This window comes from Elephas maximus, chromosome 1 (assembly GCF_024166365.1).
Source record: "Elephas maximus indicus isolate mEleMax1 chromosome 1, mEleMax1 primary haplotype, whole genome shotgun sequence".
Lineage (NCBI taxonomy): Eukaryota > Metazoa > Chordata > Mammalia > Proboscidea > Elephantidae > Elephas > Elephas maximus.
This window is the reverse complement of record NC_064819.1, coordinates 24,845,232-25,089,024: the sequence shown is the minus strand read 5'-3', so window position 1 is coordinate 25,089,024 and position 243,793 is coordinate 24,845,232. Positions and strand designations below refer to the sequence as shown.

The 243,793-nt window shown below is 40.2% G+C and overlaps 1 protein-coding gene across 1 annotated transcript; it reads right to left on the bottom strand.

The window, feature by feature from the left end:
• Positions 1-1,309: 1,309 nt before the first annotated feature.
• P3H2 (prolyl 3-hydroxylase 2) lies at positions 1,310-183,433 on the bottom strand. The gene is made up of 15 exons (XM_049880393.1): positions 182,679-183,433; positions 50,751-50,903; positions 49,567-49,756; positions 45,784-45,915; positions 43,192-43,334; positions 42,753-42,842; positions 40,700-40,740; positions 39,796-39,890; positions 32,925-33,052; positions 31,662-31,757; positions 30,613-30,763; positions 29,452-29,569; positions 26,716-26,791; positions 21,263-21,403; positions 1,310-14,818 (listed from the first exon to the last, which is right to left on the bottom strand). The coding sequence occupies exons 1-15, from the start codon at positions 183,141-183,143 to the stop codon at positions 14,726-14,728; spliced, it is 2,112 nt and encodes a 703-aa protein (XP_049736350.1). The 5' UTR covers positions 183,144-183,433; the 3' UTR covers positions 1,310-14,725.
• Positions 183,434-243,793: the final 60,360 nt, after the last annotated feature.

Sequence of the window (243,793 nt, the reverse complement as noted above, 5' to 3'; positions counted from 1 at the left end):
GGAGCAGTGGTGGGATGTAAGAGTTTTCTAGGCAGAGAGTTCAGAATTTAAATATCTAAGAGACAAAGGAGTACAATGCTACGGGGTAGGGAGTGAAGGGGAGGACTTTGGCAAGATGTCAGGTTGACAAGGTAGACAAAGATTCAAGTGTACAGAGCCCTCTAAGCCATAAATATACTGGAATTTATATTTATGCCAATGGAAGGATTTTAAGCAAGAAGTGGTTAAACTTGGAAATTTTATCTCTTGCTTCAGTTTCGTTACTTGTAAAAAGAGTATTTATAAGTTTCAGACAAAGAGAAAAGTGAAAAGCAAGCAAAAAATTAACAGACTGAGTAGTAAATATGTTTGGATCAAAATATTCCAACTGAGAGTTCAGTTGCTACTTGAAAGTTCTCAGGTCCAATAAGGTCACTTTCCCTATGAAAGCAGTTTATTTTTTCCCTCATTTTCTTATTTGCATCAGTGGTATCACTGTTTTCCTAAGGTCAAAATCTTAGGCTCATTATTGTTTATATATATTTTTTTCCTTTATTTTCCTTTCCGTGGTGATTCTGTTAGTCACCAAGTGCTCATTTATTTTTCCTTTAGAATCCATGAAATTTGAAATGCAAGTCCTTGACTGTCAAGTTCATCGCTCCCAGCCTAGTCCAAGCTTTCTTCACTTCCTGCCTTGGACAGAGGATTACTGAGGGTGAATGAAGGCTGGGCAGGCAGTGGGATTGGACCATCCTGGGTACAGGCAATGAGGGGGGGTATTGTCCACAGAGTGGGCAGTACTGGCTCAGTGGTAGAATTTTAACCTTCCGTGTGGGAGACCCAGGTTCGATTCTCAGCCAATGGACCTCAGACACAGCCACCACACACCCGTCAGTGGGAGCTTGCATGTTGCTATGATGCTGAACAAGTTTCAGCAGCGCTTCCGGACTAAGATGGACTAGAAGGAAAGTCCTTGTGATCTCCTTCTGAAAATCATCCAGTGAGAAACCTAGGGATCACAACGGTCCAATCCATAACTGACTGTGGGAATGGCACAAGATTGTGCGGCATTTTGCTTCCTCGTGCATGGGGTCGCCATGAGTTAAAGGCCAACTTGATGGCAACTAACAACAACATTGTCTGAAGAGAATGTGAAACCAACATAAAATCAAGTAAAAGTCAGTCTGCTTTTTATTATTACTGTACGCAAGAAATTATAGATGATAACAATGATGAAATATCCTCTCCATCAGAGCAGACTGCTCCCGTACCCCCATCCCCGCTCCCATCACCAGCCTTTATTACTGTAACATTTTCTTCACTGGCCTGTCTGACACCTGCTGTTTTTCTTCTGGCCTCTCATGTACTAACTTTACTAATGTATCAATGACAGCATGTAATCACCCTTATCTGCTTTCCCCAAACCTCAGAATACTCCCTGCTTTCCAGGCTTAAGCCCCCAATACCTCAGCCTAGCTTACGGTCGAGCCCTCAGTAGACCGAAGCCATTCAACCAGCTGAAACTCACTCTATTACTGTGCGTTATAAACCCTCTTGTCCATGACAGTCTGTGTCATGATTCTCAGAAAGGACAACTAGTTTTGATCTCAGCACTACCACACTACTCGTGTGACCTTAAGCAAGCGACTTTCCCTCTAAGGGCCTCAATCTTCTCATTAGTTAAATTGGAATAATAAAGTCTGAGAACTGAAGTCACAGGACTGCAATAAGGGCCAAATGAGGTCATGGTTGTGAAGACAACCACCCACGTGGGCGATGATGGTTATTAGAAGCAGTAGAGGTGATATTTGTCAGAGTAGTGGCTGTCACAGTCATAGTGTGAATTTTCTTGGCCATGGATTACTCTCCTTTTGCTTGGGTTGTCCATTTTACCTTTTCCCTCTTTCCTCTTTGCCGCTCTGTATTCTACTCATCATTTAAGGCACGGCTATAAACCAACTCCTTCAGGAATTCCTCTTGGGCTACTTAAGCCTACCCTGAACTCTGAGGAAACCCTGGTGGTGTAGTGGTTAAGTGCTACGGCTGCTAGCCAAAAGGTCAGCAGTTCGAATCTACCAGGTGGTCCTTGGAAACTCTAGGGGGCAGTTCTACTCTGTCCTGTAGGGTCACTATGAGTTGGAATCGACTAGAAGGAATGTTTTTTTGTTTTTTTCTGAACTCTGAATCTCCAAACCACATGTCATCTCCATTTAGGCAAGTACTCCATATATTGTCTTATATTGTGCATAGTGTACCCACCTGGGCTGTAAGCGCCACATTCTAGGTTTCTTTAGTATCTCTCTCAACGTTGATCACATTCAAAAAAAAAAAAAAAAACAGCAGTTAAGTCTATTTTAACTCATTATGACCCTAAAGGACAGAGTAGAACTTCCCCATAGTGTTTTCGTGGCTGTAAATCTTCACAGAAGTAGACTTCCATATCTTTCTCCTGAGGAGCAGCTGGTGGGTTTGAACTGCCAACCTTTCAGTTAGCAGCAGAGCTCTGTACCACCAGGGCTCCACTGAATACATAAAACCAAAAAAAAAAAAAGCCAAACCCATTCCCATCGAGTCGATTCCAACTCAGTGACCCTAAAGGACAGAGAAGAATTGCCCCAATACAGTTTCCAAGGAGCACCTGGTGGATTCAAACTGCTGACCTTTTGGTTAGTCACTGAACTTTAACTGCTGAACACATAAAACCAAAAAACCAAGCAAACCCAGTGCCGTTGAGTCGATTCCGACTCATAGTGACCCTGTAGGACAGAGTAGAACTGCCCCATAGAGTTTCCAAGGAGCGCCTGGCAGATTCGAACTGCCAATCCTTTGGTTAGCAGCTGTAGCACTTAACCACTATGCCACCAGGGTTTCCGCTGAACACATAATAGATGTTAAATAAAAACTTGCAAAAACAAATGAATGAACAGAGGCATCTCTTTTTTTTAAACCCCTCAAAGCAAAATATGCTAATAGTGCCCTCTGCTGCTAAGCAAAGAATTTGTTTCCCACAGAGTGGAAAAATCAAGGGAGAGAATGCTTACTAAAAGGAAGAGATAAAAATGCTTGAGCTTTCAAAGTGCTTGGGGCAGAGAAGCAGGTAATGCAGCTGAAACATCACCATGGAGATGACGATAGGAAGTCAAAAGGTCCAGACAAGGTGAAAGCCAATTGGAAAGCCAGGTGCCTCCTTTCTAGACTACTGATTGGTAACTAGTTTGGAGTTAGAATACCCTCTCCATGTTTTATAACAAGTTGCACTTCTCTGGTGTCCTTGTTCTGGCAACAAACGTGTCATCTATGGCCAGGCTCTTTTTAAATGTAATTGTATAAAAATCCTCTATTTAAGTAACTTATTTAAAAAACATCAAGAGAACTGGAAAGGCATTTTCGTCTTCCTATTTTCCTTCTTTTTAGGTGTTCCGGTATAGTAAAAGCAATAATTGCCTTCTATGTGCTTGGCACATACACTCTCTCAATTAAATTTCATGATAACTCATGAGATATATTACTACCCTTTATACCTGTTGCCGTCAAGTCGATTCAGACTCACAGTGACCCTAGAGGACAGAGTAGAAAGTCCCCATAGGGTTTCTAAGGAGCGCCTGGTAGATTCAAACTGCTGACCTTTTGGTTAGCAGCTGTAGCTCTTAACCACTAAGCCACCAGGGTTTCCAAGATATGTATTACTAGCTCTTTGTTTATAGATGAAGACTTTGAAAATATGATGATAAAAAATGTGTCCGTTAACAGAGGGCTGGTAAAAGGCAGCAAAGTGTCCCAAGTCTAGGGGGCCTAAAGCCTGGGCTCTTTCCTATTGTTCTACAATGACTACCATGATGAGTTTCTGGGCTAGGAGTCAGGTGACCTGTGCTTGAGTCCATATGCTACCACTAACTTAGCGATGCTGTTGTTGTTGTTGTTAGGTGTTGTCGAATCAGTTCTGACTCACAGCGACCCTATGTATAACAGAGCAAAACACTGCCCCTTCCTGTGCTATCCTCACAATGATATGCTTGAGCCCATTATCTCAGCGACCGTGATAAAACTGGGTATATCACTTCACTCTCTGGGCCTCAGTTTCCCCAACTCTAAAAGAAGGGATGCAGAGCCAGGTGCTCTGTAAGGCACCTTCCAAATTGGAGTCTGTTATTTTCAGGGGCCTTAATTTGTTGAGCCACACCAATTGTGACTATACGGGCTCCTGAGTGGTACAAACATTTAAGCACTCAACTACTAACCAAAAAGTTGGCAGTTCGAACCCACCCAATGGCACCTTGGAAGACAGTCCTGGCGATCTGCTTCTGAAAGGTCACAGCCGTGAAAACACTATGGAGCAATTCTACTCTGCACACGTGGGGTTGCCATGAGTCAGAATTGACCGCACAGTAACTGGTTTGGTTTAGTGTTTATCCTGATGATGATTCTTCCTTTGGATCCATAATTCGGGCTTAATTTTCCTAGTTGAACTGGTTCTGGATAGTTAAATGTTCACCTCAAGTAAACAATGACCAAAAGAATTCTGTGCTGAGCGCGGATGGCCATTCAAGTGACTTCTATTTAATTGGCAAGTTCCTTTGTATGTAAATGATGTTTTTTTGGGTTTTTTTTACAGAGTTCAAAGCATGATGATATATTCTATGATGATTCTGAAGGCAGGAGGGGTTTAAGTTTTCAGGATGCCAATTTGTCACATTTGATGTACTTTACAACTAGGTCGTTACTTGGTAAGTGCCTTGGTGTGCAGTGTGTCCCAGCTTGATAGGCACCCCTCGATAGAACAGAGTCCCCAGGAACAGCATCTCGGCATAGTGGCGAGCCTTTGAAGTGGTTCACTGATGCTTCAAAGCGAAGTTCATGGTACAGGGAGCAACATCTGATGTGCTTTTATTACCCTTAGAGACAAAAAAACATTACTCAGAAGCCAAACTTTTGGAAGAGAAATCTGTACCTGTACTCAGCCCTGCGGCTTGGAAGTTCAGAGAAGACTCAAAGAGCTCCCCATGAGGAAACCACGGCGTGTCTCAACAGAGCTTTAATCATACCAGGCAGGCTTAGAGTAGTGGTAGCAACCATCTTACTGAAAACAGTTGCCTCCTCTGGATTTCCACTGGGGTAAGGACAAGTAGATGAGATGTGGGGTCAGATAAGCTCAGACTAATTCCTCCTGTGTCCTAGCTACCCAAAGGACAACACATGGGCAGAACTGCAAAATGGCCTTAGAGAGTGCAATCACTTATTTTACTTGTGGGAACTGACATCTACGGTGACTTTGATTTAAGTCAAATTATTCATGATCCAGTCTCCAGAGATGTTGTGAGAGGCTCAGTAACCACAGCGGTAAACAGTGAAGGCAGAGTGGAACAATCTCCCCAGAGTCTTCACTCTGTCCCATTAAGGGAGGCCAACAATGCCTTCTATGCCTGTTCTTCACTTGGTATTCGGGAGCTACAGGTAGAATAAAGGGCAAATGTAGGCTAGTCAGGATCCACTTGTGCATAAAGAATGTTTTAGCACCTTTGTCTTGGATACTAAGGGGGAAAAAAATCCCTAAGTTCTCTTTATTTAATTACCAATATTAATTTCAAAGCAGTATAATTCTAGTTCCTATTACCTTGCTAGAAAAACACATCCTGAAGCTGTAAGCTTTGAATATAATAAAAATACTGGTGTCTGTTCAGTAAGAGTTGCTAAACACTGCAATATCATGAGGCACCAGAACGTCACTCTGGTGACCAGAAGCCTTGAAGTCTGCTTCTTAGCCCTGAGGACTCTAGACGTTATTCTAAATCGTGGCATGTCATTGCTTAATACCTTCAAAGGCTAAGAAACCAAAACCAAATACAGAGAAAAAACAAAATAAAAGTGACTTGATGCTTATTGTGTCACTGCTATTGGGCCTTTTGGTTTTAAAGGAGACAATGCAGCCCCATTAATTCCAGTTGGAGATGGCTTGTTTTCAAAGATTTCCAATGTTTCTGACATCCTGCTCTCTGACATGGGAAGGATAGAAGAGAGTTCTTAAAACATTTGCACAGCTTTCTGGTTTTACTAAATGCTTGACTGATTTTACTAAATGCATTAGGCTTTCTGGATAGCACACCTGTGGTGTGGACTATGCTCATCATTCCCATTTTTCAGATAAAAGTGTAAGGGTTTGAGTTTGTAGACTGGCTATAGGGCATGTGGGGTAAACAGTTGCTTGGACTCTTAGGCAGAGGGAAATTCTGCTGGGTAGAGCTCCGTAGGAGGCCTTATACCCACCCACTGCCATTAAATCGATTCCAACTCATAGTGACGTCATAGGGCTTCCAAGGCTATAAATCTCTACAGAAGCAGACTGCCACATCTTTCTTCCATGGAACTGCTAGTGGTTTTGAACCACCAACCTTCTGATTAGCAGTCGATTGCTTTAACCACTGGGCCATCAGGGCTCCTTGGGTTGCGAAAACTGTCTACTAGCTGAAAGTTTGATGGTTTAAGCCCACCCAGAGACGCCTTGGAAGATAGGCTTGGCAATCTGTTTCTGAAAAGTCACAGCCTTGAAAACCTTATGGAGCAGTTCTACTCTGCACACATGGAGTCACCACGAGTTGGAATCCACTTGACAGCAATTATCAACAACAGGAGCTCCTTGACTTGTGTCTTAACTTTGAGATGCACTTCCACTTTCCCTGACACTGGTAGCTCTTTTGCTTTACAGTAAGAAACATGGCCCTTGAGGGCTTCACCCCACCCACTTAAATAATACCTCCCTCACAAGGGAATAAAAATAAAACTTTCTTTCTCTGTAATTGGCATTTATTTGAATTTTCGCAGCATTCATTAAAATGTTTTCCCAGGGCAATAGGTAGTAAAAAGCCCATTTTGCCCCCACCCCAAAATACCAACTTTAAAATGAACTGTCCCAAGTTCTCTAAAGGCTAAATATTTTAAAACTCAAGATATCATCTAGTTTAGAGCCAACATTTTTTCAGTTGAGAATATCGTGTGAGATGCAAGGCCATGCGGTTCATTTCTACTTATTGGTGGCACAATAGTGCTCAAGACTCAACTTCGCTGTCTCCTTCTCAATAAACCTTTCCCTACCCCAACCGCTATGAGTCGGAATCGAATCGACAGCACTGGTTTTTTTGGGGGGGTTTACCCAACCACTCCCTCTCTGAACTCACATGGCCTTTTGGGCCCACCTCTATCATAATCCTTATACCGTAGCACTTACCTCCTTCTGTATATATCATTTGTTTACATCTGTTTTTTTCCACTTTGAGTTCCTCAAACAGAAGGATGAAATTTATTGAATTCAAACACCTCGCTAAGCCCACTACTGAGTACTCACTCCAAAGCTATCTGAGGAATGACTTCATGAGTGACCAGACCTTTACTAAGCCACGTTCCTTGTGGCCTTTCATTTTTCCCATTTACAATGAAATTGCACTGTGTCTCTCTCAAGAAAACTGTGCACTTGCGTATGATTGCCAAGTGCTTCGAGGCCATAAAAAAGCTTTATAAATGCCAACCATGATTACACCCCTTGAAACAACGGGATTTATTATTTATAAGTGGAAAAAGATGAGGCATAGCAGGTAGTGCCCAGTCCCCATTTTCACCACCTCTCTCACCAGATAATAACTTGGAGGTAAAACTATAAACTTGGGAGGAGGGATGAAGGTCTACTTAGAGTCTAGATAGGATTTCCAAGGCCAATGCCATGGCATTGTCTTCCTGAGGGAAGGCACCCAAAACTCACAGGGAGGGCCAGGGAAAGAGCTCCCAGGTAGATAGGTCACACCTAGTTGAAATAGAGACTGATGAAGAAGGCTTGGTCTCCTCCATTCAAAGTTCATAGGCCTTTTGCGAGCAGTAGATGAGACAGGAGAGGTACAGCTAAGGTAGGAAGGCTGTCAGACTCTACCCTCAATCTCCTCTGTGGTTGGTCTGCTAAAGGAAAGAAGGGCAGGGCATGTTTTGTTCATCTTTTGTTTCCACTTCCCCCCAGGTATATCATACAGAGTGGCCAGAAAAGGTGTTTTGTGCATTAGATAAATGCATTATTCAAGCTTTCCTTCCCAGCAATGTGTCAGAAAAAAAGAGAGGGCCGGGACATCTTGTTTGATTATTTTTATTGTGAGCCCTTAACAAGATTTTTGAAGGCAGAGGTGACTCACTAAACCAACTTTTCACACGGCTGATGCCATCCATTGTAGAGCAAGCACAGATCAATGCGCATATTGTTCCAGACTCCACATCGTCTGACCTCAGAGGTCAGCAGCAGGAGCAAAGAAGTTTGTGATTTACCTGGAGGAGGGGGTGAGGAGGGCGCTCTATCCTAGCATGAGCTCAAAGAGTGGTGGATGTCACTTGTTTCGATGTGTCTAAAGAAAGCCAAGCCCCAAACAAAATGAGCCCTTATGTCTCATGTTGGAAACATGGAATTATCTGGTGGTAGAGGATTTGTGGGTGGGCTGTGGGACTGTGTAAAGAGGTCACTTCACACCACAGGCTTGCTTCTTGGCAGGAGGTGGAGAAGGATCATAACCATGGGCCCAATCTAACTTGTGGTTTGCAGTTCTTGCCAGATGGCTCCTGTTTCCCTGAAGAGTTCAACGTTTTCCCACCTCTCAGCCATACCACTGTCAGTCACCTCAGAATGTTTCATGCTTTGGCATAAAGAGCTGGTGAGGTGGCCTCCATTACCTCCTCTCTTGACGTCAGTGAGGAGGGAATTGTTCCCTGTGGCTCTCTTATGTGAAATAATCTGGCATTTGTACTTCAATTAAAATTCGTTGGTATATATTATTAAATCATTCCACGGCTTCTCCTCAGCTGAGTAAGTGCCAAGAAATGTTACATACACATTAATGACGAAGGCTGTATTAAAACTAAGAGTTTATTGTCAAACATTGACAGTCAGGCCTCTGGTCTACTTTAAGAAAAGCACCCCACGCAACCAGGGAGATCACAGTGGCCTGTGTCACCCTTTTCTAAAGAAAAGATTTAAAGTCAAGATTATTTTTGCCTTTGCGAGTAAGAAAAATGACGCTGGATTAGAATCCTCCTCTCTTCTGTGACTACCATAAAAATAGTGCCTAGAACACAGCATGTGCTCAAAAAAGGGCTAAGTCAAATTAAATTATTCAATGCATATTCTCTATATCTCAGAGGAGAAAAGTATGTCTTCACATATTACTTAGCAGCAAAATAAAAGAGGAGAAAATAATTTCTTTGATTTCATAAAAATCAAGCATTTTTCTTTACCTTCATTATTATTTTGTATTTAATATGCTTGCAGGCATGGTGATGAGAACAATAGCTCTGGCATTTGTTTGCTTTCCGTCCTCCTCTGGTTCAGAGGAAACCCTGGTGGTGCAGTGGTTAAGAGCTAGGCCTCCTAACCAAAAGGTCAGCAGTTGGAATCCACCAGCTGCTCCTTGGAAACCCTGTGGGGCAGTTCTACTCTGTCCTGTAGTGTCGCTATGAGTCGGAGTCAACTCGACGACAACGGGTTTGATTTTGGGTGGTTCAGAAAACTGTGCTTCTAGTTCAGTCACGGGCACTCCAAGCTCGGTGAATACAAGCAGTTATGTCACCTCACTGCTCTCCATCTCCTCATCAAAATGGTCATCATAACCCTTGCCCAAATGTCTCCTGGGGCTCCTAGTGTGTGAACACGCTCTTCAAACTGTAACAGGAGAGAAACTTCTGTTGCTTTTACTACCCACTCACCTTCTCCTGTTGGCAGTGAGGAGATGAGTCCTCTCGGCTCTGAAGGGAATGAGTCTCTGAGAAGTCCTAAACTCATTGTATCTGAGAAGACTACTTCCCTGGCTTTACTTCTCTCATATCCAGTCCTAGACATCACGGACATTCAGGAAGTGGTAAGGTCATGAGGAAAAGGAACCAATGATGTAGATTGCTTGGGAATTACGGAGTCTTAGAGCTATGGGTGGCGTAGTGGTAAAGTGCTACGGCTGCTAACCAAAAGGTCAGCACTTCGAATCCACCAGGCGCTCCTTGGAAACTCTATGGGGCAGTTCTACTCTGCCCTACAGGGTCGCTATGAGTCGGAATCGACTTGATGGCAACAGGTTTTGGTTTGGTTTAGAGCTATGGGATCCTTCAGTGCCATGTCCCTATATCACACCCCCTCTCCTCAGTTCCTTTTTACAGATGAGGAAACCAAAGAATAGATTTGGCAGCTCAGTGCAGAGTTGTAACAAGAAGGGAAAGATACATAATCTGGAGCCAAGGAGAGAGGGCACTAACAGTATGCTCTGGCCTTGGTTTCCTCATATGAATGTGAATATGGGGCCTAAAGAGCTGATGTGTACAGATGTGGATGGACACAGAGAACTGGGATATGCTCTCCACATATGAAAGATTATGAATACATTTTATATCCTTAAAAGACCTGAACAGTCTCAGTTCTCTCTTTTAAGTAAGATGAGTACCAAAAAACAAGCCTGGCTTTACATGTCATCAAAAGAAAAGAAAAGAAAAGAATATCCATAAGGGAATCCTTTTGAAGACAGGGATATAGTACACAGGCATATTTGGAAATAACTACATACGTATCAGAGTTTTCTGTCTCGTCCATGGTCCTGACATATGTTCTACCCTAAAATGAACGCCAAGATTTCAAAGTACTGAGCAGTTAGGTAATGTTATGTCAATGATCTGGCTTCTTACTAATTGTTTGATCTTGGGCAAATCACGCAGCCACACTGAGCCTCTATTTTCTCATTTGTACAATGGGAATAATACCTATCTCAAAAGGGGGTTATAAACATTCAATGTAACAGTATAAGCAAAAAGAAAAGCTTTGTGAACTGTAGGCTCTTTGCACAAAATGGTGGTTCTACAAGTGATACAGACGAAGAGTAGTAGACTAGAAGTCATAAAAATTGGCTTCAGCCTGGGCTGCATCTTTGTGTAAGTTGGAAAAAGGTGCCCTTGACAAACAGACCACATCTACCACATCCTCCACCAGACTGAGTCCAGTACAACTAGATGGTGCCCGGCTACCACCACTGACTACTCTGACAGGGATCACGATAGAGGATCCCGTACAGAGCTGGAGAAAAATATAGAACAAAATTCTAACTCAAAAAGAAAGACCACACTTGCTGGCCTGAGAGAGATTGGAGAAACCCTGAGAGGATGGCCCACAGACACCCTTTCAGCTCAGTAATGAAGTCACTCCTGTGGCTCACCCTTCAGTCAAAGATTGGACAGGCCCATAAAACAAAACGAGACTGAAGGGGCATACCAGGCCAGGGGCAAGGACTAGAAGGCAGGAGGGGACAGGAAAGCTGGTAATAGGGAACCCAAGGTTGAGAAGGGAGAGTGCTGCCATGTCATGGGGTTGTTAACAAATGTCATAAAACAACACGTGTACTAACTGTTTAATGTGAAAGTACAGTGTTCTGTAAACCTTCATCTAAAGTACAATAAAAAAAAATTAAAAAGAAAAGAGAAAGGTGCCCTTTCTGGACAGACATAGCCCTGCAGGTGCATAGACTACTGAGTAAGTAGAATTTTTGGCCAAAGAAAAAAAAGCACTCTTTCCTCTGCGTGGGCATAGCTTTGTGCAGGACCCCAGCCCCCACGTACCCCATATCTGGACATTCTTGCACTGCCAAATATAGCAGCCCTGACATTAGCCCTAGCTGTGCCTGCTTGAATTTCGTAACCCTGGAATAATCTTTCCTACCTCTTGCCTCAGTTTCCTCTTGTATGGAAAGATGAGATTGAATTACGACTTCTATGACCCCTTTAGGAAACCCTGGTGGCGCGGTGGTTAAGTGCTAGGGCTACTAACCAAAAGGTGGGCGGTTCTAATCCACCAGGCGCTTCTTGGAAACTACGGGGCAGTTCTACTCTGTCCTATAGGGTCACTATGAGTTGGAATCGACTCAACGGCAGTGGGTTTGGTTTGTTTTTTTTGGTATGACCCCCTTCAGCTCTAAAAACTACAAACCTTCTAATGGGTTTTCCTCCCCTCTACATAAGGAACTGCAGAGCACACACACTGCCGTTTCTGAGCTTGATTTTGGCAAGTCATGCGATAGCACTCCTAAAACACGTGAATGACATGATGGATGGTTTGATGTGGAGCAGATTAAAATAACAAGTGCTTTAGCGTATACATGATGTTCCAGGTGGAAAACAACATGGTCGACCTGCAAAACAGGAATAACGACTCTGTGCTGTCAGTTAAATGGCACAAGCTCTGTGTCTAACACAACCACATCTCCCGGGGATTTCACCCACCTTCTGTGGGGCTGAACACCAGAATCTGTGCCCAAGTCTCTGCCTCTCCCAAGGCGACATTGCACCCAGGAAGTAGGAATGCAAAGAGCAAGAACTGCTTTCTTTGTTGATCCCTTGTTGCCAAAAAACAGAAATTAGATCCTTCCCCAGATCTTCCTATCAGCAAATGTGGGTGCCAGCAAACCCTTCCCAGTGGAAGAACAAATAAATAGACATCTACTTTTTCAACACTCAGGAACTTTTTGGCTAAAAATTGGGTTTCCAGGTTTTAAAATTGCACACAAACATAAGGGAGGTAGTCACCGTTTGCAAAATGTTAGCAGAAACCAGTTTGGTTCTGTTTATCAGTGTTTCTAAAATCAGTTTTGTCTTTGGTTTGTTTTGTTTTGTATTCAGAACAAAAGGGAGGGATTTGGAAACAATTGCAACCAATTATGTCATTTTCAGAAAGGAGAATTGAAGCCCAGAGAGGGAAAGAGACTACCTCTGGGTCACACAGCAGGTTATATCTGGTAGGGCTGGGATTAACATCTAACATTCTTTCCACTCTTTGTGATGAAAATGCAACCACAAGGTTGGGTGGAAAACAGATGACATGAAAATCACTATAATCAACTTTTCAATCTCAGAGAATGAAATTTTTTACATTAACGAAGATCATGAAGAGAAGAAAGTAAATCTGAATTTTAGAAAATGTTTGGAATGCTAGTTTTCTTAAGGGTCACCTCTGTTACTGATCACCACAAAGGCAAGTGCTTTCCTGTTAGTTGGTGTTGGCTGGCCCTAGCCCCTCTGAACAATATTGTTGCAGTGTCCTCTTGGAATTGGGGCCAAGGACCAGACGTTCTCTGGAATAACACCCCTGTTTGCCAACCATCTCTCTTTTTTCAAAAGCAGCGCTCCCACCTTCCTTCAGGCCCTGGAGTGCCTGCCAGCAAAACTAGCGATGGCCCCACCTTGCCCCTGAGTTGTCCCAAAATCTCCTGTGGGACTAGAAAACCATTATCTGAAAATATTCCAAAATATTTGGGAGAATACATACAAATGCCAGATATTAAAATAAGGCTCCCTTTATTTAATGAATAGGACCCAAGCACAAGTCCAAGTGCTGGGTAGCAGCAAAGAGGAGGGGTGCCAAACTACATGCAGATGAAGACTGGAATCAAACAGAAATCAACTTTTCTAACTTAAGTACAAAAAAAAATGTCCCTTTTCGCCAGGAGATTCCCCTCTCAGGCAACCTGGCAATGGTGTCCTGATCCAGGTGGGGTTTAAGATTTTCCTCCAAAGTCACTAGAGTGAAGAGCCAGTCTTCCCAGCCCCTATATGGGCGTTTTAAAGACACAGCTCATAGGGCAGTCCTTTCCAGAGCACTGTGGAGGGTAAATAGAAGCTTCCAGTGTAAGTTTGTTCTCTGGCGAAAACGCCAGAGCCAAAAACTCCACCAAGGCCCTGAAAAGACTGTCTCCTCCAGTACTCATCAGAGTGGTTCCTTCTCAGGGCCTAGATGACCCTTTGGCCAGTGACAGCTGAGGCAGTGCAGGCTCCATTCAGGGCTTCAACCAGTTCTTTTCAGTTCAGTCATGGTCAACAAGAAGAAACTGGAACGGAGTCGAATTTGTAAAATGTGGGTGAACTGGAATGGGAAAAATTACACATTGACGCCCTGCCAGAAATTTAACCTTCCTTTTAAAAAATAAGGGCAGTGTGCATGTTGTATGGCAACCACATCTCTTGACCAGCAGAGTCGGAAACAGTGTGCCCTGCTCAGAGATGGCGGTTGACCGCACCACTCTGAATGTGTGTTGTGCTCCATATTCCTGGCAATAATCCAATCTCCTGCATCAGGCTCCTGAAAGGGCTCATTACACCTCTCCTGAGTCTCCCGTTCCAGGGCTTCTACCTGTAATTTTTCCTGTTCCGGTTATCGTTCCACATCACCCAAGTTCTAGAAGTTTGCGTCTACTGTGATTTCACTTCATCGGCCATGACTGAACGGGTTTGAACCAGTTTGAAACCCCAACTCTGCCAGGGCTCCTCAGACTCCAGGCTGAGCTGGCTCCAGAGAGTAAGACTTCATGGCCGTCAGCACGGTGAGACGATGTAGCTTAAAGGCAGAAAGGTCTGAGACCAAATCACACGGTACTTTTCGAACTAGAGCACACATGAAAGCTGTAGCTTCTCCAAGAACAAACTTATGTTTTCTGTTTCAGCTTTTAAATCCACGACAAATGAATTGTGTGTGTGCATGGGGGGGAGCGGAGGAGGGTGGTTGACTGGGCTTTGAGAGATGAATTGATGAAAATCCAGGAAAGATAAACTGAGCGAGGCAAAGCAAGCACCCTTGGGAACAGAAGGGAGATCTGGTGACTCATATTAACCTGTTAATTTATACCACGGCTCTGTACAAAAATAAAAATGTTCTCATAAGATTAACAATTTAAATAAATAGTTGATAGAACATTCTTTCTCATTTTTATAGCTCATCTTTGGGGTTGATATTCAGCTCATGTTTTCTTCGCTGCTCTTGATCCAGGATTGCGATCACTTCATCGGCCTGTATTCGCTCCTGCAAAAAAGACAATTTGCACATTTCTGTTGCAAGCATAATAATAAGCCCAGTGGCAGCTGCTTCCCAAACACTTCCAGGCATCCATCTGGGTTGGTGCTGAATCCAGCCGAGGATGAGACCTCATCTTTGTCTCACACTACTGCCTCTCCTGACTTCCCTACGTCCTAAGTAGTTACTCTCCAAGATTTCTCTCCTGAGGAGGAGTCTCGTATGCTCAACTGGTATTCCATAGCCATTGCCAACTCAGTACGGTGTGTAAAACTCAACTCACCATTTTCTCCCCACAGATCTGCTCTGTTCTTCACATATTCCCTCTCTCAGAAAAGACCACCACTGCCCGGCCATTGTCCCTGTTTAAGAGCCTGACCGTGGTTTCTTGCATCTAAAAAGTCACTCTACTCTACCTCTAGTGGTTAAGTGCTACAGCTGCTAACCAAAAGGTTGGCAGGTCGAATCCACCAGGTGCTCTGTGGAAACTCTGTGGGGTAGTTCTACTCTGTTCTATAGGGTTGCTATGGGTTGGAATCGACGCAATGGCAATGGGTTTTTTATTCTACCTATTTGTACCCTTTTCTCTTCAGTGCACATAACTGTTGCCTTAGTTTAGGCCAGGGTTTCTCAACTTTGGCCCTATTAATATCATAGGCTGAATAATTCCTTGTGGTGGGGAGCCATTCAGTGCATTGTAGAATGATTAGCAACATCCTTGGACTCTACCCATTAGATGCCAGTAGCACCTGCCCTAAAGGTGCGACAATCAAAAATGTCACCAATGTCCCTTGGGTGGCAAATCTGCCCCAGATTGAGAACCACTGGGTTAAGGCCCTCATCACCTCTTAACCCAACTGCTTCAGCAGCTTCCAGAATGATTCTCTTACTTCACCCCCCAGCCCCACATTTTTCTAATGGATCCTCCTCACTCAAATCAGACCATATCAGTTCCCTGCTCACTGCTCACCCTTTAAACCAGATCAAAGTATTCCAACTGAGAGTTCATTTGCTACTTGAAAGTTCTCATGTCCAATAAGGTCACTTTCCCTATGAAATCAGTTTATTTTTTCCCTCATTTTCTTATTTGCATCAATGGTATCATTGTTTTCCTGAGCTCAAAATCTTAGGCTCATTATTGCTTCTATTTTTTTTTTTACTCTATTTTCCTTTCCGTGGTGATTCTGTTAGTCACCAAGTGCTCATTTATTTTTCCTTCAGAATCCATGAACTTCAAAAAACAAGTCTTTGAATGTCAAGTCCATTGCCACAAGCCTAGTCCAACTCCAACTCGTGGATCCCATGTGTCAAAGCAAAACTGTGCTCTGTAGGGTTTTCAATGGCTGATTTTTTGGAAGTAGATCACCAGGCCTTTCTTCTAAGTCACGTCTGGACAGACTCTAACAGCCAACCTTTCTGTTAGCAGCCCAGCACGTTAATAATTTGTACCACCCAGGGACTTGGACTTGGTTTCCAGTATACCTCATGCTTTTTCCTACTCTCCCGACTCACCTTAGTCTGTCAGGTCTGGATGGTCATCTCAAAGCTTCCATATCTTTTCGCCTTCTCCCTTACTGCCTTAGTCTAAGCCCACATGTCAGCTAAAGTCATTGTTCACATCCTGTAACTCCCTGGGGCTGGGAATGGGTGTAGGGCAGGAGGACCACAATAGCTTCTCACCAGAGCTAGGACAAAATTCACAATTCTTAACAGGCCTGTGGAATCTGGGCCCTGCATCCTCTGCGTCCTTCCATGCCCCTCTCCCTCTGGGATACCATGTCCCAGCCAGTCTGGCCTTCCTTCTGTTTCTTGACCACTCTGAGCTCCCTTTTGTCTTCTGGGCCCTTGCAATGTGTTCTCTGCCTGGAATACTCTTCCCCAAAAGTCCATCACAGTTGGCTTCTTCTTGTCCCTCGTGCCACTTCTTCTAAGAGGCCTCACAGTTTGCCACCTCCCCTACCCCTTACTCTAAATTAGTTACCTTGCTCCATTTTTCTCACAATACTTAGCACTATCTGAAAATCTCTTATCTATTTGTTTATGTTATCTGTTTTCTGTCTCTTTCCACCAGAATATACACCGTGATAGCAGGGCACCTTGCCTTCTTGGTCACTACTGTATTTCAGAAAAGCGACTGACATTTGACAGAGGCTCCATTAGATCTGAGAAATAAACACGTAAATGAAAGGCCCTCTCGGTCTACAATGCCTCTGCCCAAATAACTCTTCTCATCTTCTAAGGCTTATTTCAAATGCTGTCTCCTCAGTGAAGCCTTTCCTGATTGCTTCTTTATAACCCCTGAACACAAGTCTTATGTCTCTAAGGTTCTTGTGGGTTTCGCCTTGGATTTTCATTATTCGGGCCTCTGTATTATCTCTCCAATTCGACTTTAAGCTCCTTGAAAATTGGGCTTATGTCCTTGACTAGCTTGTATCTGCTCCAGATAGCTCCTAACACAATGCCTAGCACAAGGTTGTTTTTACTAGGTGCCCACTGACCCAGATTCACGGCAACTTCAAGCACAATGGAGTAAAATGTTGCTCGGTCCTGCTCCAACCTCATGATCGGTTGTGATCCACAGGATTTTCACTGGCTGATTTTCAGAAGTAGGTTGCCAGGCCTTTCTTCCTAGTCTGTCTTAGCCTGGAAGCTTGCTGCAAACCTCTTCAGCATCACAGCAACAGGCCTGTCTTCCCTGACAGAAGGGTGGTGGCTGTGTGTGAAGTGAATTGGCTGGGAACTGGGCCCAGGTCTCACAAGAATTCTACCTAGGACAGTAAGTTAATACAAATACCAATTTTATGCCTTAAAAACAAAGCCACTTTCCTTCAAGGACTTGCAACTGAAAATGATGTTGATATAAAGGCAACTAAAAGGACCAAACATATTAAAATAACAGAAAACTAAGCTGCCTTCATAAAGTCGAAACAAAATGCCTGAGTACTACTGTATGGATATGGGCGAAAACAATATTGATGCTTGACAAATAGACACACCTACAGCACTTTCAGATCTGATGGCCACAGGAACCTGTTGCAATCATGTCTCTAGTGAAGGGAAAGAAATCAGAGTGCTGGGACCAATTCATACGTATACACAAGGAAGTACAACTTGTAATATCTTTGTAGCCTTAAGAATTTATGATGCTAAGTACTCCTTGGGAATGAGCGCCTTTAATCTACAACCAGCATGGAAATCTACCCACTGAAATGCCTTCTTCATAGGCAGGCTTTCCTTGCTCAGGATTCCATCTGGGAGAAGCTACCTAAGTGACTCCCAAACGTTCCTACATATTACAATCACCTGGGGAGCTTTTAAAACTCTTGATCACCAGGATTCGACCCAAACCAATTACACTAGAATTTATGAGAGTGAAAGCTAGATAGCAGTACTTTTTTTTTTTTAAGAGTCCCAGGTGATGACAATGCATAGGGAAGGATAGGAGCCTGCCCACGGGCTAAATTATCAGTTAGTTGCTGAAGAGGCTTTGGTCATTTTACACTGCAGCCACTAGATGTCGCTATTGCCTGAAGACTGGAGATGCATCCTGGTACTTTTCCATCAGAGGGAGGAACTTTGGCTTTGGTGTTTCCTGATTAGGTTAAGAGCAGAGAGAATTTACTTTGTGCCAGCTTATTTTGATACAACAGTACCTTGGAAGACAGGGTTGGGATACTGAATAATGAAATATATTAAATGTCTGCTGAACTGAATGTTAAAGAGGGATACTAGGTGCTTTTCAATAATTTGTTATCTTCCCTGTCTACTAATCTACCTAGGTTCCTCAGTACAAAAGGAGTGCTTTGGGGAAATGCTGGCATTTTGGAGGTTTAGAACGGGGCTTGGAACAGGTTCATTTGGTTCGAACTCCTGCTGAGGCCCCTGTAGGGTCATTATGAGTCAGAATCAACTTGACGACTTGACAGCAATTTTTTTTTTTTTTTTTTTTTGGTTAACAAGTTCCCAGGTGATGCTAACGAATTAGGGGCCAATTGTGAGAAGCACTAACAGCAGTAGTTCTCAAAATTTATTATATATAAGAATTACCTGGGGATCTTGTTAAAATGCAGGTTCTGATTCAGTATATCTGGGATGGAAATGCAATTCTCAGCAGGGGTTCAAACTGGAACGGACCAGTTTGAAACCCTGGCTTAGAAGCACAAGGAAAGATAGAAATTATAGGTGATGGAAATTGTTCAGTGCCACCTGAAGCTTTCAGAGCTTACTGTCTGTGTTCCCTCTGCCAGGACAATGATCTTCTCTGTCCTAGTTTTTTTTTAGTCTGCCTATCATCTTCTCCTCTTTTGGATCTGAGTTTATATAAGCCTCCCTTGATATCCCCCTAGGAGCCCTGGTGGCATAGTGGTTAAGAGCTCAGCTGCTAACCAAAAGGTCAGCAGTTCGAGCCAACCCGCTGCTCCTTGTAAACCCTATGGGGCAGTTCTACTTTGTCTTATAGGTTCACTGTGAGTCGGAATCAACTCGATGGCCATGTTTTTCTTTTTTTTTTTCTTTTTTTATACCCTCTACAAAATACTTATTGCTATTTTCTCACTGCCTGTTCATTTGTAGATCTCTCCAGGCTCCTTGTGGTCAGGGACCATGTTTTTTTAGCTTTGTATCCCTACGGCTTACCTAGCAGAGTTTCCCAGACATATAGCAGGTCTCTTATTAAACATTAGTTATACAGGTAAAAGAATACTTAGGAAATGTGATGTACAAACTTTGTGAGTTAGGTTTGATGGAGAAAACTATATAGAAAAGAGAAATTATTTTGAAACAGTATATGATGAAGTTGGATTCAAATGTATTTAAGGGACTGAAGAGGAAAATGGGATAGAATGCCATTTTCAAGAATGGAATTTCATGGCTTCACCAACACTTGGGGCTGGAATAGACCTTTGAAGCCACCTAGTTCAACCTCTGCTACGATGCTCATTTCCATTTCAGCATTCCATGCCAGGCAGTTGCTGAGGCTTTGATTGGACATATTCAGAGACAAGGCACTTGCTACTTCCCAAGCAGATTATTCCATCAAGCAGTGGTGACTATTTGACAAATTACACAGCTAGGAGCACACCCATTCCTCATTTATCAACATGATTAGGTTCAAAGACCAGGTCGTTACGTGAAAATCAGTGTTATGTGAAAATGGAGGATGATCACTTCAGATCACAAAATGGAGGATGACTACATCATTGCATGACAGCCAAATCACATCATTACATAACTGCCAAATCACATCATCACATAACTGAGAATCATGGCCCAGCCAAGTTGACACATAACTTTAGCCATCACAGCCAACATTACCCTTGCCTCACACCTCAGCATTTGTTCCTGTCAGAAAGACATATGTTGTTAATGCCCAAAATAGTTGGATAGTAGATCTTTTACTATTTGAAATGCAAAATGTCATATAATGAGATAGTCAGTAAGGAGTAGGTGTATTTGGAAGTTATTCCTGATGTTGAGCCCAAATTTTCCTCCCAGGGTCTTCTACCCATTGGTCCTAATTCATCCCTCTGCAGCTTCACAGACAGAAACTATCACCTCTGCCCAAGTGCAGCTTTTCAGATAAGGATAAGATCATGATCTCTTATCTAGGCTAAGTGTCCTCAGCTACTTCAAATATTCTTCATATAATAACCTTTAAGGAGTCTGTGCGTGGTGCAAATGGTTAAGAGTTTGACTGCTAGCCAAAAGGTTGGTGGTTCAAACCCACCCAGAGGCACCTTGGATGACAGACTACGTGCTCCTGAAAGATCACAGCCTTGAAAACCCTGTGGAGCAGTTCTACTCTGCACACATGGTGTCACCATGAGTTGCAATCGACTTGAGGGCAATCAATAACAACAACAATAATCTTTCACGTGTCTTCACCCTCTTCTACATTGTTATTGTTGCTGTTGTGTGCCCTCAAGTCATTCTGACTCAGAGCAACCCTATACATGTTTCACAAATTACTTCATGCTCTTTTTAATGGTTTCTTGAAAGAAGATATTAGTCTTCCTCGTGACCAGTAAAAATTTATTCCTTTCTCCTGATGCTACAGTTTGTTAATAAAACTCAAAATTGATTAGTGATTACCAAATATACTGACATATCCACTTCCACAAACATGTCTACTTATTAGAGCCCATCTAATTAAGGATGGCCTTCATAGCCCCTCTTCTTTTCTCCAAGCTCACACTTTGAAAGTTAGATGTGAAAATGCCAGGTCATGGATCCGATCAAAAAATTTGCACTTCCTTAGAAAACAGGGTCAGTATCAGAAACCAAAGAGAAGACAAGAGGTTCTATAAGAGTTTTGTTTTTTTTTTTTTTTTTTTCACGTTCTTCAAAGTCCCTGAAGTGTTATGGAACAACTTAATGGGCTTTTCAGATAAATCAGTCCATGAAGCAGGTTTAGATAAAACCTAGTTGGCTTTCTGGATGGATCAGGAAACTCACCAATTCTCTGTAAAGTGGGTTCAAGGTAAACCACAGTGCCACAGCACACCTCTGGCCCTTGGTGACCGCCTTCACCCCATGTGGGTTCTCTCCTCCTGATGAAAAGCTGATCATACGCCCACACTTTGGTTTTATAGAGGCCTGGGACACGAAGCAAAAATTAGACTTTGGATTCTAACATCATGAACATTTTCACAACCCCCTTCTCTAGCCTTCCATGAGATTGTTCAGGTCAAGCTTTAACTTTGAGTGAGAAAAACGATGGAATCCTGGGCCTGGAGAATACATAGATTGTCTCAATCTCCCCATCTATAAAACAAAAATATGGTCAAAATAACATCTACCTGACAAAATAAAATAATTCGGATAAAATTCTTTGCACTGTCCATGGCACATAGTAAGTGCTTAATAAGTGCTATTTTGACAACCTGGAAGCTCCGTGAGGGCAGTCTTTTTTAAATTCACTTCTCTAGCTTAAGCACTAGCACAGCCTTTGGCACACAGTAGATGCATATGTAATATCTGTTGAACGACAAAACCAAATGAAGGGGACATCTAGAGTTCTGGAGATGCTTTAATTCCTTAATTGTACATTTGTGGTTCGTGCACATTATACAATGCAAAGATTTTTAAAAATCAAGCCTAATTGCATATGATACTTTAATTTCCTTCATAATATTCCTGCCGAGTGGTCCCTCTGCCACTGCTTTAATGCCTCCAGTGATGAGAACACATTACCCTTTGGGCTGACCTATTCCATGGCCACCAGGGGCTCGGAGATGACGACATCATACTTCCAAGCTTGTGATTGGTGAGGTGGAGTTGTCTGCTGATGTTTAGGTAAACGAGTGTAGTGAAGGGACAGGAGATAACTGCTGGGCTCACTGAGCCAGGGCATTAAATCAAAAGAGTAGGGTAAGTTGAATAGAGTTTAAGCAACTAGATATCAGGGGCCTTGCTTCTATATTTAGAGAAAACATCTAGTGTCTTATGTGAGTAGAGTTTGTTTTTCTTCCTTGGAAAGTAGAGGAACCTTAGTCAGTCCATATAGACCTTGGAAAAGTGAAGTGAAAGCAAAAAAGTGGTTCTACCCATTATACTGGAAACCGTGGTGACATAGTGGTTAAGAGCTACGGCTGCTAACCAAAAGGTCGACAGTTCAGATCCACCAGGTGCTCCCTGGAAACCCTATGGGGCAGTTCTACTCTGTCCTATAGGGTCGCTATGAGGTGGAATCGACTTGATGGCAATGGGCTTTTTGGTTTTTACCCATTATACTATTTGACAAGATGGGTCTGTTTAACCAGCTATTTTCTGAATTGACTTGAGCAGATACATGCCTATTAGAAGAACCTTTGATGTCCTTCTGAATAAAACGGGATGCCTATGCTTTTCAGTGGAAATTTTGGAAAATTTCCTGACATCCTTGAACACCACATAACGTAGGTATTCCCAGAATATGTGACCTACACATGGAAGGTTAAGGGTAGTGCGAGAAGTAAAAAAATGGAGACCCAGGGATGTGTGTGTATATGTGTATGTGTGGTGGCGGGGGCCTAGGGGAGAGTTACATATGTGGGTGCTAAGGGTAAGGGTGGTCATTTTCTGATTATTCTCCTGTTCATAACTTAGAGTGCTTTACCTTTGCTAGATAGAACTGCTTTTCTTTAGCAGCTTTACCAAAGCGACTTTTCTAAAGAAAATCTTGTGCTTCACTAGTTACACGTGCCTTCAGTATCACTCTGATTTCTTTTGGTCTGGCAAGAGAACTCTCTGATGCATTTCCACATGTTTTTGTTAGTTGCCGTCAAGTCAAGTCCAACTCTTGGTGACCCCACCCGTGTAGAGTAGAACTGTGCACCACAAGGTTTTCAAGGCTGTGAACTTTCTAAAGCAGATCACCGGGGCTCGTCTTCCCAGTTTCCTCTGGGTGGGTTCAAACCGCCAACCTTTCAGCTAGTAGTTGGGCACTTAACCATTTACACCACCTAGAGGCTCCTTGAAGGGTTATGAAATAGGACAGTATGTGGCCTGAGGATCTGGTGTTTCCAGTTTTCTGGGCTGCTCATTCCCTGATGGTGACCGGGATTCACTTAAGCAGATATGGTTGTCACTGCTTTGATGTAACTACGTCTTTGTAACTACATCTTTCAACATAGTAAGGGTCAAAGAACAGGTTTGGAGACAACTGGATGTTTTCTGTCTGATGGAATTAGAAGAATTGAAAGTATTTAAACAGGAAGAACTTTGGAAATGTTTAAGAGAAGTTATCCACTGCCTGAAGCAGATTGGGTTAGGAACTGGTTATAGGCCTGCGGGTTCTCGAAGGTCTTTCTCTAGGACTAATCTTATCCAGTGAGGAGCAGCACCTGTCAGAGATCAGGTACATGAAGGAATAAACAGCCTTTAGTCAGCCAGTCTCTACATATGATATTGTTTCTATGGGAAAATATACTCTGAAGTTTAGATAAATGATTATAAGCATACTTTAAGAACACAGCCCATTCATACAGAATTTAGTTTTTCATAAAGCAAATGGAACTCATTAAATTTTATTTTCTTCCAACGTGCACAGAAAACCAAAATCTCTAAGTCCCCATATTTCACAAATAAAAGCTGCTGTTGAAGATAATCCAAGTATGTCTTCCAAGTATGATTAAAAACAAAAAAAAAATCCATCTAACTGATGAGTAAGACTCAGAGAAGCCTTTTTTTCCTGTGTTTGCCTTGAATATATGTAAATTTCCAGCCAGCATTCAATTAGTTATACAATTTCCAGATTCTTCCAAAGCAAAAAGCTTAGAAGACTTTACTTCCTTGTGTGGTACCAAGTTAGGCCACTCCCCCGCTCCATTCGTCCCTCCAGAATTAAAGAGGGGAATGATTAAAAAAAAAATTATCAATTACTCTTTGTTATTCAGACAGGTGTGTATATTTTAATTATCTATTTGGAAACCGTGGTGGTGTAGTGGTTAAGTGCTACAGCTGCTAACCAAAAGGTCAGCAGTTCAAATCCGCCCGGCGCTCCTTGGAAACTCTACGGGACAGTTCTACTCTGTCCTATAGGGTCGCTATAGGGTCACAATCGACTCAATGGCAGTGGGTTTGGTTTTTGGGTTTTATAGGACGTCGTAAAAAGTATCCATGATGTGCATTAAACTGAAGTAAAACTGATTTTGGAAAATAAATCTACCCTCAGCTTGAGGCTCTTGGAATATATATACATATGGAGGGAGCCCTGTAGTAGTTACGATGGCAGTTTGAACCCACCAGCTGCTCCTTAGAAGCCCTATGGGACAGTTCTACTCTGTCCTATAGGGTCGCTACAAGTCAGAATCGACTCTATGGCAACGGGTTTATATATATATATATATATATATACACACACACACATACACACACAAGTCTGTTTTCTTTTTATTTTGGGGGGATGGGTAACGTTTAGTGCTTGTGACTTTTTTAAAAGAATTAAACATTTTTAAGATTATATATGTCTTAAAAGATTTCAGATCTTTAAAAAGCAGAATTCCAGTTAACTTATATTCAACAATTTATGAAGTACTGAGTCATACATAGTATTTAAAAGGAGTCCTGGTGACACAGTGGTTAGGCGCTCAGCTGCTAACCGAAAGATTGGTGGTTTGAACGCACCAGCTCCTCTACGGGAGAAAGACGGAAGTCTGCTTCGGTAAAGATTACAACCTGAGAAGCCCTATGGGGCAGTTCTACTCTGTCCTCTAGGGTCGCCTTGAGTCTGAATCCACTCGACGGCACCAGGTTTGGTTTTACTACCTTGAAATATTGAGCGTTTCCAAACTTGGCCACTAGAGGGAGCAGAAGCAAAGAAATCTTTTCAACCACCTGTCTGAATTTCTTTGAGATTTAAGCATATTCGCACTTCAGTGCTAGCAGAGCTCAGAAATCAAATGCTTTCTGCACAGACTCTTCAAAAAGTGAGAATCTTGTGTAGGGATTTTAAACTCCCACCCAGATCATCAATCTCTGTTTAATTTCCCACATCATGAAGTATCACAATATTCTCATGTTAATATTTAAGCTATTTATAAAAAAGTCAGATGTATCATGGCCTTTTTAGAAGGTTATTGCATTAAACTGTATGAATTTTTTTTTCTTAATTATCACAATGTTTCTCACCAAGTTTAGGGAGACTCCTCATAGGATTCACCTTGATATCCAGAAATATATAGTTTTTGTATCATTTTCTGAGACCCTGGTACCATGTCAGAGATGACATACGGCTGTTTCACTATTGAGAAAAGAGTGCAAAATGTGTGGAAAGTCAAAAAACTCAGAACAAGTGATGAAAATACCTTATGATCAGGGGAAGATTAACCAGTAAGCAAGGCATGTACAGACTCTCTTGCGCTTACTTACTCATCTGTAACGTACAATTTCAAAACAGGTGAAATTGCGGACTACAGATTAGATTATCTTCACAGTTGAAAAACCTGTTTTTCTACAATGGTCTATATTCTTTAGCTTAAAGGCCAAAGCAGCTGGCTATCTAGTCTATAAGCACTAGGGAAACTGGTTTTCCAAGGGTGTTGGCTGGCTTAGGAAGATGGGGCATGAATTTAACTTTTGATTTTTACCTGTGAAGGTGCGTTTAGAATCTCATGCACACCTAGCCTGATATATATATACACACACACACACATACACATATATGCATATATACATATATAAAACCCAACCCATTGCTGTCGAGTCAATTCCGACTCATAGCGAGCCTACAGGACAGAGCAGAACTGCCCCATATGGTTTCCAAGGAGTGCCTGGTGGATTCGAACTGCTGACCTTTTGGTTAGCAGCCGCAGCTCTTAACCACTACGCTACCAGCATTTCATATAAATATATATATACATGTATATATACACACCAAAACCAGGTGCCATTGAGTCAATTCCGACTCACAGCGACCATACAGAACAGAGTAAAACTGCCCCAGAGAGTCACTATGAGTTGGAATCAACTCGACGGCAACAGGTTATATACAAAGATATTTATAATGTTTGAAACTAAAGGTTAGGAGGCCAGAACACCAGATTACTTAAAAGCCATCTATAAAATCATTTGACTTGCCCTAGGCTTGAATGTGTTAGGAACTGATGATTTTGTTTCTATCAATTTAACCGGTAAAGAATCAGAAGACCTAGGCTCTCTGTCCAAATCTAACACTCACTAGCATATGATCATAAGCAAACCCTTAATCTCTCTATTCTGTAATCTACCCATCTGTAAAAGGGACTAGAAGATTTACGGACGCTTCCGTTTCTAATATTTTAGGATCTATACACTCGCTGGGACTCTCTTGACCTTTTGAATTCCTGACCTCAGAAGTATTTGAAAGCTGGCAGTCCGTGAGTTCTTGGGAAATGGCAAAATCAAAGTTAAAACATGACCAATACACGTAAAGAAACAGGTATACCTACCGTCACAGTCTTAGCATCCATCTCGGTGAATATGAATTCTCCTCCTTCAAAGTCGTCATTCATATAGAGGAGAGCACTATGAGAAGAAAGGGAACATTCTAGTCAGGTCACGTGCCACAAGCGTAGCCATGACCACTACGTTCTTAGGGCAATTCCCACTGCATTTTCTCCAGCTAGTCGCTGATCAGAACCAACGGATCTGCTGAGTCTTTCCAACCTCCCACCGGGCAGAATCTGGATGGGAGAGTCCAAGACAGCAACGCCTTAGCAACATCTGTGTCTATTTACATCGACAAGCCGTTCCTATGCGCCTAGTACATGCCAGATACTGTGATAAGGACTGATAGTGATGTAGTGTGGGAAAGGTGAATACAGAGGTAAGTGAAATGCCATACTGATTATCTGGAGGTGGTATAAAGTGGTGGCAACTAATAATAATAATAACTACCTTACATTAAACACTTTCTCGGTAGCAGGCACTTTGCACAATAAAGAACGTAGATGTTCGGTAACTTGCCTAAATTTGAGCTAGGGTTCAAGCCTAGACGGACTCCAGAGCTCCCTCCTACCCTCCAAAAAACAAACAAAAAATAAGCCTCGAGTCGATTTTTGACTCACAGCAACCCTACCGGACAGAGTAGAACTGCCCCAAAGGGTTTCCAAGGCTGTAATCTTTACTGAAGCAAACTGCCGCATCTTTGTCCTGTGGAGTGGTTGGTGGGTTCGAACTGTCAACCTTTCTGTTTGCAGCTGAGCACTTAACCACTGCATCACCAGGCTCCTTCTCTAAAGCCCACCAGAGTTCAAATTTCAGTTTATGACTTACTGGCTATGCAAACCTGGCCAATTTATTTAATTTCCCTAAGCCTCAGTTTCTTCACCTGTAAAATGAAGACAAAAATCCCTTCTTTATAAGGGTGTCTGAGGATTAAATGACACACTGCCCAAAAGACACACAGTTTTGTGCACAGTTGAACAACTGATAGCCATTGTTGTCATCATATGCTTATAACAACAGTAGCATCGTAAAATACTGAAGACTGGCAATGAACTGGCCAGACTAAACAGTACATTTCCTTACAACTAGATATTGAAGCACTTGACCCTCCTAGCCCTTTGGGTAAGTACAGATGTAGTTTGGGTCATGCTCCTGGGGTATGCCTTTATTCTTGGTATGTTAAAATTTAAACCGAAACTCAGTTAAATTTTAATTGAAACTCAGAAGAAAAGATGTTTTCTATTGCTGAAGTGGATATTTTGGTGTGTAAAGAGAAGAGTCCAGAGTTGTGGTCACTGAGTATGTAATAATTTATTAATTGTTGTTACACCGCGCTCTCTACAAAGACACTTATTGAGCACCCCCTATCTGCAAATAATCATATTTCAAAGCTCATCTTACATTTTACCTCCACTATGGGAAACTTAGAAACCTTGGTGGGGTAGTGGTTAAGTGCTACTGCTGCTAATCAAAGGGTCGGTAGTTCGAATCCGCCAGGTGCTCCTTGGAAACTCTATGGGGCAGTTCTACTGTCCTATAGGGTCACTGTGAGTCGGAATCGACTTGACAGCACTGAGTTTGTTTTTTTCTTTTTTAATGGAAAACTTGGAAACCCTGGGGACTACTGGTTAAGAGCTTGGCTGCTAACCAAAAGGTCAGCAGTTCCAATCCACCAGGTGCTCCTTGGAAACTCTATGGGGCAGTTCTACTCTGTCCTATAGGGTCGCTATGAGTGGGAATGGACTCGACTGCAACGGGTTTTCTTTTTTTTTTTTTAATTATATAAGGGAAACAGAGAGTTGTAAGTAGTATGGGCATATGGGCAGGTCCAGCTAGATTAAATTTGATTACGTTTTCCATACAAAACAACAAAAAAAAAACCTAAACCCGTTGCTGTCGAGTCGATTCCGACTCATAGCGACCCTGAAGCACAGAGTAGAACTGCCCTGCTAGGGTTTCCAAGGAGCGCCTGGTGGATTTGAACTACTGACATTTTGTTTATCAGCCTAGCTCTTGACCACTATGCCACCAGGGTTTCCGCCCTTAAATAATAGTATCTCTAAACAATGCCTCCCCCCCGCCCCCCCCCGCAACTAACTGGGTCGCTATGAGTCAGAATCGACTACAATGGGTTCGTTTTTGTATTTTTTAAAACTGGAGTGCTCCTTGTGAGCTGGACCAGCCTTGCAGATAGGGGGCGCTCAATAAATGTCTTTGTAGAGAACACAGTATAACAACAATAAATAAGCTATTATACACATAGTGACTACAACCCCGAGGCTTCCCTTGACACACCAAAATATCTATTTCAACAATAGGAAACATCTTTTCTTCTGAGCTTCCAGTTCCTTATTTATGAAGCGCAGACACACTTCTTCATGTGTGTGGACCAGACATACGCGCTCTTATGTTCTCAGACTGAGGGACATGGACACATGGGATATACTTCCGCGAATGTCAAGAAGTGTTAAAAAACAGAACATAAACTTTACTTTTTATATTAAAACGAAAATGTGCACTGTGGAACAGGATGCAAAACATGAGTGAATTTTTTAAGATAAAAACACGAGATGATAAAGTCATTTCTTATTTGTGCTAGCTGCTTCTGGAAATAACCTGAGAATCTGGGATTCACAGAGATGAATATGATAGCAAGCAACACAGCAGCTTTTTAGGTTCCATGGGTTTTTGATAACTGTGGGAGCAAAGCTTGGTTTTGAAGCGGGTGCTGACAATACCTATAGTCCCGGAACGTGTAAGCCGGAGGCTCCTTCCAGCATTCATTGGCTTCTGGATCCAGGAGGCAGTTGTCAGCATGAATGGGGTGACTGAGGTCATTTCTTCTGTCTTGCTGACCTGCCAGGAAAGGAAACAGGGAAGGATGAGCAGGGGAGTGTATACTCCAACAGAAAAGCTGACAATCTGACCATCTTCTCCCGTTCCTGGTGTCTCTGGCAAATTTGAGGAAGCAGAAGGCATGGTAGAATTAATGAATGAACACTGGGCAGGCAGTTAAGACCCTGGTCCAGCTTTGGCACTGAACTTGACATGAAACCTTAGGCAGGTCATACTTGGCGGCCCAGCTCTAAAAGTGCCCGGATGTACATATGCACATATAAACTCTACGCATTTCATGGGTTTTACTTCATATGCTGCAGCAGAAAGATGAGAATGCAATGAAAATTGTAAAAAAAAAAAAAAATTTGGTTCAGCTGAAACTTCATGAGTGTAAAAGTCTACTCGTGTGACGTTCTCCCCTTCCTACTCCGCAGGAGGTAGAAGAAACGACACATAGAAGAAACCATGACAAGTAGGGAGTGAGGAGGTCTCTCTTTTTAAGAACATTTCTCTCAACAATCCCTTCGTTTTGTATGATTCCACTCAATGCTTTGCGGACATAATGAACCAAAAACCAAACCCGATGCTGTCGAGTTCATTCTGACTCACAGCGACCCTACAGGACAGAGCAGAACTACCTCATAGGGTTTCCAAGCAGCAACTGGTAGATTTGAACTGCCGACCTTTTGGTTAGCAGCTGAGCTCTTAAGTACCACGCCACCAGGGCTCCTGTGAATATAACTGTGACTGTAATTTCCAGGTTGCTGGTTCTCCAAAAAGGGAAACCTAGTGAAGTTTTAAAAAAAAAAATGTTGACAGGAAAGTAGAAACGGGGTTACAAAAGAAAATAGGCGTAATTGAGGGGTTTCTGGAACTTCAAGTGACCAAAGAGGAGAAACTGAGGGAAGGAAAGAGTGAGCATTACCAAGCTTCTTTTGTGTTAGGACATTCGCAGTCTTCTACTCTCTTAGTCTAAAACTCAACGGAGCTTTGCTTTGCATTGGTTTCTTTCCACTTGCATTGTGGGCAGAGTGGAACAAGTTTGGACCCCAGAATCTCACCAGACAGAGCTGTTCGGCAGACCATGTGTGTGTAGGAAAAATACAGGGTTGAGTTCAGCATGAAATAGGATTCTACAATCTTTCGAGCCTTCTCGCTGATGTCATAAAACAGACGGGCACTCTTCAGTGGGACCCGGCCTTCATAACCAAACTGAAGAAAAAGAAGAACATTAGAAACCATGGAGCTGATCGAAGGGCTTGAGAAAACAGACACTAGGTTTCATTAAGCCAATATATTATGGCTGTCTCTGTGTTGACTAGTGGGAATACTGCTACACACTTGTGGATTTTACGTAGGACAATAAGTAAGCTCTTCTCAACTAGAGTTAATCACTTCCGCCTCTCTTCTCTCATAGAATTTCTTCATTCCTCTCTGACAACAACTCTTGCCAAAAAAAAAAACCAAACCCAGTGCCATCAAGTCGATTCCGACTCATAGCTATAGGACAGAGTAGAACTGCCCCATAGAGTTTCCAAGGAGAGCCTGGTGGATTCAAACTGCTGACCCTTTGGTTAGCAGCCATAGCGCTTAACCACGACACCACCAGGGTTTCCAACAACTCTTGCAGCAGAGGATAATTGCTCATTTGGGTATGATTTTACTATTTAACCATCAGCTCTCTGAGGACAGGGGTTGCATATTACTTGTCAGGTACAAAGCTAAACCAAAAAAACCAAACCCAGTGCCATTGAGTCAATTCTGACTCATAACGAACCTACAGGACAGAGCAGAACTGCCCCACAGGGTTTCCAAGGAGCACCTGGTGGATTCGAACAACCAGCCTTTTAGTTAGCAGCCATAGCACTTAAACACTACACCATCAGGGTTTCCAGGTACAAAGTCAGGAAATATAAAGTTTGGTAAATGGATGCGGGCATAAGGAATGAATGAATGACTAAGAACAACAAAGATGCCATTTCATACTTGTTCCCTTCCATTGTCCTGGTAGGTGGAGATTCTAAACTCTCCTCTTCCCAGTGTCTGTCATTCACAGAAGGTCTTGGATTGACACTTAGGAAGCCAAACCCAAAAGAAGTTAAGACTTTACCTTGAGGGCTTTCAGGACAGTTGCCCCTTCAAACTTTTCATTAGGAGTATGGGGTGAAGTTTTTCCTCTGTACCCATCACCAACAAGCATGATTCCCTGGAAGCAAAATGCAAGAAGATGCTTTATCAATGACAGCTATGGATTCATCAGGTCTCCCTTTTTGCCTTGGCTACGAGAAAGCTGGGAACTGAAGTCAGTACTCAGAATCATGCCAGGCTGACTACGGGTTCTTCGTATAATTAAGTTTCCCCATCAAAGGCAATATCTTTATTTAAACTTTATGTTTTCAGTATAAACTATAGCCTCTTTTTTTGTAGAAACGGGTAGCATGTAAATGATTAGTATTAATTATTTATTAATTAATTATTGATTCAAAATACTTATGTTTTTATTGCCCTTTCTATTTTTCAGGGCATCTATATTTTCATTGGATTTTCCCAGTGACATTAGAGCACAGGGCACACACTGTGTGGCTATTGTTTCAGGAATTAACTCTTTAACAAACGATGGTACATATATGTTCCGGCTACATTTTCCGTCCCTGAAGGTTTACTGTCAGGCATTTGAGCCACTTTACACGTCATGTTGGATACTGGTGCAACTGTCTAAAAACAAGTTGGTCTGCACCACATTTGAGTGTTGAGAGCCATTTGTATGAGGGGATGCTTCCCAGAGGAATGACTGTGTGAAAGTTTTGTGTCTTTTGGCTTCTGTACAGTGAGATAAGGCTTCCAAGTATGTTTACCATTTCCTTTGTGTCACCGGGAAGGTATGGTTACCAGCTTTCAGAAATATTCAAGTAAATGTGTTATTTTTGGGGTGAAAACAGTTTGTGATGCACTTCCTGGGCCATGGGACCAAAATGTACCTCGTGTGTGATGTGCTTCATGGAACATGGAACTGATATGGCCCACCTGCAACTGGCACCCATTTTTTCAAATAATAAAAAACCAGCAACAATGATTCAGCATCCATTCCATTAGCGAAAAAACACGGCATCACCAAAAAATTCCCCCAAAAAATTCACCCATGAAAGGGTTAAGCCACTGGCTACTCCAGATCCCACCTGAACAAAATGAAAATCACCCCAACCCAAAGGCTATGAATGTGACTCTGTAAACAATGTCCCTGCCCTAAAGACAGTAAAATTTCAGGTCTTGTTCCCTGGCTCCAAATGAGACCGGAACCAAGATGGCACCAAAGCACTGCCAGGCTCAGGCCAGGCCAGCAGAGTTGGGCTCCCCTCCCTCTTTCAGTCCTCACACTGGCCACACTGTGGAGCTCCCGGCACTGTTCTTCCGATAGAACGTTATCCAGAAGAACCCGCTGAGTCCCGTTCAGCTGCTCCGAGTTATAGACGAACGTGATGTTCTCGTAGAGCAGAGGGCCACCTGAAAGGACAGAGCACGTTCCCTTTCCTGTTACTTTGTCACCAAGGGGGAAGCCCAGAACACCCATCAGCTTTCAGTGTGCAACTCTGGGAGGGTCATGAATACTTGGGAATGCAAAGGAAAATTATAAATTGGGGAGTTTGATAAACACAAACATAGATTCAGGAAAAAGGCACATGTCTGACTGCCAGGTTTCCCCATATGTCATGAGAATATATTACATTTGAATAGTATTTTGGGATTAGTGAAGTATTTTTTCACTTGATTCCAGAGTAGATTGGGCATCTCATAGGATCGTCCTCTGAGAAGACAGCCCAGAATTCCTTGGGCAGCTGGGCTCACCCTTCTCCACTGCCCTTGGTTCATACTTCTGTTACATCATATGCAATTACTGGATGTTTGTGTCTCTCAGGTATGACATTGTATCAGTTTTACTGTTACCTAGAACAATGCGTCCACCAGGTAGCTGAAGTAGTAAACGTGCTTTCAGGCCTGTCACACCTAAGTCATCTGACTTTCCTAGTCTTCTTCCCACCCCCAAATGACTTCATATATTTTTGCTTTTGGAGTATTTGTTTTTCTGTGCTCTCTGGGCAAATTCTTTACATTGCTGTTTTACGTCAGAAGGTTTCTTTATAGGAACCTTCTCTCTCCCCAGGTAGAGCCCACGACTTTACGAAATTAGACCCACGGAGGCTCTTCAGAAGTTGATGTTATCGGACATGTTTTAGGTGGTGAAATTACAAAATCCAGACTTAATAAGATCTTTTCCTTGCAGAGAGTAGAACTCAAAGACAAATCCTCTGGTCTTATGGTGAGGAAATCAGAAGTTTTAACAGAGTACAACCATCTTGAACCATACATACTCAACAGAACAGAAAGCAGTGTTTCTCAACTCTCTATCATATTCCCAGGGGATCTGAAGAGGGCAGTAGTGGTTCAGTGGTAGAATTCTCACCATCCATGCTGGAGACCCAGGTTCAATTCCAGCTAATGCACTTCAAGCCCAGCTACCACCCTGTCTGTCAGTGGAGGCTTGCGTGTTACTATGATGCTGAACAGGTTTCAGTGGAGCTTCTACACTAAAATGGGCTATGAAGAAAGGCTGAATGATCTAATTCTGAAAATCAGTCAGTGAAAATCCTATGGATCACACCTGTCTAATGCCATTGTGCATGGAGCGTCCGTGGGTTAGGGGCTAACTCCACGGTAACTAACAACAATAACAAGGGATGAGACACATGCTTGTCAGTAACAGCCGTTCCCCATGGAGTGAGTGGGGATAGCACGGCTCCTCCCTTCTCCTCCCCGTGTAATAATGACAATCAACACACTGGAGAAATCGATGTCTACTTTATAAAATGGATTAGTTACACTAGGGAACAGCACTACTAAGTCTTTCTCAGTGTAGTTAAAAGAATACTAACAGACCATGAGTAACAGAGTATGAAAAGGATAAAACATTATCTAGACCAGTGTTTCTCAAACTCAAGTAATATACGGTTATCTGTTAAAGCAAAACGTTCCCCAAGGGACTCCAGAGCTGACAAATTACTTTTACTGTAATGTTACTTCATTATATGCAATCACAAAACTATGTATACATTATTTATTTTTATACTTCTATGGAGCAATAATACCAAAACCAATTTACAAGATTAAATTAGCGCCAAGCCATAAAACCAACTAAATTAAAATGAACAATATTAGTGAAATGATTATCTTATTCAGTTGAAACTAAAAACAACTTTCAACATGAATCTTGTACTAACTCCTCTGGCCCAGCTTCTTTTGAGCCAGCGTTCTTTGGAGTCCCATGTTGTGAGATGACCCTATTCTATCACAACTTTTTCTGCTGAAACTAATACAAAATCTTTATTCATAGAAGCATACTGTGATGCTATTTGCCCTTCCTCTACTGCTAGTATGTTGTTTATGCTATAAGTTCGTTCCATTTTACTTCTTGCTAGTCTGCATTGACCCATGGAATCATTTGTACCTGCTGGTTCTAATGTGACCGTAGATGCATCCACACCCACTAAGGTCATAAAACTCATGGTAGTACTTGGCTACGAGATGGTCCTTCAGACAACCTACTAGTTGCCCTGTTTTTAATTTTTTTTTTAATTTTCACCAAAACTTATAAATAGAGAACTACTGTATTGCAAGAATATACCCACAAGCCCCCAATTTCAGGATCATATTCTCTCCTTTTGTATGAATAATAACAATAATATGTTTCTCTAATGCAGTGTTTCTTAAACTTTGTTCTGAAGAAAGTATTTTGCTAAAAAAAAAGTTATTTGATCATACATGATTGGAAAGTACTGAGTTACATAAAAGTTAAGAAGACTTCTTGGAACTTTTAATGTATGAAATGGAATTGTAGATTTCCTAAAAATTGATCTAACACACAGAAGTTCTCACACTTTAATTGCGTATAGTATCCTTACTCCTTCTCTCCTTTCTTCACTCCTTCCCTTCCCTTCTCTTAACATAGAACACGGTTTGGGGAAGGTTTCTCTACATCTATATAATTGATGGCGTCATAGCCAAATTAAGGCTCTCGAATATTTGAAAATATGATCTGCATGTTCTTCTCCCATTTAGAAATATAAAAAGAGCTATCCCTTGATCGAGAAAGGTATGGCTCTTTTAGGTTCACTGAAAAAGTACATCCTATTGGTTTTTAATATAAAACTCAAAAAGAAATGGAAAATACCTGAGGGCTTTATTGAAATGGCTTGGTTGGTACTTTGCCATGTTTTCCTAGTTTTCTATATTGAGGATATATTGCATTAAGTATATAATTGGCTTATTTTCAAAATGCAATGTGAAAGTTACCAAAACTAAAGCATTTAGAATGGTGGCTACCACTCTTATGCTCTGTGTATTTACTCTTATTATTGTAATTATTGAGAAGCCCTGGTGGCACAGTGTCTAAAGTTCTCGGCTGCTAACTGAAAGGCCGGCAGTTCGAGCCCACCAGCTGCTCCACAGGAGAAAGATGTGGCAGTCTGCCTCTGTAAAGATTTACAGCCTTTGAAACTATGGGACAGTTCTACTCTGTCCTACAGGGTCACTGTAAGTTAGAATCAACTTAACAGCAATGAGTTTTGGGTTTTTTTTCTGTTGTTGTTGTTTATTATAATTATTATTAACTTTATTAACTGCTTGGTACACTGTGTTCTGTTCTGACTGACACACCTGAATAAACATATGTTATAATGGAATATATTTAGAAGAAATCTATCAGAATATTGCAAATTCCCCCAACCATGCTGTAAGTAACACGCAAATACCAGGTGAAGAAACAGAGTGTACTTTTAAATGCCTAAACCCCAACAGGCTCGAGGAGAACCTGTATTACTCGTCTGCCTTTCCTGTAGCTGGACAATTCTCACTGAGCACAGAGATCTATACGGATATTTCGATAGTCATATTAGAACAAAAACTAACCAACTACCCACCCACTAACCAAAAGGAAAAATAAACTCTGCCATTCGAAAGCCAAGGCTACCAGTCTACAGATGACCAGTAGCACACCAGACAGAGGAGAACACTTGAATGAAAATAAAAATGTAGTCCAATAAGTTGTGGTTCCTGGGGTCTGGTTTGATGGTTCCAGCCAACCCTTTTAAAAAACCACAATCCAAGGAAATTTAGCTAAACAACTCAATTCTTCTCTCATTCATAAAGTATGTGCTTGGCTTTGATTCTCTGGTTGCAAGAAAGAGGGATCATCTAGGAAAATACTCCTTTGTGAGGAAGGTGGTCCAGTGCTCACTGCCTGCGTCTCACTGCAAGAATAATCATCTTACCATAAATATCACAGTGTCACTCAAGGCATCAAAGGGGGCGTGCAGATTAGGAAGCCCTCATATGAGGACATTCCTTTACAGTATGTGGAGTCCTGGTGGTGCAGTGATTAAGAGCTTGGCTGTTAACCAAAAGGTCGGCAGCTAGAATCTACCAGCCGCTCCTTGGAAACCCTATAGGGCACTTCTACTCTGTCTTATAGCGTCACTATGAGTCAGAATGGACTCAACTGGCAATGGGTTTGTTTTGTTTTTATTCAAGTTTATAAAAAGACTTCTCACATTCATCATCTCACAAACATTACTTGTACAGCTGAGAAGCCTAAAACCCAGAGAGACTGAGTATCTTGCCGTGCATCGCAGAGGAGCACAGATCAGACAACATTGGAAACTTGGCTCCTAATTCCAAGTCCAGCATTATTTCTACTGTACCTTTACTTCCAAGACTGCTATCCAGCAGGACCTTTGGAAAACATGGTTGAAGGGAGAATGGATGAGCGACAGATGTGTTTAGTAAGTTGACACGTATGTTCCACAGGCTGGAGTCACTCTAGTCAGTCTCATCTTAATGCTTCAGCTCCGTGCAATGTACAGCTACTACTAAATACTGCTAGGAAACCTAGCAGGAGACAATAGCTCTTTGTGGAAGATGAGAAACGCTGAAATACACTCTACCCTCTGAAGCATAGCTTCTTTCTGGCCTCCCTGACATTTGCTTTCAGCCTAACTAATACATAAAAGTGGTTTTTATTTTCGTTATGATCTTTGTATCTATCACTGTTCTTAATTCAGATCCCATCTGGATGTCTGGTGATTAGACAGAGGCTTTGTAGTGGTTCCCAAAAACCCCAGAACCAAACCCATTACTGTCAAGTCGATTCCGACTCACAGAGACCCTACAGGTCAGAGTAGAACTGCCCCGTAGAGTTTCCAAGGAGTAGCTGGTAGACTCGAACTGCCGGCCTTTCGGTTAGCAGCTGTAGCTCTTAACCACTATTCCACCAGGGTTTCTTAAGATCTATTAGCCATCTCCACTAAAAAAAAAAAAAAAATCCCAGAAATGGTAGAATTTGGTGACCCAGCCAGTCACGAGCTTTCTCCATCAAACGTCGTCTTCCAGTCTTCTCCTTAGCCTTCCTAGTCAGTTGCTGGCCATTACCTTCCCTGGTAGCCAGAGGGAAAAATGCTTTGAGAGTTGGCAAGTGCACTGGAGTTTCCCAAACCTTCACAGCAAAGTGCTGACTTATCCGCATGCGCTTCCTGGGTGATTTCTTGGCCTGAAAAGCAACATGAGCTCTGGCTGACCAGGAATCTCTCTGGTAGTTGTAAAACACCCTGGGCTTTTGTGGCTACAAACTGAGGTCCAACTCAGATCAGATGAGCATATTATCCTGTTTACAGCTTCAGACTGACTTGGAAGCTGGAAAGGGATGGGAAATGTGAGAGCTGTAGAGTGAGACATTTTCAAATCAGCTGGAGGAATGCGGTGACCAGCTCTTTTGTTGCGGAAGGGAATACTGTAGGTTTTGTAAAAAGCTCTTCTTATCTTACAATTAATTATTTAATCAAGGGGGGAATGCATTTGGTATAACTGGACATTTCTATGTTTCATGTGCCAGGTGAAGCATAGAAAATTGGGTGCAGATTTTGAAACTTAGGTTCAAGTGCTTGCCCAACCTGTTATACCCTGTGAGGTTTTGGGCAAGTCAATCTCCACAAGCCTCAGTCTTCTTGCCTGTGAAATGGGAAGGCTTGTCTCACATGAAGTGCTGCTAGTATTAAAATAAATTACATGTAAATTTGTTTGAGAAATTTAAAAAACACACAGAAATAATAATTGTTAAGAATTAATACTGCTGTTAGTGCTATTGCTAACAGTTAATTACTATAATAATCGTAGCACTTAACCACTACATCACCAGGGTTTCCATAATAATGCTTAGGCCTATTTAAAAGCTATTTTTGGTAACACTCCACCTGTGTGGAGCCCTGGTGGCACAGTGGTTAAGCATTAGGCTGCTAACCAAAAGGTTGGCAGTTTGAATCTACCAGTTGTTCCTTGGAAATCCTATGGGGCAGTTCTACTCTGTTCTATAGGCTCATTATGAGTTGGAATCGACTCAATGGCAATGGGTTTTCACCTGTGTATCCACTAATTTTGCCCTTACACAAGTAGCCACATATTGTTTTGCTCTTTTGATCTTTGAGCCATGCTTCATTTGTTTTTCCCACTTTAAGGTTCCCTCCTACCCATCTCAATCCAATCTAAATTCCACTTGTCTCTTAAAGCCCTGTTAAGTTCCTATGTGTTTGAAGCATCTTAGGCTAACCAATCTGATGCCCCACATGACCTTTCTCTTCTCCAAGTTCCTCTGAGAGATAGTTTATTCCTCACTGCCTTCGCTGACTCACTCTGTGACAGAAGTAAGCATGTGAACCTTGGGTTTTCAGCTGAGGATGGTGATACTGTCCCTGCCTGGTGACAGGCTCCCTCCCTGCAGAAACAGCTGAGAGTAGATACAGAAGTACTTTTGTGGAAACCAAAGGTAACGATAGGGAAATCTGAGACATTCTTGTTTTCCAGCCTTCCTTTCAGACTTTCAGGAATTGTAATAGCTTAGTTCTATTCTTTGGAAGCCCTGGTGGTGTAGTGGTTAATTGTTGCGTCTGCTAACCAAAAGGTCAGCAGTTCAAATCCACCAGGCGCACACTGAGAACTCTGTGGAACAGTTCTACTCTCTCCTATAGGGTCGCTATGAGTCAGAATCGACTCGATGGCAATGGTTATTTTTTTGTTTTTTGTTTTTTATTCCTATTCTTTAATTTCCAGAGAAAGTGGGCTCTGTCTTGACCTGGATAAAAACTGGTCAAGCCCCATTCCCTCCTTCCTACCCCATCTAGAGTGAACAATACGTAAGTACTTACCCTCTCTTAGGTCTCGTTCTATCTTGGATGATGACTTTTTTCCCATTGACAATCCATGAACTTCTGCCTCCTCCACGTTCACTCCAGAAGGAACCCTGCCCATTTAAAAAGTTGACATAGCAACTTCCAATTGAATAAAGATGTTCAAAGGCAAAGGATACTTTACCTAGGTAGGCTATGATTCCAATATGGGTGTATTTTTGTTGTACGGAAACAGAAGCTCACCTGTCTTTCAAGGTCAGATTAAATGTCACTGCCTTCACGAAGTTCTTCTCTATTTTCCTTAATGAGTGTGCTTTATTTCACTTCTCTAAATCTTCCTTACAGCTTTTACTACAGTTAATTGCATGGATAATTTAACACTCTCAAGATGAGACTCTGAGTCTCAACAGAGCAGGGAAAGAAATATCTTGTGCATCTTTGTAATGCTTTGAGCATCTAGTATTGTGCCTTAAACATTGTACCTCACCGTGTATTTTATCTTGCAGTAAAATGTCCTGCGTTTCTTGCTTTTAAATAAATACAGTAAAAAATTTCACCATTAAAAAGAAATTTCAAAGATTTTCTATTAATAAATGAAAAACCACATGCGACTTTCTCTTATTTGGAATCAGAGAATGTTAACTCTCAGGAATCACTTAATTCAACCCTCTCACTGGAAGAAAAACTTGAGACCTCGAGCAGCAGATGAATTACTTAAGGTCAACCCCGAGTGGTAGATGAATTACGTAAGGTCACACAGAAATAACAGGAAGAGCTGGAACCAGGATGCAGAGCTCCTGGTTCCCAGCTCAGAACTCTTGTAATTATATATCCTTGCCTATAGCAAGTGATAATAAGTTATGACTGTTAAGTATTTCTCCTCATTAAAAATAAACGACTGTGTCCTGAATGGGTGACTCACCGGTTCTCATCTTGTCGTCCTCCATATCTGATCCAAAAATTCTGTTTTAAATGAAAAACGCCTCTGTAATTTTGTCACTAAAACATCATTTACAGAAATAAAATCAAATAGACACTTAAATACACAAAAGGCCCAAATATTAGGAAGCTGGCATATTTTCCAAAGCTACAATATAGATTTAAAATTTTTTTTTAATGAAAAAGAAGGCCAAGGCTGATGCAATTTTGGCAAAGACATAAAAGGAGGCACCAGTGGATTAAATGAATAAATAAATAAAATATAAAACCACGGAATTAGCTGAGCAGCCATCCTTTTGCCCAAAAATGTGACTTAGAACTTCTATAAGTAGACACTTGAAAGGTCACTCAGTCTAACTCCTTTATGTTTTTTGGATAGCACAACAACAAAATAACAACGACAAAAACCCGGCTTGGCTAGTCATCTGTACCGGATCATAAAGTAAGTGATATTTTTCAGGTGTTTCTTGGGATAACACAATTTTTTAAAAAATAAAATTAGAGGATGGATATAAATATTAAAAATGTTACATTAGAAATTTTAGGTAAGAGAGAAAAGTGATGCAAGTAAGACAGAAAGGAAAGAAATATGTTGCAAATTATATTATAAATTATATTATCATTAAATAAAGAACTTACATAGTACCCAACAGATAAATGAACAAAGGGTACAACCAAACCAAACCCAGTGCCGTTGAGTTGATTCCGACCTGTAGCAATCCAATTGGACAGAGTAGAGCTACCCTATAGAGTTTCCAAGGAGTGCCTGGCGGATTCGAACTGCCAGCCCTTTGGTTCGCAGCCGTAGCACTTAACCAGTACGTCACCAGGGTTTCCGAACAAAGGGTACAGCCAGATAATTCAAATAAGAGGAAAATTAACAATAATAATATGGAAAAAAGGTTTATTCTTGGTGACCTTTGAAGGAATCCAAATTAGAACAACAATGACATACCATTTTGTACATTATATATAAGTAATACAAGTCATCTTAGAATGTTATTCTTCACTGCTGAGAAACGTGTAGTAAAGCGATATTTTTAAGCCTTTTTTTTTTTTTAGGAGTAGGGAAGTATCAGAAAACTCTCTTAGGGAACCAATTTAGTTTCAAGAGCTTTAAAACTTTTCACACCCTTTGATGACAACAGTAATCCCACTTCTGTGAATTTATTCTACAGGTACCACTCAACAGAGGGAAAAAATACTGAATGCATTAGGTATGGTAGAAAAAAAATCAGAAATAATTCCAGAATATCCAAAAGCAGAATGGTAATTTAATTACTGTACATCAACTCTATATATGTAGCTAAAAATAATTTTGAAAGATATGAAATATAGAAATTGCTTATGTTATCTTCCTAAATAATAGTGAGAGCATAAACACATAAACTTATTAAAAAGGATTAGAAGTCGCCATGGAAAAGTGGAAAAGAGTCAGCACGATGGGTCGTAGAATTGTGACTGATTTTGTTCTTTTTGAAGTGCCTATAATGTTTTTAGGAAAGGAGCCCTGGTGGAGCAGTAGTTAAGTGCTTGGCTTCTAACCAAACGTTTGGCAGTTCGAGCCCACCAGCTGCTCCTTGGGAGAAATCTGCTTCCAGAGCCTAGGAAACCCTACAGAGCAGTTCTACTCTGTCCTATAATACCGCTATGAGTCAAAATCTACTTGATGGCAACGGGTTTGGTTTGGGTTTTTTGAGAATGTTTAGGTAATAAAACATTAAGAAAAAATATAAAATGTTGCATCTAGAATTCGGGAAAATAAAACAATCTGGGGCCAATGAATCATGTACAAAATAAAGATCTCCTTGTCCAAATACATTTGCTTTTGGCTTTGGATCTCAGTTATGTGGAAATCTCTTAAAGCCTTTTAATGTTTTGTCACATATCAAACAAACCTGTTTCCTCCAGTCTTTGCTAACTCAAGGCTGGAGTGTAGAATCTTCAGAAATGGGGGGTGAAGAATGAAAATATAAACAAAAAGTCTACTTGGGAGTTCTTTTAACAAACATTTTCTCTTTCCACTTTGTTCTTACCGGTTCAGTGTATGAAAATCCCAGACCCTCTGCCGCTGATTTTATCAGTTCAGATTCCATTTTATGACGCTTCACAAACATGGTCAAATCCTGGAGGGGGAAAAAAAAAGAAAGAAAGGAAGAGATTTATATTTATATTTAAATAATAGTCAAGGGGTATGATAAATGCTTAAGTGGAGATATTTTTCATTAGGTGGTTGACAACTGGGCTAAAAGAAATACTCAGAATTATAAAAAATACCCCAGCTCAACAGATTTTCACAAACCATCCCTTTAGAGGAACAAAGTGCTTCTGGCAACAATAATTAAAGCTCAAAGGAATTGAATACTAGAACCTTTATTAAGTTGCTAGGTATCTTTAAGAGCAGTAATGTGTTTTTACTCTCTCTTCTGCAGATACAACGGAACTAAGAGTTTCTTCTCAGATCACTGGCCTCACCTCTCTGGCCTCAATGGATTCTGGGTCAATGCTGTCATCCAACAGACTCTCATAGTACTCCACGTTGTCTAGGACATCCTCGTCATCCGGATGGAGCAGAAGATAAGCCTTGGCACACTCCAAAGCTTTTATATATTCACCAACTGAAAGGTCAAGGAGTTGCAGCATTAGAGTCAGCCTAGGTTTGCTCAAAGGATTTTCTAGAAGATACTTCAACATGTCTATGAGAGGTCAGCTTTAACATCAATAAGGGGGAAGATTAGGAGAGGCTGGGCTGAGTAAGCAGAAACAGTCACGGATAAAAGGAAGGACATGATTTCAGATATTCAAAAGGTACTGCCTATCATAAACTTTGGTATTAGATGTTTTGCATAAATCATCAAAAGTTTCCCCCTCAAGATGTTTGTTGGCAACTTATATTCTCTGATACAGATAAACAGCAGGATTTTAGGAGTTAATTCGGATTTTCTTAGAGTTTGGGTTAAGTAAACATCTTACGGTGACCTCCTACCATAGTTCTTCCAAGGACTCCGATGCCCCGGAGGACTCTTCCCACGCCATTTCCTCACTCTACCGCTACAGCTATTCCACCAGCAACACATTACTAACAGGAACTCTGAAGAATGTTTAGACTGTGAACTCTTTGCTATAGAAACATTTAGATATAAAAGGGGAATTGTGAAATACCGTATGCCTTGTTTTCAAACAGATGACAACACTGGCTTTCTTTTACACTGATGTGTTCCTTCAGACGTATATAATCTGAGAGGACTCTGATTTTTTTTTTTTTTAATAAGAATGCTTACAACGAAGCAATCCTCTCAACTTCTTTGCATTCACTGCCCATGACTTGAACACATGATTTATTATCTGCCATCCGTGCCAGGATGATGAGTAATGTTTGGCTTTAGGAAAGAGTGAGATTTGCCAAAGTAGCTTAAAAATGTTGGCTCAAGGCTGTTTCTTATGATTTTAAAAGGGAAATACTTTCCTTACTACTGACCTCCACACAAGGCAGCCTGATATTGGAGCTCCTGAGAAATAATAAGAAGAGCACTGAAGCAGGAATTATCATTAAGCTATGTGACCTTAAGTAGGTCACTTACCTATAAAAAAATGACAGCATTAGCCTACGTGACGTGCAAGGTCAAATTCAGGCAATTAAATTCTATGGATTGTTCTTACACTTAAGAAAAGATATCCCATCTCTTTCTCAATAAGACGAACAAATTTTACCTATGTTTAGATATCGTATTTCACCTAATGGAGTCAGAAGGATCTAGAAGACTGATACTGTATTCTGTTGATGAGCTGAAGGAAACATGTTTCATAAGGAGGAAAATCTGGAACGTTCATCAAAATTACAAATAAGTAAAAAATCTTTGACCCAACAGTCATACTTCTAGTAATTTATCTATCCTATTTTTTTTATAGGTATTTGCGGAAACCCTGCTGGTGTAGTGTTTAAAAGCTACAGCTGCTAACCAAAAGGCTGGCAGTTCAAATCCACCAGGGACTCCTTGGAAACTCTATGGGGCAGTTCTACTCTGTCCTATAGGGTTGCTATGAGTCGGAATCGACTCAGCAGCAGCTGGTTTGGTTTTTTTTTTTAATAAGTATTTGTGTGTAGATGTGAAATAATATACCTCAAATGTTATCCATTAGAACACTGATTATAATAGCAAAAGACTACAAACAACACAAATGTCCATCAATAAGGAGAAACATTAAATAAATTATAGTACAATAATAAAAAAAAATAGGCAAATGTAAATAAAAATTACTGATGAAGCTTTCTATGTCTTGATACAATTAGGCTGAACCATATAAATTTGTCAAAACCTGACCATTTTTGACCTAAAAAAATAATAATTTCATAGGCCCAACCTTCTCAAAAGATATCTGATATATATTTATAAGTGAAGAAAGCCATGTATAGAATAGTATAGATAATATACTACCGTTAGTGTAAAAGCAGGAAATAAATGTGTGTGTATTTGGTACTTAACATATAAAATTTGGGAAGGATAAATAAGAAACTGTGAATCGTAAGGCATGGAACTAGGTTGACGGGACAGGGGAAGGAGAAAATCTTTCATAATTTTTGGTCTTTGAACCATGTGAATACATTATTGTTGTTGTTTGTTCTTGAGTTAATTCGACTCATGGTGACCCCGTGCGTGCAGAGTCAGCTGAATAGGACTTTCAAAGCTGTGACCTTTCCAAAGCAGATCACCAGGCTGTCTTCCCAGGGGCCTCTGGGTAGGTTCAAATCACCAACATTTTTGCTAATAGTCGAGCACTTACCATTTATATTAAAAACAAAATTATGTTTAAAAATCATATAAAGTATGAGTCTAGTGTAGCTTTCAGGAAATATCACAACTTTAAAATCTCACTCTGCCTGCACGTAGTGGCACCTCCTGCTTCTCTTATCCGAGATGCAGTGACATGAAATAAGAGAGAAGAGGCATACAATCCTATTGCTTTGGGGATAAACTGAGTCACATGAAAGACTGAACCACAAAAACACCCTGTCCGTAATGATGAACAACAACCTTGCAAAGGTCTTCATGGTTATCCACACTTTACCTCGATAGTAGGCAAACTGCAGGTAGTCGTAATGCAGGGGAAGAAAGTTCTCAATGGGGGAGAGCCGGCCAGGGCGGGTGGCAAGTTCCCTCACACATTCATGCTGACAAACTAGCACCTGTATGTAGTGATCTGGAAGATAGGACCAAGAAGTGTGTCACTTCAGACGGCTGAATCCTTAAGCTTCAAAGTCACAAAGCACAGTTACCACACACTTGGAGACTGATGACATTATTATTCTCACTTGATAACTCAAAAAGCTTCTTATAAATAAAGTAAGTGGCTTGTGAAGTTCTCCTAGTCAGACAGCAATAGAGCAAAGTTGTTGAGTTTCATCGATTCTAACTCATAGCGATCCTATAGGACAGAGTAGAACTGCCCCAGAGGGCTTCAAGGGTGTAATCTTTATAGAAACAGACCGCCATACCTATCTCCTATGGATCAGCTAGGGGGTTCGAACAGCCAAACTTTTGGTTAGCGCTTAACCACTGAGGCACTAGGGCTCCTTTTCTACCCAGTTATGAATTAGCCCAGCATCTAGAAATTTTATACTCTAATACTGTAGGGACTGACAAAGTAGGGAGAAAGATAAAAGCTAGAGAATTCGATCAAGCCCTTCATTTTTCTCTTTATTCTTCTTTCTATTGCTCCCATCCTCCTCAGCTTGAAAAGAGTGAAGAGTCTAAAGTGTATCCCCCTTACTCCGAGCACTATCTCATCAAAGCGTGAGCTGAGAAAACACAAGTGACAATGTTCCAGAGAAGAAAACATCTCCTACACTTCCCCCTCAACTTTGCTTTTTACAGTGAAGATGGAAGTACCATTTTCCAGAAAGAGAATGGTTCATTCATGCTTGTGCCAAACAAGTTCCCTTGAGGATGTGATAGAATCATCTGACCTCATGGCTTTACAACTTTATTTACCACAACTGCCTTCTTTCAAAAGGTTCTCTGTTTAGGGGGAGTTCGTTTTGGATCTCAATAACATTGCACAGGGTAACAAAACACTACAGGAAGGAAATGCGTGTTTTCTGGTGCATGGGAGAATGTGCCAGCTTTCACATAACCTGGCTAAGACAATCCCATATAGGACAGATGATAGAATCCCTAAAGACCAACGGTTCTTAACCCCAGTTGGAGGAGGTGAAGGAAAGAATGAGTTCTGTTTATTTGATCGTTTTTGTTGCTATGGGGAGCTCTCAAGTCAATTTTGACTCGTAGCAACCCCATGGGACACAGGAGAATTGCCCCATAGGGTTTTCTAGGCTGAAATCTTTACAGGAGCAGATTGTCAGGTCTTTAAGTTGCTAGGTGGGTTCGAACCACCAACCTTTCAGTTAGCAGCTGAGCACTTAAGCACGGCACCACCAGGGCTCCATGTTTATTTGATTAGCAAGTTAGAAATAAATAGCTAATTGTTTTATTTCTTAAGAAAAAAAAACAACCTCCAACTGTTTTCTCCTACTTAACTAGCTATTTGAACTCTTTACCTTATATATACACCTCTCTTAATTCCAAATGATAGGCAAAAGGAAAATGTGGGAAATACTTACCAAGAACCCAACACCTGAATGAAAATATTTTTTCCAAGGCAGGATATAAACAGTAGTAAAGTAGTGTAACACAATGATATCATTTAGGGCTTCACCAAGCACAGCTAGTAATAAATAACTGCATCCAGAAGCCATTGGTAATTTTCTCCACTTTTAAATGTCTCATCGAATGCTAAAATTCAAATATTTTGGGTTCCTATATACATTCTGAAAACTCTGGTGGCATAGTGGTTAAGTGCTACAGCTGCTAACCAAAAGGTCGGCAGTTCAAATCCACCAGGTGCTTCTTGGAAACTCTATGGGGCAATTATGGGGCAATTCCACTCTTTCCTATAGGGTGCTATGAGTCGGAATCAACTCGACGGCAATGGGTTTATACTTAGGTACAGAGTTAAGCACTGAACAAGACAGGAGTTAGGCAAGTGACATAGGAAAGCAATTATTTTGAAGGCCTGGAAGTAAAAACGAGCATGACATACATAACAGATTGAAAGCTGTCCAGTTGAAATGGATTAAAGAAAAAATAAAATAAGAGAGAAGGGATGTTAACATACAGAAGGGCCAGATCAGTCCTTGATAAAGGTTTTGGGTTATATTACAAGAGCAATGAAAGTCATTGGAGGGTTTAAGCAAATGTTTAAGGAAAATGTTGGTGCTGGAATTAGACTTTCATCTTTCCAGAAGATGCTCTGCCTGCGTTCAGAGTAAAAACTGACCAGGACAAGAAAACCAGCAAGGAGGTTATGATAAGGGTTTGGCTAGATAATACTGTTGATTTGAACCAAGGCGGTAACGAAAGGAGTGGAGACAAGCAGGAATTTTTTTTTTTTTTTTTACTAGGAGGTAGTATATGTCAGTTTAGTGGTAAATCAGATGAGAACAGAAATTGAGGGAGACAATAGACTGAAAGATAACGAACGTCCTGGTATTTTTGGCTTAAGCTACTAGGTGGATGGCACTTTTTTATGAGTTAGGAAACGTTGGAAGTTGGGGAGAAGATAGGAAGGTCATTAATCTGCATTTCTTTGAGTACCTGTGAAGTAGATCATTATTGTTCATATGTTTATAGCTTGGGACACAATATGTGCTCAACAAGTATTTGTTAAACATTTATCACTGAATAAATTATTCTTTGCCAATTTCTCAGTTGTATAGATCTTAAAACTATGGAATACAGAGTGAGAAACTTGTGGGTCTCATTACCAGTTTCATCTTGGGCACATTACTTAATCATTCTAAGGTACAATTTCCTTATTTAAAAAGGAGATGGGAAGGTGGGTAGTAGTAATATCTACCCACCTTTATGTATTAAGGATGCATACTCTTTGTAAAATGCTTCAGTTTTTTTTCCATTTGTCATTTGTAAATCAATTTGGTTCATTATATTTTTGCATTTATAAATCTGATGTAAAATCTATATTTTTCTTGGCTTTTGTTATGCTAAGAGGATCTTCTCCTTTCCCAATATTATACAAATATTCTGCATTTTCTTCTAGCAGTTTTATGTTTTTACACTTACACTGTTAATATAAAAAAACCAAACCCACTGCTGTCTTTTAATATACATAGGATTTACTTTTGTGTATGATGTGTGGCAGAGAACTCATTTTTTCTTCCCATAAATGGTTAGCTAGTCAATACCCCAATTACTGTATGATGAACATTACTCATATATTAAATTCCTATATGTAATAAAATATAGTATTAAACATATATAATTATTATTACATAAATAATAAAATATGAATATAGAAAAGTGTTTACTGCTATATTGATTATAATAATGAAAAGCTGCAACCTCCATAATATTCATGAATAAAAGATTGGTCAAATAACTTATGACAAACCCATATAATTGAATATTACCCAATCAGGAAATACAATACGGTAGATCTTCATGTACTTACATGAGAAGCCCACAATATATTGTTAAGCAGAAATCAAGAAAAAAAAATTATGCTAAAAAGTAGTATTTACAGTACAGTCCTATTTTATACAAAATTAAGTAATAATTATAACTAAATACATAAACATCTACACACACATGAAAAAGTTTGGGAGGATATTCACAAAAAATTTAATATAAGTTTATCTATGGGAGATAAGATGGGATAGATATATGGGACTTTCACATTTGACAAGACACACTTCTATATTGTTAGAATATTTTTACAGATTGCACGTAGTGCTTTCATAATCCGGATAAAAAGGAAAGGAAAAATCAGCTTTACCAGCAATGGCTTCATAGAGTCCAGCTTTATACCCTAAATACTCATACTCTTCAAATCTCTGAGGCCCCTCACACAGGGCTCGGCACTCCATATCTTCATTGAAATATTCACTTAAAGCTTGTTCAAAGTACTTGATAGCCAGCTCAAAGTCATCAGCCTCATAATGTTTAACTCCTGCATTATAACTCTCCTGCAAAGAAACAGAAAAAACAAAAACTTTTTTTTTTTTTTTAATTTTTTTCAAGAGCACTCGAGAGGTGCTTGAATAGCAGGATGAAGATAGGCTCAGGGTCACTCACTTGAGCCCCAGAAGGAAAAAGAATTGTTGCGCAGGGAGATGAAGTATAACTTCCTTGACTTCAACTAACTGTAAACAATGAGAGGCGATTTACTGAGCAAGTAGATCCCTGGTGGCACAATGGTTAAGAGCTACAACTGCTAACCAAAAGGTTGGCAGTTCGAATCCACCAGCCGCTCCTTAGAAACTCTATGGGGCAGTTCTACTCTGTCAGAACTGACTTCAAGGCAATGGGTTTTAGACCTTTGTGTTAGGGGCATCAGTTTCATTGTCTTCGGAGCATAAGCAAGGACTGTAATTCCAACCCCTCTGCATCTAGGTAGGGCCATGTAACAAGTGTCAGACAATGGATGTGGGTGGAAGTGACATCCACCTCCAGAGCTTGGGCAACTTAATTGGAAAGGAAAAAAAAAAAAAAGCCTCCATGTAAAACCTTCCTCTTTCATCCTCTTTTACAGTGGTCTTGAAGGTCACACATTAAGAATGGAGACATCCCAAGATGAAAACCAAGTCCTTTCAACATATTGTGATTCCAGGTAGGAGTTCATGTACAGAAAATTACATGGCTTTAAAAAGCAGAGTATGAAAAGTTCAGGTACAATGGAAAAACCACTGGACCAGGAGCTGGGGTACCATAGTGTGGCCTCCACCACTCACAGAGGCCTCAGCTCCGAATGTAAAACACAAATGTCAAAGGGTAAGCCCAGGCTCAGAGCGGCTGACTTACAATAATATTTCATCTGAGAACTCTGAAAGTATAAAAATGTTACTTTGTGGGAAACTGGGAATCAATTGGAGATAGGCAGTCACACAAATCTGCTTTGAACCAAATGAAGCTTAGATGCACTTAGCTCCACCTGGGCAGGTGCGGGTGCCCAGAGCTCACCAGGTGCGCCTTGGCTTCTCGATCTACCACCTGGAACGTTTCCACGCCGGCCATAGTTCTGTAATTCTCAATGTTCTGCTGCATTTCCATGTGCTCAGGGTTGGCCATGAAGAAGGTGTGGGCTGCTTCCACTGCCTTTTCCAGCTGGTTAAGCTGGGGAGGAAAGAAGAGCCCAATGAAGGCAAGTATTTCCAAACCAAACCCAGAGAAGTAGCGACCAACTCAAGGTCCCCCAGCATGAGAATGGCAAGGCCAGGATTCCTGTTCACATTCACTCTACTAAACCTCTAGACTAAAGTGCTGGGAGATGAATTAACAACATTCCTAAAATGGTAAGTGGAAATTCTGGTTTTGGTGAAAACACATAAAGGGAATTTGCTCCAAGGTCATTCTCATCCTTCTGTTTCCTAAGCCATCTGTGTTTTCTGGGAAATTGAATCTAGATGCTTCCGTTTGTTTTATTATTGCTCAAAATAATGAACTGTCAGAGCTATGCCAACTCCAAGTTAAGTTTTCAAAACACTTCCGTCTTTTTTTTTTTTAATTCATTTTGCCTTTAATTCTGCAAATTGGAGTGTAAATAAACCTATGATTTCCCAAAGGACTGGACATATTTTTCCCTCCACTAATTTGTTCTTGGGCTTTAAAAAGTGAAGGATACACATTTGAAAGCATTAAATTGTTTCAGTACACACAAGATGCTAAATGCAGCGCAAGAAATGATCTACCACACTCCTCTGATGGACGGATTTGATTCCAAACTTCCAAATTTTGATTCTCATTCATAAAAAAGGAAGGATTTTTTAAAATGACTACACAGGCCTATAAGCCTCCACCTAAGCCACTTAATACATTGCTCCCCATCTAACAAGCAATGAGGTATTTATTTTAAACAAAATTGGAATTAAATGCCCTCAATTTAAGATATCCTGCCACATGTTTAGCCTTGGAGAATGTCTACAGACAGATCACTTACTCCATGTCAGAAAAATGAATATTCTTTTTTCACAGTGAAATCCAAAGTATGTTACATCTATTTTAAAGTGTGAAGAAATGAAAAGGTATTCTTATTGAACAAACCAAAAAAAAACCAAACAAGTAAATATAAAATCACAGAACAGTAGATGAGGCTTAGCTGGGGCTCAAGTAGAATTAACCAACAGAAAGAAGTAGGTACACAGGCCACCCCCACCCCAATCACTACACTTGGGTGATACGTAAATAATCTTAGCCCTCACCACAGAAAAACATAAACTACCTTATGTTAAAATCCGCCACCTTTAGGTTTTAATAAACCTTCCCCTTTTTTCCCTCTAATTTGCATACTCTCAGCTACCAGCCTTCCTGCCATTAAATCCTGCCTGTAATCAGATCTCCCAGTCGCTTTAACCTCTGTCCTCCAGTCTGGACACTCAGAATTATTTTGGCTGTCAAGCTCACTAATTTTAGTCCTGGTTTCTTTCTCAATTTCGGATCTGGTTTCTTCCTCAATTTCAATTTTCTCAATTTTTCACACACCACTACAAATAAATATGAATTGTATGGACAGGAACCTAGGTGGCGCAAACTGCTTGTGCTCGACTGTTAGCCTGAAGGTTGGTGGTCTGAACCCACCCAGTGGTGTCATGGAAGACAGGCCTGGTAATCTGCTTCCACTAAGATTGCAACCAAAAACATCCCCTGAAATCATCTTAAAACCAAACAATAGTTTAGTTTAACTAGTCAAGAATGTCTGCCTTGAGCATTGTGCTCTTTTAAGATCTATCTATACAGGATCAAATTGACAACAGCGACTTGAAAGATAAAATAGGACACCTAGGGGGCAGTGAATTTATGTTAGTGGGGGAGGAACAACTTGGAAAAGGAGGGTGAGTTGGTTGCACTGCTCAAAGAATGTAATCAATGTAACTGAATTGTACGTGTAGAAATTGTTGCATTGGTGTATGTTCTGCTGTGTATATTCTCAACAGCAACAAAAATAAATTACAAAAAAAAAAAAAAGATTACAATGAAGAAAACCCTATAAAGTAGTTCTACTCTGTGACAAATAGTTTCACCATGAGTCAGAATCAACAACAACTACATAGTGACAAATGTACAGGTAGACAGGAAAAAAAGGGGCTGTAAATTGGGTGTGGGTAAACACTAGTCAAGTCACTATGGAAAAAGCCATTTAATATCATAACATTAATATTACATGCAAGCAAAATTCTGCTGAAGATAGTTCCAAAATGGTTACAGCAGTGTATCGACAGAGAACTGCCAGAAATTCAAGCCAGATTCAGAAGAGAATGTGGAACAAGGGATGTCATTGCTTATGTCAGATGGATCTTGGCTGAAAGAACAGAACACCAGAAAGATGTTTACCTGTGCTTTATTAACCATGCAAAGGCATTTGACAGTGTGCATAATAACAAATTATGGATAACACTGCAAGGAATGGGAACTCCAGAACACTAAATTGTGCTCATTCGGAACCTGTACACAGACCTAGAGGCAGCTGTTCGAGGAGAACAAGGGGATACTGTGTTTTATAATCAGGAAAGGTGTGGATCATGGTTGTATCCTTTCACCACACTTATTCAATCTGTATACTGAGCAAATAGTCTGAGAAGCTGGACTATGTGAAGAAGAACGGGGCATCAGGATTGGAAGAAGAGTCACTAACAACCTGCTGTATGCAGATGACACAACCTTGCTTGCTGAAAGTGAAGAGGACTTGAAGCACTTACTGATGAAGATCAGAGACCACAGCCTTCAGTATGGATTATACCTTAGTATAAAGAAAACAAAAATCCTCACAACTGTACCAATAAGCAACATCATGACAAATGGAGAAAAGATTGAAGTTGTCAAGGATTTCATTTTACTTGGATCCACAATCAATGCCCATGGAAGCAGCAGTCAAGAAATCAAAAGATGTCCGGCACTGGGTAAATCTGCAAAAGAACTCTTTCAAGTGTTAAAAAGCAAAGATGTCACTTCAAGGGCTAAGATGTTCCTGACCTAAGCATGGTATTTTTAATCCCCTCATATGCATGCTAAAACTGGACAAGGAATAAGGAAGACCAAAGAAGAATTAATGCCTTTGAATTAAGGTGCTGTTGAAGAATATTGAATATACCATGAACTGCCAGAAGAATGACCAAATCTGTCTTCAAAGACATATAGCCAAAATGCTCCTTAGAAGCATGGATGAGGTGACTTCATCTGACATACTTTGGACATGTTATCAAGAGTGACAAGTCCCTGGAAAAGGACATTATTCTTGGTAAAGTAGCTACAACAGTGGGCTGAAATATAGCAACAAACATGAGGACGGTGCAGGGCGGGGCAGTGTTTTGTTCCTTTAACAAAGGGTTGATATGAGTTGGACACGACCTGATCACACCTAACAGCAACATATCTGTTTTTTCCAGTAGAATTCTCTGAGGACAGGGACCATATGGCTTATTTATTTTCAAACTTCTTTACATATAGATGGTGACTATGATATGTCTAAGAAAAGAAAAGGGAAAAAAACTTCCAACAAGTAAATTTTTTACACACAATTCAAAGATATATTACATCTGACTATGCCTCATAAGCTATAATGTGCTAGCAGAATTTAGTTCAACAAAAACATCTCTGAAATCTTGTCATACACATTGAGAGCTTCTGATACTGGTTATTACAAATGGGAATGCGATTTAGTGGCTCCTGAAAACTCTCAGCCACTGTTGTTATCTGGTTCTTTCTCTCAAGTTTGACCACATTGATTTTCTTTTTTTGCTTATTTGTTGCTTGCCCACTTTACAGCTCAGTATTGAACATGATACCATCTTCCCCATTATAAATATAAAACAGATTTCATGACTTCTGGTTGAACCATAAATTTGTTGATGAACTGGCCATGGCTTTAAATTATTGTCAGCCAGTTCATGAAACTGGAATTGGCGCTATACGCTATAAAAATAGGCCATTGTTTTAACGGGAAGCCTGGTAGTTTTGCGCTCCACTTTTGAAATTATATATTTACACACACACAAGGTAGAAGGAAAAGTCCAAGTGAACATGTTTGTACGACATGTAATGCCACATGATCAGATGGCGATTCCAAAGGCCTTGTAAGTACAGGAAGAGTGTTAGCAGCTAGTCCACTGCAACACAAAAAGCAAAGTGGATTTAAAGGCTCTAAACTGGACTTTCTTTGAGACTTAAACACACACACACATATACACACACATGCACAAAGAGGAACAAGACAAAAAGCACTAATATGAGGATAACTCTATGCATTAGAAAAATAAATTCCAAAATAAAGAATAGCTGAGGTCAAGGGAGTGATCTGACAACAAGATGGCATTGAACTTTTAAGGGAGGCCCTGCCTTGATGAAATGTGAAAAAGCTAGTAGGAAGTGCCTTCGAGAAGTTGAGTCATTCCCACTCAGGCTGTGAAGAGCTCAGGCAAACACTCCCTCCTGCCAGCCCAGAAGCACCCTCTTAGGCAGCAGTCACACTGCCTGGAAAAAGAAATGAACACTGGCTAAATCAACACCAACATTCAGAAGTTACTCTGTCATTGACCTGGTGAGTGAATGAGCCTCTTCTGACATAAAAATAATTTTCTATAGCTAGTAAGTAATGAAGAAGGCATTTGTAAAGACACACTGACTACTCAGAAACCTTCAGTAGCTCTCCACTGTCTACAAAAGAGATTCCAGACACCCTGCACCAGGACATTCAAGAACCTCCAGGATTTGGCTCCAGCATAACCTCTTCATATCTGCCCTTATGCAAACTTTGCCCCAGTCAAACTGAACTTCTGCCAGTTTTATAACACACCCATCTTCCTATTAAAGAAATCACACACAGGCCCAGTATTCAAGTCATGTCCGAGTTTTTATTTCACTCATTCACGTATTCAGCAGATATTTATTTTACACCAGCTCTGTGCCAGGCACTGTGGTAATCCATGAGAATACCTACAGCGTCAAGATAGACAAAGCCCTGCTTTCTAGGTACTTACATTCTCATTGCAGGGGACAGGTACATATCAAGTAAATAAATAATTTAAGAGAGTAATTTCAGAATGTGCTACATGCTATGAAGAAATAAATGACCAAACAACATTGTGGACACTGGCAGCATTAAGGTGGGAGGATGACGTTAGAAGAACTGGTCAAGGAAGGCCTCTCTGGGATGTGATTTTTGAGCAGAACCCTAAATGTTGAGAAGCCAGTCATGAGCAGAACAGAAATGAAGAGCCTTTCAAGCAAAAAGAAAATAAAGGGAAAAAATCACGCAGTAGAAAGAATAAGCCTTGGCATGTTTTAGAAGCTCGGCAGAGACTAAGGTGGTCAACATTTAGCGAAAGATCTGGGAAAAAGTTGGAGAAGAACAGATTGCTTGTAGACTCTGGTGAAGAGTTTGAATGTCATCCTAAGTCCAAAAGGAAACCACTGAAGAAGTTTAAGGAGGGGGGGAAACAAGGTCTGATACCCATTTTTAGAGATAACTCTGACTGCTATGTGGAAAATAGAGCTTTGATAGGAAGCAGGAGAGGACTGCAGCAATCCAGATCAGAAAAAGTGCTTTGACTTTGCAAAATTTAAGTGTAGGACTGCACATCACTCCCTTTTTTTTTTTTTTTTTTTTTTGTTAAGTCTCCTGATCCATAAAGTGTCTGGAAATAACTGATAGGGGTGTGTGTGTGTTATAAGAACTCCCACTATATATCACAGGTAAACAATTAACAATTCTCTCCCTGGGTTGAGGAGCCCTGATATTGCAGTGGTTAAAGTGCTCCACTACTAACCAAAAAGTCGGCAGTTTGAACTCATCAGCTGCTCTGAGGGAGAAAGATATAGCAGTCTGCTGCCATAAAGATTTACAGCCTTGGAAACCCTATGGTGCACTTCTACTCTGTCCTACAAGGTCGCTATGGGTTGGACGCTATGGGTTGGAACTGACTCCACGGCAGTGGACTTGATTTTTTGGTTTTCCCTGGGATATACTGTGAATATAGGAAATGCTGGAAAATTGTGATAGAAAGTCAAGGGAAGAACCAAGTTTTCTTCCAGGTTTCTTCCTGGAGCACATCTGTGATACTTAAAGCCAGGAGATTGTTGAGCCTAACCAAGGAAAGATGGGGTGCTCCCAGGGCACACCTTCTATCTTCTCATCTCTCTGCTTTTACTCTTGCACTCAGGATGCAATTCTTTCCTGTCTCTGCTAACTGGAGTCTCTGAGACCAGCTGTAAGGCTCCTTTCTCCAGGATCTCCACCTGCCCCAACAAGTGACTCACATTTCTCTCCTTTCCACTCCTATAGTATTTGGTAGGTCCATGAAGTAGTCATCACACCATCACACTGTCTGCATATAGCTTAAAACCTGAAACCAACTGCCGGCGAGTCAATTCCAACTCATCTCAACCCCACAGGGTTTCCAAGGCTGTAAATCTCTATGGAAGCAGACTGTCACGTTTCTCCCACAGAGTGGCTGATGGATTCGAACCACCAACCTTCAGCAGCTGAGCAATTGATCACTGCACCACCAGGGCTCCTTACGTATAGCCTACCACCAAAAAAAACAAATTCCACAGGAAAGGGCCTGCGCCTTCTTTCTCTCTTTCTCCCTGTATATATATATATATGCACATGTGTATAGATGTATACTTACACACACATGTGTATGTGTATATGTATACACCACAGGAGTGTATACATAAAGTATATAATATACTATAAATATATATGCATTACATAAGTATAATAGAAACTTTGTGTTCACTGAGTTAAACTGAGCTCAGAAGCCTTTACTTTTCTCCACAATTTTACTCCTTAGATCAGTGGCAAATATTCCAATTCCTTTTTTAGGATTAGAAAATCCTAAACCGAAAGAGGATCTGGAGGCCATCTAATCCAACTCCTGTGTTTAAAGGAATTAGGACACTGGCAGTTTAAGTAACTTGACATTTCAAGCTCATTCAGCAGAAGAGTGACAGCGCTGAGAATGTGCCATCATCACCAGTTGACTGGCTTTACAAACAATAGCTCTTGGAGCACTCAATAGCAAAAGCAAACACAATGGACTAATGTTTCCCTCTTCTATTCTCTTCATCCTCTTTGTTTTTCCCATTCTTCCTAGAGCAATTTGTCTCGATTCAGTAGGCAGGCACACAGCACAAAGGAAAATACATATATATATATACACAAACACACACATACATATACGTATATACATATATACATACATACGTGTGTGTATATATATATTATTTCCAAATGGAGTGTAGGAAAAACATATAAGTTCCCTCCCTTCTGAGTCAGGAATGGTATAAAGCTCAAATATTCTGAATATGAAATTGAGAATAGCTTAGGAGATGTGCTCACAAGTGGTTAATTTACATTAACGTAGAATGGTTTTTACATTAAAAACATGTAGAGACCACTGTGTACTTCTAAAATAGAATATCTGGCGTTTTTTTTCCCCCCCTGGAGGCTTGTTATACACTCAGGGTAAAGTACCCATCCTGCAACAATTTCCATTCTTCTACTAAAACATCACCATTTTCAATAAAGTTGGGAATTCCTTCTCTCCTTTCACCACCCTAACTCCGGGATTTTATCCAACATTATGCATGACATTTTGATGAAGTGTTGTATTTTTTTGCTTGGCTCTTTCGATAAATTTCACAATATAGCAACTTTAGGGATCTTTAACCCTTTGTGTATTGGGTTTCTCCCCATCTGACAAGCATGTAAGTAGACACTGACGACACCCTGCTTTGAAACCACAGCAGCATTTTTAAGTTCTAGCTAGCACTATAAACAGAAAAGCTGGAGAGAAAGAAAGTTAGCAGATCATATCACGTTAAACACCGAAAAATCGCAGCTGAAAACGTTAAGTCTTTTTTTTATGGAGCTATAAGCTTTCTTTCTTTTCTTTTTTTAATAATTATGGCTGCATATATTTTTATAGATGGCTTAGCACTTGCTAACATCTCCAAAATGATCTCAATATTTTGCCAGCCTAACATTAATTTCCCTTCACAAAACCAACTAATAATTTTTTTTTTTTTAAATAATACAGCAAACAACATATTGAAAAATACTCCTAAAAGCTCATCAAATTTGGGGACAAAATTTGGGAGCAGTTTGTTTGATCTACTGGTTTAAATGAAATTCTGTGACTCCCTCTTTCAAATGAAAAGAATGGTCCCTTTAAGGAGAAGTCAATCTTATCTAGAAAACTCCTAAACATTGCCATACAGAGCAGTCACATTTTTAGTCAAAATAAAACAGCCACATGAAAAACAACTCTGCATTCTTTTTTTTTTTTTTTTTATGATTGATGGTGGTGATAACCATTCTTTATGTTGTTAATACCACTGGTAAAATGATTCCTGTGTAATTATTTTCATAATTCAGTTATAGAAAAAAATGGTGGTTTCTCTTGACACATTTACAAAATTGATTTTACTGAACATGGAAAACTACATGATATATAGTGTTGTTCTTTTTCTCTTGACTAACAGAAAGTTCAGAATTTTATTCTCATTTACAAGAATATATTATTTTGGGTTCCTAGTTTATCAAGTGGAAGCTGGCATATTTCCTTTTTTTGTTTCCATTTCAAAAATCTAATTATACAAAAAGTCACGTTACCAAGGTAACTCAAAGTCCTTTTGGGCATGGGAAATTTATAATTTATTAGAAAGATCTTTCTCCATCGTAAAAGGACATTGCTAGGAATTGTATATATTTTTTCCCTACATCAATTTAGAAAATTTAGAAATCTGTATGCTTCAGTAACACATTAATTCATAAGTTAGGTGTCCACGCTAATGTATGAGATTAATTTATCTTTGCATTGAAGCGATACTGGTCTAAAAGGTAGTCATGGTTATAAGCAAATATTTAGAGCTTTAAAAATGCTATTTGGTAAGGATTAGATGCAAAATGACATTTCTAGAGAGTAACATTTCCTCCGTGGAGTAACTTGGAAAGGAAGACAATTTGTCTTTAAAATACTTTTTTTTTTTTTTTTTTTTGCCAAACGGCTTGTACTCTTTCCTTCAATTATTTACGGCCTTGAGCCTGGTTAATAGACTTCTGCTCTTTCTAAACCCTCTGGTGAAGTTTTAATCTGCTGTTTACATCTAATGCTAAACAGTGATGATGGACAGTCACTCTCAAATGAGGTGACCCCTATGAGCTCAGCGGAACAAGAGATTCCATTAGCTAAGCTTGTTAGAAGCCTTCCCATCTAAATAAAAAACCATCTTTTTGGGTAAGGAAAACACTAAAGTGAAGAAGCAGAAGTTTTAAACCTGCTCTATTAGATTAGAGACTATTTAAAACAGAAAGTCCTTGATTTTTTGGAAAAGAAGAAGAAGAAAAAAAGACCCAAAGTATTAGCCAAAAATAAGTGCATGCTTAAATGGACAAAATCCCTCAAGCTGTCTGTGTATTGTCTAACTTCCTAAGGAGAGAACAGCCAAGACTTGGAAGCCTTCTACGTATGGTAAGGGAATGTGAGCAAGTCCTAGTTCTCCTATCTATCTGCCCCGGATCAAATGAGATTAATGGGCATGGTTTATTGGTATGTGGCTGTTGTTTTGGGTTCTAAACATGAGAAGAGGGCAGGCATCTTAACCTCCACGGTGTTTGCACAGCAATCTCCCTAGATGTGTCAGAGGATGACTAATGGTTACCGAAAAGAAGGTTCTGGCCAAGGCCTCTCTGACGTCTGCTTCCTGCTACTGTTTTTGGAAACATAACTTTAATCCTCTCTATTTATTTGATTTTTTTTCTTTTTTTTTTATTTATTTGACAGTGGATGTCACTCATATCAAGACTCCCATTAAACCAAAGTCCCATGACTACTGTAGCAGTCATCCCTTTAACACACAAAGAACCACACTCATGTTGGATTTTGAAAAACACACAGATAAAAATCTAATGTCTCTCTACTAGCGCTCAGAACTGAACTCCACTCACACATGACTCCAATATGGGTGGCGGTGATCTTGTTCATGAGGTTGCCCTTGGCCATTGCTGTATCATTTACAAACCGCATTACAATGATACTAACAAAAATAAAAACAATAAAAGTGGTTACTTACCAAGTAAGTGTCTACTAAGCGTGGGCCCTGTGCCGGCCATTTGTACTACTTCAATTTAACATTATCATTTCTTATTTGAGGTGACGAAGGATCAGAGGGGCGCACTTCAGTAACTTCTCCCAAGGTCCCACGGCTACCAAGTGGTAAGACCTGGATTCAAACTCACATCTGACTCCGAATCTATACTTTTCCGTTTTAATGTGAGATCGAACCAGTGCCCAAACAGATATAAGGCTAAAATCAGTGTCCTGCACGTTTTTTTTTTTTGCTTCGGTAGTCTTTTAGTGACAACTAGATACCTTTTTCTAATGTGAAAAAGTGTCATATGCACACTTCAATTCTGACTCATACCGACCCTATAGGATAGATTAGAACTCCATACGGTTTCCAAGCACCAGCTGGTGGATTCAAACTGTCAACCTTTTGATTAGCAGCCAAGTGCTTAACCACTGCACCACCAGGGCTCCATGCATAGTATAGGCAGGCACTTTTGTCTACATTTGAAATGTGAGCTAATTGAAGCCTAAGTTTATGATTAAGTTCCCTGCCCTTCGTCCCCGGCTGATAGGAGGCAGAGCTGGACTAGAAGCCACGTCACAAACACAAACATAGACTCCTGAAGCTTGATGGATCTAAACTATGTAATCTAAACTTTTTTTTTTTTCTGTTGATGAGGAATCCAAAGCTCAAAGACAGTAAGAAAATTGCCCAAGATCACCTTGTAAGTAACTAAAACTGGATTTCTAACTCCTCTGATTCAGATTCTCTGTCTAGGGGTACAAAACTGAAAGTCTGTCTCCATTTTGGACAGCCATTCATTATTACTTGTCGGAAATAAACGTTCTCTGTAATTGGTTCAAATCTTGGGTGGGTTGTCAGGATAATAGGAAAGCAACACTCTTCTCAAAGCTAGGAAATGAACCCCTACTTCAATCTGGGGCCCAGGGCAGAAGTAGTTAATCATTATTGACGAAGCCTCATTACGACATAAGCAAGTATTTATAGCACCAAGTAGAAATTTGGACTGGTACAAACTGAGTTGCCCTTAGTGAACTTCATGGTGAAATAAATAAAGAAATAAGTTGAGTTGTGCTAACCATTCATTCCCAGGTTGCTTCGGCCTGGTTTTCATTAAGAAAAATGGAGATGGATGTTGTCTTTCCCTAGTGACCCATTAAGAAAGTTCTAGCTGGCCATCACTGCACTAGAGCCAACAGCCAGATCTCTAATTGCTCACTACCAGTTATGGCTTTGCAACCACTAGCAGCCAGGTCATATTTTCTCCCAAACTGTAAAATGTTGCAATTATTTGAATTTATTTGTCAAATATGATAGCAAAATGACAATTAGCTGCGAATTTTGGCTTTCTGCTCCTAAGATACCCTTTAAGCATCAGCAGAGAAACAGCTTAATTTAGACAGTTGATTTTTCTGCTTTCGACAATGTAAGAATTTTCAAAAGTGTGTCTGCAACATTGCTTTGTGAAATAAGAAAGGTACAAGCATAAAATGCAGGTCATAGGCTACAAGGAGTGGGAGGCCCAAAGACTGAGCATCAACGTGTGGGTCTATTTCCTGTTTCTCCCCATAAGTACCTAAACTTCCTGCGTAGATTACAGATGGAAGGCATGTGGGTCTGGGAAAGAAACAAACAAAACACCCAAACCAGTTGCCCCATATGGTTTTCAAGGAGCGGCTGATGGATTTGAACTGCCAACTTTTGGTTAGCAGCCAAGCACTTAACCACTGTACCACCAGGGCTCCAGGTCTGGGAAAAGACGTAATCTATTGGGATCTGCCCTCATGAAAATTCAGTTCTAAGGTAACAGTAGAAATAAAAAAAGGAAAAAAAAAAATTTTTTTTTTTTTTTTTTATAAAAAGAAAAGAAATAGTCTAGCAAAAATGATGTTTTGGGGGGAGGGGCTTTAGAGCTTAATGGGCAGATAGATAAATTCTCTCATTGTGATTTATAACGTATTTGGCCGCCCAACCCTGTTGGGTTTATGAGACAATTTTGACATTCCACCCACTCCACTGTGAGAAATGCAAGCAAAGCAAACAAGCAAATCAAAAGCTTTTTCACTTGTGCGTTTCTGATGTAAATATGCCACATTCTTCTGTGAAATGCAAACTCTCTCCTGCACTCACAGGGGTGGGAGATTTACTTTAAAAAGCATTTCAAAACAGATACTTCAGCTCACATAAAGGAATGCATTGTGGCTGCAAGCCAAAGGAAGTTTCACTCCAAAGACCCCTCCAGGAGGGGACTTCAAAAAGAAGCTAAGATCCCCTCAGGTATTTCACCCATCAAGCTAATAGGTGTTCCTACCCTGACAGACCACATGGTCTTCTTACAAAGGTGGCCTTGAATATGAAGTTCTTCCAACGTTTCATAAATATCTTTAGCATCACACCTGCACTTTTAAGTATTTGATCATAGTAATAACCTTCAGAAAAAACCTTCAGACTGTATAATAAATGAAATATCCTTACTGTATATACAGATTAAATATAAACCCAAACATTTTTGAGACCAGCAGACTGCCCACCATCTTGAATAGACAAAGGCGTGTGCCTGACATCTGTGATACAGGAACTAACTTTAAGCTATCTCCTTATTTAGGTATGCTTCCTGTTTCTGGCCAAGATAAGAGAAACTGGAGGCTAAGGTCTGCAGACCACAGAACCAGTTAAGACCAAATCTGGCCTGCCTGACATGTGCAGAACCATCAACACCTCCTGCCACAACCCCGTCCTCTTGGTGACCCCAGGAGCTTTTCTCTCACAGGATGGAACCAAACTTTAGCACCCAAAGATTGTGGGAAGACTTTCTGAAGTGAGGGTCGAGTCTAAGATTTGGTTTGCGAGACCCCCCACTCCTTTCTAGACTGAGCAAGCGCAGAAAGGCAGAACTGACCCTGGAACGCCTTTTTGGCCAGACCAATCAGCAAGCTGACCCCTCCTTGAGATGTTCCTGAAGACCCCAGAGCTGATTTACTTCACCCATGTAAACCCCTTGGGCTACTGTTCTGGGAGCCATCTTGGCAGTGCAAGTTCCAGTGTGCTACTTTGCCTGGCCAACCAAATAAATTTTCTTCTTTCGCTTTCACACGTTTCATGTCTCTACGGCTGAACCGAGTGGATCTGAAACAGTTGAGTTAAATTTTCTCTGTACCTCAGCCAACAGTCTGTACTGGAAAGGAGGTCCCAGTCCATCTGAATTTCTGAGAACATAAATGCTTGGAGAAAATACTCTTACCAACTGAGCGTATCAGGTAGCATCAGCTCTTCTGTTACTCTGTGGCCCTTGCATTGGTCTTAACACTGACTTCCACTTACTATAGAGAACTAGGGATAGAAAAGCCCTTTAAATCGAATAGTCCCACTGCTCCATTTTACAGATGGAGCAAGAATTTACCCAGAGAAATTAGTGGCAGAACTATGGATACAATCTACATCTTTCATTAAAACATTCACAAGTACACACTTGGAGTTGTAGTCTCTGCTGACTCAAAGCAGAGGTATGTTTGTGTATGCCTAGACCGTGTAACAAGTGTTTGCTGATCACCTCTGCCAGAGAAAGAACTGATAGATGCCAGACATCTGAGGATATGAAATGACAGGGAAATGATCCACAACCTTTTATTAACTATAGCCCAGTTAGGGCATGCAGATATCCACAGAATTGTTAAAACTAAAGTCATACAGGATTAGAGGTCAGGATGAGTCAGTGGCAGGCAACAAAAGACTGTAGAAATTGAGAGAAATGTGGAATCACATTTCTGGAATGTTCAGGGAAAGCCTCATTGAGAAAGTGGAACAGGGCTGGGTCTTGAAGAACACAAAACAAGTGGGTATCTCAGATGCGGAATAGTAATTTGGCTGTCCTGGCTCATGTGTGGTAACCCTGGTGGCATAGCGGTTAAGAACTACAGCTGCTAACGAATTTACCAGGCGCTCCTTGGAAACCGTATGGGGCAGTTCTACCCTGTCCTGCAGGGTCGCTATGAGTTGGAATCGACTCAACAGCAATGGGTTCGGCTCATGTGTGAGATCTGGACTGCAAAGTAATGGGAAACAAGGACGGCTAGGGTGGGATTGTGGGATCCTTGAACACGATCGAAGTATTTTCATTTTTATTCTTGGAAAAAGGGGAGCAGAGATATCTATATACGTGTTTATATGCATGTAGTCATGAAAATCTACCCTGCCTCATTGCAGAAAAGACTTCTACAAGTTAAAAACTAAAATATGTGAGCCTTCCTGAGGCCTCTTGAAGGAGCCCTGGAGGTACAGTGGTTAAGCACTCAGCTGCTAACCAAAAGGTTGGCTTCAAACCTACCAGCTGCTCTGTGGGAGAAAGATGTGGCAGTCTGCTTCCATAAAGATTTATAGCCTTGGAAAACCTATGGGGCAGTTCTATTCTGTGGTATAAGGAGGCTATAAGTTGGAATTGACTCAACAGCAGTGAGTTTTTTTGTTTGTTTTTTCATGGGGACCTCTTGAGGTAGCTGTAGAAGACTTTTTTAAGTGGGAATAAGAGTATGAGAGTAAAAGGATACGATCAACTTGATGGTATTCTCTCTATTGTGGAAAGGTTAGCCTGGTTATTGAAGGATGGGTTGGGAGTAAAGAGAGACTGCAGGAGAGAGGTAAAGTTTTTGGAGAAACCACTGTAATGTCCTTTCTCACATACAGAAGACACAAGATGGTCAACCCATTGCTGTCGAGTCCATTCCAACTCATATTGACCCTATAGGACAGAGTAGAACTGCCCCATAAGGATTTCCAAGGAACAGCTGGTGGATTTGAACTGCTGACTTTTTGGTTAGCAGCCACGCTCTGAACCACTGCACCACCAGGGCTCCCAAGATGGTTAAAGGAAATGGAAAAGTCAAGGGCATTTTTTAAATTTCAAAGCCAGTCAAATAAGAAGATGATGATAACAGCAATGGAAATCAGGTTTTTTTGTTTTGTTTTTGATGGATGCTAATTTTGGGTTGTGGGTTGGGGGAAATAATAATTTCATTTTGAGCTAAGTTCTATTTACTATTATGGGAAGGCATCCAAAGGATGACATCTTCTTAGCAACAGAGGACTTTGACGGTACCAAAATACCAAACCTGTTGCTATCGGGTCGATTTTTACTTATAGTGACCCTATAGGACAGAGTAGGCCTGCCCCATAGAGTTTCCAAGGAGCACCTGGTGTATCTGAACTGCCGACCTTTTGGTTAGGAGCTCTCAACCACTATGCCACGGTACAGTTGATCAATTGAATCCTTTCTGGGCAAGGTCTTCACTTGAGGTCTACAGCCCAGAGAAAGTGAGAGAGAAGAGTTTTTAGAATGAGGGAACAATCAGTTATTACAAATAACTTAAAGCAACAAGAAAAATGGACTTTTAGTTTGTATCCAACCCTTATCTTGCTAAGAAGTATATTCCCCTGAGGTTTACAGAACTTAAAAAAAGGTTTTTATAGTTAATTACGTTTAAGATAAACTGTATTCAAAGCTAAACATATTTCATTACGGTAGGACTTTGAGTCTTTAATATGCTACTATAATAGTTGATTTCCATGAATAGGACATTGTGCTCCACAATTTGTTAAACTCTTTTGACCAAAGAACCTTCCTGTCAGCTTCAGAGCAGCTCAGAAACTGATCAGCCTTCTGAGGCTCTACTTTCTTGGTATATACAGGAACATGAACTTTGGGTAAACTTTTGTAACTTTGATCAAAGAATGGTGTCTTAGTTACCTAGTGCTGCTGTAACAGAAATATCACAAGTGAATGGCTTTAAAAAAGAGGGATCTGTTTCCTCAGAGTGAAGTAGGTTAAAAGTCCAAATTTAGGGCATCAGCTCCAGAAGGCTTTCTTTGTCAGCCTTCTCATCAATCTTCTCCCAGACTAGGAGCTTCTCGGGCGCAGGGACCCTGGGTCCAAAGGATGTGCTCTGCTCCCAGCACTGCTTTCTTGGTGGTATGAGGTCCCCAACTCTCTGCTTGCTTCCCTTTCCTTTTATCTCTTGAGAGATTAAAGGTGGTGCAGGCCACAACCCAGGGAAATTCCCTTGACATTGGATCAGAGATGTGACCTAGTAAGGGTGTTACAATCCCACCCTAATCCTCTGTAACATAAAATTAACAATCACAAAATGGAGGACAACCACACAATACTGGGAAAAAAAAAAAAAGGAATCATGGCCTAACCAAGTTAATACACACATTTTTGGGGAAGGACGTCATTCAATCCATGACAAATGACTTTAATTGTAAAATCATCAAAAAAGTGGTTCCAGAATGGAAAGACTGAAATGACCCTTAGCTAGCATCAGGAATAGCACCCCTCCCCCATTGTACTAATATGGATAAGATAACTATTAAGTAAGAAATTGTTCTAGAGGATACATGGATTCTGGTGGCAGAGCTGGAATCCACGATCTAGTCTTTCAATACTACCTACTTAGCAGGAAAATGGAGTCTACCATTTTTGGAAAAGTGCAAATACAAAGGTTATAACCAAAATGTATCTCTCCAAAAGTCAGTGGCAGAAATACCTTTCTCCATGCAACCCAGAATAAGCCTTCAAGTTGCAAAGTGACTGTTAATAAGTCTAGAAGAGAACTACAGAACTGTGTTCGAATGAAGAGATGAGTTTGAATTGAACCACAGCCTAGAAAAATCATATCAAATAGACTGTGAAATTATATTCAGTGGTTAAAAAAACCCAGGGTTTCTGATTTCGATTTCACACATACTGTGGGGTTTACATTGGCTTTCTTCCCTTTGAAATGTTACACTGTGTCACAGTTCAGCAGCTGCATGTTTGGTCTGTACTAAGAGAAGACTGTCATTATGAACTTCCCACATATGGAGTCCAATGTTCCTACTTTGTCTAAATAGGGTAGCACAAGCTGTATATTTCTAAGGGCTCTGAGGCTCAGGTTACTTCAATTCTTCTTTCAATTCAACCTAACCAACATTTAATGAGGGTCATGTGCTGGGCATGGGGAGAGGGGGAATTGCATGGGGAGGAAATAGAAATAATTCCTGTTTTTTAGCAGCTAATCTGGGGATGCGATGGGAAACTAGACAAATAGCTACAATTTAAGTTTGACTAAGTTTTTTTTTTTTTAAGAGATCACCTCAAACCCACTGCCGTCGAGTCGATTCCGACTCATAGCGACCCTATATGACATAGTAGAACTGCCCCATAGAGATTTCAAGGAGTGCCTGGCAGATTTGAACTGCCAACCTCTTGGTTAGCAGCCATAGCACTTAACCACTATGCCACCAGGGTTTCCTAAGAGATCATAAGAAAAAAAAAAAAATACTGTAAGGATTCTGAGTAAAAGAAAACACTTCTGAATAGATTAATTTAAATCTACAAAGACTTTTTGGAGATTTTTTTTATGAATATGGTACTTGTGATGGACCTTGAAGGATGGATGGAATTCCAACAGGCAGAAGTGATGGGAGGGGCATTTCGCCAAGAGTAAGTAAGACACAGAGGGAAAGTGCCATCCATGTATGAGGGTTAGTTTGTTAGGACTACAAGTTTCAGGAGGAGTAAGGTTTGAAACAGTAAAGAATACTATAAAAGTCGATGGGGGTCAATATGGTAAAAAAAAAAAAAATTTTTTTTTTTTTTATGGTAGGTGGCTTGAAAACTAAGCACATATTGTGTCATATGTTGGGGAGCATGTGAAAATTTCAGAGCAAGACTTGATTCTTTGGAACCTGCCTTCCAGAAACATCTCCATCTGACTGGAGGGGAGTAAGTATAGGTTACCAGGTTGTACCAGTAACATAGAATGGTGTGGAGTGAGACAGCCAGGTAAAACCAACCCCATAGAGGTTCACATGACAGTACACCCTGACTCTCTCCCACCAGATCTCTACCTGGCCTTGAACCTTAAGAGTTAATGGAACCAGGCCACACACTCATGCTCCAAAAGTATAGTTGGTAGAACACGCCAATAAGGTGCTGGATTGCCTCATTTCCCATTTTTGGAAAAGTCACTTTCTGTTATACTAAAGCTATTTTATATTTTAAAGACTCTATAACGCGCTCAATTTTAAATGGGAGAGAAATCCTAGCCAAGTAATTAAAATGAACATAGCCTTCCATCTGGGAGTTGCCACCTCTACTTCTCCCACCCAGGAGAACATGTGGTCCTATTACAAAATCATACGAGCAGCTTTGGTTCTTTTCATTGAAAAACACTCCCATGTGGCACTAGAGGAATTCTTAATTGCCTGTACTTGGAGATGCTAAGGCAGAGACACTCTTTACGTTTTCTTTAATTTTGCCCCATGCTAACAGAGGAAGTCACTATGAAAAAGGCTACAGGAATTGGCAATTATGAACCTTGTGCTGTCCTATTCTTGGAATTAAGGCTGCTGAGACTATATAAGAATAAAAAAGAGATAAATGAGGACCTAAAGTTCACCTTTCCTATTCCCAACTTAATGTCAGAGGAGCTAACAGCAAACATCTCGATGCAATGTGCATACTGTTAAAAAGAGGAAGGTGAGTATGTACGTGTAGACCTAAACAGCAGTCTCCTGCCATTTATTTCAAAAGAACTTTTACCCAAATTATTTCACGTTATCATCATATGGTAGGCTGTGTAGATATTATTATCCCAATTTCACAAATGAGAAAAACAAAGATCAAGTGATAATAGCTGCTACTATTTATTGAGCAATTGAATATGCCAGAAACCTGCAATTAATGTCTTACACATACATTAGCTCACATTAAAACAGATAATAACAGTGAGGTAGGGGCACAATGGTTAAGCACTTGGCTGTTAACGAAAAGGTCAGTGGTTCAAACCCACCAGCTGCTCCTCGAGAGAAAAGACCTGGTCGTTGGCTCACTTAGACTTTACAGCCTAGGAAACCCTATGGGGCAATTCAACTCTATCCTGTAGGGTCGCCATGAGTCGGAATTGACTCGGCACACAACAACAACAAGGATCATTACTCTCAATTTACAGTTGAGAAAACTAAGAAACAATAAATCAGTAAATCTGACTTAAAACCCCATTCTGTCTTATACCAGAACTCAGACTCAATCTTTCTGCTACCTCCCAAGTGACCCAGGTGGTCAGCAACAGTGCTAGCCACTAAATTCGGGTATTTTAGGTTTTAATTCAGTGTTCTTCCCAAGCAAGGGTCATGATGTGACATTAGTAGACTCCTTATGACATTAAAACATGATGGGAAACAAAGTTAAGGAAGAACAGAGTTCCAAATGAAAACTAAAATACCTGCTTTCTTTCAGAATTTCTCTGCATAAGACTAAAAAATTCAAGGAAAATGAATTATTTTCTTGTAGCTACTCTAGAGTGATGCATCTGCTTTTATTTTATTTAAGGTACTTAAAAAGCCTCCCATTTTGGTTTGTTCTGAAAAAAGAGTTTGATGAAAACCCCCTTCTTCCCTCTAAGCACCTCGTTTTATTTTATAGTAAGTAAAAGGTCTTCCTCACTCAGACAAACTCCCAAACAGAAGATACTTCCCTGGTATTATTTTGATTAGCTAGTAAAGTTCGTGAAAAAAGCTAAACACTCAGAATGCCAGAAAACCAGACAGAGAAGGCTGCCCGGGAAATACCATCTTAATTTTGTGAAGAGGGATCTCTAAGACTCCATATAAACTCTAATCAAATTAAAAGAGAAGTTTCTAACAATAAACCCAAACCCCTTGCCATCGAGCTGATCCCAACTCACAGTGGCCCTGTAAAACAGAGTAGAACTGCCCCATAGGGATTCCAAGGAGTGGCTGGTGGATTCGAACTGCTGACTTTTTGGTTAACAGCTGAGCTCTTAACCACTGAGTGCCAATAGGGATGACCTAAATTAAGGCATAATTATATCGTAACCTATTATAAGTCCACTGAAAATAATGACACATGCAAAGAAGCTCATGATGTAGTCTTGAATAAAAAATTTTTAAAAAGCAGTCTGAACCACACTATGCTTCCACTTATGTAAAATAAATAGGTAAGAAAAATGTACACCAATTTTTAGTATTATTTGTGTCCAAGTGATACCAACCAACCAACCAACCAACCAACCCATTGCCATTGAGTCGATTCTGACTCATAGCGACTCTATAGGACAGAGCAGAACTCACCCATAGGGTTTCCAAGGAGAGGCTGGTGGATTCTAACTGCTGAAATAGCCATAGCTATGTCATAACAGCCATAACTCTTAACTACGGTGCTACCAGGGCTCCTTTTGAGTGGTAAAAAACCCATTGCCCTAGAGTAGATTCTGATTCATAGCAGAGTAGAACTGCCCCATAGTGCTTCCAGACAGCACCTGGTGGATTCGAACCACTGAGCTTTTGGTTAGTAGTCAAACTCTTAACCACTATGCCACCACGGTTTCCATCTGGGTGGCAGCAGGGACTTAACAGAAAACTTGATAAGAGACTTAATAATTAACTTTTTCTCTAATTTTCAAAAAAACCAGCATAGGGCATATATGTGTTATGAAGCAAGAGAAATGGAAGAAGAATGAGAAAGTAATCATGATTTCCCAAATAAAGAAATATCTCAGGCAAGGAAGGGCATCATCTGGTAAGAATGTCCTGATAATACAATGAGTAAATTAATTTATATAATCTATTTATTTAAGACAAGAAAATGATGAACAGCTGTGTGTGTGTGTGTGTGAGATATTTAAATGTATAAAGAAAAGTAGCTGCGGGGAACTTTTTTATGAACTCCTGCACCCCTTAATCTATTTACCACACTGCATCCACAGTGATCTTTCTAAAATGCAAATCTAATTCGATCTCTTCATAGCTTTAAATTGTCAATGGCTCCCCACTGATCAGAAGATAAAGTTCGAATTCCTAACATGATTTACAAGACCCTGCCTGACTGGTCCTAGCTTATCTGCCCAGAGTCACTCTTCATTCTCCCTGCTGCTTTCTAGACAGAATTGACTCCACAGCAATGGGTTTGGTTTGGTTTGTTTTTGGTTTGGTTTGGTTTGGTTTGGTGTTGCTTTCTAGATGAAGGTCCTGTTGACATTCACTCTCTCCCCTTCTTGGAAAATTCTTCCAAATCTTTGCCTGATTATTTCTCACTCATCCAGACATCATTTCCTCTGATACGCCTTCACTGAACAATCAAATCCCATGGGCTCTGAGAGAACCCTGAACTTTCCCCTCACACTGCCTCCCTCATGGTATTACAATCACCCATTGACTGGTCTGAGTCCTTCATTGGTTCTTTGGGGGAAGAGTTTTAAAGATCTTGTTTACCAAGATGAAGAAGATTAACCTTAAGAGATTTCGCCAGTTAAAGAATAATTAAATCATTTGTAGGAAAACAAAACAAAACAATGCCCCCTTCTTTCTTTTAATGTTAGTACTTCCTTAGCTTCCATAAAGCCGAGGCTCTGTCACTTTGATTGACTGTTGTATTCTCATGACTACCTCTCCACAACACATCATGGGCTCTCGAGGAGAACTTGAGGAAAAGCTGTTCATAAAGTTGTCCATTCATCAAACATTTACCGAAAGCCCTCAGTGGACCACTGTGGACTAGTCACTAACCATACACAATAGACACCCATCACACAGTTCCTACCTCAAGAGATTTTATATTGTCAGGCTACAGCAAGTAAATAACAACTATCGGGTAGTAAGATAAGAGCAAAAAGGGTGATTCGGGAGCAGACAGCAGGAACAACTACCTCAAAACGGAGTCGAATTTATTATATCACCAAAGTTTTTAAATTGATGGTAGCTATTTAAAAATTACAGTACCCTCCTGACAGTTGTATTTTTTTAAAGGGGAATTTGGTTAAACTTGAACTAGTAAGTCACTGTTAAGAACCAGAAAGAAAGAAACCAGTGATAATGTTGATGTTCTGTTAGAAAACTGATTGACTGAAAGGTATTTTCTTGAGTAGACACAGACTTCGGCCATCCATTCACAGACGATGGCTTCATCTGTGATAAAATAAGAGAATCTGTCTTCTTGCCACGTGGGATAGGGCAAGGGTGAAACATGTAAGAAGAGAAAAATAGGCAAATAAAACCTTTAAATTCCAAAGAGAAAACAGATTTTCCCTGTAAATATTTCCCCTTAGGACTTCTGACATCCTTTAGGGAAATGATGAGTTTAACAACTCGGGATTTGCCTGCTGCTGGATTTTCAAATATCTTTTCCAGAACCAGAGGGTAAGTGGAATGGTCCTGGCTGCCAAATGCTGATGGTTTGAAAATCCTCCACAAGGGGAAAAAAACAACTAAGACTCAATTAAATCATCACCTCACCATTTCTGCATATGAAATCCCACTAAGACCAAGAATTTGGTTGGGTAATATATCAATAAACCTCTTCTTTGTTCTTATTTAGTTTTAAATAGGAAGCAAACAATGTGTTATCTTTCCTTGGTCAGCCCTCCTCTCCCCAAGGAAAATAATCTGGGAATTTGGAATGGCAGAGGACTGGGCAGTGTTTCATTCTGTTGTGTATGGAGTCCCCTTGAGTCAGGGGTCAATTCGATGGCAGCTAATAATGACAAGGAGTAAAAAACTTAAGGTGGCAAATTATAGACAATGAATAGTTGATTTATGAAAAAGCATTTATCACTTATAGGTAAGGAATTATGGAGAGGTTTATGAAGAATATATCTGCTGTGCTCGTCTTTGAGGGAAACAATGTGATTTGAATATGAGAATTGGGTGCTCCACAAAAGTTTGTTAAACTAAATGACTGACTAAATGAATACCTATTTGCCATCTTCAGGAAGTTGAGAAATGTATGTTTAGTTTTTTTCTTGTCAATGAAATGACTTTCTCCTACTTTTATCCAAATAATTTTGATTCCTAATGAAAGAGTAGTAGAAAGGTTATGACTGTATGAGAGAGCACGTCATCAGGGAAAGAAAAGAAAGATTCCATAAAGGAGGGGTCACATGGCTCAACCCTGACAAAGGGGCAAGGTTTGACAGTTGGAGGTTGATAGAAAAGGGTATTCTAGGTGAAGTAATTCCAAGTGACAAAAGAGTGGAGCCCTGAAAGTGCAGGCTACGCCTTGAGGAAGAAGTTTCAGTTGGAATGATAGGAGTCGGAAATTAGGATGGAGGGAGGAGATTTATATTGTGAACGGACTTCAAGGAAGGTAGAGACCAACACTGAACCTACAATATCTTCTGTGCTTGAGTCAAAATGAAAGGCTCTCTGTCTTTGCCACTCCTAGCTTCATGGCTTCCCCAGTGCCTTGGCCTTGGCCTGGGAGCCTGCTTTATCTATCATTCTGCTCTGCCTGGAAGCATGGCTGGGAAGAGGCTGTCCTGATGGAAGAACTGTATCCTTGAGTGTTCCTGAGCCTGAATTGTAACCTGTTACTTCCCTAATAAACCCCATAATCGTGAGTATGGTCTGTGAGTTCTGTGTGGAAGCATGGCTGGGAAGAGGCTGTCCTGATGTAAGAACTGTATCCTTGAGTGTTCCTGAGCCTGAATTTTAACCTGTTACTTCCCTAATAAACCCCATAATTGTGAGTATGGTCTGTGAGTTCTGTGTGGCCATTACAACGAATTATCGAACCCAGCAGAGAAGTAGGGAATGCCGTGGGAAGGATGGTTGGTGTCAGAAATGGTAAAGATGGCGGAGAAAGGAGGCATGCCTGACCCCCACCTCATAGGAATCAGGCTTGGGCTGCTGATCTTGATTCTCCCTCCCCCTTGTGAAGTTAGAGGAGGTCAGACCTCACCTCCACACCGTCCTTACACTCACCCTAGGCTCGTTCTATAGAGGGCTGAGATTGGGACCTTCACTAGTTGAATCTCTTGGGAACTCCCTATATGAGCTGGAGTTCAACCAATACCTTTGGAGAACTGCTTTGGAAAAGATCAGAATAGCTCCTCTCTTGACAGAACTGAAACACTGCCCTAAAGAGAGGACTGGAGATAAATGGTCCATTGGAAGGAAAGCAGCAGTTGGGGGAAGGTTTGATGAGAAATTTCTGTGTACCTATGTGTGTGGCACAGCGGAGGAAGGGAGGAATGGGTGGGTGTTTGCATTCTGCTTTTTGACTGAATATCTTCTTCCTTTACCGTTCAGGCATGATAGTAAGTCTCTATTAAATGCTGATGACTCCAAGCCCTTTCTAAATGCCCTTGCTTTTTAATCTGCTGTTTTTCCTCTTAATTCTCTGCCTCAAACATCAACCACTAAATCTGTGACTTTTTAACCCTGGAGGGAGAAGAAATGCACAATATATATCATTGGTGGGACTTCCTATCCTGCTGGTTTTGGTAAGTGATAAATTCTAATCTGTCTTAATTTAATTGCCCCATGTGTATAATGAGAATAATAATACTAATGCCTGATTCTTACTTTATTTATTTTTAGTGTGGAATGTGATTTGTGTCAAGAATGCCAAATTTTTAAATTACAAATCCAACATAAATTTCATATGTTCCCACTGCTTTTTCCATTGAATCTCACAGATGGAAGAGACTTAAGGGTAACCTGGTCAAACCCTGCCCTCCCATTTGGTGCTTAAATCCTCCGCAAATTTCTGTCCATGGTCAAGTGACATCTTCTTAAATATCTTCAACAGTAGGAAATTCATGACCTTGCAGAGCAGCCCGTTCCACCTTTGGACAGCCATTCTGAAGTCCTCTCTTATGCTGACCAGAATTTCTCTTAAAGTGTCTACCTACTGGTTTTTGTTCTACTGATTGTAGCTATTCCAAATAGGTGTAAAGCAGCCTTTCAAATGTGGGCACACTGAATCAATGTGTTCTTTCAGAAGACAATGTTCTTCCTTTAAGAATATTTTTATCCTAGGTTACCTATACCTGAGATCCGAAGCCTGGAAGGTGGCAGCATTATCTCAATCATGGAACCTGCCACAACTTCTCTCTCTGTGTTCCCTTGCATTTGTTCCTTAGTCCCTTTCCCAGCTGTCCTGTCAGTCAGAAGTGGTCTCCCCAAATCCTAAAGAATCTTGTTCAAGGAAGGAGTATATCATATGCCACTGTCATTTCTTTTTCCTTCATAAATCAGGCAGCCATGACCGGAGCAGTGAAATTCTATTAAGTAGTATAAATTTAAGCCACCTCAGCTGCTCTCTCAGAGGGGAAAAAAAGTCTATTTTACTGTTGGTTCTCCAGTTACAAAAGTTTGGGAATCATCCCAAGAAATATTTCAAAAGGAGATATTCTTTCCAGAGGCGAAATGGCACACACATGGGACACAAAAGATCTGTTGACTCTATGGAGCCAGCAACAGCATGGTAAATGTATCTGGCTCCTGACAATAACCAAAACAACTCCCAAAGACAGCTTAGATAATGGGAAATGGATTTAAAAAGAAATTCTCCTCTGGATTTCTCCTCAGCACATTCACTGCCAGCGGTACACAGTCATGCCTTTGCCATTGAGCCACACCCCCTAAGCCACAACGCATTATGCATGTGGTACGAGATGTTGAGAGCTGCTGGTGCTATAGCCTTTGTTAGTCTTGGAACAGGGAGGCAGGCTTTGTTTGTGGATTCATAGGCAAATAGAATATTGTATCTCTCTGCGGTCTATTTCTGGAAAGGTTTCTCTCCTTGACTTGAAGGATCTTGTCTTTGTGATCACAACCAAATTACTAGGGAAATTGGAATGGTGAAAATTGACCCCAAGAGGACAAAACAGTACTTTAGTGCCAGAGAAAACTTGCTACATGTCATAGGACCCTACGCCCCCATACATCCTCATACCTACTATGCCCAAGTATATCAGATCTAACCAAGCCAGGGGAAGTGCTGAACTGATTTTTCCCATGGATTGTCCAGTGGGTGATGTCACAGTGACTGATTTTGCAGTCCTTTCTGGATTCGTCCTCTATTATACAAACATTTACATGCAGCCACTCAAGAATTACTGAAGGCTTTATAAGGAAGTGTTGTTCTACTCGGCAAAGATAATTTCTAATGAAAAGACAGCCACTTCATGTTCCCTCAGTCATTATGACCTATTTCACTGATTCATTTATTCACATTCTCTCACTCGTTAAATCTCTCCTGCAACCAAATACACATTTCCACAAAGTAATAGTAAAAATAATAAAACTTTTTAAAATAATGGTTATTGCGTGCTGTGCCACTGTGTGGGTAAGCACTTAAGGACTTTAAGTGCATCATCATTTTTAGTCTTTAGCACACCATAACGTGGTTGTTAATAGTCCCACTTTACAGATGAGAAAAACCAAGGCTTAGGTAAGTATTTCAGGTCTGTCTAGCTCTATTACTTCACAGGCTTCTAGCTTATTTTGATATAGGCATAACAAGGGAATGAACTGGAAGTGTGCATGCACACTTGGGATTACTGCACTCCCCTCTTTATTCATTTTAGGGCAGAGCAAATATTTCTATTTTTCTGTCTAATACAGACGTCTGCAAACTCCTTACATGGTAACGGCCAGAAGTATTATGTAAATATCTGTGATAATCATAGCGCCACTGTGACATATGCAGAAAGAAACTCTTGGATTCTGTAACACTCATCCCTCTCCAAAATATACAAGGAAGACTTGGAACATGGCTTGACCAAGGCCTCCCTTGAGAAAGCCAAGAAAAATGACCATTTATTTCAATAACCAGGAAGAGTCAATGCAGTCACTGCTCTGACATGGCATTTAAGGCAGGGCTACTTTGACAAACAGGAGAGGAAAGCCCAGGGGAGACTACTCCTCCCAGTGTCTGTGAACACAGACTCTTCTCAGGCCATGGAGGCTAATGATGCTGAAATTATTTTTAACCACATTTCCCACCGAAATGAATGCTTAATTTTATGCCAGAATACAAGGTATTTCTTTCCATTCCAGAAGCGAAGTATGAGAGCTTCATATTCAGAATGCCTGAGAGAGGTTAAGCTTAGCTTCCAGAACTGAGAAATGGTCAAAATACTCAACTGTTGAGTGACATATTTATTCTTACATGAGAAGGTCCTTTTATCCTCATCCGTATGTGTGAGGCACCTATGACCATTTTCCAATACCTTTCATGTGTCACTGTGTAACAGTAAGAAGCAGATAACCTGGGGTCATGTACCAGCTCTCCCATTTGTGGGACATCAGCAAAGTCACTTGACTTCCCTCCTAGTTTACATAACCTCATTGATAAAATAGCAATTACAATCCCTGCCAGTCTATCTCATGGAATTGCTGAGAGAATTAAATGGGAAAATCCAGATGATATTACTTAGGAAAAAATAAAATATACACACAAACCCACAATGGCTGTGTCTGTAATTATTTCTATTTAAGCATGTCTTCTCTTCATCTTGATGACAAGGATTTATTGTATGTCTTGTTATCACCATTGCTGAAGAAGAACAGGCATTCAGTGAATGTCAATAATGATGAGGACGAAATTGGGCATGCCTTGCCCAGTGGACACAATTCCACCAAAAGTCATGATCATTGGAAGCAAGAGAGGAAACAAACTTGAAGACTTCAATTAGAACAGTTCAAAATTGATCTACTTCTGCAGTAAGGAATGAAGCTATCAAATTAATTCAAAATGTCTTCCATTAGCTGTGGTGGTATCCAAATCCAGGTTTCTGACGAGAACAAAGGTAGAGATTCCAGAAACCTGCATCAGGTATCACAACAGCACTGGATGTGAAATCGGGGATATGTTTTAGCACATAAACACGTCACCTTTTTTTTTTGGTAATGTAAAAAGTCAAAGAGATTCAGGAAAAACTAAAATCAACTTAAATATTCCATTTGAGTGGGAGAACTTCCCTAATGACCAAGTTTGCCTCTTCTTTTCTACTTTCAAAAAAAAAAAAAAAGAACAGTTTACTAGATCCCCAAATATAGTATCAGTGGCAACTTCAAAGAAGCCACCATGAGTCCTTCAAAGACTTTCCCTTAATAAGCATCAGTTTTTAGGACTGAACAAGCCTGACCTCCAGGTCTCATCTTAAAGTCAAAGCTTTTCCATTTCATGAAAGCCTCCTTTTGTCTGTCCAGTCCCAGATACACAGTAAAGTTAAAAAGAGACAGAGTTAAGTGTGGGTCTCTGGTCTGAAACCCATCCAGGGGGCGGGTGATTTTCTCTATGCGTGGTTTGGCTCGCAGCTGCCACAGACACATGTTGATTGCTTTAAACCTGCTGAAGTGCTTGAAGCCTAACTGGCCTTTCAGAACAACTTCCTAAGAAGTCCTTTTCCAAGGAGAAGTGGACTCTTGTCAAAAATGGAAAACAAAAGAAAACAATGTCTACAATGTCTACATAGGCCCAGTAAAACTGTGGAAGGTTGGAGGGTTTGGAAGCAAAACTCGCTGGTTATACAGCTGCAAGGAGCTTTTAGACACATTTTAGGCTAAACGCTTACATTTTATAAATGGACAAACTGAGGCTCAGAAAGGAGAATTTCTTTTCCCCAACTCATTGGGAAACCCCAGCCCCAAGAACCTTAAGTGACCGTCTTTACTTATACCAGGCTACAGTCTTCCAGATGTTTAATAATAATGCCAAACTTACAGACATCTGGAAACCTATGCTTACACAACATAAAATGTTTCCAAATAATCAGAAATTTGGATTGAAATATTAATGTAACAACAAAAAATTTGGATGGTTGCAAAAATTTCACATCATTTATGTAGATGTTTTAATCTGGTAAAGAAATAAACATAATCAGAAAGTTCAAAAGTGGTTCCATTTCTTGAGCATCTATGTAACTTATTAAAATAACGATAATCTGACCCTGTCTCAGTTTACTTTTTGGCATTTTCTTAAGCCTGGAAGAGTGAAATTCAATGGGCCTATTTTGCTTGGTTTTTAAAATCTTCCTTGTTTGATTTTGTGGTTTTATAATAACTAGATTTTCAACACTGTTATAGTGTACAAATCCAAACCAAACACATTTTTCTTTGATAATTCTCTTTTTTAAAAAAAAGTAATTTTCCCTTCTTTGCAAATATTTTATGGTTAGATTACGTAAATTTTTTCCCATCCAGTTTGTTTTAAATAAAATCCAAACTTCAAGCTCAAGTTGCCCAAATTTGTAATATTCATGCCAACAGATATCTATCTGGCCAGTAGTCCATCTGCCCATTCATCTATCCATCTCCCATTCATCCATCCATCCAATGGTCCATCTATCTAATCATCTATTTCTTTCAGTAAATTTTTAATGAGTGCCTTTTATGTGCCAAGCATAGTGCTACCTACTGCTGATCTAGTGTATAGCAGATAGACAACATCCCTGACCTCATTAATCTCATGGTCTAGTGGTATTAAATTTGGAAATGTTGGACTCTGTTAAACCAATAACTATGTACAACAGTACACTGATGCTTGTATTCCTGCAGTATAGCTGCCATTTCAGGACGGTTTTTAAAAGCTGTCAATGATACTCCATTGTTGCTGTTGTTGTGTGTTGTTGAGTCTATTCCAATTCATAGCAACCTTGTAGGACAGGTTGCCCCAAAGCGTTTCCTAGGCTGTAATCTTTTAATCTTTACAGGAGCAGATAGCCAGGTCTTTTCTCGCTGAGCAGCTGGAAGCTTTGAACCACTGATCTTTCAGTTATTAGCCAAGTACTTAACCACTGCACCAGCAGGGCTCCTTGATATTCTATTATCTACCCATTTATTCAACAAATATTTACTGAATACACATTACGTGCCAAGTACTGTTTTAGGGATGCATTAATAAAAAGACAAAAATCCCTGCTTTCTTAGGAATTCTTAATGAGATTAGCATCTAAAGGGTTTTGAGGATACTCTGGTTATAAATAACTGTCCAAGCAACTTTTCTCAATATCTGAAAAACACATTTTACCATAGGATCATTTTTCTCATTATATACATCTAACAACAAGCCCCAAATGATACTTCATATATAAAATGTTATATTAGACCCTAAAAATATGCAGCTGTAACATGTGTGACTTCAGCTCTCTGGGAATGGCCCCAAAGCCATTGGAAGGCAGTAGGTTTGTAACTTAGCGAAGGCACAAATGAGCCCTGCAGGGCTGGAGTGTGTGTGAGGGAGTGGATCCAGGAAGGGGGCCAGCAGCCTCAGTTCTAAGTGGCTTTGTTTTGCTCAACTAGTGGTAACTAATGAAGTAACGTCCAGGATTTAATAAGACTTTGGATTCTTTACGAAACAAAATATAGTAAAGTGAAAGTTTTCTTGAGGTCTTTGATACAAAATAAAATTGCATACATATATTTAAAACGTAACACTCAAAGAAATGTGATTTGAAAAGCAGTTATGTGCCCATACACAAGCTTCCCTATTTGCAAAGTTGGAGATTCAAAGGATCTCGGGATAGGTCAAAAACTCAAATACCGTCAGAAGCCAGGTGGGTAAAGGCAATAGTCATGAGGACTCATCGTAAAACCATAAAGCAGAGGCTTTCCAACTTTGATATTCATCAGCATTGCCTGGAGGTCTTGTTAAAACAGAGACTGCCAGTCTCCATCCTAGAGTGTCTGATTTAGTATGTTTGGGACGGGGCCAGAACAACTGAATTTCTAACAAGTTTCAAGGTGAAGCTGTTGCTGCTGGTCTATAAACCACAGAGAAGTCTGTTACAGAAAATGGTAGGGACTGTGACAAATTAAAGAGTGCAAGTCAATTGCTGCCTCGGGAATGGAGGTCAAGTACTGGCAGGTGTTCTACTTTTTATAGAGATGATGGAATAAACCTAGATACCTCTATAAAATTGGACGGCAAGTAATTAAAACCCTCGACAAGGATTGTACAAGTCCACACTTCATGGCCAGAGATATTGAGTCCGTCAATTGGATTTTCCCTGAAAGCTATTTGTACCCTTTGTTCTACTGTATATAGTTATTTTAAGTTCAATGTGTCAAGTTTTTACATAGAATTGCAAAGGCAACATGATGTCATGAAGCTCTGTCTCCCAAACCACTTGGTTGTATGTATTTACCACAAGCTTGTGTTGAGGTCCAGACAAATGCTCTGCTGCGATGGCCCTCAGTTTCATCTTCTGTGAAATAAAGCCTATAAACACACTTGCTTCAAAGGGCAGGCTTGTTGTTGTTGTGTATGATTGAGTGGGTTTTGACTCATAGCAACCCTACAGGACAAAGCAGAACTGCCCCATAGAATTTCTAACCTGCTCCCAAGGAGCTTGCTGGTCAATTCAAAGAGCCAACTTTTCTGTTAGCAGCCTTTGCACGACCAGGGTTTGGATGAAGTGAGATAAAGGTGAGATACTGGTGCACCTAGAGTTGTACAATGCAGAAGTGCTGATTTGGGGTAAAATAAATAAAATAGTGTATATTCTTTTTTTTTTCCTAAATTTTAAACTATCTATCACAGTACTAGAAACCCTGGTGGCATAGTGGTTATGAGCCACAGATACTAACCAAAAAGTCGGCAGTTCAAATCCTCCAGGCGCTCCTTGGAAACCCTATGGAGCAGTTCTACTCTGTCCTATAGGGTCGCTATGAGTCAGAGCTGACTCGACGGCAATGGCTTTGGTTTCTTTTTTTGATCATAGTACTTGGTGCATAGTAGATGTCCAATACATAAATGTATTTAAAATATCAGGAACCTTGTTTTTTAAAACTGATGGATTTCACAGTCTGAATTTGGTTTTCCCTTTCATACGCATTGATAGAGCTCTGCTAAATATATCTGATGCCTTCTGTCTAATTCGGGAGCCTTTACAGATTATTGAAGAAGCCCTGGTGGTGCAGTGGTTAAAACATTCAGCTGCTAATCGAAAGGTCTGCTGTTCGAACCCACCAGCTGCTCCAAGGGAGAAAGATGTGGCAGTCTGCTTCTGTAAAGACGGCCGCCTTGGAAACCCTATGGGGCAGCTCCACTCTGTCCTATAGAGTTGCTACAAGTTGAAATTGATTCGACAGCCAATGGGTTTGTTTGGTTTTACTGATTATTGTACCCATATTGTTGTGAAAATATAAGGCTAGCAGTAGAGAATCTCCTTTATTTCTCCCATACAAAAAAGAAATACTGGGAAGATAAAGAATTACAAACAAATGACATGACAGAAAATACATGGGTTATATTTTTCTCAAAAACAGTGTTAATATCGGATTCATTTCAACATATCTGTGCAGGGTCATTCACAGAAAACCTCTCTCCACCTCAGTGTTTACTACCCTAAATGTCACAAGGACTTTTGTCCTTGATACCCTGAAGAAAATACAGTCAATGAACAGATGGACTTATCGAAAGACAGGAAACTTAAAAAAAAAAATCTTAGAAGAATTACAAAACAAACATCATGTTAAGCCTTTGATATATAGTACCTCACTTAGCACTTAAAATAGACCTACCAATATATAAATCACACAAAACGTAGGCTTCCCGCTTAATGAATCATTTCTTCATCTGACTTTTGCACCTACAGTCACTAGTATAACATTTTTTTCCTTTTGCCTCTAACTTAATGCCTCTAATAATTTTCCCCCAGACGGAGCTGCTTGTCATCCTCTGCAGACCAATAGTCCATAAAGCTGTCACCTCTTATTTTTCTCTCTGTAGCTAAAAAAAACAAAATAGCTTTTCCTCAAAAATCCCAATCTTTTAGTTATTTATAGGCAGCGTGATGAGGTTGTTAAGACTGTAGACTTAAACTGAACTGGCTGGGCTTAAATTCTAACTTTTTTGCTCACTAGCTCTGTTTCCTTGGGCACACTACTTAACCTTTCTATAGCTCAGCTTCTTCATGTCTGAAATAGAGATAATAATTGTACCTACCTGTTATGGATTAAATTGTGTTCCTCCAAAATACGTGTTGTAAATCCTAACCTCTATGCCTGTGGTTATAAAACCATTTGGGAATGGGTGGTCTTTGTAATGTTAATGAGCAGGTTTAGTACAGGGTATGTCTTGAGTCACTCTATTACAAGATATAAAATGATTAAGATTAAGAAATGGGGGAAGAGAGATGCCAAGCTACATGAAGATCATCCAGAAGCTGAAGTTCAAAGAGACAAGGACATTCTTCCAGAGCCAACAGAGAAAAAAAGTCTTCCCCTAGGGCCAGCACCCTGTATTCAGACCTCCAGCCTCCTAAACTGTGAGAATATAAATTTCTGTTCGTTAAAACCATCCACTTGTGGTATTTTTGTTATAGCAGCACCACATAACTAAGACACCGCCTTTGACTGTTGTTATGAGGATTCACCAAATGCATTAACCAAACCCACTGCAATCGAGTCAATTCCAACTCATAGTGACCTGATAGGACAGGGTAGAACTGCCCCATAGGGTTTCCAAGGAGCGTCTGGTGCATTCGAACTGCTAATCTTTTTTGGTTAGCAGCCTGAGCTCTGAATCATTGTGCCACCTAATCCTCTGCTATGAGGACTGTTATTAGGTGCTGTAGAATGAAACATTGCCTGGTCCTGCGCCAGCCTTATAATAGTTGTTATGCTTGAGCTCATTTTTGCAGCCACTGTGTCAATCCACCTCCTTGAGGGTCTTCCTCTTTTCCGCTGACCCTGTACTCTGCCAAGCATGATGTCCTTCTCCAGGGACTGATCCCTCCTGACAACATGTCCAAAGTATGTAAGACACAGCCTCACCATCCCTGTGTCTAAGGAGTGTTCCGGTTGCACTTCTTCCAAGACAGATCTGTTCATTCTTTTGGCAGTCCATGGTATATTCAGTATTCTTCACCAACACCACAATTCAAAGGCATCAATTCTTCTTCGGTCTTCCTTATTCGTTGCCCAGCTTTCACATGCATGTGACGTGATTGAAAATACCACAACTTGGGTCAGGTGCACCTTAGTCTTCAAGGTAACATCTTTGCTTCTTAACACTTTAAAGAGGTGCTTTGCAGCAGATTTACCCAATGCAATGCGTCATTTGATTTCTTGACTGCTGCTTCCATGGTTGTTGATTGTGGATCCAAGTAAAATGACATTCGTGACAATTTCAACCTTTACTCCGTTTATCATGATGTTGCTTATCCGTCCAGTTGTAAGGATTTTTGTTTTCTTTATGTTGAGATGCAATCCATACTGAAGGCTGTGGTCTCTGATCTTCATTAGTAAGTGCTTCAAGTCCTCTTCACTTTCAGCAAGCAAGGTTGTGTCATCTGCATAATGCAGGCTGTTAATGAGTCTTCCTCCAATCTTGATGCCCCGTTCTTCTTCACATAGTCCAGCTTCTCGGGTTATTTGCTCAGCATACAGATTGAATAGGTATGGTGAAAGGACACAACCCTGATGCACACCTTTCCTGACTTTAAACCAATCATTATCCCCTCATTCTGTCCAAACAACTGGCTCTTGATCTATGTATATGTTCCTCAGGAGCACAGTTAAGTGTTCTGGAATTCCCATTCTTCGCAACGTTATCCATACTTTGTTATGATCCACACAGTCAAATGCCTTTGTGTAGTCAATAAAACACAGGTAAACATCCTTCTGGTATTCTCTTCTTTCAGCCAGGATCCATCTGGCACCAGCAATTATACCCCAGGTTCCACATCCTCTTCTGAAACTGGTCTGAATTTCTGGCAGTTCCCTGTCGATATACTGCTGCAGCCATTTTTGAATGATCGTCAGCAAAATTTTGCTTCCGTGTGATATTAATGACATTGTTCTATAATTTCCACATTTGGTTGGATCACCTTTCTTGGGAATAGGCATAAATATGGATCTCTTCCAGTCAGTTGGCCAGTCTCACCATCTTTACCTCCAAGGATCATTCTGGCTGTGCTTACTCCAAGACAGGTTTGTTTGTTCTTCTAGCAGTCCATGGTATATTCTTCACCAATACCATAATTCAAAGGCATCAATTCTTCAGTTTTCCTTATTCATTGTCCAGCTTTCGCACACATATGAGGCAGCTGAAAATGCCATGGCTTAGGTCAGGTGCATCCTAGTGCTCAAAGTAACATCTTTGCTTTTTAACACTTGAAAGAGGTCTACTATTGAGACTTCAGTCTCTCAGTCAGTGAAATGCCTGGTGCTTACCAGGAGCTCCATGAATATTTGATGGGTATATGAATCTACAAAATGAGAGGGTTAGACTAGGAGAGAAACTTTAACTTTTACTTCAAATGTCAATACTTTCTCATGCCAAGTGCTGTTTTAAGTGAACTACATTCATCATCTACTTCACATAATAATGTAATTCTTATTTACATATCAGGGAACTGAGGCATTAAGAAATAAAATTAACTTGCCCAAGGTAACACAGCTAGTGCTATATTCTCTATAGCTAATAAAACCCATTGCCATTGAGTCGATTCCAACTCATAGTGACCGTATAGGAGAGAGCAGAACTGCCCCATAGGGTTTCCAAGGAGCAGCTGGTGGATATGAACTACCAACGTTTTGGTTAGCAGCCTGAGCTCTTAACCGCTGTGCCACGAGGGCTCCGTATTGCTAACAGAGAATGGAATTTAAACTCAGACAGTCTGGCTCTGAGGCCTGTGATTTTAATCTATGGCGCCTAGCTAAACCCTTGCCACTTAGCTCTAGAGAGATAAGCAGCCAAACAGATAATACCTCACTATAAAGCAGAGATAATATAGAACTGTCTTGTGGGATTATACTGCTATGTTCTATCCAGAGGGCAACAAGAAAAGGGTATCGCAGTCACTAATTCTGCCTCTATGTAAAATAGAGTAATCCCTCATTAACCATGGTGAGGAAGGGTGGTTGGGTACCCAAAAGCCTTGGGATAAAAGAATTAATTCACTCTGAGGAATTAATGAGCTTATAAGGAAGCAAAAGATTTGGAGAAGGCGATCATTAATTAACCTATAAAAGCATTTGTAAATATGTCTCTTATTTTTACAAAACTAAAATAAAACAGCCCTCTAAATAAAAACAATATTGTTAATACTTAGTGAATCTTAAATGAGTAATAGGCTCATGTATTATTCGTTTCTCTTCATCATTCTTTCATCAGGATTTCACTCCACATCTGTTTCTACCTGATATTGGTACGTGTGTTTTGCATGCCAGAGGTCCTCTGCACTGGGTCTGACCATCCACTCTTCTCTCTGACATCACCAGAATACAGTTCTAAGACCAGGCTTCCACTGCCTTCTCTGCTCATATCATTCCCTAGGTCTCTCTGCAGTCTACTCCTTGGCCTTTCATTAGAGGTGGCTTTTCTCATCTCAAATATAGGTCACCATATTCCCTCTTTTTCCACTCATTTCCAGAAGATTGGCTGATAATTCTGACAAATTCCATGATCTTAGAACTAAAATTTCATAGTACCATGCCCAACAGACACAAATCATAAATGCCAACCTATTCTTAAAGGGATATTACCATATTTAGCAAGAGGAATAGGAAAGTCATTTTCAACTGGGTAATAATAATTCCTTGACTTTCTTCTCAGCCAGGATACCAAAAGGAAACACAGGCAATTGGTAGTTCTCTGGAACCCTGCTCTGGCAAACAGTGCAAAGCCAGGTTTAGGGGCTTAATCCAAGGTCAGAACTGGAAGGAAGAGGTAAGTGGGCTTGAAGGGCTGTCCAGTCAAGCTCTGGAGACCAGAAATCCTCCACCTCTTCTTAGTTGATACATTTGGAGGTGGATATGCCTTGCCAGATGTTTCCATGCTGAGACATTCTCACAAGCGTACACCCAGATCTGTAGCTGAAGCTCAGATGAATAGTCTATTTGAGCCCAGGTGCCAAGCTTAATCTTCTTAGCGCCTTCCATAGGGCTAGACAATCAGTGAATGTCACCAGAATTAACTGAAGTTCTGTGGTCTTTAGAGGGGGGACCAAATGTTCTATTACAATTTTATTATAATCTTTTTTTTTCTCTTAGTTTTCTAAAAAAGTCTTTCCTTAGAAGCCCAAACATATCTCTGCTGATGTAAGAGATGTGTCCGGACCTGGGCTGAGTAAGCACTTCAAGGAGAAAAGAGTGAGAGAAGCAAGGGAGAAATTTTCAGGAAGTCAAGGTAGAGCTGGAAAGCCTGAAATTACCAGTGACTCACAAAGTCACTTATAGGCCCCTGCCAACTCCTAGAGGAAAAGCCTGATTTCTTACGTATACATGTGATTATCTCTTTAGGGCTGAAGTGAAGGTGGCTAATATTTAAAACCAAGTGCTGTTGAGTTGACTCTGACTCATGGCGACCCTATACGTGTCAGAGAAGAACTGCGCTCCCTAGGGTTTTTGATGGCTAATTATTTGACCTTTCTTCTGAGATCCCTCTGGGTGAACTTGAACCATCAGCCTTTTGGTTAGCAGCCAGGCACATTAACCATTTGCACCCCCAAAGGACTCAGTTAATGTTTACCGAGTGTCTATTGTGATCTTGGCATCTTACTAACACCTCATGTATACTACCAGAACTTTCTATGTCTAAACCTAGTTGCCGGGTGTTGATTCTAACACATGGCAACCGCATGACACACTGAAGCTGGTTATCCCAGCAGCTGAAATCATTGATTCAATTCACCACAAAGTCCTTAAACTAGAGGCAGACCCCTGATTTAATCTGTCTCTTGCTGATAACTACAAAGATGAAAGTCTTAGAGATCAGATAAATCCAGAGCTTTTAAAATTTGCATGCTGTTACCCATAACCCAAAACCAAACCAAACCCAGTGCCGTTGAGTCGATTCCGACTCATAGCGACCCTATAGCGACCCCATTAAAAAAAATATATATATAGCTACTCTTAAATATCCCCAACTAGACATTTCATTTGGTGAGAATATGCAAAGTGGTTGTCAGTCCCTTACAACTGATCATCCTGTGAAAATGTGGATAGGCAAAAGGAAATTGTCGGCTTTCTTTTTTTTTTTAATTTAAGAATCTGATTTACACTTTGCATTTTATTTAATTTGTGTGTCTTAGTGAAGAAAACAGTAGAAATATAAAGAATAAAAATATATAATTAAATTCAACAATCAAAATCACATGTAATGACAAAATATTAGAAGAACTCTCATCCTCAATGTTATTTAATTCTGTTCTGAAAACTCTGGTCAATAAGGCAAGACATGGCAACAAAATCATAGAAAGAGGCAAAATTTATCATTATTTGAGAAAACGAAGAAAATTGGATGCAATATTAGAATTCAGTTAAGTAGCTCTCTAAAAATAATTACATAATATGTTCAGCTTTCTTATATTTAATTAATGATTTAAAAAATATAATAAGAAAAATCTACAGATTTGATACACAAAACTTTAAAACAATGTCTTTGTAAGAAATGTGTCATAGCTACATGAAGAAAACTACACAATTTCACTAATTTCAAACCCATTGCCATTGAGTGGATTCCAACTCATAGCAACCCTATAGGTCAGAGTAGAACTGCCCCACAGCGTTTCAAAGGTGTGCCTGGTGGATTTGAACTGCCAACCTTTTGGTTAGCAGCCATAGCACTTAACTGCTACGCCACCAGACCTAAAAGGAGGTCTAAATAATTGGAAAAACAATGAGATTCTCCTAGAAAGTGATAAAAATGATTCTCATGTTCATGTGGAAAAACGAAAAGGCATAAGAAATAATAACATTTTGAAAATGAAAAATAATAAGGGTGAACTTGTTATAATAAAGCCACTGTATTTAAAATAGTCTATTTAGAAAATTGGACAGAAAGGCAATGGAAGAAACTAGATAGCCCATAAACAGATCTTACTGCACAGAAGAACTTAATATATGAATAATAAGACAATACCAACCAATGAGAATAGTACGTGACATCACTAAATTATGTTAGAAAAGTTAATTACTTGGAAAACATCAATGCTGATCTTAGCCCGATATTGTACTCAAAAATAAACACCCATGGATTAAAAAGTTACATATACTAAATTCATTTTTTCAAATTATATAAATAAAAATCACTAGAGTAAAATACATGCATTTCTGATCCCTGAATAAGGATGAATTTTTTATATTTAGAAGCAACAGAGGATAAAACTACAAATGTAAGATAAAACTACAAATAAAAATGAAACACCTTAAAATAAACAAACTACAATAAAGTATATGTGAATATTTCTGATGTCTTGATAACAGAGAATTTCTTATGGTCAAAAATGATGGAAGACATCACAAGGAAAAGGTCAATCAATGTGACCACACAGAAACTAATAAAAAAAAAACTATGTACAGCAAATGACAAAATATGTTTTCTACAGATGTAACTTACCTTGCTGTTAGTCGCCATTGAGTGGATTCTATTAATATTCTTATATATAAAGAGCTTTTCTAACTTTTAAGAAAAATCACTAAAGCTATAATAAATACAATCAGATAATTCACAGAGGAACAAATAAAGATTGCTAACAAACACCTGGAGCCCTGGGGGTGCAGTGGTGAAGAGCTTGGCTGTTAACCAAAAGGTTGGCAGTTCAAATCTACCAGTTGCTCCTTGGAAACCCCAAGGGGCAGTTCTATTCTGTCCTATAGGGTTGCTATGAGTCGGAATCGACTCGACGGCAATGGGTTTGGTTTGGTTTTCGCTTTAACGAACACTTAAAAATCTCAGCTAATATGGCTGTTGAACATTTTAAAAGTTCAACTACAAATAACTGACCAGTACTCATCAAAAGTGCCAAGGTTGAGAAAGACAAAGAACTGTCACAGACTGGAGTAGATCGAAGGGGCAAAATACCTAAATGCGATGAGGGATCCTGGACTGGATCCTGGAACAGAAGACGGACATTGGTGAAAAAACTAGTGAAACTTGGATAAGGGCCATAGGTTAGTTAACAGTATTATTACCCATATTAGTTATGTGTATTTGGTCATTGAACCATGGTTTTGTAAACTGATAATATTAAGGAAAACTGGAAGAAGGGTATACATAAATCCTCTGTACTATTTTTGCAAGATTTCTGTGAGTCTAATATTTTCTCAAAATAAAAGTTAAAAAATTAAATTACTGTGTGAATGAAAGGAAAAAGAAAGCAGAGTGGAATTTTTGTATACTTACCAATGAAGATAAATTGCAAAGATTTTCTTGAGGGGGGACATCTAGCTCAATTACACTGAGTCAAATAATTACAAACTTAAATTACACAAGAATGCTGCCAAAGCAAGAATGGAAGTAAAGCTATCATAAAAACTATGAACAAGGTTTCTCTGTTGGTATGGGCTTTTTTTCCCTCACTTTTTTTGTTGTTGCTATTTTTAAGAAAGAGCAAAGATTATTTCCATAATCAGGAAAAAAACAAAAAATGAAAAATGATTTTTTTGAAGCAAGAAGAGAAAGACAAATTTAAAAATGCTGGGAAAGACAATTTACAATTATTCAAGGTATAAGAACCAACATTAATTTTTAAAGCCAAAGAGGTATTGATACAAATGTATTCTCTCAAAAAACATAAGAGATTTTTATCAACAGCGCCATCATCTTTGTAGGTCAAGAAGAGGACATCGTGCAGGAATGCACTTAATTGGGCAGATCAAATGTTAAAATGAAACGCTGCCAGATATTAAAAATGAAGAATATCTTACAAAATAGAGAAATGCTTTTAAAAAACAAAAACTCTACTTTCCAGATAAAACTGAGAATTCAGTGGCTATGTACAAAATCTGAGAGGGAATTAACACAATTCGACTGGAACTCAAATATCTTGGGCTGACAAACTGTTGTATGTCTTTGCCAAGACCCCTTTTTGCTTTACTCTTTTATACTTGCTTGTGCTTTTTCTTTTGCTCTGTACGTACTAGATTGTTCAAAAACAGGCATTGAGTGCCTATTAAGTTTCAGTCCCATCGCTACCACCTGGGGTACAAGAATGGTTAAGGTAAGTTCCCTGCCCTTGAGGAACTAAAAAAGTATTTCATTGACATTTGCTCATGTTCCAAGAAAGTATGCCCAAAGTGACGGAGGATATGTGCCTTTCCACATTCTATTCTGAAATGGGATTTTATAAATTGTTATTTCTACAATTCCAGAAATGTCCATGGTAGCACTCTCTGATTCACATAACTCACTTTTAAGGATAAAATATTTCAAGTCACCATATTCCTTCAGATGTGGTGTCAAAACACTAATTCATCTGCTCAAGTACCTGATATACTATATGGATTGCCTTAAGAATCCGAAGAGATTTTAAATTCCTTGCCCTAAATCAACATGAGAATATTGCAATTCCACAGTTTCTGTGATTTGTTGTTTTTGTTGTTGTTAGGTGCTGTCGAGTCTGCCCTGACTCATAGCAACCCTATGTACAACAGAGCGAAACACTGCCCAGTCCTGTGCCATCCTCACAATCGTTGTTATGCTTCAGCCCACTGTAGCAGCCACTGTATCAATCCATCTTGTTGAGCGTCTTCCTCTTTTTCGATGGCCCTCTATTTTACCAAGCATGATGCCCTTCTCCAGGGACTGGTACCTCCTGATAATATGTCCAAGGTATATGAGACATAGTCTTGCCATCCTTGCTTCTAATGAGCACTCTGGTTGTACTTCTTCCAAGACAGATTTGTTTGTTCTTTTGGCAGTCCATGGTATAGTCAATATTCTCCAACACCACAATTCAAAGGCGTCAGTTCTCCTTTGGTCTTCCTTATTCATCATCCAGCTTTCCCATGCATAAGAGGCAACTGAAAACACCATAACTTGGGTCAGGCACAAGGTGACATCTTTGCATTTCGACACTTTGAAGAGGTCTTTTGCAGCAGATTTGTCCAGTGCAATGTGTCTTTGACTTCTTGACTGCTGCTTACATGGGTGTTGACTGTGGATCCAAGTAAAATTAAATCTTTGACAACTTCAATCTTTCCTCCATCTCAAGAAATTCAGAGTAAAAAATTCAATGTTAAAGTTTTGGTAACACCATTAGGGAAGGGGGGTGGAGGAAGGAAGGAAAGAAGGAAGGAATTTTTTTTTTTTTTAACAAGGACTTGACATAAAAAGACATTTGTTTCTTGGCTCCTATATTATTTATTGCATGAATTCAGGGAAGAAGAAAAAAAAAAAAAAACTTCCCTGGTTCATTATATATAAAAAGGGGTATGAGGATAATTATTATTTTACCCACCTCATTGTATTTGGTAATTGAGTGGCTTCAACTATATAAAAATCTATTAAAATTATCAGATTTTATATGAACATAATGCTTACTAAAGAGATACAGTCTTAAATTCTTAAATAACCTTTCTCTGTTCTGAACTCCTTATTGAATTTCTCAGTAGATCCTCTTTGTCATTCCCTTTTGATTCACCACCTATGATCTATACAGCAACTCTCTCTCAACCATCAATAATCCTACGCTATTGTCTTTTATTTCTGCTATTTAGTTGATGCCACTATTGTTTTTCATGCCCTATGACTTAATTTGGAGCCCCAGTGGCGCAGTGGTTAAGAGCTATGGTTACTAACCAAAAGGTTTGCAGTTTGAATCCACCAGCCACTCCTTGGAAACCCTATAGGGCAGCTCTACTCTGTCCTATAGGGTCACTATGAGTCAATTTCGACTCAACGGCAATGGGTATGACTTAATTTACACTAAAAGACAGCAGGATGAGAATATTGCACTACTGATAACTCAAAGTTGTTCCCATTAAAAACAAAAGACAAAAGGCGGAGAATCATCTGTTGAGCTTGGGGGGAGATTTGGTAGATTGGAAGCAAACCAAGATGTCACACTGAAATGTCTTATTGGACTTTTCCCCTTAACATGTGCTGCTAACTAGCAGTGGGATTTAAGGGGGGGGGGGGTAGTAATAGCAAGGAACGAGAGGTACAGACAGGTGATGTACCCAATTGTTAGTTTAGTTTAAATCCTACAGTTACCTAGAGTGAAGAATCTCTAGAAACTATTTGGCAGTTGGATGAGTATTTCCTACCAATTATTTTATTCTGTTGTAATCACTTTCTCTATTCTCTCTACTTCCCCATCATTTGGCTTCCAGATTTCCCACATTAGGAGTGAAAATCTCTTCTGAAAGTCCTAGTTGCACAGCCACATCCTTCCCATGTATGTGGTTTCCTACAATTAAGTGGCAGTTTCAGTCTTTTTTTACTACATGACCCTCCCTTTTCTCCCAAACTCTTACTGACTCGTTATTAAGCTTGTGATACCTCATTGAGAAATTTGCTTTGAACTAATAGGACATCCTATATATTTCTTGTGCCCACAAATACATACATACAGACAGCACACATGTTTAAGTAAATAAAATACTAGGGAAATCCCATGATAAGGAACTCCCAAGGCAGTGATCAAAATATTTTGCTCTTTGGAATTCTGTTAAAATGGTTATTCCTTAAAAATTAATAACATTGAAAATGGTATATTACTTTAGAGTTGACAAGCTGCGTTAAGAAAAACCAAACCCATTGCTGTCAAGTCGATGCCGACTCATAGTGACCCTATAGGACAGAGTAGAACTGCCCCATAGAGTTTCCAAGGAGCACCTGGCGGATTCGAACTGCTGACCTCTTGGTTAGCAGCTATAGCACTTAACCACTACGCCACCAGGGTTTCCACAAGCTGCATACTATAGATATAATTATCTCATGATTATCATCATCTTGTGAGGTCATTCTTTTTGATCTCCATTTTAAAAACAGTAACACTGAGTCTCAGAGACATTATGACTTGCTTATGATTGCCTGGTGGTAAGGAAGTGAATTTAGCTCCTTCTCTCTGCTATGATGTAAACCAGGCAGCAGCCATGGCATATTCGATACTTATACTGAGTCATTTAAGAAGAAAGGTACCTAATGGTATTCTTTATACATGGCCGTGCCTCTGGGTTCCTTGTTTGGGTGCCCATGTGGGCACCACAATTTCTGTGTAATAATATCCCTCATCAGTGTAATCTCATCAATTCTATTTATTATTGATATCATGCTGTGATCAAACAAATCACTATGTATCTTCAAAACTTTTCTCAATTAGCAACTCCTCCATAAAGCTTTCTGGGTCCCTACCAACTACTAAGTGAGGCACATATTGCTATGTATTCACTAATACCCGTGTCCCTTTCCTCCTAGAACACAGCTAGACTAAACTTCCCAGTATTATCTGGGTCTCTGTGCCTTTTTTCTGACAAATGGAATGAGGACAGAAGCGATGTTTGCCCCTGACAGGCACAGTCCATAAAATCCTCCTACAGTGGTACTCAATAATGAAAGCCAATGGTTAAGAACAAGAATGTTTGAAATATTCCCCAGTGCTATTTTTTTTTTCTTCTTTCTCTCTTTCCTTTCAATGACTAGAAGCAAAGACCTAAGACCTTTGCCAATTATTGATCATCAAAATTGAAGGAAACTAATCAGTGAACTTTGGGTTGTTTTTACAGACCTATGCACCCTATTTGCATAATAGTGTCCTGCTTTCTTCATAGAGTTATTCATCAGCACGCTTTTTAAGATTATTTTAAATTGCTGTCGTTGCTGTTAGTTTATATATGTTGTTTTGGTTTATATATGCGGTGAATGAAAGTACCATGGCTTGGGTCAGGTGTAACTTAGTCCCCAAAATGGTATCTTTGCTTTTTAACATTTTAAAGAGGTCTTCTACAGCAGATTTGACTAATGCAATATGTTGTTTAGTTTCTTGATTGCTGCTTCCATGGGCGTTGATTATGGATTGAAGTAAATTGAAATCTTTGACAAGTTCAGTATTTTTCCCTTTATCATGATGTATATAGGCCAACTTGTGAGGATTTTTTTCTTTATTTTAAGTTATTGACACATTAATAATTTGAAATGTTAATGTTGATGCATGGGAGAAAAGACTTGGCAATCTGCTCCCTTAAAGCTTACAATCTGTGAAAACCTATGGGGAGTTCTACTCTGTCCTATATGGCCACTATGAGTCAGAGTCAACTTGACGGCACACCACAACAATGTTGCTTTTATGGTAAGACATTTCAATAAATAAACATGTAAGCAATCTGCATAGTACTGGGTCTAAATTATTTTTGCATCTTCTTTAGTGTCATGTATTACAGACACTAAATGTTTGTTGAACTAATTCATTTTTTTAATAAAACAATGGATCATTCCTATAGCAGTGTAATTCTTATAGCTCAAATAGTGTTACCTCTAAGTCATTATGCATCCCTGCTTGTGCAGTGGTTAAGAGCTACAGCTGCTAATGAAAAGGTCAGCAGTTTGAATCCACCAGCTGCTCCTTGGAAACCCTATGGGGCAGTTCTACTCTGTCCTATAGGGTCGCTATGAGTTGGAATAGACTCAACGGCAATGGGTTTGGTTTGGTTTTATAAGTCCATTACAGACATGTATTTTCATAACAAAGCCATTTTCTAGGCTGTGCTACATTTGTACTTCTCTGATCTCAGGGGCCTCCAAGATCTAATAACAAGCCTGAGAACAGCTAATTCACCCTGGTAATGGAAACTATTAGAAGTCCATACTGAGATATCTAAATCCAAGAGTAAAACAGAGTAAACCTTGGTTGATTCTCCACTTAAAACTGATCCATAAGATATTCATTTAAACTGTGGCTAAAGACTCAGAAAGTCAAGACTTGGTACAAACATGGAGCTCTGGTTGATCCCAAGCTTCCTGGAGGCAGTAATGAAGCAACATGATGATACACACTGAACCTATTTGCATTAGAGCTTCTGAGGCCTCTGCAGCCTCCTGGGCGCCCCCTCCACCTCCAAACACAAGGCACAGATTCGCATTATCTCAGTCGCCTCAGGTGCCTCCCTAGATAGAAACCTAGAGGTGAACAAGAAGACAAACCAACACCAGAATCTGAAAACCAGAAACAGAAGTGAAAAAAAAAAACTCATATAAAATAAAAGTTGATTTTCTTTTTTCAGCTCACATTTCTTTTAAAACTCCTGGAGTTTATATGGTAGAAACTGACATTCTAACTTAAGAAAAGTTCTTCCTCCAGGATGTGTTAATCACTGAAACTAGACATGGAAAAGACTGCATAGGCCGTTTATTTCTTCCTCAAGACAAGCCAGAAACATACCTTACAGTTCCCTTCCCGAAGTGCATACAGTATTCCCCTGAATGGAGCCATATGCCACAAGAATGCACATTCTATGGACAACACAGAGGTTAAACATTTTAAAGAATACGTTAGACTTAGTATGCTTCCTTAGGCCCTGCTTTTTAAAATCTATTTATTTTTAAACAATTGAGTATTATGAGGAAGGAAAATTTTATAAGGCACGTGATGGCTGAGTCTTCCACCAACAGCGAAACCCTTCAGAATCCTTCAAACATCACTGCCAGTCTCAGTTAAATGACAACTCATGGTTAAGTGAAAGCACTTACTCAATTTTAATAAGAGTGATTCTGTAGTTGGTACAGTGCTTCATGGTTTACAAAATTTAATGTATTTAAATTTGTTATCATAACTTTATGTACAATCCTCAGTTACAGATGCAAAAACAGGCTCCTAGAAATTCTAATTATTAGCCAGTGTCTTACAGATTGTTAGTGGCAAAATCACAGGGTCATTCATTTACCCATTTTGAAAAAGTGTGTTAAGTACATAGACTGTACTAAGAACCAAACTGGTAATCAAAGGAACAAAGATGAAGAAGACACTGTCTTTGCCTTCCAAGAGTTCAGTCTCTACCAGGGAGCATGAAAGAAATATACATAAAACTCCAAAGTAAGATTCTGACTCACAGCAACCCTATACAACAGAGTAGAACTGCTCCGTAGGGTTTCCAAGGCTGTAATCTTTATGGAAGCTGACTGCCAATCTTCCTCCTGAAGAGTAGCTGGTGAGTTCGAACTGCCAACCTTTTGGTTAGCAGCTGAGCGCTTAACCGCTGTGTCATCAAGGCGCCTCTAAAGCAAAAAAAAAAAAAAAAAAGCAAGATAGGCAATGGTAAATCCAAATCCCCCTAAAGCTTTCCAAAATGGCATGGGGACTCAGTGGAAGGAGGAATCAATACAAGAGATTATTTAAATTTACTTTTTACTGATTGTTAACTTGTTAAGGGTAGAAAATGAGGCATATTGATTCTTGTTTACCACACAGCCCAAGAACACTCTGTAGGTACTGTAGGTACTCAGTACATGTGGTTGAAAGGAATAAATAAATATATGCATTTAGCTGTCTGTTCCCCACATTTCCTTTATATGAGATTGCTAGAATTATTAATTTACACTCTAGGAATAAGGAACAGATCAAAAACAGAAATGACAATTGTGATTTCAGTAGCATTAGAAATACCTTAAATAAATGTTCGGTCTCTTTATCCTTTTCCATGTAATAATTCAGCATGCCTGCCATAATGCCCAGAGTAACCGTATCACTGCGATTGGTCTTACACTTTATCTAATGGCAGGAGACCACAGGATGACTGCACATTTGACAGAATAGATTCCAGGGATGATTCGAAGGATCTGGGATGGAGATGTTTGCAAAGCGCTGCCAGAACATTTAAATAGGTTTTACTGGGTTTACAAACTATGTTGTGGCATATTTAGTCCACAAACCTGGTGTGGACAGAGGGGTTACTTCAGGCTGGTAAAAGAGAATGCCAACTAATGGTTACTGAATCTGCCACCTGGAGAATAACTTTGGAAAAATTAGTCTGTCCATCAGAGTCAAGAAACAGTGTGGGTCATCTCTTTATAAAGCAAGAAATCTGATTTGACTGGTCATTTAAGGACACCAGATATATAGATTAAAAAATAATGTATTCGCCATCATCTGTGAAGGCAACACTTTCATCTTCATGATCATAAACATGGAAATTAGCATTTTTTTCCAGGAGTAGTGATGGTTTTTCTTTGAGTCATGTGCAACCTTTGGTTTCCTGGCTTTACACAAAGTTGCCCTGACTTAGGACAAACTGAATTATTGCCTGTAGAAAGCTACTGGACTTGCAGATAGAATGGATACGTATCTGTTATAACCCACCCAGTGCCGTCGAGTCGATTCCGACTCATAGCGACCCTATAGGACAGAGTAGAACTGCCCCGTAGAGTTTCCAAGGAGAGCCTGGCGTATGTCTTAATTTCCTAGTGGTGCCGTAAGAAAAAAGACCACACATCGGTGGCTTTAAAGAACAGAAATTTATTGTCTCACGGTTTTGGAGCCCAGAAGTCCAAATCAAGGCAAAAGCTCTAGGGGAAGATTCTACCTCGTTAGAATCCTCGGCATTCCTTGGATTGTAGATGGTTCCTTACGTGGTCTCTTCCTGAGAGTGTCGTATCTATTCTGCTTTTAATAAGACACCATTCAGAAGAGATTAGGTTTAGACCCATCCTATGCTGGTGTAACTTCATTAACATAACAAGAAAAACCCTTTTTCCAAACAGGGTCATATTTATAAGTAGAGGGGTTAGGACTTCAACAGAACTTTTTTTTTTTTTTGAGGGGGCCATGATTCAATCCATAACATACTACATACAAAAGCTAAGTTGATCTACATGAGATCCATTCAACAAATTTTTACTGATCACCTACTACAAGGCTGGTATATAACAGTCATAAACCGAAGTTCCGTATGGTGGGGATGTGACCTTTAGGTAAGCACTAAGGTCTGCTTTCTGCACAAGTTCCTCGTCTATTATTCTCACACCCTGTTGCCTTTAAGCTTATTGAAAGTGGAGTTTGGTCAAGAGGGTGGGAGTGAAGAGAAGAAAGCATTACTACCTACTTAGGAAAATTTTAAAGATCATAGTCCAATAAGGGTTCTTGGGAAGTCAGTCCACTGTTGGCTTCCGCTTAGTGCAGTTACAGAAGGCAAATTAGCACTTTCGTCAGAGCCTGCTTAAAACTTCCCACGCCTGACTTGTAAAGGCTTAACAGGAGTAGGAGCAATTCTGCACGCTGGAAGGCCCCCAGGGTCCTCATCAAGAACTCAACATCTGGCGTGGCCACTGGGTGCACGCCAGTCAAAATTTTAAAAACTTAAATTGAAGAATTTCTCCCAATTACTTTTATAAGGTTTTATATATCCCCAAGGATAGGGAAGCACTTTGCCTTTACTGGCCACGAGGACAATTTTTAATTTCTAAATGGAAAGCAAGACTGTAAACAGAACTTAAGAATCCATGGTTATGGAAAGTTTAAGTTCTTGAAATGTCTCCATATATTCTTAATATGTAAAGAATTACTTCATTTTCCTTACTGAGTTTGTTTTTTTACAGTTTAGAATCACACACATACTCACACACAGCATTGCCCAAAGGGAAATACCTTAATGATTAAAGCTTATAACTGGCTCTAGCAATGCCATCTGGTAATTAGTTACTCTCTAAACCAGCTCCTATTGTCTGAGTGCAAAGGTGAAGGAATGAAGGGAGAAGGAAGAAAGTTATTTATTTCATTGAAAACTTTTATGGGGAAGGATCTCCAGATGTGTAACTAACCTAATAGGCATGAATACTAATCAGTGAGACTCTGAATTGTGTTGGGAGCTTGGGCATTAGCATATCTGATACTTTTTGCTTAATGGATTCAATCCACAAAGTTTGTGACCATGTCCATGAAACTGCAGTGGAGACAGTCAGAAGAGTACAGTATTTGGAGTCATGGTTCTAAGTCCTGGCATTACTTGACTACTCTGTGTGCCCTTGGTTAGAATATCATTTGGAACTTCTATTGTAAACTTGTATTGTCTTGTAAAATAAAATAAATAAATAAATATATAAACTATACCAGCCGCCTTGGAAACTCTGGTGGTGTAGTGGTTAAGTGCTACAGCTGCTAACCAAGAGATTGGCAGTTCAAATCCGCCAGGCGCTCCTTGGAAACTCTATGGGGGCAGGTCTACTCTGTCCTATAGGGTCACTATGAGTCAGAATCGACTCGACGGCAGTGGGTTTGGTTTTGGTTTATACCAGCCGCCTAGCTCACAGGGGTATTATGAGATATATCAAAGATATCAGAATGTATTACAGACTATAAAGCTATGCACCAATATAAGTGATTACTACATTTGTGAGTAAAGATTTTAGAAATTAATGTAGCATCTTCCTTCAGAACAACCTTACGGGTAAAAACACTATATTTTCTACTTTGCATTATTTTCATTCCCCACATTAAACCTTTTGGCCTGAATTCAAAAGAGTGGTTCCTATTTTACACTGGCATAGTTACCCTTCCCTTTTAAGGGTGTGATTCCAGCATGCTGACTGTTCTTAGGAACAAATGGCAGGAGAAAGCAGTCAGCCTCATAGTCTAGTGAACACTGGTGGGTTGTTATGTTTAGGGTTCATTCAAATAAAACTTGGATAGGAAATCAGAGTAGAAAAGAAGGTGTCTTAGTTATCTAGTCCTGCTATAACAGAAATACCACCAGCAGGTGGCTTTAACAAACTGAAGTTTATGTTCTCACAGTCTAGTAGGCCAGAAGTCTGAATTCAGGGCACCGGCTCAAGGAGAAGGCTTTCTCTGTCAACTCTGAAGGAAGGTCCTTGTTATCAATTTTCCCCTGGTCTAGGAGCTTCTCAGTGCAGGAATCCCAGGTCCAAAGGATGTACTCTGCTCCTGGCACTACTTTCTTGGTGGTATGGGGTCCCCCTGTCCTTCTGCTCACTTCTCTCTTTTATATCTCAAAAGAAATTAACTCAAAACACAACCTAATCTTTTAGGTTGAATCCTGCCTCACTAATATAACTGCCTCTAATCTTGCCTCTTGCACATCATAGAGGTAGGATTTACAACACATAGGAAAAACACATCAGATGACAAAATGGTAGACCATCACACAATACTGGCAATCATGATCTACCCAAGTTGACATACATTTGCCGGGGGCGGGGGGGGGCACAATTCAACCCATAACAGAAGCCTAGCCATTTCTAACGTTGAAAATGAAGGCAGATGGATCTTTCCTTTTAAAATATAATTGTTAGACATGGTCATTAATTATTTTTCCTAAAATAATCTCCAGTAATAGAGTAGAACCTGACACATGGCCTGTTGAGCAAAGGGTTGCTCAGACATATATGGAATAAAACAGAATTCCAAAATCGCTTTTATGGGTATGTGTGTGTGTGTACGTTTTAAGATAGAGCTTTGTATTCTAGTTAATTATAGTAAGATCTCATATGAGGCTCATTATATACGCTCACGGAAAAGCAGGCACTCTACATCTTCTAAGAACCATGTGTAACAGATTAAAATTAATGAGCCAGAGTCACTGACATCCAGAAGACCATGTGGAACCCACTGATGAATGGAGATGATGAGGCCACAGACTGATGAATGGAAAGAGCGCCAATTGACTGTGGGCTACTCAAGGCTCTCAGCATCTCCTTGAATTAGTATTTTATGCTGGCCAGAGGAAGAATGGCAGAATGCAGGTCGCTTGTGAGCCTGGCACAATTTCATTGCACAGGAATTTCTTATTAGAAAGATATTAAAAGCTTCTATCAAGCACGCATACTGTTCTTGGTATCAACCAAGTGTTAATAGGTCTTGATTAGGAATGGTAATGAAAGTAGTGGTAATGAACCCAGAGCCAACGGACTCCACAAATTCCCAGCTTCATCTTCCAGTTAGGTGGGGGAGCCTGCAGTCACAGAGTGACAGAATCTGAGCTGAAAGGCAACACAGAGGTCCGCCAGTCTGACCTCCTCAGGAGCAGCACAGAGACCCCCCGGTGGGAAGGGTTGTTTGAAGTTCCTGAGGGTCAACAGCAGAAGCTGAGCTAAAACCCAGGTTTTCTGACCCCTAGTAAATGTTCTTTCAACTGTTTTCAGTCTCCTTTGGTTTAACCAAAAGGTCGGTGGTTTGAACCCACCAGCCACTCAGCTGGAGACAGATGTGGGAGTCTGCTTTTGTAAAGATTATAGCCTTGGAAGCCCTGTGGGGCAGTTCTACTCTATGAGTCAAAATTGACAAGAAGGCAAAGTCTCTGTCTTTTTGTTGTTGTTGTTGTTGTTGGTATTAGGTCTCCAGCAACCACGGGAAGAAGAAGAAGAAGGCAATCTAATTCATTAGACTGCTAATTCAATAAGTTCATTTTGATGTACCAAGGAAAAAACAAATGGAAATAAACAAAAGCAGCTTTGAAGTCAATAAAGCCTACCTTCAAATGCTAGTTTTATCAACTGCTTGGCAAGATACTCAGCCTCTGTGATTCTTACTGGCTTATCTAAATCTTAAGTAGGATATAACATACCCATACATTCTGTCTCTAATTTCTAGGAAAGTAATTTGCATTTAGCAACTACTCAGTCAATGACAGTGCCTAAGGGAGGTGTGAAGTCACACAACAAATTCAGGGTTTTATAAATACTCCATGAACCCTGGTGGTACAGTGGTTGAGAGCTACAGCTGATAACCAAAAGGTCGGCCGGTGGAATCTACCAGCAGCTCCTTGGAAACCCTATGGGGCAGTTCTACTCTGTTCTATAGGGTTGCTCGTCAGCAACCGTTTTTTTTGTTTTATAAGTACTCCAATCAATTTCTTCGGGTATAGATTTTGCATCTATACTGGCAGGTGGTTCAGGTTCTGTGTGAATACCTTCAGGCCTGGGAAGTTTACCTATTAGGTTAGATGTGACTGCCAAAAAAAAAAAAAAAACATTGCCATCAAGTCAATTCTGACTCACAGCAAGCCTACAGGACAGAGCAGAACTGCCCCCATAGGGTTTCCAAGGAGCTGGTAGATTCCAATGGCCGACCTTTTGGTTAGCAGCTGAGCTTTTAACCACTGCACCATCAGGGCTCCAGGTTTGACTGCACTGAGCTGTAATTCTGTAAAATCCTCCCACGTGCACTAGTTCTGACTTTCAGGGCCATTTCTAAGAAGACTCATCTCATTTCTACCTCACAGCCTTTCCTGAACTTGAACGCAGCTCTCGGCTCCCCACATCATCTGTTCTCCAGGTTAAACTTCTCCCATTTCTTAGACCTGAATGGATTCCGTCTTTTTCACATCAGCAATTATTATGATTTGTGTTTTTTGTAAGGCATGGGGCTAGGACACGCCACTGGTGAGACAAAGGCAATTCAGAATTACATTTAACTGCTGAGTCAGGACACTGGAGGAAAGTCATTTGAAGACATTTTTCCATCCTGTTCAAAAGGTGATCCAGAAATCTGTGTAAATCACTGGCTGCAATTTGGGCCTCCATCTGTAACATGTCTTTCATTTACTCTTCGAGGTTTACAATTACTGAACCAATTTCATCTAAGAAGATAATGCTTTCGTAATCCATGAATGTTAGCAAAGCTACCAACTGTGGATCAAGGTCAATCACTTAAACATTACAAAAGCCTATGCAAACAAATACAAGTTACAGGCCTTTAGAGCTAGTGAAAAATTTCCAGGAAGAAAGTAAGAGCTAGTCAACTGAATTACTTCATAAATCAAACAATACTAACGATGTAGGTGGCCCTAACACATCTAGATAGAGGCAGAAAGTGACATTCTTGCAAAAATGACTTCATAAAAGCAAAGAGCGTTCGGGGAATCTTTCTCCCTCTGAAACTAGAACAAACACATCTGCAGAAGAGAAGTCACAAGTCACAAGCATTGCTTCTTGGTAATCATGGAAAACATCACTGTCTCTTTTGACTTTAGTCCTGCCTGGCATCTATCGCCCGCCTTGATGCCCACCTTTTTCTGTATGTTGGAATAGGAGTTGTGCAGTTCTACAGAGCCTGATTTTCTCTGAGAACTTCCTAGAGAGAACACAATCACTCATTCATCACCCAAAACTGCCCTAATGATATACTGGTAATCTGCACAGGTTCATGTCCCTCCCACCAGCGAACAAGTTAGGCAAGAGGAAAATTAGACTATCACGTTTCTCATAAAATGTCTGCTAGCTACGCCAATACTTTGAAATTCGTGATCAGCCATCTTTTCTAACAAATCTGCCCTGAAGTCAGATCTCTGATACTAAAATAGAGGTTTTGGAAAATTATCTGTATGAAACTTAAGAAGAAACAGAGTAAAAAAAAGGAAAAAACAGAAATATCTTGCTTACTGGACTTTCCCAGGTAATAATAAACATTGTAAAAATAAGTATAAAATCAAAGAAAAAATAGTTTATGTTTTTTCTTATTCTTAGTTAACATATTGCACATTTGTTAAAAGGTCGGCAGCGTCAAAAAAGTGTTTTTATAAAATAAAAACACAAAAAAAGCACAAACAAAGGAAGGACTAGGTGACCAACTCCATTCCCAAGCAATTTTTAAAAAATCAATGGCCAACTCTTCTTCAGTACTAGCTAGAAGTTATGCCCCAGATATTCTCTGCCTTCTCATTACACTTCATAGTCATAACATATGACATGTGAGTTTCAGCTGAACCAGATGCCAAATGGGAGAAATTTTACAGTACAATCAGCGAGGTGGGATGATACAGTAACTTTCAGCCAAGGCACATTCTCTCAGCTCTCAATTCCATTACAGCGGCCACATGTCTTCCTAGAACATATCACACAACAGAATGTAGTTCTGGCATTTACTTCCTTTGTGGTCCCAACCAGAACTCTAAAACATTGACATATTATGTTCTACTCAGGAATGGAGCATGACGATCCTCACCAGGGACACTTGATTAATTCTGAAAAGGACACGATTATCAATAGAGTACACAATTTCCAAAAATAATACTGTAGGGTAGTTTACAATAAAAAAAGGAAGGACAAAAAAATCATACAGAAAAGGGGTGATTGATTGTACCCAGAAAATGGGGTGGAACGTAAGCGCTTATTTTTGCTATGGACTACCAAAAACTAAACCCAAATCCATTGCCATCAAGTCGATTCTGACTCATAGCGACCCTATAGGGCAGAGTAGAGCTGCCCCATAGGGTTTCCAAGGAGCAGCTGGTGGATTTGAACTACCAACCTCTTGGTTAACTGCCGAGCTCTTAACCACTGTGCCACTAGAGCTCCCTATTAACTGTCTGATAAGGCTATGGTCACTGTGATTGGAAGAGAAAGAAAGAGGGTTTCAGTTCTCAAAGGTATAGATAAAGGGAAGCTAATACTAAGAAAACTGTCAAATCACTAAGCTGATGTTAGATGTAACTTTTCACTACAAAAAATTAAAATCTGGGATGGAGTAATGTGGGGAGGGGGCACTCCTTTAGAAAAGGGGGCTAGGAAGGTCTCTCTGTTGCTTTTGTTAGCTCCCATGCAGTCAGTCCCCGGCTCATGACAACTCCATCCACAACGAAATAAAACAGTGCCCGGTTCCTGCACCATTCCCATGGAGGACTACAGATCCACCGTTGTGATCTATAGAGTTCTCACTGACTAATTTTCAGAAGTAGAAGGCTAGGCGTTTCTTCCTAGTCCATCTCAGTCTGGAAGCTCCACTAAAATCTGTTCAGCATCATACAACATGCAAGTCTCCACTGACAGACGGGTGGTGGCTGCCCTTGAGGAAGGTAACTTTTGGGCTGAGACCTCAATAGCGAGAGAGGACTAGGTGAAAGAAGGCTGAGAGGAACGTATTTAAGGAAAACAACAAAACAAAAAACATTAAGTGCAAAGGATCTGGGGAGGAACGCTTTGGTATCTTGGAAGAAAACAAAAAATATCAGTTTTTCTGGTATTTAATACGAGATTAAATTGGAAACAGGACACAGACCATCTAAGACATTGCAGGCCAAGGTAAGGAGCATGGATTTATATTTAAATGATGAGGAAATTGATGCCATTGGGCTTTACACTTAGATATATGTTTCCTGGTAGCTAAGATTTCTAAATTTCCACCTTCTTTAGCGAGGAAAAATAGGACATTATTTTTTTTTAAAAAGCATCTGATGGTGGGAATGTAAAATGGTACAACCACTTTGGAACTTGATTTGGCACTTCCTTAAAAAGCTAGAAATAGAACTACCATACGATCCAGCAATCCCACTCCTTGGAATATATCCTAGAGAAATAAGAGCCTTTACACGAACAGATATATGCACACCCATGTTCACTGCAGCACTGTTTACAACAGCAAAAAGATGGAAGCAACCAACAGGGGACATCTAGGTCAATTGGCATAATAAAATCTATTAAGAAAACATTCTGCATCCCACTTTGGAGAGTGTCATCTGGGGTTTTAAATGTTAGCAAGCGGCCATCTAAGATGCATCAATTGGTCTCAACCCACCTGGAGCAAAGGAGAATGAAGAACATCAAAGACACAAGGTAATTATGAGCCCAAGAGACAGAAACGGCCACATAAACCAGAGACTACATCAGCCTGAGACCAGAAGAACTAGATGGTGCCCAGATACAACCAGATGGCTGCCCTGACAGAGAACACAACAAGAACCCCTGAGGGAGCAGGAGAGCAGTGGGATGCAGACCTTAAATTCTCGTAAAAAGACCAGACTTAATGGTCTGAGACTAGAAGGACCCTGGAGGTCATGGTCCCCATACCTTATGTTAGCCTAAGACAGGAACCATTCCCAAACACGGGTTGGACTGGACTATAGGATAGAAAACGATACTGGTGAGGAGTGAGCTTCTTGGATCAATTAGACACATGAGACTCTGTGGGCAGCTCCAGCAGGGAGGGGAGATGAGAAGGCAGACGGGGTCAGAAGCTGACTGAACGAACACGAAAATAGAGGGTGAGGAGGAGTATTCCATTTCATTAGGGGGAGAGCAACTAGGAGTTATAGCAAAGTGTATATAAATTTTTGTATGAGAGACTGACTTGATTAGAAAACTTTCACTTAAAGCACAACAAAAATTAAAGAAAAAAAAACAACTCAAATTTTCTTCTCATTAACATGCTTTCCTGTTTACTGAACTTTATTTCCTTTCCCAGAACAAAATTCCTTTGTATATTTTGGTTCTCATTTTGCTACGCAGAGAGAAATGGAGAAATAGAGAATGAGGTGTGATGGTCAGTTTCTTGTGTCAACTTGACCAGGCTCTAGTCCTCAGTTATTCAAGCAAACACTAATCTAGGTGGTGCTGTGAACGTATTTAGTAGATGTGTTTAAAGTACATTATCATTTAGCCCTGGTGGTGCAGTGGTTAAGAGCTTAGCTGCTAACCAAAAGGTCAGCAGTTTGAATCTACCAGCCGCTTCTTGGAAACCCTATGGGGCAGTTCTACTCTGTCTTATACGGTCACTATGAGTCGGAACCAACTCAACAGCAACAAGTTGTTTTTTGTTTTTTTTTAATGATGTTGTAGGAGATGACTTAAGAATATTGAAAACCTTTATGATATATTGGTAGGTGACAATGTAGGTTACAAACAATGTAAGCAACATGATTCCATTTTTTAAACAAATATTCATAAGCACTGAAAAAAAATAGACTGGACGGATATACCTCACAATGTTATCAACGATTATTCTTGGGCATTGAGGTTATCTAATAATGATTGTGATTTTCTTCATGTTACTTATCCCTGTCCTTTTTTTATTTTCTTTTGCAAGGAATGTTCTATTTCTTTTAAGTCACTATTTCTCAAGAAATTTCTTTTGAATAATGGGTTCTCTTGATTAAAAAAAAGATAATTTGAATACAACTGTACTAGATTTTGCTTCATTTTTTAGAGCTTCTTTTTACCTGGTAAATTATTGATGAATTATGACATTAATAAGTATATTTTTAAAAGAAAACCAGAGAAAGAATCTAAGCTTGACATCCTGTCTTTGGCCGATTCCAAAGCTATTATTTGTTAGCTCTTTGGGTAAGTATATTGAAGTGTATAGTATCTGCATAAAATATTCACAAAAATATTCACTCTTATTGGAGTAGGTTATTAGATTTGGAGACTTTTAATGTTTGGTTGAAATACAGGGACAACAACTGGAAGCCATATTTCTTCTGGGTTGGCATCTTATCATACACAAGTTAAAAAGAAAAAAAGTTCTGTAAGAAACAGGAAAGGGATTTCCCTTGCTGCCTCCTACCCACATATCCTCCCAAGCCCCAGAACCTTCCAAAGGAGCAAGAAAAAAACAGCTGTGCAGGTGTGTGCCTATGTGTGTAAACAGCATTTCAAGAGTGGTATGGCTGCCTGTCACAGCTGCATTGGAATTTGCTTCAGATTCTGGCTTCGAAATACAGAAGACGTGAGTAAGGGTATGTCCGTGACTCAGTCCTTCACCCTTGCCAAAGTAGTAGTTTTCTAGAAAGAAAGCTACAGGCCAAAAAAATAGAAAGTCAGAAAAGAGAAGAGGCAAAGAAACTCCTATGCATGTTCATAAGTCCTGCCCATAACTGAATCTTGAAGGTGTAATGAGAAAAGCAGGATCACAGCATGTTTAAGAAAGAGAAATGCGTACCCATGAGGCACTACCTAACGTTTCAATGGACACATGGTTATTTTCAGTCACATTAATTACGTTCTGTGCACAGTACTTACACATAAATAAAACCAGATGTTTAAGATGTGGTTCAACCATTCCCGTCTTCCCTCTCACCCCTCCCGCCCTCCAGAACCACTTTTAAGAAATTGGCATTTTGCCTGAACAGCGGGGGGCAGGGTGGGGGAAGGAACAGAGAAGAAAAAAAAATAGTCTGGGGCTATCACCTTACTTGTCCCGTTGATGAACGGTTGATGATGTGTGGTGAATACATTTGGCTCTCAAGAATTGTGCTTTTCTTGAGGCAGTTGGGACTGTCAAAGGATTATTTACTCTGCCTGCTATCAATTTATCAACCTCTGTGAAAAATGCATTTCAAAACTGTCACCTATATGTAAACGTGTCTTAAAACCCACCCTCCACTGCACACACACACACACACACACATATTTATAAGAATGTAATAATACACAGATAGAGAATGATTTCATGGCATCAAGGTAATCGGGTCCATTTCCAGTAATTGGATTTCCCAGTGTGGGTACTGAAGCATACTTGTTCTGTAACATGTGGGAAAATCTGGTGTTTTAAATGAACTTGGAAAATCCTGAGTTGCACAAAGTTAAACAGGTTTCTTTCTTTTGAGACTTTCAGAGTCTCTAATATGTTGGCGCACATTGTGAATATTCAAGAGGGAAAGAGAGTACATGATATCTCGCAAAGCTAGTTGACTCAGAGTCTTGTGGAATAAGTTGTGAGGGTAGGGATCTACAGGTCAAGCAGAAGAATGCCAATCTAAATCACCCCTGGGTGTTTGTCCACCCTCTAGTTAAATCTTCCCTGAGAGGAAAATCAGTACTTTCCAGAAAAGCCCATTCTGTCCCTCAAAAGCTCTGAAAGTCAAAACGTAACTTTTCTTACACTGAGCCATAACCTAATAACTTCCACCCACTGCTCCTGGTTTTGAAATTTGGGAGAACAACAAGGGTAATGCAATCCTTTTTTCCTGTGATAGCTCAGCAGATATTTGAAAGCAAGGATTATGCTCCCACACAGTCTTCTATTTTGCTGGAAAAACATCTCGAGTTCTTAAGTGAATGTGTCAAATCATAGACTCTAACCCCCTGCCTTTGTCCTTGTCTTCTTTAAGAAATGGGGCCCAGAATTGAACACAGAAATCCAGGGATGCTTCTATGGATGCAGTTCTAGATATCTCTGTTGTCATTGTTGCTGTTGTTAAGTGTCATCGAGTCAATTCCAACTCATAACAACCACATGTACAACAGAAGGAAACACTGCCTGGTCATGTGCCATCCTCACAATCATTGTGGTGCTTGAGTTCACTGTTGCAACCACTGTGTCAGTCCATCTTGTCGAGGGTCTTCCTCTTTTTCACTGACCTTCTATTTTACCAAGCATGATGTCCTTCTCCAGGGACTGGTCTCTCCTGATAACATGTCAAAGGTATGTGAGAGGAAGCCATGCCATCCTTGCTTCTAAGGAGCATTCTGGCTCTACTTCTTCCAAGACAGGCGCATAGTCAATATTTTTCACCAACACCATAATTCAAAGGCAGCAATTCTTTGGTCTGCCTTATTCATTGTCCAGCTTTCGAATGCATACGGAGCAGGCACACCTTAGTCCTCAAAGTGACATCTTTGCTTTTCAACACTTTAAAGAAGTCTTTTGCAGCAGATTTGCCCAATGAGTTACAGTTGACTTGATGGCAACAGTTTTTTACATCTTCTTAGATTGGGGGGGGGCAGCAGGGAGGAGTTGGGGTAAGCACATCATTGATTTCTATTAATTTACTAAAACTTTTGAGTCCTTCTCATATGTATGGTGGCTAGGTCAAGTCTCTGTGATTGTATGACTAATGAACATTTGTGTGTATATGAATTTCTTGAGAAGTGTTGAAGGAATGCAATCCACTAGATTAAATTTACCTCCCATCATAGAGACTTTGCCACACAATATTTTTGTTTCATTTTTTCCTCCATTTTATGCCCTCTGCAAATTTTATCATTTTAAGAGAATGAGGAGAAGTATCCTGAAGCAAGCTACCAGAGAAGCCCTTCCAGGTTAAGACTAATTTATTCGACACTATTCAGGTAAACCCTTCCATGCGGTAACAAATCCACTTAACACCAATCAGAGCATGTTTCCCCAGCTGGTGGTGAATATTAGAATGCAATAAAAGACACTACCAAATGTCTTTTGAAATTAACATATTAATATATCTATAGTCATTTCCTGATCTGCAAACCCAAATATCCCAGTATCATAGCTGTAGATGATGCTGGTCTTATTAATTCACCATATACAACATCACGTAATTTGGTATTTCATGCAAGCTTTAGAAATTTTTTTTTTAGAAATAGAATAATGCTAATGGCAATGGATGTAGGTGTATAATAGAATCTGAAGGGTCAATAACCAGAAAGTCACTTTGGACTGACACAAGCGTGAGAAAACAATTGAAAGAAAAAGTTACCACAGTCAAGATGATGGACAACCAGAACGCAGTAAAGCTTTTGTTTTAGTCTTTTCTATAGAACATGGGCGGGGGGGGGGGGAGGGCACATAATTTTATGGCATTAAATAAGCAATGTCATTTATAATGCAATTTAACATGAAACAGGTTAAATATCTTGCTTACCATTCTATACCACTGAACTCCTTAGTTAAAAAATAAACACGCAAATCCTGGATAGGTAGGAGCTACAATAATAGGATATTATTTAAAAAATAGTTGACTTTTAAAAGTTATAGTTTAGTCTATTTTCTTCTTAGAAGTTAAAAGTTATAAATTATTCTGTGTTTAGTCTTTTTTTAATATTAAAAGAAGCAAAAAAAAAATCTGCCACTTGGCAATTAAGCGTCTTCCTGTCGCTGAGCTGCAAAATACTCAACATTTTAGTTGGAACACAGAAAATAACAGAATCTTTGCAGTGCTTGTTTGTCAATTTAAAAACAAATGTTACTTTCAAATCACTTTCCCTCCCCAAGATTAAATCTGCCAGGTTTCAGCCCACAGTGAGTTCTTGCAGCTGTGTTTAGGATCACCCGAGAAAGGGCGTTCAAAACACAAATGCTGAGGAAGACATTTCAAACAAGAGAGGCATGTTCACTGTGGAGGAGGATGGAAAGTTCTGAGCACAAGGACCTTCCCTTTCAGCCTGGGAATGTCATTTTGAAAGGCATTGTCACCCATTTCTTCTGTTCACACTTACAGGGGAGTTAATTCTTGTAAGAAAAAAAAAAAAAAATCTACAAAATTTCTTTCCTGGTAGCAAACACTTCAAAAATAAAGAAAAAAGCATAGAGGCAAAATAAACAAATTAACAAGTTTTAAAAAAATAAGTGAACTAGCATCAAAGAACACTATCAAGAAAGTGAAAAGACGACCCATAGAATGGAAGAAAATATTTGCACATCCTGTATCTGATAAGGTTGTATATCTGATTTGGTTGTATCTGATAAGGAGCCCTCGTGGCGAAGTAGTTACGAGCTCGACTGCTAACCAAAAGGTCAGCAGTTTGAATTCACCAGCCAGTCCGTGGAAACCCTACGGGCAGTTCTACTCTGCCCTATAGGGTCGCTATTAGTTGGAATCAACTCAACAGCAACAGGTTTGTTTTTTTGTCAGGTATCTGATAAAGAGTCTAGTATAAAGACTCTAAAAAGAACTCTTACAATTCAATTGCTCTGAGATAATTTTTAAACCTTAAACCAAAAATATCCCCTGAAATCTTCTGTAAATCAAACAATAGTTAGCTTAATTAGTAACGAATGTCTGCCTTGAGCGTTGTGCTCTTTCAAATATCTACCTATATGGGATCAAACTGACAACAGTAACTATAAAGGTTAGATAGGAACTTAACGGGCAGTGAGTTTATGTAAACAATGGAGGAATATTCTGGAAAAGAAGGATGAGAAGAATACATAAACTGCAGAATGTAGTCGATGTCACTGGATTGTACATGTAGAAAGTACTGAAATGGTATGTTTTGCTGTGTACATTTCCAACAACGACAACATATTATTTTAAAAAATGGGCAAAGAATTTTAACTGAGATTTTTTTCAATTAAGATGCCAGTGAGCACATGAAAAACTACTCCGCAGCATTAGTCATTAAGGAAATGCAAAGCAAAACCAAAAGGAGGTACCACTTCACACCCACTACGATGGCTATAATCTAACAAAAAGAGAAATAACAAATGTTAAGAGGATGTGAAGAAATTGGAACCTTCAACCACTGCTGGTGGGAACGCAAAATGATGCAGCTGCTATGGAAACCATCTGGTGTTTCCTGAAAAAGTTAAACAAAGTATTACTATAAACCAAAACCAAACCAAACCCAGCGCCGCCGAGTCGATTCCAACTCATAGCGACCCTATAGGACAGAGTAGGACCGCCCCATAGAGTTTCCAAGGAGCGCCTGGCGGATTTGAACTGCTGACCCTTTGGTTAGCAGCCACAGCACTTAACTGCTACGCCACCAGGGTGTCCTAGTATTACTATAAAAACAAAAAATATGACCCAGCAATTCCACTCCTACAGATAAACCGAAAAGAACTGAAAACAGGTGTTCAAGCAAAAACTTTCGCAAAATGTTCATATCAGCACTATTCACAATAGTCAAAAGTAAAAACAACCCACATGTCCATCATCAGGTGAATGGATAAACAAAATGTGGCATATCCAGAAAATGGCATATTCTGCCATAAAAAGGAATGAAGCGCTGATACGTGCTACAACATAGATGAACCTAGAAATTACACTAAGTGAGAGAAGACAGACACAAAAGGCCATGCACTGTATGGGTATTTATCAGAAATAGCCAGAATAAGCAAATCCATACAGACAGAATGCAGATTAGTGGTTACTAGAAGCTGGAAGGGAGAGGAGAGAGCAGGAAGTGACTACTTAAAGAGTACAGGGTTTCCTTTTGGGGAGCAAAAGTGTTTTGTATCTAAATAAGGGTGATGGTTGTACAACACTATGAATGTACTAAATGCCACTGAATCGTATACTTTAAAATGGTGGACTTTATTTTATGTGGATTTTACCACAATTTAAAACAAAGATATTGTATGACCCTTTCTGGAAACATTAATAATAAGTGAAATATCACCACAGGGTAATAAATAAAGCTAACATTTTTGAGATCTTGCTATGTGCTTAGCACTGTGGTTCTTCATGAGATAAGTAATAATACTGTATCCTTGTTCCCTGGTAGCATAGTGATTAAGTGGTATGGCTGCTAACCAAAAGGTCGGCAGTTCGAATCCACCAGGCGCTGCTTGGAAACTCTATGGGGCAGTTTTACTCTGTCCCATAGGGTCTCTATGAGCCGGAATCGACTCAATGGCACTGGGTATTTTACACATGTGGAAACTGAGGATAGAAAGGTCATTACCTTGTCTAAGGACATATGGCTGTATGTATGTGTATACATACCTTATAAAACATACCTTATAAAAACAAAACCAAAAAAACCAAATGCATTCCCTTGAGCCAATTCCAACTCATAATAACCCTATAGGACAGAACAGAACTGTCTCATATGGTTTTCAGGAGCCCTTGTGGCACAGTGGTTAAGAGCTCGAGTGCTAACCAAAAGATCGGCAGTTTGACTCTACCAGCCACTCCTTGGAAACACTACTTGGCAGTTCGACTCCACCCTGATGGGTTGTTATGAGTCGACTCAATGTCAATGGGTTTAGTTGTTCTTGTTGTTTATACAGGGTTTCCGAGGCTGTAATCTTTATGGGGGAAACCCTGGTGGCGTAGTGGTTAAGTGGTAAGGCTGCTAACCAAAGGGTCAGCAGTTCAAATCCGCCAGGAGCTCCTTGGAAACTCTATGGGGCAGTTCTACACTCTCCTATAGAGTCGCTATGAGTCGGAATCAACTCGATGGCACTGGGCTTTGGGGGGGTTTACTCTTTATGGGAGCAACTGCCACATCCTTCTCCCGCAGATTGGATGGTGGATTTGAACCGTCAACCTTTCAGTTAGCAGCCAAGCACCTTAACCACTGTGCCACCAGATCTCCTTACATAGCTTATACATAGATATTATTCATGGCCAATAACTTCACATATTAAAAAATAGTATTCAATGAGTTTTAACATATCCATACACCCATGGAACCATACATACATACCACAATCAACTAATATATCCATTGTCCTCAAAAGTTTCCTCACACACTTTTTTTAATGCATCTCTCTCTGCTCATTCTGAGGCAACCACTTATCTGCTTTCTATCACTATAGTTTTCATTTTCTAGACTTTTACATAAAAGGAATCATACAGCATGCACTCTTTGATTTGGTTCATTCCCTCAGCAAAATCACTTTGAGAGTCAACCATGCTGTTGGACCTATCAAGAGTTTATTCCTTTTTATTGCTGAGTAATATTCCATTGCATGGCATTACTAAGTTTTGCTTAGTAATGTACTTGTTGATGGACACTTGTTTCCAGTTTTAACTACTACAGATAAAGCCTCTATGAGCATTCATCTACAAGTCTTTGCAGGCAGATGCTTTTGTTTCTCAAATGATGCTGAGCAACATTTCATTTACTTATTTATCAACCATATATCTTCTTTGATAAAGTATCTTTGCCTGTTTTTCTTTTTATATCAGGCTGTTTATCTTCTTACTGAATGGTAAGAGTTCTTTATATATTTGAGATACATGTCCTTCATCAGAAATAAGTTTTGCAAATGTATTACCCAGTCTATGGTGTGATGTATTACATAGGAGTGTGAAGAAGTATTTGAGGGTAATCGATAAATAATTTTGATTGTGTCTTCTGAAGAGCACTATTTTTCATTTTAATTTTGATGGGTTCCGACTTATTGATCCTTTCTTGCATTTCATGTCTGTCTTAGTTATCCAGTGCTGCTATAACAGAAATGCCACAAGTGGGTGGCTTTGACAAACTGGAATTTATTTTCTCACAGTTTAGGAGGCTAGTAGTCTGCTAAGGGTGCTGACTCTAGGGGAAGGCTTTCTCTGTTAGCTCTGGAGGAAGGCCCTTGTCTCTTTTGAGCTTCTGCTCCTGGGCGATCTTCACGTGGCTTGGCATCTCTCTTCTTCCACCTGTTTCTTTTGCTTGCTTATTTCATCTCTTTTACATCTCAAAGGAGATTGATTTAAGATCCGCCCTACCTATATTCTGCCTCATTAACATAACAAAGGCCACCCATTCCCAAACAGGTTTATAACCACAGGATTTACAACACATATTTTTAGAGGACATAATTCAATCTATAAAACCTTCACTCAGTTATCAAGCTATGACTGGATCCCTGTAGAGAGTCCAACTCATTCCCACACTTACCCAAGACAACCCATTCATCTAAGGAAAGTCCTGGCTGCTATAAAACTCTTTCTCACACTGTACTAAATTTTAGGATCTTGAAACTTTCACCTATTAATCCAAGCTCTGTACCTCCATATGGATTCTAACTCCGTGGCCACCTGGCATATGTAGATACTCTCAGGTACTTCCCATCCACTCAATGTTCTCTTCCTTATGCTTAATATTTTCCTCTCTTCACATGAGAAAGTTGCATGTCCCTTCTCCATCTTTCTTTTCCTCTCGAATAACTCTCCTTCAATGTCCCTCAAATTGTGAGGCAAAACTGAACACAATTCTCTAAGAATAGCTCCAGAAGAAGCAGAATGGAAAAGTCCATTTTCAATCGTTTTTAGGCCTCCCCAAATCTTTTCCCCTCCCTCTGAGTGAGATGCACACCTTTCTTCTGGAGGGAGGAGCCTCAGTCAAGCAAGGGCCTCACCTATCATTCCTAAGAGAAACAGGGAAGTGATGTAGGGCATCATACTCTGAGAACACTGCCCTCTAGGCTCATCAAAAAAGCTTTAATCTTGCATTTTCGAGGCAGCAATAATAACAAGGTGCACGTAACACATGGTCTCCTGTTCAGCAGTCGCCTTCTTACTTACCCAGGCTTTAATTTGGATGAAAACCTCTAAACTTTTGCAAGTTGACGTTTCGTCTGCCAAAGAGCCCAGTTACGTTCAATTTGTAAAACTAAGTTTAAAAGTTGAAGTCTACATTAATGCATCCTTAACGTTCCTCCTTTATTATCACACCAACCACAAATGTTCACCATTTATGTAACAGGGACCTTTAGATCCTAAGCAAAACTCTGAGATAGGAACTCTTGCCAGATATGAAATGCTATTTTTTTCCATTTCTCTAGTTTCACTGAATGCCAAGGGACCAGTACTTAGATATGTGAGGCATCTAGTAATTACATTTCAAGAGGCAGGCAATGGCCATAGTTATATTTCACAGAACGATCATATTCTCCTTGAGGAATTCAAGGATTATTATGTGGGCACTGAAGCAAGCATGAATAAAATAGTCTCCGGGTTTCAAAAAAAAGGAATGCAGAATACAAACCTTCTCTTAGGAAGAGGAATGATCTCATCCCATACTCAAGGCTATCCCCCTGACTCTCCCAAATGATACGTTTAGTGGATAATAAAAATAATCTTCATAAACCAATTCCATGGACTATAGTTCTAAGAAGGGCATCTATCCTTTTCCTTCCTGGCATGTAGCATACTTCATAACCAGGTATTTAGTAGTGTGTTTACTTAAGTGGTAGAGCCCTGGTGGTGCAGTGGTTAAGAGCTCGGCTGCTAACCAAACCAAAAGGTCGGCAGTTCAAATCCACCAGCCGCTCCTTGGAAACCCAATGGGGCAGTTCTACTCTGTTCTATGGGGTCACTGTGAGTCAGAAACAACTGCTGGCAAAGGGTTTATTTAATTTTTTTTTTTTCTTAAGTGGTGGTCTCCACAGTTAGTCGGTAAGAATATCAGGAAGGAAGCCCCACTTCCATTTGGTTCACAACTGTGCTCCCAAATACTCAGCCCAGGAATGCCAAAGACTAGATACTTAGTATCAATGGGAAAACATGCAGTTTTAAACTAGATCCTTTTCAAATGAATTTTAGAAAACCTTAAAATATTATGAAGCTGATTCAGAATATCTGATATTGGGATACTCTCTGAAAATCTGTATCTATAGAGAACATAATTTCAAGAAGAGATGCAGGATAAGCTGGGTTAATAAACTCCTTCTTAAGAAAAGATTCTTAAGTGGTTAACCATGATTAACTTCTAGGTAATGATAAACAACATTATAGATTTCTTTTTCTACAGGCCACTGGGTCCTTGAACGTGAGCACACGGTCGATTTCCATAAGTTCAGGAGGCTGGATTAGGAAAGCACACGCAGCTGCTGGGCTGTCCCTGCTTCTGCTGCCTGGGGAACGTCCTCAAATCCATGTTCTGTCAGACTCCGCTCTGTCTACAAAGGAGACACGTCCCAGGCGGGTATACTTCCCAGGCCTCAACTGTTCAAATAGGCCCTCCCCCGTCACCACAGACTAGAAACATGTTTTCGGAAAATATGACCTCATCCCAGGGTAACTTGGGTTCGTTTATAGCAGAAGAGGGTTGATGAAGCTGCTGCCAGCCCTTCAGGCGAGGGAGGAAAGGGAAAGTGGGGACCAGAGCAGAAAGAGATGGAACTGAAAAGGGGATGTCAGCACTACCTATAAATCTCTTTTTTTTTTTTGGAAGGCCTACTTTTAAATAACTTCTTATTGTGCTTTCTTTCATATAGTAATGGGTAGTTCAGAGTCTTGCTACTCAAAGTGTAACCCACCAACCATCAACAAAGGCAAAGGCATCACCTGGGAGTTGTTTAGAAATCCAGAATCTCAGGTTCCACCCCAGGCCCACTGAACTGAACCTATGTTTTAAAAGCACTCCAGGTGATTTGTATCCACCGTAAAGTTTGAGAAGCACTGGTTTAGAGGGTTAGGAGTAGGAGTCGTAAGAGGCTAAATTCCTGGGGAAATGTATGAGCTTCACTGATTCCAGAGCCTCCTACTATGCCCTTGGATGAACGTCTTCACTCCTTCTCACAGCAGTCTCTGCGGTCCTGTGGTCTACCCTCAAGCAAAGCTGTCCCTCTCTCTGGTCTCCTGGAAACAGAATCCTGCATCATGCCTCTCTCTGAATGAAGCAAGCACCTGGTCCTTTGGGGCTTTCCTATGGGTGTCTATTTGGGGTAATGATGCGGATTCTGAAAGAAAGAAGCTGCCACATTTTACCTCACTTGATCTTCCTGTAGAGGGAGAGACATTCAAACAAAGTAGAGACAGGGTGGGGGAGGGGGTCTTCATTTCAAGCAGAATTTTAAATCCATCTGATTTCAGTAAACACCCAAACTTTGGCTACACCCAAACTAAGAAAAATTTTCCGCAGAAAATAATGACAGTGAAGAAAAAGATGAAGGGATAGAAAAAGTATCCAATGACACGAACTGACTTTAGTAGTATAGGGAAGATGGGGGAGGGCCACCACTGAAGATTTCTCACTTCTCTTCCCTTCTCTTTCTCAGTCACTCCCAGCACTAATTCATAGTTGACCTGCAACTTGAAATAGCCAGAAACAAGAAAAGAATTTGGGATCTGGCTGTGAAAGACCGGGGTATTGGAGACGGAGAAGCAGCTGGTGCAGATTAAAAACAGGATGACAGGCCCATCTCCACTCCCCCTCAAACAAAGACAGAGTACAAGGAAGAACATGGGAAGTCCCAAGATCACCTCAGCCATTCCTGATTTAATACAATTAGGAAAGTGTGTGTTCTCGTACATATATTCCCAAGGGGCAGGCACAATGCCTTATGCGTCTTTGTTGTTATGTGCCGTTGAGTAAATTTCAACTCATAACAACCCCCTGTGACACAGCAGAACTGCCCCATAGGGTTTCCTAGGCTGTAATCTCTACAGGAGCAGGTTGCCAGGTCTTTTCTCCCTTAGGGCCATTGGGTGGGTTTGAACCACCAACCTTACAGTTAGCCGCCAAGCAATTAACCATTGTGCCACCAGGGCTTCTTGCCTTATACATAGAATATTTTAATCTCTGTCTGTTAATTGTCTTATTGAAGACCTATTAATAACATAATTATCTTTCTTCATGTCTGTCTTCAAGGAATTTTCCAATAAGATAGTGATAAGTTATCATGTCCCGTGTGTAAGTAAGTAGTAGCATTTATCAAGCTTCTTAGGGGTCCCTGGGTAGTGAACATGGACTCTTAACCAAAAATTTGGCTGGTAGTTCAAACCCATCAAGAGATGCCTCAGAAAGAAGGCCTGTGATCAGCTCCCAAAATATCAGCGCTTTGAAAACCCTATGGAGCGCAGCTGTACTCTGCAACACGTGGGGTCACCCTGAGTCAGAATGGACTTGATGGCAACTGGAAACCAAGTTTTCTATCAATCAACTTCTTAACTTTGCAATAGAGAAAATGGGTACTGATGGCCCCCTCAGAAAGTTAAAATTATTCCCTGAGCCAAGGTACAAACTCATGAGATCCACAGAGATTGCAAGAGTCAAAGTCTTGGTGTTTCAAACATGGGTCAAAGTTCTAGGATGGAATGGGGAGTAAATGGTTCCCGGAATGCTAGGAATAACTTGGTAACGGAGTGGGAATGAAAGAAGAAAGGGGGGATGACCGGGAAGGCAAGGGGTGAAATGTTCATATTAACTTACCAAAACAAAAGAGACTTGATTGCCTTGATAGGTTCAACAACTTGCTGGAAGCTGGGGGTAGAAGGGCCCCCCTGTTTTGCTGAAGTAGACAGCCAGTTATAGAAAGGATAAAAAACAGTCAGCAGAATTCAACCCCAACTTGAGCTCCTGCTATTATTTTAACCCTGTGCAAAGGGTCACAGTGTTCTGTCCCTGATAATAAAAGCATGTTGGGAAAAGACCAGAGAAGGCACACACACAAAGGAAACTCACTAAACAAAGGCCAGATTTAGTTCAGCAAGAAACCAAATGGCTTTTGCTGGAAAGTCTTTGTAGTGAAACACTGTGGCTTCCTTCTCCCGGTGCTGTGCTGTCCTTCCAGTTTAATGGATTAGGGAAGGAAGGCATTCTTATTAACTGCCAACAACACACACCCAGCTATGGAAGCCCTGCTTTGATAATCACCTTTCTGGATCTCCCCCTGATGCCCAGGACCTCCCTTGGACAAAGGCTGGGCCACACAGAGGGCGCTGCATCATGGCAGGTGTAGAGGCTGGAGTGGCTTCCTACCCTGTGCTTCTGTAGCCCTGTGGACATGCCTCTATCATCAACCAACTGTGCTGTGATAGCAGAATCATCCCTCTTCGTGTCTGTCTTCCTCGCTGATTGGGCGTTCCTTGAATAACATATTTGTGTACAGGTGGTCCCGACTTACAATGGGATTCTGTTCCAATGACCCAGTCATAAGTTGGTTCTGACATAAGTCAAATACCTTTTTTTTCTCTTTAAATAGTTTTCATTATTATTGCCTTTTATTATCAGTATCTGTGTAAATCGTGCTCGGTAGTCCCCCCTTATCTGAGAGTTTGCTTTCTGCAGTTTCAGTTACCCACAGTCTGATAATGTTAAATTAGTAGCATGGTGAAATCTCGAGCCACTCCATCCCTTCACATAACTTTTATTACAGTATATTGTTATAATTGTTCTATTCTATTATTAGTTATTTTTGTTAATCTCTTATTGTGCCTAACTGATAAACTAAACTTTATCAGAGGTATGTATACACAGGATAAAACATAGTAAATATAGGGTTTGGTACTCTCCTCCACTTCAGACATCCACGGGGGTCTTGGAACATATCCCCCGACAATAAGGGCGGACTACTGTAGAGGGTCAGCGAAAAAGAGGAAGACCCTCAACAAGACAGACTGACACAGCGGCCACAACAGTGGGCTCAAACACAGCAACAATCGTGAGGATGGCACAGGACTACGCAGTATTTCGTTCTGTTATACATAGGGTCACTTGATGGCACTTAACAACCAACAACATCTTTATAAATCCAATCTTTATTTGTCTTTGGGGGTTGGGAACATTACATATAAACATCAGCAAGTTATGAGCTACAACATTGTATGTAGTATATATTACTAATGATATGATGTTAAAAAAGTTGTAAGCACGATTTGTTGTAACTTGAATACATCATGAATTGGGGACTACCTGTACTCTGCACTTTGATACAGCTGGTGCACACAGAAGGTGCTCAAATGTGCTACAGAAAGATAGTCTCTATGAGTAAGGAACCCCCAACCCAGCTGCACTGGAGAGTGGAACTTTTAGCACAGCTGTACCAGGCAGCATCAAAAGCGTAATAATTGTCATCCAACCGTGGAGAATGGAAAATTGGAAAGACTTCAGTCACTGAGGTGCTTTCCTTCCTCTGCATCTCAAACCACAATGTCATGTTGAAAGAAGCAAGACCATGTGAACAAGAAAGTTACGAATCGCCAGGGTTGGAAGAAGTGGCAGCTTCTTTTCATTTCACTTACTTCACTGCTCTCCTTTGCCTCCTCCAGCTCCATTTATTTCCACCCCTTCAACATTTGCCACCAATTTCCACTACCACTGACTTCTACATTCTGGTAGCAAAGAAAAATGGAATGCCAATGAAAGAACCAGAACAATATTCTTGAAATTTCTTTAATATCTTGCAAGGACCCCAACCATGCTCTCTTCCCATTCGACTTCTTGGTTTTCACATTGTGGAAAAGTGGGTTCCTAATCTGAGCCTTTGCAAGGTCAAAGGAAATACCATGGTCTAAACTACCCAGCGGAACTATCGTATGTATGGTCCCATTTTAAGAGAAAAGACAAGGAATTTTTAGCATGTATGAGAAGGCTGATGAGGAAGAAATTAGAGAAATATTGGACTCCTATTGCAGCTTTAACCAAAGTCAAGATTTTTTTTTTTTTTTTAAATAAAACTGGCTTTACCTAAACCACTTAACCTAAGGATTAGGTTTCCAACATTTTGATGGAAACATTTTGCTTGAGGCTAATCCCATGCCTGAGAAATACCTTGGTTTTACAACAAATCGCTAAAAATGTTTGCCCTAAAGCCTTCGAAAGTACTCAAGTTATTGAAATCCAATGCTTTGAAGGCTCCAAAAATATCTGGAGGTTAAGAAAAAGAAGTGGTCATTAGAAAAATACAATATCCACTTCACCAATGGATGCTAATTAAATAAATCCTAACAGTCCCTCCACAGCATAGCATCTATGGTAAAATTAGGCTTGAGATTTGTAAGGCTTCTCTTATCTAATTTGCAACTCATTCAGGAGCCTGAGCTACAAGGTATCTGAAAGTTATAGTGCACACAAAATCTGTTCCAGCTCACGTACTAATTTTGTGGCAATTAGAGAAACGGTGAATGCCAAATCAGACAAGAGAAAAGTTCCTGGATATTGTAAACAGCCAGTGACTCATGGAAGTATTTCCTTCTCAATGGTTCTAATTCCAACTGCATTTTATTTTAATAGTTGTCAGTCCTTTGGTCAAGTCATCATTCCTTTGTTTTTAAGTAATGGGATGATGTACTGTACCTTAGTCTCAATGCCTTAATTTAGGTGATGACCTCTGTATCCTTAGACAAAAACCTCTCCCCAAGGACAAAGCATTCATATAAAACTATAATTTAGTGTTATTTGGTTCCCCTGTCTCATAAATAATGTGAGTCTCCTTATAAAACCTTTAGGGGAAAAAAATAACCTCTTATAAACCAAAATCTACCTACGAACAGGCCAGGAGCATAGGAAGGAGAAACCAGTCGCTGCAAGCACAATAGTATGGTTTGACTTTGATCGCTCTTCTGAAACACTAAGGGCCTTCTTCATCCTTGAATGAGGGGCTCTCAGGATAACCAGTGCCACTGTTTCTAACCCTAAGGCATTCAAAAGGGAAAGTACAGTGGAATTAAAAAACAAAACTATAATATCTTCCTTCCAGGCTCTTTCTTTCTACCCCTATACTGGCTGAGAATCCCTCTCGCAGTTTCTTTTCCCTATTTGCATAATATGCTATCTTTGGCAATTTAGTATGTAATAATCTCAGCTGACAGAAGGTCAACATGTCATCAGAACATACATTCCATTCAAAGGTTGTTGCAAGAGCTTAAGCATAGATTTTATTTAGTGCAATGTGGTTCTATATTTTTAATGCAAGAAGTTGCCATCAAGCGGTCTCTGACTCATGGCGACCCCATGTGTATCAGAGTAGAACTGTGCTCCACAGGACTTTCTTTTTTTTTTTTTAATTTTATTGTGCTTTAGGTGAAAGTTTACAGCTCGAGGTAATTTCTTTTTCAAAAATTTACACACATACTGTTTTGTGACATTGGTTGTAATCCCCAGAATGTGACAGCATGCTCCCCCTTTCCACCTCCAATTCCCTGTGTCCATTCGTCCAGCTCTTGTCCCTTCCTGCCTTCTCATCTTGCTTTTGTACGTGAGTTGCCCAGTCTCATATATTGATTGAACTGAGAAGCATGTTCCTCATGTGTGTTATTTTTTGTTTTATAGGCCTGTCTAATTTTTATCTGAAAAGTGGGCTTTAGGAGTGGTTTCAGTTCTAAGTTAGCAAAGTGTCCAGGGGCCACAGTCTCAGGGGTTCATACAGTTTCTGTCAGACCTGTAAGTCTGGTCTTTTTGTGTGTGTGTGTGTGAATTTGATTCTATTCTACATTTTTCTCTTGTTGCTCCATAGGGTTTTCAATGGCCGATTTTTCAGAAGTAGATCACCAGACCTTTCTTCCAAGGTGGATTCCAACCTCCACCTTTAGGTTAGCAGCTGAGGATGTTAACCATTTACACTACTCAGTGACTCTTTTTAATGCAAACCCTGGTGAAAAGGTGGAAGTGTGAATATCAGGGACAATAGCAAAGAAAGATTGGGAATTATAAAGACCAGCAGCAGGATGATGGGAACGCAGATTCAGAGGCACCCAGTTTGTGTTTTCCAGTATCTCCTCCCACTCTGCTGTAAAATCTAAACAATTCTAAGCCTTGCAGAGTCTAATTCCACATATGCCCTCAAAACCATTCCTCCCTCAATTACCTGCTTGAGGCCACCAGTATCTTAGTCTTGTCTCCTTCCAACTCATTAGGTAAACCGGTGCCAGTTACCACGTACCCTCTTCCTAAGAAAGAATGCCTCAACGCCTCCAGTAGAAAGGGTATGTTGGAATGGAAAGAGTGGTTATGTGAGTGATCCAGCCAAGTCTAGATTCAGATCCTAGTATACTACTAATTGACTTTGGGTAAGTTGCCTGGTCTGTATAGGTCTCAGTTTTTTCCTTGGTATAATAATAGGGATATAGAAATATATTAGTAGCATAATAGCCTATATTTAGTAATGTAATAACTTAGTAATTATTATACTTACTACAATATAGATATGCTATATATATAAAATTATAATTAAAAAAAAAAAACATTGCCTTCAAGTTGATTCTGACTCACAGCAACTCTGTAAGACAACGTAAAGTTGCCCCATAGGGTTTCTAAGGCTGTAAATCCTTACGGAAACAAACTGCCACATCTTTCTCCCATGAATATTATAATAATATGTTATAGATACTACGCAATAGTAATTTGGTAATATATAGTAATAAAATAGGAATAATACAACTGTTTGTGATTGTGAAAATTATATGAGACAAAGCATGTAAAATACCTGGCATATATTAGGTACTGACAGAAGGATTTTCCTTTCTCCTCAGGGTCCTCTATGATACGCCAATTTAGCTCTTCTACCTCAGACTACTCTCAATGCCTCAACATGTAGCAGTCAACAGAATTACATTCTTCCTCCTTATGTTCTCCCCCAGCTGCCTGGAACATCCTTATCTGTATATTAGTACAGCCGTCCCTACCTTGATTGTTCAAATGTCACCCACCCTTCAAAACCCAACTGAAATATGATCTGTTGTTCTTGAATCTTTCCCTGTTCTTTTCAACCTAATCTTCCCCCTCTGAATCCCATGACTCCTTATGTTTACTTCTCTTTGTACACTTACTAAGTCTGTGCCTTATATCACAATCCTTGAGGGCAAATATCATTTTATTTAACTCTTTAGTCTCAAAGTGTTTTTTGTGCAGAAAAGCCCCATTTAACAAATTCAAATTGAATGTAAAAAAATAATTTCTCGCTCTCAAGAAATAGTTGTAATAATGGAAACCTGTGGCCCATGCATATTACTCAGTGCTCTTTTACTGGATATTTAATATCCCTAAGCATGTGCCATGAGAAAGTAACAAAACTGGGAACAAGAGTATGGAGGCGGGTGGTGGGTAGAAGTCAAGTACAAATCGTATTGGACAAGTATGTTAATGTTTAGTTCTGAGCTTCCATTACCAAAATCCTTTACTAGTTTAGAGACATGACATTGAGCATTTCTTCTGTAAAGCCAGTGTATTGGGCCCAAACCATAATCCATAATAAATGGCTTCTGAGATGCTGTAGCTTAAGTTAAGGGTTCTACTTTACAAATCATTTCACAACCAATGAAGCCCTGGGTGGAATATGTCAGGGGTGGAATGCAGCTACTGTTAAAGGGCAGGCTGCCTCCAGTTAGTCAGTGACTGATAGTCTGCAGATAACATGAGCTGTGGATTATTAAAATGTAAGCAGTAACTCTGACACAGACAGAATGAATCTTTCCCACGCCTGAGCACATAATCCTACTTCCCGGAATGTGAAAGGCAAAAGCGAATGTTCTTGGGGCTAAGGCACTTTGCTAAACTCTTGCTCTGTTCAATTAATTTGGCTATTATGCTATTATACTAGGGACAGATTGAAGTACTCACGACTGTCTTTAAATAGCACAACCACAGCAGACACTGCTTGGTACAAAAGTTATGCTTAAAAGTCACAACGACAGTTGCTTCCAGGCTTCTGTTTTGCATTTTTAAGTCTGAAAGTCTCTCTCTGCAGGTTTAATGTGCTATGAGATAACAAGTATAGGCTTTTTCAGAAATTCAAATGATGATGCGCCAATAAAGTTCCCATACAAATGCTTCCTGACATGCAAATGTGTTCAAGACCTGCTCCCCAACTCATGGTTCTGGTGGGTGTTATTCATCACATCACGTGGTATTATATTATATACATTTATATTGCACGTAATATAATTAATATTTTCTTGGAGTGGATGAAGCCTGTATGGTAGCCAGCAGAGACCCTCTGAGCTGCCTCTGGAACTCAAAGCAACCACCTCAGGACCTGCAGGAAAAGAATTGAGAGGAGAAAGCAGAGGCCTTAAAGGGAACAGCTAATTTCTTAACTCATTTTTTTTTTCAAGGAAAGAAATTGGGCAATCTCCATTCTCTTTCAATGATGAATTAGCTTTGAGACTATATTTCACTACATATCTATTCAAATCGGCTTTGTTTGTTTGTTTGTTTGTTTGTTTTCCAGTTGTCATGGAGTCGATTCCAACTCAGCCATTCTTCTCAGATGCCTCTGGGTAGACTCAAATCTCCAAACTTTCAGTTCGCAGGGGAGCCGGTTAACATTTGCATCACCCTGGGACTCCATCTATTTAAACAGTTAAACTGAAATCAATCCCAAATAGAATCAAAACTATAATTTTAGAATTAACATTCTCAATAACAAAATTCTAGGATACAATTAGGTAATTTTGTTTCTCAATCTATCCCAAGAGTCAGTCAGCAGACAGGGCAGTGCTGAAGGGACAAGGCTGTCAGCTGCTAAGTAAATCTCATCTGGGTATGAATACTGAGAGGGTGAAAATGATATAAACACAATTAATATCCCATGTACATTACTGGTTTCTCTCCTGTGCATTTATATACATTTTTAATATATTTAATCTATTTTTATTGAGGCTGAAGGTATGCTAAGCACTCTGATAGGCACTGAGGGTAGGTGGTGAGCAAAAGCTGCCCAGTCCCAGGTTCACTGAGGTTACAGTCTAATGTGTGTATTCATAACCACAAAGACGTCCACATTTAAAAATATATAAAATCTGAGTAATTCTATATAGTTTTGTGAGTCCTTTTTTCCAAATTGGAGCCCTGGTAGCACAGTGGTTAAAAGCCTGGCTGCTAACCAAAAGGTCAGCCGCTCGCTCCTCGGAAACCCTATGGGGTAGCTCTACTCTGTCCTGTAGGGTCACTATGAGTCAGAATCAACTCGACGGAAACAGGTTTGGTTTGGTCACCCTAAATTAACATGGTATCATGAGTAAAAAAAAAAAAAAAGTGTTTTTTTTTTTTATGAGTATGTTCCCCGTAGGATGACACATCAGAGGACATAAGTTAGGTGCCCTTTTTTTGTGCCTGTCAGACTTCAAGGACAAACAGAACTGCTGTTCAGCTAATTTCATCTTCAAGGTAAAGCCCGTTTTTACATAAAGGGCCTGGTTTCTCAGTTTCTCGGTTCTGCTAGGCTGGCTCCCGCTTATCGGAGGACTGCCTTCAGAATGCATGGTGCTCAGGAGAGCATGGTCTCCATGCAGGGATCAAGTCTCCTGGGGATCAGTGACAAACGGGAATGTCGGTGTGGCAGAGGCTGTCTGGTTACTCTCTAAGACTACTTCCCATGCACCCTGGGCACACAGTTACAGCATATTTTGCAGCTCCTCTGAGTTAATTGTGACTACAAGACGGAGTTATAAGCAATAGAATGAGTGTGGATAATACAGACCATTTCCAGGCATAAAAACTTCCATGAGACTCTTCACTCTCCCTCTTTCCCCTTGTCTATCAAGTGGATTTCAATACCCAGAGTGGTCTTAGAAGCCATTTGTTGAAGACGGTAAAGGAGCAGTATTCCCCACTCTCACCCAACCCACCACACTTGGACTTCATATATGAGAAATAAATGTCTATTGTTTTAAGTCATCAAGACTTAGGGGTTTCTTTTTTACAATGCCAGAATTATATAAGCACTAGTGGCACAGATATTGTTCTTCTGTACCTGCTCCTATGGAATTGGGTTCTAACTGAAAGCTTTCTCTCTAGCCAAAACTTTGTTTAACATGGGCTTCAAAAAGAAACACTTATCATTACGGAACTGCAAATTAAAACCAGGAGATGCCAATATACACCTATTGTTGTTTTTGTTGTTGTATGCCATCAAGTTCATGCAAAAAGCCAGGTCTTTTCTCCCACAGAGCCGATGCTTGGGATAGAACCACCAACTTTCAGTTGGCAGCCTAGCGCTTAACCACTGCACCACCAGGGCTACTTACACACCTATTAGAATGGCTAAAATCCATAACACTGACAAAACCTAATGCTGGCAAGAATGCGGAGCAAGAGAAACTTTCATTCACTGCTAATGGAAATGAAAAATGGTGGTCACTTGGAAGATAGTCTGGCAGTTCCTTACAAAGCTAAACATAGACTTACCACGCAATCCAGCCACCCTGCTCAACCAAAATGAGTTATAAATGCACATCCACATAAAAACCTGAACATAAACATTTATAGCAACTTTATCCATAATTGCTGAAAATTGGAACCACCCAACCCAACCAAAAAAAAAATCAAACCAGTTGCGATCAAGTCAATTCCAAATCATAGTGACCCTATAGGACAGAGTAGAACTACCCCATAGGGCTTCCAAGGAGTGGCTGGTGGATTCGAATGGCTGACCTTTTGGTTAGCAGCCAAGCTCTTCACCACTGCACCACCAGGGATGTTCTACAATGGGTGAATGGATAAACAACTGTGGTACCTCCATAAACTGGATCATTACTCAGTGACTAACAACAGTAACGAAAGAGCCACCAAGGTATGAAAAGTCATAGAAGAACCTTAAATACATATTCCTACGTGAAAGAAAAAAATCAAACCAAACCCGTTGCTGTCAAGTCAATTCTGACTCATAGTGACCCTATAGGACAGGGCAGAACTGCCCCACAGAGTTTCCAAGGAACACCTGGAAACTTTTGGTTAGCAGCCGTAGCACTTAGCCACTATACCACCAGGGTTTCCATGAGTCAAAATTGACTCGACGGCAACGGGTTGGGTTTTATGTGAAACAAACCAGTCTGAAAAAAGTTACATTCTGTAGGATTCGAACAATATGGCATTCTGCAAAAGGCAAAGCGCAAACAATAAAACGATCAGTGGTTGCCAGGGGATCAGGGAGGGGAAGACGGAGAGGGATGAATAGACTGAGCACAGGGCATTTTTAGGGCAATGAAACTATTCTGTATGATACTGTAATGGTACACAAATGTCATTATACATTTATCAAAACCCACAGGACTGTCAAAAGAACAAACAAGTCTGTCTTGGATGAAGTACAACCAGAATGTTTCTTAGAAGCAAGGATGGTGAGAGTGCATCTTACATATTTTGGACATGTTGTCAGGAGAGATCTGTCCCTGGAGAAGGACATCATTCTTGGTAAAGTAGAGGGTCAGCGGAAAAGAGGAAGACCCTCAATGAGATGGTCTGACACAGTGGCTGTAACAATGGGCTCAAGCATAACGATTGTGAGCATGGTGCAGGACTGGGCAATGTTTTGTTCTGTGGTATACAGGGTTGCTATGAGTTGGAACCGACTTAACAGCACCTAACAACAACACAGGACTGTACAACATAAAAAGTGAACCTTAATGTAAACTTTGTAAAGTATGGACTTTAGTTCATAATGTATCCATATTGGGACAAATATACCACAGAACTGCAAGACATTAATAATAGGAAAAGTAGTATGGGGGGAGGGAGGAGTTGGAAAAGGGTTATATGGGAACTCTCTGTAATTTCAGCATTTTTATCTGAGCCTAAAACTACTCTACAAAACCAAGTTATTTAATAAAAGAAATATTAAGATTGTTTTATTTTGCTGTTTCCTAAATTTTGTATAAAATGCCCCAACAATATTTGGTCCTTCATATCTGCCTTGATCACCATCATATAAAAGACTTTCTCAGTTACTGCCATAAACCTCCCATTTGGTCTCCCACCAGTCTGTCGTCCTTTAGTCTATCATTTATGCAATTTTAGGAAACAAATTTGATAGCGAAATGTCTCCACTTTGCCTTTGAGACTTACCACCTACAGTTCAAACATCTTAATGTAACATTCAAGCTCATGCGCTATCTGGCTCCAACCCACATCTCTAGCTTTGTCTAGCCACAGGTCCCCGAAAAGCCAGAGAGTCCCTCATCTACACATTTTCTCATGCTGTTCACCTGCCTACAATGTCTCCCTACATCCATTTCCCTCCTACCTTTCAAAATGTAGCTCAAATATCATTTCCTGGGTAAAGCCCTTTCTGACAGTCACTGACTAAAAAATAATTATCTCCACTATATTCACAAGAAGTTTATCTTTACAACTAATTATAATTTGTATGTTTTAGTGAATGACGCCACCATCAGACTCCTGGCCCTTTTCAGACATGATTTGAGTTTGACCCATTTTTTGCAACATTCAGATGTCTAACACTTGGCACTCAAGAAACATTTATTGAATAAAAAGAGAAGAAAAAAAGGGAAAGTGATAAAAAGGAGAGGGAAGAATACAAATTATACCTACTCCTTACTTACCGACTATCTCTGTATCCAACATTTCGCATTTAGACAATAGTAAAAAATCCACTGTCCCACTATTTTGCACATTAATGATGTATATCTGGCAGTAACGAATGACAAGGTACAAGGGGAGGGTAACACTGGCTGTGATGGTTAAGGTTATGTATCAACTTGGCTGGGCCAGGAGTCTCAGTGGTTTGGCAGTTATGATGTAATTTGGCAGTTATGTAATGATGTAATTTGACAGTTATGCAATGAAGTAGTCAACCTCCATTTGTGATCCGATGTGTTATCCTCCATTTTTGCATAATGCCAATTTTTGTATAATGACCTGGCCTTTGGAATTGTGAGGAGTGGGTGTACTGTAAAGTGGGTGGTGCAAATGGTTAAGTGGTCAACTACTAGACAAAAGGTTGGCAGTTCAAATCCACTCAGATGTGACTCAGAAGACAGGCCTGGTGATCTGCTTCTGAAAGGTGACAGCCTTGAAAACCCTACGGAGTAGTTCTACTCTGCACACTTGGGGTCGTCATGAGTTGGAATTGACTCAAGGGCAACCATCAACAACAATGAAGTCCTCTTCTACAACCTACAGAATCAAGCTCCAGTTTCTTCCATAAAAGCAAAGAGAGAAGTCTTTGTATGATTTCCATATCCCTTTTACTAATTATTTCTCCCACACGCACAAAAGGGAACAAATCAGCAACACAAAAACTCCTTATGACAAATCCTCAGTGTTATTTCCACCATACTATTTTTTCTCCATTTCTCTAGGGTTTATCCCTTGGATAATAGTGATTATGTGTTGCTCTCTAGTATTTAACATGAATTTACATACGGAGCTGATATATTTACCTAACAAGCATATACTTATGGTTTTCATGCCCCATGGGCATCTATTACAATTTTTTTTAATTATTTACAAAAGCTATTTCTAAGACAAATTTTATAAAACACTTTCTCAGATCTTTAAAGAGAATACTTGTTACAGGAAAAAAAAAAAAACTGAAAGGATATTCAGAAAAACATTAACCTGGCTGAGTTTCAACAAGCAATTAAAACTAAATGCAACAGCTAAAGGACAAGAGCTAGCAGGAAGGCTGGCAGGGTTAACCTTGTTCTTGTCCGATCCTATGAAACATTATTAGACTCCAGATACCTCAACCCCCCGCGAGCACTCTACAATTCCCTAGGCAGTCTGGCCACGTAGAGTTACCTCAGTCTGCTGGACATATCTATATATATTGGTGGGAAGTTGTCCAACCATCTCTTCTTCTACAAAAGTTGCTGGATCTTTAAAATGACAAATTTGGTAAACTGGGTTCCCTCTAAGCCCTATGTGATGTCAAACCTGAAGACTTTGCTATTTTACCACATCCAAGGTGCCTCTAACCAGGTGCCATCGAGTCAATTCCAACTCTAGTGACCCTATAGGACAGAGTACAACTGCCTCGTAGGGTTTCCAAGGAGCGGCTGATGGATTCAAACTGCCAATCTTTTGGGTAGCAGCTGTAGCTCTTAACCACTGTACCACCAGGGCTCCCAAGGCACCTCTGGGTGGATTCAGAGCTCCCATCTTTCAGTCGGCAGCCGAGCATGTTAACCATTTCCACCATCCAGATAACTCCTCATTCCTCTTATATAAGGGGCTGCATCTATCCCAAGGGGCCTTGGTGGCACAATGGTTAAGCGTTCAGCTGCTAGCTGAAAGGTCAGCAGTTCAAACCTACCCAGCAGCTCCGTGGGAGAAAAGACCTGGCAATGTGCTTCATCAAGATTACAGCCTAGGAAACCCCATGGGGCTGTCCTACTCTGTCACATAGGGTGGCTACAAGTCAGAATTGACTCAAAGGCACACAACAACAAGTCTATCCCAACACTTTTTAGTGATAATATGTACTGGGTCTGTTACCCTGAGCCATGACCTAGTCATCTTAGAAATCACAGCACATTAGGAGAGAGAGAAGGGGTTTGAGAAAGTATCTGGTTCAACTTTCTTGTCTTGCATTTGGGACCAGAGAGTTCTCCAGGTAGCTCAAGTAAATTCCTAAAGTCACACAAAACTGAGTATGTGTTCTGAAAGAGTACCAGAGACTTCTCCTCTTAGCCATGTTCTCGCCCCCTCTTCGCCAAGCCACTGTAATATAATAGTGTCGTAATCCAGAGCACCTCATCCAAGGAAGTGATCATGGTTCCAGCAGTAACAGCTTATAAGGCAATAATTCTTGACTCTCTGTATAATCACTTCCCCTTCCTCCATCAAACACTCTCGTTATTATAAAGCCTCCTCCAAAAGTTATCTTTAGCAAAAACACATTGCCTTCCTGAAGTGAGAATTTCCATTACTTCAAACTTGTCTCAACTCCCAGGCCTTTGCTAAAGCTTCACTTTCCATGCTTCCGTTGCCCTGACTTCCTTAGCGCCTTTGAATCGAGTCCAGAATGTTTGTCTTCAAGCTGATCGGAGCAAAGGGTCATAATCGTGTTATTTCATGGAGACTACACAAGGTCTTTTAAAACAATTTAAAAGCAGAATAAATTAAATCAAAGAAAGGAATTTATTAGAGGCATTTTACAAAGCAAGACAACGTTGGCTCTAATTCTGGATTCTAGAACATTTCTCCCCTAACTTCTGAGAGATCCAGCAAATATGAAGCACCTCGTTTCCTCAGTAAACACCAACATGTTCCAGGATGACATATGTCCACTGAAATTGAAGAGCTAAGCAAACCCCCACACCATGGGCTTTACCTGGCATGGTTTGTTTCGGGCATTCAGGCAGTGCCCAAATGTTTACTAGGGAAATGATGAAATAAACATCCTTCAAAGAGCTTACATTCATTTTTAAATCTCCTATTTCAAACCACAGAAAACAGGTTTTTCCGTGCCAGTCCCTAGAAGGAATCTGTCACCTGGAATAAACAGTGAATTAAACTTAAAATATTCAAAAAGTGCTTTCCTTGGACTAGCATGACAAATCAGTGAAATCTGCTCGAAGTTCTTGGAATGTGTAAATCTAGCTAACTTGTGTAACTCCTGACAAACTCTGACTTACATGAATCAATCAGCAAATATTGGTTGATAGCCACTAGGAATTCTTATAAGTTAAAAATAGGACAATTTCATCCATTCCAAATTATTCCAGTGAGAACTTTGAAAGCATTATTGGGCTATTTCACTACTTTCCACTCCAGGAAGGATCGTTTCTAGGCAAAAGCATGTTGAATTAAAAAAGTGGCAAATATGACATAGTCTTCTGAGTGTAAGAAAAAAAAGATCATTATTTTTCTAGTACCTAGGTGTCATGGATTGAATTGTGCCCCCCCAAAAAATGTGTCAACTTGGTTAGCCCGCAATTCCCAGTATTCTGTGGTTGTCCTCCATTTTGTGATTGTAGTTTTTTTTTTTTTTTTGGTTTATTTTTATGTTAAAGGGGATTAGGGTGGGATTGTAACACCACCCTTACCCAGGTCATACCCCTGATCCAATGTAAAGGCAGTTTCCCTGGGGTGTGGCCTGCACCACCTTTTATCTCTCAAGAGACAAAAGGAAAGGGAAGCAAGCAGAGAATGGGAACCTCATACCACCAAGAAAGCAGCACTGGGAGCAGAGTGCATCTTTTGGACCTGTGGTTCCTGCGCTGAGATGCTCCCAGACCAGGGGAAGACTGATGACAAGGACCTTCCTCCAAAGCCAACAGAGAGAGAAAATCTCCCCTGGAGCTGGCGCCCTGAGTCCAGACTTCTGACCTACTGGACTGTGAAAGAATAAATTCTCTTTGTTACAGCCATCCACTTGTGGTATTTCTATTACAGCAGTACTAGATGACTAATACACTAGGATTTACTTCAGATTAGCTCGGGGTAAATCTGCTGATCTCAGGTCTGAATCTGGGTGAGAAACAATTCAAAGGACAATGATGAACTAGGAAAAATAGATGCAGGATTAATATTTTTATCCATAAAAGGAAATGACATAACAATAAGAAAAATAAGAAATTACCTCACAAAAGTGGACAAAAGACATGAAGGATAAACATATCGATAAATTTTTAGATTGAGAATAAAAACGCAGATTAAGACGAGTAAATTTTCATCTGTCCAACTGTCGGTCACCTTTAATATATAATCCACAGGTTCTAACAAACAAAGACGCTGGTTCGCCACTCTTTAAAGTATTAAATGGTAATTCTCATCCATTGCTGGTTAGGTTTTCTGAAGGTTAGTCTGAAAATATATATCAAATGTCTTAAAGTATGGATACGGTTTGATCCAGCAATTCCACGTATAGAAATGTACTCTAACATACCGATGAGGGATGCGTACTTGAATGCAATAATGAACATCGGGCAATACTGATGAGAGAGCAAAACTGTAAATAGTTCAAATTACTAGAGTGGGCATCTGTTATACAGATGATAATATATTCATTTTCATATAAAAGTATATACTACAGCCATTTATAAATTGTAATGAATTCATTTAATAAACTTTTAATTAATGAAATTACAGAACAACACACACAATATGATCTTACTTTTGCATAAATATATACATATATGTGGCGTGTGTGCGTGTTTGAAATGGTATACATCAAAATATTATGACTGGTTAGGTCTGGATCGTATGCTTTGCGTGATTACGAATGTCTTCTTCGTACTCTGCTTTTATTTGGCAAATTATTATGCATTATTCTATAAATAATGAATATTATTCTTAACCCACTATTCTAACAGTCTCATACCAGAGTCACAATCTTCCTGTACTATTTTGAAACTGTGTTTATTTTACTCTACAAAGTAGAAAAAACAAAATCACATGACGTAGAAACAGAGCATATAAATAGTAACTTGTGGTAAACCCTGTAAAAACATTCGTTATCAGAAATTTGGCACTGATGAGCAGACCCACCTAATCTGGAGTTTTGAATGGATTACAAAAAGTCTTTGTTAAATGGATGCATACTTTGTGATTTATAATCTATGCACTTTTCTGTGTATGTTACACTTGGTATAAAAGACTAAAAATAACTCCAGCCTGGGATCTCTGGCTCAGTTATTACAGAGTCATAGCAGGGAACCTAGAGGAAATGTACTCCAACCTCCCACAGCACTTCTTCAGTGCTACAGATAAGAAATCCTCACCATGGCTTGATGTCATTCCATTGTTGGATAGCTCTGACTGTTAAACACTTAGCCCTCATCTAAAAAAAAAAAAAAAAAAATTGTTGTAGAGTCTATTCTGACTCATGACAACCCCAAGTGTTACAGAGTAGAACTGCTCCATAGGGTTTTCTTGGCTGTAATCTTTATGGAAGCAGGCTGCCAAGACTTTCTTCCATGGTACCCTGGGTTCAAACCACCAATCCTTAGATGAGTAGTCAAGTGCAAAGATAAACCACAAGCAATCTGCCTTTTTTCAACTTCCAAGCAAGACTGAGCTAATCAGCTGGAGGCATACTTAAGTGTCAATGCTAAGAGGATTATCAACCACCAAGGCCTAGAATGCACCCTGTCATTTGGCCTGGAAACTGTGGTTGCCACAGCAGTTCTGGTGGGCAAAACTAAAGGACGAGGACCACAGTGTACCTAGAAACTGCAGTACGGTCAGCTAAAGCAGGACAAGTGCAAACAGCAGGGCCAGAAAGTCTGAGGCTCAGCTGATAGCGAACTGAATTTCATCTTAAGAGCCAGAGGTACAGCGGTGTATCAATGCCCAATAATAAGTATGTGCTGAAAGGAAGAGATGCTTGCAAAAATGCAAGTAGATAGTTCAAGTGCTACCAAAGTTTTTTGCTGTGTTTGAACTAAGGCTATACCATAAATGAGCTACAAATAAGACTTTTTGGTGAATCGTGTCTGCACCTGTATTGACTTTTCCTGAATTTTTTAAGTGATAAGACTCTGGAAGAATGCTTTTGAGGACAGCTAAGTTTTTTGAGAAAGGACCATCTATAAAAGCAGAGCATGCAGTGAATGGCTTGTCATTAGATTAAGAAATATCCCTACAGAGGGAAAAGACAAGACATTTAACCTAGAGGTCAGGACGCTTGGATTTCACCCTTGATTTTTCATGAAAAAGCTATGTGACCCTATGTGACTCTAACTAAATCATTCATCTGAGTTCTGTTTCAGTCTATTCACTGGCAAAGTATAATGGGACCACTTGATCTTAAGATCCCACTTATTCTGATAATTTCCAAATCTACATCTAAAACACTGATTCTAAATGTAAAATCTCACGCTGAAAATATCATGTAAAGAGAAAGAGATCTCCCTCTAATTCTTCAAAACACAACATAATGTACCTGAATAAATACCATAGAACCAACCCCATCGCATTATAGTCACATTGGGGAAGATAAAAAGGGACAGAGGATAAGCACAAGTGAACACAAGTCTATGATAGCCTCAGTCAACCTCTCTTTAAATCCCAACGGTTTGTTTCATGGCTTTTTCTTTCACTTCCTCTTAGTTCCTGTTAAAAGATGTTAAGGGCAAAATTAAGAAAGGAAAGATATGAAAGTACAAGAAAATACACACAGAGTCAAATCCTTGTACAACTAGGACACCTCGTTTATCATCTCTTCTTTTTAAAACCTCTCCTCTTGGATGGGGATTTGCCATCTAACTACACATACTCTCCACTCAAACCTGAATGAGGATCACCAACACACTGCATTTCCTTCAGCTATCACTCATCCACTCCACTATCACTTATTAGTAGCTAAGATGTGCAAGCCTTTGTGCCAACTCCAACTGTTGGCAACTATAACTCATGGTAATCTATGTGTATTTTTTAACTGAAACGTTGGAGATTTGAGCCCACACAAAGGCACCTCAGAAGAAAACCTGGCCATCCACTTCCGGAAACTCTGCCATTGAAAACCCTACGGAGCGCAGCTCTACTCTGATACACGGGGGTTTGCCATGAGTTGGAACTGACTCCATGGCAACCGGTAATATGTATAAGACACTGTGGGTGTACACTGATCAATACGAAGCAAAACCGATGGGGACTTTGTAGTGAAGAGAAGACCAGAGCACAAAACAAGAAACCATGATGCAAAACAGAAAAGAATATATGCACTAAGCGGGATACAGATAAAATATGGAAAGAGAAAGTATTCTTCCAAACTGCAGGGGTCAAGAAAAGCTTCCTGGAAGATAAGGCATCAGAGAAGGCTTTGGAAAAAAAAAAAAAAATAGCATTTGGACACGTGGAGATGAAGGGGAAAGGTACCAAAGGAAGAAAAAGGTAGGAGAGACATCTGGTTGGAACTTAGGGTAATTGGAAAGGACTAGTGGAAAATTAGGCTGAAAATCAAGCTAGGTCAGATCTTGGAAGCCTTGAATCCCAGCTAACACATATTCTTTATCCTATATAGGGGCCATTACAGATTTTACATTGGAGGAACAATATTATTAAATCTGTACTTCAGGATGATTCATAGTTAAACTTCCCAAACTAAAGCATTTCTTCTGCAGATTTATCGACTGCTATTCAGGGAAATCCCTCCAGGGAAATTTGAACAGCTTTGCCTTGTACAGCTCATAGTAGCACAAACTGTAGCTCTGGGGGTATAAAATGTGGATTCAGTCAGATTCTATTTCATCTATTTAGTTCATATTTCTTGGAAAATGTTGGGTTTGTTTCTTTCTGAGCTCAATCCTCACTGTCAGTATGGGTTGGTCCCATGTGAGGGAAAAAAAAAAAATTAAAACTGAAGCAATTAAGGATGAGTGTCCTTAATTTTGAGATATGTATGTGCTTTGGCAAGAGCACACTCTGGATTTTGAGAGCCAAGTGCTCCCTGCTTCCTGGACTCTTGACAAGAAAGAACATTCCCTGAAGTTCTTTCCTGGCCCTGGGAAATGGAATACTGGTAATGCTTAAATACAGTGAAGTGCTACTCTAGTCATGCAAAGATGAGGCAGTTCCCCAACCATCATTTTACCTCCAAAAAAAGTGGGAGTGCTAGGGACATAAGCATCTACATGCTTCAAGATCAATATAAGCTGATCTGGGTTGGGGTCAACTGTTTGTGGTCCTGGAACCAAATGAGAGTGAATGCTTCATGAGCTGTAATCCATAATTCTCACCTCATTCATCTGAGGAAAAGGAAACCCACAGAGAGAAGATGCCATGTCCAAGGCCACAGGGCTGCTTGGTGGAAGCACAAAGATTAATACTGAGTTTTTCAGGGTCCAAATCAGGACAGGTCATGTTGCCTTCTCTTACAAAGAGTGCAAAGAGTCTAGACTTCAACTCAGAAATGATGACTCACATAATCAATAATTTCAGCTACCTCAAAGGAACTCTGAAGGCAAACAAGTGAAAACTCTCCTGGGCTTACTCTTTTGGGAGAAGTGGTTTCTCATTATGAATGGTGTTTTAAAACATAGTAAATCCACCTCAAGATGGCACTAAACATTTCCAAGCATCCCGTAGCCAGTGCTGAATCTTTAATTAGGAGCTCGTAACTAAAAATTAAATTAAGTTAAAAAGAGAAAAACAAAAAATAGGTAAAAAAAAATGTTCCTGAACGTTTTTAGCTCTGGCTGATTCTGACTCACTCCCACCGGTATGTGTGATTCAACAGTTTGTGTCAAACACAAATTCCAGCCCAGTGCCCTCCATTGTACACATTCTCATTCCTCAGCCTGACAGCTGACCTGGTCTCTTAGCAACAGTTAACATTTTCTCTGCCTAGTCATCTGTAGCAATTGGCTCCATCTCATGGGTGTCCTCTCATTTCTGTCCAGTCAAACCAAAAACCTTCCATATTGCCAAGGTATCTGACGTCTAGCTTCAGAGCTGGTAAATCAGTTGAGAGTAAATTTTTTCCCTCCCTTCCTCCGTCCCCCCTTTTCTCCATTCCCTCCCCTCCCCTCCCCTCCACCCCCCTGACTTCCTCTTCTCTCTCTCTCCCCACCTCCACACACACACACATACACACACACACAAACCAACAGACAGAATGTCTGTGAAATGTGCCCCAGGCCACGGCAATACCATCTAGTACAAAAAGTATGGAATACCCCTTACCTAGTGGTGAATTCAGTAACGTTTCTTCACCTCATTTTGGTTACCTCATCATGTAAAATGGGGATGATAAATATCTACCTCACAGTGTTGGTGTGCGACTCAAAAGAACGTTAGTTATTATAATTAACACAGATCCAGGCAACATCTGAGATGGAGAAGTAAGAGGGAATGAAATACAAATAGCCATCTTCCCATCTGCTGAATTCACAGACACCTTCTAGAACCTCTTAATTAAATAAAGAGAAACATGCTGATTTTTTTTTTTTTTTCCCTACACAGACAACAATTTACTTCAAAAGAAGGTCACGGTTAGATTACTGTGCTTATGTGAACAGCTGTGGCTGATATTCACACCCAGTTAAATGCCAGTGCTTACAGGGATTCTGAGAAAACAACTGTCAGTTCTGTGCCTCAGCAGAATTATTCCTGTGTTTTTCATACAGTTTTAAAAATTATCAAATAATATGATGACTATAAATCAATTTGTACGCTATACAGCCTTTATATATTTTCTCATACTTTTAGCATTGTTCTAAGTTCATGTATATAAAGTACATGACACATGGAAGACCAGAAATAGAGAATATAGAAAGTATTACACACATATATGAAAGTTTTCAAAAAATTCTTGTCTGATTTACTTTTCATACTCCAGTATGTAATTAAGATGCAAAAATATATAGTTTCATCTTACCATTGACCCAATGTAAGTGGCTATAATAGAAGGGCTTTCTACATCGTGTTATAGATTATACCTTTGCAAAACTGAAACTGAATATAACTAGAAAGCAAAAGAGTGATTTGGAAAAAGAAGAAAGGACTTCCAAATTTCTTCAGGAAAATGGGTCTGTTTCCTAAAAGTGAAGTACCATCCAGTTTGACCATTTTCTCCTCTTCAGGCCAGAGAGAAGAAGTGACTCCCTAAACTGTCCTTCCAGTCTGGAGGACGGGCACTTGGGGACACCTGCCAGCATTGTTTCTATGCCTGTCCCAAGCACAGTAGCTTTCTGCATTGCATTGTCTTCCTCAAACTCTTAAAGACTCATTTACTTTACATCAACTCCACTTTAGAACACAAACTGAGTTACAACATGAAATGCAGAAAAGTTGAAGTGACTTAACAAATCAATGATAGGATCGGGGCTGTAGGAAGAACAAGGAGACAATACCCAGCCACTCGTTATGAAATCGTGGCTACAAAACAAACAAACAAAAAAATCTGAATTGCTTAGATTTTTCTGAGACATCAGACGTAGAACATTGCTAAACAAAGTAATGGTTGAAACACTGACGTTCGTGTCAGATGAACCTGGGTGCAAGTCCCAAATCTGCTTCTCCTAACTACATGACTATGCTGAACGAAGCCTTGGTTTCCTGTCGATAAAAAAAGGAATAATAATACCTCAGGGTTCATCAGAGGAATAAATAAGTCCACGAAGGGAATGTGCTTAGCATAATGCTTTGCATACAGTAAATGTTCCAAAACAGGTAATTACTATTACTAATATTAACGGTAAGGGAAATGGAGATAGAGACTATACACACATTTCTTAATGGAAATTAAAATTTTACTGCAATCATATTTTGGTTAAGGAACATAATACTCCAAGTTTAGGCGACTATATATATTATATATATATGTATATATAGTCACCTAAACTCATATATACATTCACCTAAACTCTTTCTGAATATATATATTCAGGATCCTGCAATGCAGGTTATCATGAAACTTATCTACATTCACCCAAAATCATAAGTAACTCAAAATCAAGTATACTGTTCGTCAAAAACCAAATCCAAACACATTGCCATCAAGTCGATTCTGACTCATAGCAATACCACAGGACAGACTAGAACCGCTCCACAGGGTTTTCAAGGAATGGCTGGTGGATTCTAATTGCTGACTTTTGGTTGGCAGCCAAGCTCTTAACTACTGTGCCACCAGGGCTCCAGCAACTAATAAAGATGTCCAGGTCTTTCTCTTATAATTTTCTGTTATAATAAAATTAATTTTCTTCATATGGAAGGGAAGGAGGCCCCAGATAAGTAAAGCATTACTGAAAAAGAAGAACAAAGTGGGAGGCCTCATTCTACCTGATTTTAAAACCTGTTACACTGCCACCATAGTCAAAACTGCCTGGTACTGGTACAACAACAGATACATAGGCCAATGGAACAGAATTAAGAATCCAGACATAAATCTACCCACATATGAGCAGTTGATATTTGACAAGGGCCCCAAAGCAGTTAAATGGGGAAAAGACAGTCTTTTTAACAAATGGTGTGGACATAATTGGATATCCAACTGCAAAAAAACTAAACAAGACCCATACCTCACACCATACACAAAAACGAACTCAAAATGGATCAAAGACCTAAATGTAAAATCTGAAATGATAAAGATCATGGAAGAAAAAATAGGGACAACATTAGGAGACCTAATACATGGCATAAACAGTATACAAAACATTACTAACAACGCAGAAGAAAGAGTAGGTAACTGGGAGCTCCTAAAAATCAAACACCTATGCTCATCCAAAGACTTCATCAAAAGAGTAAAAAGACTACCTACAGACTGGGAAAAAGTTTTTAGCTATGACATTTCCGATCTGTGTCTAATCTCTAAAATCTGCTTGATACTGCGAAAACTCAACTACAAAAAGACAACCCAATTAAAAAATGGGCAAAGGATACGAACAGGCACTTCACTAAAGAAGACATTCAGGTAGCTAATACATACATGAGGAAATGCTCACGATCAATAGCCATCAGAGAAATGCAAATAAAAACTACAATGAGAATCCATCTCACTCCAACAAGGATAATAAGTGTTGGAGAGGTTATAAAGAGACTGGAACACTTATACACTGCTAGTGGGAATGTAAAATGGTACAACCACTTTGGAAATCAATATGGCGCTTCCTTGAAAAGCTAGAAATAGAACTACCATAAAAACCAAGAACCAAACCCAGCAACGTCAAGTCAATTCCGACTCATAGTATGATCCAGCAATCCCACTCCTTGGAATATATCCTAGAGAAACAAAAGCCTTTACATGAACAGATATATGCACAGCCATGTTTATTGCAGCACTGTTTACAATAGCAAAAAGATGGAAGCAACCAAGGTGCCCATCAGTGGATAATTGGATAAATAAATTATGGTATATTCACACAATGGAATACTACGCATCGATAAAGACCAGTGATGAATCTGTGAGACATTTCATAACATGGAGGAATCCGGAAGGCATTATGCTGAGTGAAATCTGTCAGTTGCAAAAGGACAAATACTGTATAAGACCACTATTATAAGAACTTGAGAAATAGTTTAAACTGAGAAGAAAACATTCTTTTGTGGTTACGAGAGGGGGGAGGGAGGGAGGGTGGCAGAGGGGTATTCACTAATTAGATAGTAGATAAGAACTACTTTAGGTGAAGGGAAAGACCACACACAATACAGGCGAGGCCAGCACAACTGGACTAAACCAAAAGCAAAGAAGTTTCCTGAGTAAACTGAATGCTTTGAAGGCCAGCATAGCAGGGGCAGGGGTCTGGGGACCATAGTTTCAGGGGACATCTAAGTCCATTGGCATAATAAAATCTATTAAGAAAACATTCTGCATCCCACTTTGGAGAGTGGCATCTGGGGTCTTAAACACTAGCGAGCGGCCATCTAAGATGAATCAATTGGTCTAAACCCACCTGGACCGAAGGAGAATGAAGAACACCACAGACACATGGTAATTATGAGCTCAAGAGACAGAAAGGGCCACATAAATCAGAGACTACATGAGCCTGAGACCAGAAGAACTAGATGGTGCCCGGGTACAACCAATGACTGCCCTGACAGGGAACACAACAGAGAACCCCTGAGGGAGCAGGAGAGTAGTGGGATGCAGACCCCAAATTCTTATAAAAAGGCCAGACTTAATAGTCTGACTGAGACGAGAAGGACCCCAGTGGTCATGGCCCCCAGACCTTCTGTTGGCCCAGGACAGGAACCATTCCCATAGCCAATTCTTCAGACAGGGGTTGGACTGGACAATGGTTTGGAGAGGGATGCTGGTGAGAAGTGAACTTCTTGGATCAGGTGGACACTTGAGACTATGTTGGCATCTCCTGCCTGGAGGGGAGATGAGAGGGTAGAGGGGGTTAGGAGCTGGCGAAATGGACACGAAAAGAGAGTGGAGGGAAGGAGTGGGTTGTCTCATTAGGGAGAGAGCAATTGGGAGTATGTAGCAAGGTGTATGTAAGTTTTTGTGTGAGAGACTGACTTGATTTGTAAACTTTCACTTAAAGCACAACAAAAACTTTTAAAAATTGTTCAACTTTACTCATAAAAAAATTAATTTTCTAAAGCTTTGAAAACCCAATTATGAAAATAATTTGTAGTCTTTCTTTTTCAGCATAATTTATCCAAGAACACATCTGGCCTGAGGAACGTAAAACACCTTAATGTATTTTAAGGGAAAGACAAAGAGAAGGGTGGGATGCCCTTTCCAAGTCCTAACAACAGAAAACACTAAAGCCAGGAGAAGTGTTAGGAAAGAGGTGTGCCCCATCCCCATCAAAGAGGACAATCTAGTCCCTTTCTATTTTGGGTAAGGAAAAGAGATCTTTCTGACCAAAATCTATAGCCTACACCAATCTCCTCAAGACTGGGAAAAAAAAAAAAAAATCTGCGCGTATAAAAAGGACCAAACTATTTTCAAATGGTTTTTAAATGGTAATCATTTAGCTAGGGAAAAATAAGTGGGTAGAAATTACATCTGTCATCAAAAGAATCTTCTTTCTAAAAATGTGTAATTGTGGTATGGCCTGCCCCATCACAGGCATAAAGGCAGCTCTAAATAAAAGTTCTTGCTAAAGTTAACTGAATGTGAGAATTCCCTAGACGCCTCATAGAGCTCTACCCCACTGTAACATCATGGATGGCCTTTCAGAGACATCTGGGTTAACATCAAACCTCTTCTGCTTTCCAGTGGCATCCAAGAGAAACCCTCAGCTCCAGACAAGGGAATCCTGCCTTGTGGTTCCCAACCGAGCCTACGGCCCATTGTGACTTCTTCAAACAAAGTAACTATTGTTGAAAAATAAACAAACAATAACCACAGACTTTGTTGGATTTTAAAATGGGAATTTGGATGTTTCCATTATAATAACAATAAGTTAAGAGCCTATTCAACAGGCTGAATGTAGTGAAATAAAAGAATGTCAAATTGAAAAGCTATTTGTCAAACCAATTTGAGAAGGTGATTTGAAGAACAGCGTGTTACATCAGGGAAACGCTGGTGGTGTAGTGGTTAAGTGCTACAGCTGCTAACCAAAGGGCCGGCAGATCGAATCTGCCAGGCACTCCTTGGAAACTCTATGGGGCAGTTCTACTCTGTCCTATGGGGTCAACTATGAGTTGGAATTGACTCAACGGCAGTGGGTTTGGTTTTGGTTGGTATTACATCAGTGACTTAGCCAAGGTCAAATGGCTACTAAAGGGCAGAGTCAGGATTTGAATCAGAACTTGTGAGGTTAGGAGTCGAATGAGCTTATTGTATAAATACTGTGTATGCTGTGTCTACAGCTAGAATTCCCTCAATGATTATTCCTGCGCCAAACTCCCCTCAATGTTTGCTGCTCACAAGCTTCAGAATAAGAAAACCACCAAAACCAAACCCACTGCTATCGAGAAGATTCCAACTCATAGCGACCCTATAGGACAGGGGTAGAACTGCCCCACAAGGTTTCCAAGGAGTGCCTGGTGGATTTGAACTGCTGACCTTTTGGTTAGCAGCCGTAGCACTTAACCACAACGCCACCAGGCTTTCCTCAGGATAAGAAGGTGACAAATAAGAGGTCTCTGGGGTTTTTTTGTTGTTGTTAACAAAGGGAATACAGATGGCAATTCATCTGATAACTTTTTAATCCTTTGCCATCATTTAAAGTATCAACTAAAAGCATTCTTTTGAGGCTAAATAAAAAAAAAAAAATTATTCTGAAAGTTGTTTTAATTTTCTCCATCTCTTGGCCAGTAGACATGTTTTTAGCCTTAGCTCACAATTTTCACAGGATTTAAAGGCATATTTGCATGCAAAGGCTGGACAACGAATAACGAAGACAAAAGACGAATTGATGCCTCTGAATTATGGTTTGAGTAAGAATGCTGAATGTATCATGGACTGCCAGAAGAGCAAACAAGTCTGTTTTGGAAGATAACATAGCCAGCGTGCTCCTTGGAAGAGAGGCTGGAGAGACTTCATCCCACGTACTTTGGACATGTTATCAGGAGGGACCAGTCCCTGGAGAAGGACATCACGCTTGGTAAAGCAGAGGGTCAGCAAAAAAAAAATGGAAGACCCTTGACAAGATGGATTGACAGTGGTTGCAACAACGGCCTCAAACATAGCAATGAATGTGAAGATGGCGCAGGACTGGGCAGTGTTTCTTTCTGTTTTACAAAGGGTCACTATGAGTTGGAATCAACTCAACGGCATCTAACAACAACAACAACAGCAAAGGCATATTAGAAAGGGAAGGAGGCCCAACCATGGAGATCCTGCAAGACCCAAAATGTGAGCCTGCAAAAATAATGGATAAATAACCCAGTGCCGTCCGGTGCTAAAACCAAAACTGTTATTCTGACAAATGTTTTTGTACTTTTGAAATGTTATCAATATGCAATGTTGAATACAATATTAATATATAAAAATACACCAACTCTATGAAATGCATTTATGCCTTTTTTTTTTAATTTTCCTAAAATGAGACAATGTGAAACAACGTAAAATATACAGACTTTGGGGTCAGAGAGATCTTGGCTTGAATCTTAGGTTCTAAGTCCAGCTTTTTTAACAGCAGTCTCCTCAACGTGTAGCGCAAGCTTAATAATATCTTTCTCATTAACCCATTGCTGTCGAGTCAATTCTAACTCATGGCAACCCTATCGGACAGAGTAGAACTGCCCCATAGTTTCCAAGGACCATCTGGTGGATTTGAACAGCCAATTTTTTGGTTAGCAGCCATAGCACTTAACCACTACGCCACCAGGGTTTCCTCTTTCTCACCAGGCGATTGGAAATATAAGACCGTGTATGCAAAGCTTATAAAACTCTGCCTAACATTAATTTCTTCCCCCTAACTTTATTGAGGATAACAACATCAAAACTATGAAGCACTTGGAAGAAAAAAATTAGCATTATGGTCATTCCAAATGTGCAATTAGGGAGTGTATGTAGCCTCTGCTTCCTGTGCTTCGTTTGGGGAATAGACATGGTTGGATTACGCCTGTGTTGCTCCTGGGGAAATGACTTCATTTCACAGGCACAGGATCTGAGGCACAGAGAAGAATCATAATTTGCCAAGGATCACACTAAATTAGGGAGAGAGGAGACAGCTAAGCTCAGTGCTCTTTCTCATATACAAAATTGTCTCTAATGATACAATGACACAGTCATTTGTGATGTCTGTCTTTTGGTTTCTTTGGGGAGGGGAAGGGCAATGGTTAGTGTAAGCATGATGTTAACAAAGAAGGCCAAAATGATGACATATCTGTGTTTATCAATACAAAGGTATTTAAAGACAACTACTACAAGTCTCTGAATGTGTGTGGTTAAATACACAGGCTTCTGAATGGAGAACAGAAGGGTTACCGCAGCAAGACAACGATTGATTGGCCAACTGCTTGACAAGTGCAATTATCTAATCACCTGCAGCTCCACACAATCTGTTAGATTAAATATGCTCCTTGTAAACAAATGGCTCTTAGAATTGTGGTCCCTGTTATTACCCGGTGTCATTTAGTCAAGTCTGACTCATAGCGACCCTATATATATAGGACAGAGTAGAGCTGCCCCATAGGGTTTCCAAGGAGCGCTTGGTGGATTCAAACTGCCAGCTTTCTGGTTAGCAGCTGAGCTCTGAACCACTGGGCCAACAGGGCTCCAGGGCCCTTATTAGAGCTAACTATATTTTTCCCTCTTGTTGCTTATTTGTCATTTTTCAATAGCAATTAATTTTTAACTTTATAGACCAGAAAAACCAGCAGGAGAAAATACTAATGTTTATGTCCAATATTGGCTTCTGAGTTATCATTATATTTAATATATTCATGGAGATGCTCCCTTAATTCATCAACATAGATCATAAAATATGGTGAGCTTTTATTTGTAGTTAATGTTCTCCTTACCTGACTTTTCTTTTTTTTAATCTATACTTTTATATATTCCCAATAATTTTATAAAATTAATATGTAATGGTCTGATTCTTAAATTTCCAGGGTAGCGCTATTCACTAGGGCGGCAAAGAGAAATGAAAATGTTCTACTGGACACAGCAAAGTTTACTGAAAAAATTTAAATATCTAGACTTGCTGGACTTTCCTCAGATAATCTTTAAGCCTTAAACCTTAAACAAAAAATATCCCCTGAGGTCTTCTTAAAACCAAACAGTAGTTTAGCTTAACTCGTAAAGAGTGTCTGCCCTCAGCAGTGGGCTCTTTTAAGAAGTATCAAAGTGACAACAGTAACAGGAACCTTAGGGGGCAGTGAGTTTTGTTACTGGGGGAGGAACAATTCAGAAAAGGAGGGTGAGAAATGCTGTACAACTTGAAGAATGTCATCAGTGGCAATGAATTGTACATGTAGAAATTATTGGTGTATCTTCTGCTGCGTGTATTCTCAACAACAAAAATAACATAAATTACTTAAAAAAAAAAAAAACTCATTATTCACTACCAGAACTGGCCTCACTAAATTCTCCCCAAACCCATTACCCTTAAACTGTTTATTTTAACTGATGGCATCACTAACTATCCCATCACCCAAGCCACCAACATTGGTGCCATTCCAAGATAAATCTGATCCTGCAATTCATAATTCATCTTGGACCCACTACCTCCTCTTGTTCCCCAAAGCCAGTCTCCTATGTTACCACCTCATTTTCAGGCACATGGACTCTCCTAAGCGGTGTCACTGAATAGGCTCTCTGTTCATCAGCAAAGAGGATGGACAGCATAGAGTGGAACCCCTGCAGAAAGAGACAGATATCTATGAAAGAACCTACCAAAACCAAAACCAAACGTACTGCCATTGATTGGGTCGACTCAGAGCAACTCCATAGGGTTTCCGAGGCTGTAAATCTCTATGGAAGGAGACTGCCACATCTTTCTGATGGTTTCAAACTGCCAACCTTTCAGCTGGCAGTCGAATTGCTTTTAACTGCTGTGCCACAAGGGCTCCTTATAAAAGAACCTAAACACCCCAGAATGAGATCTGCTTCCCTGGTATCACCTGGGGGAGGCTGCTGCCCTTGGAGGCCCAGATCTTCTCTCTGCCTCACAACCTGCTGTGATCCTCCTGGTTTCCTCAACCTGCATATGGCTTGAAGAGGATCCAGAACTCCAACTTCCATGTGTGAAAACTTAGAGTGGATAAGATCATGGCTGTAGTTTCACAGATAACTGATCTGAAAGATACCTTGTTATAGCTCACACATTAACAAATATTAAAAACCGAAGGCACTGGCTGGAGTTTTTAACAGATTCTTAAAAACGATTGCCTTCTAACCTTTTTACACATGAAGTAGACTGTGAGAGTTGTTCTTATAAAAACTTAAGCGCTGGATTTTCAATTTAGCTTTACTCAAGGGTAATTTAACAGAGACCAGACACAAAATTCCATATGGTACATGTGGGAATGATCTTTACTTCAAGAGATCTAAAGTCTCACTCGATGATAATCATAAACATTGAAGCCATTATTAAAAAGTCTCCCCGCCCCTTAGGACCTTAAAATGAATACATCCCCTGCTAAAAAATTTTTAATCAGCAAACCTCCACATCCTGAGGCCAGGTTATATAGAACTACTTAACCTCAGAATGTAAATATGCCTAACATTGCATCTGGATGGGCTTGCGGTGGGGTAAATCCCTTGACTATACTGAGTGAAATAACTCAACTGGACCATGTCAGAAACTTCAGAGATGTCTTGGGAAGAAGGGACAGGAGGCAGATTATTCATTAAGCTCAAAACTTCCATATTTCTTTGTTGGTCTGAAAAGTGGTAAGTGCAAATAAGTCTGGTGGCATATTGGTTAAGAGCTTGGCTGCTAACCAAAAGGTCAGCAGTTCGAATACACCAGCCACTCCTTGGAAATCTTATAGGGTAGTTCTATTCTATCTTATAGGGTTGCTATGAGTCGGAATCAACTCAATGGCTACCGGTATGGTTTGGTTTGGTTTATGATCCTTTCTTCATCACCGATGTGTAAAGAAAATATGTGGGTCCCTCTAGAGACTGGATTGAGTGTCAACAAAAAGAGTCACAATTGGGTCTGGAAGAATGGAAAATTGACTCTAATATCGTACCCTGCTCTTGGCTAATATTTGATAATTGCAGTACTGGGGTGAAAATTCAAGACACATATGAGACCAGATTGGAAGGAGAATAAATGGGAATTGGTCCTGTTTCTAAGGATAACAGCTATGGATTTGTGAGAACTTCAGTTGAGTTTGAAGTGAGGGGTCCCTGCATCAGAAATTTTTTCATGTTTCAAAAAATAATAAACTTTGTTAGTAAGATTCATTTTTATACAATACGGCTGCTATGAAAACTATCCCTGTAACACCTGCAGACGCTCATGAATGAAGCTCCCTCCAACTCTCCCACATCCTGAGTACTTAGAGTGGGTTAGAGCAAGAGGAAACAAGAAATAGTTTTATAAGAAGTCTTCCCTGAGGCTCCGGCAGCATCTCCCAGGAAGATGCCCTTTGTCTTCGAGTCAATTCCGACTCAGAGTACCCAATAGGGAAGAGTAGAACTGCCCCATAGGGTTACCATGGAGCCGCTGGTGAATTCAAACTACTGACCTTCTGGTTAGCAGCCATAGCTCTTAATCACTGCGCCACCAGGGCTCCCACTGCACTCTAAGCTCAAACTATATGCTCTAGCTCTTTATTTTATCTCCCTGCCACCACCATTCATGCAAAATGACTTAGGAAGCTCCCAACTGAGTGAATCAGATGTTAATGTTAATTAAAATTCCTAAGAAATTATTTGAAATAAGAGGGACACTGAATGGGCAATTGTTATAGTACTGCTTAACCTCTTCTTCCTTGAGACCTTCTGCTCCTGCCCTCCAAGTCAGAGGCAGGACCAGGTGGATGGTCTGTCCAGGCTCTAGATGGTGGTCACAAATGGTGATCTTATATCCTGCCCTTCACCTCCCTCTTCCTGTAACTTGTCAGTGTAGGAATGGAGTGCTCATAGGAACAGGCCATGGAGGCATTTGGGGCATGTGAAGGGAAGCATGTCAGAAACTAGGAGATGAGTGTTGGTTGTCACGCTGGGGCTCCCCAGCCCCACAGAGACATCATCATATGGGCTGGACAAGATGGGTGTCCTATTTGTGTGGTCTGTTAAAAAAAGACTTGGATACCACAAAGCTGCCATCCTAGTGCAATCTGGGTTTTCGATCCCATATTTAGCTAGTATTGGCTGATACCACATGACATTTCAATCATGGAGTGAAGGAATGATGAATCCAGGTCTTTGTGAAAGCTTTATGAGGCTTTCTGGGCCTGGGCAAGTCTGAGTCCCAGTGGTTGGTGAGGTAAAGGACTCGTGGTCTGCAGTATGTGTCATCAAGTGGAAAGAATGTGAAGTCAATGAATCTTCTCTGTAGGTAGGGTGAACTAGGACCTTGTGGCTAAGTCTTTAAAACTGCTCTCTCCTCTGGGCTTCAATAGCATCTTTTCAGCTCTCATTATACATCAGGTCAAACATGTTTTTTTACATAAACAAACATGTCCCCGAAGAGACTGGAAGAATTTTTAGAAAATGGCATTTGTTTCCTTTTCTTTTTCTCTTTTTCCTTTTGGTGTCCAGCAGATCACAGGCACTCAGTAAAAATGTTAAGGAAAATGCTGACTGAAAATATTTCTTAATATGTACGGAAAGGTAAATAGACAAACATTTTATAGACATAATTTTGCCACTTACAGTGGGCATACTTTGGACTTTCAAACAGTCTTAACCACCTGATTTCGTCAGAAAACGCCCTGTATGACAGCCTCATAAAATTCCTCACCAGGCACTCAAACACCTCCAAGCCTTTTTACACATTATTCCTCTTAGCTGGAGCTCCTGCCCTATTTTCTCTGTCTCATTTGCAAGGCATGACTTCAACGCTAACTTCCCAGAGAAGTTTCCTTAACTCACCAATGTAGATGCTCCCTGTCAGTATTCCCATAGTACTTCTTACGTTATATTTCTAATACTGAAGTGTGTGTTTGCCTGCCCTCTCAAAAAATTACGAACTCCTAAGACTGGATTCTGTCTTGTCTAGGCGTTATTGCTGTATGCTGTTGAATCGATTCCAACTCACAGCAACACTACAGGACAGAGTAGAATGGCCCCATAGGCTTTCAAGGCTATAATCTTTACAGAAGCAGACTGCCACATCTTTCTCCCAGGGAGTGGCTGGTGGATTCAAATGGCCGACCTTTTGGTTAGCAGCCAAGTGCTTTAACCGCTGTACCACCAGGGCTCTTGTCTTGTCTAGTACATAATGCTTACTGCATAAATGAGTTAAATATCTCAGCTAGTTTTCTATTATGTAAATGAAGAGAAGTATCATGCTTAAATAAAAGAACAGTGATTCAAAAACTATAGGTGTTAAATTCTAGTAATAGACCAGACTTAATGGTCTGACTGAGACTGGAGGGACACAGAGGTCATGGCCTCCAGACTCTGTGAGCCCAAAACTAAAACCATTCTTGAAGCCAACTCTTCAGACAAAGATTAGGCTGAACTATAAAACGTAAAATGATTCTGGTGAGGAGTGTGCTTCTTAGCTCAAGTAAACACATGCAACTATGTGGGCAGCTTCTGTCTGGAGGCGAGATGAGAAGGCAAAGGGAGACAGAAGCTGGTTGAATGGACACGGGAAATTTCGGGTGGAGAGAAGGAGTGTGCTGTCACATTGTAGGGAGAGCAACTAGGGTCATATAACAATGTGCACATAAGTTTTTGTATGAGAAACTGACTTGAATTGTAAAGTTTCACTTAAAGCACAATAAAAAAAAAAAATTACAGGTGTTAGCTTTGGTATCAATTCTGATTTGAGGAGACAAATTTGCCTTCCAGATTGTGTTTGCCAAGGGATAACATTAAGCTCACTACTGCTGAATGCCTTTTGGCCTGATGTAGAAGGTAGTTAATACTAAAGAATTCAGATTGATGGAAGTGGTTCCAACAGTCACTCTTGCCATATGGAAACACAAAGTGAACACATCTGTTATCTTAAGAGTAACTTATCTTAATGCCTATATGCTCATTCAACTCTCAACTTTATGCTTCTCCCTAATTCGTAACTAATGAAATAATATAATACGCTGTACCAGGCTATATTTCAGTCTAACTAAGAACAGAACCAAAACCAAACCCACTGCCGTGAAGTCGATTCCAACTCAGAGACCCTGTAGGACAGAGTAGAACTGCCCCAGAGGGTTTTAAGGCTGTCATCTTTACAGAAGCAGACTGCCACATCTCTCTCCCACAGAGCAGCTGGTGGGTTTGAACCCCGACTGTTCGGTTAGCACCCGAGCATTTAACTACTGCACCACTAGGGCTCCAAGGAGAAAAAGGGAGTGTTATTACAATATAGGTGTACCACTGGCAGCAATTTAGGTTAGAAAAAGGTACACCTCAATGTCTATGGCATCATATCTATTTTATGTCATCAAGTTTTTTGTTTGTTTTTTTAAAGTTCAATCTATACAAGTTTCAAAGGAAAGATGACAGAAACCAGACCACTAACAAATCAGCCACTTGGAGAATTCTCAAAAGAATGAGGACAGATGAAATTTTTAAATAATACATAGACTAGGAAATTTTTAAATAACACATAGAATAGCAGAGGAAAACGGCATTGTGATGGTACAAGAGCAAAAGACATTGGAAACTCAACATCTGTTTCTTATGTCTTGACATCCTCCTTGCAGCGGGGAGGGTAGGAGACAATAAGCCTGAGATTTTAAAGAAAACACTCCAGAAAAAGAAGTGAGAACCTTATCTGAGTTTTATGTGTAGGAACAACCTGGACCCCAGGTTCCATTTATCTGTCATTAAGCATGTGTGACCATGTTTTAGATTAAGAATGTCTTCCCTATGGTAATTCTGAGTCCAAGAGACAGAAAGGGCCCCATAAATCTGAGACTACTTCAGTCTGAGATCAGAAGAACTAGATGGTGCCTGGCTACAACCAATGACTGCCCTGACAGGGAACACAACAGAGAATCCCTGATAGAGCAGGAAAGCAGTGGGATGCAGACCTCAAATTCTTGTAAAAAGACCAGACTTAACAGTCTGACTGAGACTAGAAGGACCCTGGTGGTCACGGTCCCCAGACCTTCTGTTAGTCAAAGACTAGAACCATTCCCAAAGCCAACTCTTGAGACAGGGATTGGACTGGACTATAAGATAGAAAATGATACTGGTAAGGAGTGAGCTTCTTGGCTCAAGTAGACAAATGAGACTATGTGGGCAGCTCCTGTCTGGAGGGGAGATGAGAAGGCAGAGGGGGACAGAAGCTGGCTCAATGGACACAGGGAATACAGGGTGGAAAGAAGGAGTGTGCTGTCTCATTAGGGGGAGAGCAACTAGGAGCACATAGCAAGGTATATATAAATTTTTGTATGAGAGACTGACTTGATATGTAAACTTACACTTAAAGCACACACACACAAGAAGAATGTCTTCCAGGAGGTCTTAGCCACACTATATTTCTACCAAAGACAAAAGGTTTGACCTGGAATAGTACACAAGTGCCATGTAGACACGCAGGTCGAGCTGATACTGAAATAACCCCATGCTATCTGTCACTTCATCACCAACTCTGCCAGTATTTGACTTGTTAAGAAGCAATACCCTCTGAGGAGATAGTCTAGTCCTTAAGGCAAGATGCAAAATCCTGAAAATATTCTCCTGAAGAACTGCACTCGTGTACATGACTGTTTTTTGAAATAAGAAGAAGGACAAGGGACATATGGCATTTTTCCAATGGCAGAATGCTGGCCTAGTGACCTAATATTTGAAAGTGTAAACGTGACATATTGAGGGGATTATTCTTTTGGGAAATCAGGACCTGATCGTTGTTTAGTCTTTCTGGTATGTGCCCTTTGACTTTGAAAGTTCATTCATTTCAGACAATAATTTGTTTTCTGTTTTATTTAAGGCAATTAAGCACAAATAATTAGGGTTTTTAAAAGGGTCAAGAGGAAAAGAGGTGGCAAGGGAGAACAGCATCCTTTCTCTCGATTGCCTCTCCTGTTTTTCTTGGTTTCATTTGTGGAATCACAATCCATTGGTCTTCTAGGCTCCAAATTTTGGAGCCACTGTGATTCCCTTCCTTTACCTTCATATCCACACACAACATACAAAATTTGATTAACTACAACTGCTTAGTGTCTCATCTAGGTGCCCTCTCTTTTCCTTTCCCAACACAATGCCCAAAACTCTACACCTTATGCGAGTTTACCTTGAATGTAATGTGGGAGATAGTGGCATGCAGAGAATGCAAGATTGCAGATTTGGAATCTATAACAATCCTGAATATCAACTCAGAGAATAAACTGAGCAACAATGGCAGAAAATCGCTAACATGAACACCCTAGCTGTGATAATGTGTAGTAAGCATGGATATGTGACACCTGTCTGCAGTGTTCAATGGATAAAAAGACAGGTGTGAGCACTTAAAAGTTCAACAGGACAAACTTAAGGAAAAGATGCTGGACAGGTATGGACAAGTAAGATTAGAGCAAGAAGTCAATCTTTACTGCAGTGGAAATGGTCATATGTCTCTCTATGCAAGCGAATAGCTAACTTCTTTAGTTAAACATGACGCCCTGGTGGCACAGTGGTTAAGAGCTGGGCTGCTAACCAAAAGGTCGGCAGTTCAAATCCACCAGCCACTCCTTGGAAACGCTATAGGGCAGATCTATTCTTTCCTACCGGGTGACTATGTGTCACAATCAACTCAATGGCAATGGGTTTTTTTTTGGGGGGAGGGTTAGTTGAACCTGGAGTTGGTCTGGGAAGAAAAGTAAGGTGAGATAGAAGAGAAGGGAGTAGAGGGGATGTTTTGAGATCCTGGACTGGTTTGAACAAGAGTAGAGCAAGAAATGATTCTTAGAAGCAAGGGGATTTCAGGTTCTTAGGAAAAGAGCAATTCCAAAAAATGATGAAATCCATGCTTTTAGGGCAACAGAGTGAGAATAAAGGCTAAGAAATCTAAGAAACTGAGAAAATTAAAAAGAGCTGTTGAAGCAGTTCCTCGTGATTATTGAACTCATGGAGGTTGACAGCTGGAAAGCAGATAAAAAGCAAGACTGTGACAAACCATGAACCAGAAGCTGAAGTCATCAATTAAGGTTAACAGATGACACAAATGAGAATGTGTCAGGGTGTGCGAAATAAAATAAGTGACCCAATCTGGACTGTTTGTTTCCTCTGTTTTGTTTTAAAATCCTTGTCACTAGGACTAGCAATAGATACCCTGGAACAATTGAAAAGCTGTTTGTTTTCTTCTCTGTTTTTTGAAGTTTTGTAAAACTTGCCCACCATTTAATCTTTAACGGAAATTAAAAATTAAATGCTACAAGTGCATACGGTTCACCAAAAGATACCACTGAAGTCCCTTTTACGTGATGAAAAATTCACATCCTTTCTCCATTATGTCCGCTTTCAAGAAGAAAAGCTGTGTGTAGCATAAACCAAAAACATTTAGATAAGTTCTAAGAGTTTTACAAACATTGATAAGGAGTAATGACCAACGATGTGATCTACTGTACAAGCAGAGCTGAGAAAGAGCTGTTCTGAAAAATGAATCTGTGTTTTAATGCCTGCAACAGTGGTGCTCCATACATTGCAAAGACACTAATCTGCAATCCAGTACTGATACTATTTCTTCCACCCAGAAAAGCAGAAATCTTGGATCACATCCTCATGTCTACATCTGCATCCGTTGTGAGTAACAAGCAGGAAAGCCGTTCTACGTAGCTTGTATCAGCACTGCCGCTATCCTTGAGATTCCTGCAGTAGCTTTACTTTGGGAAGTTATTTTCCATTGCTCTAGCGTATCTGGTGCCCTTCAGTTCTATGACCCAGGTTGCTGGTGGCAATGGGACTCATTCTAGACAGATTTGTCCTGACTTATGAAACAGTGAAGTAAATTCAGCAGCCAACTGAAACAGTCCACTGACTCACATTTTCCTTGCAACTTCCCTGATGCCAGGCCCAGTTCCATAAGCACTGGAACAATGGCGGCCTTGGAAATGCTGACTCAAGGTCATAGTCCTGATATAACTGTTTGATTGTGCCTGTGGAAACGTACCGAACAACAGTGGGATGCCAGATCCCTTTGACATTCCAATAAATCCAAAATAGGAACTGATAAAGCTGGGATAACATGAAGTCACATTTTATAGTACTTTGCCATTTGCAACATGCTTACACGGCTAACGTAAAGAAATACCCTCTCAATAAACTTGAAAAGGCAGAAAGGCAAGCATAAGTGTGCCACTTTTTTTCCAACAGAGGAGAAAAATGAGACAATGAGGTAAAACGAATTGTCAAAAGCCATGTGCCTAGAAAGGGCATGACAAGGGCACTTACCCAGGTTTCCTGATAATCTATAATTTCTTCGGTAATATCAGGACAATTCTGCCATAGCCAAGTCAAACATTATCTATATTAGAAGTTTAAAAACTTACTGAAAAAATAGTGCTTCATAGTTCAATCATGTATATGAGATGAAATGGGCGCACCAGCCTAAAAGCCAAGAAGAAAAGACAGGAAAGGACAGGAAAACCAGATGAATAGAAACAGGGAACCTGGGGTGGAGAAGGGGAGAGTATAAACATTTCGCAGGATTGGCAACCAATGTCACAAAACAATTTGTGTATTAATTGTTTAATAAGAAACTAATCTGCTCTGTAAACTTTCACCTAAAGCACACACACACATACACAAAAACCCTATGGATCACAATTAAAACAAACAACTTATTGAAAAATAGAGTCAGCATGGCCCAAAGTGAGATTCACTAGTTTTAACAGGAAAGGCAACATGTTCTTCCTACTTGTGACTTGCCAGGCATATCTGTGCACAATAGATGCGTTAGTTCATTCAGCTAATGACACTTCTAAGAGTTGTCCATTTTACAGACAGAGAAGTGTAAACTCATTACGTATCACACTCATTTTACAAATGATGAAATTGAGTCTTAGAGACATTAATTAACCTGCCCAAAGTTACAGAGCCAGTACACAAGAGCTTGAAGTTCAGCCGTGTCTCAAAGACAAACTCTTCCCAAGCCTGTAAAATGCGAAGAGATTGCTCCTCAGAAGGTTGAGTAACGAGCCCAAATCTACACACACAAAAAAAATGTTCAACATTTTGCTTATAATTCCCCAATGTCAAAGAACAACAAATCCCATTCAAAGTTTAAAAAAGCAGAGATTTCAACTGAAATTTCTGTTGGGCCACATAGTGAGCAACAAGAAAAGGAGGTGGAAGCCCATGAAGATACGTCAACTTAGGGCAAAACTAAAGAGACAAAAACAAGTCTTAATACTAATTCAGTACAATTAAAGGGAAAGACATACAGATAGTGCATAAAAGGCAAAACAAACACATGTAATCGTAAGGTATCTCTTTCAATGTACTTCTTGGATTCTGAAAATCATGATTTACCTGATCAGAGAAGAAAGAAATCCAGCACTTTACCCCCGTGTTTATACAGACCACAAACCAAAAACTGAACAAATAGATTTAGGCCCATACAACCACCATTTTGTTTAAGTGAAATTAACAAATTGGAAATATTAGCCCAAGGGCTCAAGAAAGAAAAAAATGAGGGGTAGGAGGTGGGAAGAAGGGCTCCACCTCAGGAGAGAAAGGCTTTTGGGTGAGCCCACATTCAGCTGTGCCACTGGGCTAGCTTCTGGCTGGAAACAGTATTTTCACACTGACTTACTCCCCAGGATTGTCGCAGATCAGTGAGCAGAGATGCCCAACACAGCCAAAAGCTTCCCATATACTGAAGCATGAGGGAAACTGACTGAGTTGTAATCTCTTTAGCTTGAAACTACCACATATCAGAAAAGGTGAAAACACTTAAAATCAGCATCAGAAGGGCCTTGAAATGGAAGTTTACTGGAGTTTGTAGCTTTGTGGGTACAAAGAATTTCACATTGGAACGAATAGCTGTGACGTGTTGGTAAGAACAACGGCCTTGGAGCAACCAACCTGTGTCTGAGTCACAGCTTTGCCATCCTCTCAGTGTCTGCCTGGACAAGCCACTGACCCTCAGCTTTCTCAAAGGGCTCTCAAGATTTACTGAGCACATGCGTTAGTGTACTTCACAAACGTCAAAACATGACGTAAAGGTGAGAAGTGGGTCTCTTCATTCCCACTGTAATTCTTACAGGTAGGAGGCAAAGAGAACCAATTCAGGAAGCTGTGGGCCACAGTATGATCTGCTTGCCCTGACTCTGTCACTGATAATCCTGCATGACTTAAAGGAAGGAACTGCTCTAATTTTTCCAACAGTGATTCTTTCCATACTTTGGAAAATCAAAAACAATGTTGCTGGCTTTTCTCATGTACATGCAATATAGATGCTGTCTTAGGCTGGGTTCTCTACAGAAGCAAAGCAAGTGAAGCATAGAGAGAGGAGAGAGAGATTTATCTCAAGGAAATGGCTCATGCCGTTGTAGAGGCTGGCATGTCTCACGTCTGTGGGTCAGGTGTCAGATTGGAGGCTTCTGACTCACTAACTGCAAGTGCTGGCAAACCCAAATCAGCAGGTCAGACAGCAGGCTGCTTGCTCACAGACTGTGGAGGATGACCATTCCAAGATCAGCAGGTGAAACAGCAGGCTGCTGACTCACAGGCTGTAGAGCCAATGAACCCCAAGACTGACAGGCAATACGGCAGCCACTGGCACAAGTCCCAGGAATCGGAGGTCAGATGATGAAGAGCTGGATGCAGGGTCCACAGCAAGCAAGCGAGCTTTGCTAGACCATCCATATATATATATATATATATATATTGGACGCAGGCCACACCCCCGAGGAAACTCCCCTTACAACTGATTGGCTGATCACATCAGATCACATTATGGAGGATGACTACGTCATTATATAACTGTCAAATTACATCATTACATAACTGCCAAACCACTGAGAACTGTGCCCCAGCCAAGCCAACACATAACTTTAACCACCATAGACATCAATAACAGACTCACTCATACACAAACAGGCTACTGACAAAAACAAACAATAAACCCACCTCTTAAGAGGGCACAGAACTGATATCATTTCAGCCCTATAATCCGGCCTGTTATGACTTGAAAAGTAGGAAGACCCTTATGTACTATACTATGGGCCAACTTACATCTCTCTAACACAGTCATGTTCCCTTCATTTCCTCCTTCCTGCCTTGTGTGCCATATCTAGAATAAAGTGTTTCTTCAGGACCCAATTTTTACTGCTGCTAGATTGCCCACGAATTGCCAGATAATTGTTGGGAAGCTGATATTATCACAGGAATTCAAAACAAGAAGCTACAAATATTCTAACCATTGACCTTACCAAACTATCCCTGCTCCAAGTGTTGTTTTAAGCAATGGCTTCCACTTCCCCCCACCCTCCGCCCTCCAGGGATACAGGCATGCATGGGTCTGGAATGTATTAAGGAAGTCAGAGCCCTTAAAAATTTCAAGGACAAAAAGAAACCTCTACATACACTCTCTTATGTCTAAACTACCCATATTTGATTTATGTAGCTTAAAAGCATTTGAAAAAATACTCTTAGGTCATATTATTGAGCTTTATGGTCAGTACAGGTCTTGTTATTGTTAAAGTAAAAATAAGCAATTCAATGTGGTGAAAAATAAAAAAAATCTATGGGAGTGGGTTTTATGAATATAGTAAAAGTAACTCTATAAAGAAAACAATTTTATAAACTATACATTTTTATATAAATAAGAAACCACCTCACACTTACGTTACATTTGTATACTACTTAAAATTTTTCAAAATACATTCTTCAATCCTTATAGTAAGCTTGTTTCATAGATAAAATAAAGATCAGTAGTATACCCATTTGACAGAAAGACAAGCTGAGTTTCGAAGAAGTTAAATGCTTTTTCAGGGACCTGTAGAATCAGTCTCACGGTTTCACAATCACACTGTGTACAATTTAGGTTCTAAGTGACAACACGGTGGTGTTAGACTCATGCCACAAAATGAAAAATTAAGAGATGAGGTTTAAAAATGAAAACTGTCACAATTCTCCTTAATTTATGTAAGTGACATGAGATAATTGATAATAGATAGCCCAACCGAAAAATTATAACATCAGTCACCATGGCATTTAGTGAGTTCTTACTATGAACCCAGTCCTGTTCTAAGTACCTCTCATGTATTCACTCATGAAATTCTTACAACATCCCTATGGCTTAAGCTGGCTTAACCGGCTTCACAGATAAGGAAATAAGAGGAACAGAGATTTTAAGTAAATTACCAAAGATCACATAACACCAACTCATTTTTTTCTCTAGATCACTGTTTCTCAAAATACATCGATCATCCATGGCTGATTACGTGAGCCTTCAATAGGTTCCAATGTAAAAACGATTTTGTTCAGGTGTATTTCACGAATTTGAAGTGCAAGATGAATTGCAATTTTCATGAATCCCATTAATAATCATGCTAGTCATTGGTCACACAAGTTCTTCACCAGTCTGCACTGTGTGGTTCCTTTCAGCTACCATCCAGTTGTCAAGAAGTACTCAGTCTTGCTCACTCTGTATATCATTTACACAATGTTGTCTGCCCTTGTTCAATCTGTCACTTTATTATTATTACTATTTCCATATTGAAACCCTGGTGGCGTAGTGGTTAATTGCTATGGCTGCTAATCAAAAGGTTGGCAGTTCGAATCCACCAGATGCTCCTTGGAAACTCCATGGGGCAGTTTTACTCTGTTCTATAGGGTCGCTATGAGTCAGAATTGACTTGACAGCAGTGGGTTTTGGTTTTTTGTTTGTTTGTTTCAATATAGCTCCATTTTACAAAGATGGTTCCTTAGTGATTCAACGAAGCCCAAGACTGGAGATAAAAATAGTAACAAATACTAGAACTAAAGATAATGTATGTAGTATATAGTACACAGCAGACATGTAAAGCTCAATCTCCTTGTGCTGGAAAAAGTGAAACTGAAAGTATGATGATTTTGTACCATAAACAACAATAAAAATAAAAAAAGAATGGTGTAACTCAAAAGTATGAAGTCTGACAAAAGACAGCTGAACTGTGGATTTCAGTGAGCCATGTACTTATTCACCCCTGGTGCCCATGAAGATATATTGAAATGATGCTCAGTGGTCTCTCTGGCAAACCAATCATGTATCCCCCTCTCTAAGAAACTTAACGTAACACTTTCTAGTCATAAAACTGAGGGAAAAGACCAAAACTACAAAAGCATTTTTCACAAAGTTATGTTCTCTGCAGCAAGAAATAGTTACATTAACTCCACGAAATACTATTGCTTCTACGCTTATACAAAGAGCCTCCACATTAATAACAGGCATTATGATTGGAAATGAAGAATAAGCTTCTGGTAAAATTCCATTTTCAAATGACTCTTCAAGAGATCACATAACAGAAATGCATACGAGGAGGAAAGTCAATTACTATCACACGTTCAGACAGAACAGATGGTTTTCTGGATGGACAAACCACCAGAGGAGAATCCCATCTGGACAACTGGCACAGACACCAGGGAGAAGTGCTGGATGAGTTCATGTTAATTTATCACTGAACACCCATGCATCACAGCAAAGAATTTTACTGCTCTTTTTTAATTAGTGATATTGTGTGTATCAGAACTTATCTGTGGGAACAAAATGCGTTGGAATGAAAATGGATGACAAAGCACCAATTCTTCTTTGTAGTAAAAAAAAAGGGTGTTTCAAGAGGTCTCACCTGAATGCCAATCCATACACTGCTTTATTCATTGGTGTTAATAATTTGCAAACTGTTCTTGAACGAGCACTGCAGGAAATACTGAAAATTTTGAATAAAATTGAATATTAACCACTGGCTTACATCATTTCAGAGAGGACTATGCATAATTGTGCAGCAAGTACAACACTTTTTCTAACACTGAGGTTAGACAGAACAGAGGCAGACACTAGTTTCTGAATCGAGTGATGAGAATAAAACATTCCTTCAGGCACTACCACGCCACAAAGGACCAGTTCCATGATTGCGACGGGCTTGACCAAGTGGCTTGCCTCTCTAATGCATTCAGTATTTTGTATTGCCTTAGGCTATCATTTTGAAGCTCTGGTGGTGCAGTGGTTAAGTGTTTGGCTGCTCACCAAAAGGTTGGCAGTTCTAATCCACCAGCACTCCTTGGAAACCCTATGGGGCAGTTCTACTTTGTCCTATAGGGCCACTATGAGTCGGAATTGACTTGACAGCAAAGCAAAGGGTTTGGTTTTGGGGTTTTTTTTAAGCCTATCATTTTAGTGTTTAAATATCATCTTTTTTAATGTTTCAGGATATGAAAATATTTTTTCTTTAATTTGGCCTTTATTAAGGCCAAACTGAGGAGCAAAAACACTCAGCTGCTGAGGTCTCCCACTTTAGTAACACTTAATGACTTTGTTCATCAGAGGAAATATGCTGCCAAATATTAAAACATATTAAGGCTGGTAGAGGCTTTCAAGACTACATATTCCAACCACCTCATGGCATAAATGAATAACACTATAGCCAAGCAATGGGGGAGTTAATTGTCATAAAGCCATAGAGAGAGTTAGTGGCAGAATTATCAGAGCCAAAGTTTCTTAACTCCTTATCCTAATAGTGTTTTCAATGTAACACTCCCAACTTTATGTTAATAATTTTAAATTGACCTAAGAATTCAACCTAATGAAAGAGCTGTCGTAAAAAATTATGATCAAGTGCAGGGGAATACATTTTTAAATACCTAACTCTACAGAGAATTACAAGGACAAGTTCCTGCCTGAGGAGAATGGACAATTCAAATTCAACAAGCTTGCGTGGAATTCCTACCAAGTGCAAAGAGTCAAACAGTAATGTCGGCCATGTGTGAATGTTTAGGGTATTCACTCATGCATAATTATCTGCGAAGAACTGTGGAGCTCAGTAGGTATGGATTATGGGAATGCCATATTTATGCTGGAACAATGAGAAAGGAAAAAAGTATCATTACTTACGAGCGATGTTTCCCTTACTCTAAATCCTAAGCAAATTCGTTTTCCATATATTACATAGTAGACAGACCTTTCCAAGCTACCCTGTTGTGAAAATGGACCGAGGTGATCAAATATTTATTTATAAAGAGTTAAATCATAGTATTCCAGAGGAGCCCCCTCTATGGACCTATAAGTAAAAGGGCAAACTAATGGCAACTCAGCAAAGTGCTCTGACTTTTCCACACCTCTAAAGCAGGAACAGGAAAGAACACTTTTAGCAATTTGATTCAGTAGTGGTGACAGAAAGTTGACTAAAGATTTTTGTTAGGGATCTGAAAGGCTTTTCCGTAGCTTTTTGGTGTAAGGCATTGGTAACAAAGCTCTGCTGGAGTTTTGAAATCAAGTCCATTCCCAATTGTATTCCCTTTCTTCATCATCATCATCATTTAAAGAGTATGCATGAAGACTTCTGATTCTGGACAAGATGGACTAAACTTTTTTCTCCCTAGAGTTCCCCTTAAATACGACTAAAAACCCTGGACGTAATACAACAGGCACCACAGGAAGACTCTAAATGGTGGAAAGAAGAGGTAGACTGGCTGGGAATCTTAGCACTTGGAAGAACCACATGTTGGTGAGTTCCCTGGGTTCTGTTTTTGCCTCTCCCATATATTCAAGGAGGAGCCCTGGTGGCACAGTGGTTAAAGCACTGGGCTACTAACCGAGAGGTCGGTGGTTCTAATCCACACCAGCCATTCCATGGAAGAAATGTGGCAGTCTGCTTCTGTGAAGATTACAACCTTGGAAACCCTATGGGGCAGTTCTACTCTGTCCTATAGGGTTCTTATGAGTTGGAATTGATTTGACGGCAAAGGTTTGGGTTTTGGGGCTATATATTGAAGACTGACCTCTGGAGATGCAAACAACCCAAAAATATCAATGGGAGCAGGCAAAAAAAAAAAAAAAAGCCTGCTCTTTCTATTCAAAAGATTGGGAAAAGTTAGGCGTAGCAGAACAGAAACATGGGTGGGGGAGAGCATGTCCCTCCCCCGGTATCACAGGGCAAGCAGACAGCCTGGACTTCCACTGTCCTTCTCCTCCGCCCCCGCCCCCTGCCCCCTGCCCAGTGGTGGAAGGTGGAACTTCTCTTCCTCCCAAGGAGAGAGTGAGGGGAGGATTTCAGAGAGGAGGGATCTGGATAAAGAGTCATAAACCTGCATATGAAGTACTGGGCAGACCCCCTAGCAACCCACATTTAAAACTGACCAGAATTAACACCATGAAAAGGCATGAGAATTGAACTACAGCGTGGAACACTGCTCAGGCATCCGATTGGCCTCTGAGTAACACACAAATGAGGCCGATCAGAACATCACTGCAAGGGCTCTATAAACTAAATTGGTCTTTTTCAGTATATCGCGATTTACTTGCTAGGGGAGGTGTACCACATTCAACTCCTAAGCATAGATGTTTTGATCCATTGTAATAAATTTAACTTAAAACTGCCAATGGTACTACGTAACCACAACTAAATCCATTTCAGATGTTATCTCAGAGAGGTCTGAGCCAGAAATCGGAGGGCTATGCCGCTCACACATGTGGACATTGTTACTGCTCAATATTCCGGGAGTGTGTGCTCCTGCGCATGTATTTTCAGGTCTCTGTATTGTTTTTCCTCTTTTCTTCTTTGCATCATGTAAGTTATTTACAGGGAGTCTGCTGGCGCCCCTGGTCTAAGATCACATTAACCAGAGCTACGAAGCAGGGTAGACAGAGACCCGGAGGGCTTTTCCAGTGGAGAAGTCTAATGATCCCAACTGTGGGTACAAGACAATTTTTCATTTCATAAAATCATGGAGTCTTAGCGTCTCTGGACTGGACAGTATATTAAACCTCATCTATTTCAACATTAATTTGATCCTTGAACCTTAAAGACAACCTGCATGTCAAGAGTCTGTCTAATTCATGTTTGAACACCTCCAGACAACAGGGCACTCAATGCCTTCTGAGGCTATTATATCTTAGAACAGCCGTTTCTGTGAGAAAACCCTCTCTTATTTGAGCCAGGGTCTTACTCCTGGTAACTTCTATTACTTAGACCTAGTGCTTCACTTTCTACATTCCCTAAGACGAAAAACAATTGTCCCAGATGGTGGCCTTTATAAAACCTTAGAGATGTCTTTTTGTCTCTAGTCTTTTCTTCTTTAGTCTTCTCAATTCCATTGCCACTCTTCCTCATGTAACATGGTTCTGAGTTTTCCTTACCCTTGTGCAAAATGCCCTAGCTTACCCGTGACCCTCTTAAAGCTGTCGTTAGGTGCCATTAAGTTGGTTCCAACTCATAGTGACTTTACATATAACGGAGTAAAATGTTGCTTGATCCTCACAAGAGTAAGTATGTTTGAGCCCATTGTTGTAGCCACTGTGTCAGTCCATCTTATTGAGGGTCTTCTTCTTTGTCATTAACTTTACCAAGCATGACGTCCTTTTCCAGGGATTGGTCCCTCCTGATAACACACCCAAAGTAAGCAAGATGAAGTCTAGCTATCCTCACTTCTAAGGCACACTCTGGCTGTACTTTCTTCAAGACAGATTTGTTCATTCATCTGGAAGTCCATGGTATATTCAATATTCTTTATCAACATCATAATTCAAATGCATCAATTCTTCTTAAGGTAGCACCAAATTAAATATTAATGTAACCTCCTTTCAAGTTTTCTTTAAAGTGATTAATCGTTCAAAGATGAGGACAAGCATCAACCATGCTGGAAGTACTTCCTTTTCTGTCATTTTTAAACTTCTTTTATCTCCATCGTATCTTACATTCTATTATATTATCTCGTCACTTTTCTCCTTCCATAGGTGGATTGTTGGCTTGCTGCAGGACTTCATTAAATGTTTCAGGATCCCAACTTGGCAGAGGTAGAAGAGCCCTTTTAAACTGTCTAGTCCAATGCTGAAACGTGTTTGAACAGAGTCCATTTTTTGAAAAAGGTAAAGAAGAGGCCACAATCTCAAGGAGATTGTAAAATCAGGGTGGGAGAACGTAAGGGGGAAGGGAGAAAAAAGGCTTTTCTCACCATAGTAAACAAACAGTCCCAAGCTTCCATGAAGAGGGTAATTTTTGTTTTAGAGTGTTGGTACAAGGAAGCTGTTAAATACCTGCTCCCACGTGCACAATGAAGAGCTGGAAGCCAGTGCCTCAAACTAAGTCAAGTTCTTTGGTTTGTCCTCAAGTTTTCTATGTACCTACTTTACATGTAGCTGTCTTCTCAGTTTACAATGATATATATTTGTCTAAGTATTATTTGCCTTTCATCTTCCCTAACAAGTTTTCACTCAGCCTAGAAGCTGTGAAATAAGGAACAATTAATTCTGTGTAAATGTGGACCTAAGTAAGTCCAGGATATATATTTTTTATTTTTAAATGTGGTGAATATATATGTAACGAAACATGTTGTTCAACCATCACCATCATCCTTTTCCAGGTTTTTCCATCACCCTTATCAGAAACTCAGAGTCTCCTCAGTAACAACTTACTCCTTCCTACCACCCCTCCCTGGTAACTACTCACAATTTTTTTTTTTAATTGTTGTTATTAATTGCTATCGTGTTGATTTCAACATATGGCGACCTATATATGTGGAACAGGACTGCTACGTAGGGTTTTCAAGGTCGTGACCTTTTAGAAGCAGATCACCAGGCCTATTTTCCAAGGTGCCTTTGGGTGGGCTTGAACCACCAACCTTGAGGCTACTAGTCCAGTGCTTAACCATGTATGGTACCCAGAGACTTCTTTTTTTAAATTACCTTCTCACAAGAACTCTAAAAAGTAGGTATAATTATCTCCAGTATCCAGACTAAAAAAGAAAAAATAACATATAGGTGAGCTTTCTCAGAGTCAAACAACTTGTGAAAGGCAAGTCTTTTTTGAATTGAGGTCTATTTGATGTGAAAGTCCAAACTGTGGGAATGGAGAAGAACTCAGGGTTTGTCATTAGAGAGACCTCCAGTCACATTCTGGCTCTGTTGCTTACTAGCCGTGTGATTTCAGACATATTTAACCTTCATCTGCGTTCCTACTGAAAAATGAAGATTATACTAGGATCTGCATCTTAGGGTTGTTGTGAGAATTCAATGGGAAAATTTTCACAAAGCTTTTGGCACACTACCTGAAACACAGTAACTGTCAATAACACGTAGCATGTTGGCTAGTCACTGAAAGGTTGGAGGTTCAAGTCCACTCCCTCAGTGGTGCATCAGAAGAGAGGCCTGGCGATTTACTTCTGAAAATTCAGCCAATGAAAACCCCATGGGGCGCAGTTCTACCCCAATACACAGGGATTCGCCAGGAGTCGGAACTGACTCGATGGCAACTGTTTGGTTATTATTACTTCTAAGTATTGGTATAAAATATACTGCCTCAAAGCCAGGTCCAAGTAAATTTTGGTTCCAGTGACTTGTTTATTAAAGGCAATGTCATTTTCCCATTTCAGGTATCTTTGTAATCTGTTTTACAAACACAATGTACCAAGGAGATGTGATGTAGACTTTCACAGTTTAACTAATATCTGCCCTGAGTCAGCCGGACTCATAGTGACCCCATGGAAATGGAATGAAACATGTCTGGTTCAGCGCCATCCCCACGATTGGTAGCGGATTGGACCGTTGTAATTAATAAGGTTTTCGTTGACTAATTTTCGGAAGTAGATAGCCGGCCTTTCTTCCATGCCCATCTTGGTCTAGAGGCTCTGCTAAAACTGTTCAGCATCGTATCAACACGCACGCCTCCATTGAAAGACAGGTGATGGCTGCTCACGAAGCACACTGGCTGGAAGGAAGGCAAGAATTCTACCACTGGACCAATGACTTTCTTGACAATTTTACCTTTTTTTTGGTTAAAAATAATTCTACAAGCTATTGTGAAATAACAGGAAAATTCTTTGACATGTTTCAGCCGTGTGAAGTGATGGAAGCTTTTGCTCTTTGTCCTCTTCTGAGCATTGTTTTGTACAGCAGTCTTCTACTAGGGATTTTAATTTGACCCCTTTCTGACTCCTCGTCTTTTGTGTATGCTTATCCCATATAAAAGGCTGCTAACCAAAAGGTCAGCAGTTCGAATCCACCAACTGCTCCTTGGAAACCCTATGGATCAGTTATATTCTGTCCTATAAGGTCTCTATGAGTCGGTATCCCTCATAATTGACTTTCAGAGACATGCTCTCATTTTATCCTTACATCAGCCCTGCGAGTTAGGTAATTTTATTATTATCTTTTCACAGATACAGAAATTGAGACATAAAAAGGGTGAATAATAACTGGTTGAACTGTAAGAGAGAAGGTTGAGCTATACCTAGAATTTTAAAGAAACCTGAAATGGGAAAATTGCGTTTCACTTAATAAGTCACGGAAACCACAATTCACTTGGACTTAGCTTCGAAGCAACACATTTTAACATTATAATTATTAGTAAAATTTCCTAAAAGGTATTGCTTCATCTATTACCACAGTAGATTTTTCCAAGCCTCAGAACAGTACATTCTCCAATAAAATATCATCCATCAGATTATTCTTAGAACACCCTGGAAAAAAAAAAAAAACCATCGCAGTAGAGTCAATTCTGACTCAGGGCGACCCTATAAGACAGAGTAGAACTGCCCTATAGGGTTTCCAAGGAGTGCCCGGTGGCTATGAACTGCCGACCTTTTGGTTAGCAGCCGTAGCTCTTAACTACCACATCATCACGGTTTCCAAAACACCCTGAGATCTTGATTAAACGAATTTTCCCGTTATCTCTGCTTTTAACAGCTTTTACTTTTATATACCTTTTTCCTATCTAAAAGGTAAAAATTACTAGTATTTTTTAAATGGTATTTTTTCAGAGACCACAAATCTTTCATTCTAGTCCTTTCCATGTAGAATTATACTGCTTTTATACAAAACATTCCAGAACAGCCACTTCATAAGCACATCGAGGTATCTCTGCTGCTCATCTACAGAGTAAATATTACAGCGATGCCCACATTTGTTTCTCTCAATGGACTGTGACTTGCTTGAATGCAGACCAAGTGTTTATTCACATCCCCAGGGCCTAATAGAGGATGTCACACCTAAAAAGGCTCAATAAATCATTTAATTATTCACAAAGAAGTATAATCAAATGAAGAGTGAACATTTATTTTTATTAGGAATCCCTCTCTCATTATAGCTATTATTTGTTGGCTTTGGGGTTTTGTTTTTGTTTTACTTTGTTGTCTTCTGCTTTGCTTGGTTTTGTGTGCCCTCTCCCCTCTTTTGGAGCCCTGGTGGCACAGTGGTTAAGAACTCGGCTGCTAACCAAAAAGTCAGCAGTTCAAATCCACCAGCAGCTCCCTGGAAACCCTATGGAGCAGTTGTATTCTGTCCTATAGAGTCACTATGAATAGGAATCGACTCGATGACAACAGGTTTATTTATTTTTTGTTTTGTTTTGTTTTCTCCCCCGATTGGAGAGGGTTCAGATCATTTGCTAAATACTAAGTTCAGTGCTGGTCACGTAAATTCTCATCCGAAAAGGGATTCTTTCCACCCTGGGCTTTATCAAGGTAAGCACATCTCAACAGACTAGGGGTCTATGGCATTACAGAACTAGAGAAAGATCACCATCTGCTTCTGAATTATTGGTTCTGAAAGAGACATGGATATCAGTGTGTGTAGCGTCCAGGTTTTGTTTGGTGCAGTCGCTTCCTTCCATGCCTGGTACTGTTTTTACTTTGATTTGACTTCCTGCTTTGTCTGCCATCTCTCCATCCTTCGTTGTCTATTTCCGTCTCTCCCTCTGACTCTATCAATCTGTCTCCAAGGCATTCGTTCCTTCCTCTCACGACTTCTTATCTTTTCACTTTCCAGCCTTCTCTAAGTTGCCATTTTTGTTTGAGTCAAGCTGCTTTCTGAGAAGAGCTGTGATAAAGAGCTAATCCCGAGAAAGTTAAGGGTTATAGCAGATTACTTTTACATGATTGGGTTGGGGTACTTTTCAAGTTGAATGAGAAAACATATTGATCCAGGAGTCTGCAGTTCATGGTTCAGAGGTATCAGTTGGTATCATAAGAAGCAAGCTGCCCTGTCATGTTAGGACAATACCTAAAAGGAAACCAAATCCTCTGGTCTTTTCTACAAACCGTTACACCCACAAGAGAGGACAAACTATGGGATAACTCCCGTATCATATGAGCCCAGAGCTTTGAGTGCTGGCAGAGAGGCTCTATTTCCAATTCATTTTTCCTCATGAAAGCTGTCAAGCTGTAGCCAAGCTTTTTCACAAATAGCATCGTTCATCAATGGGTATATTTTATCACCTGTATATTGTCAAAAACTTGAATTGTACTTATCTAACCTCGATGCCCAGTCATCTAAAATATGGCTAAATGTTTAAGTCAGTGGTTCTGAGTCAGATGCAATTTTGCCCCCCCTCAAGAGACATTTCACAATGTATGGAAACATTTTTGTTGTCACAACCTGGGGACAAGAGGGGGGCTAGTGGCATCTAGTGGGGACAGGCCAGGGATGCTGCTCTGCTAATCATCCTGAAATGCACAGGACAGCCCCCCACAACAAAGAATTATTCAGCCTAAGGTGTCAGTCAATAGGTCAAAGCTGAGAAACTCTGGCTTAAATGCTCACTGACCTGAAAACCTGGAGACTCCACTGTTTGTTTAATTGAGCCCTTGGTAATCTCACAGAAAAAAATGATTAACTGAGAAACTCTCTCCCTGGTGGAATTTATAAATACTTTGGGCTAGAATCAAATGCTGATTGGTAATCCTGGATTCAGTCTGAAAAATATGACCAAGAAATGGCTCTTGTTTCAGTGAGGAAATAATTAGTACGGCCTACTGGCTTTTTTTACTGGCTTAGTTTTTCATACTTTAATTTGAGATCATTTTTAAAAACGACCAAATCTGGTCTTAAGGTAATTCACTGTCTGGAGTTTTGTGTGTTGATTTTTCTAGGCAAGCATATTGATCTTGGCAGAGCTAAAGCTAATAAATTGAGCATTCAAGCAAGAAGAATAAATCAAATTTGGCTATATTAACTTTTCTCTCATTCAGGGTCTGTTAACAGTTTCTTTGTCTGGAATTTATTTATTTTATTATATCTGTCACTTTTCTTCATTCCTTTCCACAGTTCCAGTCCAAATTCACCGCAACCTTCTGCAGCGTTCCGTTACTTGCACAAAAGCTGAAACCATTATTTACAGATAATGAATTCCAGCAAAATCATCCTTATAGCCCTGAACTTGTGGAAACTCTGACATCTTGGATATCCCTCTTTTTGGCTCTTATTGCTTCATTTTCCTTCAAAGAAGATTCTTTGCCTCATTCATCTTAGGCTTATTGGGGAACAGCATTGACCTAGGTCCCCTTTCCTGAATTTTCCCACAAGTGGGCATAATACTAGCAGTAGGGCAAGGAATAACATTGCGTAAGAACATTTCACAAATTGTGCAGGCACCGTGCTACGAGTTTAAATTCTGTTGAGTCTGCGTTTTCAGCATGGGTTTCACATAGTGGTCAAACGCAATGTCATGGAGGTGGGAGTCAGGATTCTTAAATTCTAATCCTTGCTCAGCCATTAAATAAATTACTGGGTAAATTTGGGCAACTCAGATCTCTTTGGGGCTTTATTTTCCCATCTGTAAAATGGAATCATTGGAACACTAACCATGAATGTGGGAGGGCGCAGATTCAAGAAGTTGAGGAGCTAGAGTCAGCCAGAAGAACTCTAATATATGTTATAGAGAGGTTTCAAGTAAGGTTTTGCTTGAAAACAAGAGGAGAGGCTTAAGTGATTTTTAATTTGTTTTAATTGGATTCCTTTTAAGAATCACTCCAGACCTTTATTCTCAATCTATGAAGGAATATAATAGAATTCAGACAAGGTTCTGTGGTCCATAAAATATCAGATAAAATTGCATTATTTGAAATTCAATAATTATATTTTTAAGAAAGCTTTTTTTTTTTTTTAATTCATATATACCTAGAAGAGAAACAAATTCAGCTACCTAGCTGTTTGCTGGGGAAAGTTCAAGAAGGGAGAGGTATCATGTCTATGGACAGCGAGCAGGTTCACAGAAACAGCCAGTAGACACAGCTTTGCTTGAACTTTGCCTGTAAAGAAAAATGATGGAGGGAAAAAGCAAGAGGAGGATATAAGATTGAAGGAAGTCTTTTTGTTCTTTCAGTAAAGATGGCGGACTTGCACATGTAATGGTTATCCATGAGGAAGGAGAAAGAGGATGATTATACAGGTGAGAGGGGAGGTGACCCTTCAGCAGGTAGAAGGGACCAAGATCTAGAACTCAAGGGGACTCTTTTCCAGACCTCAGCTCTCTCACATGGAAAACAAATGGAACCAATTAGAATTATGAATATATCTTTTTACCTCAACTCTTTCCAGAGTCTTAATTCCATTCCCTAACTCTCTCCGTCTCACTAATAGAGTCTGTCCAAGGAAGAATTACCCAATAAACAACATATGTATGGGCTTTCTTTGTGTTTACTTGCTAATCTGTAGTGCACAATTTCACCTGTTTTCACCACATCAAAGATTTCATTTCACAGGGATCCATAATCAACACCCATGGAAGCAGCAGTTAAGAAATTAAGTAACACGTTGCATTGAGCAAATCTGCTGCAAAAGACCTCTTTAAAGCATTCAAAAGCAAAGATGTCACTTTAAGGACTAAGGTGAGCCTAACCCTAGCCTTGGTTTTTTCAATTGCCTCATATGCGTGTGAAAGCTAGACAACGAATAAAGAAGACCAAAAAAGAACTGACACCTTTGAATTATGGTGTTGAAGAATACCGAATATACTATGGACTGTTAAAAGAACCAACAAACCTTTCTTGGAAGAAGTACAGCCAGAACATTCCTTAGAAATGAGGATGGTGAGATTTCACCTCATGTACTTTGAATGCTATCAGGAGGAATCAGTCCCTGAAGAAGCACATCATGCTTGGTAATGCAGAGAGTCAGCAAAGAAGAGGAAGACCCTCAAGGCGATGGATTGACATAGTGGCTACAACAATGGGCTCAAGCATAACAGTGATCATGAGGATGGTGCAAGACCAGGCAGTGTTTCATTCTGTTAATCATAAGGTTGCTATGAGTCCGAATAGACTCTAAGGCACCTAACAACAATTATATATGAGCTCTTTGAGGGTAGGAACTCTATTTTGGTTTTCAGCATCTTCCCCAAACCCACGCCCAAGTCTTACACTAGGCACGTGGTGGACAGAGTCATAAAAAGTTTTCAAAGGAGCAGGTGCTTATGACTGTTAATCAAATTAAATAAGAGGCTCTGTGGTCTTCATTCTATCAGAGCCAGAGACCTCATATTGCCTCTACAGTGGCCTATTTTTCTCTTCCCCCATCAATCACCTCAACGTCTTCTTTTCTGATGTAATTCTACCATCTAGATCATTAATAAGGAGCCCTGGTGGCACAATGGTTTAGTGCTCAGCAGTTACTAACCAAAGATTAGCAGTTCATGGAAGAAAACATCCGGCAATCTGCTCCTATAAAGATTACCCGTTAAACCCATTGTTGTTGAGTTGATTCCAACTCACAGAGATCCTAGATGACAGAGCAAAACTGCTCCATAGTGTTTCCAATGCTGTAATCTTTATGGAAGCAGATTGCCACATTTTTTTTTTCCCCAAAGAGCTGCTGGTGGGTTCGAACCACCAACTTTTCACTTAGCAGCTAAGCACTTAACTATTGCACCACCAGGGCTTCCTCGCATAAAGGAAACCCTGTGGGGCAGTTCTACTCTGTCATCTATGGTCGCTATTAGTCCGAATCCATTCAATGACACACAACAACAACAGAATCATTAATAGGACAGGGATGGAAAGGAAGAAGGCGGGAAATAAATTTAGAAAATAAAATAGAGGAGAAAGGAATGTGGTCAGGTCAAATCAGCTTTTTTCCAACAATAATCTGCAGTTCTCTTCAGTACTGAAAACAGATGATCATACACACAACATTAGGGACACCACTCAGTAGTCTGACTACAAATCATTTCTTTTCAAAGCTGTGTTTGGGCCACTTGGGAAATTAGGGCCAAGTCCGGTGGAATTACATAGCTAGAAGGTCAGACAGCAAGAAAGGAGGGATGAATAAAAAAACAGAAAAACAATTATAAAAGAAAAGCTGAATGGAAAAAAGGACAGGAGAAATTACTTTCCCTTAATGAGAAATGCAAAATTTTCCACCAGACAAGCGTGACACTTGGCTGAATAGCCTTATGTATCCTGTAAATGAAAATACAGTCTGGGTGAGGCAGTCCAGGAAGCTCTGCCTTGTGTCTGCTCTGTCTCTGTGAACAGTAGGTCCTCCACAGGTCTCAACTGCACCAACGATTCGTGATTCACCAGAATGCTCCTCAGGAGCTGGCTGTGCCAAATGCATTAAAAAAAAGCAAAAAAAAAAAACTTGGCATCAAGTTGATTTCAGCTCATGGTGACTCCATATGTTTCAGAGTAGAACTGTACTCCATAAGGCTTTCAATGGCTGTGACCTTTGGGAAGTAGATCATCAGGTCTTTCCTCCAAGGTGCCTCTGGATGGATTTGAACTGTAAACCTATTGGTTAGCATATAACCTTTTTTTTGCACCACTCAGGGACTCCTGCCCATGACAGAGAGTCTAGAACGAGCACTGGACTATACATTAGAATACCTTCATTCTGGACCCAGCACCACTGGCTGACCCTTGGGAAAATCACAGAACCTCTGAGGCCAGTGTCATCAATCAGTTAAATGACAGCGATAGAGATGTCTTCGTGATCTCTGAGGGGCCAGTGATTATCACTCCCCTCTCTGGCTTGACCACATTTCTATGATCTTGAGAAAAATACTTATCCTCTCATCTCGACTTCAGCACCAAAAGCAGTTATTTTCCTTAAAGGTAGAGAGTTGACCAAGACACTCTCTTGGTGTTCCTCCCAGCTCTAAGATCTGTGGTTTTAAGAAATCCACCGTTTACTCAGTTCCTCAACAATACAAAAGAACCGTTATTATACCAAAGGTGATGAGTTTTCATTTTAGGTGATCCATCAAGCTTTCAGAATTCATCACGTTCCGCCCAAGAGGCAAACTGACATTTCCAAAAGCATTCCACACAGATCAGATATCTCTTTGGGGTTTATCAGTGAGCAAATGATATTAGTGACAGAATACATTGGACTCTCAGAGATGGGATCTGTAAAGACAGATAAGCTTTATTAAAACCTGTAAAAGAATCCCTGATTCACCTGACGAAGATGAGAGAAAACCTGTAAGCACTTGCTACTCTCCGTAACTGAGTTTTAAGCCTCTATGGCACTCACTACTTATAAGGATAGGGAATGACTTATAAATAGCTGGCTGGGCCTTCAAATGGGCAACCCCTTACAAGGAAACAATTGAGATTCTAACTCCTTAGCACACAGGGCCTAAGAGCTGACGAGGCAAGCAATTTCCCAGGTTTCCTTCCTAAGGAGTGGGACAGAAATGTGGTGACTAATGGATTTTGATGATGCCAGCAAAAAAATAAAAGTCTCCATTGTGAGGAGAAAAAAAAAAGCCTTATACTCTGAAAAACATACCCCTTCAGACAATTTCAGAACGGCTATTTCAAGAAGGCATAAAATCAACCTCCTTTTCAAAACCATCTGTGGACAAAGAGTGTATGTTCTACATATCGACAAAAAAGAGATTTAAATACAAGACCTAGGAAGAGGTTTTTATTCTGCGCTAACAAGATCTATATGCTGCAGTTTGGGCCTCGGTTTTAAATTTCTCCTCTAAGACATTCATTGTAGAAACGGAAAGTAGGCAATAAACCAGGAGAAGAATGAGGAAATTCCTTGACCTTATTTATTTATTTTCTGGAAATACAAATTAAACGAATCCCCAGAAACCACTAGTAAGATGGATCACGGACAAAATAAGGGGGGCTCAGGGAGATGATTCTGACAGGGAGATGGAATTGCCTAACTTAATGGCATTTTATTTTCCTTAAGCCTGAGAAGAAAAACAAAGGTCAACCAGCGCGACACACCAACTCAGAAAACTCAGAAACAAAACATGCAGGGACAAAGTTCGTTATAAGTAAAAAAAAAAAAAAAAAACACTTTTTTTCTTTAAATAGCCAGAAACCGTGAGAGAAGAGAAACCAAAAACCAGATATCGTCAAAGCTTTCCTTATTGTAAAGGACACACACAAGAAAGTCTCTCTCACATTTGTTTGAAGTCAACAAACGTACATAAAGCAGGCGAAATGTGTCAAGGATTTTCTGATGTGCCGTGTTAAGTAATACATTTTAAATTCACCCCAGGTGATTCTAAAAATCACCCAGATCTAGAAACATCTACTTTTAAAAAAAAAAAAAAACCTGCTGCCGTCGAGTCGATTCCGACTCATAGTGACCCTTTAGGACAGAGTAGAACTGCCCCATAGACTTTCCAAGGAGCGCCTGGTGGATTCAAACCGCCAACCTCTTGGTTAGCAGCCATAGCACTTAAGCACTACACCGCCAGGGTTTCCCCCCTACTTCAGGAGATACATAAATGACTAAGACAGCTCTTGATTTCCAGGAGCTCACATAGGGGATAAAACTCGTAAAAACCAAAGCCATTGCCGTCAAGTCGATTGTGACTCACAGTGACCCTACAGGACCGGGTAGAACTGCCCCATAGGGTTTCCAAGGAACACCTGGTAGATTTTAACTACCAATCTTTTGGTTAGCGGCCATAGCTCTTAACCACTACGCCACCAGGGTTTCCCACATAGGGTATAGGCAAACGTAATAGTTAACCCAAAACAAGGCTAAAAATGAAAAGCAGTACAAGGGAGAAAGGATGGCCTCTGAGAGAAGTGCCAGGAATGAAGGCAGGTCTCACGGGAATACTTGTATTTTGTGTTAGGATAGTTATGATTTATACATGTAGGAAAGGAGGAAGAAAAAAAAACTAATAATGAGTCGGAATCAACTTGACGGCACACAACAACAAGAAGCATGTCTTGAGTACAGGCCCTGTCCTGGCACTTTACATAAATCAGCTCTTAAACTTAAAATGAACAAACAAACAAATCTGTTACCATCATAGATTTTCCCTCATAGCAATCCTATACGACAGAGTAGAACTGCCTCATAGGATTTCCAAGGCTGTTTTAATCTTTATGGAAGCAGACTGTCACAGCTTTCTCTCGTGGAGCAGCTGATGGGTTCCAACCGCTGACCTTTCAGTTAGCCATGGAGCACTGAACCACTGTGCCACCAAGGCTCCTTCTCTTAAACTTAACCTAGCCCAATTGGGTAGGTCCTATTATTATCCTATTTTTCAGGTGGAGAAATCAAGACTCAGAAAGGTTATGGAATTTGCCCGCAGGAACACTGCTGGAGATTGAAGGAAGCTAAAATTGAATCCCACATCTTTTCCGTTCCAGAGGCCACGTCTCTTCAAAAAGAAGAAATGAGGCCGCGAAGTAGAAAGCGTCAGCCACATAGGAGTAAGAGCTGACCGTTCCCTTTGGCTGGAAGGTGGCAGGGTGAGAGGAGAGGGGCTGGAGATGTGAGGGTAGAGGCAGTCTCTGAAGGCTGGATTAAACTATTTGGGCTTTACTGAGTAGCAGGGAGACAGACACCAATGAAGATTCCTGAGCAGAGAATGATATGATCAAAACTACAATTTAGGTTTCAGGCTATGAATCAGGAGTCATACCTTCCAATTTAAATGATAAAAATCAAAAGTTTGAAGAGTCTTGCCCTGACTTTAAACAATAAGTGTGGACAGGAGCCAGATGGAAATACCGCCTCACAGCTGTCCAGACAAATTTCCAACATGTCAGGTCTTGAGGAGAATTCTACTGAGCAGGCCTTAGGATAAATGCAGCAAGTGTCTCTTATCCCATAGAACAAGGACCCATTCATCTCTGGAGCTGTCCAAATCTGGCCACAAGGATAGCCCTAGGCACTACAGCCTTCCTTGGGACCTGAATCCACCCCCTGGGGCAGTGGGCACAGCATATGCCTGGGTATTAGTTATAGCAGAGCTCAGATTCCTAACTGCCAGCCCGTCCTGTACCCATTCCATAATATCATCTTAGCTCTGCTGCCAAGTACATGGCACTGGCTCAGCCCATTTTCCTCACTGAGCCTCCCTTTCCTCATCTTTGAAGTGAGAAATTGAACTTGATAGATCTCATAGCTCACAATTCTCCCTTCTTCCCCTACGCACCAGCAACAGAGAACATCCACTTCCATCCGTGGAAACACTGGGATTTGGGGGAGTGGCAACACCTCTGAGGGCTTCTGCAGTTTGCAAACCCCATAGCTGAGAGTTACTGTGTTTCATTCTCTATGAAGTCTTCCCATCTGACCAGCATTTCTGTTTCACAAGTCTCAAAACCTGGCCACAAAGTCCTCACTGAATTCAATCTGACACAACGTTATCCTTTTCAGGTACAAATTGGGCACTGATGTCAAAAGCAGTTCAACAATACAGAACTCCATGATCATATCCAGGCATGTGCAAGAGAACTCACGCGTTCTATCATTAGGAATGGCCGCCCCAGGATCCAGACCTGTCAGACCCTCAGGCTGCTCTTTTATTATTCGAGAGTTTTGTTTTGGTCTCAAAGAATGGTGTGTGGGGGTGTGTGGGTATGTGGGTGTGGGTGTGAAATTCCCAGGAAGCTAAGCCAAGGCTACAACTGTGGAGTTCTTCTTGGCCAGGTCAGGTGTGGCACGGGGGACATGATGCATCTTGTAAGATGCTCACGAAGACACTACTGCAAACTCCAATCATCAAAAACGAATTCCTAAAAGGGTAAAAATCTTTCCTCCTAAGAGATTATCAAGTCCAGAGATCCAAGAAACTTTGCCTGTGGGGGGGCGGAGGTGAAGTCAGGAGAAGATACAAGACTTTTGTTCTGCCTTTAGACACCTTAGCGTGAGGACAGAAATCAGCACACGCAGTTGCATATTTCTGAAAGAACTTCCTAAACGACACTGGCTCATCAGACCACAACAAGGTACAAGAGAGGTGCCCGTGTGTGACTCGCTGCTGTTATCAATTCACTGCAGGAATGGACGGCATGGCAAACCTATGCTTGCATGGCTTTACCTTCTTTGACTTCCAACCAGAGGACACAAGCTGGGGAATGACTGACAGGTGCTGACATTCACCGTGAGGCAAGCTTAGTTACAAAATCAAAGGAACCCACGTTTTGAGAGTTACCTCATGGTTATTTCTTTTCATAGAACTTAAAATGAACACATGTTCTATCTCCAGACCTGAGAAAGCTAAATCTGTCCAAGGTGTGTGACAGAACAATCAGTAGGACTGCAAACCTCACATTTGAGACTGTTGGGAGGCCACATTACAGGGACCAAACTCTACCACCTACGAACTGCTCTGACTTGTGGTATCTCCTACGGTCAGGTACTCAAGGTCTCCTCTCTGCTTGGTATTGACTGATTTCTGTAACACAAGTAAAAACTGTGTCAATCATGTAAACAATACCAGATTTATACTTAACATATGCCTGAGCAAATCCATGAGGTGGCATAAGACAGTGTAAGACAAGTTCTGGAAAGGACTGGGGTTTTCCCCGTATTCCCTGTCCAAGATGCCAGTCTAGAAAACTCCAGCACCTTAACCACAGCCCTGGGAGTTAAAAGTTAGCCTCAGTTGTGACTTTGTGACCTCCACAGACAGCTGCAAATTTCAAGAGAGCCCTGTCAGGTGTGAGGGCAAAGACTTCGTGGAATGAGCAGCAAAAGGCATTTGGGTGTCTGCACGTGGTATGTATTTGCACCGCTTCAAAAACACAGCCTGGTCCGTTGCAAACATGACTGACCAACCAGCCCTTGGAGCTGCCACTTCTTCAGCAGCTGCAGAGGAAATGCTGACATGCTGACACAGAAAATCAGAAGGGGGGCGGGAAACAAGTATAAATGCAAAGCCTATAATTTCTATTTTGAGCAACAAGACGGAGGGGTAGTTCCAGGAACTAAGGCTAAAATCTCTTTTTAGAAGCATCTAGATAGGTCTTCAAAAACATAGATGTGGGGAAATAAGCCAGTACACACTGAGAGTGTACTGGCTATCTGACACGGAATCACCCAGGCCAATGCTTACCTCCTGAAATTGGAAGCCTACTGAAGGAGAAAAAGGCAGTACTTTGGTGAATATTTTTGGTGAGATTGTCTCACAAGATTCCCCTCCTTCAAGTGTACCTTCTCTTTCACCTCTGATCCTTTATTTACTCTTAACTCTGCTGTTTTGAGGGTACTTTCTTTTAAACTTCAGAGAAAAGGAGTAGACTAGAATGGAAACCTGGTGGCGTAGTGGTTAAGTGCTACGGCTGCTGACCAAACGGTCTGCAGTTCGAATCCACCAGGCGTTCCTTGGAAACGCAATGGGGCAGTTCTACTCTGTTCTACAAGGTCGCTATGAGTCGGAATCGACTCGATGGCAACAGGTTTGGGTTTGGTTCGAGTGTAGAGCGGGATGAGAGAGTTCAGACAGTTGAGACCCAGTTCTGCCAAAGTCTTCAGAATTTGGTGCCGAATGAACTTAAGCATCAGCTTATCAGTACGCTCCTCTGAGAGAAATTGATGCCGACACACGGAAAATGACTTGCCCAAATTCATCTAGTGTTGGCTGCGGGTTTAGTTCACCAGATGCCTACACCCGCAAGCACACGACAGAAACGTTTAAGGAGATCAAATCGGAAAGACTGAAGAACAGTGGAGGCTGAAAGCAAAAAGACAGAAGCAAGTGGGGAGGGCTCCAGAGAGCATTCCGGAGCCTCAGGGAGCGCTAGGTGTGGAAAAGCGCTCCCTTCTGGGTACCTTGATGTAGGCCCGTTGAAGGTAGTTGTAGGGCACCCTGCGCTGGAAGTCGCTGCGCACATCCTCGCTCACGCGGTGGCGGGACTCGGGTCCCCCGAGGCGCTGGGTCTCGCAGCTGCGGTAGCAACGCGCCCGCTCCAGCAAGGCGCGGAAGAAGGGCAGCTCGGCCCCGGGGCCGGCGCCGGGGGGCGCGAGCGGGCGGCGCGCGGCGCAGTGGCGGGCGCAGCGCGCGCGGATCTGCCGCAGGCGCCGGTGGCTGCGCAGCGCCGCTTCCAAGTCGCGGACGGCGCTCTCGTAGTCCCCGCTGTAGTAGGCGGCCACGCCGCTGGCGTAGAGCAGGTCGAAGGGCTGCAAAGGCCCGGGCTCGGGCTCCAGCTCCAGGCGCGGGCTGTCCGGGGGGCCGCCCCACAGCGGCGGGGGCAGCAGCAGCGGCAGCAGCAGCGGCGCCCAGATGCGCTCCCGCATCCTCCGCCGCGGAGAAGCGCGGAACGGCCACGCTCCGAGACGGCCCTGGGGAGCCTCAGGTTCGGGCCCCCTTCTCCCACCTCCGCGGGCGATTACGCCGGCCCCGCCGCGATCTGCCTGCCCTGCGAGCCCCCGGTGACCGCTGGCGCTCGGCGGACAGTGTGGCGGAGGCCCTGCCCGAACGACCGCTCTTAAAGGGACGCCCACTGCTCACACGCTCCTCCTGCTGCCCGAGCCTCCGCGAGCCGCGAGCCGGCACTCAGCGCGCGCCCTGCAGGCTCCGGAGCTGCCAGGGGCGGCAGACCAAAGCGCCAGAGAGAAAGCGAGCGCCGCCGCGTGAGGCCAGTGGAGGAGCTTTCCACGTGGGGTCCCTTCTAGGTTGCAGAGCCAAAAACAACACAAACCCCTTGCGGTGCAGCCGATTCCAACTCTGAGCGACCCTATAGGCCAGAGTAGAACTGTCCCATAGAGTTTTCAAAGAGTAGCTGGTGGATTCGAACTGCCAACCTTTTGGTTAGCAGTGGAGTTCTAAACTACCAGGCTGCGGAAGTGGATACTCCAAACCCACTGCTGCCTAGTGGATTCCGACTCATAGCCATCCTACAGCACAGAGTAGAATTGCTCCATAGAGTTTCCAAGGAGCGCCTGGCGGATTTGAACTGCTGACCTCTTGGTTAGCAGCCCTAGCACTTAACCACCACGCCACCAGGGTTTCCAAGTGGATACTATTGCCCTCTAGTTGTTGTTAGGTGCCCTGGAGTGGATTCAGATTCACAGCAACCCTTTGTACAACAGAATGAAATACTGCCCAGTCCTGTGCCATCCTCACAGTCTTTTATGTTTGAAGTCACTGTTGCAGCCACTGTGTCAATTCATCTCGCTAAGCATCTTTCTCTTTTTTGCTGACCCTCTACCTTACCAAGCATGATGTCCTTCTCCAGGGACTGGTCCCTCACAGATAACATGTGCAAAGTATGTGAGATGTAGTCTCGCCATCCCTGCTTCTAAGGAGCGTTCTGGCTGTAGTCTTCCAAGATAGACTTGTTGGTTCTTCTGGCAGTCCATGTTATATTCAATATTCTTCACCAACACCATAATTCAAAGGCATCAGTTCTGTTCCCTCCGCCAACCCCCTTCAGTCTTCCTTATTCATGGTGGTGGAGTGTCCAGCTTTCACATGCATATGAGATTGAAAATACTATGGCTTGGGTCAGGCACACTTTAGTCCTCAAAGTGGAATCTTTGCTTTTTAACACTTGAAAGAGATCTTTTGCTGCAGATTTGCCCAATGCGATGTGTCTTTTGATTTTTTTACTGCTACTTCCATGGGCGTTGACTGTGAATGCAAGTAAAATGAAATCCTTGACAACTTCAATATTTTCTCCATTTGTCATGATGTTACTTATTGGTCCAGTTGTGAGGTTTTTTTGTTTGCTTTTTGTTGAGGTATAATCCATACTGAAGGCTGTGGTCTTTGCTCTTCATCAGTGTTTCAAGTCCTTTTCACTTTCAGTAAGCAAGTTTGCGTTATCTGCGTATCACAGGTTGTTAATAAGTCTTCCTCCAATCCTGATGTCGAATTCTTCTCCATATAGTCCAGCTTCTCAGATTATTTGCTTAGTACACAGATTGAATAAGTATGGTGAAAGGATAGAACCATGACACACACCTTTCCTGATTTAAAACCACTCAGTATCCCCTTATTCTATTGGAATGACTGCCTCTTGGTCCATGTACAGGCCTTCTTATTAGAGATGAAGAAAAACCTGCTTAATAAAGTTAGGGCACCAGTCATTTTCTGGAACTTGTACATGACTTCACAGTTTTCAGAGTCTTCCCACCTCTGCTGGCTCATTGAAGCTTCATCTCAGGCCGTGAGGAAGTGATGCAGGGTCTATTGGTCCATTTACAGATGTATGAGAAGAGAAGTGATTTGCCCAAGTTTGTAGAGCTGAGAAACATCAAAAGAAAGACTCAGTCTTGGGCTTCTGGAATTGAAGTTTACTGCTCCTTCACTTGGGGGAGGTCTCATCCTACTTTGTGAGAGTGTACACGTCAACATGTTGGAGCAGGGGAGAAACGATAGTCTACCTTTCTGTGCCCGTTACCCATTGCCTCTGAGTCAGCTCTGACTCATGGAGACACTATAGGATGGAATAGAACTGCCTCATAGGGTTTCCAAGGAGCAGCTGGTGGATTCAAACTACGGACCTTTTGGTTAGCAGCTGTAGCTTTTGAACACTGCTCCACTAGGGCTCCACTCCTTTCTGTGCAGAGGGTGGTATTACAAGACTCTGAGAATTGTTCAAGGAAGGATCACCTGTACTTTCATTCTGCCTCTGTCAGTTTAACAATTGTGTGACCTTGTGCAACTGAGCCTCAGTTTCCTCATCTCCTACAACCGCCATATGTTACAAATCATCAAACGGTATTCAGATATATATTCTTAGAGTAAGAATTGAAGAAAGAGGTAGTTTAATGAATCCAATGTCCTCAGGACTTAAGCAATGAGCATCAATTTAAGAATGGGAAAGCTGACAGAAATTGTTGCCAGACTCTAAGGGACTAGCTAAAGGCTTTCCTGTTCCTCTGCTTCTCTTGCTTCTCCTCCTTAATAAATAAACTTCTGTGCCAAGGTATGTTCCTTCTTCCTGTTCCTTGGCTCCACAGTCTTATAGAGATGCCTGTGAGCTTATACGCTGGATTCTTTAACTCCAGTCTGCCTCCTGGAGGCATTCCTGTGGTCTCCTGGTGCCTGTGGGAATTTCACCAGAGCCCCCCTGGCCACTGGTATAGTGAGTGGGAGAGAAAGGCAATGAGAAATAACCACATATATCATCTAGTTGATAAGAATTTCGCAAAGAAGGCTTTCATGTGGAATTCCCATTATGCTGCGGAGGTTTTCAGAGTTTCATGTTCATTTCTTCATTTACTTTGTTGGATTTGACCACTCTAGCCATGAACAGCCATGACTATATGACTTCAAGGGACACTGAAGAATCACGCTTTTATTGTTTTTCTTCACCTAACCTCACTCATGTGGCTTATCCCACTGATGGAAAAATTCCAGTTTAAAGCTGAGTGAATGCCTTGGATGTTTGGTGTTCCCGAATTTGCACTTGGGTTATTTCTCCAGGCTTTTCCTCCAGGGATTGTCTCTGATTTCAGATAAAGACCCTGAAGTCCAGAGTTATCAGTCCATTTGTGAAGGTTTAGAAGCACATTAGGATAGGAAGTCCTGCTTTGGGACTGTGATCAAAATGTCAGGCTGCTGTGCTATAGACAATCTCTAAATTTTATGACATTGTCCCATTGTTTAATTTACACCAATTAAATTAACATCTTTGGAGGCCTACTATCAAAGTAGGTATTCTGAAAGGAAGGGGAGATGAATAAACTAAAGTCTTTGTCTTTGGGGAGCTCACAGTATTCTAAGAGGGACAACCATGGTATACAAGACTATAATGCAAGACAGAATGTGGTATATGTGGGTTAGAGTTGAAGTGCTGCAGGAAACCAGAGGTTACAACGATCGCTTCTGGCTGCAAGGATCTAAAGGAAGAATTGACATTGGCACAGAGTCAAAAACCTACAAGACACAGCCACATCAATTTTGGAAACTTTCAAACCTTCTCCATGTCTTACTTACCTTATCTCCTTCTGTACAACCTCTACTTAATTTTAGAGAAACAGCTCGATTCACACTTTAAATTTGCCTGAACATTAGAATCACCTGAGGACCTAAAAATACTGAAATCTAGCACCTACTCAGAGAGATTATGATTTATTGATCTGGGGTATGGTCTGAGCATTGAGGTTTTTTAAATCTCACCATGTCATTCTACTTTGAATTCAAGGTTAAGAACTACTTGTCTAAAATCAGTGCTATAGCCCAAAGAGTAAGGCTATGAGTGGGGGCTTTAGCTGCTGTGGGGAATTCATGAGTTTTTTAAGATACGAGGGTAGACAGGATTTTGTGATATCCCTCAGGTATCTCCTCCTCAAGGACTAGCTGATCAGCCTTTTAAGGCTGGATCAGAATAAAAACTTCATGACCATACTGTGATAAGAGCTTTGTAGTGTGGAGAACTTTATTCCAGGCCAGGCTGTGCCCAATGACCTTCTCTGTGTTGGTAGAGACAATCCTCCATGGATCTATCACGCTCCTGAACATCTTTCTGGGTGTGTAAAGAACACAAGGTCCTGAGAGGGTGGGGTAGGATGGAAAAATGAGTGGACGCTTCCGTTTACTCCCTCAGCAAATAGCTCACTGAACAAAGAGTAAAACAAGCACAGACTGAGATCTCAGAACTCTGGACAGCAGCTGAAGTATTGGAGAGTTGGGATGAGTCCAGAAGAAGGGTAGAAGAGGAATGAGGTTGGCTAAGAAGCTAGGAGATACTAACCACTAACATCAGCAGCACTAGCTCATTGCAGCAGTTTTGGGACAGGGCTGGGTAACACCCCAAATAGGGAACACAGAAAAGGAGCTAATCTGAAGACTCTCTAGCCTAATCTTTTTTTTTTTTTTTTCAGAGTAATGCAAATTGGCCAAGGGAATTCACGGGCTGAGCAATTGGAAGGGGGCAAAAGGAGACTGTGGTGCTGCAAGAGAATGCTCTTCACTTTCGTCAAGGCTTGAGATGGCAGGCACTAGGACTAGGGAGAACTACAAGGGCAACAGGGCAGGCAAGGGGAATACTTTGGAATGACAAAAACCACAACAACAAAAATGGCCCATAGCAGGGCACCGTGGGAGTGCCTGTGCAGGGGTGCCAGTGAAGGAAAAACACCAAGAGCCCCACACCATTGCCACAGGAAAGTCAAGTGCCACTGCTTTCGCCAGTGTCTCCAAACAACTGAACCCCCTTCCCACACATGAGTATTTAATTCCAGAGACCAAGCATACAGATCTCCTGAACCAGCGCTGAAAAAAAACCTAAGGATAAGAGTGCAATCTTGTGGTTCTCAGGAGAAAATACAAGCCACTGGATCATTCTGTCTCATAGCAAACAGATAGGACTGGGGAGGAGCTGCCACATGGGATTACTAGGGCTGTAAGTCTTCACGGAGGCAGTCTGCTGCATCTTTCTCCTGCAGAGCAGCTAGTGGGAGCAGACCCCAACCCTTTGGTTTGGCAGCTGGGAGTTTGGCTGCTATGCCCCTAGGGCACTCAATCAGAAATTTTCCCACAATAAACAGAATGCAAAATTTGATGCAAAATCTTTTAAAAAGGCAACTAAATGGCTCAAGTCCGATGAAAGATAGCAAAACACACAAAATCACAAGAGAAGAAAGAACAATCAAAAGCACGACATGAAGAAGAGGAAATCTTTCCTATGGAAGACGGAGTAATGAAAAGAATTGATAATTTTCAGACTGTGGTACTAAATATGTTTAAAGAAAGCAAAAAGCACACAGAGAACAAAATAGCAGAGATCAGGAAACAAACGGAGGAACAAAACAAAGAAATTGAAAACATTAAAAAAAAAAAAAAAACCCAAAGAGAACTACTGGAACTGAAGAATAAAACATCTGAATTAGTAAAAGCAAGAGAAACACTCAACAATAGAGTCAAACAGACATAAGACAGAATAAGTGAACCAGAGGACAAAATAACTAAATTTTCCAAGTCTCAAGAGAGAAAAAAGAACAAGGAAAAGCTTACAAACCCAAAAAGAAATATGGGATTCGATTAAGAAATCCAGCGTTAGAATTATTGGAATCCCAGATCACTATGACAACAATAAAGCCACAGAAACAATTTTCCTAAAAGATAATCAGAGAGGATTTCCCAGACCTGTACAGAGAGCCAAGGCTGCAAATACAGGAAGCTGTACAAACTCCAATTAGAGGTCAACTCCATGACATATCCAAATAAAATTATTAAAAACCAAAGGCAAAGAGAGAATTCTGAAAGCAGCAAGAGAAAAACACAACATAACGTACCAAGAAGCTTTCATAAAAATCACTGCGAATTTCTCCCCAGAAACTTTAGAGGCCAGAAGATGATACAGCAACATATACAAACCACTAAAATAATTGCTAACGAAGAATTGTTTACCTGGCAAAGTTATCATTCAAAAATAAGAGGGGAAATCAAGACATTCCAAAACAAACAGAAAACCCAAAAAAAACCAAACCCATTACTGTCGAGTCAATTCCGACTCATAGCGACCCTATAGGACAGGGTAGAACTGCCCCATGGAGTTTCCAAGGAGCACCTGGTGGATCTGAACTACCACCCTTTTGGTTAGCACCCGAAGCTCTTACCCACTACGCCACCAGGGTTTCCAAACAAACAAAAGTTCTGCAAATTTGCCACTACCACCAGCTTTGCAAGTATTACTTAAGGGAGTACTTCAAATGCAAAGGCAAGAATATTAAGACGTAAGTACAAAGTAAACTTCCCAAATATAGGTTGTATATTTATATTAATGGAGACACACCACCAGAAATGGGGGAGGGTGGAGCATATCAGGAATAAATTTCCTATGTTAAGGTTGTATGCTAACTGTTGTTCATAAATTAAGCATTGTTGCAATTGCAAGTTGTCTAACGTAACATATGTGGTAACCACTAAAAAATCACCAAGAAGAAACATTCAGAAAATCAGAAGGAAGATAACAAAAAGACTCATCACAAGAAAGCACCCAAATACAAAGAAAAACAGAAAAAGCAGAATTAAGAAGATACAAAACACTCAAAAAGCAAATAGCAAAATGGGGGAGGTAGACACTTCATTTTCAGTAATAAGCTTAAACGTAAATGGTCTTAATGCCCCATGGAAAAGACAGTGTGGCAGAATGGATGAAAAAACATGACCCACCGTTTTTCTTTCTACAAGAAACATGTCTTAGACGTAAGGACAGAAATAGACTGAAAGTACAAGGATGGAGAACAATATTCCGTGCAACCAGTAAACAGAAAAAAGCAGGGAAGGTCATACTGATATCGGAGAAAATAGACTTTAAATCAAAATCTATTACAAGAGATAAAGAAGGACATTACATAATAATAAAAGGGTCAATTCAGGAAGAAGACACAGCAATTATAAATATATATGTACCTAACAGCAATGCACCAAAATACATGAAACTGTGTAATTTCAATGGAGAAATACACAACTCCAACTCCACAATAATAGTAGGGGACTTCAACACACCACTTTCAATTATAGAACATCTAAAAAGAAGATCTCTAAAGACATTGGGAACTTAAATAAAACCATAAGCCAATTGGACTTAGATAAAAAAAAAAATTTTTTTTTTTTTTAACGTATAGAACACTCCACCCAACAGCAGAACAATACACATTTTTCTCCAGTGCACGTGAATCATTTTCAATAATAGACCATATGCTGGGACTCAAAATGAATCTCAACAAATTTAAAAAGATTGAAATCATACAAAACATCTTCTCTGGCCATAATGATTTGAAGCTAGAAATCAACAACAGGATAAATAAGGAAAAACAGAATAAATACATGGAAACTAAATAACTCTACCAAAAAAATACTGGGTCATAGAAGAAACCAAAGTGAATTTTAAAAATTCATAGAATCAAACAAAAATGAAAACACAACATATCAAAATCTTTGGGACACAGCAAAGGCAGTACTCAGAGAGAAATTTATAGCAATAAATGCTTACAATAAAAAAAGAAGATCCAAAATCATTGATTTAAACCAACAACCTGAACAAATAGAAAAGGAAGAGGAAAAGAAGCCAAATTGAAAAAAAAAAAGAGAGAAATAATAAATATCAGGGCAGAAATAAAGTTGAAAACAGAAAAACAACTGAAAGAATTAACAAAACCAGTCGATTCTTTGAAAGGGCCAATAAAATAGACAAGCTACTAGATAAGACTGACAAAAGAAAAAATTAGAAGAGGCAGCTATCCAAATTAAGAAATGAAATTGGTGACATTACAATTGATCCAACAGAGATAAAGAAGACAACTTACAATTTCAACTGAATACTATGAAAACGTGTACTCCAACAAATTTGAAAACCTAGATGAAATGAATAAAATACTAAAAACACACTACCTACCCAAACTAACACAAACAGAGGTAGAAAATTTAAACAGACCAATTACAAAAGAGGAGTGAAGACGTCCTCAAAAAACTGCCAACAACAACAACAAACCCAGGACAAGATGGCTATACTGGAGAATTTTACCAAACATTCAGAGAAAAGTTGACACCAGTCCTACTCAAGAAACACTACTGAACCCTTTTTATAAAGCCGGCATAACCCAGACACGTAAATCAAGAAAAGACATAACGAAAAAAGAAAATTACAGACCAATATCCTTTATGAACATAGATGCAAAAATCTTCAACAAAGTTCTAGCCAATAGACTTCAGCAACATATCCAAAAAATCACATACCATGATCAAGTGGGATTCATACTAGGATTGGTTGTCACAACTGAAGGGGGCGAGATGAACTACTGGAATCTAGCCAGTAGAGGCCAATGATGCTGCTAACCATGGTAGAATGCACAGGACAGCATCCTCACTCCCCCAAATGTCAACAGTGCCGAGGTTGGGGAACCCTGGGATACAGCATAGTTTCGGCACTACGGGTCTGGTCCAATTCCCTCATTTTAAGAAGGAGGGAACATAGGTCCATGGGTCACATGGGTGGCTCGTGGCAGGAGTAGGATGCTTAATTTTATATACTGAAATATAAAGCATATATGCTAAATGGGTGGCTTTTTGGTTTGTTTTTTTTATGCTAAATGGCATGGAAGATTGGGTGATGGTAGTTTTGTGAATTTTTTTTTTTAATGAGAAAGAAAGCAAAAATGCATGAAAGAAAAAGAAATTATGATTTGAGAAAAGGAGCCATTAGAAGTATAAGAGGTGTCTGCTAAGACAGATACAAGCTGGGAGCCTGCGATTTCTCTTTTGTTCTCTGTTCCTTACAAATTCAAAGAACAGCCAAAGCACAAGAGAACCCAACCAAAAATTTTACAAAGGATTTAATCGCTTCCTATGTTATTTTTTTATGTTATTATATTTGGAATGAGTCTTGACAGAAGCTTGAATTTCCTTTTGACTTCTGTTTAGAAGTCAACAGCATCATTGCAACCACTGGCTTTAGGGAACCATCAGCAGGAAGAAATTCGGAGAAGAAAAGACTTTCAAATGCTTCTTATTTTCCCCAGTCTGCTTAGCTTTTCAAAGCTGACTTTTCTATTTCCTGCAAAATCTTTACAGAACAATAAAAACTGTGCTCAGACTTCAGCAGTAGATTGAATCAACAGTCTCCGTAAGCAAATACGATATTACATAGGTTATTTTTGGTCATGTGCCATTTTTTTTTTTTTTTTTTTTGTCATCAGGGCTTTTGCTTGCCCCAAACATCTTTGATTCCTTTGAAATGAAAGGAATAGTTCTCACTGTGTAGCAACCCAACCCGTGTTCAGCTGCTGTTGATGTTGGCGACAAGGAAGTTGTTTTAAAGACTTCTTTTTTTCCTTACACAAATAGGATCATCTGAAGTCACCCCTCCTCAACCTGGCCCCAGGTAAGTTAGTGTGAAAGGCAAACCACCAACAATCTGTCAATATAAAAGAAAAAGAGAGAAAGTCCTCCCCAAGGAAAAGTTTTTTTGGAAAAATTAATATTTAACTTCTATTTCAAATCAAACAGGAGCTGCCACATTCCAGAACTGTCTGTTCCTTTCCAGTTTCTTTAATAGCTCAGTCCCCGTGCTTACCTTCATTCCTGATTTAGCTTAAAATTCCAACCAAACAAAGCGTGCAAACATTCTTGCCCCCACCTCCGTCATGGAGGCAGTCTCACCTCGTTCTTTGGGAGACAAATTTAGTTGGACAAGAAACAAGAAAAATAAATAATGCTATATAAAAAAAAAAAAACTAGTTGCCATTGAGTGGATTCTGACTCAGAGCAACCCTACAGGACAGAGTAGAACTGCCCCACAGGGTTTCCAAGGACACCCTATAGGACAGAGTACAACTGCCCTGTAGGGTTTCCAAGAAGGAACTGGTGGATTCGAACTGCCGACCTTTTTGTTAGCAGCTGAGCTCTTAACCACTGCACCACCATAGCTCCTGTCAAAACTCTGCTTCGGTTCAACTTGTACAGATGGCATTTCTTGTTTAATTGCCAATTTTGATTTATATTCATCATTGGTGTAGAGTCAAGGACTTAAGAAATTTTGTAAAATATGGAATAGTCCATGATGTTGTTGTTGTTGTTAGGTGCCGTTGAGTCGGTTCCGACTCATAGCGACCCTATGCACAACAGAACGAAACACTGCCCGGTCCTGCGCCGTCCTTACAATCGTTGTTATGCTTGAGCTCATTGTTGCAGCCACTGTGCCAATCCACCTTGTTGAGGGTCTTCCTCTTTTCCGCTGACCCTGTACTCTGCCAAGCATGATGTCCTTCTCCGGAGACTGATCCCTCCTGACAACATGTCCAAAGTATGTAAGATTCAGTCTCACCATCCTTGCCTCTAAGGAGCATTCTGGCCACACTTCTTCCAAGACAGATTTGTTCATTCTCTTGGCAGTCCATGGTGTATTCAATATTCTTCGCAAGCACCACAATTCAAAGGCGTCAACTCTTCTTCGGTCATGTGTCTCTGTGTATATTTGTGTGTATGTGTAAAACCGTATGTGTTGGACAGAGGCTGAATATGACTGTGAACTCAACTCGAGGGCTTAAGACAGGTGATGTAATACATAGAGAAAAAGACCTGACCACGAGGATAAACAGATCTTAATTCATTCCTACGTAAGAGAAGACAGACTTCTATGCACAGATGCAAAGAAAAGCCTTACTATCAACTTCTGGGGGACATGAATACTCTGAATGCCTGGGGTGACCCATCATTCTGAGATAACCTTCATGCCCTGCCTGTCTTTCAGACCCCTTCCCATCTCTGTTCTTACAGGCTTCACAGTAGGGGTACTTCGTTTGCACGTTTTAGGTTCAGCCCTGCTGTAGGCTCTGGGGACTGAGTCTGGCTCTATTCACCCAGTAGTTCAAAGAGGTTGTGTTCCAAGGTCAAGTAGTCACCACCGTTCTTATTGGCCGTGCCCTGGAATCCTGGTTTAGAAATGGAAGCCTTGTTTTCTCCCGTTTGGAAACATTAGACTTGGTAATTCATCATTTCTCTTTTCCCAACTTCAGTTTTGGAACCACTTAAGTAGACCCAGAAAGGGGAGAGAGAAATACCCAGATATTACCTTTATCGATGAAAAAGCAGGTTTGGAGAACGCGGCTTTGATCTCCAGCAATTGGTCTTTCTAATACTCTGCCGCCCCCACCATTAAATTAAAGGTACCGGATTAATCACAGGCTGAGCTGCAGAACATGTGAAGTGTTTCTGGCTAGAAGTTTCCTCATGGAGATAGATCAGGAGAATGGGGCTTCGCCTCCAGCATCCTACTTATCTGAATAGAAAAAGGATCAGCCCACCTACTCTGAAGTGGGTCCCCTGCCTTTATCCTGATGGCTCTGAGGTTGTTCCTCAACCCAAGCCCCTCTTCCCAGCTGTGATGCATCACTAATGCCAGTAACTTGCTTGGACTTAAACCTAATTCTTGTTGACAGACTCCTTGAGAGCGGGCCTCATCTCTCTGCTAGGACACCCTCCTGTCTCCTCTTACAGCCACCCTGATACTGTTTACCACTGGACACCTGGCCGTACTTCATCCTGTAGCTTATTGCTTGTGTGACCCTTAAGTCTAGCCTACCGAAGTGTTTCAGTCAGTTATTAGGACCTCCCCCCTGGACCTGCTCGGACCTGCTTCAGACTGGGCTTCCAATATGACACCCTTCGCTGGGGCCTGGCAGGGGTGTAGGGAGGGTAAGGAGCGCCCAGGGGCAATTTCTAAGTTGTGACCCAACCCCCGGTTTCAAGATGTATACACGTTGAAAGTGGTGATAAGTCAACAGAAATGCCTTTCCACCTATTTCCTGGCCGCCTCAGTCAGGCACCTTTCATATTTGTGGTACCTCAGAATTTAGTTCCGCGCCTCATTGAGACACGTGTCTGGGGTCCCCTTGGACTTGCACCTGGGGGCAAGTGTCCCCCCTGCCCCAACCCCCCCCCACCTCTGGGGCCTGGCCCAATTACAGCAGAGGTATCAGTGTTCTTACTTCTCTGGCCTCAGGTTCAAGGAGAAGATCACTTCAAATGAATAAACTCTTGTACTCATTTCCAGCAAAATGAAAGCCTAGGCTGCTGCAGCTTCATATTTTGTCGAGGACCTGGGTGGAAAGCCCAATTAGAGAAAGCACAGGCAGAAATATAAATATAGTATTTAGCTGGTAAAGAGTCACATTAAATTCTCTGGTAGCGTTAAATTTTCATCGTTATTCAAGTTCAGCTAGTACTAAAATGAACACTCCGAGCCAGAAACATTTTGGAATTTTATTTGGTTCTTGATGTTGGGCTATTAGGAGAAATGAAGAGATATATTGTTATATAAGTTTTTAAATGAAGGAATTTAGAAAAACTATTTTTTTTTTTATAAACAAAAAAAAAATTTTTTTTTTTTTTATAAACAAAGCTCACAATGCCAATAAGTTGGGGTGTCATGATTTGAATCTGAATCCTGAGCCCACATTACTGACAATATATTCCTTCTCCTTTCAGGCTCTCCAGATAGGAATTCCTTTTAGCACCTGCCAACAGACTGCTGTGTTCCAGTCAACTTCTCCAACCATCTTTTTTGTAGTCTCCAGGCTTGTCTTCTGGTAGGATCACAGGGATATAAGAAGAGCCAAAAACTAGAGCAATAAACCCTCATCTACTAAGATTCACTGAATTCCATTTCTGGATATCTCTCTCTCATTATTCTAGTCTGCTTTTCCCACACTTTATCACCATTTCCCCCTTTTGAACACTTCCCTAACAAAGTCCACATCATTAATGGTCTGACTTGTGGCACCCTGCATGATGGCCTGGAGTCTCTCCAATTGGTCCTGCATGCCTGTTTCTCCAGATAGCATTTCGAGGTGCCTCCACCAGGTCTCTTGAGCCCGCATCTTCTATTTTCTATTACTGGCTGATAGGCACTCACAGCCCATGCCAACCAGTCAGAGGATGCGATCCCTCCAAGTCTCAGGGAAACGTGTTAGCCCTTCCCTAGCCCTGGCCTCAGAAATCTTAGCATCTCATTAATTAACAGCTTTGTTTGCCTATGGCATATCTAGATCAATTGCTTTCTAGGTAATAAAGTGACATGTACATGGACTGCCAGAAGAACGAACAAATCTGTCTTGGAAGAACTACAACCAGACTGCTCCTTAGAAGCAAGAATGGCGAGACTGCGTCTTACATACTTTGGATGTGTTGTCAGGAGGGATTAGTCTCTGGAGAAGGACATCATGCTTGGTAGAGTACAGGGTCAGTGGAAAAGAGGAAGACCCTCAATGAGGTGGATTGACACAGTGGCTGCAACAGTGGGCTCGAGCATAACAACGATTGTAAGGATGGCGCAGGACCAGGCAGTGTTTCGTTTTGTTGTGCATAGTGTCGCTATGAGTCGGAACTGACTTGACGGCACCTAACAACAACAACGTTAGATTTTTATTATTTTAAATGTACATAAAACCTCAGTGCCTCATCTTTTGCCAAAATCTATGTAGTCACAATGATTAGTTACTCAACTGATTCAATATCAACTATAGAAAAAAAAAAAAACTAATTAGACTAAATATATAAAAAAAGAGAAAAGAGAAAGCTTTGTTTTGCTTTTGAATAAAGTGTTCTTAATTCACTCTGCAGAAAATTTCTAACTGTTCAATAACCTTAATGATCAAAGAAAATGATCAAGCTAAAAATACCCAAAATAAATATCTTGAAAATTAATGATTTTGCTTATCATAGTGAATTTAAAGAATTCATTCAAACAAAAATGTTGGCAGAGGCCATAAAACTCACCAATATGGCTTTGCTGGAGAACTTTGCTGGAGAACTCCTTGCTCATCACACCTCAATAATTTCTGACCTCAGAACTCATTTTGGTTCCCCCGATAATAGATTCCAGCTTCCTGATTACCTGACCACCTGGTCCTCACCAGCCTCCCTGTGTTTTCTTCACCCAGGCTCCTCCATACACCAGTCTGCTCGTGCTGGGTCCACTTCCAAACTACCTGTCAATAGCAGTAGCAATTGACTACCTACTGGTCAATGTACCGATTGCTCAGATGGGAGATAAAATCGTGGTCATCATTCTCTTAACTTCTTGGGCAGAAAGGTATTTACTAGACCTGAATACTGTGTCTATGCTCTATCAAATGTGACTTACAAAACAGAACAAAATGAATTTGTATGTAGGAAGAAGTGTGCACTTAAAATTACCCTGGACAGGAAGTCAGAATACGTCAGATCTGGCCCTTGGTCTGCCGTGAACCAGTTGTGGTACCTTAGGCCAATTATTTCTCTCAGGGCCTCTGTTACTTCCGTAACTAAAGATCTCTGGGATTCCTTATACAGCTTTAAGTATTCTCTGATTTTTTCGTTTAATAAATGGAATGTTACCACATTCCCCGAAAAGGTCCCCAAAACATTACTCCCCTTTTCCCTACATCTCTCTGGGATTAAGTTAAACTTTGATTCCCAAGAAAATTTCCACGCTCCCTCTGGGGTCATTAGAAATCTCAGCTTACTCAGAGCTTGTTTGTTTTGCCTAGAAATACCAGTTGGTCTCAGCTGGTCAACAGGAGACTGCTGTTATTGTTTTGAGCCAACCTGTGACATAGTAACAATTCTAGGCACCATGGTGGAGTGGATCCAGATGCCCCAGCTCCCTAGGGAGCCTCCCCTCTTCAGCCTGCCCAACATGTGTGTTCTCCTTCTGTCTCGGTCCTTCACACACAGGAGAGAAGAATCATGAAGAGGACCCAGGGCTGAGGGAAAATTGGAAGTAAAGTTACAACTGTTGTACTCTCCCTTTTTCATTCAATAAATAGAGAATGCAGTGAAGTGGCTCACCTTAAAATATATATATATAAACAAACAAACAAAAAAACAAACCCAGTGCTGTCTAGTCGATTCCGGCTCATAGCAACCCTATAGGACAGAGTAGAACTGCCCCATAGAGTTTCCAAGGAGCACCTGGTGGATTCGAACTGCCGACCCTTTGGTTAGCAGCTGTAGCACTTAACCACTACGCCACGAGGGTTTCCATATATTTATATAGACATATAGATACGTAGATATATATAAACTCATTCTTTCCATTGGGTATAACCCTTGTACTACCCTCTTCCTTGGAGGAGTTTAGAGTATAAGTAGTAAACTGATCTGGGCCAGTTTATTTTTTGAGGGGGAGGGGGCAACTTATGTTTTAAAGTAAACTTAATTACCTGCAAACAATTTTCAAATTTTTTGTTTTGTTGAAAATATACACAACAGAACATACACTAATTCAACAATTCCTACATGTACAATTCAGTGACACTGATTATAGTCTTGAAGTTATGGAACAATCCTCACCCTCCTTTTCCTCCACCATCAACATGATCTCACTGCGACTGAATTTCTTCCTTAAGCTTTCTAGTTGCTGTTGTTGATTTGCTCCCACATAGATGTTTTTTCAAAAGAGCACAAAGTTCAAGGCAGACAGTCGTCATTACCCATTGCCGTTGAGTTGATTCAGACTCATAGCAACCCTACAGGACAGGGTAGAACTGTCCCACGGGGTTCCCAGGGAGCTGCTGGTGGATTAGAACTGCCAACCTTTTGGTTAGCAGTCGTGTTCTTAGCCACTGCACCACCAGGGCTCCAAAAACTTTTTAGATGACTCTTTCTTCTTACTTTCAATAATGCAAATTGTGTAAATAAAATTTATTCTTTTTTCTTTTTTTGACTTCATTCTGAAGTTATCCACAATAAAACATGGGTTACTGATATGCCATTCTGCATCTGAAAGATGGTCAGGTCTCGGGTTCTATCACACAAACTATCATCCTGAGTTACTTTTAAAAAAGAAGCATAAAGGCAATTGTGTAGTCAACATCCTTCAAAGAGAGACTCCTTGGGATGCCATAGGCCGATTCTCTTGATACCAACGATTAGGAAAGATTTGCGGAGAAAGTTTGCATATCATTGTATTATCAAAGCTGAATTTTTACCAAAAGAGAATCTTTCTTAACTTATTTGCCACAATCAGTTTCAGGTGACATTTAGGTGTTCCTTTGAAATCAATTGCACTCCAAAGAATCACTCTCGTTAGAAATGTCACAGTGGCTAAAGCCAATTTTCCAAGGAGTCTGAGGCTTTCCTTTTGATTCATTAATCATCATTGACTATATAATAACTATCTTTTAAAAAAATAAATAACGTCACTTTAATTTAGGCAGTTAAGAGCTACAGTTGCTAACCCAAAGGTCAGCAGTTCAAATCCACCAGGAACTCCTTGGAAACCTGGAAACCATATAGGGCAGCTCTACTATGTTCTGTCAGGGTCCACTTGATGGCAGCGGGTGTGGTTTTTTGATCCTTTTTAAAACCCTTTCACATATGTAGGATGATAGTGACGCAGTCACTGTCTCTCCACCCGGCTTTGGTCTTCTGGCCATTCTCCCTACAAGGGCTTTGGGTCATGTTGCAGAACCGGGTGAATTCTACTTCTCAGAAAGAAGATAATCTTTAAACCTTAAACCAAAACTATCCCCTGCCATCTTCCTAAAAGCAAACAATAGTTTAACTAGTGAAAAACAAGCATTGTCCTCCTTTAAGAGCTATCTACGTGGGATCAAACTGATAACAGTAACTCGAAAGATTAGATAGGAAACTTAGGGGGCAGTGAGTTTATCTTAAAAGGGAAGGGAGGATTTGAAAAAGGATGGTGATAATGGTTGCATAGCTCAAAGAATGTAATGAAAGTCACTGAATTGTGAATATAGAAATTGTTGAATTAGTGTATGTTCTGCTCTGTAGATTCTCAACAACAACAAAAATTTTTAAAAATCTCTCTTGACTCAAAGACTGCTTTTAGAAACCTAAAACAATCTTCTCACCCATCCCGAGGGACTCAGTACTCTAAAATAATTTGTCCCTCTTCTTTTTCTACAACTCCGTCAAATCTTCCTCTTTATCAAAGATTTGAGCTAGGAGAAAAACAATTTTACTAAAGCAATACACTTAATTTTCTCAAGGTATTGCTCTACTTGGACAGAAAAAACAATTAGCTTGAATTAATCTTATATTTTTGGATATACCTAACAAAGTCCTCCAGAGATCTGCTTCTGTATTATTTAAGAGAACAGAAAAGAACAGATGAAAACAGGAGCTTATCCTTGTATTGCACTCACGGTCTCATGTAAAATGGAAGATTATGCCCTCATTAAATAAAGCTTTCTGATAAGGACATTAAAAGCCAGAGATAAAATCTTCATTTATTTATTTTTCTTCAGTGACATTTCTTTTAAGAGGGCCTCTTATCTAATATTTTAGGAACAGAACAATGAGGTCAAATTCTGTATTTATTCATAGTCTCATGAATTCTTTCCCTCAAGTATAAATGAAAGTATCTCCATTTTTCCTAATAATGAAACCAGTCACGATGTGAGTATTTGCCTCATCCCAAATCCGCAGTGAGTCTGAGGTGAAGACAGTCAATAAGGCTCATTACCTAGATTTCTGGTTGAGGTTAACCAACTCACACAGCCTGTTGTTGTTGTTGTATGCCATTGAGTTGATTCCTACTCATAGCAACCTTATAGGACAAAGTAGAATGGCCCCATATGGTTTTCTAGGTTGTAATCCTTATGGGATCAAATTGCTAAGTCTTCCTCCCGTGGAACAGCTGGTGGATTCGAACTCCCAGTGTTTCCATTAGCAGCCGGGCTCTTAGCCATTGCACTGCCAGGGCTCTTTACACAGCCACCTACTATCATACTCGTCCAAATCTCTCCCTTCTTCCTCCCTCTCCCACAACCACACATTCCATTCAAAGGGAAAGTTGAAGGGGTTATCACGATCTTGAAAACCCTCAGCAGAGTCAAACTTTTATAGTTAACCCCATAGGATGTTAGGACTAGGATAAGCTTTTAAGATGATCTAATTGAGATCCCTGATGTAGCTGAATACCCCAAGACCTAGCATGGAAAGTGAATTGTTCATAACCAGATAGTGATTTGATGGCCGAACTAGAATAAAAACACATTTTGGGGGACAAGGGATCTTTTCTTGGGAGAATGACCTTATCAAGGTTGGAAGTTGAAGTCTTCGCTGAAATGACTAAAATAACCTTTAGACCACAATCTTAGGATCCCTAGAGATACCTTAGAATTGCTGAGGCCTCTTAATCTCCAGCTTTTCAGCCAGTGCTCTTGCCTTTTATCTGCAGAGAACACATTAGAAAAAAAAAAAAAAAAGATGCTGCCGCAAACAAGTCAAACAAGCCACATCGCCAACCAACACATTCTGGTACGTGTCCAGGCAAGATCTGTGGAAAGGACATTCCTGAGGACAGAGAGAAAGTATTCAAAATTTCTCAAGGGTCCAAAGTTGAAAATGACAATATTGTTCCATTGCACAAGACTTTAGAAGTTGCTTTGCTTTTATTTCGTGTTGCGTTTGTGGTGTGCTCAGATTTCCATAGAAGAAGATATTCTTATTTGCTTTTGGACTTCAGGTCAAGATGACCAAGAAAACAAACTGAGCTACTATGATCCAGTCTGCAGATGAAACTAAACACAATGGAAATTCCAGGAGGGCTCAGGAATGGCCTCTGAATAATATTTTTCCATCCAAGAGGCAAGCTGGATAAACTTGGGAAAACAAAGTCAGAGCCACTGAATAGATCCAAGGAAACTGCCCTGTAACATCAGAGACATAAGAGAGTACATCTTGATCTTTCCTGAACCACTCATCTCTGTCCTTTTCTGGCTTTCCCAATAAGAGTAATCCACTACCATCCAGCTAGTTGCTTAAATAAAAAACTTAAAATCATACTTAAGATCTACTTTTTTCATACTCAACAGCTGATCACTCGGTATTGCCAATCCATAACTCAAAATATGTCTCTAATTCATTCCCCTTCGTTTAACCACCATTCTAGACCAAACCACCATGATCTCTCACTTGGTAAGCTGCAATAGCCTTCTCGCTGGTCTCCCAGCTTTCATTCTTTTCCTCCTGCAATGCGTTCTCCACAAAACAGCCAAAATGATCTATCGAATAATGTAAATACGATATCATTCTCTGGCTTAATATTCTTCAGTGACTTCCAACAGATAATACAAAACCTTTAATCTTCCTACGAGGCCTTGTATGACCTAGCCAATGACAAACACATCCTTGTTGTTGTTCTGTGTTGTTGAGTTAGTTTCAACTCATTACAACCCTGTAAGACAGAGTAGGACTGCCCCCAGAAGGTTTCCTGGGCTGTAATCTTTACAGGAACAGATTGTTAGGTCTTTTCTCTCACACAGCCACTGGTGGGTTTGAACTGCCAACCTTTTGGTTAGCAGCCAAGCACTTAACCATTGTGCCATCAATGCTCCTTAAACTCAGCCTTACCTCTTATAAATTTCTTCCAGCTTACTACTATTTTTACTGGATACCTCTCATTTTTTCAAACACGCCCACATCTTTCACAAGTCAGAATCTTTCTACACATTCTTCCCTCTTCCTGGAATTCTCTTTCTTCTGTTCTTCACTTGGCTAATTTTTCTTTCCCCATCCATTAGGTATAAACCTAAATGTCATTTTCTCAGAGAGATGTTCCTTGCCCTCTGTGACCATTAAGGTTGTGTGTCAACTTGGCTGGGCCATGATTCTCAGCTATTTGGCAGTTACGATGTGGTCTTGCAGTCTTATAATGATGTAATCACATCCATGAAGAGATCTGATGTAATGTGATCACCTATATGATGGGATCTGCTATGATTAGCCAATCAGTTGAAAGTTTCCTTGGGGCTGTAGCCTACATCCAGCATAAGTGTACTTTCTGGCAAGGCTTGCTGACTTTTGCTTGCTCTGGATCCTGAAGCTAGCTCCCATTCATCTGACTTCTGGTTCTTAGGACTTAAGCTAGTAGCTTGCCTACCAATCTGGGCATTCATCAGCCTCCGAGGTCTGGATTTGGGGTTTGCCAGCAGCTGCAGCTACTTGAGTCAGGAGAAGCCTCCAGCCTGACCCACAGACTTGGAACTTTCTAGCCTCTGCAACCTCATAAGCCATTTCCTTCACATAAATCTCTCTCTATACATAGATAGAAAATCTCTCTCTATATATAGATAGATAGATAAATAGGTGCTTCACTGGTTTTGTTGCTCTAGCGACCCTATAGGACAAAGTAGAGCAGCCTCACAGCCTCATAGGGTTTCTAAGGAGTGGCTAGTAGATTTGTACCGACCTTTTGGTTAGCAGCAGAACTCTTAACCACTGCACCACCAGGGCCCTCTCTCTCTCTCTATATATATATGTACAGATGCTTCACTGGCTTTGCTTCTGTAGAGAACTCAGCCTAAGACACCCTCCTAACCCTAAATCTGTCTCATAGTCTGTTGCACAGTACACTATCCTTTCTCTTCATGGCACTGCCCACGAGGTATGTATTTGCATTTGATTTTTGTCTATTTTCTTTAGTAGACTACATGTAAGAATCAGATATTTTGTTCACCACTGTATACCCAGCAACTAGAACAATACCTAACATATCAATGATATCGACTGACTAATTATTTGAAAGAAAAAATACATGAAGTATATAGAATGGTAACAAGTATTCAGCTGATACACATCCTGAAGAAATTAGGGGAAGCTTCTTTTTTTAATCTCCATGGCCCCTACAACTTCCATCAACTTATTTTAATCATTCCTTATGAGAACAACAGAAAAAAGCTAAATCCATTCATTTGACATCTCCTCAGATATTTGAAAACATTTTCTCTTGTTGCTTCCGAATTCTTTCTTCTTTAGTAAAATTCTCTGTGCTTTCATTGGTTCAATACGTATCATTTTGTGTCTGTTATGTGCAATCGACTTGTTCAATTCAATGGAAAAATATAAGAATAGATAACTGACCCTGTCCTCAGAGAGCTTTCAATCTAGGGGTCTATAGGCAAACAATCTGAAGTAAAAAGTGACTAGTGCTATAAGAGACTTCAAAAGAACATATTATTTCTGGCTTGGGGGTGGCCAGATAACTTCATGGAAAAGGTGGTATATGAGCTGAACTTTGGAGGACAGTAAATTTCAATAGGATGATATGGAGGACAGAGGGTGGCATTCCAGGGAGAGCAAAGAGTATGACAAGATACATAAGTTTTGAAGGATGGGGCATGTTTGGGAAACAGAAAAGAGTCTGGTTTTCCTGAAGCATGTGTTATGAGAATCAGTGAGATACACCTGGAAGGGAGGAATGAGAGCATTTTTTGAAAGCCATTGATTTCCAGGCTAAGGGATTTAAATTCTATTTATAATGAATGGCAATCTATTGATCTGTCTTGGAAGAAGCACAGCCAGAATGCTCCTTAAAAGCAAGGATCACGAGATGGCATCTCATGCACTTTGGGCATGTTGTCCCTGGAGAAGGGCATCATGCTTGGTAAAGTGAAGGGTCAGCAAAAAAGATAAAGACTCTCAGTGAGATGAACTGACACAGTGGCTGCAACAGTGACCTCAAGTATAGCAAAGATTGTGAGGATGGTGAAGGACCAGGCAGTGTTCCATCCTGTTCTACATAGGGTTGCTACGAGTCGGATCTGACTCAATGGCACCTAACAACAACAACAATCTAAAGAAGCTCTTTTATACATGAAAATTGTACATTTAAAAGATTAAACTTGGGCATGTAAAGCAATTCTTTTGTGGGTAGATCCTGGATGAGGGAAAATCTGTGGGATGGTTAATACAATTATCTGGGGAAAAGGCATTACAGACCAGAACTAGGATGGGGCGGAGAGAAGCTTGCGCAAGGAAGGGCCAGTCCAGGTCCCATCTCTGAGGCTGGAAGGAGGTCCATGGAGTAGCACTGAGGTAGGAGAGATTGGATCCTACTTGAAATGAAAAAGAAATGGAATTTTCAAATGTGTCTGAAGCACCTTTGTAAGAAGGAGAGGAGAAGAAAGAATCTTTGCTTTTTTTGTTGTTGTTTTTAAGAATAATGACTATTATTTTTATGAAAATGGTAAATATTCATTGTTAATTCAAGAAATATGGTTGTCTTTGTTAGGGCTCTCCAGAGAAACAGAATCAATGATAGACAGGCAGGCAGGCAGGCAGAAAGACAGATAGGCAGACAGGCAGGCAGACACACAGGCAGGCAGGTAGACAGGCAGAGACAGACAGATAGATAGAGATTTATTTTAAGGAAATTGGCTCACTTGATTGTGGAGTCTGGCAAGCCCACAATCCATAAGTCAGACGACAGGCTAAAAACCCCAGCAGTCGTTTGTCCAAAACTGGTAGTCCAGCTGGCGGGCCAGAAATTCCAGCACCATGCCTATTCACAGTCTTTAGGCAAAATCCTTGTCCCTCATGAAACCTCAGCGTTTATTCCTAAGGCTTTTAAAGGATTGGACGAGGTCCACCCACATTATTGAAGGCAATTTGTTTTAGTTAAAGTCAATTGATTATGAATGTCAGTAATATGTAAATATCTTCATAGCAGCATCTAGATAAGTGTTTGATCAGATAACTGGGCACCATAGCCCAGCCAAGTTGACAGATAAAATTAACTATCGGGGAAACCCTGATGGCGTAGTAGTTAAGTGCTACAGCTGCTAACCAAGAGCTTGGCAGTTCGAATCCACCAGGCGCTCCTTGGAAACTCCATGGGGCAGTTCTAGTCTGTCCTATAGGGTCGCTATGAGTCGGAATCGACTCGACGGCAGTGGGTTTTTATCACAATAGTTAACTTAAGAAAGAAAGAATACACCAATATCTATCTACCAGAGACAGCATTCATGAGTATATGGATACACGTGGAAAGATCAGAAGCATAGATCTACATGAATATACATACACATTTTTACACATGCATGGTAAACCTGCACCCCTAAATTTAATTATTTTTCATCAAAAAATGGCTCTATTTACATTTTAGAACTGTGAAAGTCACTTTTAAGGAATGCATCTGTGCCTAAATTCAGAGAGTCAGAGGGTTCAGCATCCTCCAACCATGCGGATACCGATTTTGCAGTTTTTGGTCGGTGTGCCTCATTGGGAATGGGATGGCGGCTGTTCTTTTATTGACAATGAGCTGTTTTTCTCCACTTTTGTTTGTTTTAGTTGTTTTATGAGTGGAATAAAAATGTTGTTGCTCTGCTCTTTCTTGAACTTGCTATTGAAAGAAGCCTAACAACTTCAAGTACTTAAGGGTAGATAACGAAGCAGTTGAGAGAATACATACTACAATGACCTGGAGAGTAAACAGAAAGATGGGGTGAGATGTTAGAATTGGGTTGAGGGGAGTAGTTTAGAAGAGTTCATGAAAGAAATTATGTACATGTGCCTTTTTAGCCTTGTGGAGCTTGGCCTGAGCTACATAAAAACACCAACACCCTCAGGCCTTGGTTGGGATAAAATTCTGAGGCATGTTCTGCTTTTAGCCAGAGTCCCCAGTGGAACTGAGCCCCCTTTGCCCACAGCAGTAATATGCACCACATGTAACGCACTCTTCACACCCTTCACTGGCTTTCTACCTTTCTCTGTTTCACTACCTCACTTCCTTTCCGGTGCTGGCTGGGATCACCTCCGAGGTAAGCTATTTGCACTCATGTTCCTGATTCTGGGGAAACTCAGCCTTAGACAGACCAAACAAAAAACCAAACCCGCTGCCATCGAGTCGATTTTGACTCACAGTGACCCTATAGGAGAGAGTAGAACTGCCCAGAGGATTTCCAAGGAGCACCTGGTAGATTCGAACTCCCAACCTTTTGGTTAGCAGCCGTAGTTCTTAACCACTAAGCCACCAGGGTTTACCAAATAAGACAAATAATGTTAATAAAAATAGAAGACAAAAATTAGGGCAAGTTGAGGGTGGGAGTTGAAAGGATTCAGTTTGATTTTTTGACATTTTGAGTAGAATTTGACTTTTTTATTTTATATTGGCCATAGTTTGCTAAATCAAACCTATGCAAAATGTAAAATATGATTTAAATTGGTAGGATAAACAAACATGTCTAAATGATGCCTAATTGCAAGGATTTCACATCTGCAAATATTTTACATTTATGTTTTCAAGTTTTGTTATTGAACATTTTTGTTCCTCCAAATGGATTAAAACTTAATCATCGGGGGCTGTGGTTTACACATATAACAATACAGCCTCTTCTCTGAATGTTTGGTAAAATTCTCTTGTGAAGCCGTCTACTACAAAAGTCCAGGGCTTTTTTGTTGTTCAAGTTTTGTTTTTTAATTACCTTTTCAATCTCTTCTCTAGTTATGGGTCTGTTCAGAGTCTCTATCTCAGTTTGTGTTAGTTTAGGTAGGTAGTGTGTTTCTAGAAATTTGCTCATTTCCTCTAAGTGCTCAAATTTGTTGAAGTACAATTTTTCATAGTAGTCTGTTATGGTTCTTTTTATTTCAGTTGGGTCTGTTGTAATTTCCCCCATCTCATTTCTTACGTTGGTTATTTGCTTATCCTATTTTTCTTTTGTCTTCTGTCAGTTTGGACAATGGTTTGAAGATTTTGTTGATCTTTTCAAAGAACCAACTTGTAGTCTTGTTGATTCTTTCTATTGTTTTCCTGTTCCCTATTTCATTTATTTCTGCTCTAACCTATATTATTTCCTTTCTTCTGGTAGCTGTGGGCTACTTTTGCTGTTCTCTTTCTATTTTTTCAAGTTGTAGGTCTAACATTTTGATTTTGGCCCATTCTTCTGTTTTGAAGTGTGCATTTATTGCTATAAATTGACCTCTGAGTGCTGCCTTAGCTGTGTCTCGAAGGTTTCAGTACGATGTGCTATGTGAGTTACCAAGGTCCAGTTGATGATTAGAATTGTTCTAATCCTAGTTCAGTGTTCAATCTCTGATAAAAAGCACTTTTAGACAGGAAAGTCACACATACATAAACATGGAAATGTATCTTTGCCCTAGAGAACATCTGGTAATTTGTCTCTTTTTGAGAGATGAAGGGAATTGGAAACAATATCTTTAGCTCTTCCTTGCATAACTTGTACAATCATGATTGTGACATAAATGAAATACAACTGTGTTTGTCTCTCACTGGTCTCCTACTGTCCTTTACATGGAACCCTCATGAGCCTCATGGCTTCAAAGCTTAGGTTATTGTCTTGTGGTTACTTTAAGTGCAATCACAGTTTGAATTTAGAAACCGTAATATCCTGTCCAAGATATTAGCCAAAATTTTGAACTTGATAGAGCAATAAACATCTACCCACTCCAACCCACTGCCGTCGAGTCGATCTACACTGGCCAAAAAGGGATCTACTGGAGGCTAGAGGCCTATGGGGTGGGGGGGGAGGGGGGACTGGAGTGAGGGTGGCAAGGTCCTCCTGCTCTATATTCCCTCCCTGCTTGATTTTTCTGCCACCCATTAGCTGTTTTCAGGTTTCCTTCCTACCTAAGTCTAAGAAGGAAAAGAAGAAAGATAAAGGGATAGGACATTTCTTACTTGGCAGGCTTCTGGGCTTTCTGCTTTATGGGTCTGATAGATGGGTAAAGATGCTGTCCCTAATGGATATAAAAAAAAAAATATGGAAGACAATAAAAGCCAAATTTTTCTTTTAATGAACCATTTGTGGGCTCCATGGAGATTCATTCTGGGTTTCTTACAATTCACTTGGTACCTCTATTCCAGATGAGTGTTCATAATTCCTTATGTTCATCCAGATTTACACATCCAGTCTCTTTGTGTTGAAGTCTCTTTGGCCCTCCCAACAACCCTGTTGGATGGACTAAGAAGAGCCTTTGTTCACTTTCTCTTATATAACACTTAGCAGACCCTTGGAAGGGCTCAAGCACCCCTTAACCAGTGGGGAATGGTGGATCCCAAAGCCAAAGCCCTCTCCAGGCTTTACTGCAAAAGCCAGACCTATTTCTATGCTTTAGATTTCCGAGTTTGCAACCCAATAAAGCTTCCTCAGGAGTAAGGCAGGCATCATCTTTTATATCTCCCAATTGCTGGAAACATATTTCAAAGCTCTCTGAGTTATTAAACCTGTTGCTGTAGAGTTGATTCTGACTCATAGTGACCCCATCGGACAGAGTAGAACTGCCCCATAAGGTTTATAAGGAGTGGCTGGCAGACTCAAACTGCTGATCTTTTGGTTAGCAGCCCTGACTTAACCACTGTACCACCAGGGAGCCCTGGTTAAGAGATCAGCTGCTAATGGGTTGGGTTTGTTTTTTTTCTGAGTTGTTGCCTTGAAACCTGTCTCCCTGTGTTTGGAGTAAGAAATTAACCAAAATAGGTAGGATGAAGAGTTATAGCATATTTCCAAATAAAATTCACAACAAATCTCCTGATCACAGCTTTTCTTCCAGTTCTCTTTTTGTTCTTGATCTGAGTGAAAGATTCTGTCATAGACCGGGTTCCATTTTACATATAAGATTGCATTGGTAGGAACTGATATTATCTTACTGACATCTCCAGTCAAAAAATGAGGCCGGTCCAGTCTCATTCTAATTCCTTGTGTTACCTGACCAAACAAACACAGGAAAAATTATTTAGCTAGTCTGTAATTTCTCTACATTTAAAATGAGGATTAAATGAGGTAATGGAGTAATAATAGCACTGATCTCATAAGATTGTGGTGATGATTAAATGAGTTAATACACCTAAAGGCTTAGATCATATCTGGCCTGTCCTAAGAACTAAGTGTAGTTGCTGTTGACGTTGTTAGATGCCGTGGAATCAGTTCTGACTCACAGCGACCCTGGGTACAGCAGAATGAAACACTGCTGGTCCTGTGCCATCCTCATGATCATTGTTATTCTTGAGCCCACTGTTGCTGCTACTGCATCGATCCATCTCTTTGAGTGTCTTCCTCTTTTCCAATGATCCTCTGTTTTATCAACCATGGTATCCTTCTCCAGACACTGGTGTCTCCTAATAATATGTCCAAGATATGTGAGACAAAGTTTCACCACCCTCGTTTCTGGGGAGCATTCTGGCTGGACTCCTTCCAAGACAGAGTCATTCATTCTTTTGGCAGTCCATGGTATATTCAACATTCTTCATTAAGACCTTAACTCAAAGCCATCAATTCTTCAGTCTTTCTTATTCATTGCCCAGCTTTCACATGCATATGAGGCGGTCTGAAAACACAATGGCTTGCTTGGGTCAGGTGTACCTTAGTCCTCAAGGTGACACTTTCACTTTTTAACACTTTAAAGAGGTCTTTTGCAGCAGATTTGCCCAAAGCAATGTGCCTTTTGATTTTTTGACTGCTGCTTCCATGGGTGTTGACTGTGGATCCAAGTAAAATGAAATCCTTGACAACTTCAGTCTTTCCTCTGTTTATCATGATGTTTATCATAAGTGTTAGTTGTTATTTATCTTTCAAAATTCAACTCAGTTGACATTTCCCTAGCATTTCTGAATGTATCCAGTCAATGTTAAGGGGGTCATCCTCGGTGTGTTTTCAATGCGCCTTAGTTTTACTTGCTCGTGTTTTCAAATTCATACATCACATTCCTACAAACAGGTGTCTGCATGGCTGTCTCCCATTTAGCCCTTCAAGGCAGGGGCTTTGATCTTTTTGTTTTTGTTTCCCAAGCACATAGCATGTCTGATGGATGTAAAAATGGACAGGACAGATAGGATGGCTAACCCACTAACAAAAACCCACTAGACATCCATTTTATTCCACAAAAACAGATAGGTCAGCTTGCTTAATAGTGTCGGTAGACTTTTAACTTTCTTGAGGTTGATGAGTAAATGAATAAAGCCTGAATAGCAAACCTGTCCCTGAAAGCTCTCAAAGAGCACAGAAATATGCACAGTTTACACATGACTGTACCAATATTTTTCTATTAAAGCCATAAGAATTTCTAACAAAAACAGACGAAGAAAGCATCAAATTCTGTTTGCTGCTTAATGGTACGAGGGTATGTTCAGAAAGGAAAGCAAAAAGGAAAGCAAAGAGCTTTATAATCATTCCATGTGGGTAACATGCTGGAAGAATGTCATTTGAGAATGATGGTCAGTGGCTCCCCATTGTATTGGGTTATTCTACCTGCACTACCTGCAGTAGGCCTCCAAGAGAGAAAACAGAAATTTATAATTGCTCAAATTAGCTAAATGATGTAACTATTGAATATTCACATTGAAAACTAGAATAAAATTAGAAATAGCTGTAATTGCAATTATCTGGGAGTTTTAATGAACACGGATAAAAGAATGCAATAAACATAGGTTTACGTATAGCAGAATTACATTATTTTTTCTTTGGATTCATAAAGAAGTTTCATTACTAAATTTGTGCTCTAAAAAATAATCCCAGGTTGTTTGGAACTGAAAGGCAGCCAAACAGAAAGAAAATTGATTTCCTTGACTTTCAAAAATGACTTAGTTATTTTTCAAACAGATACTTCCTGCAGTTATAAAAAGGCAGCTACTAAAAAAAAAAAAAAAGAAAGAAAGAATAATCATTAAGAGAAAATAATTGTGAAGAGGTTTTCTGCTTCTTGATTTTTTTTTTTTTTTTTCTCTTTAAGTCAAAATGTTCCATTTGTTTTGTTCCACCAGATGTGAAACATTTGGGACATTTTTTAAGCCATGAAAAATAAACTTAGCCCTCATAATTCTCTATGGATTCCTTTCCATGGCAAGGCTTTAAGAATTGCTGTGCAAGCTTTGTTGGAACTTCGGGTATGTCCTCTGTGGAATCCTTGTCTTGTCTGTTTCAGCCCTCGCAAAATAAGCAGCCCAAAAGAGCGTGGATGGTAAAACGAAGGGTGAAGACCTAATTTAGACTTATTCTACCTTTAAATCTCTCTCTGATTTGGGGTAAGTCATTCAACCTCACTTGCCTTATAAAATGGAACACCTTTTTAATTATTGATAAATTGGAGATGTGTACTTTACTTCCCAGGGTTGTTTTAAAGATCAATGTAGTCAATTTTTATTAAGTGCCTTAGAAATTTCCATATGCCCTATAAAATAAGATTATTGTTCTAGTAGTAGTTTTTGGTTGCGAGGAACAGAAACTAGTTCAAGTAAAGGTGTGGGTGGGGAATATTTTGCACTGGGGGGAAGGTCCACCGTCTTTTGTCCTCAACTTGGAATGCATTAATGTACTCTACTCCAGCTCAGAAGGACTGATCCCTTGATCCACCAGGTGCCCAGGGGTCCCCTTGGGGCTCATAAGTGACATTTTTGGAAAGTATGTTGTTGTCATAAGGAGCCCTGGTGGAGCAATCGTTAGGCACTTGGCTGCCAACTAAAAGGCTGGTGGCTCAAGTCCACCAGCCACTCCATGGAAGAAAAATGTAGCATTCTGCTTCTGTGAATATTTTAGCCTTGGAAACCCTATGGAGCAGTTCTCTTCTATCCTATACGGTCACTATGAGTTGGAATAGGCAACAAGTTCTGAGTTGTTTTTTTTTTTTTTTTTTAATATTGTTGTTAGTTGCTCTCCAGTGAGTGAGTTCTCACTCATGGTGACTCCACTGGTAACAGAAAAAAATGTTGCCTGCTCTCATGCCATTTTCATAATCGTTGGTATATTTCAGTCTATTGTTGCAGCCATTGTGATAAGCCATCTCACTGAGGGTCTCTTTTGCCTTCTCTGGCCCTCCATTTTACCAAACATTATGTTGTTCTGTAGTGATCTGTCCCTCCTGATGACATGTCCAAAGTGAGCAGGTCAAAGTCTCAGACAATATTCTGTGATCCATACATAGAATTTTCATTGGCTAATTTTCAAATGTAGGTTGCCAGGACTTTCTTCCTAGTCTTTCTTAGTCTGAGAGCCCCACTGAAATCTGGCTACCATGGGTGACCCTAATGGTATTTAAGATGCCAGTGGTAAGGCTTCCAGCACTATAGCAACATGCAAGCCACCATAGTATGACAAACTGACAGACAGGTGGTGGGGGGGAATTATAGGTACATTTATTTGGTATATGAGAACTTGAAGTTCAGGGGGGTATTTAATTCACTCAGCTTGACTGGATGGTTGATGCTGGGGAATCTGAAGCACAGGCAGAACAACTTTCCTCTTTGCACAAGAGTGGCTTTCCTGAGCAACCATCTGCAGACCAAGCTACTAAGTCAGTGTTGTCAAACACATCTCTGGGTACTTGCATGGTCTTTCACCAGGCCCTCAAGTACCAGTTTAAAGCCACAGACCAATTATGCATCACTTGAAGGATTGGAGCTTAGGGGGCTCCTCAGCCCCCATTTGCTTTTCTGACTGCCCCCTTCAGAAATTCTCAGTTTTTTTGTCCCCCATAGGCTACTTGGAGCCTTAGTGGCACGGTGGTAAAGAGCTCAGCTGCTAACTAAAAGGTTGGCAGTTCAAATCCACCAGCCACTCTTTGGAAACACTTTGGGGCAGTTCTACTCTGTCTCATAGGGCCTCTATGGGTCAGAGTTGACGTGAAGACAACTGGCTGGGTTTGGTTGGTTTATGGGCTCATTACTTATCGGAAAGAGCTCAATGATCCAGTCAGGTGAATTCCCATGACTTAGCAACACAAAATATATTTTACCCCCTCATTGAATGTACAGAGGTCAAAACTTTAGAAATACAACTGCTGTTGGAGTGGCGGGAGAATGACTTATTTTCTCCCTGACACATCAACAATTGACAACTAGGGATTCTTAATAAAGCAGCATAACTAAATAAATAAGAGCCTGACACAGGGGCAGAACTCCCCTGTCTTGCCGCAACACCGCAGACACTTTTCTGGATTTCCAAGTGAGGAAATAAAAGTACTCTCACCAGGCCTCATGGGTGAGAGTATTTTTATTTCCTCACTTGGAAATAAAAGTACTCTGAGTCTCTTAGACCAGAAAGAAAATCAGATTGGCTCAGATCAGTAGTCCTTTCTAATGCTGACTGTCTGAAAAAGGCCACCAAAATAACCTATCGGCCGCCAAAATTCTTTGTTCATAAAGTCAAGTGTATTGCTTATCGCAGTAAAGGAGACCGATATTTCACAAGTCTTAGTAGCATCAAAGGAGCCCTGGTGGCACAAACAACGGATAAGCAATCGGTTGCTCACTGAAAGTTCTGCAGTTCCAACCCACCAAGACACTCAGTGGAAGAAAAGAATTGGCAATGGGCTTCTGTAAAGATTACAGCCCGGGAAACCCTGTAGGGCAGTTCTACTCTGTCCTATAAGTTCACTGTGAGTTGGAATCAAGTCAACAGCACATTCCAACAACAACAGTAGCATCAAGATCTCTGATGGCACAAACAGTATGTGCCTGGCTTCTTACCTAAAGGCTGGTGGTTGGAACCCCCCCAGCGATACCATGGAAGAAAGGCTGGTTGAACTGATTCCATAAAGATATATGTCAGAATAGAATTGTGCTTCTTGGGGTTTTCAATGGCTGATTTTAAGAAGTAGATTAGCAAGACTTTCTTCCGAGGCACCTCTGGGTGGAATTGAACCAATCTTTCGGTTAGCAGCAGAGCGCATTAACCATTTGCACCACATAGGGACTCAGGAAGGCTAATTGAGTAATCTGTTGTTCAGGTAAATTAATTTTGGGTAGTTCATGAAACAACTAACAAAGTCATCTGAAACTTCATCTTCCTGGGCTAGAGTTTCCCAGAATAGTAAAGTCTTGTTAATTTAGAGGAGCCCTGATGACCCAGTGGTTAAGAGCTTGGCTGCTAACCCAAAGGTCGGCAGTTCCAATACATCAGCTGCTCCTTGTAAACCCTATGGGGCAGTTCTACTCTGGCCTTTAGGGTAGCTATGAGTTGGAATCGACTTGATGGCGACAGGTTTGGTTTTTTTGGTTTTGTTAATTTAGACAATGAGTTGTATGGTTGTAGATGGTTTTCAGCTCTTAGTTCTCAATACTGACTCTTACTAGTGTCACCTGGGGGAGGGAGAGTGTTAAAAAAAAATGTACCTCTACACTTACCAGGACATTAAACTTTTATCTCTGAGGGATGTGCTTGGGCATTGGAAATTTTTTTAAAAACTTCCCAGGTGATTCTAATGATCAGCCAGGGTAGTAAACCAATGGCATAGATCACCCCTTGAGCCAGTCCACATAAATTATATGTATTTGGCCAACCAATGGTTTCTCCCTGTTTGGGTCAAGTATTCGTCTGTGTTCAGAGGGCAGCAGAGTCATGTGAAATATAAGATTGCCTGTTCTGGCTCCCGTTCTGGTTCTGGGGACTGTGGGTGGGATAGGTAACTGGAAACTTGTCTACTAGAGGTATTTATCATCCCTAGGGTGTGCCTGCTCTGGGATGAATCATAGACTGTGCACTCCACCCACATGTTTTATCCAGGTGTTAAAAGGCCAACACCCCTGGAAATCATAGGGGTTTAAAGTGCCAGTACATGGGAGTGTCCAGAGCCTGTGTAGGCTGTATACACCAGGTGCCATGGCTGCTGTTGATGACTAGAAGTGGGTGGAGGCACCACAGGGGATCTTGTTCCTGGGCCATGGCCTAGAGCCTCTGTAGAACAGACATTGAAAAGATGGTGAGTCAGCTAATCAGTGCCGGAGTGCCAGATTATGGTCAGGAAAGGCTGTGGGAAGCATCAGGGAAATAAAGACATTGGAGAATGACTGGAGGCTTGTTGAGACAGGAAAGGGACTTGGCAGAATTGAGATAAATGTTTCATGATGTTCTCGGTAGGGGAGAGTGAGCTGGGTAGAAACTAGAGAAGAGTCACTAGGGAAAGCATCGGAAAGAATCTGGCCACATATTAGCAGAGAAGGAAACAAGATCCAGATTAGGAATAGCCATTGGCGATGCTTTGATCTCAGGCCACTTAACAAAGGCAGAACTCTACAGATTACGTACAGTGACCAATGACAGCCAGCAGGGAATGGAGGATTAGTAGCAGGAAATGTGAACGGAAAATATTTCAGTGTTTCCTCCAATATCACAGAGCCAGAAAACAAAACCAGAAATTGTTGAGGCCAAAGAAGAAAGAAATATCTCAAAGAGCTGTTATTCTCAGGAAGGACTCTGATGGCACTGAAATCATGGAGTTACTACTTACTGGTCAGGGAAACCACATGGGGTCAACTACTGAACTAGTATTATTTACTTGCTAATTCCAGGTATTATGCTAAATGTTAGTACATGATGTCTGCCACTAAGAATTTCAGAGCCCAGAGGAGAAGATAGAACATGTGAGAGGACAATTGCAAAGACAGTAAAAAAATAAAACAAAACAACAACAAAGAAAACTTATCTGGAAAAAGGTGTTAAAAATGCAAAACAAACATGAATTGAAAAATAAATTAAAAAAGAAAATCCTCCTAAATGATACTGGGTCACAGTGGAAGTCAGAATAAGAATTCAGAAATACAGGGATTGGATGACAATGAAAATGCAGCATATGAAAACTGTGGGATGGTGGTACTAAAGAAGCACAGAATGAATTTATAATCTTATTGCTTTATTTATTTATTAATAAACCAGGAATATTAAAAAAATTAATTAAGTGAACAAAATCAAGAGGCTGGAAAAAGTTTAAGAAAGTAAACCCAAAGAAAGTAGGAGGAAGACATAATAAAGTAAAAAAAAAAAGTGATAAAATACAAAAAAAATAATTAAATTTAAAAAATTAACAAACCTAAAGTTGCTTTATTCAAAATACTAATGTAATAGGCAAATTTATAATAAATGCATTTCAAAAAAGAGAGGGTAGATGAACAATATTCAAAATGAAAAATGAGTCAAACATGCATAGATAGATGAGGAATTTTTAAAAATCATAAGAGAAGTCTATGAACAATTTTATGCCAACAACTTTCACATTTATATGAAATTATGGGTTTTTATGGAAAAATATAACTTTATCAAAATTGACTCAAGGAGAAATAGAAGTACTAATTAAGCCAAAATTCATTACAGAGGTTATATGAATTACAAATATATCCACTTCCTTGCCCCCAAAGTCATTGGGCCTAGATGGATTTATAGGGGAAATTTACCATTTTTTTAAGAAGCACACACATAACTCTGAGTTTATACTATCTCAGAAAAAAGAAAAAGAGAAAAACTGTCCAACTCATTTTTGAGGTTAGTATGTATTTTTCCCAGACTAGAAAATTAAATATTTCCTATAAACAACTTCATTTATTAACATAAATATAAAAATATTAAATTCAGTACTAGGATATAGAGACCAGTAGTGTATAAAAAAGGTGTCATGTCCAATGGGTGGTTTTATCTCAAGGACGTATGAATGCTCCAATATCAGAAACTTCATTAATGCAATTCACTAAATTAATAGACTCTAGAAGTTAATCCTTGGACTATTTAAATAAAATCTGAAAAAAAGATGATTCAACATTCATTATGAATAACTTTAGAAATCTACAGCAAACATCACACTTATTAGAGAAGTTTAGAATCATCCCCACTGAAGTCAGGAATGAGTTTGCATATCACAGTTACTATCCAACAGAGTAGTGGAGGTCCCGGATAGTGTAATAAAGCAAGGGGGCAGGGGTGAAGAGTGAAGTTCAAGGATTAGTAAGGAAAACAAACAAATGTCATTATTTCCAGGTAATATGATGTCCACACAGAAACTTTGCAACCCATTAGAACCAGCAAGAGTTTCAGCAAATTTGCTGGTATCAATTTATAACAATTTATGAATTTGATGAAATTATAATAAAAATTTCCATGAAACTAATGGCAAACTGATTTTAAAATCATATGGGGGGGTCAAAATCTAAAATAGTCAATAATCTTTTCTTAAAAGACCATCTATATAATATCTAATGTTATAAGAATTAAAATAGTGCCAGACTAGCTTGGGAATAGACAAATTAGTGTTATATTCTGCTGGCAAAATGGACTAGCCAATGAATAGTTTTGTGGCAAGAGGTTTCCCATATTAAAAATGAAGTTTCATGCTTCACACTTTATAGAAAATAAGCTCCAGACTGAACGTTTAAATACAAAAAACTAAATTTAAAAACTAAAGATGAGAAATGATTCTTTAAACAAGCTATAAAAGTATATATGCTAGAAGGTAAAGATTGATAATTTAATTACATTAACATTTAAAAATCTTAAATGACACAAGATAACATAAATATAAAAGTGCAGACTATATTTACAACATACAAAACAGATAGTAGGTATGTATTAAAAAAATACATAAAGAACTTCTATAAATCCACATGAAAAAAGGCCAAACACTAAATAGGAAAAATTAAATAATGAACCTAAGCAATTCATGGATGAGGGAATCCATATGATTAGTACATATTTTTATAATGTTCCACTTTTGGAGGTCAGGTTAAAGCAAATTAATCCAGCTATAAGATAATTTTTCACAGCCTTAAGACTGACCAAGAAAATAAAACCAAATAAATACTAGTGTAGGCAAGATTATAGAGACAGAACTATTTCATATACTGCTAGCTTATAAAATTCCCTTAGAAATCAATTTGGCCTCATTTACTAAATCAGAAAATGATCCTATAATTCATGCTCTAGGTATAACTCCCTGAGAAATTCTTACACATGTATACAAGCAGACATTTACAAGGATGCTCACTGAATTGTTTACCGTAAAGCAAAAAATTAGAAATAATCCATTGGTGGAAGAATGAATGAATGATAATTTATTTATATGAGAGAGTATTGTATGTCAATAAAAATAAATAACTTAGACTATAAGAATCAACAAATAGATAACAATGAGTGAAAAGGAAGTTGCAAAAAGTACATACAGTATGATACCTTTCATACAGTTTAAAAATATAGGACAGTAATACATTTCATTTATTGATACACACATATGTGTAGAAAAGATATGAAAATATAGATTGTATAGGCACTAAATCCATGAGAACAGTTGTCTCTGGAAAGAGAACTGGACTTTGGGATGGTATCACAAGTTTAGGTGTGATATTTTATTTTTAAAAATCTGAAGAATGTATTATATAATATTATTTATTAATTTCAATTTGAATGGCTTATGGTGGTTTATATTTTCCTTTGGCTTTACTTATTTAAAATAAACAACTCAAAAAGAAAATATTCAAACAAACAAAAAAGCCTGAACTCTTGTGTCCTGCACAATATTTGGTAAATTGTATAAATTGAATTCATCAAATACTACGTAGGGCAACAGAGCCCTGGTGGCGCAGTGGTTAAGAGCTTGGCTGCTAACAAAAGGCTGGCAGTTTGAATCCACCAGCTGCTCCTTCGAAACCGTATTGCGCAGTTCTTCTCTGTCCTACAGGGTGGCTATGGGTTGGAATTCACTCTTCAGCAATGGGATAACAGGGCAGCAAGAATGCCAAAGACTGCCATGTAAGGAACTCATAATGTCCAAACACATACACACGCACACAAATACACACACACACTAATATAAGGTTAAATATAAACTTTTATGAAAGTGCATGTGAAGGAGCTATTAATTTTCAATAGGAAAGAGAAGTCAAGAAAAACAGCAAAGAAGACAGAACATTTTAGATTGCCCACTACGGAAGAGTAGTTTTTACTATAGCTGCAGAAAGGACAAATGGTGTTCGAGGGAGGGAAGAATAACATGAGTAAAGGCATGAAAATGTAAAACAAGCAGACATTTTTAATGACACTTGGCATTTGTGATTGGATCCTTGGGTCTTATCAGTAGTAGAGGGAAGTGGCAGAAAATGGACTGAGAAATCACAGCTAGTTAGTAAAGGGCCTAGAATGCCATATGAAGGAATTTGGAGTCTGAAGGGTACATTTCAGTAAAATAATGATGTTGGCAATATGGAGGATGGTTTGAACTGAAGTGAGTCTTGAAGGATTGCAGGAATCCAGGTAAGAGATGTCGTCATGCATAACTAAGTGATGGGCAATATTAAGACGCAGTCATTTTTGCGTCAGCCACTACAAATATAGCCTTAAAACTTGAGAGGTGAACTAAAGGTCAGAACTGGAACCATCAGTCTGCTTGTGGGAACCCTGAAAAAGAGCCAATGTTGAGGCTAAAAACAGCCAGAAATGTAGAGCACAAACTTGCTCTTTACCAAGTGGAGAAAGCTTTCCTTTGGCCATCTATTACTCATTATAAACAATAAATAAATGAATAAGCAACACTCTCTAGGCAAGGTGGTTATGTGTTTGTTTGAGAAGTAAAGCCAACTTTCTTGAATGGTTGTACTGTAAACAGGAGCCCTTTGTAACTGCACCCTTAAGAATCTGGTGAACCTGCCAAAGGGTGGGTCACCTTGGCTCCAGTAGTAACACAGGCTGGCTTCTCTACAGGAAAACTGAATATTTGCAGTAAACCATAAAGGACCCTGAAAGCACTTGTTAGAGTGAGATTGGTAGATTTGAAATTATTCTGAGACAGAATTTTTGCTTTGTCCTCAACTCACCCTCGCTGTAGTGAAAAAAAAAAAAAAGCTCTGGGTGTCAAGACCTTTAAGCTTGCCTTAGTTTTGTCCTGATCATTCCATGAGTTCTTTAGAAAGTTGCTTTCCCTCTCTGGGCTCCAGAACCCTCATAAGGAAGTAAATTTTATTTCCCTCCCCTTCTTGCATCTTGGCCTGGGAGCACGGAATTTGATGACCATATTACTCAGTAGTTTGGCTCAACTTGCTGATTCAATGGCCTTCTTTCAAATCCCTTCTTCTAATTCAAGTGAAGGGAGTGAAGTTCTGGAGGTATCTAAAAAGTATTTCTGTTTCCCTTTAGCCTTTGAGGGCAATGATGATTCAAATGTGGTCACCAATCCTTAGAGAACTAGGCACAGAGCTATAATTCAAGGTCCAACAAGATGAAGATGGGTGTAGCCCAACTAGCCCCAAAGGACCTGAGAGGTTGGCACCAGCATGACTGTCCCATCAGTGTGTGAGTGGACTTTCTGGGCTTTTCTACATTGCCTACAGCAGAGATCAGGCTCCCTGGAGAACTCTTTCAGGAATGAGTTAGGTGATTGTACTATTTTTGTGGCTCTTATTTCTGTTCCAAACATCTGGCCCAATCAGAGAGTCACCATGTTTTTATGCTGAGGTTAAAGACCTTATCCATCACACACCTCAGAGTTTTGCTAGTGAATTCAAAGTACGGTTTATGTTTCCCTTTTTAAGAAGGGATTTGGAACAGATAATCTGAAGGGCCTTTCAAAAATCAGCGTTCTTATTCTTGGCAAGGGCTTGCATCTCTGTGCTTGGAGAATGAGGGATTGCCTGGAAAAAGTTTTGGTAAGGGTCTTTTAGTAACTGTGAAACCCTGGGTAAATTATTTGCCTTCCAGGATCTTCAATTTATTTTTAATTCAAATCGGAGACATGAGGCCTACTGATAAAAAAAAAAAGTGTTATGATGATAATTTGAAGAAGATTCTTGAAAGATATTTTACAGAAAAGAAGGTGTTCGGTACATATGAGTTCAAGTTACTATATTATTCAGTCTTATCGACCGAGAAAACATCAACAACGAAAACAGAAACACTTTTACATTTAAGAAGCAACTTCCAATTTCAAAATTGCAATTTTCGTTAATACTTTTTTGTATAATTTTTAAGACAAAACCAACCAAAAGCCATTACCAGTGAGTTGATTCTGACTCATAGTGACCCTATAGGACAGAGTAGAGCTGCCTGCCCCATAGGATTTCCAAGGAGTAGCTGGTGGATTGGAATTGCCAACTTTCTGGTTACCAGCTGAACTCTTAACTACTGCACCACCAGGGCTCCTTTTAAGACAAAGAAGAACGTTATGAGTAGGTTATAAAATCAAAGCAAACCCATTCCCATTGAGTTGATTCTAACTTATGGTGACCCCATGAGTGACAGAGTAGAACTGTGCTCCATAGGGTTTTCAATGGCTGATCTTTCAGAAGTAGATCACCCAGGGCTTTCTTCCAAGGCACCACTGACTGGATTCAAACCTCCACCTTTCAGTTAGCAGCCAGGTGCTTAACCACCTGTGCCACCCAGAGACATCTAAGTAGGTTATAGTATGTGAGAATGTGGTAGAAATGGGAAATAGGACGATGATTTCACTTGCCCATTTACTGACCTTCTTTTGCAAGTGCTGCTGTGCGGTTGAAAACTGCTGTCATGCCTCAGAAACTAATGCATTTCTCTGGGGCTCTCTCGTACCTTTCTTTCCATTGATCTTGCTGGATCAAACCCCAGTGCTGGGAAAAGCCAATTCTCTGTTTACTCTCAGTTCACACCTTAGTAGACAAACATAGCTAGAGAGGAACTGACAACTATGCTATGGACTCACTTTAGATTTACAGCCACAAACATCACACGGGACCTCAGGGCTACCAAGCAGGCTGACTACATTCCATGAGTCAGTATACCCTTCCCCCCTCTTAGACACCTATTTTACACCTTTTCCCATATCTGAAAACCTCTCTGACTTTCTCACTGATAGCATATGACTTAGTTTGTAATTTTTACCTGGAAAAAAAGTAGCCTTCAGAATGAAAAGTCTTCAGCTTCCCACCAGTAAACTACAGCCGAGCTGCATCATAACCCACACTCTGTACTGCCCCTTCTGTTAAAAACGTGAGCTATCTCTGTTCCTATTTAAGGTCAGAATTTTCACTTGTGCACTGAATCCCATTTCCTCTCAGTTTTTCAAGGACTTTACTTTCATGTCATCAATTTCAGACTTCCTGCCAAATCATTCCTGTCAGCAAAACCTGTTGTAATAGCTTTTATTTAAAAAAAAAAAAGAAAAAAGAACTTTAAAATCCCTTTAAAATCCTTTTAAATCCCATGCAGTGTTTTCTGCTCCTCAGAAAGTAGACTGTGCATGCTCTCCTCACCCATTTCTTCCTGTTCTGTCTTAAACACACTCTGGTCAGGACTCTATTCTGCTAAAGCCGCTCGTCTGAGTTACCACCAATCTTCATAAACCAACTCCAACCATTAGTTCTCAGTCCTTTTATTATCTATTAGTTCTCAAACCTTTTATTACTTAGGAACAGCATCCGCAGAGTTGTTTGTTTCCTTCTTGAAATATTTTTTTCTTTCGGTTATCAATACCTTCTTAGTCAGACAAACAGGCTTTTAAAATCATTAACGGCATTTCCCACCAGCAGCTTTATATGTAACCTAAAATACGAACAGATCTGCCTCAAAAAAGAATGTCAACGTGGCTTTTTGAGCAGAGAGCGACCTTCAATTATTTTCATGGGAAATGCACGAACATTTAAGAGAATTGCGTTTAGAAAAAACACAACCAACTTTTATATATATAAAAAAAAGAGACTGAAAGAAGTCCAAAAGAGAGAGAGAGGGGAAAAAAAAAAAAGATTATGGGCTCCCAAATTTATATGGTCAGGCAGTAAGCTGAGATAAATACTCAAGTTGTAAACACAGACCATGTCTTGCTGAGAAGGAAAGATACCTCAGGCATCATTGCCAACACACAGGAGGGCATTGGATTAATTTATCATTCAGGTTGGATTGAAAGCACTGGATTAAAGAATTTTATCAAAAATCATTCCCTGTCCCTGGAGTAGGGAATCCTGACATAATGTGCTAGCTGGATTTCAGAATTGCTATGGGCCAGTGACTATTATGTGGGTCCTGTGCATTCTCAGTTTCAGTGGAAGTGTCTATAGCTGTTATCCTGCCATTGTAATTGTGTGTCAGATAACTTGCCAATTTTTTCTTTTAAAGAACACCCTGAATCAAGAGGAATGGAGCTTCATTCACATCCAGAACTGATGCAGATTGTAAAATGCAGGATTTTGGTACTGATACCATGATTAGATGATATTTGGAGGTCTTGGTATGATTGAGTGTAATTTGCATGGAAGGGTAGAGAAGCATTAGAATTTGCATGTGAGAGGGAAAAGAATCATAACTAGAAATTAATGCAGTAATGACCCCCATGAATCTTGCTTCCTGGTATCTGTGCCCTTGTGCTGTCATCTCCCACATGAACTCAGGGATACCTGTGACTTTCTCGGGCCAATAGGAAAACAGCAAATGTGACAAAGCATATACTTGAAAGTAGAACTGGCCCATAGGGTTTCCAAGAAACGGCTGATGGATTGAACTGCTGGCTTTTTGGTTAGCAGCTGAGGTCATAACCACTGCTCCACCAGGGCTCCAACTGAACTACAAATAGTAATAAAATAAATTACTAGCATTTGTTAATGTCTTTTTCTTAACTGCTTTCAGCTCTCAGGACTATCTTACAGTTCTCCATAACCTGATGTTTTGGCCAAGAACAATTAGTACAGATTACTCTTCCATCAAATATTTCACTATATGGCAGAATTGGACATTTAGTCCTAGTTAATAGAATTCAAATAAGATCAAAGACCAGATGAGCTATGGAATGACATCAAGGACATCACGTACGAAGAAAGCAAGATGTCATTAAAAGACAGGAAACAAAGAAAAGAGCAAAATGGATGTCAGAAGAGACTCTGAAAGTTGCTCTTGAGCATCAAGTAGCTAAAGCGCACGGAAGAAATGATGAAGTGGAAGAGGTGAACACAAGATTTCAAAGGGTGACTTAGGGAGGCAAAGTAAAGTATTACAATGACAGGCATAAAGACCTGGAGTTAGAAAACCAAAAGGAAAGAACATGCTTGGCATTTCTCAAGCTGAAAGAACTGAAGAAAAAATTCAGGCCTCAAGTTGCACTAGTGAAGAATTCTATGGGCGAAATACTGAATGATGCAGGAAGCATCAAAAGAAAATGGAAGAAATACACAGAGTCACTGTACCAAAAAGAATTGGTTGATGTTCAACCATTTCAGGAGGTAGCATGTGATCAAGAACCGATGGTACCGAAGGAGGAAATTCAAGCTGTACTGAAGACATTAGTGAAAAACAAGGCTCCAGGAAGTGAAGGAATACCTACTGAGATGTTTCAACAAATGGACGCAGTACTGGAAGTGCTCACTCATCTAAGTCAAGAAATCTAGAAGACAGCTACCTGGCCAACTGACCAGAAGAGATTCATAATTATGCTTATTCCAAAGAAAGGTGATCCAACTGAATGTGAAAATTATTGAACAATATCATTAATATCACATAAAAATATAATTTTGCTGAAGCTCATTCAAAGTAGTTGCTACAGTACATCGATAGGGAACTGCCAGAGATTCAAGTTTGATTCAGAAGAGGGCGTGGAATGAAGGATATCATTGCCGATGTTAGCTGGATCATGGCTAAAACAAAGAATACCAGAAAGATGTTTACCTCTGTTTTATTGACTATGCAAAGGCATTTGACTGTGTGGATCATAAAAAATTATGGGTATCATTGAGAAGAATGAGAATTACAGAACACTTATTGTGCTCATGTGGAACCTGTACATAGATCAAGAAACAGGCGTTTGAAAAGAACAAGGGAATACTGTGTGGTTTAAAATTGGAAAAGGTGTGTGTCAGCGTTGTATCCTTTCACCATATTTATTCAACCTGTATGCTAATCCAAGAAGCTGGGCTATATGCAGAAGAACATGGCATCACAATTGGAAGAAGGCTCATTAACAACCTGTTCTATAGGGTCACTATGAGTCAGAATCGATTCCATGGCAACGGGTCTGTTTTTTTGGTTTACGGTTCAATTGGCTGCCATTTTAACACACTCTTATCTGCACACCTGAGATTGTGTATGTATATTTTCAGAAGTAGAATAGCATTCTTAGAAGTTAAAAAAGCAGAGTTGGTCACATTATCTCGTGAGATATCATAAGTATTTTAACATAGTCGTACCTCAGTTTCCTCACAGGTAAGGGGAAAAATGATAATGGTTCCTGCATCTCACAGAATTGTTGTGAAGATTCATGGAGTTTATATATATAATCCCTTTTAAAAAGTGCCTGGCATATACGAAACATTACAAACATATTACCTTTAATTATTAGTGGAGAGATCACTAGTCTGGGAACTCGGAACATTGTCTTCTGACCTTATCTGTGCTACTCTCTGATCATGCATGATCTGGGGCAATATATATTTAATCTCTCTGATCAGCCTACATTTTCTGTTCTATAAAATGTTCATAATATTTTTTTATGATGCTTTAATGGGCTATCAGATACAAAAGCACTGTGTAAAAAAACTTAAAATTTTATTGTTTTAAACAATTGCTGGTTTCCTAATGGCCCAGGAGTCGATCGCTAGTCTGTAACTAATAAAAATGAGAATGAAATGTTCCCTTTTAGGACCAGAGAACATGATCACTTGGGACACAGATTGTTAAAAATGAAGGCATTTTTTTTATTTATCAGTTTAATTCCCTTACTTAATGTATGTTTACACTGTGCCCTGAGGAGGTAAGTGATTAGTTATCATTAGAAGAAATAAAACTGAAATTGTCTTCCAACATCCAATGCTGTAATTTTTTGCTAAAGAATACCTAAGCCAACTAGAAGTCTACAGACTACTTCTATTCATAAGGTTATTTTATGTTTCTCAGAGCACATGCTATTAACTCAACTTGTATACATATTTTTAATTTCCTTCGTGTTAAAAGTGTGTGAGCATATTGGTCTATTATATTTGGCCATGAGTGTATTTCCACTATTTCCGTATTAAACACTAATGATTAGATTCCTTTGGAAACTTGGCATTGCTTTTTGAACTAAAATTAAAGAAAGTCTTTTACTGAAACAACTGGAAACGTCACAAGTGTTCTATTAATTGCATTGTGTCAGAGCCAGCCTCATAATCCCACATCTGATTTTGTCTGGAAAAGCCCAAATTAGCTACTACAGGACTAGTGTCCAGACAGCCTTTCATAATCAAAATTGGTTTGCAAGCGGCATGGACTTTTGCTAGAGCTGTGTTTTCCTGTGCTTTTGTCAACTGCCTAGGGCAGAGAGGAGTAAGACTTGGACAACTGGAGGTTCTCTAATGAACCGCCTTAGAAAAGTTCATACAATATATTTAAATAAGACTCTTTGGAGACTACTTAGACTTAGCTTTTTTAAAGTAAACGTAGAGAACAATCAACCCCCTCCCCCAATTTGTCACAGGGCCAGGAAACAAAAGTTTTGTGAGTGGGTCACTAGGGGCAATAGTGAGTGGTGCTACTCCCATTTCTACCACTTGATTCCTGGACCCATGAATCCTGGCTATGGAAGAAACAGCACTGTGTATCAGACACCTCATGCGCAGCCACCGCTCATCTGTCGGTGGAGACTTTCATGTTGCTATGATGCTGAGCACGTTCCAGTGGAGCTTCCAGACTAAGATGAACTAGGAGGACAGGCCTGCTGATCTACTTCTGAAAATCAGCCAATGAAAGCCCTACAGAAGGATCACAACTGTCCAATCTGCAGCAGGAATGGTGCAGGACTGGGCAGCATTTTGTTCACAGGGTCACCATGAGTCAGGGGTTGACTTTAGGACAGCTAACAACAATACATATTCACTTTCATATCACGCTTTGCTGCCATTAACTTGTATTCTTTTTTGAAACTACTTTTATGGAAAAATGCATGAAAAAAAGTATGGATTAGTGAAGCTTGAGCAGTTTTATGTCTGACCCATCATACAGGTCAGAAATAAAACTTTGCCAGCCACACTTGCATCCCTCCATATGCCCTGTCCCATCACATCTTTTCCTTTTCTCCCCTATCAAAGTAATCGCTATCTCGATATTTATAGTTAACACTTCCTATATACAAGTGTACAATCTGAAACATTGTTGTTTTTGCATAAAAAAGGGAATATACCCTTTAAGTCTTTAAATTTATAGGTTTCTACTACATCTTTGTTTTCCATCATTCCCTGTTTAATACATCAGATTGTAATCCTGTAGAAGTTCCCACAGTATAAATTTTGCCTCGCTGTTTTTTTTTTTTTTTGTGGTTTATTTTGACTCATAGCAACCCTGTGTGACAGAGTAGAAATGACCTATAGGTTTTTCTAGACTGTACTTTTTATGGAACCAGATCTTTGGAGCTGTTGGGTGAGTTCGAACCACCAACATTTTGTTTAGCAGTTGAGCGCTTAACAGTTGCACCTTCAGGGCTTCATATGTATATATGCACACATGTATTTTTGTTTGTACCTTTATATACTACAATATATGTATATGTATAAAACCATACAGAAATAGTAACAGGTAAACATGGGTTTTTCTTGGTAAATGTTTAAACCATGACTGTGTCAAATTTTCCCAAATGCTTTCATACACATTTTCTTCGTAAATACTCTTAGCAAATCAATCGGTATTACAGTTTCCTTTAGCACATGAGTAAGTTAACTCAATGAGTTAAAATGGCTTTGAGATCACACACCCTGTAAATAGTTACTAACTTTGCAAGTTTAACCCAGTGTTCTTTCATGTCTCAGTCACAAGAAGCTCCATATTACTGTGAGACACACACACACACAATTATACATACACATACATATATATAAACCCGTGGCCATCGAGCCGATTCCAACTCACAGCAACCCTATGGGACAGAGTAGAACTGCCCCATAGAGTTTCCAAGGAGAACCTGGTAGATTTGAACTGTGGACCTTTTGGTTAGCAGCCATAGCACTTAACCACTATGCTACCAGGGTTTCCTACATATATATTGAAGGCATTGCATACATGGAGAGGTGCAAATGCTGGAAGCCTAGCTATTTACCCTTTGGAAGTTCTACTACTACTGCTCTCTTTCTCTATTTTCTCCAGAACACACATTCTGAGGCCAAGACAATGCATTTACTCAGGGACTTTACTGGGGACATGGCCAGGAACATTCACAGCTGAGACATTTTTATAAGGTTTGGCGAAGACAGCCTGGTGGATTTTCTATGTGATACGTTTTTTCATCTGAAGATGTGGTTTCAGGATAAGTATATCTTAGCGGTAACTGCTTGTTGCGCCACTTTATTTTCTTCATTTGTCGGGTTTGTGGAATTAAACAATTGGCTTGTAGTGGAATACAAACTAGAAAAAAACAAACAACTTGTGTTGGAAAATAGACTAGAGAAAAACACTGGTAGTGAAATACAGACTAGAGAAAAACACATTTTACTGTCTTAGTCAAGTATGCCATTGTCTGGAAAAGATGACTTAAATGAGTTGCTGTCTGCCAGACCACAGCTGGAGACAGACAAACAGAAAACAATTAGATAATTCAGAAGTAGCTCATCACCCCAAATACAGTATCAGTTTTAATAGAAACCTGACAACACAGCTTGGTATGATGTTAAGAACCTCTGTACTGGTAGTCAAGACACTAGTTCTAGTCCTAGTTTTATCAGTAGCCAGATACATCATTTTAGTCAATTCTTCTTTTTTGGCCTCAGTTTCCCTGTTTATGAAAAGTAATAAAGAGATACATTTAGATGATATCTATTGCCTTTTCCAACTTGGTAATCATCGATATACACTTATTCAGCACCTACTATGTGCCTGGAAATATATTATGTCCTGGGAATACGTTGGTAAACAAAGCAGGCTGGATTCCTGCCCTTCATTTCAACATAAAGAGCCAACGAATTGGTTATGAGGCCTTCATCCAATTGCCGTCGAGTCAATTCTGGCTCACACCAACCCTATAGGAAGGAGTAGAATGTCCTATAGGGTTTCCAAGGTGCAGCTGGTAGATTCGAACTGCCCACCTTTTGATTAGAAGCCAATCTCTTAATCACTGCTCCCTCAGGGCTCCAAGGCTTTCATAGTGTTACCAATCGCCAATCTGACACAAAGGGTCCTTGTCTTTTCCCGATTAAGAGTACACATGAAAGACAAACTTTATCTTCAGCAAGCTTTATTTTGCTTGAATCAAGCAAAAGGAGTTAAGCAGGGGACTAAGCCTTTCCAAAAGGCTGACTTGAAAAGGGAAGCAAGGCTAGGGCTTCTATGGGTTCGGTGGAGACAATAGAGTAATGAATATTTAGTGTGCTTCTTTCAAGGGGCAGATACTTCTCAGAATGGCGGTGCATGTTAATTAGGTTGAAATCCAAGATGGAACCCGCTGATATTCAAGATAGAGTCCCCTCAGCAGCCCCTGGCATTACTTATGGGGTATAGCACAAGCACACAGATCTTTGGCACTACATTGCCATCTTTGGAGGGCTAAGGAAGGTTAAACAGTGGTCACACTTTGTTCTTCTGCACATATAGGAGCCTGTAAAGGGGAAAGGGACTAGAAAAACACTACGATGGAGATAGTAATTCAAGGGGTTGTTTCAACCTTATCTCACATTGACAGGGTGTGGTTCCTGTTTACCCAACTTCTAGATGGTAATCTTTTAACAGCTCTTTTGTTTCACCAGCACAGTTAACTCTATCGGTCTCAATAGGGCCTCAAATACTGTCTGAGGAGGAAGAAAGCCCCAAGATCTATTGCTATGCCTGAAAGGGCTATATATTAGTATTAAAATTGTGGCCTCTGCACTATCACTCCCCAGCTTTTGTACTCATTGCTGCTTACTGGAACAATAGCAATCACCCCCTCACCAGTTTTCTTGTCTCCATTCTCAGTCTGTCATTGGAACAGTGCAAATTCCTATCAGAAATTGCTAAAGGTGTCCCAGGAAAACAATTCTGTTAATATCATTCCCCTTTTCAAAAAGCTTGTTTTCCCCATGATAAACCAAACCAAACCAAAACCAAACCCAATGCCGTCGAGTCAATTCTGACTCATAGCGACCTGGTGGCATAGTGGTTAAGTGCTACGGCTGCTAACCAAAGAGTTGGCAGTTCGAATCTGCCAGGCGCTCCTTGGAAACTCTATGTGGCAATTCTATTCTGTCCTATAGGGTCACTGTGATAAACAAAAGCCAGTACAAATTCCTTAAGGATATGGTCTGACTCTTCCTTTCCTCTTTTGCCTGCTGCATACATTAGTCTGTGTTTTAGTGGACCCGAGATACTTATCTCAACAACCCTACTCTGTATTGTAATTTCTGTTACCAGTGTTAGTTTTTGCCACTAGGCTGGGGGCCCTTGAAGAGCGGAGACGGTTTTTATTTATCTCTGAATTTCTCAGTGTGTAAGCCAGCACTTGGTGGCACGGTAGGCACTCGGTAAGTATTTCTGGAATTGATTGAATGAACATCCCTTCAGCTGCATCGTCCCCTACTTGTGTCTTTTACAGTGCAAGCTCTCAATAAAATAACTATTTGTTGTTGCCTAAACCAATACTACTCAAAGTGTGTCTGAGAACTGGCAGCATCAGCCTCACCTGGGAGCCTGTTAGAAATGCAAATTCTTGAGTCTTGTCTCAAGTATCTTTGAGGGTCGGGACTAGGGAATCTCTAGATTTCTCCAGAATTCTTGTGCATGCTGAAGTTTGAGAAGCACATTCTAAACCATTACTAGAAACTAATTTATAGACTCTGGGGAGACTCTGACTCATTTTTCATTCACTAAAAATGTGCTTATTTTAACAATGCCAAAATACTTTGGACAGGAGCTCCACTGGTTGATAAAATCTAAAGACAAAGCCAGGAGAAAGCCTGAGCAGTGGCAAAATTGAGACAGATGCCAAGCAGATTTTAAAACTGCTCTGCTTATCACAGCTCCACTGTGATCTTTAGCAGCACTACATAAAATTTGATAAAGCTCCTCTATACTATGGCATTGATGCATGTTAGGGAAGAGTTGTTGTTGTGTGCCATTGAGTGATTCTAACTCATAGCAACTCTGTAAGACACAGTAGAACTGCGCCACAGGGATTCCAAGGCTGTAATCTTCACCGAAGCAGCCTGCCACATCTTTCTCCCAAGTAGATGCTGGTGGGTTCAAATCCACCACCTTTTGGTTAACAGACTAGCATTTTAACCACTGTGCCATCATGGTTCCTTTTAGGCAAGGTTAAGGGAATATTAATATGTTAATTCACCTAGATAACTGTTATAACAGAATGGCTTTAGCAAACAGAAACTTATTCTCTCATTGTCTGGGATGCCAGAAGTTCAAATTCAGGGTGCTAGCTCCAGAGGAAGGCTTTTTCTCTCTTCTGGCTCTGCGGGAAGGTCCTTGTCATCAACCTTCCACTGGTCTAGGAGCTTCTCAGCACAGGGACCCCACGTCCAAAGAACATGCTCCCCTCCTAGTTCTTCATTTTTGGTGGTAGGGAGTCCCTCTGTCTCTGCTTGACTCTCTTTTTTATATCTCAAAAGAAAATGACTCAAGATACAACCTAATCGTGTAGATTGAGCCCTGCCTCATTAACAATACTGTCTCTAATCCTGCTTCATTAACCTCATAGAAGTAGGATTTATAACCAAAACCAAATCAAACCCAGTGCCATCGAGTCGATTCAGACTCATAGCGACCCTATAGGACAGAGTAGAACTGCCCCATAGAGTTTCCAAGGAGTGCCTGGTGGATTCAAACTGCCAACCCTTTGGTTAGCAGCCATAGTACTTAACCACTATGCCACCAGGGTTTCCGTAGGATTTATAACACATAGGAAATCACATCAAATCACAAAATCATGGACAACCACACAATACTGGGAATCATAGCCTAGCCAAGTTGAAACACATTTTTGGGGAATACAATTCAATCCACAATACCAACTTTATTTTACAGGGGCCTCCATGGTATCAATCCATTATTCACTAATTAAATAATTTACTCATTCGATTAATATTTATTGAGAACCTACTAAGTATAAGCATTATGCTAAGTATTGTGAGGTTACACAAATAATGAAGAAGTCAAAGTCTTTGTACTCAAGGTATTGACAGTATAATGGAGGAATCGGGCAATTAAATGGACAATTTTAAAATATGGCATTTGTATTAAGTAGTAGTAAACACCAACTGTCCACCAGGCCAGCACATGGGAAAGAATCCAGGTTAAAGGATCTGAAGGCTCCTGAAGGAAGTGGTATGTTGGCTAAGACCAGAGGCACAAGTGGGAGTGATCTAGACTAAGGGTACAAGGAGAGGGGATGGAGTGCAGAATAGGGTAAAAGAATGTTCCAAGCAGAGAAAAATCACATTTACATAGGCCAAAGAAGAGGATAGGAATGGCAGCAAGGTATGTTCATGGGACCTTAAGTAGTTCAGTCTGGATGAAACATAGGATATAAAAAGGAGTGAAGAGAGATGAGGGTGGCAAGACACAGGGCCAGATCACTAAGGTCTCCTAAGCCAAATGAAGGTGTTTAGATTTTATCCTACAGAAAGGGTGGGAGAGATTAGGGTGGAGTTAGGGTGCACGCAACAAGAACTAAAGGGTTTTAAGTAGGTGAATGGCCAGGTTTTCATTTGTTTGAGTAAAGCACTTTGACTCAATTATCTGTAACTGATTGGAATGGGGCAAGGCTGGAGCCAGGGAGGCCAAATAGGAATATGGTCACCTTAACTAAGTTACAGTAGGGAAGGAAGAATGGATGGATTCCAGAGGTAAAGTAATTAGAAGCAACAGGTTGGATGTTACATTGGATGTGGGATGGGAAAACTAGTCTCCATAGGTTTGGCCTTGGGCCAAAGAGTAGATATGGGGTTGACTGAGAGAAGGAATTCAAAAGTTATTGTAGGATGGAGGAAGGCAGCGGGTGGGCAGCAGTAATTGAGAGAGTGATGATGAAGTGGCTTGCTTGAACTCCAAGATGAAGATTTTTTTTTAAATTGTGCTTTAAGTGAAAGTTTACAAATCAACTCAGTCTCTCATACAAAAAGTTATACACACCTTGCTATGTACTCCTGCCTACTCACCCCCTAATGAGACAGCACATTCCTCCTCTCCACCCTGTATTTTCCATGTCCATTCAAACCAGCTCCTATCCCCCTCTGCCTTCTCATCTCATCTCCAGACAACCCACCACGGACCTGCCCATATAGTCTCATGCATCTGCTTGAGCCAAGAAGCTCACTCAGATGAGGATATTTTTGAAAGCCGAAGGTCTGTTGCTCTTCAGGGACAACCTGTGAAACCACTACTGATGCTCTGAGCATTCTGCAGATTTTTCTGAATAAATACCTTCCATTGCACAGAGCACAGGTTTGCTGGGCACTCTAGGTTGAAGAGGAGGCTTACCAATAAGATAGGTTACTGTCCCACTATCCGGTTCAGTGAGCCAAGGAAAAGGTCTGAAGACATAAGTCTGTGCCCCTGAGTTGCTCTATAACTTCTTATAAGAAACCCAATCTCTCTATGTATTTTTTTTATAAAGTAGAAGAAACATTGACGTGCTTTGCATGGTTTTCCTATGCAATTTCCAGTTAAAACAAATATCAAACACTCTACAAGTTGAACATGACCATAAATGTATAACAGCCTTGCAAAAATGAAAAAACAAAAAACTCCTATCTGTGAAATTTTTCAGTAGGTTTCGCTTCTTTGAAACCACAAGCCTTGAGTTTTATCGTCTAGGTATACATCACCCCATTCCTCAGAATATGCTCAGGGAGAATAAAATATTTCCTCTGATATAGCTAAAAGCAAGTAAAACAATACTATTAGAAGCTGTCAGTTTGGGTTTAGGAACCCTAAACACTTTTCATGCAGTGCTGCTTTGTGTCTAAGCTTCTGGCCACTAGCTCTCTATGACTGTTGTCTTTTAGTGTTTTATTATTCCTTTTTGACTTGAAGATGAGTTTCTTTTATTATTACTTTATTTTTTGTGAAAATATACACAGCAAAGGCTACACCATTTCAGCAAATTCTACATGTACAATTCAATGACATTGTCTACAATAGTGTGTAACCATTCTCGCTCGCTATCCTTTTCCAAATTACTCCACTGCCATTAACATAAAGTCGCTGCCTCCCTAAGCTTCTCATCTAACCTTTCAAGATGCTGTTGTCAATTTGATCCCACACAGATAAATCCTTGAGAGAGCACGATGCTCAAGGGAGTCATACTTTACTAATTAAACTAAACTGTTAATTGGTTCAAAGCTGATTTCCAAGAAAAGTTTTGGTTTGAGGTTTAAGGTTTAAAGATTATCTCAGGGCAATAATTTTGGGTGTTTATCCAGTCTTGGTTTTGGAGGGAAAGAATTTCATGCATAGTCTCAGAAAATTTGGACTTGAGTCCTAGCTTTGTTATTTCTTAGCTGAGGGACCCTTGGGGAGACCTCTTTTCCTAGACTCCAATTATTTCATCTATTCTATAGAATGAAGATGATAGATCTTCTTCTGCTTTCTTTACTGGCATCACCCACAACTTTTTTAGGGAGCATTTACTTAGTACTTACTGTGTGCAGGAAAGTTGGTTAGGTTTGAGATGCACAGTATGGCTATGGAGATGTATATTTAATTGGAAACATTACAAAAAACATGGCATTGTTCTTTGTAACAACTGCAGAAGAACAGTGAACAAAACAGCTAACTGCCTTGGGCAAATCAAGGAAGGTTTTTTTAAGGAGGTGACATTCAATCTATATCTTGAAAAATCAAGTTGAGTAAATGAATGGTGGAGGCCTTTGCAGTCATTTGGAATAGCAGGTAATAAAGACAGACTCATGCTTAGGGGTTATGAGAGATCATCATGGTTACCTATATGTATGAGTGCTACCTAAAAGAAAGAGGCGAGGTTTAAGTAGTGTTTTCCAATTGCAAGGCTGATAGCGTTACTTATCACTGTCACTTTTACCTAAAATACCCAAATCTCCATTTGCAGCACCCCATTGAAAGTACTACACATTAACTCTGTGGTCTGACATAAAGAGCAAGGTATATGGCGCAAATTATATTACCAAAAGGATCCAACAGTGAAGTGAATTGGAAGAGCTTATGAGCCAAAGTCTTCCATGTGCAACAAGGTTCAAGGTCAAGGAATTCAGGTACCCAAGCCAAGTCCTAAGAGCAGAAGGAGGGTCACAAGATGGAACTGAAATCAAGGATTAAGCACTGGATGGAAAGTGGCATGGCACCAAATCATGAAATGAGAGAAGATCCCGCAAGACAGTACTGAAATATTGTATCTTTCCTTTATTAGTTATCAGGCACCTGGGTTAGTTTTATATAGTCAAGTTTTTTTCTTCCTCTTAATTCTAATTTTTAAAACTACTACAATTCTGCTTCTTACTTATACTATGTGATCTATATCTTGGTTGTAAAAAGAATTTTGGCTTTTAAATCCAAAGAGAGCTTTCGACCTATCTTTTATCTTCACCTGACCCACTCCGGACATTAATTCAGTCTACAGATAATTTAATCTCTCCTTTTTTCTTTTAAGGTAGTTTTTAAGTATTAAGTTAAATTTTATTCAAATATCCACCAATGAAAGAAATGAAAACATTTTCCCTTATAAGATTTACTTTTCTTATAAAATTTCCCATGAAGTTTAAAAAATACATAAGCAAGATGCATGGAAACAAGCATTTTCACAATATTCAAGAGGCGATGAGGAATGGTATAAGCTTTTTGGAGAAATATATGTAAATATCTTATAAATGAAGAATGTGAATGACAATTGATCAAGTAATTTCATTCACAACATTGAGTAAACCTCTTAGGACATAAAACAATCAATTTATCTATTTTCAAAAAACACAAAAAGTGGTATTGTTTATACTCTAGTACCAGTTGCCGTTGAATTGATTTTGACTCAAGGAAATCCCATGTGTTTCGGAGTAGAACTGTGCTCCAGAGGGTTTTCAATGGCTTATTTTTCTGAAGAAGAGCAATAGTCCTTTCTTCTGAGGTGTCCCTGGGTGGACTTGAACCTTCAACCTTTCTGTTAGCAGCTGAGCGTGTTAACTGTTGGCACTACCTAAGGACTCTTACACTCTAGTAGATATTTAAAATTTAAGGAAACTTCTTAATACCCCATGTTGGAAAAGCAGTGAGGAAATGGGTGTTCTCTAGGATTGCTAATGTTGATTTAAAATAGTCATAGCTTTCTGGAGGGCAGTTTGAGTTTGAATGTCAAAACCTTTAAAAATGTTTAAGATCCTGTGTTCCAAAGATCCTCTTCCAGAAGTTTAGCTTCTAGATGGAAAATATTATGGCTGCATATTCTGACTGTCCCAGAAACTAATTTCACAGTGAATGAAATACAGCAATGAATGCATGTCCATGAAATACACAGGTGTCTTATAAGCTAATTTTAAATACTTTTTGGCCTCTAGCCTCTTCCCTTCTCCCATAAGAAAGAGAATTCCAAAAGTGTGAGAACTATGTATTGGGCATTTGTACTCTGGGCTTGGGTCAATCCCAACATTAATGTGATGTCATCAATTTGTGCTTCTTCTTTCCTTTTTAAACCATTGAATTATGTCTTTATTTATATAACTTTTCAACTGAGGTTTGTTTTTTTGTTTTTTTTTTTAATTTTCTTGGAAAGAAACTATGCATGTTTAAAAGAATTTGCGTAATTTAGAGCCTAGAAACATAATCTGCTCCAAGTTTGGCAAGTATATACTTACTATTGAAAAGTTAAAATTAATCATTTATTTTTCATAACCTATTTTTATTGAGTTAGGTGGTCTGAAAATTATATTTTATATATTATATTTTGTATAATACCTTAACATTTATAAAGTCTTTTATGATGTGATGTCATTGGTTTCTCACAACAACCTAATGAACAAGGCTTTGCTTTATTCCCATTTTAGAGAGGATAAAACTGAGTCTCAGACAGGTGAAGCAACTTGTAGAAGGTATTTCAGCTAATAACTCCTAGAGCTGGACCTCAGGACCATATCTTCTGTCTCCAAGACCCAGGTTCTTTATACAGCAGATACTCCTCTGAAAGTCTCAAGAAAACCTCTCAAGGCTATTCCAGAATTTTAGCAATGTCTTCCCCTTGGGCTGTACAGTTTTTCAAGAGGTCTTCTCAATAGGATCCTCTACCTGTGTCCAAGACCAGAACACTAAAGGGCCACTAGACATTCTCTGTCAAGTCTCTTGATTCACAGTTGCCTTCTCGAGATCATCACTGGGGTTCATCTTGGGGTCCTGTTATATATCAGGGCATCTTCACTAAGGTCACATTTTTCAGTCCTCAAGGCATTCCTCTGGTTGCTGTGACACCCCTCCTCCTCAAGCTGCTGTGTTGGAGAAGCAAATTTCATATTGTTGTCATTGTTAGGTGCTGTCAAGTCAGTTTTGACTCATAGTGACCCTATATACAGCAGAATGAAATACTGCCCAGTCCTATGCCATGCTCACAATCCTTGTTATGTCTGAGACACATTTCATAGTCTGGAAAATTTCCAAGATATTTTTAAGCTGGGCCTAATATTTATTTTTCTATGTCTGAGCTTTTCCTTGTACCCTAGAAATGTTACTGCATCTGTTAAACAGCTTTCTGGAGCCCAAACTCAAATCGAACATAATTGGAAATGGCAGAAATATTTAAACTGCTTCTGAATCTATTGTGAAAATGACAGCATATAATATATAGTTATTTATAAAGGCTTCATAGATACTGCCAGATTCTATAGAGCTCCCCAGAGAATATCGGCTCTTGCTCTGGTATAAAACAGTGAAGAGTGATAATCTACATTGGAATGAATCGATTATTAAGTTCAGTACAAACTCCTCCCTCTGTTAATTAAGACTCTGTGGTTCAGAGCATGGCTGCTTACCAAAAGGTCAACAGTTCGAATCCATCAGCTGCTCCTTGGAAACCCTACAGGGCAGTTCTACTTTGTCCTATAGGGTTGCTATGAGTCGGAGTTGACTCGACGGCAATGAGTTTGGTTTTCTTTGGTACCATGCAGCTCAACTTCCCTTTTCAGTCCCATCTTTCAACAAATCCCAGGGCTCCGGCTAATTTTTTTTTTCCAAACATAACTTTTGTGTTCACATTTCATGGCTTTACACAAGATGACCCTTTGACTTGGAAGAAAATTACCCTGGTTATTAATAACAGCCTATATTTGCGCAAGCATTTTCACATATACTATTTCTTATGGTCTTTTTACAAACAAAAAATACTGAAAAGTCAGGAGGGGAATATCTTACTTAATGTCGCACTGTCAGAAAGTTACAGAGCTGGGATTTGAATCCAGGCTTCAAAGCTCCACCATACCACATTGCTTCTCCTGGTACAATTTAATTGAAATTTAAAGAACAGTATTTACAACAAATACAGCCAAGTATTTATGTGGTTTAATGAAATTGTATATTAACAAAATGATATAAATATTATTGGGATGAAAGAGTAAAGACAATACAAGAACTTACGCTTATTTCACACTTAACATTCCCTTAGACTAGAACATTCTTTTCTTTCCTCTTTTGTTAATTCCTAAAGTCCTAGCTTAAATGTCACTTCTTGTGGGGACCCTTTTCTGTTCTCCACTTTCCAGACTGGAATAAATGCTTGACATGGGATTCTGTAGCCCTGCGATTTCTCTATCACAGCAGTTAACACACTTTACTATTTCTTGTTTAATTTTCTAACTTTGCTGTTGGGTTGAAAACTCTATGAGAGGCAAATACTGTATCTGTCATTCTCTCCATTGCATACTAGCACCGGACACATCCCCTGACACACAATAGGCATTTATATTTGCTGAATGAATGAAGGAATGCATGGACGAAAGCCCTTAGACTCTGGAGTCAGACCAACCTTTGCCACTTAAGAGATTTCTGACTTTGGACACTTACTCAGCTTCTTAAATCTAGGTCTGTCATCAGTGAAAAGATCATACTAGCAAGAATAACAACTGTTTATAAAAGTCTTTATGAAGTGCCAGGAACATAGTAAATGAATGAAAAGAATTTCTTTTTGACATCCAATTCCATGACATTCTCTTAGAGTTAGAGTGTGGCTCTAGTGAACCTCTGTTTCTAGTCTTCAGCAGCAGTTCCTCTAACTGTATCAATGTTCTGGCCATGAGATTTAACCCTTGGATATTTCAAAACCAACATAACAAACCTGAATTCATTATCGTTCCTCTCAGAACTTCTCTTCTCCCTTTATTCTCCATCCCGGTTAAAGGCACCATCATCCATAGAAAAGTCCAAGTCAGCGTCAGAAACCTCATCTCCCATTCTCAACTCTCTCATCAATTACTTTCTTTAGTCTACAGCAATGGTTCTCAATGGGAGTAACTTTTCCCCTCAGTCAACATTTGGCTAAGGTGGGAGACATTTTTGGTTGTCACAAGGTAGTGCGGGGCGGGCTGGCACCTAGAGGGTGGAAGCAAAGGATGCTGGTAAACATTCTACAATGCTTAGGACAGCCCCTACAACAACAAATTGTTGTTGTGTTTTTGTTTGTTAGGTGCTGTCAACTCAGTTCCAACTCATAACAACCCTGTGTACAACAGAACGAAACATTGCCTGGTCCTGCGTTATCCTCACAATCGTTGCTATGTTTGAACCCACTGTATCAATCCATCTTGTTGAGGGTCTTCCTTTTTTTTGTTGACCCTCTACTTTACCAGTGTCTTTCTCCAGGCACTGATCTCTTCTGATAACATGCTCAAAATACGTGAGATGAAGTCTTGTCATTCTTCCTTCTGAGGAGCATACTGGCTGTACTTTTTCCAAGACAGACTTGTTCCTTCTTTTAGTTATTGCTGTTGTTAGGTGCCATCGAGTCGGTTCCGACTCATAGCCACCCTGTATACAACAAAAGGAATCACTGGCCCTGTGGCATCCTCACAATCGTTGTTATGCTTGAGCTCATTGAGGCATCCACTGTGTCAATCCATCTTGTTGAGGGTCTTCCTCTTTTATGCTGACCCTCTATTTTAGCAAGCATGATGTCCTTCTCCAGGGACTGATCTCTCCTGAAAACATGTCCAAATTATTTAAGACATAGTCTCGCCATTCTTGCCTCCAAGGAGCATTCTGATTGTACTTTTTCCAAGGCAGATTTGTTCATTCTTTTGGCAGCCACAGTACATTCAATGTTCTTTGTCAACACCATAATTCAAAGGCATCAATTATTCTTTGGTCTTCATTATTCATTGTCCAGTTTTCACATGCATATGAGGCAATTAAAAATACCATGGTTTGGGTCAGGCATACTTTAGTCCTCAAAGTCATTCTTTGTTGTTTAACACTTTAAAGAGGCCTTTTGCAGCAGATTCGCCCAGTGCAACACATCCTTTGATTTTTCGACTACTGCATCCATGGGCATTAATTGTGGATCCAAGTAAAATGAAATCCTTGACGTCTTCAATCTTTTTTCCATTTATCATAATGTTGCTTATTGGTCCACTTGTGAGGATATTTGTAGTCCTCATGTTGAGGAGCAACCCATATGGAAGGCTGTAGTCTCTGATCTTCATCAGTAAGTGCTGCCAGTCCTTTTCACTTCCAGCAAGCATCTGAGTCATCTGCATATTGCAGGTTGTTAATGAGTCTTCCTCCAATCCTGATGCTGCATTCTTCTTCACATAGTCCAGCTTCTTGGATTATTTGCTCAGCGTACAGATTGAATAAGTATGGTGAAGGAATTACTTGGCCTAAAATGTGAATATTGTCAAGACTGAGAAACCCTGGTCTACAATGAGGGGTTAGCAAACTTTCAAGTTTGGCATCTGATCATTGTTCTATGAAATTGCTGGCCAAACCAAAAACCTGTTGCCATTGAATCAATTCTGACTCATGACTTTCTCCAGAAAGTCCCGTTAACCAAAAAAATCCGGTGCCGTTGAGTCGATTCCGACTCATAGCGACCCTATAAAAAAAAGAGTTCCATAATTGCCCCAAATTTCAATACAATTATGACAAGTTGCTGGCGAGATCTGATGTGATTCTTTTGGACAAGTTATGTAGATTCTCAACTTTAGAACAGCAGTGTCAAGGTATGATCGAAGGACCCCTGGGAGTCCTTGAGACATTTACAGGGGTTATGCAAGGTTCAAGCTACTTTTACAATAGTAGTAAGATATCATTTGTCTTTTTCCCACTCATTATCTTATGAGTGTACAGTGGAGTTTTCCGGAGACTACATGACATGCAGTGTTGCAATAGATTGAATTCAGAAGCAAATATAAATAACCAGCTGTCTTCTATTAAGCTAAACATTAAAGAGATTTACAAAAATGTAAAACAATGCTATTTTTCTTACAACTTTTCTGTTTTAGGAAAATACAGCTTTTTTCAGAAGATACGTTCTTTATGTTAATGTCTAATGGGCTTGTTACTGTTATCTTAAATTAATTCATGGATAAATCATTTTAAAAGTCCTCAGTTTTAATTTCTAACATAGGAAATGACAATAGATGTAACCCACATAAACAAAAGATGTACAGGATCTTGGATAATTTTTAAGAGTATAAAGGGTCGTGAAACCAAAAAGTTTGGCAATCGTCAGGATAGAACAGTGCTTCTCAAACATTAATATGTGTATTAAATGCATCTGTATGTATAATAGGGGGCTCTGGTGGTGCAGTGGTTAAGAGCTACAGTTTATAACCAAGTAGGCAGCAGTTTAAATCCACCAGCGGCTCCTTGGAAACCCTATGGAGCAGTTCTACTCTGTCCTATAGGATTGTTACGAATTGGAATCGACTCGACCGCAATGGGTTATATGTATAATGTGTTAAAATGTGCATCTTGATTCAGTAGGTCAGGTGGATCCTGAGACTCTGCATGCTAACAACCTCCCATGTGCCGCTGATATACCGCGGGCCCATAGACCACACTTCTAACAGCGAGGATCAGAGCATTAGCATTGCCCAAGAGCTGGTTAGAAATATAGAATCTCAGACCCTGCCCCCAATCTACTGAACCATAATCTGCATTTTAACAAGTGCCCCAGGTAATCCGTTTGCACATTAAAATTTAAGAGGTAATGCTATACAGTCATGGTTTTCAAGCCTGGCTACATAGTAAAATCACCTGAATAGCTTTAAAAAAAAAAAAAGATTCCTGGATGCCACTCCAGACCAATTAAATCAGAATCTCAGGGAATGGGGCCTGGCACACTTACGTTTTAAAAGCTACACAGATGACCTTAATGTGCAGTTGTGAATGAAAACCATTGGCCAAAAAAAAGCCCCCAAAAGACAGAAGACCAACAAGGGCAGTCTTTGAGGATTTTAACAACAACAACAACAAAAAATTACCCAGGGAAGTGAATGAGAGTAGAGGGTCTCAACTGGCCAAAAGAGACATTTAGTTTTGACATAAAGAAGAGCTTCCAGATAGGAAATCAAATAGCTAAATAAGCAGCCAGACAGTTGAAGAAAACACCAAGGGAAATTATGGCACAACTGCCTTTTAGAAGAGAGCAGACAATCTTTGGTGAGTTTTGATGTTGTTTTTCTTGGAATGAAGACTTAGCTTTGAGTATTTATTGAAAATTCTTTCAAAGTCTAAGGTTCTTAAATTGTTATGCACTGTAATTTTTTTTGTACTATACAAGACCCATGCAACTGGAAGTGATATTAGGGATCATCTACTCCAGCTACTTCATTTACAGAGAGGAAAACTGAGGCTCAGAGAGGACAGTTGACTCACCATGGCATAATGGAGGCAACAGACCTGAGTTCAACTCACAGCTCTTATACGTCTTCTGGAGTCAGGTTCTTGTTCCAGCAGCAAATTACATACTACCGTCAGCAGTCAAAGGAGCCCTGGTGGCATAGTTGTCAAGAGCTTGAGTGCTAGCAGAAAGGTTGGTGGTTCGAACCCACCAGGTGCTCTGTGGGAGAAAGGTGTAGCAGTCTGCTTCTGTAAAGTTTACAGCCTTGGAAACCCTATGGGACAGTTCTAGCCTTCCTGTAGGGTCACTGTGGGTT

Excerpts from the sequence above, each read along its gene's own strand:
- P3H2 (XM_049880393.1), bottom strand. The coding sequence starts at position 183,143 with ATGCGGGAGCGCATCTGGGCGCCGCTGCTGCTGCCGCTGCTGCTGCCC. Across the intron at positions 33,053-39,795 it reads AGAACGAGACCTAAGAGAGG|GTGGCCCTCTGCTCTACGAG; the intron begins GTAAGTACTTAC and ends CTGTCCTTTCAG. Across the intron at positions 31,758-32,924 it reads AGCTCCACAGTGTGGCCAGT|GGAATCATGCTTGTTGGTGA; the intron begins GTGAGGACTGAA and ends TTTTGCTTCCAG.